General features: G+C 45.0%; 1 protein-coding gene and 1 pseudogene across 3 annotated transcripts; one reads left to right on the top strand and one right to left on the bottom strand.

The window, feature by feature from the left end:
* Nucleotides 1-24,507: 24,507 nt before the first annotated feature.
* LOC128901893 (probable dimethyladenosine transferase) lies at nt 24,508-30,612 on the top strand (annotated as a pseudogene).
* Nucleotides 30,613-35,494: 4,882 nt separating this feature from the next.
* Nucleotides 35,495-161,636, bottom strand: LOC128901934 (kinesin-like protein KIF2A). 3 transcript variants are annotated; one of them, XM_054184081.1, is made up of 21 exons: nt 161,573-161,636; nt 95,840-95,934; nt 84,713-84,832; nt 84,225-84,279; nt 82,024-82,146; nt 81,360-81,460; nt 78,950-79,045; nt 76,075-76,129; nt 72,667-72,829; nt 69,155-69,245; nt 68,942-69,005; nt 68,424-68,515; nt 68,039-68,181; nt 67,143-67,347; nt 62,892-63,002; nt 50,409-50,476; nt 48,484-48,597; nt 47,198-47,348; nt 45,528-45,629; nt 43,111-43,246; nt 35,495-35,580 (listed from the first exon to the last, which is right to left on the bottom strand). In XM_054184081.1, exons 1-21 carry the CDS (start codon nt 161,634-161,636, stop codon nt 35,495-35,497), a joined length of 2,235 nt encoding a protein of 744 aa, XP_054040056.1. The 3 variants fall into 3 exon arrangements, with proteins under 3 accessions (XP_054040056.1, XP_054040058.1, XP_054040057.1); XM_054184083.1 differs by lacking the exon at nt 48,484-48,597 and having other exon boundaries at nt 82,081-82,146; XM_054184082.1 differs by lacking the exon at nt 48,484-48,597.
* Between the last annotated feature and the right edge of the window lie 126,722 nt (nt 161,637-288,358).

Raw genomic sequence — 288,358 nt, forward strand, 5'->3', positions numbered from 1 at the left:
CAGAGTCAACTTCGCAGGAATTGATGGTGTGGTAAAAACATGCCCCGTTGCAAAAATTAACCTCTGGTTGCCGGGAGAGCAGCGAATGACTAGGGCAGAAGTGTTAGTGGGTGCCTCGCGTACTAACCTCCTAGGATTTGACGTGCTGCGTGGGCGAATGTGGAAATTCCCAGATGGAACTGTGTGGAGTTTTGCAGGATGCAAAAAAGGAATAGACACAGTGAAATTGAGTCTATTGGAAACTTCCATACCTTTACCTCCCTCTAAAATCACTAATGTCCGGCAGTACCCACAGCCTGCAGCTGCGCTTGCAGGAACAGATGGGGTGGTATCAGATTTAGAAAAAAGAGACATCATTAAGAGGACTCACTCGCCTTATAATTCACCGGTGTGGCCGGTAAAGAAACCAAACGGGCAATGGCGTTTCACAGTAGATTACCGAAAGTTGAATGCCAACACTGCACCCCTCACTGCCGCAGTTCCAAATATCGCGGAAATTGTGACAATGATACAAGGAGCTGCCCATCCTTGGATGGCTGCCTTAGATGTTAAAGACATGTTTTTTATGATTCCCCTCCTTGAGCAGGACAAAGCGCGGTTTGCATTCACGTGGAAAGGAGTCCAATATACCTTTAACCGACTTCCACAAGGATACAAACATTCCCCCACTATTGCACATAATGCCTTAGCTAAAGTGCTATCAGAGATTCCTGTTTCACAGGGATGTACAGTATACCAATATATTGATGACATCCTAATAGGGGGAGAGAACCAAGAAAGTGTAAAAGACATGATGGAAAACATCCGAAAAACATTACTTGATTTAGGATTGGAAATTCCAGACTCAAAGTGTCAGGGACCTGCACAGGAAGTTAAATTCCTGGGGGTCTGGTGGATTAAGGGAGCTGCTTCTGTCCCTCAGGATACCCTGGAAAAAATAGAGCATGGACAGAATCCATCCAGCGTGAAGGAGTTACAGCAAGTTCTGGGAACTTTAAGTTATTGGCGTAAACACATCCCTGGCTTTTCCATCATTGCTCGCCCCCTTTATAGTTTGCTCAAAAAGGGTAGATCCTGGGAGTGGACTAAACAACACACAAATGCTCTGCAATTACTAATAAAGGAGCTAAGGTTATTCCAACAGCTTGGTCCTATACATCCAACTGACCCTGTCCACGTAGAATGGGGGTTCAGTGAACATGGTTCCCATTGTAATTTATGGCAGAAAGGACCAGCAGGACTGGAGAGACCATTAGAATTTAGCTCTCACTCCTTCAATGATACTGAGAGCAGATATTCAGACCTTGAGAAGGGTTTACTGTCCCTAGTGCGAGTGTTGCAACGAACAGAGCAGATAAGGAGAGAACAGAGCGTGATCATTCGGGGACCTTTTCGCCTCCTAGATGTGGTCCGTAAAGGGACAGCACCACCAGCTGGCATTGCCCAGAAACCTACAGTTCGAAAGTGGTATGCTTATTTAGAAGGCATTAATGAAATCATGCCAGTCTCTGAAGGCAGTGTTAAAGTATCCAAGCTCCAGAAGGATACAGATGGTGCCCTATTGTTCCAATCCCCACCAAACAGACCATCTCCGATCCAAGAAGCTCCTCCTTTGAAGGAAGGCAGTGATCTTACAGGAGTGTGGTTTACTGATGCGTCATCTCACCGTGAGAACAATAAGTGGAAATATAAAGCCATAGCACTGGAAGTAGCAACGGGAGAAAGAGCGATTGAAACAGGGGAGGGTAGTGCACAAGTAGGGGAACTCTGAGCTGTCCTACTAGCTGCACAACATGGAGCCACCTCCATTTACACTGACTCATATGCTGTTTTTAAAGGAGCCACTGAATGGATAGGCCACTGGGCAGCCAATGATTGGCAGGTGAACAGAGTCCCAATTTGGGAGACGGACAGTTGGAAGCAACTGTTAGAAATAGGAGAACAGAGAACATTGCACATTGCTTGGGTAAAAGGCCATGATCGTTCAAACTCGATCGCTGCTCAATTCAACCAACAGGTAGATAGCCTCACGCGGCTACAGCAAATTGATATTGTAGATGATGGTCGGGAATGGGAACGCTTACTTGAATGGTTACATGTTAAACGTGGCCACACAGGCTGTGCTGACCTGTATCAGGAAGGTCTAGCCCGGGGGTGGCCCGTGTCGGTTAAGCTGTGCGAACAAATAGTAACTGCCTGTTCACAATGTCGCCTATGACTCAGTAAAGATCATCCTAGTAAGGCCCCTCCCTTACACATTCGGGACAAGAAAACGTTGTGGCATTCATGGCAGATTGATTATATTGGGCCCTTGAGATCATCAGGTGGGAAAAGATATGTCCTGGTAGGAGTGGAGATTATCTCCAGCCTCAGTATGGCCAGCAGTTTCAAATCAGCTACCGGGGACAACACAGTGAAAGGCCTAAAAGGGTGGTACAGCACACTTCCCCTTCCCGAGGAAATCCAAAGTGATAACAGTTCACACTTTACCTCTTCGGTGGTACAAGATTGGGCCAAAGAAGAAGGGATTCGATGGGTATTTCATACTCCCTATTATCCTCAGGCTAATGGCATTGTTGAACGCACCAATGGATTGGTTAAACGTTTTGCAAAAACTCATGAACCTGGTTGGCATTTGCGATTGGACAATGCCATCTATCAATTAAATAACAGATGGAGTGGAGACGGCTGTCCTAAAATGAAAGCTTTCTGTGCATCTGCCAATATTATCTCTCCAAAGGCTCCCAATGAACCGGGAAAATACCCCGGAAGATTTCACCCTGGGCAACCTGTGCTAGTGAAAATGCCTCAAATTGAGACGGTACAAATGGTGCTAGCTACTCCCAAAAATCCCTATGCATGGGAAGCCAAGGACTGTTCAGGGAAGATACACCGGATCAGCACCCGGTGGATCTCACCTTCTTTTTAACCCCGTCGGTCGAATAAGACCGAGCAGATTTTCTTTTCCTTTGTGTCTTACAGGAACCTTGGATGAGCTGTACAGACGATTGGTCTACGCTACCTTTGAGTGTCTCCAGGGAATCCTGACATTGATCCTGGCAATAATACTATTTTTATTATGTATGGCTACCTGGAGGCCCAAATTCTAAAATGACGAATTGGCAGATGGAATTGATGCTATTCAGTTTTACCTTTTTATTCCCTGTTGTTTGTAGTCAGAGAGACCCAGAGTGGCCATGGTCTCAAGCCTTTGTTAAACACAATGCGATGGCAGGTACTAGAAAGGGAGAATTGAGTTTGGCCACTGTAGTTCTACAGGAAAATGAGGTGTTACATGAGTGGACCTGGAATAGTTGGTACCCAGTCCTGAAAGGTAAGGCAGGGGTGGAAGCCCGAGTAGGGTGTAGAATGATCAACGGCTCAAACCATGAGAAGGCCATGAGAATAGAGATATTTCGCCCTCAGAACCCACGCTCAATGACAACAAAGCACTGTGTCACCGACGAGTGGGATTGCTGGTATAATTTTACTCTTGTTGAACCCACTCTTGTAACTTGTCGTTGGCAACAGGATGAAATAGCGCTGCTATTTGAATTCAAGATAGACGTAGCACCTGACCTTTGGGATAATGCATTGTCACGGTACACTGCAAGCACCGGAACACCAGAAAACAAAAGGGGTTTAAATCTCTCCACTCTGGTTATACAAGGAAGTGAAGTATATTCCAGAGATAAATGGAGATGGAATGAATCACTTCAAATGGCTAAAATCGAGGCCACCCTTGGAAAGAGAATACACATTGGTTGCCGAGTTATCAATGGGTCTACTCACCACAGGCCAACTGTAATTAAAACCATCTATGTAGACTCTACCAAACCGGACAAATACAACACTGACTGTTACAAAATTATGGAGCCAAATTCAGATTGCTGGCACAATTTCACTTTTATCAAACCTACAATAGTGTATTGTATTTGGGGCTACAAGGGCACAGAATTGTTATTTGAATTTATGATTGACTCAAATACACCTGAACTTGCCGAAATAAATCCAGAACCTACACCCCCACAAACTCTCAAAGGCGTACCTTCTAAGCCCTCCATTAGTCTAACTCCTTACACCTTCAACATTGGCCCTTATGCCATTAAACACACAGGTCAACAACAGATACTGTTTAATCCCACATATTCCCTCAAACGAGTAGAATTGTCAATGCAGATTAAAATCTCTGCGATCAAACCCACTTGTTTACCATTCCTGAGTACATCTTATGCAGGATGGTCAGCATGGTTACGCAGATGAACTTTTGCCACTTCACAACGACTGAAGAGGGATGTGACTGGTATCTTAGGAACAGGCCTGGGAGTCTTAAATAGTATAGATGCTGAGATACTTGCCAACAAACTAGTCACAACCACTACTGATCTGGACAAATTAAGACGTCCCCTACAGTCCTCTCTATTAGCATTGGGAAACCACCAATGGCTTTTATCGAATATATTGCCTCAGTGGGAAGAAACAGGTGAAAAAGACCATCAGCTGATCACAGATGCACTTGGTACAACCCAAAACAATGTTTCCTTGGCTCTTAGTTGTATCCAAGCCCAATTGTGGATGCAATCTATGACAGCCGCAATCATAAGGGAAGGTGAAGAAGGCACCTTGCCCACCGAAATTCGAAAAGTAATATGGGATAACGCAATTGAATTTGAGAAAAAATTTCAGTCCTGGTGGTATCTGGTTAACTTCACCTATGATCCCATTGAGAGCAAGGCCACAGCTTTTGTCTTAACAATACGCAATGCTTTGGTATACACCATATACCCAATCATTGCGCCGGGGTTGAATCACCAAGGAGCCATACTCTATCCAATAGAGCACAGAGTGTGGGCACAACAAAATGAGAATAAATGGCAAACTGTTGATGTTGACGCATGCATTTCACGAGATCAACAAGGATTCATTTGTGAGAGTAATACTCTCAAAGCACAAGACATTTGTCTTGACACCAACCAGAATGTTTGTCACTTTGAGATACATCCCGATGAAACCCCAGAAACTGTGCTTGTATATATTGGGAAAGGGTGCGTTTGCATGAGGTCCCCCTGTAGTCTTGTATTCATAGATGACATAGTAGTTGATATAAGTAATCACTCAAATCTTTGTGTTTGTAACTTTACTAACATTATCGGATGTGACTTCAATTATTCAGCTCCTGTTACATCTTTTCAATTGCTACAATCTAATTATACATTGATTCGAGATTTGTTGCCTACCCCCATCGGAATGAATCTCTCACTGGTAAAGAAGTTACTACAACACGAAGACTTGAAGCGACTGTTGAAAGAGGCCCAAGAAAATGGACAGAGAACTTTGATTACCGTCCATCATGATGTGGAAGAAATACACCAAGTGCTGGAAAGAGTCAAGAGAGATGGAGGACATGGATGGGGAGATACTCTTTTTGGATGGTCGCCGACACTTACAGGACTTTATAACAAGATGCTCCATCCTGTTGTTGTTTTACTAATACTCATTGTTTTGTGCTTCGCTTTGACAATTGTTTTGTATGTTAGACTTTGGATTATGATGAAAAGTTTAACTCGTTTGATCACTCCACGAGATGTATTTGCACTTGATATCCCTCACCACAAGAACACATGTGATCTTTCCTATCCGTATTGATTATCGTGGAGCTTGAGTGACTGTAGTCACGGGGTGGATTATGTGGAATAAATACTAAATTGGCTAAAAAATACAAAAGTACAGCATTGTTCTCACATTAAGGAAAAGTATAAAATCAAGAGGTTTCTGAGGTAGAAAATAGCCGCAGCTGGCATGAAGGATACAACATCTGTGGTTCCCTGATAAGCTACATGAGGTACGGGACGGGATGCAATTATTCCGTGGCTTTACCTTATGATGTATAGCGGATACAGGAATGGGATGATACCATGAAACAGATAAGCTGCCAATTAGCTGCCCGCTCGATACTCGGAGCCAACGTTTTGTCAAATTTTGATGAAATGCTGTCCTTTGTGCGAACTTTGCTCATTATAATGTCATTATAATACCAAAACACACCTCCATCCCAAAGGCTACCCGCCTCCAAGGTGCGACCACTCCTCCTTGAGTCTGCGCCCTGAATTTCTCGTAAACTATACCTTTAATTGTGAAGCGAGAGAAATTTACACCAATCATGATAAAAGTATGTATGACTAAAGTCACTCAAACTCCACCTGGAAGATAACAACTAGTATAAAAATAGCCCAAGAGAGGGGGGATACCCAGGGAAGACACCATCGCAAAGAATTACATCACTGAGTTCTGGGATCAGTCGACGGGCTGAGCCTCTCTTCCCCCCCATAGGGACGCCTTTGGGTAAGACTTAGATTATACCGAGTGCTTCCTCGGGAAACTTAGAAACTTCTCTAGAGACTCTTTTTTCTACATTTAGAGCCAGGCTGTATCGTTTATAACTTTGTCGCGCGTTTTGTATATGTAGCAATACTTTCATTTGCACGTGCTTTGCAGACAGTGTATTTATCACCGGCAATCCTAAGAACCTATATATCTGTTGTTTAAATAAACTGCACTTTTTAAAGTAGCTAGTCGTTTTGGTTTCTCACTGAACGCGACCAAAGACTCGAGAGTGGCCGTGCTAGTTCATGAGCACGACTAGACTGAAGGTGCAGTCCACTATTAGTGTATCCAAATCGTAATAGTTTAATACATATTAAACGCGATTGGACTGATAGTGCTGAATTGGGCATCACTCAGAATTTAAACCTAGCCGCACCTAGCCTCCCACCTCGGTGAGGAGTGTTAGAACGCAAGGGGGTTTATCTTCTGCCAAAACCGCTTTGCCCCTTTTCACGCAACAGAAGGGAAGGAGAGGAGGTAGAGTTGCACTTTATGTAAAAGAGAAATCCAAGTGTGAGCTATGGAGACCATGAAAGTTCTATCATCAAATGCCTTGGATCAAGATTAGAGGGGTCATCACCAAGGGAGATCTTATGTTAGATACCTGTTACCGACCTCCCAATCAGGGTGACGAGTCTGATGAAACCTTACTTCAGCTGCTCCAGGAAGTCTCGGGCCAACAGAACCTGGTCCTCATGGGTGACTTCAATTACCTGGACATTTGTTGGGAAAGCAACACAGTGGTGCACAAGTCATCCATCAGGTTGCCGGAGTGCATTGAGGACTGCTTCCTGCTACAGATGCTGGATATGCCGACTAGGAACATTGCTAGATTTACTGCTCATGAACTAAGAAGACTATCTTGAAAACATAACTACCAATGGCCTTGGATACAGCAACCACAACATTGTGGAGTTTATAAGATCCTGCCGAGCACACTGAAGACCAGTAGTAGAACAAAGATTCTGGATTTTAGAAGACACAATATCAATACTCTCAGAGCCCATCTGCAAGGGATTCCATGGGAAGCATCCAGGGAGGGCAAAGGAGCTTGCAAGTGCTGGGAGCTATTCAAGAACAGCCTCCTGGAAGCATAAGAACAGTCCATTCCCTACAAAGAGAAAGAAAGAAGGCAGAACAAGAGACCACTCTGGCTAAACAATGAGCTTTTGTGTGGGCTTAAAAGCAAAAAAGCAGTATACCGGCTTTGGAAAGGTGGCCAAATAGCCATTGAGGGCTACAAGACCTTTCTAGGGCATGCAGAGATGCTGTCAGGAAGGCTAAGGCTCAGCTAGAACTGAAATTGGCCAGAGCTGTCAAGAACAACAAGAAAGGGTTCTTCAGATACATGAGCAGTAAGCAGAAGCCCAGGGAAGACATAGGTCCATTGCTAAACAGGGTGGGGAAACTAGTTTCTAATAATGCTGACAAGGTAGAGGTTCTCAATACCTTCTTTGCCTCTGTCTTTACCTGTGTAGCTGGAACCCAGATCACAGGATCAATTAGCTACGACAATGCCTGTGCTGACCCACCAGTAGTGGAGGAAGGTCACTTCTGCCGCCTCTTGCAAGAGCTCAACCCGTATAAATATATGGGGCCAGATGGAATCCACCCCAGAGTGTAAAGAGAAGTGGCTGACACTGTTGCAAATATCACGCCCAGGCCTAGAAGAAGGGCCCAAAAGATGACCCAGGAAACTACAGGCCCATTAATTTTGCTTCAGTCCCTGGGAAAGTGATGGAATGAGTCTTCCTGGAAACTATTACTAACCAAATGAAGCAGGCGATTGCGAAAATCCAGCACAGATTTACCAAAACCAACTCATGCCTGACTAACCTGACCACCTTCTACAACAAAATAGCATCTTCTGTTGACATGGGGATAGCAGTAGATGTTGTTTACCTGGACTTCAGCAAAGTGTTCAACACTGTTTCCCACAGCCATCTCCTGGACAAACCGGCAGGTTGCAGACTGAATGGGTGGTCTGCAAGATGAGTAGGAAATTGGATAACAGGCCACCCTCAGAGGGTGGTGATCAGTGGTATTTACTTAGGCTGGCAGCCTGTAACAAGTGGGGTCCCCCAGGATTTGATACTGGGCCCCATGCTGTTCAACACAGAATCATAGAATAATAGAATCATAGAATGGTTTGTGTTGGAAGGGACCTTAAAGATCACCTTGTTCCAAACCCCCTGCCATGGGCAGGGACACCTCCCACTAGACCAGGTTGCTCAAAGCCTCATCCAGCCTGGCCTTGAACACTGCCAGGGAAGGGACATTCACAACTTCTCTGGGCTACCCGTTCCAGTGTCTCACCACCTCACAGTAAAGAATTTCTTCCTGATATCGATTCTAAATCTCCCCTCTTCCAGTTTAAAACCATTACCCCTTGTCCTATCACTACACTCCCTGATAAAGAATCCCTCTCCGTCTTTCCTGTAGGCCCCCTTTAAGTACTGGAAGGCTGCTATAAGGTCTCCCCAGAGCCTTCTCCAGGCTGAACGACCCCAACTCTCTCAGCCTGTCCTCATAGGAGAGGTGCTCCAGCCCTCTCATCATCTTTGTGGCCCTCTGCTGGACCCGTTACAACAGGTCCATGTCATCCTTATGCTGAGGGCTCCAGAGCTGGACGCAGTACTCCAGGTGGGGTCTCACGAGAGCAGAGTAGAGGGGCAGAATCACCTCCCTTCACCTGATGGACACACTTCTTTTGATGCAGCCCAGGATGTGATTGGCTTTCTGGGCTGCGAGCGTGCATTGCCTGCTCATGTTGAGCTTCTCATCCACCAGCACCCCCAAGTCCTTCTCCTCAGCGCTGCTTTCTATCCATTCTCCGCCCAGCCTGTATTTGTGCTTGGGATTGCCCTGACCCAGGTGCAGGATTTTGCACTTGGCCTGGTTGAACTTCATGAGGTTTGCACAGGCCCACCTCTCAAGCCTGTCAAGGTCCCTCTGGATGGCATCCCTTCCCTCCAGTGTGTCAACCGCATCACACTGTTTGGTGTCGTCAACAAACTTGCTGAGGGTGCACACAATCACACAGAATCACAGAATGGTAGGGTTGGAAGGGACCTCTGGAGATCATCTAGTCCAACCCCCCTGCCAGAGCAGGGTCACCTTAGAGCAGGTTACACAGGAACACGTCCAGGTGGGTTTTGAATGTCTCCAGAGACGAAGACTCCACCAACTCTCTGGGCAGCCTGTTCCAGTGCTCTGCCACCCTCAAAGTAAAGAAGGTCCTCCTCATGTTTAGGTGGAACTTCCTATGCTCAAGTTTGTGCCCATTACCTCTTGTCCTGTCACTGGGCACCACTGAAAAGAGCCTGGCCCCATCCTCCTGACACCCACCCTTTAAGTATTTACAAGTGGTGATAAGATCCCCCCTCAGCCGTCTTTTTTCCAGACTGAAGAGACCCAAGTCCCTCAGCCTTTCTTCATAAGAGAGGTGTTCCAGTCCCCTAATCATCTTGGTAGCTCTCTGCTGTACTCTCTCCAGCAGTTCCCTGTCCCTCTGAACCGGGGAGCCCAGAACTGGACACAGTACTCCAGATGCGGCCTCACCAGGGCAGAGTAGAGGGGGAGGATGACCTCCCTCGACCTGCTGGCCACACTCCTCTTGATGCACCCCAGGATGCCCTTGGCCTTCTTGGCCACAAGGGCACATTGCTGGCTCATGGTCATCCTGTTGTCCACCAGGACTCCCAGGTCTCTCTAACACTAGCACACCATAAAAAATCACTCATAATCATCATAATCTTCATCTCCTTCTCTTCCAAATTTTCTTGGGCACAGTGACCATGAAATGGTAGAATTTTCAATTCTTGGTGAAGCAAGGCGGGGAGTCAGCAGAACTGACACCTTGGATTTCCGAAGGGCAGACTTTAGCCTGTTTAGGAGCATGGTCGAGAGTGTCCCTTGGGAGGCAGTTTTGAAGAGCAAAGGTGCCCAGGAAGGCTGGTCATACTTCAAGCAGGTGCTCTTAGAAGCACAGGAGAAGGCCATCCCCATGTCTCGAAAAATGAGCCGACGGGGAAGAAGACCAGCCTGGCTAAATAGAGAGCTTTGGCTGGACCTCGGGGAAAAAAAGGAAAGCTTACATTCTCTGGAAAAAAGGATTGGCAACTTATGAGGATTATCAAGATATAACAAAGCTATGTAGGGGGAAAATTAGAAGGGCCAAAGCTCAATCAGAACTCAGCTTGGCCACTGCAGTTAAAGACAACAAGAAGAGTTTCTATCAGTATATCAATAGAAAAAGGAAGACTAGGGAAAATGTAGGCCCACTGATGAATGAGACGGGTGCCCTAGTGGTAGAAGACACAGAGAAGGCAGAGCTACTGAATGCCTTCTTTTCTTCAGTCTTCACTGCTAAAGCTGTCCCTCACGAATCCCATACCCTGGAGGCAAGGGGGAAGGTCTGGAGAGAGGAAGATTTTCCCCTCAGTTGAGGAGGACCGGGTCAGAGACCACTTGGCCAAGCTGGACATTCACAAGTCCATGGGCCCTGATGGAATGCACCCGCGAGTGCTGAGAGAGCTGGCAGATGTTATTGCTGGGCCACTCTCCATCATCTTTGAAAGGTCATGGGGAACAGGAGAGGTGCCTGAGGACTGGAGGAAGGCTGCCATCACTCCAATCTTCAAAAAAGGCAAGGAGGAGGACCCAGGGAACTACAGGCCGGTTAGTCTCACCTCTGTCCCTGGGAAGGTAATGGAGCGACTCATTCTGGATGTCACCTCCAAACACGTTGAGGAACAGGAAGTCATTGGAAGTGGTCAACATGGATTTACCAAGGGTAAATCATGCTTGACCAATCTCATAGCCTTCTATGATGTTATAACTGGTTGGCTGGATGAGGGGAGAGCCGTAGATGTCATCTACCTTGACTTTAGCAAGGCTTTTCACACTGTCTCCCATAACATCCTCATTAGGAAGCTGAGGAAGTATGGACTAGATGAGGTGACGGTGAGGTGGATTGAGAGCTGGCTGTGTGACAGAACTCAGAGGGTTGTGATCAGCGGCATAGAGTCTAGTTGGAGGCCTGTAACCAGTGGTGTCCCCCAGGGGTCAATACTCGGTCCAATTTTGTTCAGTATATTCATTAATGACCTGGATGATGGGACAGTGTGTATCCTCAGCAAGTTCGCTGATGATACCAAGCTGGGAGGGGTGGCTGACACTCCGGAGGGCCGTGCTGCCATCCAGCGTGACCTGGACAGGCTGGAGAGCTGGGCAGAGAAGAACCTAATGAGGTTCAACAAAAGCAAGTGCAAGGTCCTCCACCTGGGGAGGAAGAATGTCAGGCACCAGTATAGGTTAGGGGCGGACATGCTGGGAAGTAGTTCTGAGGAGAAGGACCTGGGGGTCCTGGTAGACAGTAAACTATCCATGAGCCAGCAGTGTGCCCTTGTCGCCAAGAAGGCCAATGGCATCCTGGGCTGCATAGGGAAGAGTGTGGCCAGTAGGTCGCAGGAGGTCATTCTCCCCCTCTACTCTGCACTGGTGAGGCCACAACTGGAATACTGTGTCCAGTTTTGGGCTCCCCAGTTCAAGAGGGACAGGGAACTACTGGAGCGAGTCCAGCGTAGGGCAACCAAGATGATTATGGGACTGGAGCACCTCCCTTATGAGGAAAGGCTGAAAGAGCTGGGACTCTTTAGCCTGGAGAAGAGAAGGTTGAGGGGGGACCTGATTAATGTTTACAAGTATCTAAAGGGTGGGTTTAAGGAGGACGGAGCCAGACTCTTTTCAGTGGTTCCCAGTGACAGAACAAGGGGCAATGGGCACAAGCTAGAACATAGGAAGTTCCATTCAAATACACGGAAAAACTTCTTTACAGTGAGGGTGACAGAGCACTGGAACAGGCTGCCCAGGGAGGTTGTGGAGTCCCCTTCTCTGGAGATTTTCAAGACCTGCCTGGATGCAGCCCTGAGGGATGTGCTTTAGGCAATCCTGCTTTAGCAGGGGAGTTGGACTAGATGATCTCTAGAGGTCCCTTCCAACTCTGAAGATTCTGTGATTCCGTGAAAACCCAAAGTTGTTGCGGTGACACCAGCCACGGAGCCACGTATTGATAGAATGAGCCCATCTGTTTCTTTCAGAGTCCCTGCCTATAACTGGGAGAAGAGAAGAAAAAATAACCTGCACCCCAGATTCTCTTATTAACCTTCCCAAGGCCCTGAAGTCTCTTTTGATTACCCTTGGGCTATGTGTTGTCACTTCATCACCACCCACATGAAAGAGCAACAGTGGGTAATAGTCTGAGGGCCAAACGAGCTAGGAAGTTTCCTAGTGATGTCCCTGACCCGAGCCCCAGGGAGGCAGCATACTTCCCTAAGAAGAGGGTCTGCCCAGCATATCGGGCCTCCTGTTCCTCTCAGAAGGGAGTCACCTACAACTACTACCCACCTCTTCTTCCTCATGGAGGTGGTCGTCAAACAGGGGGTAGGCCTTTCCGGTCCTGGCAACTCTTCTGGTGTGGTTGGACCATCTTCCACATCATCCATGGGTTGGCCTACCTCCTTGAGAGCCTCATACCTATTGTACAGAGGCACCCGGTATGGGGAGGTGGGCAAGGAGGGGATTCGTTTGCCACCCATAGCACGGACTAGTCTCCATTCACAGCTCTCATTATGGCCACTGCCTTCAGCCTGTCAGGGGGAGGGTACTGGATCTCCTTTAGCTTGGGGTTTTTTCAGTGGCTGTTCTGGTTTCTCTCTCAGGGAAGTCAGAGCCTGATTCCACCAATCAATTTCTTTCTCACGCTCCCTGATGCTCCATAGCCTTTCTACTTTCTCTTTTAGCTCTGCCACCAGGCTGAGTAGATCATCCACCTGGTCGTACCTCACACAGCATCATCCCTTCTACCATCCATTAGCTGTGAGAGGTTAAAGCACTCCATGCAGCCTGAGACCTGGGTGGCTGCATGCTTTCACAGGAGCTCTGTCTGTGTGGCTACATCCGCTCTGGCTAGTGCAGAGGATGCAGCTTTCTGCCAGGTAGAGATCATGGCTGAACTCCCCTATTGAGCTTTCCGCACGAACTGCTGTGCCACGCCCTAGCACACACCTTGTTTGCCCATCCTGGTTGCTGCACTCCTGGTCGCTCATGCTCCCTAGGGCCACCTTTTAAGGGGGTGGGGTTGGCTGCTGCTGGCCCCGTCCCTGCCTTGTCAGCCGCCCTCGCAGAAGCTGCCAGCTCCCTGCAGTTCCCTGTGCTGCCCGGGCCTTTCCCCGCCTCAGAGAAGCTCGGGAAAAGCCCCTTTTTGCCACAATCACCCAGCTCTGCTGCAGAAGTGCCAGCACTGGAGCTGTTTGTCTGAAGGAGTGGTCTAGGGTCTAAAGCAAATGACCTATGAGGAGAGCTTAAAGACTTGTTTAGTCTGGTAAAATGGAAGCTAAGGGAAGACTTCGTAGACACCTACAGCTAACTACCTGAAGGGCACTTACAAGGAGAACAGAGTCAAACACTTCTTGTCAGCAGATTATATGACTAGGGAAAAGCTACAAGCTGCAGTTTGTGAGGTTCAAGTAGAAACTTAAGATTGTCTCTTTTTTTCCAGCACATTTCTTTTAAGAAAAATGGGAAAAACAAAGTTTCCATTCTGAAAAGCCGCAAGAACCACTTATGGGGTCACCTTCGGAGGAAATGAGTAACATGAATGCTAGCATTCATAGTGATATTCACATGACATACTAGCACTGCTTTTAAGGATACTGTCAATTTCGGGAACAGTTGGTAGTTATACCAGCCCCTCTCCAGCCTTCTATAAAATCTCCTATGAGTCTCCTTTCTAACATTATAGTATCTATATCAATCATGTCATATGTTAGTATTTCTACTGAGCAGTAAAAAAACCCAAAACTACAAACACCTACCAGTATCTTGGCTTCTCCTAAAACCACTAACCACTACACTTATGACCACAATCACTGCAATGACTAATGTTAGTCATTACTGAACTTTTAAAAAAAAATAGATTAATTTTTCTTTATGTAAATGAACAAGGCTGTCTATACTTTGCCCAATTTAAGCCATAGTAAGGAAAACAAAAGTGTCAAGTAGCAAAGAGTTATGGATTTTCTTCCATACTGCTATTGACAAAAACAGAAGAATGGAACTTCTACAAATTTATTTTTACAAAAATGCAACACTGAAACTAAAACCTAGGTCTGAAAAAAAATCAGCATGCAGAAGGCACAAGGGATAAAACAACAAAGACTAAGAAGGCGAAAAACAGGAATAAGGACAGCAGTGAGCAACACTAATAGAATCATAGAATTGCCTAGGTTGGAAGGGACCTTTCAGATCATCTAGTCCAACCATCAGCCTAACTCTGACAAAAACCATCACTAAACCGTATCTCTAAGCACTGTGTCTACCTGTCTTTTAAATACTTAGGAAGTAACTCATGTGACATTATAAAATATTGAGTACAACAAGAATGGCCTTTCAGGTTAAATGGAAAGCAGCAAACTTACCAAAAACTCCTAACAAAGAACAAGCAGTAAAAAAAAAAAAATAACAGTGGGACTATTCCAAGGAATTTGCTTGGATACGGCTCAGAAGAATCTATTATCATAGGGTTCAGTACTGATGACATAGGGAAAGCCAAAGGCATACACAAAGACAAAAGAAGAATATTTTTACTGTTTAATAGTATGCTTATAGGATGACCAGTCTCACAAGACCAATCTTGTTCCTTTGACTTCTTCCTAGTTCACCTCATTGTCCTGGTTTGAGGTAGAAGAGACCCAATTTTCTGTTCAGTAATTTTACTTTTTAGCTAAGTCTCTCCTAACTCTCTGAAACAGCACATTGTACAGACAGCTGTCCCTTCTCAGAGTGATAAAGCCTATGTTTATAGGTCTTAGATGTTTATAGGTCTTAGAACTCTCAGATAATGAGAAACGGTATGCTCTGTTCACTGATGGGTCTTGTCGTATTGTAGGAAAATGTTGAAGGTGGAAAGCTGCTGGGTGGAGTCCTACGTGACAAGTCGCAGAAGGAACTGAAGGAGAAGGTGAATCAAGTCAATTTGCAGAGGTAAAAGCCATCCAGCTGGCCTTAGACATTGCTGAAGGAGAAAAGTGGCCAATACTCTATCTCTATACTGACTCATGGATGGTGCCAAATGCTCTGTGTGGATGGTTAAAGCAGTGGAAGCAGAGCAACTGGCAGTGCAAAGGTAAACCCATCTGGGCTGCTGAATTGTGGCAAGATGTTGCTGACTGGCTAGGGAAACTAGTCGTAAATATATATCATGTAGATGCCTACATACCCCGTGAGTCGGACCACTAAGGAACATCAACACAATCAGGAAGTGGATCAGGCTGCTAAGATTTTCCAGACAGACTTGGACTGGGAACATAAAGGTGAACTATTTTTAGCTTGGTGGGCCCATGACACTTCAGGTCATCAAGGAAGGGATGCAACATATAAATGGGCCCGTGACCCAGGAGTGGATTTAACCATGGACGCTATTGTGCAGGTTATCCACGACTGTGAAACGTGCTGAAATCAAGCAAGCTAAAAGGTTAAAACCTTTGTGGTATGGGGAACAATGGCTGAAATATAAGTATGGGGAGGCCTGGCAAATTAACTACATCACACTCCCTCAAACCCACCAGGGTAAGCACTATGTGCTTACAATGGTGGAAAAAAGCACCGGATGGTTGGAAACCTATGCTGTGCCCCATGCCACTGCCCGAAATACCATCCTGGGCCTTGAAAGGCAAGTCTTGTGGTGACATGGTACTCCAGAAAGAATTGAGTCAGACAATCGGACTCTGTTCAAAAACAATCTTATAAGTAATTGGGCCAAAGAACATGGCACTGAGTGGGTATATCATATCCCCTACCATGCACCAGCTTCTAGGAAAGTTGAGCGATACAATGGACTATTAAAAACCACCCTGAAAGCAATGGGTGGTGAACTTTCAAAAGTTGGGCCAAGCATTTAGCATAAACTACCTAGTTAGTTAACACCAGGGGATCCATCAGTCAAGCTGGTCCTGCTCAGTCAGACCTTTTACATACAGTAGAAGGGGATAAAGTCCCTGTGGTGCATGAAAGGAATATGCTGGGGAAAACTGGGTTTTTCCTGCCTCAGGCAAAGGCAAACCCATTCGTGGGACTGTTTTTGCTCAAGGACGTGGACGTAGTTGGTGGGTGATGATGAAGAATGGAGAAGCTCAATGTGTACCCCAAGGAAATTTGACCCTTGGCAAGAATACTTAATTCTGAGTTGTATGACGTTAATTGTAATATGATACTAACAGTGTTCTATAAGTGTTTTTCAGGATAACATAGTGGTGATGAAACCTGAGCTATCTTCTTCAAGTGGCATCCAGCAAACTCTTCGAGATGGACATGCTACCCATGGGCACGAACCACAATGAATTTCATCCATCTTTCCTGCCCTGAGATCCTGCTATGAAAGATGAAATCCTGCAGTTATGAACTAAATGGACTTAGTGAACTTGTGTGTATTAAGATAAATCATGAGTGACCTGCATGTATCTATGTGTGTGTGTATATATATGTCTGTGTCTGTACTGATTTGATAAATAAAATACTAGTGATCTGAGCACAATGCAAATGGTATGGAATAAGGGGTGGAATGTCCTGGTTTGAGGTAAAACAGAACTAACTTTCTGTTCAGTAATTTTACTTCTTAGCTAGGCCTCTTCTAACTCTCTGAAATTAACAGCACATTGTACAGACAACTGTCCCTTCTCAGAGTGATAAGACCGGTGTTTACAGTTTGTGCCAAGGAATGGTATGCAGAGAGGCTCTTGCTTATACTTACTGCTCTAACAACCAAGGTCAGCTAACCTTGTCATATGCCCTGTTGGAGGGTCAGAAGCGGAAACGCATAGAGAGGTCACACCTGCGGGGAGGAGCAGACAGGACAGGTGACCCAAAACTGGCCAACAGGGTATTCCATCCCATCTGCCCCATGCTCAGTATAAAAGCTGAGGGATCAAAGGGTCATCCCTCTTTCTTCAGTGACCAGGGTCCAAAGAGGACTCTCTCTGTTCCCTTGCCTTTGATCCCGATCTGTGCGTTCCTGACTCCAGATTCGGAATCCAGTTCCCCTCCATTGCTGAGTCTTCCCCAGTGCCTGCTGGTGACATGATCGTCATCCTGGGAGCTTTATATGGTTTTGTATCTATTGTATCTATTTCATTATTTTCATTTTATTTTATTATTATTTCATTAAAGTAGTTTAGTTCCTTCTAAACTCATAAATCTCTTTATCTCTACTCCTCCTCAGCCTGAAGGGAGAGGTGGGAGAGAGCATCTGTTGTCTCATCATTGGCCAATGCGGCCCAAACAACGTCACTCATTTTAACAGATTTCCAAAAAGATTTCAAAAGAATTCCAACCCTGGACTTCAGGAGAGCTGACTTTGGCCTCTTCAAGGGCCTACTTGGAGGAATCCCATGGGCTAAGGCTCTAGAAGGAAGGGGGGTCCAAGAGAGCTGGTTAATAACCAAGCACCACTTCCTCCAAGCTCAAGATTGGTGCATCCCTAGGAGTAAGAAATCAGGCAAAGGGGGCAGGAAACCTGCATGGATGAGCAAGGAGCTTCTGGGAAAACTCAGAAGGAAGAAGGAAGTTTACAGAACATGGAAAAAGGGACTGGACACTTGGGAGAAGTATAGGAGCGCTGTCAGAGTATGCAGGGATGCAACAAGGAAGGCTAGGGCTCACTTGGAATTAAACCTGGCAAGGGATGTCAAGGACAATAAAAAGGGCTTCTTCAAGTACAGTAGCAAAAGGAAGACTAGGGAAAATGTGGGCTCACTGTTGAATGAGGTAGGTGCCCTGGTGACGGAGGATGCAGAGAAGGCATGCCTTCTTTGCTTCAGTCTTTATTACTAAGGCCGGCCCCCAGGAATCCCAGACCCTGGAGGTAAGAGAGAGAGACTGAAGTAAGGCAGACTTTCCCTTGGTTGAGGAGGATTGGGTTAGAGATCATTTAGGCAAACTTGACACCCACAGGCCCTGATGGGATGCACCCATGAGTGCTGAGGGATCTGTCAGATGTTATTGCAAAGCCACTCTCTATCATCTTTGAAAGGTCATGGAGAACAGGAGAGGCGCCGGAGGACTGGAGGAAAGCTAATGTCACTCCAGTCCTCAAAAAGGGCAAGAATCATAGAATTGCCTAGGTTGGAAGGGACCTTTCAGATCATCTAGTCCAACCATCAACCTAACACTGACAAAAACTCTCACTAAATCATATCTCTAAGCACTATGTCTACCCATCTTTTAAATACCTCCAGGGATGGTGACTCAAAAACTTCCCTGGGCAGCCTGTTCCAATGCTTGACAACCCTTTCAGTGTAAAAAAAAGTTTCCTAATATCCAATCTAAACCTCCCCTGGCGCAACTTGAGGCCATTTCCTCTTGTCCTATCGCCTGTTACTTGGGAGAAGAGAACAACACCCACCTCTCTACGATCTCCTTTCAGGTAGTTGTAGAGAGCGATAAGGTCTCCCCTCAGCCTCCTTTTCTCCAGGCTAAACAACCCCAGTTCCCTTAGCCACTCTTCATAAGACTTATTCTCCAGACCCCTCAACCAGCTTCATTGCCCTTCTCTGGACTCACTCCAGAATCTCAATATCTTTTTTTAGTGAGGGGCTGTGTTAAGGATAATAGAGGATGGTCTGAGTGAGACACGATGGAAAATTACTAGTTGAACCAAACCCCGTATACGTGCCGAGAAAAAGGGACTCAGTACTGTTGCTGCAAAAACTATGCGTGTATCCATGAGAACCCGACCTTCAAAGAAGAAGACAACAAGAAGGGAGTGCAACAATGTAGTCAGGTATCAGACAGCTGCTGTTAGCAAAGCTGGATCATGAGTCTGGTAAGGCTCACTGCATGCACTAGCTACACGTGCAGCGACTCTAGCCTGTACTTTTCCATTCAGTCCGGTGCAGGATATAAGGAGGCTGTCTCGGGCCAGAGAGGGGGAGAGAGACATGAGCGCACTTTGAAGATACAGGGGATGCCCTGAACAAGCACTGTGCCTGCCTTCCCTCTGCCATACCGATGTGGCTCCTTGTTATCCTGCTGCTCAGCGGTACTACTATGATCTATGGGGTGGTAAGACTCTCTTAAGTAACTTTTGGGACATTTGGGAACTGCTTAGCAAGGCTTCGCAATAAAGATGAATTCACTGCTTTTCTCTGTAGCAAGGCTTCACAATAAAGCAGAGTTAACCCTTTTTTTTTTTTTTTCCTTTGTGTGGGCTCTGGTTTGTACGTTGGAATCTTTAAAAAAGAACCGGTTACAGGGGCCCAAAACTGGACACAGTACTTGAGGTGAGGCCTCACCAGTGCCGAGTACAGGGGGACAATCACTTCCCTAGTCCTACTCACCACACTGTTCCTGATACAGGCCAGGATGTGCCCTTGTGGACAAGAAGACCAATGGAATCCTGGGGTGCATCAAGAGGAGTGTGGCCAGCAGGTCAAGGGAGGTCATCCTCCCCCTCTACTCTGCACTGGTGAGGCTGCATCTGGAGTACTGTGTCCAGTTTCTGGGCTCCCCAGTTCAAGAAGGACAGGGAACTGCTGGAGAGAGTCCAGTGGAGGGCTACAAAGATGATCAAGGGAATGGAGCATCTCTCTCATGAGGAAAGGCTGAGAGTCCTGGGTCTGTTTAGCCTGGAGAACAGAAGGCTGAGAGGGGATCCCATCAATGCTTATAAATATCTAAAGGGCGGATGTCAAGACTCTTTTCAGTGGTGCCCAGTGACAGGACAAGGGGCAAGGGGCACCAACTGGAACATAGGAAATTCCATCTCAACATGAGGAGGAACTTCTTTACTTTGAGGGTGACAGAGCACTGGAACAGGCTGCCCAGAGAGGTGGTGGAGTCTCTTTCTCTGGAGATATTCAAAACTCTCCTGGATGCATTCCTGTCCAACCTAGGTGAACCTGCTTTGGCAGGGGGGTTGGACTAGATGATCTCTGAAGGTCCCTTCCAACCCCTACGATTCCTTAATTCTGTGAAGATAGGACAGAACACTTTATAACAAATTATTGTGCAATAGCTGAAATAGAAATTCAAGTTTCAGTCTGCCCTCATGCTCTGAAACTGCTTTAAACCATTTTAGTTTTACCACAGTTAAAACCTGTTTCTGATGATACAGTTTTAAAGTTTTATATGTAAAGCTTGTGCAACAAAAACCTCTATTATGTCATTTTTATATATGGTACTAAATGCCCTTCTGCAAAATGGTACAATGAAAGAATGAGAGAAGAAAAGCAGACAGCGATGAAAAAGCCTAGTGTTAAAATGGAGTTTCGAGAAGTCAAAATCCTAAGGTCCATGCTATTTTCAAAGACTAAGGTAGTTCTCCCATATTATAAATGCTTGTGACTAGTACTCCCTGCTCCCAACCCTTGGTAATATGGTTAGTGTAACTAACACTATTTTATGAGGCAAGCAGCCATTCTCTGTGACTGAGCAGGTCACGTATTTGTTTCCTTTCCCTCATTATCAGGCTCTGAAGGTCCTGTGAACCAAGTAGACAAACCAAACAGATTTCTTCTTCCCCTCCCTACCGGCCTCAAGATTCCTGGGTGCCAGGCTGATTACTCCCTTTCTTACCAGCCTTGAAGGTCCCAGGCACTCGGCCAACCAGGTGTTTTTGATGACCCTGCCACAGAACAGGGAAGTGTAACAGCACACAGAGCACTGTCTATAAAATCAAGCAGTTACAAGTCCTAAGTAAGGAACTTGGACCGGAGCTGCTGCTGGACAGTGAGACCCATGACCCCCCCCCCCACGGCCAGGGATGCCTCCACCATCATCTGCTTGCTCCAAAGACTGAGGGAGTGACTCATATTCTTTTATATGATTGTTACATTGATACAAAAAAACACGTATTAAGATTTGACCTGATCTGCAGAGGATCCAGGTGATTAGAAATCATTAATTAAGTTGTATTATAAATTATGTATTATGCTACTTATAGATTGTACTATATTGATTCTGCTTGTAGAAATCCTGTGCCATTCTAATCATAAATTCTGAGCTATGCTAATCATAATATCCTGTTAAAAAAAATAAAGCTTTAATTGTAACTGCAATTTAGCACCATCATCATTCTGCCAAGGATCCCTAAAAGAACCTGTTTGTCCCCTTAGTGTTGGGTGACAATGCCAATTTGAAAGCCACAGCCTGAGCTGTACCTTGCTCCAAGCCAAACCCATTTTTCCCTCTGTGAAAAACAGCGAAGGTATTGTTGACTTTCGCCATAATAACAAGGCTATAAATCTTTGACTTATAAGGATAACTAACCTTTAGTAAATTAGGAAACATGAGAAACCTCAAAGATAACAACTAACAGCAACTATGAAGAAAAACATCCGAGAGAAACAAAAGAGAACTTCTCCAAAAGACTCCACAAGTGATTAACAGAAGGAAACAGATGCATAGGAGAAGGGAGTTGATGATAATCGATCCTACCAGAAGGAAACAGATGCATGGGAAAAGGGAACTGAAGATCATCAATCCTCAGAAACAATTCACAGAATCACAGAAACTTCAGAGTTGGAAGGGACCTCTAGAGATCATCTAGTCCAACTCCCCTGCTAGAGCAGGATTGCCTAGAGCACATCCCTCAGGACTGCATCCAGGCGAGTCTTGAAAATCTCCAGAGAAGGGGACTCCACAACCTCCCTGGGCAGCCTGTTCCAGTGCTCTGTCACCCTCACTGTAAAGAAGTTTTTCCATGTATTTGAACAGAACTTCCTATGTTCTAACTTATGCCCGTTGCCCCTCGTCCTGTCACTGGGAACCAATGAAAAGAGTCTGGCTCCGTCCTCCTTAAACCCACCCTTTAGATACTTGTATGCCATAATAAGGTCCCCCCTCAACCTTCTCTTCTCCAGGCTAAAGAGTCCCAGCTCTTTCAGCCTTTCCTCATAAGGGAGATGCTCCAGTCCCTCAATCATCTTAGTTGCCCTACGCTGGAGCCGCTCTAGTAGTTCCCTGTCCCTCTTGAACTGGGGAGCCCAAAACTGGATGCAGTATTCCAGTTGTGGCCTCACCAGTGCAGAGTAGAGGGGGAGAATGACCTCCTGCGACCTACTGGCCACAGTCTTCCCTATGCAGCCCAGGATTCCATTGGCCTTTTTGGCAACAAGGGCACATTGCTGGCTCATGGATAATTTACTGTCTACCAGGACCTTCTCCTCAGAACTACTTCCCAGCAGGTCCACCCCTAACCTATACTGGTGCTTAGCATTCTTCCTCCCCAGGTGGAGGACCTTGCACTTGCTTTTGTTGAACCTCATTAGGTTCTTCTCTGCCCAGCTCTCCAGCCTGTCCAGGTCACGCTGGATGGCAGCACGGCCCTCCGGAGTGTCAGCCACCCCTCCCAGCTTGGTATCATCAGCGAACTTGCTGAGGATACACACTGTCCCATCATCCAGGTCATTAATGAATATACTGAACAAAATTGGACCGAGTATTGACCCCTGGGGGACACCACTGGTTACAGGCCTCCAACTAGACTCTGTGCCGCTGATCACAACCCTCTGAGTTCTGTCACACAGCCAGCTCTCAATCCACCTCACCATCACCTCATCTAGTCCATACTTCCTCAGCTTCCTAATGAGGATGTTATGGGAGACAGTGTCAAAAGCCTTGCTAAAGTCAAGGTAGATGACATCTACGGCTCTCCCCTCATCCAGCCAACCAGTTATAACATTATAGAAAGCTATCAGATTGGTCAAGCATGATTTACCCTTGGTAAATCCATGCTGACCACTTCCAATGACTTCCTGTTCCTCAACGTGTTTGGAGGTGACATCCAGAATGAGTCGCTCCATTACCTTCCCAGGGACAGAGGTGAGACTAACCAATTGTCAGAAGGAAACACACAAATAGAAGAGAAAAGGGACTAATGATAATCAATCATCATAAACAATTACTCTGCCTAAAATAGTGAATACGTATGCAATATTGAATGTATATAAGACGTGGGTGAAGTGTTAGCTGGCGTGCCTCTGACTTGAGTCATGCACCCAGAGCTGTGCTTTTGCTTTATTGACTTTGTCCCTATAATAAAATAAGCGCCATTTCTGTTTAAGGGATCTGGCTGTTTATTACACCCTCCCTTTCCTTCTCCCCGGCCTACCGCCCGCCTACACGGCGCGGCGCCCGCCCGAACCCAGCAGCGACCGGCTCCGCGTCGCGCCGCCGCCCACTATGCCAAGGGACACGTCGCCCGCCCGCCACGCCAGGGCGGCAACTCGTAGCCGCCCAGTCCTGGGCCCGTACCGCCGCTACCCCCTCAGACCTAAAAGGGTGTCCCGCGGTGGTAGGGAAGACCCCGGGCGGCGGCAGCCCTGCGAGCACGGATCACCGTGGCGGCTGGCGGCACTGCACGCGGAGCAGGCCTAGAGCGCAGCCCCATCTGTTCCGAAGCTCGCACCACCATCACCATCACCAGCTGCTGCTGCTGCTGCAACACCCCACCTCCCTCGGCGCGCCGTTATTAACGTCATCATCCAGCGACACGCGGACAGTTTTCCCCACAGTGTTTGTGGACGCTATCGGACGGCGGGGGTGGGGGGAATGACGTATCTTCTGGTGTGTGCTTCTCACTGCTGGAGGCGGACACTCGAGGTGGTGGTGATGGTGGGGTGCCTTGCGCGCGGCGCCCCCTAACGTCAGTGTCTTCGACGGATGGAAAGGTGGGGGAGGGATTCTTCATAAGGAGTGGTGGAGGCGCTACCGGCCCTGGTATCCCTTTATCTGCACCTGGTGTCTATCTCAGCCAGGGCCGTCCCTGCTATTGAGCCGTCCCGGAGGAGCGAGCTTAAACCTGTGGTACAGTGGGCTGGAGTTCACAGCCGCCGAATAACGGCCCATGGGGTACGCCGGTACCACTCGTCTCAGGTCCGCTAGGGGATGTTACTGGCGTGCGGCCTTCTCGCGGGGAAATGGCTTGCAAACCTGGGTTGCTGCCGCATCGCTTTGGTGCGGCGCGGCTTGTGAAACCGTGGCTGAATTAATTGCAATTCCCTGTTTTAAAATAACAGGAGTACTGGGCTTCCCTCACAACCGTTTGCTGCTTCATCAGTCGGGATAATGGCTTTCTCCTGGTGAGTTTGGTGTGTAAATGATTGAAAATAATTGAAGAAAAAATGTTGACAGTTTTAGTTATGTATTTTATGATTATTCTGAATGATGGGGAAGAACAGTGTGAAGGGGCTGTAGTGGACAGTATTTACATTCACATATAACTTTACACTGATTCATGTGTTTAATGTTTTGATTTTTGTTTGTTTATTTTGGGGAATACCAAATATTGAAAAAGTACCTGATGAAATCCATTGGCTGGACTCTCAGATATCCCTGAATAACTGGATAAAGAGTTACTATGTGCAAGTGTAGCCTCCCCAACTTAGTCTGTTTCCTCCTGTGTAACAGCACTTGGACTCCCTAACAGCAACAAAGAAGTGCCCACCCATACTGTGTACAAACAATAGAGGATTTTTTTAATTATAAATCACAGTTTCAGATTATAAACTGATGGACCATTTATGTCATATGGAGTTAGTGAGTTCAAGCATCTCGTTGCTTTATCACCAGGAACTGTCAGAATCACCTTTTAAATAATTTTTTTCAAGGTTGAAACATAAGGTTTGCATTAGATAGTAGGTACTGGAACAAGGGAGATCCCTCCAGGATTGATGAAATAAGAAATAATTCTAGCCGTTTATATACAACGGCATAACACTGAATATTACGACCCAGAGAAATTTAAAAAACATTTTTCTCTTTCCCCTTTTTATCTGTTCTTCCTCATGTTTTTTCTGCCTTCTACTCATCCACAGTTACCTGGAATAGGTATTATTCTGGGTTACTTACCTCTCTCAGTATCACCTCTCACGATATGGCAATAAAATGAAGCCTAAATAGCCAATGCAATTGACTTCCCACTTACTGTTTATTAAATAACATGTATTTAGCTAGGAAAATATACTGTTATTCTTTATGACATTAGGGCTGCATATATTTCCACATTTAGGTGCTCTTCCTAGTAACTCCTAAAGAGTCTATTCTCCAGACAACTTAGAATAAAAGAGATCTCATGCTATGTTTGTAGCCCTGCAGCTGAGCATTTTTTTAACTGAATGGGGTAACACTGCTGCAAAGCACACTTGCAGCTTCAGCGGAAGCTTCTTTTGGGCGCAGAGGCCTTGCTTTTGTAGGGAAGATCATGCTCTGCTCGTAAAAACAGCGATTCTTAAGCTAGATTTACCAGCAGAACCCGAAGCAACAGCGAGAGAGCCCGGCGCAGCTGCCGCACGGTCTCGCCGTGAGCGACCTGCCTGGGGGGGAGGGAGGAACTTAACCGCAGCGAGGAGCGGCGGAGGCAGCCCCGACACCCCTCCGGACCGGGTGGGCGATGTTCTCCGCGGCACCCCACCCGCCTTCCGTGATGCGCACCGGTGCAGCCGCGGTGCTCGGCGTTACTTGTAGTCTCCGCGCGGCGCCAAGCTGTGCCGAATGCCACCACACCCAAAGTGCGGGTGGGAAAACGGCTGCAGCAGGAGTGCAGGGAGGGCTACATTTATCGGTGAGCGTGGGCTGGGCTGAGCAGTGACGGGGCCGGGGCCTACTGCCCGGGCGTGGTCTGCGCTCTTCCCCCTCCTCCGGCTGCCGCCCTTGGTCAGGAGGCGCCTCGGTGCTGGAAGCGGCCCTGTAGGAGGCTCAGTGGAGGGGTGCTCTCGGCAGGGAATGTGGTTTGATCTGAAAGAAGTGTGAATGCCTGCTGCAGATAAAGGCCTTCTTAGGTAAAGGTTTTTTGTCGTGTTTCTACGGGATACATTTTCATTTTGAGTAACTTTGTTGCTCTGGCTGCACTGTACTGTAGGCATCCTGTTCAACACTGGAGCTAGCTAATACATCTTGAAAAAACTTGTTGTCAATAGCATCATCGAGAAGGTGGGTGATGGTTGCCCAATGGACTGTGGCCACAGAGCAGGATGGTTCTGCACTTCGGTTTTAAACACTCCTCTGTGGTCTCAACTGTGACTTAAAGCTTTAGGAACAGCTCATTTCATATACTTGCTAGGTGGGTTTACAGTAAAGTGTCCAGCATTTGTGCTGAAGAACCCAAACAGTCTTTTCAGTCTGTGTTGTCTGATAGCAGACTTTGGATGCCGTGAAATGCCGAAGTTAAGACTCAATAGCCTTGGTGACTATTAAGCAGGTATTCTTTATTGCAGCACTGGGTGCACAGGGGATGTTAAAATTTATTTATTTTTTAAATTATAATTTCCCAGAAGTTATACTAATGTTATTATTCTTTTCCTCAGATTACCTGATAGAAAAAATATAGTTTAAAAAATATTCCCAAATACTTTTTTTTTTTTTTTAGTTCTTAAAATATCAGTTTGGTGGATCAGAGCTACACCAACATTTTTTTATAATATGAAAACTGTCAGTGCCTGGAAATTAGTTTATGTCCACGTATTAAGTATAAGGAGAAAATTTAGTTTTGGCATCAGTGATTGTCCAGCTGATAAAAACAGTTGTACCTGTTTGCAGTAGTATTATAGCTAATTGTTATTCCAAAGATAAGCAGGGCATCGTAACATTTCAAATGCCTTTCTACCTTAGGAAGGAAGAGTGGTAAGGGTAGGACTGAAGCCAAGCCATTTCCTGTTGTCTGGCCTAAAAATATAACTGCCTTAGGTACTTCTGTGTGTCATTCAATATGTCAGCGGTTTTTGATTCCTCTCACCGAAGCGCTAATGTTGGTGACATTACTGGTCAATTTTTGGAGCTAGAGAATTTGGGTTTGAAGGACTCATCGTAGAATTATTCAAAATTATTTGTTACAGTCATGCACAAAACTCTGAGACTAGCCCCAGCCTCTCTGATCTTGATCCATTTAGCAGTATACAGACTCAAATTCTATTGTAGCTTTAAGGAGATTTAGATGGTTTCATCAAGTTTTGTGGTGTTTTGTTTTTTTAGCGCACTCTGAGATAATTAAGGCAGAGTGTGTTTATGACAGACTTCTATTGTTTCTAAGTGCTGAGGGAAAGCCTGTGTTTTCCAAGTCTGTTAGTTGGCTTTTGACTTAAAAGGTGATTAGACTTCAAATTCCTTTTCTCATTTCTGTTATTCTCCCGTGTGCAATACTTACGTTTCAAAGGGAATTTACACTTCGTTTGGTTGCAAAACCGGGAACTAAACTATACTGTAGACTATTAATACTCAGTTATTAGTTCAAGTGGACCTTCTGATGCAGATATGTCATTCTGTGTTAGCAAACAAAGCTATCAAAGAGAGAAGAACGTTTCTAGGAATGTGAGGATTTGATGCTTATTCATACAGCTGCCTGACTTCTGACTAACAGGTCAGAAAGAACAACTTCAGGCCTCCTCCCAAAGTTGAATCCAGTGTTGTCAGAATAGAGCCAAAGAAACCACCACCACCTATCAACTTCCATGTGAGCGTCCTATACTCTAATAACAATGAAACATACTAGTCATAATACTTAATTTCATTTTTCTTTTCACTTGTTACTCAGTTATATATGCTGTTTTCACTACTAAGTACCAGCTATTCATTGGCATTTACAGAATTCCAAAAATGCATATTCCTCTATTGATCAGGGTTGCATTAGGACACTACCTGAACGTGCTATCATCAATTTGGGTGCTGCTTTGTTTACAGTATTTCTGACAAGACTGAAGTACCATCTCCATTCTAGTTGGAGATTTGCTAGTAATAATGTCCCTTTCACAGTACTTCATATCTCCCAGAGACCTTTCTGGCTGATCACCTTGATGCCTATGATCAAAGGAGTATCTATGAGAACTCTTATCTTCAGATGAGTGTGTATAATCTCAGAAGACACGTTACAGGATAGGATTCTTAAAGTTATTTTTTAAAATGCTTTGATCTTCAAGACCATTTCAGCCTTGCCCAAGGTTAGCTGGATTTTTCTTCAGGTATCTGCCTTCTCAGTACATAAGATCTGTCCAATAGTGTCTGGGCACAAAAAAGAACAATTCAAACATTTTTGTGGGTGAAGTATTTTCTCTTCTGTTTGTATTACTTTGTCCAAGACAGAACTGGTTTTGTATTGTTTAGAAAGACATTTTCCTGAAAGATTTTTTTTTTTGTGTGTTCAGTATTGTGAAATTGACAATAGTATTTGTTCTTGTTTGTAGCAACTGTATGTTCCTCTCTGTAAATACTGTACAATTTTTAGTTTCAGGAGTGGGATGGTCTGGTAAGGATAGCCTTTGTTAGGAAAAACAACACACTCTGCAGCATTTAAGTAAGTAACTTCTATAGGAGGAAATATTTTCAAAGTTTCAAAGTCCATCCAGTTAACCATTTCTTTTGTGCAAATGCATAGCAGTGTTATATGCATGCCAGCACAGTCTGGGTTAAACCATGATGGAGAATTGATGCTGAGGTCACAAGCTCTTCTGAAGTGAAACTTTTTAGAAGAAAACTAGGCAGCTGTTTAAAAAGAACAGCTCTGTGTAGTCATTACAGGTTGGGGGGGGGTGTTGTTTGTTTTTTTTAGTAAAGATTAACAGCCACTTGAGTAAAACAAAACAAAACTAAAACTAGTTAAAGCTCAATTTTCATTCTAAACTTTTTTTTTTCTTTGGGTCAAGTGCTGTAGAGCAGTTGCTGGATCATAATTACTGAATTCACTGTTCCTTACATAATATAGTAAGTTCCTTTTTAATATATTACATTCTTCTTCTGTGTACTGTGATCTAAATACTAACGTTTATAAGAGTAAAAAATTAGCATTAAAAAGCTTAACATGTCAAAGTTATGTTAACTTTGACATATACTGGCTGTACATGTCTCAAGGACTGGCTTTTACCAAAATCTAGTAAGAAAACTTTTTGTGTCTGCTTAGCAATACCGTTGGTGATTCATTTCTACTGAATGAGCTGAGGTATAAAAATTCAGACACAAGAATACAATAATCCATACAAGAAAAAAATACAACTTGCTTACATCACTTGAAACAAGAATCATTCTAAAAGCAGGAAAAGAATATATTATTTAAATGAACCTTTTTTCTGTGCTATGAATAGAAAGCAAATTTTTATCCTATTTTCCATTGACATGAAATACCCAAAAACTTCAAAATTGCAGACAATATACAGACAGTCCTAAAAAAATACAGGTTACTTGGAAAAACAAGCCCGTTCAATGGACGTAAATTATTTTATTAGGTATTTTTTTTCTCTATATGCCTTCCTTTTAAGCTTCTTCAAATTCTATCTGCGTCTGTACCTATGTAGCACAGATTAGTATTGGGTTACGTAGGAATGGTACTAACCCTGTTTTCCTTTCAGTACCAGACACTCCATGCTTCCAGTCATGAACGTGATGAAATGCTTAAACCCTATATATATTTTAACTGCTGCTTACAGTATTGAGAATTGTAGAATTGTCTAGGTTGGAAGGGACCTTTCAGATCAAGTCCAACCATCGACCTAACACTGACAAAAACCATCACTAAACCATATCTCTAAGCACTACGTCTACCCGTCTTTTAAATGCCTCCAGGGATGATGATTCTACCACTTCCCTGGGCAACTAGCTAAAGATCCCTACTTCTGGTATTTGTGTACTAGATCTTTCTATGTCTCCTCTAAAAATGTCTCTAATAACATAATTGGATATTATAATTTCCCTGGAGACTTATACAGCCCTTCCCTGTCTGTCTGTCTTGAGGATTAGGTCTTAATCTATAGCATAATTTGGAAATTTTAGTAATTAACTTCTATATTCTGCTCTTCTGGTCGGTTAATTTAAGTGGCAAGAGGAATCCTCTCCTAATTTAAGATAAAATTTCCTAGCTGCTTCTCAGAGTAACAATTGACACAGCTACTGCTCTTTAAAGAAATGTAGTAAACCTCGTTGGATGCAATATAAATAACTGCACTGGAAATATACCTGCGTCTCTATACCAGCAAATTTGCTAATAACTTCTAGTGTAAAATTTGTAACAATTCTTTATGGCAGTTGAACAATGATGGCTGCTTTCATGCTATTTTCATATGTTCTTTGACAGCCAGCATGTCTTGGAAATTACTTAATCTGAAATATAAATTAGTAGAAATTGTAACATGAATATTTCACTTTTTCAGACTGGTGCATGGCTTCAATTCAGAAGGCATCCATTTCTCATAGACTCTACTGGAAGAACGAAAGTTGTTCTGTATTTTGTCACCGAAGTCCTACCTAAGCCAGAGTGACTGCAACGGGACAAGCTCTTCTCACAAAAGCAATGAATGGAATACAGCGTACACACTCTGGTTCTTATGGAGAACAAGCAATTTTATCACAGATAATAGGTAAGAAGCTGCTGCTCTGTATTTTAAAAGCATTAATTTTTTGGGGGACTGAAGTGAGGTGCTGGACTTTCATATGACAGCATATTTTTAAAAATACCAAATGACATATGGATTGATGCTGCCATAATTGAAATCTGTATTCTCTGATTGTGGACTTCATCTCAGTATATTCTTGCATAATACTCAACAGTACAACCCATAAGTCTGGTCTGGGCAACAAAAACAGATGTGTAGTCATTCCATTTGTTTGGGGTGGGTTTTTTCTTTGTTTATTTTAAAGTATATTTAAACACTTTTTTGTTGTTGTTGTTTTTTTGGGGAGTTTTGTTTTTTGCCAACTGTAAATTCAGGAAGCTATTTTTATAAGAAAACTACTTTGCCCTTCCAGGCAACAAGGAGTTTTAGCATAGATCGAGGCTTTCAGGTGAGTCTTAGAGCAATTCATGCCTGTGTCCTGACATAAAGATGGTGTCATTTAACCCCAGACAGCAATTACGACCATACAGCTGTTCGCTCACTTCCCCCCCCCCCCCCCCCAGGATAGAAAAAAAAAATAAAAGCAACCCTCATGGTTTGAGATACAGACAGTTTAACAGAACACTAATGATGTACTTTAAAAAGGTAGAATGTATTTTAGAAGGTAGAATCTCTCACTGAGCAAGAGCAAAGAGCTGTAGAAAGGTTACAAGGCCTTGTGAAACTAGATACTCTGTATAAACAATAAATGCCTTGCTAATGAATATACCCTTCAGGAACAGAAGGCTGATAACAGGGGAACATCCCTCTGCAGGAGGCGCCTGCAGACAGCTGATGGGTAAAGTATAAAGTCAACAAAGATTTGCAGTAATTGAGGGAAAGGTAAAGGCGGTAGTGGGAGATTGCGACCACCAACTCAATTAGAGACTAAACAGGACTACTCCCCCATGGTACTGGAGCATGCACACATCAATTAAAGGACCTTGTAACTTTAAATGAAAGTAAGAGACTGTACTAACCAATAGAAATTGTTAAGATAAGGTACTAACCAATAATTATAATTAAGGGTGTGTATTTCTGGTTTTGAACTGTATAAATATTCTGAAGAGTTTGTAGGCCGGTGTGCTAGCTTTGTGGATTACCACCTAGCACCCATCTCTGCAGAAATGAAATAAACAAATAATACCTCTACTCTGTGTGTATATTGGCATCTTGCACACCAGGTAAATGACCCTGCTTTGGGACAACAACAGACAAGAGAAAATAATAAATAAGAAAATAAATAAACAAGAGAAAATAGTAATAACAGTAAAAGAATATACATAAAAAGTGATGCAATGCAATTGCTCACCACCCGATGATCGATTGCCCAGCCCCTCCCAAGCGGCAATCATGGATTCCTGCCCCCTGGACAACCCTCATTTATATACTGAGCATGATGTCTATGGTATGGAATATTCCTTTGGCCAACTTGTCCTGTCTACGCTCCCTCTCAGCTTCTATGGGAAGCTGAAAAAGTCCTTGACTTAAGATAAGCATTACTTAGCAACAACTAAAACAACATGTGTTATCAACATTATTCTCATACTAAATCCAAAACACAGCAGAAGAAGAGCAGAGGAAGAAAATTAATTCTATCCCAGCTGAAACCAGAACAAAAGACTTACTGAAGTGTCTTAATATGGTTTGGATTATATATATTTGTTATTAAGGACAAGGCAGAGTTTTTTCTCAAGTTTGCATTAACTCTGCATAGCAGCTGTCAAAAGAAAAATCCATTTTGGTCTGTCTTATGATTCAGGAAAACAGTAACTGTTAACTCTGTAGCATAGTGTAGGGGTGAAGGAAGGCCTGACTCTATGTATTAACTACCATAAGTCATTTTTTCATGTATAGCATACCTCTTTCCATCAGACCACAGTAAGTGAAGAAGAGGCAAATTAGTAAAAACTCCTCTAAGATATAACTTAATTTTATACACGTCCAATGTCAATATTTGAAAAGTCATTGGAAAAAAACCCAAAAAATGTACAGAAACATGTACTTGAATTTGCAGGCATCCTGAGAGATTGTCTTGGAAAACTGAATTGCTCATTTATTTTAAAATTTAACGATTCTAGGGCTGCTTCACTGCATATAGAACCAATTTATGAGTGAGTATAAGTAGCAACAGCAATATGCACAGAACAATACTGAAGGAACAAGAGTTGGAGATTTGTATCACACATCTTAAATGCTTTTGTTTTACAGAACAGGAATCAAGATAAGCTTGTCTGAGTCCTATTCAAGTAATTCCAGTCCATCATAGCAATGGGTTACAGGAATTCAAGCGCTGTAACCAGCTGTATCAGTTTTTTTAATCTCGATTCTCACTGATTCAGTATCAGTGTAGATCTGATCTTTACAGCAGGGTCTATTGCGAAGGCTGTTTCTTAACATTCTCTCACACACACACACACAATTGATGAAATTTCAACTTGCATCTGCTACCTGACAGGACACATAATTTACAAGGCTTATTAAAAGGTGCTGAAATCTGCCTCTGTCTTTCCTGTCCTGTTTGGTACCCCTATAAACCCCATCCTGCTTGTGGCTCTAGGCTTGCATGGAGAAATAGTAGGGAAGCCACTGTTTCTCATGTAGGATGTCTCAATATTCAGAGGCTTTTTAGAAAGTAAGATTTCTGTAGAGCAACTTCAAAGAAACCCTCTGGTATTATACAAGAACCTGTACTATTGCCTACTAACAAAAGCCGCTGCCTTCTATTTCATTGCTGTTTTTTTTTTTCTTTTAACTGTGATCAAAGACATTCTTAAATATTCAGAAAGACATGTGATGTTTCTTTTAAGACCTGTTGCAAAACTTGTCAGGACAGTCCTCTAGGGAACTTCTTCCTATATGACAAATTTGTACAGAATAGTCAGTTCCAGAAGTAAATATTCATTCTGAAATCAGAGGCCTTTTGAAAAGTGTAACTCAGACGTGTTTACAAAATGAAACCCGTCCCAAAGCAGAACAGACCCTTCATAGAAGTAAATTCTCATCTGTAATTTATTTAATAGCTTAATTTATTAAACACAGTATGTAAAATCTATATTATTGTTTCAGTTTTCATGTTTACACACAGGAGGATTTTTTTATTTTTTAACCATGATGTGACAAGAGCTTCCCATAGCCTACCTTCCTATGGGAGATACAAATATTAAACACTACGAGAATTCCTGGCTCATTTAACTCTCTTTTCGTTGCCTTCCCTTTATTTCCCTCCAGGCCTGGCACAAACAAACAAGCTTGTATTACAAAAGTAATTTTAAAACAGTTCCAAGGGAAAGGCTGCTGATATGAACTCCTGGAAACAGGGAGAACTCCTAGAGAGGTCTACAGTTCTTCATTTGACAAGAAGTTCTTGCATGAAAGGTCAATCTTTTTTGGATACCAACTTGCAAAAATAACTTAAGTGCCACCACCTAAAAAATGCTGATATACATGGTGCCATCTGTGAGAATTCAGGTACTTGTGGGATTTCTATTAGCGCTAGGTAGAGGTATTGTGCAAATCCTCAAATGATGCAATTTCACCTCACTTCAGCTGCTGGCACTACACAAAGGGAAAAATAGGTATTAGCTACTTTTTTGAAAGCATCAGAGTTATTTAAACTATCTGCAAAGTACAGTTAATGAACACGTAAGCTTGTCATGCATCAAAAGCCAAATTTTAACAATATGTGAAAGGCCAATATGTATTTCTTTAGCTGGATCCCTGAATTTTGACAGTTAGCCTATCCATATGCAGAGGTTGGATTGTACCTTTATTCTGACACTGTACCACATACTGTATATCTGCATTATCCTAAGATACAACTCTCCTCAGTACTTAAACGTTACCCTTTATTATACATCAACTACTTTATATTTTTTGGGGTTTTGTTGTGGTTTTTTTATTACAGAGAAAGTGATAGAATTATATAACTATTCTTTATGGTATTCAAATAAACCTAGATTCCAGATTTCTTACAAGGAGGATGGAATGTCCAGCTGTTTGTCCACTCTAACAGCTCTTGCAGTTCCTGTTCAAAGGATATGGCATATGCTGTGAAATACACTAGCTACCAAAAAAAACCAAAGTCTCAAAATGCATTAAAAATGTACACACACTAAAAGTAATTTATATTGACAAATAAGATATGTTGTTTATTAAGGCTGTGCTTCAGAAAGAGGATGTTAAGAGGGTTAAGTAGCCTTCATCAAGGCACAGAATGAGAAGAGGTAAGCACAGCTGTCTGTAGAAGATAAGTTATGTAAAGCCACTAGTGAGGTATGCATGCAAGCAAACAATTTAAAACTGCACAGCTGGTCTTTGTAACAAAACTGAACATAGTTAAAAGGAAATACTGTGACTTTTTAATGACAATAGTTTTACTTCATTATTTAAAACATGGCAAATATTTCCAAACATAACATTCACAATTTGAATAAATGAAATATTTTAAACAAAGTGCTTCACAGATCTGAACCCTGCATGGTTGTGCTGTCTGGTCTAGAAGCATTTAGTAGACATCATAGGAGCATTTCACACAAAACTGAAAATGTCATTCAGGTGAATAAGAAACAGGACATTTCCACAGACATTTCTAATGTTTTTACACTTTCAGGTAGTTGAGTTCTTACGGCCACTGGGTTTTGTAACAAATGTGTGCTATGGCAGTATGGGTACATGGATTCCTTTAGCAGCAGAGGCCCATTTCAAAGGGCACGTGGTCTTTTCGAGTTGATCTGTTTACTGGCTTGTTCCTCCTCTTGTAGAGCTGCCCGGAAAGATTTCACTTTATCTTTAATGAAAAAGAGAGAATGAGTACTGATATGCCTGTGCTCAACACAGATCTTGAAACTAATCCCTGATGCTCCACATCCTGGCCCTAATGCACAACAAAGAACATTCCTCCACAAAAATAGCTGATGCTACAAACTACAAGAGGATGGAGATAAGCTTAAATTCAATACTCACCATACAAACAAGTTGCTTAGCAACTTAGTCTCTTCTTAGATGCTACCCCTGTCTCTAGGCAGGATAGGTTAGGAAACTGCACAATTGCATTGTGCAGCTCAAGAGGAAAAAGAAATTGTATGATCTCTGGAGGTGAGGTCAAGCTTCGCAGAAAGATTACAGAGCTGTGGTTCGTATATGCAGGGAGAAGACACGAAAGACCAAAGCTCAATTAGAGTTGAAACTGGCTGGTGTTGTGTCAGATAACAAGAAGGGCTTTTTTAAGTTAATAGCAAGAGGAGGTCTAAGGAAAACATTAGACCGATACTTGTTGAAGATGGTCATCTGACTAATAGGGATGAAGGAAAAAGTAGAGGCATTCAAGGTGGTTTTTGCCTCACTCTTTAATAATACTGATAGACCTTGGGCTGCCTGGTCCCCTGAGTTGGAGGACCATGGGTGTGGGAACAGTGACTTTCTATTTGTGGACAGTGAAATTGTAAGGGACCAGCTGTATCAGCTGAATGTTCACAAATCCATTGGGCCTGATGGGATTCATCCCAAAGTACTGAAGGAGCTACCGGATGTTATGGCAGGACCCCTCTCGATCATCTACCAAAGGTCTTGGGAGTCTGGGGAGGTGGCTGCTGACTGGAAGCTAGCCAATGTTATTCCAATTTACAAGAAGGGCGTGAGGGAAGACCCGGGAAACTACAGACCTGTTAGTCTAACCTCAGTTCCTGGAAAAATTATGGGGAAGATTATACTGGGTGCTATTGAAAGGCATTTAAAGAATAATGCAATCATCAGGCACAGTCAACATGGGTTCACAAAGGGAAAGTCCTTTTTAATGAATTTGATATCCTTCTCTGATAAGGTCAACCACCTAATGGATGAAGGGAAGGTGGTGGATGTAGTTTTTCTGGATTTTAGTAAGGCTTTTGATACTGTCTCTCACAGCATCCTTCTGGACAAGTTGTCCAACTGTGAGATCACAGAACAGAATCATAGAATCATTAAGGTTGGAAAAGACATTTAAGATCAAGTCCAACCATTAACCTAACACTGCCAAAACCACCACTAAACCATGTCCCTAAGTGCCATGCCTACGCTTCTTTTAAATACTTCCAGGGATGGTGACTCAAAAACTTCCCTGGGCAGCCTGTTCCAATGCTTGACAACCCTTTCGGTGAAGAAATTTTTCCTAATACCCAATCTAAACCTCCCCTGGTGCAACTTGAGGCCATTTCCTCTTTTTCTATCACATCATACTTGGGAAAAGAGAGCGACACCCACCTCTCTACACCCTCCTTTCAGGTAGTTATAGAGAGCAATAAGGTCTCCCCCCAGCCTCCTTTTCTCCAGGCTAAACAACCCCAGTTCCCTCAACCGCTCCTCATAAGACTTGTTCTCCAGACCCCTCATCAGCTTCGTTGCCCTTCTCTGGACCCGCTCCAGCATCTCAATGTCTTTCTTGTAGTGAGGGGCCCAAAAGTGAACACAGTACTCGAGGTGGGGCCTCACCAGTGCCAAGTACAGGGGGATGATCACTTCCCTAGTCCTACTCACCACACTGTTCCTGATACAGGCCAAGATGCTGTTGGCCTTCTTGGCCACCTGGGCACACTGCTGGCTCATATTCAGATGGCAGTCACCCAACACCCCCAGGTCCTTTTCTGCCAGGCAGCTCTCTAGCCACTCTTCCCCAAGCTTGTAATGCTGCATGGGGTTGTTGTGACCCAAGTGCAGGACCCAGCACTTGGCCTTGTGGAACCTCATACCATTGGCCTCTCCAGGAGAATGCTGTGGGAAACTGTATCCAAGGCCTTACTAAAATCCAGGTAAACAACATCCACAGCCTTTCCCTCATCCACCAAGCGGGTCGCCTTGTCATAGAAGGAGATCAGGTTTGTCAAGGAGGACCTGCCTTTCATAAACCCGTGCTGACTGGGCCTGATCACCTGGTTGTCCTTCATGTGCCACATAATGGCACTCAGGATGATCTGTTCCATGACCTTCCCAAGCACCGAGGTCAGGCTGACAGGCCTGTAGTTCCCTGGATCCTCCTTCCAGCTGTTCTTGTGGATGGGCATCACATTTGCTAGATGCCAGTCAACTGGGACCTCCCCGGTTTGCCAGGACTGCTGGTAAATGATGGAAAATGGCTCGGTGAGCACTTCCGCCAGCTCCCTCAGTACCCTTGGGTGCATCCCATCCGGCCCCATAGACTTGTGTACATCCAGGTGTTGGAGAAGTTCCCTCACTATCTCCCTTTGGATTACAGAGGCTTCATTCTGCTCCCTGCCCCTATCTGCTAGCTCAGGGGTCTGGGTACTCAGGGAATAACCAACTCTACTACTAAAGACTGAGGCAAAGGCGGCATTAAGTACCTCAGCCTTCTCTTCATCCTTCACCACTATATTACCGCCTTCAACTGATAAAGGATGGAGATTCTCTTTAACCCTCCTTTTGTTACTAATGTATTTAGAATCATAGATTCTAATTTATAGAAACTTTTCTTATTGTTCTTAACATCCAAAGCCAGGTTAAGTTCTAGTTGGGCTTTGGCCTTTCTAATTTTCTCTGTACATAGCCTCACAACATCTTTGTAGCCTTCCTGAGTGGCCTGCCCCTTCTTCCAAAGGCCATAAACTTTCCTTTTTTCCCTGAGTTGTATCCATATGTCTCTATTCAGCCAGGCCAGTCTTTCCCCCCGACGGCTCGTTTTGGGGCACACGGGGACAGACAGCTCCTGCACCTTTAAGACTTCCTTCTTGAAAAACATCCAGCCTTCCTGGACTCCTTTGCCCTGCAGGACTGCCTCCCAAGGGACTCTGTCAACCAGGCTCCTGAAAAGACCAAAGTCTGCCCTCCAGAAGACCATGGTGGCAGTTCTGCTGACCCCCCTCCTTGCTTCTCTGAGAATCAAAAACTCTGTCCTTTCATGATCACTATGCCCAAGATGGCCTCCAACTGTCACATCCCCCACAAGTCCTTCTCTGTTTACAAACAACAGGTCCAGCAGGGCTCCTTCCCTAGTTGGCTCCCTCACCAGCTGTGTCAGGGAGTTATCCCAAACACACTCCAGGAACCTCTTAGACTTTTCCCTCTCAGCTGTGTTGTGTTCCCAGCTGATATCTGGTAGGTTGAAGTCTCCCACCAGGACAAGGGCTAGTGATCTTGAGACTTCTCCCAGCTGCTTGTAGAATATTTCATCTGCCTCTGCATCCTGGTTGGGTGGTCTATAACAGACTCCCACCATGAGATCTGCCTTGTTGGCCCTCCCCCTGATTCTTACCCATAAACACTCAACCCTATTGTCACCATCATTAAGTTCCTGACATTCATAACACTCCCTAACATACAGAGCCACCCCACCTCCTCTCCTTCCTTGCCTGTCCCTCCTGGAGAGTTTGTAGCCATCTAATGCAGCACTCCAGTCGTGCAAGTCATCCCACCATGTTTCCATGATGGCAACTACGTCATAGTTTTCCTGCTGCACAATGGCTTCCAGCTCCTCTTGTTTGTTGTCCATGCTGCATGCATTAGTGTAAAAGCACTTCAGCTGGGCTACTGGTCCTGCCACCTTTTTGTCAGAAGAAGGCTTAACTTCTACCTGACCATTCCCAGGCACAGCCATAGTTTGTAACCTGTCAACGACCCTTGCATCTCTGCTGCTGGATTCATCCCCTTCCCCCTTCAAATCTAAAGACTGTTTGATGAACCCTGCAACTCCTTTTCCCCTTTGGAGACAGGTGTATCCCATCTGCCTCCAGTAGGCCTGGTGTTGTGTAAACCATCCTGTGATCAAAAAAAACCAAAGTCCTGCCACTGAAAGCAGGCTCAGAGCCAGGTATTGATCTACTGGCTCTTCTTGTTGCTTCCCTCATCCTTCCCTGTGACTGGAATGACAGAGGAGAACACTACTTGCGCTCCTGACCCCTTAACCAGTCATCCCGAGGCCTGTAAATCTCTCTTGATCACCCTTGGGTTTCTTTTTAACAGATCATCTCTGCCTGTCTGAAAAAGTAGTAGTGGGTAATAATCTGAGAGGCTTACCAGGGAGGGAAGTTTTCTTTTTATACCTTTAACCCGGGCCCCAGGGAGGCAGCAGACTTCCCTGAGAAGTAGGTCTGGTCTGCATATCGGGCCTTATGCTCCCTTCAGGATGGAGTCACCTACAACAATGACCCATCTTTTTTTCTTAACTGAAGATGTTTTGATGCAGGGGTGTAGTTTGACTTAACCTTGGCAACACCTCCGTGAACATTGAATCATCTTTCTTGTCATGATTGGGTTCCCCTTGCAGAGCCTCATGCCTGTTTTTTAAGGGTACCTGGGAAGGTGGGGGAGTTACTGGGGAGACACACCTGCTTCGCTGGGCAGGAACATGTTCCCACAGCCCCCTATCCTCTAACTTACCTTGTTTGGCTAGGCAGAGAGAGGACAGGGAATCCTCTGTATCATGTGGCCTTTCTGCCTGTTGGGCCTGGTTCAGGGGAGATAGATAGGCTGCGACTCCAGCAGACTGTTCCTCTCTCACACTTCCTGATGGTTCTCAATCTACTTACCTCCTCCCAGAGCTCCATCGCTAAGCAGAGGAGTTCCTCTACCTGCGCACACCTCCTACAGACATGCTCACTGCTGCCATCTGATACTGGCATAAGGGTAGGGCACACCCTGCAGCCTGACACTTGGGTAGCAACATGCTCCCATGAGAGCTCTGTCTGGGAAGCTGCCTCAGTCACTTTTGTACATTCTAAAATCCAGCAGAGTAAATTCTACTCCCCTGCAATTTTTCATAGAATCATAGAATGGTTCGGGTTGGAAGGGACATTAAAGATCATCTAGTTCCGACCCCCCTGCCATGGGCAGGGACACCTCCCACTAGACCAGGTTGCTCAAAGCCCCATCCAACCTGGTCTTGAACACTTCCATGGAAGGAGCATATGCAACTTATCTGGGAAACCTGTTCAAGTGTCTCACCACCCTCACAGTAAAGAATTTCTTCCTAATATGTAATCTAAATTTCCCCTCTTTCAGTTTAAAACCGTTACCCCTCATCCCATCATTACACTCCCTCACAAAGAGTCCCTCCCCATCTCTCCTATAGGCCCCCTTTAGGTACTGGAAGGCTGCTATAAGGTCTCCCCAGAGCCTTCTCTTCTCCAGGCTGAATGACCCCAACTCTCTCAGCCTGTCCTCATAGCACAGGTGCTCCAGCCCTCTCATCATCTTCATGGCGCTCCTCTGGACTCGTTCCAACAGGTCCATGTCCTTCTTATGTTGGGGGCTCCAGAGCTGGACTCAGTACTCCAGGTGGGGTCTCACGAGAGCAGAGTAGAGGGGCAGAATCACCTCCCTCGACCTGCTGGCCATGCTTCTTTTGATGCAGCCCAGGATGCAGTTGGCTTTCTGGGCTGCGAGCGCACATTGCTGACTCATATTCAGTTTTTCATCTGCCAATACCCCCAAGTCTTTCTCTGCAGGACTGCTCTCAACCACTCATCGCCCAGCAGCCTGTATCCCCATGTATGGGATTGCCCCAACCCAGGTGCAGGACCTTGCACTTGGCCTTGTTGAACTTCATTAACTTCTCTCTAGCCTGTCAAGGTCCCTCTGGATGGTATTCCTTCCCTCTAGAGTATCAACCACACCACTCAGCTTGGTTTTATCTGCAAACTTGCTGAGGGTGCCCTCAATCCCACTGTCCATGTCCCCGACAAAGATGTTAAATAATACTGATCCCAGTATGGACCCCTGAGGGGCACCACTCATCACTGGTCTCCACCTGGACATCGAGCTGTTGATCACAACTCTCTGAGTGCGACCATCGACCCTATTCTTTATCCACCGAGTGGTCTACCTGTCAAATCCATGTCTCTCCATTTTAGAGGCAAGGATGTTGTGCAGGACAACTTTTCTATGAATATGAAAAGTCTTTGTGATTAAATTTTGTAAGTATATAGCTAAATGCATCATCCATTTGTTTCACATAACTAGCACAAGAATGAGAGAAACCTGAGAAAGGAAGTATGGCATTCTTTCATATTTCTATTCCTCCCCCCTCCTCCCCGTTCCCCAGTAATATGCCCAAGAATGGGAAGAAGGAAACCAAAATGGCAGCCTAAAAATGTCAGTCCTAAAGTGACAGGAATAAAAGCTGAAATATTCAGTGACCATTATGTGTCATAAGCATAACACAGAAGTTACTGGGAGAAAGAATCTTTGACTTAACAGTTCTTCCCTCCTGTAAAGCTGTAAATGTATCATTCTGCCTTGTAAAGATGCAAGGATCTCTTAGATATCCTTTACCTCCAGTATCTTGTTTCAAAAGCAGTATCTAATAAGTTTTGGAAGAACAGGGAGTCACCGAAACTGTTTTTTCACTGCTGGTGTCTCAAATTGTCTTTTTCTGAAGAGGAAGCCATCATCCATAAGAAGCAAAGGAATGTACATCTAATTCTTTGCAAAAGTATATTGGTGCCAATACATGCTTACAAGGCAAGCAGGCCACATCCGATTTGCTTGATGTATTCTTCTAACTTACAGCAGATACTCAGACTGAGTAAAAAGTAAGATTTTATCTTATAAGGAGTTTTCTAACACAGATTAAAAAAAAAACAATCCACCTTTGAATTTTTACCAGTATAGCATGTCTGCTGTAATACAAATAGATACAGAAACTGAAATGAAAAATTCATCTCCATGAATTTTTCATTCAATATATATATTGAATGAATATATATATATATTCAATATATATATTGAATACCAAGCTGACATGCTGATTTTAGAAGACAAGTGGAAGAGTCAATTTTGGGAACTAATAATTATCTGCAGTTTGTTTTTCAAAAAAGAGAGGCTGACAAAATTACAACAGAAAGGCCGCTGAGGAAAAAAGTAGGCTAACAGCCAAGCTATTCAGAGCTTGATGCTACTCTTAAGCACAGACTGAAAAACAGCAGAAGGCTCCCTGCTACGCTACAGAGTGCAATAGAGCAGGAACTGGGAGTTCCTACTACTTTTTCCTCATTGCATTACCTTATTTTTTCGTACAGTTCTTTTGGATTTTCTTTTTCCTTCCTTTATTGTTTTGGAACAAATTAAAAAAAAACGAACAAAGTTGCAGGATGAAATTTATACCTTCTGGAGGTAAAGCAGAGACTCTTCCTTTAAACTAGGATGAGCTGAACACAGATGTTATCTTATTCTTAGGCAACAGAATAAACGTTCCTTCCACAGAACATTACAGGACAGCATAAGGTGAAAAAAGACCCTAAACATAACCACACACTTTTTTTTTCTCCTCATTATTACTGCAAGTCTCCATGGCATATGAAAATGCACACAAAAGTGATTAAAAGCAATCTACCTCTAAGTTCGGTCAGAATATCAATTTTTTGCTCTAGAATTGCTTCAAGTTGGGTAGCGTAAGAATCCACATCATAGTCTACTTCTTCTGTCATCTCAAGAAGAGCTTTTTCATCTTCCAGCCATCTAATAGATTCCTAGATAAAAGTTAAAAAAACCCCAACAATTAAATACATTAGCAAAGTTTCAAGACAAAGAGCTGAATTACTCCTTTTCTCAAGATGACCACACTTTTACTGTCTAGTCACCTCACTATAACAGATTTCAATCCTAAAATGAATCCTTATTCCAAATTCAGCAAAATTGTGTGTTTTCTACATAGTTTCTTAACTCCGATGGTCATACCAGCAACAGATAAACCCCAGCAACCCCAGTTTTCTTCAAATTCAGAACATTAGGTGGTTGTAAAGCTAAGAAACTCGTAACTTTACGTCATGGTTATGTCCCCTTAGGCAGGTATCAAACTTTGAAGCCAGGCTTCAATTTTAAGTATGGGCTGGTTGGCACTGACTATAATCACAGTGTCATTACTACAGTCAAGGAGCCAAGATAATTTTGTCCATACTCAAAACCAGTTTTGAGAGAAGCTGTATAAAAGAAGAGTTATTTTAAGCTCTCTATTGCATGAGCTAACTCCCCAGACAGATAAGAGTACTGTAAAAGTTGGTTAAAGTGGTTAAAGCAGCTCTTGGGCATCTTTGCACTCCAAATATTACCAAAAAAAAAGAGGGGGGGGGGAGGAAGAAAAAAGTCTTGCAGCAAAGAAGAATGCAACTAGGAGCTTAAAGCTTACAGAACCATGCAAAGCTGTGATCAGGAGAACTGATCCCATTGAAAATGCTTTGATTTAAAAAAAAAAAAAGCAAGCAGCTGACAGTTCTAGGCGTGCTGTGCCTGAAATATTAAAATTAAATCTTTTCCTCTGTGCTCAGTAGTCCAAATAATATTGAAAGCATAGTCCAAACCCCATGTATGTTTTGTTGGCTTTCAGGACAGATGGAGCTCACATTGGGATAGGATTCATCTCATCTAATGTAAACTCATATATCCAAGAAATAAAGGAAGACCAACGCCTCTAGAGCATGATTCCTCAGTTGATCTATTTTAGACATTTTTGTTAGGATAGAATGTTTTGTATCCCAGAATCAACAGCTTCCAGGAGAAAGCTGACAGAAGACAACTTCTGCATGTTACAGCTTGTAGATTTTGTATTGGTGCAGCCCATCTCCACCCATGGCATAAACTAACAAGCCATGCTGCGAACAAAGGGAGCTGAGGCTTGGACACATTTCCTTCTAATGACTGCTGTAAGGAGCAGTAATCTCCAGCATAAGGCCAGATGGACACACAGAGGCAGTAACATCTTAAACTAATGCAGCTTGTCTCTCCAGAAGTCGCAAGCATTAGGACACAGCTATGGCATATGGCATAAGACTTTCACACTTCTGCATGTTTTCCTTCAGGGCTAATGTTTCATAACAACTAAATCTCTACATCTGTTGTAAAATGTGTTATTTAGCATCCTATTGTATTACATGAACACACATTAATGTTCCACTAAGTTAGCCTGCCTAAAGGCTCTAAGGTTATGAACAGAAGCAACTCATATTTCCTTCTGAAAACTAGTAACTCATACTTATTATTACAATTTATTTTGTGAATGTAAAAGGCTCTGTGGTGCTGTTCCAGCATTACAATGTGTGGGCAGTATTCCTCCCAAAGACCCTGACTAATAGCAAGTGAAAATCTTTATGTATCTGTAAAAAGGAAGCAAACAGGCAGTTAGAAATATATTTGTTTCTTCTGGATCTCAGTATCTCAGATGAAGATGTCACAGAAGGATATTTAGAGGAGATACTTGAGCGAAGTATCACAGTATCTTAGAGGGAGATGACCAAACAGAAATGGTGCTGATAGAGACATAATTATATAGAGACATTACTATTAATTGCCAGCTTTGTCATAGGAATATTGGCATAGATTAGACAGTGAAATTGAAAATTTCAAGACCAATCCGAGTAAGCTCCCTGCAACTAGAAAAAAGTCACTAATGCTGTAAAAGGACTAACACAGAAAATATAGTAAATAGTTAAAACAGTAAAAAGAAAATAGCAATTTTTCTTACAATGAACACAGTCTATTTGTTGGGAAGAAAAGTAAAATTTTGCTAAATTTCTGGGAAATTTCTAGAAAAATATGCTTCTCTCATCATGGGGACAAAGATTAATGGTTATGGGATCTAAACATTTGTTCCTACTTGTTTGCTACAATGGGCTTAGCATAATAAAACAATTTAGAAATCTCTGACAGCAGCAGAATGACTAGATGACATCCTACATCTTCCAAGAGTATGCACTTTCATTGAGAAAACCTAAATTCCTGGATTAGGATAAAACAAAGTAGAGCTCCATCTTTTACCTGGAAGACAGCCCTGTGGTCTTCTACTACTTGCTCTTCCATTTCTACCATTTGTGACACAGCTTCATGGAAAGTAAACAACTGTGGAGAAACTTCCTCTTCCTAGAAACAATAGTTAAGCTTGTTAGTCTGGAAAGAACTGTGGCTACAGGAAATATATTGAATGTGATCCATCCCATCACAGAATATGAAAAGAAATATGCAGGAAGCAGAACCTATCAAAAATAGAACTTAATACTTCTAACAAGGAAAATCTCCAAAAATGAGCGGAGAGGGCAATAAATTAAAAATGTTCACAGAGTTAAATTTAATTCATATTCATTAAAAATTTCCAGCCACTAATCCTAGTGAATACTGGAAACCAGAATATTCTGCATGAAAAAAAAAGCAAGTTAAAATAGTGGGAGGAGTAAGTCACGAGGGAAGAATGCTAATTTCTAGTAGGTTTTAACACCTACAGAAAGCTCATTTTCCATCAGGGCTTTTTGTTGTGCATACTGCAATAGACAGACAACAATTTTCAAAAAAGAGAACAGCAATTACATTCAATACATCTCAGGAAATCAAAATTAATACTTTGGAAAAAAAAAATGGAATAAATGTAAAGTGAAAAATCTAAAAAGTATGTAGTGATTAATACATTAGAAGAATGCACAACATGGATTTACAAACTGGGACAAACAGGTATTCTTCAGACATAAATCGTTAACAATCAAAGGAGAAAGCGCTAGGTAGTCTGCAATTAATGTTTTAGCAAAACAGTATGGTTCCTTATACCATGCCTTTAAAATCTTTTTAAAAACACATTGTAAAACTTAATTGAATTCCACATGAACATTGAAAAAGTATGATATGAAAGGATATCTGGCTGGAAGGACTGGTCAGTGGGAAGCTCTAGGAATGACTAGAATGTTCTTATAAAATAGAGTCCTGGAAGAAGAGTCAGTTATTAAAATGAGAAATACAGCAAATACCATGAAGAGGTGTTTGAGAAGGCAGAGTCTTGAGAAAAATAAGTTAGGGTAGTAAGGATTTTTCTTTTCTATCTTTCATCAGCATTTTCACAAACCAAGTTTTAATCCCTGTTGAACATTTAAAGAACCAGGACTAGAACTGATAATCAGCAATGAGGGAAAAATGCCCTTTAGATGCCTCTCAGTCCTAGCTCTCCACTCATGCAGCCCAGGGAGACATCCTGGGAACATGATGTGGCGCTCTCCGAAACATTGTTCTGGGGTTTCACTCCATGAAAATCAAGATGTTGGGAAGAGGAATGATGGGTAGCCAGATTTCTAAACACAGAGAAAGGCAAACTCGCTTGAAACAGGTGTTGCATGCAGGGAAAGTAATGGTCAAAAACAGAGGAGTGTTAAATAAAATGGATGCATTTCCCAGGCTAGTAAGAGATGAAGCTATACTGGAAAAAATGCATACTAAAAACCATGAGAGCCTAGAGCAGACCCTGCCTAGACATTAAAAGCCCTAATCAGCAAGGAACCTTTTTTTGTGTGTATGGGAATGAACATAATACCATAAAGTGAAAAGGTGAAGGGGCATGCTCTATCTACTTAACGATATTGCTAATAGGCTATAAATACACATTACTCTGTATTTGTTCTGCCACTGTATTTATCATCATCTCTTTCCATGTAATGCTGTAAACCACTCACGTTTTGTTCACAAAGCAGTTTGAGATCATCTCTCTGAGGAGAGCTCCCCACACCCCACTGTGTCTCTAAGTCATCAATCTGATTAGGAGCATGGTGTATAATGGGACGGATACCTCCTGCAGCACTAGGATCAACCATCAGCTCCTTCACCCTACAGTCAGAAAATATTTAATTTGTAAATTAGTAACTTCCTGTGCAAAAGAGTCACAACCAAAAATAAAGCTCTATGGGTTTATGCACAATTTAATTACTTTAATAAGGATGATGATGTCAGCTTCACAAATTTAATGTACTTTCAGTGACAAAAAGATGTTAGTCCAACTCCTAAAAAGCATGAACCATTGAATTTCAACTACTTGCAGGTGGATTACAGTCCATCTTCAAGCAAGAGGCAATTTTTGATTGAAATATTACTACTCATTAACTGTTAAGAGGGCAAAAATCTCCAAACCCTCAATATTAACTCCTTAACAATGAATAATATTTGAAAGAAAGCTCATTCAGCACTCTAAACCTGACCATCTTTCTTTTTCTGTGCACACAATTGTGCTTTAAAAAAATTAGTTAATCAGTACCCCACTAGCTGTTATAAGCAAATCCACCAAGAATTCTGAAGAAAATAATAATATGCAACCAAGTATCCCAGAGAATTAATAGATACTTTAATTAAAATAATTTCAAAGGTGAAAATATCTTATTAAAATGTTAGGCTCTTGCAGCATGAAAATAGTTTAAAAGACTGATAATGATTCTGTCCAAAAAAAGCCCATTTAAAAGAACATTTATGAAACAGACACATTGAAGTCTGCAACTATGCAAGTTTTAGAATAAATTTTTCATTTTTTAAAGGGAATTTTTTTTTTCAAGTAGCACATATTTACTACAATGGAAACTATTTCATTCATCTTCAGAGTGATTAAAAGTTTTAAAAATATATATGTATTAAAATTGTTTTCTTTTTTAATCAGACATATTCAAATTACCCTAAACACAAGCTTGTCAGATTTGGTCCACTAAGTGTACAAAGGTGACATCACCATTTTTTTTAAAATGTATGAAGGAAACTAGCAAGCCTGGATACAGTGTGGAGTGTGGATGTTTAAGGAGGGTGAACAAAATAGTGGCAAGATGATTGCAGATCATGCAGAACCATCACCTGCCAAACAAAATAAAAACAAAGTATGCGTGACTCAAGGCAAGGGGACTAATGAAAAGTTGGTCTGTAAAATTACATTGCCAAAAAGAAAACTTAAAAGTAAAGATTCCATGTATAGAATGAAGTAGACCTGGTCACTGAAGGAGAAAAGTTGTCATACTCATAGGAAGGAGAGAGATCAGAGCGACTGCCACTACCCTGTGAGAAGGGAATGTCTGAAGGACTAATTCCAAATTCCTTTACTCTGCAGCAGCAAAATACAGCAGCAAATTAAAAGAAAATGTTTTCGTAAACACAGTTAAAACGACAACTCTTTGTTTAGCATTCTTCTTTAATAGTTTAACAATAAAATTACTTTTATATTAAAACACAAGTAAGAGTGTTGATATATTTAAACCTTCTGCAAATAGAGTTACAGATCACTAACAAAATTGAACAAAATCAGTGCTGCTAATTTGCAGGAGACTATAATAGCAATGTTTTCAGAAGAGTAATTCCAGATTTCAGTTCGCGCAGTTAATAAAATTTGCTCTACGTTCAATATTCCATTAAACTGCTCCTTTTAACTTATCAAACCACTACAATACTTTAAATTCTATACTGCCCCCGTCTTACGCTGCACAGACACTGGTATTCAGCACCTAAAAACTAATCGTACTATGAAAATGATATATTGCTAGAAAAAATTAAAACACTACACAAAACACATGAAGCTACTTTACAGTGATAGTCATTTACTCCATAACAACATACAAATTTAACACCAAGGGGAAGAAACAGTTTCAGCACAATAATTTAGTATAGTAGAAATAGGTATTTAATTTGTTTTGCAGTGTCTTTTTCTGGAGTCACTTCAGCAATGCATATTCTATAAGGGATAGAAAGATCCAATGAGTCTTGATCCAATGAGTGTAACATCCTTCATTATGTTACTGTAAGCAGGGGAGCAGATGGGGAGTAGTAGGGGACCAGGAAGGAAATCACATAGACTGGTCCAAGCCAGGCAGATTTGCTACTAACTCCCTTGATCCAAACACAAAGACATTCCTATACCAATCGGTAAGCTTCCCTAGCAGCCCTTTGTGCCCAATTAGCGACTGGCCGGGGGGGGGGTGCCCAGCCAAGCAGGAGAAACGTGGTTCTGCCCTATCTTTCACTGGGGCAAGCAGGCCACTAGGTGGTAGCCTCTTCTGGCAAAACCAGGATTTCTGATGGCACAGAAGCTTGTTTGTTCTTTGGAGCAAAGCCGGGGGGAGGGCGGGGCGGGTGTCTGGGTCGCAGGTCTGACTACAGACACATGCAGGACGCCATCTCCACAGACATTAAACTAAGGAGAACTGCAGCTGGGGAAGGCTCCTTTCTCACTCACTGAAGAGACGAACACTTTTAGAGCAGTACAAGTCTCAGAGGTGCTGCATCAACCTCTGGAGGCACTAATTTCTCTACGCTGATTATAACGTCACTGTTGGATTAACTGACTCTTTACTTAGGGGTCTCAGATATTTGCCTGAAGTTGGGAAGTATAAAATTTGGGCCAGAGCAACCGCAGAATTTTCATAAGAATAAACCAGTTGAGATAGATCTATATATGATATGATATGCTTTATCATATATATAAAAGAAACAGGCTGGCAACTGAATGCAATTCCACCAAGGTGATGAAAAATCCCATTGCAGAAAGGTATTTAAGCTAACACTCCAGGGAATCATCATGAAAACCGACTACCCCTAATGCAAGAGGTGATGCCTCCAGAGCAGGGACAAAACTAATAGGGGCATCTCCCAGATTCCTTGCAATCCACACTATATCCATCTCTGGATAATGTCTTAAATGCAGTTTCTATTGATTCTCTCGTAATGGTTTTAAAAAGTAACAAGTTAAATTAAATGTGAGCCTGAATCAGTAATCAGTATTTTAGTTTTAATCTTATTAAGAAATGCAAGTATGCTAAAATTATTCAAGTAGTTAAAATAATTATACATCATGGAACAACAGTATTCCAAACATCAGTGATCAAAAGCCAGTATAGCTATAAGCAATAACATTTTCCATACCTATTTGCGTATCTCAATGTATTTAGACTGTTTTCACACGATGCCATCCCTGGAGAAATTGTAGCGATCTGGAGAAAACAAGCCATGCATTAATAAATCACTTTGTACAGATGAAAGGGTAGATGAATTCAAATTAACTTTATTTCTTTTTATCTCCACTTTAATTTGAGATGTTCTACAAAAACTGTCTACTATGTACAGCTGTCCTAATACAGTGACATCTCAAGAAGAGAGATGTCAAGTCAAAGCTTCAATTTAATTTTTTCAACCATACCTGAAACATTAAGAATTCATAGAAATTTCAATTTCCTCCATCTCACACTCTTCATAACATAATATGTAAATGCAAAACTCTAATTGAAAAAATAAGACTCCTCAAAAAGGGAAATATGCAACTCAGTAGAAAGTAAAGTCTAATGTATCCTGCAAACAATTATCAGATTATTTTTATATATATACATATCTTTGTAGGCTGTTCTCCATTCAAGCAGACTGTATAATTATTTGAGAGATCTATTTTGGCCACAGCCCAAAACTACTTTTTATTAAAGATAAGCATGTGTTTAACTATTTTCCTAAGTAAAGATTTATATTTTTTTTCTGAACTGGACGTTATCTGTAAATACTGCTTGATAGCTAACTTATTATCAAACATATCTGGAATCTATAAATGTTTCCTTTTCCAGTTAAATAAAATACCCTGAAGATCTCACCTTCTTTTCAGCACTCAGCAAAAATAATAACTGTGATTGGGCAACAGTGGCATCATTATTTGTCCTAGCTTCTCTCAGTAGTCCAATTTTTTCATCTGTGCTCCTTTCAGGAGAGCCATAAAGGCACTACCCAGGACAAACACCTCTATGATCCTAACACTAACATTTTTTCTGGCAGCACAGCATCAGGAGACTGAAACTGATGAAGATTAGATAATTCTGGTCTTCTCTTTCATCCTGCTGATGACATTACTGCACGAAAGCACAGGTAGTCATCCTGAGAGGAATTTCTCCTACTGGGAAGAAAGGAAAAATATGCAGTGGGAGGGGGTTAGAAAGTCTAAAGAGCCTGCTACCACATAGACTTAAATTTAAACCTCTAATACTGGTACGCATCAGTTACTAATGGAAACAAGCGTAGATTTTAAAAGATCGTATGATTCCATGTCTCTCTATAAAGCATTCTGGGTGCTAATTAACACAAAACTACAAGTTCCTAAAATCCGGCCAGTCATTTAACGTGAAAGATGCATGTATCTCTTTCATCAGTTTAATGTTCAGAGTACACCACACACGACACATGTCATAATGCCAGAGGACTGCTCTAACTTTTTGAAGCATATAGGGAAGTGCCACTGTAGGTGCTGTCAGCCGTGCCGATGCCCCCTTCAGGGCACAAGAACCCATGCATAAGACTCAGTCTGTTGAATAGAAACGTGCACTACATCATATGCCCTCGTGCCTCAACAAGTCCAGTCCAGGCAGGACAGGAGGACTCCGACCTCTCTGTCATTCACTTCCTCATTCGTAATTCTAAATGAGGATGGAAAAAGCAGCACTATTTATGGATAGGAATATCCTTAAGGCCTGTAATTATCATTCTTCCTATTTTGAACGTGTCTACATCACTTATAAGCCATCACAGTGGGATCAATGTCCCTTTTGGGACATTGAAGTCACCAAATTCCTACTCCCTCCCTGGAGAGCTGAGGCACTTCAGCTATGACTGCAGCATGTCAAAGATGCAGCATGTCAAAGATACAGTACTGGTTAAAAAATTAGACTATTCTATGTAGCTACTTTGCAAATTTCAAATTATGATATGTTATCCTACTATGTAACTTTTCAAAAACAACTTGAAATACTGTGTTCAGTTTTGGGTCCCTCACTACAAGAAAGACATTGAGATGCTGGAGCAGGTCCAGAGAAGGGCAACAAAGCTGATGAGGGGTCTGGAGAACAAGTCTTATGAGGAGTGGTTGAGGGAACTGGGGTTGTTCAGTCTGGAGAAAAGGAGTCTGAGGGGAGACCTTATCACTCTACAACTACCTGAAAGGAGGTCGTAGAGAGGTGGGGGTCAGTGATAGGACAAGAGGAAATGGCCTCAAGTTGCACAAGGGGAGGTTTAGATTGGGTATTAGGAAAAATTTATTCACTGAAAGGGTTGTCAAGCATTGAAACAGGCTGCCCAGGGAAGTGGTTGTCACCATCCCTGGAGGTATTTAAAAGATGTGTAGATGTGGTGCTTAGGGACATGGTTTAGTGGTGGTTTTGGCAGTGTTAGGTTGATGATTAGACTTGATGCTTTTAAGGGTCTTTTCCAACATAAATGATTCTATGAAATGGTTTTGGAAACTATTTAAGGACAAGAACTTCATTAAAATTGAAACAACTAATAAAGTTTAGAAAAAAATTTATGCTAATTGCACATCTCTGGATTTCTTTAGAATGACACAGATCCTAGTCATAACTGTCCACGGGAAAGTTATTTTCAAAATATTTTTTTGAAATTTGACAAGAATAAGTTTCTGAAACATATTTTAAACATATATACAGATGAGGTGCTCCATCCCTAAAGACGTAACTTTTAAAATTGTAACAAGAAATTCCATAAATTATAAAAGGCAAAGTCAAATAAAAATTAAGTACAGAAATTTCCAAAAATATTTGACTCAAACATACCATTTAAAGGAAGTGGAAAAAGCCCAGTAGGTATTTTATATCAGGACATTTCACAAAACTCTCAGAAAGTTAAAATCACAAATTTTTAATACATTTTATATGTTTTCCATATTAAAAAATATCACGTATTTGCAAAATGTCTTATTCTCTAATAGCACATTAGAACATTGGATCAAATCTTTGTATTGTTGAGGAATCCTTTTACAATAAATGCCTCCTCACTGACAAGTAAAACTAGCATCTTAAGAGGTCGAATTTTGATGAATTATCTTACATGTTCAAGAAAAAATATTCTCAAAATGAATAATACTTCTATGTTGCAATCTCTTTAATTTATTCTGTCTGTAACAGAATAAAATATTTTGTAGGAAATGCTATAATCATATACATGTTAACTTGTTATAACAGTATTGTACAGCTGTATTGGGTTTGCGTGGCAAGGTTTTGGTAGTGGGGGGGCTACAGGGGTGGCTTCTGTGAGAAGATGCCAGAAGCTTCCCCCATGTCCATAAGAGCCAAGGCCAGATGGCTCCAAGACGGACCTGTCGCTGGCCAAGGCTGAGCCGATCAGCGACAGTGGTAGTGCCTCTGTGATAACATATTTAAGAAGGGGGAAAAAACAAAATGGGGAACCAACATAAGCGGAGAGAGGAGTGAGAATATGTGAGAGAAACAACCCTGCAGACATCAAGGTCAGTGAAGAAGGAGGGGGATGAGGTGCTCCAGGCACTGGAGCAGAGATTCCCCTGCAGCCCACGGTGAAGACAATGGTGAGGCAGGCTGTGCCCCTGCAGCCCATGGAGGTCCACGGTGGAGCAGATATCCACATGCAGCCCATGGAGGACCCCACGCTGGAGCAGGTGGATACACCCAAAGGATGCTGTGACCCCGTGAGAAGCCCGTGCTGGCAGGACCTTTGGCTCTGTGGAGAGGAACCCAAGCTGGAGCAGGTTTGCTGACAGGACCTGTGACCCCATGGGTGACCCACACTGGAGCAGTCTGTTCATGAAGGACTGCACCCTGTGGAAAGGACCCATGCTGGAGCAGTTCATGAAGAACTGCAGTGCATGGGAAGGACTCACTTTGGAGAAGTTCGTGGAGGACTGTCTCCCGTGGGAGGGACCCTATGCTGGAGCAGGGGAAGAGTGTGAGGAGTCCTCCCCCTGAGGAGGAAGGAGTGGCAGAAATGATGAGTGATGAACTGACCACAACCCCCATTCCTGTCCCCCTGTGCTGCTCGGGTGGAGGAGGTAGAGAATGTAGGAGTGAAGTTGAGCCCGGGAAAAAAGGAGGGGTGGGGGGAAGTTGTTTTAAGATTTGGTTTTTATTTTCTCATTACCCTACTCTCATTTGATTGGTAATAAATTAATTTCCCCAAGTCGAGTCTGTTTTGCCCATAGCGTTAATTGCTGAGTGATCTCCCTGTCCTTATCTCGACCCATGAGCCTTTCGTCATATTTTCTCTCCCCTGTCCAGCTGAGGAGGGGAGTGATAGAGCAGCTTGGTGGGCACCTGGCGTTCAGCCAGGGTCAACCCACCACAACAGTATATAACAGTATTGAACATAAAAATTTCTTCTATGGTTTAATTCGCATAAAGTAGACACTCTTCTAGAGAACATAGCAGTGATCTCTGCAGTCAGCTGCAGAAATCTGAAATGAAAGTACCCATTATTAAACTATTTTTGCATTAATTTTTAGAAGTTCAAAGCACCACAGTTAATTACATGGCTCTGCTGCAAACAAGCAGTCAGTGTACCTGGAGAATAAGTACTCTTTTAATTTAATAAAATACTGTTCAACTTGAGTTATTATAAACCATAATGACTTGCCCTTCTCTTTCCCTGTATATTTCCAGTGCAGGTAAGTCCGCACTGGGGAAGGGAATCGCAGCAAAAAAGGGTCGGCTAGGGGCTCGTTTTCGAGGGTTTTCGAAGCTGGGAAAAGCGGCAAGTACGGGCCGGTACCCGGCACTTCCAAGGGGCGGAGGCAGCTGAGGAGCCAAGGGCGGAGCCAGCACTCCCGGCGGCAGATCTAAACGAGGCGGGGGGTGGGACCACTCCCCCCCACCTCACCCATAAAAGAAGCCCTTCGGGAAAACAGTGACTAGGTCGCTGCGCACTGAGCAAGCAAACAGCAAATGGGCGTTGCCTGGGTGTCACTCACGGAATCACCCAGGAGCCCCACGACAAGGGTGTATGTCCTGGGCTGGCAAAGAGGGCAGCCAAACAGGGAGTGACACACCAGTCTGGTCACGGCAGTTCGTGCAGGACAGGGCTGAGAGACTGCTAACCTAGCTAGGAAGCAATGGTATCTACTTGTAAGAAGACCATGGCATCCATGAGCTCCACAACCACCAGCTCTGATGCAGCCTCTCAGAGGGAGCTCCTGTGGGAACATGCTGCCACACAGACATCAGGCTGCAGGGTGTGCCCTGCTCTTATGCCGGTGTCGGATGGCAGTGGTGGGCACACCTGTGGGAGATGTGCTCAGGTAGAGGATCTCCTCTGCTTAGTGATGGAGCTCAGGGAGAAGGTAAGCATGTTGAGGAGCATCAGAGAATGCGAGAGGGAAATAGATGCTTGGAGTAGGATCCTGCATCCCACAACAGAAACCTAGCAGTCAGACAGAACCCCTGCAACAGAGAACTCCCTATCCTCTGTCACCTCAACTGAAGGCAGTAACCTGGAGGACAGGGGGCAATATCAGGAAGCTCCTGCATGGCGCAACAGGCGCTGCACTCAGGACTGCCTGGCAACTACACCATCTTCCCAGGTGCCATTATTTAACAGGTACAGTGCTCTGCAAGGGAACCTGGATGACAATAAGCACGATAGTTCTCTTATCTTGGAGGTGTCAGCGAGGTCTAGTCAGACCTCCCCCTGCATCAAAACCTCTGTGGTAAAGAAGAAAAGATGGGTCATTGTCATAGGTGACTCCCTACTGAAGGGAGTGGAAGGCCCAATATGCAGGCTGGACCTGGTACACAGGGAGGTCTGCTGCCTCCCTGGGGCCTGGGTCAAGGATGTGAAGAGGATGCTTCCTTCCCTGGTATGGCCCTCAGACTATTACCCCCTTTCGATCTTTCCGGTAGGCAGCAATGAGGTAGCGAAAAAAAGGGGACTTCAAATCAAAGGGGACTTCAGGGCTTTGGGAAGGTTGGTAAAGGAGTCTGGGGCGCGGGTTATTTTCTCCTCACTCCTGACACAGCACTGGGCTTATTGGCATCTGATGGGAGACACCTTTCTCAAAGGGGGAAGAGGGTCTTTGCCCAAGAGATTGCGGGGCTGATCAACAGGGCTTTAAACTAGATGCGAAGGGGGAGGGGGATGATAATATCAGGCTTGTCTGTGACAAGCTGTAGGACACCACATCAGGGTTAGAGGGATGGGGCACTAGTAAAGACCTTCGCCCTGTTGCCCCGAGGCATGCTGGGGATGCTACTTCACAGCCAAAGTCTTACGGAGACGAGACAGGGGCTCCTGAGGTAGTCAGAGTCAGCACGGAAACACCCCAAGGGGTGCTCCTCTAAGAAGGCATCACAGCCAACAGCCAGGCTGAAGTGCCTCTACAAGAACATACACAGCACGGGCAACAAACAGGAGGAGTTGGAAGCTACTGTGCTGCTGGAAAGATACAAGATAGTGGCCATTACTGAATCCTGGTGGGACGAATCCTATGACCGGAACGCGGCTATCGATGGCTACAGGCTGTTCAGAAGGGACAGGCAAGGAAGGAGGGGCGGAGGTGTTGCCCTCTTTGTTGCTTAACAAAGCAAGGGATAGAGTGTGAAGAGATGTCCCTAAAGAAAAGCCAAGAGGAAGTCAAAAGCTTATGGGTAGGCATTAGAGACCAAGGCAACAAGGGGAACCTTGTGGTTGGTGTCTACTACAGGCCGCCTGATCAAGGGGAGCCTACTGATGAAGCCGCCTTCCTCCAGCTACAGGAGGCATTGCACTCGAAGGCTCTCGCCCTGCTGGGGGATTTCAACCACCCCGACATCTGCTGGAAAAGTAACATGGCGAGCTGTAGACAATCCAGGAGGTTCCTGGAGTGCCTCGACGATAACTTCCTAAGACAGGAAATAGACAGCCCTACCCGAGGGGATGCCATACTGGACCTCATAGTCACCAATGCCAGTGAGCTCATCGGGGATGTCAAGACTGGAGGCAGCCTGGGCTGCAGTGACCACGCACTGGTGGAGTTCACAGTCCTGAGGGATATGTGCCAGATGAGGAGCATAGTCAGGACTCTGAATTTTAGGAAAGCAAACCTCCAGCTCTTCAAGGAGTTAGTCAACAGGACCCCCTGGGAAACAGTCCTCAGGGACAAGGGGGCAGAACACAGCTGGCAGCTCTTCAAGGATGCTTTCCATAGAGCACAAGAGCTCTCGATCCCCAGGTGTAAGAAATCAAGCAAGAAAGGGAGGAGACCAGCATGGCTGAGCTGGGACCTGCTGGTCAAACTAAAAGGCAAGAAGGAACTGCACAGGCAGTTCAAGCAGGATCAGGTGTCCTGGGAAGGGTATAGGGATGCTGCCTGGTTATGTAGGGATGAGGTCAGGAAGGCCAAGGCACAGCTAGAGCTGAACTTGGCAAGGGATCCTAAGAATAACAAGAAGGGCTTCTACAGGTACATCAACCAGAAAAGGAAGGTCAAAGAAAGCGTACCCTCCCTGATGACCAAGAATGGCAAACTGGTAACAACAGACGAGGAGAAGGCTGAGGTTCTGAACAACATTTTTGCCTCGGTCTTTACTGCCAGCCTCTCACCTCTCACCTCCCGGGTTGAAGGACCGCAAGAGGGGGACCTGGGGGACAAAGTCCCTCCCACTGTAAGTGAAGACAAGGTTTGTGACCACCTGAGGAACCTGAACATACACAAGTCCATGGGACCTGATGAGATGCACCCCAGAGTCCTGAGGGAATTGGCTGATGCAGTTGCCAAGACACTCTCCGTGATATTTGAAAAGTCATGGCAGTCAGGTGAAGTCCCTGGTGACTGGAAAAAGGGAAACATCGCACCCATTTTTTAAAAAGGGGAGAAAGGAGGACCCTGGGAACTACCGCCCTGTCAGCCTCACCTCTGTGCCTGGGAAGATCATGGAACAGATCCTCCTAGAAGCTATGCTAAGGCACATGGAGGACAGGGAGGTGATTCAGGACAGACAGCGTGGCTTTACTAAGGACAAGCCCTGCCTGACCAACCTGGTGGCTTTCTGCGATGGAGTGACTGCATTAGTGGACAAGGGGAGAGCAATGGATATCATCTGTCTGGACTTCTGCAAGGCCTTTGACATGGTCCCCCACAACATCCTTCTCTCTAAGTTGGAGAGATATGGATTTGATGGGTGGACTGTTCGGTGGATAAGGAACTGTCTGGATGGTCACATCCAGAGGGTGGTGGTCAATGGCTCGATGTCCAGATGGAGAGGGGTGACAAGTGGTGGCCCTCAGGGATCCGTACTGGGACCGGTGCTGTTCAACACCTTCATCAATGACATAGACAGTGGGATCAAGTGCACCCTCAGCAAGTTTGCCGATGACACCAAGCTGAGTGGCGCGGTCGACATGCCAGAGGGACGGGATGTCATCCAGAGGGACCTGGATGAGCTAGAGAGGTGGGCCCCTGCAAACCTCGTGAAGTTCAACCAGGCCAAGTGCAAGGTCCTGCACTTGGGTCAGGACAATCCTCATTATCAATTCAGGCTGGGGCATGAAGGGATTGAGAGCAGCCCTATGGAAAAGGACTTGGGGGTACTCATGGATGAAAAGCTGGACATGAGCCAACAATGTGCGCTTGCAGCCCAGAAGGCCAATCACATCCTGGGCTGCACCAAAAGAACCGTGGCCAGCAGATCCAGAGAGGTGATTCTTCCCCTCTACTCTGCTCTGGTGAGACCCCACCTGGAGTACTGCGTCCAGCTCTGGAACCCTCAGCTCTAGAAGGACATGGACCTGTTGGAGTGGGTCCAGAGGAGAGCCATGAAGATGATCAGAGGGCTGGAGCACCTCTCCTATGAAGACAGGCTGAGAGAGCTGGGGTTGTTCAGCCTGGAGAAGAGAAGGATCCGGGGAGACCTTATAGCGGCCTTCCAGTACCTGAAGGGGGCCTACAGGAAAGCTGGGGAGGGGCTGTTTGCAAGGCCATGTAGTGATAGGACAAGGGGCAATGGTTTTAAACTAGAGCAGGGTAGGTTTAGATGAGACATTAGGAAGACGTTCTTTACAATAAGGGTGGTGAGACACTGGAACAGGTTGCCCAGAGAGGTGGTGGAGGCCCCATCCCTGGAGACATTCAAGGCCAGGCTTGATGAGGCTCTGTGCAACCTGATCTAATTGTAGTCCCTGCTTACTGCAGGGGGGTTGGACTAGATGACTTTCAAAAGTCCCTTCCAACCTAACAGATTCTATGATATTTATTGAGTAAAACTTTGCCAGTGTATGATATAAAACCTAAACATGAACATGCTTGCAAACCAGGCACACCCTGCCAAAGAGTAACATGTAAATTCCACACTGGAAGGCTGATTACATTTTCTTGATAAAAGTAGCAAAGGAAGACCCAGAAGAGTGGTTAAGTTGCAGATCATTATCCACTCTTCTCACTACTTGGCCACCAGAGTGGAAATCATTTCTTTCCAGGGAACCGGGGAGAACTGGAGGTAATGTATCTCCTACACCTCCCTCAATTCAATATATGCTGTTCAGAAACCTGTCGGATCTCTAGACAGGCACCTTTTTTCTGCATCCAGCTAGTTCTCACAGTAACAAGCACTGCAAATGTGAGAGCTCAATTCAAACTATCATAAACATGCACTCTAGGTTTCTTTTCTTTCCCTCCTTCCTTTCATCTAATGCAGAGTAAGTCATAACCACCCAAGCACTCTTCTTCCCACATCAGTATCTTAAGAAAAAACATTGCTGATTAAATTATTGATAAAAATTACATGCAAACAAACACTAGAGTGTCACAAATGGTCCTAGTACTGAGAGACTGTGAAAAAGTATCAGGAAGAACGAGTTTGAAAGCAGTATCTCATCATGAAAGGGTTTTCTTATTCTTAATTATAAAGTGACTGTAGTTATGTGAATATGAAAATAAAAAATAATTCAAGCATATTTCCACTCACTTTCAGAGGGGATTTTTTCCTTAATTTAGAACTATATTGAATAGAAAAGGAAGGAATGCAAGCTTTATCAGAAATTAAACAAATTAAACACCTATAGATCACGGATTATTCTTGATGGCATTCTCACACGTTTAAACAGGAAAAAATGTTACATCAACTCTATGAGAAGAGTAATAATTAAATAAAAAAGCTTCACCAAAATGAAGACAGCTTGTTAGCACTTTATGGAGTGGTAAGGGTGATGGTGGGAACTTCATGAAACGTTCACAAATGATAATCCTTCTATGTACAGAGAGCAATTCCCAACAGGCTAACTTTCCAAGCCTTCTTCAGTAGTATGGATACGTTGGCTAGAGATGCACAGTTTAGCTTTCTGATCCTGAATAGGATTTATGAAGTTATGTCTCAGTGGAAAAAAACCAATCCTATGTTTTCATTAGAAAACTGAAGAAGAATAAAAGATTAATAAAAAATGCTATTTTACCACCATTTTCAAATTAGAACCATACCTAACATCTAAAGAGAAGACTAGGCTGCCCTAACACCATGGTTTTCATGTTGTGGTCTGCAGACTTCTGTGGCCTCTAGACTTAATTCCAAGGAGCCATTGAAAAGTAACCAAAGCAAATGTATTTGGTCTGTCTGGGATGGAGTTAATTTTCCCCATAGCAGCCCTCATAGTGCTATGCTTAGTATTGGTAGCTAGAAAGGTGTTGATATTTATAGGCTGCCGAGAGGTTGTGGAGTCTCCTCCTCTGGAGATATTCAAAACCTGCCTGGATGCATTCCTGTCCAACCTGCTCTAGGTGAACCTGCTTTGGCAGGGGGGTTGGACTAGATGATTTCCAAAGGTCCCTTCCAAACCCTACCATTCTGTGATAACACACCAGTGTTTTGGCTACTGCTGAGCAGCACTCCCACAGCATCAAGGCTGTCTCTCCAGCATTCCCTCCATCACTAGGAGGCTAGGAGTGGGCAAGACCTTGGGAAGGGACATAGCCAAGACAGCTGACCCAAATTGACCAAAGGGATATTCCATACCATATGACATCTGCTCAGCAATAAAAGCTAAGAGAAAGGCAGGGGGCAAGCATTCATTTTTATGACATTTGTCTTCCGGAACAACTGCTACACGTACTGAAGCCCTACTTCCTGGGAAGTGGCTAGACATCGCCTACTGATGGGAAGTAGAGAATAAATCTTTTGTTTTCCTTTGCTTCCACGTGTGCCTTTGCTTTTGCTTTATTAAGCTGCCTTTATCTTGACCCATGAGTTCTTTTCCATCTTATTTTCTCCTCCCCCCGTCCTGCTGAGGAGGGGAGTGATAGAGTGGCTTGGTGGGCACCTGGCATCCAGCCAAGGTCAACCCACCACAGCAAACAAGCCTAACAGTCGGTGTCCACTGCAGAGAGTTTGCATTTCCATAAGGAGAAACATTAAGGATGCACAAATAAAACCACTGGACATCTATACTTTTATCTGTCCTTTCCACCATTTGCCAGAAGAATTCTGTTTTTCAGGTTGATGCAAATGCACATTTATACAGTACACAACTATTCATCCCATCTATCCCAACTACTTCTCCCCTCAACAGCCTAGAGCATATCCTGATGCCTTTGATACCAATTCTAAATTTGCCTTTGTCATTTAAAGATCATAACTCACCACTATACTTCCAGTCTACACCACCTTTTCCAAAATTCTGATTCAACAAACAATACTCTCATACTGGGCAGTGTGCCCAGGTGGCCAAGAAGGCCAACAGCATCCTAGCCTGTATCAGGAATAGTGTGGTGAGCCGGACTAGGGAAGTGATCATCCCCCTGTACTCGGCACTGGTGAGGCCCCACCGCGAGTACTGCGTTCAGTTTTGGGCCCCTCGCTACAAGAGGGACATTGAGGTGTTGGAGCGTGTCCAGAGAAGGGCAACAAAGCTGGTGAGGGGTCTGGAGGACAAACCTTATGAAGAACGACTGAGGGAGCTGGGGTTGTTTAGCCTGGAGAAGAGGAGGCTGAGGGGAGACCTTATCACCCTCTACAACTACCTGAAAGGAGGTTGTAGAGAGATGGGGGCTGACCTCTTCTCCCTGGTGACAAGTGATAGGACGAGGGGAAACGGGTTCAAGTTACATCAGGGGAGGTTTAGATTAGATATTAGGAAACATTTTTTCACTGAAAGGGTTATTAAACATTGGAATAGGCTGCCCAGGGAGGTGGTGGATTCACCATCCCTGGAGGTGTTTAAAAAAAGGGTAGATGGGGCACTTAGGGACATGGTTTAGAAGTGGCTTTTGTCAGGGTAGGCTAAAGGTTGGACTCGATGATCTTAAAGGTCCCTTCCAACCTCAACAATTCTATGATTCTATGATTCTATAATTAAACATTATTAAAAACAAACAATCAAACAAAAAAAACCCTCAAGCTAGAAGCGCTTCTGGCTATGAGCCTAGCTAGAAAACTAGAACAAGCAATAAAAAAGGCCAATAAAAAGTGAGAAGGGAGCAAGTTATATGAAATGTCTCTGCTGAAAGACTCACTCCAAATATAGTGTCATTTAATGTATAAACTTAAGGCTAACACATTGACAGTAGCAAGTGACTAGTTCTAAACATCCTAAATTTCCAGCTTCTTTTCTCTTTGTAATTGTTAAAACATACAGTTAACTAAACAAACTTACCATACAGGTACGGGAGTTTTCTCCTATGAATGAATCTCTTAGCACTTGAGTAAGTTTACTTGCTCTGAATGGTGTATGAGGTTGATTTCGGCCTAAGGCTCTAATGCACTCCTGAAAGAACAAACAGGTTTATATTTATTCAATCCATGTTAAAGAAAAATACATAATAGAAGTACAATTCAAAATCAGAAAATATATGCCTTAGTTATGTTGCTGTCCTCTAATTTACTATTAAAACCTGAATTCAAGAAGTGTTAGGCTTTTACCTCTCATTAAATTCAGCAGAGAGGTAGGAACTTAAAAAAGACTTAGGAGCCTAAAAACTTTCTGAATCTTATCCAAAATGTTTACATATATTGTATCCAACAACAGCAACAAAAAATTCAATGTTGATGTTAAATCTCCAGACTGTTTCTGATTATGAGCTGCAAAAGCCTGAATGATCTACAGCCTCTGCCAGCAGAAGCGTGGACAGTGACTTGCATTAACTCTATCAGTTAAAAGCAGTAGCTTTGATTCTGGCTTAACCACTGACTTTCTTTACAGCTCAAAAGAAAACACTGGTGCCCAAACTTTCTGAAAGCTTCCACAGGTCACAAACCTAGTAACTATAGCTCTGTACTGATGTACTCAATATTGGAAGACACTTAAAAATGTAAGTCATTCCCTGTTTTAAAATATTCTTCATGTGAAAAAACAGGGATAACGTCTCCCCTTTCACTCACAAGAAGCGTATGGGTCTAAACTAATATTCACAATTGGTTGGAGAATTCCAGAGAAAAATACTGTACAGAAATAAATATTAAGAAATTACTATAGAAGTTACAGCAGCAACTAAGTACAACAGTGCAAACCAAGATCGCACTAATATAAACATCACTTCTGCCCACTTAGAGTTCAAACATCAGCTAATAAATTACTTCTTACAGAAAGAAATTTAAAATTTAAATTTCTGGTTTGTTGTTGTTGTCATATTTTGATCATTAATTCCAGTTTCTGGCTTTGCCTTAATACTTTGTGTACAGACATCTCTTCAGATTCAGGGCTTCCTTGGTACAGTTTTAACATGTTTACACACAGAACTTCTTCAAACAACCACACATCAAAATCTTTTCATCTTATAGCTTTACTTTTAGCAGGACTAACAGATGGAATGGCCTTTGTGTTACATGAACTACTACAGTAGTTCAGCTAATCCTCTAGCTGCAGCCATATCCTCGTGGTCTTTTGAAATTTCCTAGAAACAGCTTCTTCCAAAAGCCAGGCTAGAAACTGCAGGATGATAATCCAAGAAAGCATTGCAACTATGAAACAGCACAAAACAGAACTAAACGGGCTCAGAATAAAACTGCCATGATACAGAACAGAACAAACACAAGGGCAAGTTGGCTTTAACTGAAGTGATTTAAAACTTACCAGCTGAATTTTATAGAATGGACACAGTTCAGATAAACAGAAAGACTGAAGCTTGTTGAATGTGAAATTCACATGCAAATGCTAAAAAGGACTCAATACTTATAGGTGAGCAAGGCAGTGCATTCCTTGAAATTTTTTTAATTTGTTTGTACATTAACAAAAAGAGAAAAGCAGATTAGACAGAAAGAAGAGCAACAGATTTTAAACAAGTGACATAACAGGGTCACAAGTGGTGTCCCTCAGGGATCCGTACTGGGACCAGTGCTGTTCAACATCTTCATCAATGACATAGACAGTGGGATCAAGTGCACCCTCAGCAAGTTTGACAACGACACCAAGCTGAGTGGTGCGGTCAATGTGCCAGAGGGATGGGATGTCATCCAGAAGGACCTGGACGAGCTAGAGAGGTAGGCCCGAGCAAACCTTATGAAGTTCAACAAGGCCAAGTGCAAGGTCCCACACCTGGGTTGGGGCAACCCTCAGTATCAATACAGGCTGGGGCATGAAGGAATTGAGAGCAGCCTTGCTGAGAAGGACTTGGGGATACTGGTGGATGAAAAACTGGACATGAGCTGACATTGTGCGCTCACAGCCCAGAAGGCCAATTGCATCCTGGGCTGCATCAAAAGAACTGTGGCCAGCAGGTTGAGGGAGGTGATTCTCCCCCTCTACTCTGCTCTCATGAGACCCCACCTGGAGTACTGTGTCCAGCTCTGGAGCCCTCAGCACAGGAAAGACATGGACCTGTTGGAACGGGTCCAGAGGAGGGCCACAAAAATGATCAGAGGGCTGGATCACCTCTCCTACGAGGACAGGCTGAGAGAGTTGGGGTTGTTCAGCCTGGAGAAGAGAAGGCCTTATTGCGGCCTTCCAGTACTTAAAGGGGGCCTACAGGAAAGATGGAGACAAACTTTTTAGCAGGGCCTGTGGTGATAGGACAAGGGGTAATGGCTTTAAACTAAAAGAGGGAAGATTTAGACTAGATACAAGGAAGAAATTCTTTACTCTAAGGGTGGTGAAACACTGGAACAGGTTTCCCAGAGAGGTTGTAGATGCACCATCCCTGGAAACATTCAAGGCCAGGTTGGACGGGGCTCTGAGCAACCTGATCTAGTGAAAGATGTCCCTGCTCATTGCAGGGGGGTTGGACTAGATGACCTTTAAAGGTCCCTTCTAACCCAACACATTCTATGATTCTATGATTTTAATTTACTATAATGATTTTTAGTTTGCTCACTCTTGAAACATTAGAATTGGATTGTCTCCTTAATAGTAAAAGGATTATAGGACAACACTGCCAGCTTCTAAATTAATGGAGTTTTTAACTACTTTTGCTTTTCACCAAAAATCTGAACAGGTTAAGACAGGACAAATTGCAAGTCTTGGATTAGCACCAAAAACCACTTCTCAGAACATACTAGTTTAATTCGAACTTGACAATAACTTCAAGGGTCTTGAATACAAATGGAAAAAGCTGTGTGATGTTATTTGGGATAGATGAAAAATGGAAAACTAACATATCATTGAGAAACATTTATATCTTCTTGTACCACTGTTTAGACCTCTCAAGACCACTTATTTTTATTTCCCATTTCCCATATAATTTAGATCACAACCACCAGTACAGCAGCAGCAGAGCCTTTCACTATAATTACAAAAGCAAGCTGTATGAAAATGAACTAAGTATGTTGTATGGGTATTGCACTGAAGGCACTAATCAGCATAAAATCAGCAAGTAAACTAAAAAAATAAAACCAGAACAGCTTTATACGATTGCATTTGGAAATAAGTGATAACGTTAACACAATGTTGTTTGCATTATTTATTTTGATACTAAATCAAAACAGGTCACAGTTTTGGAACTGCTGCTTCCAATTTTTCAACATGGCATACAATTTTGTAATAACATAACATGTTACAATTTCGTGGTGTTTTGTGAGATCTGCTTAGAGTCTGATACAAGTCTTCTCCCAAGTTTATACTGGGCTAAAAAAGTAAACACAGTGATTTTGGGGTTTAGATTCTTTATATAAAACCACGGTGCTGGTGCAGAGAGTAGTAAATGTAAGCAAAGCTAACCAACAACAGAGATAAGTTCTGGGCTGTTCAAAACTACTGTTTCCCCAACTGAGACCAAAAAAATTACTTTCCCTATTTAGGCTGAACCTCTTTCAGGCATTATAAAACAAACAAAAAAAGCATTTGAATATTTAAATAATATTTCTTAACTCTCTTGATGTATTCTGGATTAATGGATGAAAATGTGAAAATTAATTGTATCAGACGATTTGCTATAAAGTCATCAAAAATGGATTCCAACTTTCAAGGGTTATTTTAATTGATTTGTTAATTCTTTCTGGGTATAGTGCTGTTGTGTTGTTTTCTTCTTTAGTTAATTAATTAACAGTGGTAAACAAATCTGCCATAAAGGTAACTTAATTTTTTATCTTTTCTTAAAAAAAATATATATATACTGAGATCAGTAAGAATATTTCCAGTTAGTATTTCAGACCTTGAGTACCAAAGTATGTCATCTCTCCTCCCATTTTAGGTGTATATCAGAAAAGCGTTCAAATTCAACTACTGGGAATTTTGGGTTTGTTTTTTTTTAACTACAAGAAAGTTGATAGCACGATGTTTCTGCAATGTTTCTACTTGGTAATTACCAAGTGTTTCTTCAGGCATTTAAAGGAAAAATCAATACGTTATTTTACCTGTCACAGTAGTAGACAATGTAGACAAGCAAAGCCTGCAAAAACACTCATTTTAATAGTCATTGCTATTATATGTAGAAGGCTTCCATCTACTCAAAGGCAATGGAAACATTTCAGTTACCTTGAGTGCTAAAAGGCTCTTGTTAATTTCCGCACCTTCCAGTCGAGTCTGCCTATCTGCACTGGAAGTATCTGCTCCTCTTTCATTGCCAGCCAAATCAATCAGAGAAAATTTACCATGCAATTTCCCTTTCCTTCTGAGAATAATCTGAAACACTGCATGGCTTCGAGATGAGTGTGCATTTGCAGATGTCTGACCAGATGTCCTTTAACAAAAGGAAAGAAAGGAAGGACATATGAACAGGCAAAGGACCATACATGTTAAACACACTACCGTCAGAATTTTAATTTTTTCAGGGCAGAGTCCTGTATTTATCCTAATAATTTGATATATATAGTATAATTATACCTATTTTTCCAATTCTTCAAACAAAAATGGAAGATTAGTAACATTTTACTTCCCTCTTAAAAGCAAGAATAATCAGATCTCCAAAGATTTCAGACTATCAGAGAGCTTACATGTAAAATGCCACATGTGGCATTTTTATCTGATCAGGCAACAGTCTATTCACAAGGCTAATTTTAAAAACAATAAAGCTGGATCTTAACAAAAAATAAAAATTTTATCCTTAAATTCTGTCACTACATATCAAGGCCTTTTAGAACTGAAGAATCTGGCAGTATTCCAGATTATAAATTATGCGAATTTAAGTCAGTAAACTGGTTATATAATACATGCAATTCACGTCCTGTAGAAAAAATCAGTTTGTATTTCTCCCTAGGAGAGAAACTCTAAACTATCTTTATTCAAAAGATAGGCAGATTCCTTGCTTGCAGCCAACATTATCAAAAATACCACTGCATATTAAAAAGCCATTACTATGAAGAGACACACAAAAAATCTTGTTCCAATTCTTTAATTTACAATGAAAAATTGGTGGAGGCCATGGGAGATACCTGCAGCTGTTGCCTATTTCAATAAGCTTAAGAACATCTTCAACACATTTGACTTCCCGTTCCTGTAATCCCACCACCTGGACTTGCTGTTTACCATCTTCTAACACTCTTAATTTTGTCTTCCTGTTCAACAAGTCAAAAACCTGGGTGGGGGTGGGGGAACAGAACAGTTAAAGAGGAGATTTAAAAGACATTTTTGCTTAAAATCTCATATCAAAATATGCAAAGCATTCCACGCACAAACATGATTGAAAGGGAAGTGTAAAGAATTAATTGAAATAAAGCTTTCAGTACAAAAAGGAAAAAAATCTTTTATGTGACAAGCTCACAGTCTTGTTTTTGAAAGAGAAATTCCACCTTCCTCAGAAAAAGATCAGGTACTTACCTTACCACTGTAGATCTCAAAAAATGTTGCATATACTTGAAGTTCTAACTTCTTATAGTTTGGCTTCTTTAGCATTAAAAAGACATCTCGAGCTGTAAGTACATTTCCAAAATAAAAAGAAATCAAGTTATGTATTTTAATTTAGTGAAGACTCATTAATGCATAACAGTCTATTTTACAGCATTTCTCATATTTTGCAAGTGTAACGGATAGGGTCAGTCAATCAAGTAAAAAACACTGCAGTTTAAACTGCCACATTAAATTGGACGATGCAGAAGACCTCAAAATTGTAAACTCAAGTAATCATCAGTTATATTTATTACGTTTTTGAAGTTATCTATATGTATATATATATTTACTTTACTGTGTAAAGACTACACACCTAGGAACTATTTTTTATGTTACCAAAGATCCACTGTAATCCAAAATATGTAGACCCTTATGTTTGTATGACAGGGAGTAGAAATGTATTGACCTCAACTAATTTGCAAAAAGCCAACAGAACAATAAAGTCTCACCTGTAAGTGCATATATTCCTTTAGAACAATCTTGGTTCTTTCCTGAAAAGTCACCACCCATAGTCTAAATTAATAAAAAAAACCAAAAAAGACCAAAAATACACTATAAAGATCACAGAACTGTAACTTACATATTTGTTACTTATTAGAATTTATTGAAGTGTATCGTACATAAAAAGAAGTGTATTGCTGACATGTAGAAGAAACACTTACATGGGTTTTTCCACTGCCTGTTTGTCCATATGCAAAACAAGTGGCCATTCCCCTTTCAAATATGGTCTCCACTAATGGTCGAGCTGTAAACCTTAAATGCAAAAAACAACAGTACTTAAGAAACATAATTACTTTAAGATGTCACACTACCACAAGGACACTATAAATTTTAAGGCCAGAAGTAACAAAACTGGTTCTGTACTTTGAGAGGCCAAAGGACATCTCCACGTTAATTCCTGAAATAAAGAGGCTACCAGTTCTAGGCATTAAAATATCCTAAACAATTAAACAGAAGCTACAAGGTGTCTCCCATATACTTTACAACAATATTATCCTCCTTCAAACACTGAGAAAAAAAAAATTCCTTGTTTTAATGATGCAACACAGCACAGCTTACTACACGGAGTTTGGAGCTCCCTAAAGAAGACAGCATTAGAAGATACGGAAGTAGGATAGTGCAGCAGATAAACACTTAGATTTTGCCAATACAAAAATTCCGCTACAGTTTTGGTTTTGGGTTTTTTTTCCCCTAAATCATTTTCCAAGATTAAGTTTAGAAGACAGGTGACCAAAACAACATTGCACGTCTTAATATTTTGAGAACATAGTTACACTGAGAAAAGGCTCAAGAAAACACGTACCCAAGCTCATCAGAATGGAAAAATCCAGTTATTCCTTTAAGTATTATTTGGTGCATCAAAATTATTTTCCAAAGTATCATTTTTTCTATTTTAGAGAATTAATTTTTACTTTAAAAAATGTAGTTATTGCTCCTACTTCAGCTACTTATCACCATTACTTCATTAAAAGCTCCAAAAGCAAAGGGTAACTTTACGAAGGGTTGCCTCCACTAGGTGATGGAGATAAGAGTCTCTCTGCAACAGTCTCTCTCTCTAAACTTTTACCAGGTGTTTACACATAAGATATGTTTAGTGATAGAAACAAGAACAATTGTTTACAGAAACACTGAGGTGTTACAACCTCCTTTCATTCCACTTTGGAACAAATACAAGATCACTTACGAAAATATGGGTAAGACTGAGCCATTCAGCAACCAAGGGTTATGCAAAAATCTAAGTTTAACTGTATCATCAATTTTTATCAAAAATATACCAGATGATTCCTGATCAGCCTTAGTCTTTCTTTTTTGCTTTCTCCAAACATATAATTCTTTTATCCTCAAGAAGATATTCACATATTTCGATGCTTGTTCTTTTTATATTTAAAATACAAATTTCAAGAAACCTATCCACCTAAGAAGCACGTTCCATTATCTCTGTTTAGTTGCATTTGAGATTATTTATTTGGCTGATTTATAAAAAAGGGACTTAATTATATGTTTTTTAAAATAAGGCAAAATACAAACATATCTAGAAAAGTTTTTGTAAAGCATTATACAACTCCAAATGGTACCATGCCAAAACAGTCCAACTTTCCTTCTAGTAGAACCTTTATTTGCAATCTTGATCCTTCAGAAATATAAAGTGATTCTCCTTTAAAATTCAAAAAGCATACCCATTCACACTAGTGTATGTTTTTTAATACAAAAGAAAACTTGCAACTCAGTGTCTCATGGACTCAAAAATACTTAAAATATAGCTTAAGCAAAATAATAATAAAAGAAATGAGTCATATATTTGTCAAGAATGTTTTTCAATATAGAAATATAGTGAGCAATTTTAGCATACTGAAGAAAACTGGAGTAACTTGTCATACTTTTTTTTTCACCACTGTGACCCTGATAGTTCTGGTGAGAGCAGACAATGATACCTATCTTCCTCTTAATTGTGCTATTACAGGAGGCCTTGAAGCAGATTATCCTTCACGTAATAATCATTATTGTGCCATATGAGGGAGAAGGAAAAAGCCTGTACTGCTACACAGACTAGAGATTTACTATTTCAGTATGAATACAAGCATCTTTCAGTATTTTCCCATATTACTATTAATTTATTGTGTAACTAATAAAAATTGTCCAGAAGAAACTCAGACCAAAATCAATAACATTCTATGTCCAAACCAGTCCTCACATTTAAACACTATGCTCACAAATACAAATAACAGGAAGGAGGGAGATTAAAAGAAATTGTTGTTAAGCAGGAGGAAAACTATTCCAAGAGGCACATCTCACTATCTAGATCACTCTCCCACAGCTCTTCAGTATCAAGAAAAAAAAGATATTACCAGTAGACTATCATTACAGACAGAAATTTCCAAGGGCACAGCTTTGCTGTTTAGAAGTATTTCATTAGCGCAAACTAACAGACCAAAAGATTTTACTTTTGCTACCCTTCTCCTCTTACTTATATGAAGCATAAGACATAAGTTTTCATTTTCAAGGCCTTTTAATAATTCTTTTACTATGAATTTTCTCTTATCCACCGAGAGGATGTTAGCATCTAACATCAATCAGGATACAATGCCAATTTTCACTTCCTAGTTGTTGGATTAAAAACAAGAATTAAGATATTTCTCCGTCACTACTCCTTAAGGCTATGTGAAGCACTTTCTAAGCATAAGGAAAATTATCTTCATCAAATTCCTTTCTAATATCACAGAATCACAGAATGGTTTGGGTTGGAAGGGACCTTAAAGATCATCTAGTTCCAACCCTCCCTGCCCTGGGCAGGGACACCTCCCACTAGACCAGGTTGCTCAAAGCCCCATCCAGCCTGGCCTTGAACACCTCCAGGGATGGGGCATTGACAACTTCCCTGAGCAACCTGTTCCAGTGCCTCACTACCCTTACAGTAAAGAATTCTTTCCTGATGCGATATATCAATATTCCTTGCAAAAATCTTCACAATATTTAGACTGCATACCAAAATTATGACCTGTCATAGTGTCTAACTTTGCCTGCTACTGTATCTAATCCATTTAGCGATTCGTACAAGGTAAACAGCTACTTCTAAACAAGTTTTTAAAAGCGCTGTGTGCATTATTCTGTTCTAACTGTGGAAATGAAACAGAAAAATAAAGGAGAAAATGGAGATCCAAATACCTTGGGACTGAGGGTGTGTGTCCTTGTTGCTGTTGCTTTTTAAATCAGAAAGATTCAGCATTTTGAGCAAGATAAATTATCTCTATGTACTTCCATGTTACATCAGCTAGATTGCTTCCAACAGCCAAACTTTCTTAGGTATTTCAGCAATAGAGCGAATATAACCTCAGCCGCTCCACCCCCCTGCCCCCCTCTTTGTACTCTTTCCCCACTCTCTCCTGATTTGTTTGCCTCCTGAGGAGGCAATACACACTAGAGCCTGGAAAGGCAGGGCTTGGAGGAGGACTGAGAGCAGGACTGAGGTAAACAGAAGTGGAAATATTGCAGATGAAAAATTCAGGATAAACAGAGCTAAAACACAAGTAAACAGGCAAAAGAATGGAGGTAGCAATATACATATATGATACCACAGAGAAAAGAAGTAAAGTCCATGATCAAGGTAAGCTCACAGTTATTGACATGGGAGATACATGAGAAAAAAGATTCACAAAAAAAGAGCATATACACATACCTGTAAACCATTTCATTAGGAGCCATGTCATCAAAGGCATAATCAAAACGAAAAGTTTGGTTTTCTAGGTACTTTGTTAAATCCACCTTTTGTTTTGGTTCATGTACCATCACAACATCTTTACTAGGAATTGTTATTACATCAAGGTCTTTCATTAAAGTTTCTATAAAATAAATGAAATATATATTTAAGTAGCAACGCATCACTATTTTTTACATTCTTTCATTGTTTACACTCTTATAACATCTCAGATAACACAGCTCCTCCAAGTAACAACACTGCAATGGACTTGGGCTTCTGATACTTAGATAGTAATCTGCTAAGTAAGAGATTTCATTTTGGAAGTCTAGTCATCCTATCCTACCAAGTGCTAGAAAGTGAAGAGAAGTTGTACAAAGTTGATTAGAAAAACTAAGCTCATTAATGATAGCCCTATCTTTATAACTTCATTTTAAAATTTTGTCTTTTTATGTTCCCTGAATCCTTAAAGTTATAGTCATATGTTCACAGCTTTCAAGAAGAAAAAAAAATATTTTCATTCTACACAGACATTTTCATTTGTGTATTCCTCCTGGAATCTAAAGTATACATCTTTAATATAGAATTTCTCTAAAGTAAAATCCTTTCTAAAATTATCTTGTAAGCAGAAAAAGCTGAAAATGCTAATGATGCTTCCTATCCCTGGGAATGAACAAAAGCCATCTAGGTGCGATTTCAATAGTGAGTTCCCAGGTTATAATTACTACACAGCACTACGATTTATTGTTAATTGTTGTATGAAATATGACTTGGCAAAACAGAGAACCCAGTGATCCATGAAATGCACAAAAATAAAGATCATTTCTGTGTACAGTCAGGATCACTAATGTGTCCTACTTCCATTTCTATGTAAAATATCTTAAGGCATGCAGTTCAAGAATTTGATGTGGCTTTATACAAACAGATAGAAATCTTTTCATCAGTTAACATACTGATCAAACAGTACAATGGTTACCATTGCATGACATTACACACCAACAGAAATATGCATTCAAGTCACTACATAATGAATTTTTCAACTGCACTGCAATACAATAAAATGCAATTATTCTGCAGTAATCACAGAGAAGAAATAAGGAATAGTGGTGAAAAGATATATATAAAGGTAAATTCTTTGCAGCAAAAGCTTTTTAGTTAAAGCAGTCAAAAGCTGTTTTTTCTTGAAGGATTGTTTGGAGTAAGACATTTACCTGTTCCCAGCTATTTGTTATGACATTCTGTATTCCTTGCTGATAAAAATTTGAAATAGTGTCTGTGAAACCCACCACACAATTATATATATATAATTTCTCAATTATAAATATATGCCACTGAAATAAAATCTTAAAATGTCAATCTGAAGACCTACTTCCTGCAAAGTCAATACACAGAACGATTGGTGCTGAGAACACCTAAAGACTTTAGTGAAAATTGTGTTTGAGACTGACAGAAATTGATTTGTACACTTGATTTCTATTAAATTATTTGAACATCTTACAGAATTTCAAAACACAGAGCATGAAAGGGAAAGTAATATTTTTGACGTATTGTTATTGCAATAATAAAGGAAAAACTATTTATATTTTTTCTCTTCAGGGTATTACACACTAATATCTTTGATTTCTTTATACTTTATATAATTTTATATAATTTTAAAATGTGGCATGAGAAATACTGTTTCTTATGAACTTCCAAAATTGAAGTGCATGTTTTCAGAAGACTGCATATATCTCTATGGTTCCTCCCAAGCATAGATTATTTCATTAATACCTTTTTATTATAGCTTATTCTTAAAATTGCAAAATAACTTTTGTGCCAACCTCATTTTTACTTAGACACTCATCTTCCTACCAACACCTCAGAACTACTTTTTAATCACTCCAAACCACTAATACCCAAGATATGCAACTTGCACAGAAACAAATCCCACTTCTGAATCCCAACTCATGCCTCATGACAACTTCCTGTCATTTACTGTAATTTCACTTTGTCCACCTTCAGTGCAGGTAGAATGTAACATTCCCCCCAAATGTATCACATTTCTAAGTTATATTTTATTAAAGATAACCTCCAATGCTAAAACAGAAACTGAACTGCTACCAGACTTGTATATTGAATGCCCTTATTACATAGGTTGTGCAAAATAGTTTCAATCAACCATTTTTGAGATTATGCATTCCTTTATGATCAATAAAAGAAAAAAATACAGGGAATGAGAAAATAGTAAAAGTAAAAATAAAGAAAGAAAAAGGTAGGGGAAGCAGCAACATGGAGGGAAAAAATAAAAGAAAACTAACTATATACTGACATCAACATATGTTTTCCCTTTCCCTTTCCCATACAATTCTCCCATTTTCCTCTGTATATGCTCCAGATAGTCCTCAACATGTAGTTCTGATAGTACAAAAATAATAAATGCATCCCATGTTGTTTCAGAGTCAGAGCGATGTTCTTTGAGTCCTTTAGCTAAACAAGATATAACAAAAAGAGAAGGAAAGAAACATCTTTCAAAATGAAAGTCAGCTTTAGTACTGGATTCAGACAGGCCGCAATCAAGAAGCATTTGCGGTTCTTAATTTCCTGCAGAAAGTAAAGAACTACATAGAAAGACTGGGATTTAACTGGAGTTGAAAACCTAAATGGGTTTTTTTTGGAATACGGACTCCAGTCTGATCAGCAGGCAGTAAGAAAAAAAGTTGTAATACTAATCGTACATAAAAAGAAGTCACTAGGGAGTGATTCCAGTACCTAAAAATAGTTGTTTAGTGACATTTCATATGCCCTAGGGTATCCTGGCTGGCCCTGAGCAGCAACTCCAGGAGATAGAAGTCTCCAATTTGTCTGTAACCCACTAGCCCTGCGAGGATGTCTTGGACACCCTTGGGCACCTTACATGTCATAAGACACCAACATTCAGGCACCTGAATTGTTCCCTTGATGTCTGATTCAAGACCACTTGAAAGTATAAATATACATGTATTTAAAAAAAGTGTAGAAAAGTTTTCATTGGGTAGCTCACTGATCAGGAAATCACTTAAAGGATAGTTTAAAAGAATGGTGATCCTAACACAATGTAAGAATACTGAAGAAATTACAGTAGAAATAATTCCCAGATCAACTAAATACATCCTGGATGACCTTGGGAAAAAAATTACAGTCTCTCTGTGCCTCAGCTCCCAGTCCATAAAATGGTGACAGTTAAACTACTTTCCTCCCCATCTTTACCCAGGTTATGCTAAGTTTATGAATTTTCTGGGTCCCTCACACATATTGTCTAGTACAACAGTTTCACCTTTGATCAGTATTTCTAGATCTCTTTAATACAAATAATATTACTATCATAAGCAGCTTTTCAGAGAAAAAATTCTGCAAAATCTTAAATGGCCATACCTTTTTTATTGAGTGGTCGTTTTCGTACACAAACACATATCCTGTGCTCATCAATCTACAAAGGAAACAATCTTTCAGTGAACTATACCCCAATTCCAGTTATATATTTTACTTCTATTCTTGACTTAATTAACCAATCATTCAAAGACAACTTTCCAAGACAGTGAGTCATCTGAACGTGTAAATGCCCCTTGTGTCTGTACAATAACCAAGAACCCAAAAGGGAGAACCATACATTAATAAAACTCCCTGCAGACAGTGATCTGATCCTGCAGAGTACCAGGTACATCTTGGAACGCTGCAAGCAAATTCAGCTGTAACAGGGTAGATACACTATTGACAGAAATTGTCACAATCTCTTTGATCATGTCATGGTAGAATTCTCAATCTTGAGGGGTACAGGATGGATAAAAACTAGAGTGAGGATCCTAAACCTCAGAAAGGCAAACTTTCAGCTGTTTAGGGCACTAGTGCGTGGGATCCCTTGGGAAACTGCCCTCAGAGATAAAGGTGCGAATGAGAGGTGGAAGATATTTAAAATACATTTTTCTTAGGGAGCAAGAGCTCTCGATCCCGATGTGCAAGAAGTCAGGCAGGGGAGGCAGGAGGCCAGCTTGGCTAAATCAAGATTACTTAGCCAAACTAAAACACAAAACCAAAATGCATAGGCAGTGGAGGCAGGAATAGACATCCTGGGGAGATTATAGGGATATGTCCCAGGAATGCAGGGAGGGGATCAGGAAAGCCAAGGTACAGCTGGAGCTGAACTTTGTTAGAGATGTGAAAAATAACAAGAAGAGTTTCTTCAGGTACATAGGACAACAAAGGAAGATGAAAGAAACTGTATTCCCACCCCTCAATGAGCAAAACAGGAAACACTGTTACAACCAACATGGAGAAGGCTGAGGTACTCAACAAGTCCTTGGGACCTGATGAGATTCATCCGAGAGTCTTGAGGGAACTGGCGGATGAAGTTGCCAAGCTACTATCCATCATATTTGAGAAGCTGTCACAATCTGGTGAAGTTCCTGCTGATTGGAAAAGGGGAAACATAACCCCCATTTTCAAAAAGGGAAAAATGGAAACCTGGGGAACTACAGGCTAGACAGTCTCACCTCTGTGCCCAGCAAGATCATGGAGCAGATCCTCCTGGAAACCATGCTAAGGCATATGGAAAATAAGGAGGTCATTGGTGACAGCCAACATGGCTTCACTAAGGGCAAATCATGCCTGACAAACTTGGTGGCCTTCTATGATGGGGTTACAGTACTGGTGGATAAGGGAAGAGCAACTGATGTCATCTACCTGGACTTGTGCAGAGCGTTTGATACTGTCCCGCACAACATCCTTGTCTCTAAAATGGAGAGACGTGGATTTGACAGGTAGACCACTCGGTGGATAAGGAATTGTCTGGATGGTCACACTCAAAGAGTTGCGGTCAACAGCTCGATGTCCAGGTGGAGACCAGTGATGAGTGGTGCCCCTCAGGGGTCCATACTGGGATCAGTATTATTTAACATCTTTGTCAGGGACATGGACAGTGGGATTGAGGGCACCCTCAGCAAGTTTGTGGATGAAACCAAGCTGAGTAGTGCGGTTGATACTCTAGAGGGAAGAGATGCCATCCAGAGGGACCTTGACAGGCTAGAGAGGTGGGCCCGTGTGAACTTCATGAAGTTCAACCAGGCCAAGTGCAAGGTCCTGCACCTGGGTTGGGGCAATCCCATACATGGGGATACAGGCTGGGCAATGAATGGATTGAGAGCAGTCCTGCAGAGAAGGACTTGGGGGTGTTGGTGGATGAAAAACTGAATATGAGCCAGCAATGTGTGCTCACAGCCCAGAAAGCCAACTGCATCCTGGGCTGCATCAAAAGAAGCATGGCCAGCAGGTCGAGGGAGGTGATTCTGCCCCTCTACTCTGCTCTGGTGAGTCCCCACCTGGAGTACTGAGTCCAGCTCTGGAGCCCCCAACATAAGAAGGACATGGACCTGTTGGAACGAGTCCAGAGGAGCGCCATGAAGATGATGAGAGGGCTGGAGCACCTGTGCTATGAGGACAGGCTGAGAGAGTTGGGGTCATTCAGCCTGGAGAAGAGAAGGCTCCAGGGAGACCTCATAGCAGCCTTCCAGTACCTAAAGGGGGCCTATAGGAGAGATGGGGAGGGACTCTTTGTGAGGGAGTGTAATGATGGGACGAGGGGTAACGGTTTTAAACTGAAAGAGGGGAAATTTAGATTGGATATTAGGAGGAAATTCTTTACTGTGAGGGTGGTGAGACACTGGAGCAGGTTGCCCAGGGAAGTTGTCGATGCCCCATCCCTGGAAGTGTTCAAGGCCAGGTTGGATGGGGCTTTGAACAGCCTGGTCTAGTGGGTGGTGTCCCTGCCCGTGTCACAGGGGTTGGAACAAGATGATCTTTAAGGTTTCTTCCAACCCGAACCATTCTATGATTCTATGATTTCCACAGAGATCTGATAACCTTTATCATTTAAGGATTCTGCTCCTCTGTCTTCTCTTCAAATCAAAAGCCCTCATCACCTCCAAAGATCAAATATTAATCTTTATACTCAACAGGGTTTTTCAGAGAAGCTTACTGGTTTTGTTTGCACATCCCTTAGCATCCCAGGAAAATATACAATATAGAGGCTGACTGACTACTTAGTACATGTTGGTATCATTTTATAGTCAAAAGATATTTAAATGATGTAAAAAATTGACCGAAAAAAATAACCTCATGTTATAAAGAATTGTAATATATATTAAATTACTTAATTTTGGTGTTTACAGACAGAAGTATATTCATACACTGAAAAAATTGGAAACAGAGCAAAATTCAGAAGGATAAAAAATTTCCACATCACTGGGGTACTTACAGGATCTGCAGTTGTCAGTGGTCTATAATCCAAACTTCCCCTGAAATCTCTGATCATACACATAATTTCATAATTTGGGTTTGTAGCATCAACATCCTAGGGAAGTAAGCAACAGAATTTCTAATATGCTTTTTTTTTTTCCTGAAATGAACTAATTTCAATATCTTCTAAATTTTCTTGTAAAAAAAATACATATTAACTGCAATGTTATTTTTTTCCAAATTACCATACATGTCTTGACTGCAAGTTTAATGCCATTTTCCGTTCTGATGTAGCTAATTTACTGATTATAAAGTAAAACAATTATATGCCTTCTATTTTATATTTTTGGTTGGCATGTAATAGAAAATACTTTTTAGTTGAGGACTCATTAAAAGTCTCAATAAAGAAATGACTCCTGCCTTTTGCCAGAATTGTCGCATTAAAGAAACACATCTGAACAATTGCACAACAGATAACACATACAGTCAACGCTTCTTAATCTGAGATAAATCAGTCCAACAGACAAATGGATACACTCTATTATACAGGTACAAAACACGCTGCAGAGGACAGTGCAGGTGCCCCAGCTGCTCTAAACACAACCCTGCTGGATCTGAGTTGGTTAAAGGAGGTTGATCCTACTTTCCGGTCCTGAGTTAACTCCTAGTTACTTGTATGCATTGGAAACTCTTCTAACACTCCTAGACCCCCCAAAAAGCAGAGGCAATCCCAATGATACACAATAGGCTACATCCAGGCTCACAAGATCTCCTGTCCCTAAACCTGGAACCATCAGTATGAGAGTGAATGGACATGTAAGAGGCCATGAACAGAGCCCCTCTAAACCCCATGAAGCCTGAGCTACTGAACCTACTGTGAGCTGAGTTGGTTCTCTGCAGAATTGCTCAAATGTCCTTCCTGTCTTCCTGTGACTGTCAGTTTTTACCCCATTTCAGGACATGCTGCTGATGCCATGCATAGCCAGCTCTGGTGCTCAGACCTTATTAAGCTTTTGGCTTCCCACAAATGAGCTAAAACTCCTTCTGGATCACATCTGGCTGTGGAAATAGCATAGGCACTTTCAGAAATCACTGCATTGGAGTTAATAAGCTGAAATGGAGCCAGCTCATGTTTACACCTGTGACACAGCTGATCCACACCTCAGACAAAACTGTGCCCTGGTAATCAGAAGTTGACTGTACCTTTAAGTTAAGTTGCTCACCCTGACTACAGTGAATTAAAACCTACTTACAAGTCCATACAAAATGTATTCCTGCTGAAACATTCAGAAAGGGGTATTGCTTATTATGGAAAAGGTATTTGCCTAATATTCTTCAAACCCTGTTTAAAGGTCTTGCTCACCAGAAGCCAGTGCTTGGCTAATTATTGCTGCATTTCACAACAACAGAATACACAAAGCAACACAAAGGATAGATACATACAAGCCACCAAGAAAAACAGAAATTTCTCATAAGTTTAATACTTGGATGCAAAGGGAATTGTCACAAAAGTGATAAGAAAATTTTAGGAGTACCACCACATCAAAGAATTTTAATATATAAACCAAAAATTATTTGCTCCTCCCACATAAAGCCATAGAAATGTTTTGCATTTGTTTAAGTGGATGGAAATTAGAGAACATGAATTCAACATAAGTGTTTTTAGGTCAATTTAGAAACATCATTAAACCATAAAGTAAATTGCCTGAATTATTTACTTGGTGGTGGTACTTTTCATGTCCGTAGCAGATTGGTAGTATCTCTTTAGAGAGACTAACACACACAGGCCTGCCAACAAGATTACGCTATTAGTTTTGCTAAAGCTTTTATACTACTGTGACAGAAAGTCATTTGATATTAAGAGATTTTCTCAAAGGATTAACAACTTCATTTCTTTCACACAAGTTTCTAACAACTTGCTGCCAAGCTGTTTGCATGATGCAAAGCTAAATTATAAATGCATAGACAGGTGTAAAGGAAAAAAAATCACTGTTCAAACTTGAGCCTCAAATAGATCTCCTACGAAACATCAAAGATCATAAAGAACAATTTATCATAATGTTGTAATACCTCCTGTAGAATAACAGCCCTATCTAAAAGCCAAAGATTTAATTATTTTCATCAATATATTTTCCCTAAGAAATAGCTATCATCAGTACTTGATTTTTAAATAACACACAGAAAGATAAGCAATTGTAAGCAATTATTTCTGTAGGAAGAAAAAGAGGGGGAAAACTGTCTAAAGAAATAGTTATCAGAGCAATGCAACCATGCACCATTTATCAAATTATCAAAACAGAGGATGAAAACATTTAATTTCAAAACTATTACAGTTCATAAAAATTATTGAAGACTGAAAAAAGCATGATAATTTTGCAAACATCTTTTCTTCCTGACATACATTTTCCATCTGAGCTAAAAATACTAACCTGAGCTCTTTTTTCTCTAAGTTCCTGCTGCTGTAACCTTCTTTTTTCACGTTTCTCTTGCAATTTTTCAACCTCTTTTACACAATTAGATTTTCTACGTGCTTAAAGAAAATGATATAATTTTAAAATATTTTGTGTTGCATGCATTTAGTATTTACACTATAACATTTCAATTCTACTATTTTATGAATAATTAGAATGCATTTATTTATATCAACTATCCTTTCAAGCAAATCAGTATTAGTACAGAATAATTACAGCAATTTAATTTCTAAAATTTCTAGAACAAATGAATTAGAAAAAATCATGGGAATGGGACAATAACTACACAACTGAAAATATAAGGACAATGACCCTCAAAAAATATTTGGACATGTGATGATATTTGGATACATGTGATCTCTTGGTTTGAATTAAAAGAAAGCCCAGGCAAATTTAAAAAAAAACCACCATCATGGTTAAAAAAAAGATAAAGGAAAAACAAATTCCAGCTATGACAAAAGTGAACATTTGTTTAGCCACAGCACACTAAAAAAGCTTCTTGAGGAAGCCTACAGGCAACTGCATATATAGACCATTTGTCATTTATGGACAACAACATAATCCAAGAGAATGTACATGTAATGACCAGAATGAATGAATCCTTGATACATGGTTTACATACAAGGGGGTCCAAATTCCTTTTTTGCAGCTTGAACTGGAGATATATCTGAAACACTACCATTCTGTTGTGAGGAGGAAGACTGTTCAGGAAGCTGAGTAGGCCGTGCGCGTGCAGAACCAACCACTGCAAAAGAAAAGCACAAAGCTCATCTAGATACAGAAGAGTAACGTTTCTATCTGATTCTGAAATACTTTATTATAACAAGATAAAACAAGTCCCCTTTCAAGACACAACAATTTAATTGGGGCAGGGGGGAGCCATACATGTAGAAAGTCTATTAATATAGACATTCGGTATGCAGCTTTTTTTATTCCTAGTGTTATACACCAACACAGCACAATTATTAAGTACCAATGCTGCACGTGCATATTTTTAAATACTCCACTACAGAATTAGTAGAACTTATTATGTGCATAGAATGAAGTATGTACATGGAGATATGCGGTTTTGAAGTTTAAAGTGTTGACATTTTATTTATATTGTAATTATACCGAAAACCCCAGTAAGAAAAAAGGACCATATTGTAATTATACTGAAAACCCCAGTAAGAAAAAAGGACCCACTGTTTCACATTCTCTAGGTGTTACGAAATGGTCCCACCCCATTGAACCTACAATCTGTGGACAAGTAGAGGGATACAAACGAAAGGCAGCAAAGTGCAGCTCAACCTGAGAGTGGAAGAAACAAACTTTTTTGACACTATACTGAAAGGGCTACGGATACAATCAATATGTCTACCTAAACTTATTGATTCGATATGTGATAAGAATGCCAATTTCTGAAGATGCAGAGTGATGTCTGTTCCCAGTGAATGTAGTGGGAGTGGCATGCATGCAAGCCTCTTTGGTAGCGCTGAGTGTTTTAAGTTGTTTTTCAAAGAGTTGCTTCAAGCAGCTCTGCTTCAGCTGGCCAGTTTCCTGTACATGTTCCTAACAAGGTCTGCCAGAAGAGTACGAAAGTGAAGGTAACAACTTTCATTAGTAGCCTAGAGGTGACATTCCAAATGAAGGCCAGCGCGCTTTGCAACATGGAGACAACTATGGAAATAGGTATCAAATGGGACAGACAAGACAAATCCTCAGACCATTCCAAATAGGATAGGAGATCTAGTTTATAGCATGAATTAACTACACTAAACAACACGGTGTGCTGAGAAAAGTTTAGTTACAAGGCCAACAAAGAACAAATATTTAGGCCGACTGAATAGTAAGATGCACAGGACCTATTAAAATACAAGCTATAGGGTTATTCCATACGAAACAGACCATTTACTACAAATGGCAATGTGTATGGATGTGAGGAGAGCCCATCAATAAGATGTCTCAAATTTAAACCATATTAGCTTGAAAAAAATTATCCCCTCCTCATGAGATTTCTGATTTAACACCCCCAGAGGCAAATGGCAGAAGGGAGAAAGTGATCCCAGTTGTCCAGCAGAAGAGTCTGAACACTTGCAAAGATATGCAAGCCCACTTGTTTTTCAAGTTTAAACAGATGGAATGGAATCTAGTCTGAATTAATGACAGTAGATTAATGTTTGGAAGAAGAATATTCACCATCATCAGTACAAGTTAACTTTAATGCAGGAGAGAAAATGAAAACAATAAGCAATAACTATTCTTTCTCATGTTATTAGATGCATTACATCTGTATTCATCCAATACACACTTTTCACCTATCCTCCTCTGATATTTCAGCACTTCTGTATATTTTTTGCTCTTAACCATAGAGTGAGAAATAACCCGTAGCATTTAAGTACTCTTTGAATGAATGTTTACACACAGACTGTTAGAAAACTAAGCTAAAAAATTGAAAGTGTAAGAATTTTAAGCACACTACTTAATATATTTTGAAACACTCAATTAAGCTGAAGCAAACTGAGGATGCTGTAACTTGGAAAAGTCCACACATGATTTAATATAGCATAATTAATTAACTTCAAATTTTTGCACCTTCAGTTCATTCAGCTTAACTTTCCTAATGCTATATCGCTTAAACTTGCATATAAATAGTATTCATACAGCATGCATTCCTAAATATACATAGGAGTAATTCTAGGAATGATGTACCATCTCTTTTACATGTCCCATGCATACATACTGAATTAGAAATGCAGAAATATTAAGGAACATTAGATGAGCAGGAGATTAAAATGTTACCATATTTTTTACTTCCTTGAAATGGAAAGAGATAACATTTACCTCTGTTATCTCTGGCAGGAATGTCATTCTTAATAGGTGCCACAGTTCGTCGACTCTATAAAGAAAGAAATCTCTGGTTTTTGATCACCTTATTATTGAAAACGTAAACTGCAGCCCCACCTCTGCTTCTTTCCAATAAATAAAAATAACACAACATCAGCAAAACAGAGAGCTGATTGCTGCCAAATCCTTCCCTGAAGAGACTAGGGTGAAGACTGCTTGAACTATACATACTGTTTCAAAACAATCTCCAAAACCTTTTACATTTTTTTCCTTGAGATACATTAAGTTATATAAATATTAGTCCCCAACTCCCTCTCTACCAAACCTGTTCTTAGAAAATTTTTAGAAACCCCTATTCACCATAGGAAAAAGAAAGGAACACGGTTATCAAGTAGCTCCACAGACACAAAAGTTAGATTTAAAAATTCAAACACAACAACATGTATAGGAGTACTGTAAGTTTAATATGAACATGTTGCACCAACCTTCACGATTTTGTTTACTTTGGCTGCTGGAGTAGGTGGTGGTGGTGTCTCTGGACTAGGTTCAATATCTTCATCAGGCGCAAGATCAGGATTGAGTGAAAATATGCTCTCCAAGTCAATCTGTGTAAAAGAATATAAAACACATTTATGAGTCTTAGAACAACTCTAATTTCTCCTGTTATGTTTGAGAATAAACAATAAATATATTTAGTGTTTTTAACCCCACAATTTGTTCATTTTATAACCTAAATTATCTTATTTTATGTTCACTAAAACCAATGTAAGCTTTGGTCTTCATATTAGTTGAAAACACACCCTTCAGAAAAGGGATTAATTAAAAATGACCAATAGATACTCATAATTTTGTAAAGTAATTAAATTAAAACAGAAGTAGCTAGTGTTACTGTGGTAATTTGACAATTACTGCAGAATATGAAAGACATTCTGTAACATAAAAAGAAAGAGATCTTAATTATTTGAAATTTCCCAGAGAGTGCAAAAGAAAAAGATTAATTACAACCACTCAAAAAATAAAAGCGCAGCTGAAACCATGTTTAAATTTATCATGCTATTTTTTTTCCTTGTAAGTGTTTCTCATTCAAAATGCTGTAAAATGTAGAGGGAGAGGGGCAGGATCTTAAAAATAGCTGGCTTCAGATCTATTGAAAGTTGGTTTCCTAAAAATCCTCTGGCTGGGCCTTTCAAACTCCTCACTACTGTACAGATTCTGTGTGTCCAGAGGGATGAGCTCAGCTGATGAGACCACCAGGATAGTCTCACAACTTTTTCCTGTGTTTTCACAAAACTGATGAAGTGTAATTATTTCTGAGATGCTTCGCCAAATCTTAGCTGAAACTGGCTAATGTGGTCCAAAATTTACAAAAAGAGGGGATAGCAAAGCATAACTGGGACACACACAGACACAGCTTCTTAAGGAAAGCAAGTCTGGAAAATTATTGCCAAAACCAAACAAAAAACCAAACAAATTAGCAGTTCAATCCCTCAATAATACAAACACAAAAAGATTTCTAATCCAGCTCTCCCACTTGTTTCCTGTCTGAAATGCAAGTGATTCTCCCTCTCAAAAATTTGATTTTCCTACTTGTAAAAAGGGGTAACAAGGTCAGCCTTTGTAATCTAATTCAAAATCAAAAGATGAAAAGCACTATTTAAAAGCTATGGCACAGAGCTCAGGAAGTCAAATTTAATACAACAGAAACCAGCGTTTGCCCAATAATTACCATTCAAAACAGCCTGTAACCAAAGAATCATCAATCACATTAAGATTTATAGAATCATAGAATAGTTTTGATTGGAAGGGACCTTAAAGATCATCTAGTTCCAACCCTCCCTGCCGTGGGCAGGGACACCTCCCACTAGACCAGGCTGCTCAAAGCCCCATCCAACCTGGCCTTGAACACTTCCAGGGATGGGGCCTCCACCACCTCTCTGGGCAACCTGTTCCTGTGCCTCACCACCCTCACAGTAAAGAATTTCTTCCTAATATCTGTAATAAATAGCCAGATCCCTTAAACAGAAATGGCACTTATTTTATTATAGGGACAAAGTCAATAAAGCAAAAGCACAGCGCTGGGTGCATGACTCAAGTCAGAGGCACACCAGCTAACACTTCAACCATGTCTTATATACATTCAATATTGCATACGTATTCACTATTTTAGGCAGAGTAATTGTTGATAATGATTAATTATCATTAGTCCCTTTTCTCTTCTATTTGTGTGTTTCCTTTTGAATTGTTTCTGAGGATCGATGATCTTCAGTTCCCTTTTCCCATGCATCTGTTTCCTTCTGGTAGGATCAGCTCCCTTTTCCCATGCATGTGTTTCCTTCTGGTAGGATCGATTATCATCAACTCCCTTCTCCTATGCATCTGTTTCCTTCTGTTAATCACTTGTGGAGTCTTTTGGAGAAGTTCTCTTTTGTTTCTCTCGGATGTTTTTCTTCATAGTTGCTGTTAGTTGTTATCTTTGAGGTTTCTCATGTTTCCTAATTTACTAAAGGTTAGTTATCCTTATAAGTCAAAGATTTATAGCCTTGTTATTATGGCGAAAGCCAACAATACCTTCACTATTTTTCACATATCTGTAATAAATAGAATCATGTTTGTTAATCAAATCAGGCTTTCTTAAAGGCTGGTGAAAACTTACACTGTTTCGACTCTTCACATACTTGAATCGCAGGCATCCAGCATGTTATCTGGTGCATTTTGATACCTCAAGGCCTAAATCACAGGCACCCGGTGTGTTTTAACACTTCAAAGGGAAGAGCTAAGTTGTGCGATAAGCTGAAAAGAGTCTCCCCAAGGACACTGATAAAGATGAGGAGCCTTCAGCCTCACGACCATCAGGAGGCGGGACAAGACCGACCCCCTAGCAACACGTCGCTCAGACACAGAATATACCAGGATTGACACATATACGGGAACCAGAAGAGTATATAATCAGCTACTTTTGGGAAGTGGGTGTGCGCCGTTGGCGGAGCAAAGACTCCCCGGCCGCCCAGCGCTGTTTTGCTTGTTGCCGCTTGCTTAATAAACTAATTTGATTAATTGGACTGGTTCCTGTCAATTATTGGGCCTCAATCTATAACAATATCTAATATAAATCTCCCCTTGTCCTGGTTCTGGCAGGGATAGGGTTAATTTTCACCAGGATCTGGCAGAGGACACAGGTATTTCATAACACGTGAGCCATGCCCAGTCTATAGCTGGGAGCTGGCCGGGGCGGGGGCGGGGGGGGAGCAGGAAGTCACAGCTTGGAGCGGGCTGGGGCTTCCGGGGTCTGGTCGGTGAGCGGTGGTACCGTAAATCATGTTTCTACATTCCTCTATTAGTATTGTTGTTGTTCTTGTTTTCCTGTTCCCTTTGCTGTTTTGTTAAACTGCCTTTGTCTCAACCAACGAGGTTTGCATTTTTCTTCCGATTCTCCCCCACCGGTGGGGGGGGGCAAGAGAATGGCCTCGTGGTTCTATGTTGCCAGATAAACCACTGACACCCCTCTTTCAGATTAAAACCATTACCCCTGTGAAATGTGCTTAACTGATTCGTGTCAGTGTGGAACAGTGTTAGGGCCACAGGGTGAAGTGTGACCTTTGATTGTTTTGTCTGTCTGGCCGCAGACGAGACGGTGTGTCTATCATGTCTGTGTTTTGCAGGAGCCACCTGGCGAACATTCTAGAATACCAACTTAAACCGAACATTCTAGAATACCAACTTAAACCGGTCCTGTTGTTATCTGCATAGTGACCTGTAAGAGGGGGGATACACCCATTTTTGGCAAGGGCCAACCATTTTAGAGGCAGTTATGAATATGTATTAGTATAGGAGATATAAACCAAAAATGGGGTCTGTAAGGTGTGTGTCTTGGTTGGGCAGAGATTCCCAGCACACCCAGCGCTGTTTGCTTGCCTTTGTTCCTTTAATAAATTAATAAATTCTAATTGGAATCCTGTTTGCGATTAAATCATTTATCACAATTTGGGGGCTCGTCCGGGATGGTCTTAGTTCCTGAATTCTGACTTGATCTAGGAGGGGCGCCCCACCATTAGGTGGCTCCTGATCAGGTCAGGTCGGGACTAACGCCATCCTGAACCTGAGTAAAGGCAAGCAAAGAAAAGATTTTGATTTTTATTTTTATGAGCTCCCTTGCCGGCTGCAGCAGTTTATTTTACCCGTAATTCTGCGCGCGAAGATCCGAACGAAGACGACGGAGTCGTAAGTATTTAAAGTGTATACCGTTCGGTTGGGTGGGATTCGGTTGCCTGTGTGTAAGAGTGTGATTGAGACGGAACCTGGTTCCGAAGTGATTGTGGAGGTCTTCTAACTGCGGTTCCAATCTCCCGCGAGGGACTTGGCCGGCGAAGGACCGAAGCGATTCCTATAGGATTCGTGGGTGGGTGATAGGTCCTAAACCCCCTGCAAGACACTCTTACTGGTAACCAAGGGCTGTAGGAATTGCCACAGTAAAATTCCTAGATGGGTCAGACAAAATCGAAGACCCAGGACCAGAGGAAAGGGAGCAAATTACCAGATATACCATTGGAAAGTCCATTAGGAATAATGATTAGGAATTGGAATGAAAGGGGCCCCAGAAAAGGAAAAAGTAAATTAAAATTAGTTCACTATTGTATGATTGAATGGCCGAAGAAACCTTTAAAACCACATGTCTTTTGGCCTGTTTTTGGATCCTTAGAAGACTGGATTTGCCAGGCCTTAAATCTATATGTTAATTCAAAGGAACCTTTTAGTCAGGAGGAAAGTGATTATGCAGGATTATGGATCAGGACTTCACGTCCTTTTCCGGCTTCAATACTTACATTAAAAATGGATGAAAAGTCTGAGAAAGAAGAAGGAAACAAAGATGAAAAAGGGAAGGAAAAAGATGATAAAGGGGAACCACTGGATAACTTACCATCTCCATATCCTAACAATCCTCCTCCGACAGAGGCTCTCCCTCCAAGGGCCGTAGTACCCCCACCAGTGCCACCGTTACCCCTGCCTCCACCACCAACAGCACCGGAATTAGATCGACCTCCGGCTGCATGTACGAGAAGTAGAACTGCCACATTTGGGGGAGCTTCTCTATATCCCTTAGGAGAAGTACCCCTCGGAGGCAATCAGGGAGGCATCGGGTTTGTGGCAGTTCCATTAAATACCACAGATGTAAGGAATTTCAAGAAAGGAATGGGGACCCTATTAGATGATCCCCTTGGAGTAGCAGAAAAACTAGACCAATTTTTAGGACCTAATACTTATACCTGGGAAGAAATACAATCCATTTTAAGGATCTTATTTACTGCTGAGGAAAAGGGACAAAAATTTTTGTAGCAGCAGTAAAAGAAAGTCAGAAAAATCAGAATCCATTTAGAGAGAAAAGGGAAAAAAGAATAGAGCAGACAACCAGAGGACAGCCTCATAGGGAGAGATTCACAATTCCTGTCTGTTACTACTGTAACAAGAGGGGACATGTTCAGAGGAACTGTCGTAAGCGAGAACAAGATGAGAAAACGTTCAAAGAAGAATAGGGGTGTCAGGGGCTATATCTTTTGGGGACTTAAACATCAACAGAGCCCTTGATAAAATTATTAATAGGTCCCCATAAGGAGGAGGTTTTATTTTTAGTGGATACAGAAGCTGAAAAATCAACCATTCAGAAACTTCCAAAAGGAATAGAGATAGGGAAGAATTATATGTCAGTAGTCGGGGCAAAAGGAGAACCTTTTAAAGTCCCTATCTTGAAAGATGTAGAAGTAGAAACAGAAAAGAAAATTTGTCTTAATGATTTACTTTTGCTCCCTGAAGCGGAATACAATTTACTAGGAAGGGATCTGATTTTGAAGTTAAACTTGAGCATTCAGAGTCAGGGGAACAAACCGCAGATCAAATTATATACTTTAACACAGGAGGATGAAGAAGCTATTAACCCCTCGGTGTGGTATAAAGAAGGGGAAACTGGAAAAATAAAAATGGACCCCATAAGCGTTCAAATAATAGATCCACATCGTTCGATTAGAATCAAGCAATACCCTATACCCATGGAGGGTCGAAAAGGATTAAAACCTGTAGTTGACAGACTTTTGGAAAAAGGAACCTTGGAACCATGTATGTCACCTCATAATACACCCATCCTCCCTGTAAAGAAACCGGACGGGTCATACAGAATGGTACAGGATTTAAGAGCTGTAAATCAGCGAACGATTACTAAATTCCCTGTAGTGGCAAATCCCTATACTTTATTAAGTCATATTTCTCCCAGACATACTTGGTATAGTGTGATAGATTTGAAAGATGCTTTTTGGGCCTGTCCTCTGGACGAGGGATCTAGAGATTATTTTGCTTTCGAGTGGGAGGACCCCGAAACGGGACGGAAACAGCAATTAAGATGGACAGTATTACCACAGGGGTTTACGGAGTCACCAAATTTATTTGGGCAAACTTTAGAGAAAATCTTACAGGATTTTACATTACCCCAGGAGATAAAATTATTGCAATATGTAGATGATTTATTAGTAGCAGAAGAAACTGAAGAGGGGACCCGAGAAGCTACTATTAAATTGTTAAATTTTGTAGGGGAGAAGGGATTGAAAGTGTCCTGATCAAAACTACAGTTTGTAGAACAGGAAGTAAAATACTTAGGACATTGGCTAAGTAAGGGAAAGAAGAAACTAGATTCTGATAGGATATCTGGGATTCTATCTTTAAGACCCCCACAAACTAAAAAGGAGGTTCGGCAAATATTGGGATTATTAGGATATTGTAGATCATGGCTTGAAAATTATAGTGACAAGGTAAAATTTGTATATGAAAAATTAACTAGTAACCAACTTAAGTGGTTTACAGAAGATGACCAGAAATTCGAGGAAATAAAAAAAAAGCATTAATACAAGCACCTGTATTGAGCCTCCCAGATTTAGAAAAACCTTTCCATCTTTTTGTGAATACATCAAATCAGACAGCATATGGAGTTCTTACTCAAGACTGGGCAGGAATAAAAAAACCTGTGGGGTACTGTTCTAAATTACTTGATCCAGTAAGTAGAGGATGGCCTGCTTGTCTCCAAGCTTTGGTAGCTACCGCATTATTAATAGAGGAAGTTCGGAAAATTACCTTTAGTGCTCCTTTAAAAGTGTATACCCCACACAATGTCAGGAGTGTTTTACAACAAAAGGCAGAAAAATGGTTAACGGACAGCCGGATCTTGAAATATGAAGCAATATTAATAGACTCCCCCGATTTAGAACTGAGGGTGACTTCTGCTCAGAGTCCAGCACAGTTTTTGTTTGGAGAGCCATCAAAGGAAGTACAACATAATTGTTTAGAGGTAATTGAGATCCAGACTAAGGTGAGGCCAGACTTAAGAGATACTGAGTTAGAAAATGCAGAAGTGTTATTTGTAGATGGCTCCCCCCCGTGTGGTGGAAGGGAGGAGAAAATCAGGATATGCCATAATTAATAAAAATTTAGAACTTATAGAATCAGGACCTCTGAGTCCATCATGGTCAGCTCAAGCTTGTGAGCTGTATGCCCTTCGTAGAGCCCTGGAATTATTCACACACAAACACATTGGGGTACAAAGGCGATAAGTGATCATTTCCTTAAACAATTTGGCTGTATTGGGATTTTTTGAAATAGCAAAGCAAATCACGCGAGGATGTTTAACTTGTCAAAAAGTAAACAAGAAAGTGTTTCGACAAGCAGCCACGGGAGGAAGGAAAACAGCTTATAGACCTTTTGAAAGAATACAAGTCGATTTTACTGAATTGCTTAAGGTAGGGAGAATAAAATATTTACTAGTAATAGTAGATCATTTAACACAATGGGTAGAAGCTTACCCTGTAGCATGAGCTACGGCACAGATGGTAGTAAAAATCTTATTAGAACACCTAATACCTAGATATGGGATAATCCAGTATATTGATTCTGATCAGGGCACACATTTTACTTCTAAAATAATAAAATTATTATGTCAATCATTAGGTATTCAATGGGAATACCACACTCCGTGGCACCCACAAAGCTCGGGGAAAGTAGAAAGAATGAATCAAACAATAAAACAGCAATTGGCTAAATTAATGATTGAGACACAGATGTCCTGGACGAAATGCCTACCATTGGCACTATTAAACATAAGAACTAAGCCACGCAGTGAGACTGGATTATCGCCATATGAAATGTTATATGGAATGCCTTACTCCCAAGGGATGCCCCTGGGGAATAATGTAGTTGAAGATTATAGTATCCAAAAATATATAATATCCATTGGAAAAAGGTTAAAAGAACTATGAGAGATTGGGATGATGGCTCAAACACCACCATTAGGATTTGACACATGTGTCGCAAGTGAAAGGTCCAGTGAAGGAGTGGAGAGTCACATCTGAGCCCGGAGAAGCCAAGCTAACCATCAGACGAACTTAAAGAGACCTTCATCAAGAAGCATAAGCTAAGTTGCTGTGGGAATTTCATTGTAACTACTCCTGTAGAATTAGTGGACAGGGATAAATACCTATTAGGAAAGGTAATTTAGTCCATTGTGTAAACGGTGTTGTTTATTTTTAAGGGCAAAGTGTTCTACATGTCTTAAAATATATCATTTTCCAAAAAAGAAGTCAAGGATCTAGGAAACAGTTTAGAATTTTTGTGCATTCGCTGTGGGGCCACCACTCCCCTATATAACCTACCATGGGTTAGGCTTTATTGTTGTCAATTTAATCAAAGAGTGTTTCTTGATTAAAGGTTACCCCTTAAAAGATTAAGGAAGAGGGCAAGACCGGAGGGGAATGAGTGGTGCGGCTTGAAAGGTCTGCCAAGGGCTGCAACCCCTTCGGGCTGTGACCGCCGATCACTATGGCCCTGACCGGACCTCTTCTGGTCCTATTTGGGGTAAGCTCCTTGACTCTGGTTATGGCAAACAACTGCAGCCAGCGCGTGGTAACTACTAGGAGGGGACGGGTAAGTTCCCAGACTTTGGTTTATAATATCGAAATAAAAGAAAGAATAAGGGAATTGGTACAGCACAGACTACTATTTAACTCATTTTATCATGAAATAGAAACAGGAGTGGAATATGAAATTCCCACAGTTGCTAAAAATCTATTTGTAAATCTTGCTGAAAACATTGCTAAGTCATTAAATGTAACTAATTGTTATGTTTGTGGTGGAACAAACCAAGGTGAACGATGGCCATGGGAGGCTATGGAGAGCAACATTAGTAATCCTCAAATATGGAAAACAATGGGAAAGGGTAACTAATACCGAATGGGTATTAGTTTTGAATCTTCTTTTGTCTTTAGTATCATCAGGGAAAGAGTTTTCTCTTTCCCTGGTTCTGAATCAACAGGTACTGTAGCTATCTGCATTCCTTGTACAACTGAGCGTATTAGTCTAATAAAACAAGGTATAAAACATGGAATTATTAACAATCCTGCAAATGCCCCCAATATAACAATCCCGATTTTAGTAAGCCAATCACCTCCCGTAAAGTTTTCCCAGAATCCTTCTAGGTCGACTCCAGTCCAAGTCTGAACTGGGACATGTGCAATTTTCTTCATTTCTTTTACAAGTTCATTTACAGCTTCCCCTTCATCATCAATTTCTAAACAACAATTACTAAGGTTAAACTTCCCACAAACACCTCCCTCTTGTGCTAGCAAATAATCCAGGGCTAAGCGATTTTGATACAAAGCAGTTCTCATCTTGGTATTTTGTCTCGCATTGTTTTCCATATACCGGTTTAAGTTGGTATTTCACAATTCAGAACCAGGGAAAGAGAAAACTCTTTCTCTGATGATACTAAAGACAAAAGAAGATTCGAAACTAATACCAATTCGGCAAGTATTAACTCGGTTGGAAACAAAAACACGAATCAATGCCATAGAAAAAGAAAATGGGGGATTGTGAAATGTGCTTAACTGATTCGTGTCAGTGTGGAACAGTGTTAGGGCCACAGGGTGAAGTGTGATCTTTGATTGTTTTGTCTGTCTGGCCGCAGACGAGACGGTGTGTCTATCATGTCTGTGTTTTGCAGGGGCCACCTGGCGAACATTCTAGAATACCAACTTAAACCGGTCCTGTTGTTATCTGCATAGTGACCTGTAAGAGGGGGGATACACCCATTTTTGGCAAGGGCCAACCATTTTAGAGGCAGTTATGAATATGTATTAGTATAGGAGATATAAACCAAAAATGGGGTCTGTAAGGTGTGTGTCTTGGTTGGGCAGAGACTCCCGGCACACCCAGCGCTGTTTGCTTGCCTTTATTCCTTTAATAAATTAATAAATTCTAATTGGAATCCTGTTTGCGATTAAATCATTTATCACACCCCTCATCCTATCACTACACTCCCTCACAAAGACTCCCTCCCCATCTCTCCTATAGGCCCCCTTTAGGTACTGGAAGGCTGCTATAAGGTCTCCCTGGAGCCTTCTCTTCTCCAGGCTGAACAGCCCCAACTCTCAGCCTGTCCTCATAGCATAGGTGTTCCAGTCCTCTCATCATCTTCATGGCCCTCATTTGGACTCGCTCCAACAGGTCCATGTCCTTCTTATGTTGGGGGCTCCAGAGCTGGACACAGTACTCCAGGTGGGGTCTCATGAGAGCAGAGTAGAGGGGCAGAATCACCTCCCTCGACCTGCTGGCCATGCTTCTTTTGATGCAGCCCAGGATGCAGTTGGCTTTCTGGGCTGCGAGCACGCATTGCCAGCTCATGTTGAGCTTCTCATCCACCAGCACCCCCAAGTCCTTCTCCTCAGGGCTGCTCTCCATCCATTCTCCACCCAGCCTGTATTTGTGCCTGGGATTGCCATGACCCAGGTGCAGAGCCTTGCACTTGGCCTGGTTGAACTTCATGAGGTTGGCACAGGCCCACCTCTCAAGCCTGTCCAGGTCCCTCTGGATGGCATCCCTTCCCTCCAGTGTGTTGACTGTGCCACACAGCTTGGTGTCATCGGCAAACTTGCTGAGAGTGCACTCAGTCCTGCTGTCCATGTCACCGACAAAGATGTTAAACAGCACTGGTCCCAGTACTGACCCCTGAGGAATGCCACTCGTCACTGGTTTCCACTTGGACCGGGATGAGACCAGGATGTCATGCAGGACAGTGTCAAACACTTTGCATAAGTCCAAGTAAATGACCTCTGTTGCTCTTCCCTTATCCACCAACACTGTAACACCATTGTAGAAGGGCACCAGGTTTGTCAGGCATGACTTGCCTTTGGTGAAGCCATGTTGGCTGTCACCGATCACCTCCTTATTTTCCATGTGCCTTAGCAGAGTTTCTAGTAGGATCTGCTCCATGATCTTGCTGGGCATAGAGATGAGACTGACCAGTCTGTAGTTCCCCGGGTCTTACTTTTTTCCCTTTTTGAAACTGGGGGTTATCTTTCACCTTTTACAGTCAGTGGGAACTTCACTGGACTGCCACGACTTTTCAAATATAATAGAAAGTGGCTTAGCAACTTCATCTGCCAGTTCCCTCAGGACCCGTGGATGGATTTCATCAGGTCCCATGGGACCTGATATTTTCTCTTTGTTTCCAGTGCAAATTCCAAAGTAGCATTAATGTGGAATACACATTTTTTAAAAGAGAAATGTTCTAAAATAACTAGGTTTACCTCTTTTCCTTTAGTATCTCCATTTTCAATCCATTCAACGGTTACGCTTTCATTATCTGCATTTTGGGATGTTACCATAGCTTGGTGAATTCGGCCTAGAAAGGAAACACAAGTGACCCATTAGCAGATGGAAAAATTTTCCAGAAGTTATTTTAATCCCTGCATGGAGAAATGCAGATAGAGGTAGGAAGAAGAGGGTTTAAAAAAAAAAGTGATAAATAGAAGATGATTCCTGACCACATACTGTAAACTGTCTCAGGTTTGATACACTAGCAGATGCTATAACAGGACAGTCAGTGTACAAGTGAAAAACTCAATGAACAGAAAACTGAGTGGTGAGTAAATAAAATACCATGTGAAAGCCACACTACTTAGACTCTTCTGAGAGTCTCCCATGGGTGGGAATGTTTCCTGAGGTGCATTCCACAAAGGCTTGTCTGTCTCCCTTCTAGGCTGATACAACATTAAATGTCCCGACATAGGAGGGAAGAACCCTGAAATTGTATTCTGATATCCATTTATTGTGGGCATTCAATAAGTTGGTAATTCAACTAAAATTAAATGGCCTGCAATTTAACACAAATCATCATTTTACAGGCCACCTGATCAGGAAGAAGTCATCAGTGAGGCCTTCTACAGAGAGATGGAAATAGCCTCACGATCACAGGCCCTGGTTCTCATGGGGACTTCAACCACCCTGACATTTGCTGGAAAGGCAACACAGTCAGGCACACACAGTCCCAGAGGTTTCTGCAGAGCATTGACAATAACTTTTTGACACAGGTGGTAGAAGAACCAATGAGGAGAGGTACACTGCTGGACCTCGTACTAACAAACAAAGAAGGACTAGTTGGAGATGTGAAGGTTGGGGGCAACCTCAGTTGCAGTGACCACAAGATGGTGGAGTTCAGGATCCTGCGTGGAAGAAGCAGGGCAAAAAGTAGAATTCCAACCCTGGACTTCAGGAGAGCTGACTTTGGCCTCTTCAAGGGCCTACTTGGAGGAATCCCATGGGCTAAGGCTCTAGAAGGAAGGGGGGTCCAAGAGAGCTGGTTAATATTCAAGCATCACTTCCTCCAAGCTCAAGATTGGTGCATCCCTAGGAGTAAGAAATCAGGCAAAGGGGGCAGGAAACCTGCATGGATGAGCAAGGAGCTTCTGGGAAAACTCAGAAGGAAGAAGGAAGTTTATAGAACGTGGAAAAAGGGACTGGCCACTTGGGAGAAGTATAAGAATGTTGTCTGAGTATGCAGGGATGCAATGAGGAAGGCTAGGGCTCACTTGGAATTAAACCTGGCAAGGGATGTCAAGGACAATAAGAAGGGCTTCTTCAAGTACATCAGCAGTGAAAGGAAGACTAGGGAAAATGTGGGCCCACTGCTGAATGAGGTGGGTGCCCTGGTGACGGAGGATGCAGAAAAGGCAGAGTTACTGAATGCCTTCTTTGCTTCAGTCTTTACTGCTAAGGCCGGCCCTCAGGAATCCCAGACCCTGGAGGTAAGAGAGAGAGCGCCTGGAGAAAGGAAGACTTTTCCTCGATCGAGGAGGATTGGGTTAGAGATCATTTAGGCAAACTCAACACCCTCAAATCCATGGGCCCTGATGGGATGCACCCACGAGTGCTGAGGGAACTGGCAGATGTTATTGAGAAGCTGCTCTCCATCATCTCTGAAAGGTCATGGAGAACAGGTGAGGTGCCTGAGGACTGGAGGAAAGCCAATGTCACTCCAGCCTTCAAAAAAGGCAAGGAGGACCCGGGAAAACTGCAGCCCAGTCAGCCTCACCTCCATCCCTGGAAAGGTGATGGAACAGCTCATTCTGGATGTCATCTCTAAGCATGTGGAGGAAAAGAAGGTTATCTGGAGTGGCCAACATGGATTCACCAAGGGGAAATCATGCTTGACCAATCTGATAGCCTTCTACGATGGAACAACTGGCTGGGTGGATGAGGGGAGAGCAGTGGGCGTTGTCTACCTCGACTTCAGCAAGGCTTTTGCCACTGTCTCCCATAACATCCTCATAGGTAAGCTTAGGAAGAGTGGGTTAGATGAATGGACAGTCGGGTGGATTGAGAACTGGATGAATGGCAGAGCTCAGAGGGTTGTGATCAGCAGCGCAGAGTCTAGTTGGAGGCCTCTAACTAGCAGTGATCCCCAGGGGGTCAGTACTGGGCCCAGTCTTGTTCAATATATTCATCAATGACCTGGAGGAAGGGATAGAGTGCACCCTCAGTATGTTTGCTGATGATACAAAACTAGGAGGAGTGGCTGACACACCAGAAGGCTGTGCCGCCATTCAGTGAGACCTGGACAGGCTGGAAAGTTGGGCGGAGAGGAACCTAATGAAATTCAACAAGGGCAAGCGTAGGGTCCTGCACCTGGGGAGGAATAACCCCATGCACCAGTACAGGTTAGGGGCTGACCTGCTGGAAAGCATCTCTGCAGAAGAGGGACCTGGGAGTCCTGGTGGACAACAAGTTGACCATGAGCCAGCAATGTGCCCTTGTGGACAAGAAGGCCAACAGTATCCTGGGATGCATTAAAAACAATGTAGCCAGCAAGTCGAGGGAGGTCATCTTCCCCCTCTACTCTGCCCTGATGAGGCTGCATCTGGAGTACTGTGTCCAGTTCTGGGCTCCCCAGTTCAAGAAAGACAGGGAACTGCTGGAGAGAGTCCAGCAGAAGGCTACAAAGATGATCAAGGGACTGGAACACCTCTCTTATGAGGAAAGGCTGAGAGTCCTGGGTCTGTTTAGCCTGGAGAAGAGAAGACTGAGAGGGGATCTCATCAGTTTATAATAATATCTAAAGGGTGGATGTCAAGAGGATGGAGCCAGACTCTTTTCAGTGGTGCACAGCAACAGAACAAGGGGCAATGGGTACAAACTGCAACACAGGAAGTTCCATCTGAACATGAGGAAAAACTTCTTTACTTTGAGTGTGACAGAGCACTGGAACAGGCTGCCCAGAGAGGTTGAGTCTCCTTCTCTGGCGATATTCAAAACCCGCCTGGATGCATTCCTGTCCAACCTAGGTGACCCTGCTCTGGCAGTGGGGTTGGACTAGATGATCTCTAGAGGTCCCTTCCAACCCCTAACATTCTGTGATTCTGTGATTTTAAAAACAATTGCTAACACAGACTGTTGAGCTGGAGTTAAGGTGCCATTGCTATGACTTCTTCAGCAAAAGATCCAAAGCCAGCAAGCCCTCATAAAGTATAATACAACCAGTAAACTTTCAGTAGGAATAAGGATTTTCCTTCTGAAATATGTAGCGTACTACATTTTTTAATGTAATCTGTCATACTTTATCCTATTTCCTACACGTGGTAGTGAGGAGCAATTGGAAGAGCAGAGCAGCCATACACTGACACAAAAGTGCATGTCACATTGATTTCACATCTGTGCTTTGCCCTAAGAGTACCAAGAATTGAGGTTTCTAAAGAACACGAGTCCGATGTGACTGATCTAACACCCTCCTTTAATGAGCTATAGCATGAACAAGCAACCCCTTACTCCATTGCATTTGAGAGGGAAACACAGGCGATACAGTATAAAAGGAAACCTAAATAATGTTTTGTTAACTCCCCAAAGGAAAAAATGGAAATTTAAAGCTTTATACACCCAGCAAGAAGCATTTTCATTGCAACTGTACTTAATCCTTCCATGAACTCCCTGAAAAACCACACAATTTTAACTTGTTTGTAGCTTGCAGCCTGCAGCCCACGCAGACCGACAGCGGCCCCCGCAGGTGTCTCTACCAGGCCACCCTCAGTCCCGCCAAGCTCACCTGGGCGCACGCCCATGCACCAACACAGCTTCTCAGCAGCTCTGCAGGACGAGTGCAGTCTGGTAATTCTCACATCCACACACCTCAGTGTGCACCTCCTCCCGCAGCACCATCAGACAAATCCACTCCTCCAATGCCAGCATGTCCCATGTTCCACCTGCCTGCTGCCCCTGAGACCACACTTCAGCACCTACCCTGAGCCACCGCTCAGGAGCCCAAGGGCCATGTGCAGCTCCAAAAGCACAAGCCAATTGCCCTGGAGCAGTCCGTGCATACACTGCTGCTGTTGGGCACCTGCTTAGGGGCGAAACACATATATAACATGCAGAGGAAGAGACTAACTGAAACTCAGGCACAGCATAGCACATGGGGGAACTCGCAGAGCTGTTGACACCCCTGGGCAGCACTGCTTTCGCATCTGTGGTTTTTACCTCACCGGCAACAGTACATTACATACACATTTCTAACCTCCACGCTTCTCTTTGCCTAAAGCATAAGATTCAGTCCACCACTAAAGTCTTTTTACTTAAAAAAAAAAAACCAAACAAACAAAAAAACCCCAAAAAAACAAAACCAAACTTCCCCCTTTGCTTCATTTGGTTCCTTTCCTCTAGCATTTGTTAGTTTTTATTTCCCCATTCTGTATTTTGTCTGAATAAACCCTTCCATTTGTGCCTCCTGAACATCATTCTCACAGACGCCCCAGCTGTGTGTACTGCAGGGACAGCCTAGATTCCTCACTGAGGCACTGCCAAGCAGGAGATGTAAAGGCAGGGATCACAGCCGTGTCCTCCCCTCTGCACACAAGCGTTCCTCCATTTCCCCTCATACAAACAACATTGTGCAGGCATACATCCTGCCCTTGGGACCATGCCCAAATTCTGCTGGTGGCTGGGCTGAAGCAGACTGAGCATGATGTTCCCACATCTAATTTCCTTGGACAAGCATTTTTGTGTAAGTTTTCTTTGTGCAAGGTCCTCAATACACCTCTCCATTAATTTTTCTGCATTCAATAACCTCTAGTGATGTAATTTGGTGCAAGAACACTCTGTCGTAGAACTGTTTCATTTAGCTATCTGGTCTGTTAGCAAAGTAGCAACAGAAGCCACTTTCTTCCTGTAGCAGTGCCACTTCTGCCACTTCTACAAACAGCATGCTGGGATGCAAGGATACAAGCTTTTCAGCACTGTGGGAAGTGGAAGACTCTTCAAGCTTACATTGGTATAATCTTCTCCTACTGTTTTGAGACTTGGTCCAGCTGTCAATTCGGAATCAAGAGAAAATTGATATATGAAAAATGTAACTTTAGAGAAACATGCGTTATACAATACTATAATAATCTTTTGCATGTTAACAGATTTTATAAATTTTGAAGAAAAGCACTATTCACAGCCTGTGACACTGTATTAGTCGCAGAGCCAATCATTTAAGTCCTATTACCTGCTGCTGTGCTCTATTACTTTTGACAGAGAATGAATAATTTAAAAAAGGTTTAATCTTTGCCATAACAAGTGAAAGGAGATCAAAACAGGCTGATGAATGAATAGAAAATACTGAATCCTCTCACAAACACAGTAAGCCAGCATGCTGTAACAAAAGAATCACAATAAACCTTCCATCTCTGTGCCAGACCTTTATCCACTCCCTGGCCAAGAAAGTCAGGATTGAATAAAAAAGCCACTAACAAAAATAAAAGTTATGTCCATCTTCCAAATATTCCCAGTTTAAATAGAAAATTTATACTATGTTTAAACTGGCAATATACTCATGCTATTTGTTCCTCAAAATTCTTTATGTGTTACTAAAAGTTTACATGTTATTGAACTGCCAGAAAGCACATATACATCTTTATAATTGCCTCTTGCTCTCCACAAACAGTATCCCATTATATTTTTCTAGTACATAGCTGTACAGCAGTTGTGAAATTCAGGAATGCCAGTGACCAATTAGGCTGGCGTAAACCTTGTCTAGCATATAAAGCAAGACCAAGCTACAAATGCTAAAGCATAAGAGCCAAATCAATCTGCAGAGAGTGGTTGAAGGCAATGTCCCTGATTTTGGGTGCGTTTTCTGGAGTTGGTATCAAAATCTGAAATATAAACATGTTCATGTAAACATAAACATGCATTATGACAAACTGAAAAAGGACCAAGTGATTCGAGAAAGACTATCTTCACACACATCTCAAAAACAAAAGAAGAAAACAGAGTCATAATGCTGATACACTAATTCTTCACTTGGCATTTCCTTAATTTTTATTGCCTCTCCTCACATGATTAGAATTCACACCACAGGCAAAACTTTTTCTGGGAAGTTGGTCCGTTGCTATAGAACTCAAAACTAATGGAGAAGTTTGAAAAGGCTATTATTTGTGTAAATAAGTTCTGTCAAACAGTGCATGGCATCTGGCTTATTTCCTACTGACTAGAGCATGCAGGAAACATTGCTGCAAATACAGCAGTAAGACAACACAAACGTATGTGAAGCCATCACTTTACAATTACCTTAAATACACATACATTATGATATTCTCACCCCTATCAATACAAATGAAGAACAGAAACTCTCCACTCCCTCTCTTCCTAGTCATCTTATGAAAATTTGACAAACAGAAGAAAGCAAGCATAAATATCTGCAGAAATAGCAGATAAATCCCCTCTATTGTAAAAATTCCTAAGCCAGCTATTGGTACAGAAAAAATGTTTAGGAAGCAGTAGCAAAAGCAAATAACCAGGGCTAAATCAAACATTTTGACTAACCCTCAACCTAGGTAGCAATGACAACTGATAGAAATACCAAGCTGTACTTAGATCCTTGCCTCTAAGCAAACTGAATGTTTTCTACCTGCAAAACTTCTCAAAACTACCACAATTTTGTAGCAGTGATCAATGACAGTACTAAAACCATGGCCTTTTCATCTTCCTAATACTTTTCAGTGGTAAATATGGGTTGGTGGTTTTTAAATTACAGACTACATTAGGTGACATGATTAAAACCACTTTTCGCTCTTCTAAGTGAAAAGGCTGGAAAAAGACCACAACCTTCCCTGCCCTTCCAAATAATTAAAGTGCACTAGCCCCAAAAGACACTGTACTCGCACTTCTCATGCAAAAGTTTTGTGAAGTCTTAGAAATATCTTTGAGCCATAATAATTCAAAATTTACACACAGGCTCTGGATCAGGCTATAGAAAATAAAGGTTCATAATTTCTACTACGACACTCTCATTCCTCCCCAAAAAACAGCAGCAGGACTCTGCCCGGCAGTGTTAACCTATCACCATCATACAGTTGATGGTGATCAACTCATCATATAGTTGAATCTTGTCAGCTCAAACCCAGGCAATTATTTTTAGCAGGACCACGCTATGGCAATGTTAATGGACCCAACATTCAGTAAAGGAAACTCATAGCTTAGGATAAATCCTCTGAACTTGCCACTTCTTTACGAGCACAAATGTGTTATATAAGCTCAGGCAGTGGTCTGGTCAGCCGAACACTTAGTTTTTCTAAGTGCATCAACAGTAGATGTTTCACAGATGAATACAAAAATATAGTACAAGTTAACATCTGCTACAGAGCCTCACCAAGGATGACCACTGCAACAGAAGCTACCCATCCCTTAAAGGATTATAATGGGCATTTGTGAAATAGCCATGATTTTCCTAATCACATTCATGAGGAACTAACATAAATGTTATCTCATCTAGAGACACCTGGACATGCTTGACCTTCACGCTCTGCCACTTGATATTAAAAAAATTGAAATTGCAAAAAGTAGAATTTTCTTCACTCTCTTTTAAACAGAATACAAACCCCCCCAAAAAAACCCCAAAAAAACCCCAAACAACTATGTTTAGGAGAGACGTGAGAAGAAGCAGCATTTACCAGAATTACCATGGTCCAGAAAATCATCTCCTGAGCCACAGGCTCCAATCCTGGCAATTCTGGTGGAAGGACTTTCCTGCTCTCACAGAGCTCAGGGAGGCAAAAAATAAACCTTTACTCACCAAACAATGTCTAGAGCAAACTTTCAGGAAAAAATCCCAAGGAAAAAAGAATTCTAGGCTCCGTGTCTCCAACAATGTTACCTGTTGTGACATCCCTATTCAAACAATCAGCGCTTGTTACGGTTCTTCCTGAACTAATGTCCTGGTTTGAGGTAAAACAGAACCAATTTTCTTTTCAGTAATTTTACTTTTCACCTAAGCCTCTTCTAACTAACTAACTCTCTGAAATTAATGGCATATTTTTCAGACAGTGTCGGCTTCTAGCAGATAAGGTCTGATGTTTAAAGTGAATACCAAGGAATGGTATGCAGAGAGGCTCCTGCTTATACTTATTGCTATAACAACCAAGGTCAGCTAACACTGTTGTGTGCCCCCTTGGAGGATCAGAAGTGGAAAAGTGTAAAGGGGTTGCATCTGTAGGGAGGAGCAGGCAGGACAGGTGACCCAAAACGGACCAATGGGGTATTCCATCCCATCTGCATCATGCTCAGTATAAAAGCTGAGGGATCAAAGGGGTCAGTCTCTTTCTTCAATGGCCAGCATCCAAGGAGGACTCTTTCTGTTCATCTGCCTTTGATCTGGATCCTATGCGTTCCTGAATCCAGTTCCAGAATCTAGTTCCCATCCATCGTTGAGTCCAGTCTGGGACTTTCCAAGTGCTTGCCGGTAACGTGATCATCATCCTGGGAGCTAAATATGGGTTGTATATATTTCATTATTTTCTTATAAATATTACTATCTTTTCTTCGACTCGTTCTGGATGTCATATCCAAGCATGTTCAGGAGCAGGAAGTTATTGGAAGTGGTCAACATGGATTTACCAAGGGTAAATCATGCTTGACCAATCTCATAGCCGCCTATGATGTTATAACTGGTTGGCTGGATGAGGGCAGAGCAGCAGATGTCATCTACCTTGACTTCAGCAAGGCTTTTGACACTGTCTCTCGTAACATCCTCCTTAGGAAACTGAGGATGTGTGGACTAGACGAGGGGACAGTGAGGTGGATTGAGAGCTGGCTGTGTGACAGGACTCAGAGGGTTGTGATTAATGGAGCAGGGTCGAGTTGGAGGCCTGTAACCAGTGGTGTCCCCCAGGGGTCAATACTTGTACCAGTATTGTTTAACATATTCATCAATGACGTGGACGAGGGGACAGAGTGTATCCTCAGCAAGTTCGCTGATGATACCAAACTGGGAGGGGTGGCTGACACTCCAGAGGGCCGTGCTGCCATCCAGCGTGACCTGGACAGGCTGGAGAGCTGGGCAGGGAAGAACTTAATGAGGTTCAACAAGGACAAGTGTAGGGTCCTGCACCTGGGGAGGAAGAATGTCAGGCACCAGTATAGGTTAGGGGTGGACCTGCTGGAAAGCAGTTCTGAGGAGAAGGATCTGGGGGTCCTGGTAGACAGTAAATTATCCATGAGCCAACAATGTGCCCTTGTCGCCAAGAAGGCCAACGGAATCCTGGGCTGCATAGGGAAGAGTGTGGCCAGCAGGTCAAGGGAGGTCATTCTCCCCCTCTACTCTGCACTGGTGAGGCCACGACTGGAATACTGTGTCCAGTTCTGGGCTCCCCAGTTCAAGAGAGACAGGGAACTACTGGAGCGGGTCCAGCGTAGGGCAACTAAGATGATCGAGGGACTGGAGCATGTCCCTTATGAGGAAAGGCTGAGAGAGCTGGGACTCTTTAGCCTGGAGAAGAGAAGGCTGAGGGGAGACCTTATTAACGTTTACAAGTATCTCAAGGGTGGGTTTAAGGAGGATGGAGACAGACTCTTTTCAGTGGTTCCCAGTAACAGGACGAGGGGTAACGGGCACAAGCTGGAACATAGGAAGTTCCGATCAAATATGAGATAAAACTTCTTTACGGTGAGGGTGACAGAGCACTGGAACAGGCTGCCCAGGGAGGTTGTGGAGTCCCCTTCTGTGGAGACTTTCAAGACCCGTCTGGATGCAGTCCTGAGTAATGTGCTCCAGGCAATCCTGCTTTAGCAGGGGAGTTGGACTAGATGATCTCTAGAGGTCCCTTCCAACTCTGAAAGTCTGTGATTCCGTGATTCTTTTTATTATTTTATTAATAATATCTCATTAGTTTAGTTTATTTTTCAATCCATAAGTCTCTTTCTCTCTCATTCTTCTCTCCCTGAAGGGAAAGGTTGGGGAGAGCATCTGTCGTTCGTTCAGTGGCCAGTCCAGCCCAAACCAAACCACAACAATACAGACAGTCCTGCTGCTAATCCCCCAAGGAAAAACTGTAAGTTACTAGTGACTGATGTTTCTTTCTCCACAACACTAAAGATGCTTAATTTTCTTTTGTTTCAAAGTTTCTTTTATTCATAAACAACTAGACTTTTATTTTCTCTGTATCTACCACAGTTATGCTTTAGTTTTGTTTTACTTTATCATACAGATTTGTTTCTTTATTTCATTTTTGCCATGCCACCCTTCCTTATTGTCTTGTCTCTTGCCTTAGTTATTGTGTTATCACACTGTCAAATGGGTCATTAAACATACACAGTACCTGCCATATTTCTAAAGCAAGTTCTTAAATATTTTTTTTAAATTCCATATAATTTTAATTAAAGATATATTTTAATATTTATTTTTGTGAATGATCCCTAGCTACCAACTCATTTTGTCTTATTCTCTAAATTATCACAGCAACACCCAAGTCCTTCAAAGGACAAACTTGTTACAACTGCATTTTATGATCTCCATAAACCTCTACAATGTAACAGACAGGAATTTTGAGAACAGAAACTAACATTAACCAAATCGAGTTTCCCATATCTGCCTGTATATTTCAGTTTTGAACTAAAATCCAACTTAATCTACTCTTGCCCCCATCTAGAAAGCTACCAAACTCAGAACACTCCCCATCCAAGATATGTATCTAATTTCTGTGCAAAAACCAATCAAATATAGTGCTTTAGAAAAACAAAGTTCACAGATCTTACTGACAATCCACTAACAAATTGGGGCAGGGGGGAAGCTCACACATGCCACTGAACTGTGTATAATATTTAGCTTCAAAATACAAAGAGAATGTTTAATGTCCTTCATACAGCAAACAGGACGCAAGCAATTTTTTGGTCCTCCTTGCATTCAACACCAATAACATCCTCCACCTCCCGCCCCAAACCACTAAATTATAATTCAACATGCTCAGCCTAGCTGAACTTGTTAGCTGTCTATACTGATGCACCGTCTCTGAAGAAGTTACCTAGAGATGCATCCCAGTGCTGCTGTCAGTATTTGCTTCTCTAATAATTGTTAAATCTCCAATATTTTCACATTTCAATTCACTGTTTTTTTTTTCTGTTGACCTTTCATTTTCCAAGCTGATCTCTAAAATTTCCCTTTATATTCAAAACAAGTTTCCTGTGGTTTCACCAGTCAGAAAAACACTTTGTTTTTTACTTCCCTTCAAGGTAGGTCCAGTTTCTTTTGGTGGTAGGGAGATAATACTCTTTTAAGCGCATTTCAAAGTTCATTATTTCATATTAGTGAGTTCCTCCTAAAACATCTTCCCTTTATTTGGTTTCAGAAGCTTCAATTGCCAGTGAAATCAATGGCAATCACTGGCTTCACAAAACGTTAAGAGTATCTCACCACTGTAGCATTCGGAAGCTACAGCTACATATTGCTTCTGTAGGTGTCAGTGTCAGAGCGAGAGAGGAGACTTGTTTCTAAAGCAGCTCAATTCATAAAGAAGTATCACATTACAACGGCCAACAGATGCACTGATATTTAGATATTTATCAGCAAGTTATTTCATCTGTACCATGCCAGTGAACCTATCATTTTTAAGAGCAGAGAAGTTCTCCACATATAACTTAGCCACAGAAAAAGATATTTGGAAGGAAGCACCTGTCCAGTCATATCTAATACATACTACCATAAGTCCCCTATAAACCGAACACATTTCACCTTTTTGTTATTAAGTGGTCTGCCTCTGCTATTCACCCCAAAAAGTTGCACTAGCACCTCACTGTCAACATATACAAACTTTTTTCCAGATTACATGTGTTCACAGTCATTTAGTACTCTGTGCTTTCTTTTATGGCTTATATAAAGACACCTGTACAAGAACGGTGAGCCTATCTGTACCTGTTTCAGTCAGAGTATCTTGTTTTCCAACACTGGCAATGAGGATGAGGTGCAATATCCCACATGGGCTCCAGACTGCTTTCCACAGGAACACTCACTGCCAAATTACAGTAATTCTAAAATTGTATTCACTTCACCCTGGTAGTCCACACTTATTTTGTGGTTAACTAGAATATCAAGAATTTTCTCCTGTCATTTACAGTTTATGATCTCCCAATTTATAGCAAAAGCACATTTACTTTGTGCCATGTTTTATCCCAGTTGTTTCATTCCATATTTCCTAATCTTCCTGCATGATATAAATCTCCACAGAGATGATACTTCCACTCTGGCATAGTAATGAAGTTTCCTGAGAACAACGTTACCTTCTGTGTTATGACCAGGAATGAATAACTATAATGGATGGAAAAAGACAGCCAACCAGCCAGTCCCAAAACTGATCCCAGAAGGCACACTATTAGGTAGAAATTATTAGGTACACTATCATCACCTGTCTTAAATACATTACCGTTCTTGTATTAAACTTCATCTGAATAATTTTTAATGCTCTACAAAACATTTTACTGAAATTCAGAGAAACTTATGACTGACCTTCATAATGGGTTGATATCAGTAATGCTGCGCAAAGCCTCTCCCATATTGATGCACTGGCGGGGCTAAGCTCAGGTTATGTCATCCTGCACTCAGTTCCAGGATTCAGCACTACATTTAACCCGTTCCACCTCTAGGACGCTAGTTTGGGACACAGAGACTAGAAGCACTTTAGCATCTGTCCTCCACTTTGCTACTACTTTTAGTTGAGGCACTTAAGTTCCTAGAATGCTTCAATTAGATTTATTTCCCCCACCCCCCCGTTTTACTGCAAAATCAAGCAGGATGAACTAAAATTACCAAACCAAAAGTGATGTTAATGTGATGGCTGATTGCTCCATTACCTAAAATTCTTTTATTCAGTTATGTTGGTTTTGTCATTGGGGTACCGCAACAGTCTTTTTTATTTTTGATGGGGAGGGGAGGCAACTCATACGAGGATCTATCATTTGCTGTCAAGTTAGATTGTGTCATGCTCTTACTGAAACGTGGCATAACTCACGACCAACCTTCTCATTCTCAAGCAGCAGGCAGTACTAGGTTGTAATAGAAAAACTCAAGTACTGGAGATCACGTCTGTGCCTTTTTTCCAGACCATACCAGGGACAGAACCCCTAGGACAACTGGTACAGGCTGTCTCATGTCCCCAACACCCCTAGGACAGCACCTTTCACGACACATTGCTCACAACTACAGCAACTTGGTGCTCACAGACCAGGTCCCTCAGCTGTGCCTACGGTAGCAAGTAGCATACTGCAACAGGAGCAGATTTGCAGAGCAAAGCAGGTGGTGCTGAGGATCCGACATTCATACTGCATGTTTTGGAGGGGACTGGGAGGATCTAGTGCCACAAACTGAACACCCCTTGTTGGAGCACATCACATAGATTTCTGGAGTGCACCCTCCAGCTAAATTTCATCCAAAAGGAATTTAGCATGCTCCGAAGCCACTTTCAAAGCTGCCGTGGTTTAGCCTCAGACGGCAACAAAGAACCACGTGCCGCTCGCTCGTGCCTTCCAAATACAGGAAGGATCGTAAGAAAAGGCAAGACTCTTGGGTTGAGACAAAGGCAGTTTAATAGAACAGCAAAGGGAACAGGCAAACAGCAACAACAACAACAACAACAACACGGATAGGGGAATATACAAACGCGATTACGGAACCGCCGCTCCCCCCGCCGCTCGCCGCTCGCCGGCCGGGCCCGGGCCGCCCCAGCCCGCTTTTAAGCAGCAACTTCCTGCCCCCTCCCCCGGCAGCTCAGGGTGGGCGTGGCTCACATGGCATGGAATACCAGGAAAAGTTAACCCTATCCCCACCGGAACCAGGACATTATCCACCCCTTATTCCATACCATCTATGCCATGCCCAGCAGGTTCCAATGAATTGCCACCACTTTCCCCTGTTATATATATATATATATACACACATATAATACCCTTAGTTTATGGGTCATCCCTCCAAAGTGTCCGTTGAGTTCTTTTAATCCACGGCTTTGGGCTCCATCTGTTAGAACAGTCTCTCAGGGCAGGTGAGATGCTGGGTGGTGCTGGTCTGTTGCATGCTGTATTTTTCGGAGCTTGTGACTGGTGCACCTGGTGTGGCTCATGCACGCAGTCTGTAGGCTGAAGATGTAGATCTTGAGGAAACTGCTGGGCGCCGGCTGCTGAGATCAGTTCTTATCCCATCACCCCTGTGCCTTACTTGTAGTACAACTGATAGCAATGAGGACATACAGTGACAGTGTTACTTAGCAATTAACAGCACACAATCTGATTCATTGGCTATTCTCGCCCAAAATCAGATCCCCATGAGGTACACATCGGACTTCCCCATCCTTCCGCATCACCCACCAAGTGCACCCAGGTCCTTGGGCAAAAGCAATCCCACGGATGGGTTTGCCTTTGCCTGAGGCAGGACTAACCCAGACTGTCTTCCCTAGCATATTCTTCATGTGCACTACGGGGACTTTATCCCCTTCTACAGTACGTGGAAGTTTTGATTGGGCAGGGCCAGCCCGATTGTTAGATCCCCTGGTGTTAACTAGCCAGGTAGCCTTTGCTAAATGTGCATCCCAATGTTTGAAAGTCCCACCACCCATTGCTCTCAGTGTAGTTTTTAACAGTCCATTGTATCGTTCTATCTTCCCAGAGGCTGGGGCGTGATAGGGGATGTGATACACCCACTCGATACCATGCTCTTTGGCCCAGGTGTCTATGAGGCTGTTTCGGAAATGAGTCCCATTGTCCGACTCAATTCTCTCTGGGGTACCATGTCGCCACAGGACTTGCTTTTCAAGGCCCAGGATAGTGTTCCGGGCAGTGGCATGGGGCACAGGGTATGTTTCCAGCCATCCTGTGGTTGCTTCCACCATTGTGAGCACATGGCGCTTGCCTTGACGGGTTTGTGGCAGCGTGATATAATCAATCTGCCAGGCCTCCCCATATTTGTATTTCAGCCATCGCCCTCCATACCAAAGAGGCTTCAAACGCTTGGCTTGTTTGATCGCAGCGCATGTCTCACATTCATGGATGACCTGTGCAATAGTGTCCATGGTCAAGTCCACCCCTCGGTCACGAGCCCATCTATATGTCGCATCTCTCCCTTGATGGCCTGAGGAGTCATGGGCCCACCGAGCTATGAATAGTTCACCCTTATGTTGCCAGTCCAGATCCACCTGAGCCACTTCAATCCTAGCGGCCCGATCCACCTGCTGGTTGTTCTGATGTTCCTCCGTGGCCCGATTCTTTGGTACGTGGGCATCTACATGGCGTACTTTCACAACCAGATTCTCTATCCGGGCAGCAATATCTTGCCATAGGTCAGCAGCCCAGATGGGTTTGCCTCTGCGCTGCCAGTTGCCCTGCTTCCACTGCTGTAACCATCCCCACAGAGCATTTGCCACCATCCATGAGTCAGTGTAGAGATAAAGTACTGGCCATTTTTCTCGCTCAGCAATGTCCAAAGCCAGCTGAATAGCCTTCACCTCTGCAAACTGGCTCGATTCACCCTGTCCCTCACTGGCTTCTGCAACCCGTCGTGTAGGACTCCACACAGCAGCCTTCCACTTTCGATGCTTTCCCACAATACGGCAGGACCCATCAGTGAACAGGGCATATTTCTTCTCATTTTCTGGCAGTTTATTATATGGTGGGGCCTCTTCTGCACGCGTCACCTCCTCCTCTGGTGACATTCCAAAATCCTTGCCTTCTGGCCAGTCCATGATCACTTCCAGAATTCCCGGGCGACTGGGGTTTCCCATTCGAGTTCGCTGCGTGATCAGTGCAATCCACTTACTCCATGTAGCATCGGTTGCATGATGTGTGGTGGGGACCCTTTCTTTGAACATCCAACCCAGCACCGGCAGTCGAGGTGCTAAGAGGAGCTGTGCTTCTGTACCAACCACTTCCGAAGCAGCTCGAACCCCTTCATATGCTGCCAATATCTCTTTTTCTGTTGGGAGTGTAGCGGGCTTCGGATCCTCTGTATCCACGACTCCAAAACCCTAGGGGTCGACCTCGAGTCTCCCCTGGTGCTTTCTGCCAGAGGCTCCAGGTAGGGCCGTTCTCCCCGGCTGCAGTGTAGAGCACATTTTTAACATCTTGTCCTGCCCGGACTGGCCCCAGGGCCACTGCATGGACTATTTCCTGTTTGATTTGTTCAAAAGCTTGTCGTTGCTCAGGACCCCATTTAAAATCATTCTTCTTCCGGGTTACTTGATACAGAGGGCTTACAATTTGACTGTAATCTGGGATATGCATCCTCCAAAAACCCACAATACCTAAGAAAGCCTGTGTTTCCTTTTTACTAGTTGGTGGAGACATAGCTGCTATTTTGTTGATCACATCCATTGGAATCTGACGGCGTCCATCTTGCCATTTTATTCCTAAAAACTGGATCTCCTGCGCAGGTCCCTTGACCTTACTTCGCTTTATAGCAAAACCAGCGTTCAGAAGGATTTGGACTATTTTACTCCCTTTCTCAAAAACTTCTTCTGCTGTGTTTCCCCATACAATGATGTCATCAATGTACTGCAGATGTTCTGGAGCTTCACCCTGTTCCAGTGCAGTCTGGATCAGTCCATGGCAAATGGTGGGGCTGTGTTTCCACCCCTGGGGCAGTCGATTCCAGGTGTATTGGATGCCCCTCCAAGTGAAAGCAAACTGTGGCCTGCACTCTGCTGCCAAAGGGATTGAGAAAAATGCATTCGCTATATCAATCGTGGCATACCACTTGGCTGCCTTGGACTCCAGTTCGTACTGGAGTTCTAGCATGTCCGGCACAGCAGCACTCAGCGGTGGCGTGACTTCATTCAGACCACGATAGTCTACAGTTAGCCTCCACTCTCCATTAGATTTTCGCACCGGCCATATGGGACTGTTAAAGGGTGAGCGAGTCTTGCTGATCACTCCTTGAACCTCTAGTTGACGAATCAGCTCATGGATGGGAATCAGAGAGTCTCGGTTAGTGCGATACTGCCGCCGATGCACCGTTGTGGTAGCAATCGGCACCTGTTGTTCTTTGACCCTCAACAACCCCACAACAGAAGAATCCTCCGAGAGACCAGGCAAGGCAGACAACTGTTTAACTTCCTCTGTCTCCAAAGCAGCTATGCCAAAGGCCCAGCGGTACCCTTTTGGGTCCTTAAAATACCCTCTCCTGAGGTAATCTATACCAAGGATGCATGGAGCCTCTGGGCCAGTCACAATGGGATGCTTTTGCCACTCATTCCCAGTTAGGCTCACTTCTGCCTCCAGTACAGTCAACTCTTGGGATCCCCCTGTCACCCCAGAAATACAAATGGGTTCTGCCCCTCTATAGCTTGATGGTATTAAAGTACACTGCGCACCCGTGTCCACTAGAGCCTTATACTCCTGTGGGTCTGATGTGCCAGGCCATCGAATCCACACCGTCCAATAAACCCGGTTATCCCTTTCCTCCACCTGGCCGGAGGCAGGGCCCCCCTAATACTGGTCATAGTATCCATTACTCACTTCTTGCATAAATGACTTGGAAGTTCCTTCAAGAGGATCAGAAGCAAGATCAAGCCTTCTGCTTTGTCTGGGGAACGGCCCACTGGAAACTGGGGCGGCACTTTTCCTGGAGGGATCCCCTTTTGTGGTTGTCCTTCCTTGCAACTCCTGTACCCGTGTCCGCAGGATCGAAGTAGGTTGTCCGTCCCACTTCCTCATGTCCTCTCCGTGGTCCCGCAGGTAGAACCACAGGGTGCCTCGTGGTGTGTACCCTCTGTACTCTCTCTCTTGAGTGGGGAAATGCCTGCTTCTAATAGCTGAGATGCTGGCCCGTGCAGGTGGGGAGTAGGACATATTCTCTTCAAGTTGCTGGACCTTCCGCGACAGTTTCTCCACAGCTGAGACAAGGGGGGAAGAGAGACTTTCTTCATATCGCCGGAGCCGGCCAGCTACCTCATCCACCGTTGGTCCCTCTTCACCTTTCCATTCCATTACTGCCAGGGAGTTGGCATATGACGATGGTGCGCTCCGTACAAACTTCCGCCACATGGGCCTTGTGCATCGCACCTCATCAGGGTCTGTGGGTAAGTCTGCATTGTCCAAGTCATAATAAATCATCTCCCGCACGGCTAATTCTCTCAGGTACTGGATACCTCTTTCCATGGTAGTCCACTTGCTTGGCTGACATACAACATCCTCGCTGAAGGGGTACCTCTCCCTCACGCCTAACAGGAGTCGTTTCCAGAGGCTGAGGGCTTGGGTCTTTTTCCCGATCGCCTTGTCAATGCCGCCTTCCCTAGACAGGGATCCCAGCTGCCTGGCCTCCCTACCCTCTAATTCCAGGCTACTGGCCCCATTATCCCAGCACCGGAGCAGCCAGGTGACAATGTGCTCGCCTGAAAGTCGGCTAAAATCTTTTCGCATATCCCGCAGCTCACTCAAGGATAGGGATCGAGTAATTATCTCTGGTTCTGCCTCTTCCTCCTGCTCTCGTGATGGCCCTGGTTCATCATCATCTCTTACTAAGCGAACTGATTTCTTTGTGTACTTCTTCTTCTGTATGGGGGCAACTGATACTGGCATGGGTTGGTTCCCTGGTTCAGTGGCAGTGGCTACCACGGGGGTTGCAGTAGCCGCAGTGTCCGTCGCAAGGATTGCAGCAGCCGCAGGGGCCGCCGCAGGGGCTGCAGCAGGGGCTGCAGCAGCCGCAGGGGCCGCCGCAGGGGCTGCAGCAGGGGCCGCAGCAGCCGCAGGGGCCGCCGCAGGGGCCGCAGCAGGGGCTGCAGCAGCCGCAGGGGCCGCCGCAGGGGCCGCAGCAGGGGCTGCAGCAGCCGCAGGGGCCGCCACAGGTCTGGTTTCCATCTCTTCCCCTTGAGGGTGCTGCATAATTCTGAGCAGTGCCTGGTAGATACTGGCCAGGGCCCAGCACAGCGCGGTGAGTTGTGCCTCTCTAGAATAGCCACAGCATTTTCCCTTCAAATATTCTACCACTTTATCAGGGTCCTGTAATTGTTCAGGGGTGAAGTCCCAGACCATTGGAGGTGAGTAGTTCTCTAGGTACCTGCCCATGCTCTCCCACATGCCATGCCACCCCTGACTATCCAGCCTCGGAGCAGATCTCCGGGTGGTAGTCTTAAATAGTCGCTTAACCCTAAACAAGACCTGGAACGTATTCAGGAGACATAGCACTACGAACACGCTAGTTTGAGTATCCCAAGGATATTCAAAATTCTCAAAAGCTGTCATACCTGACCCGAAGGAGAAAAGGGAGGCAAAAGGGCTGGGGAAATTATTAACAAATTCTGAGAGACGGTGTCCAATGTACGGACAGGACAGCAAAACCGCATAAACACCCCAAAATAGCCGTCTGAACAGTGATGTTATCATATCATAAACAGATATCGCACAGGACAGCAGAATGATAATCCTCATCCCTGTTCCAGACATGGTAAACAGCATCGCAGGGAGTACATAAGCCATATAGGAATTTATGTAACACAGCCATGAGAACAAACCAAGCAACATGATGACCAGTGACTACTTACCTAATAAAATAAATGCATACAAAAAAAAAACCAAAACCGTTTTTTCCACGTTCTAGTTGGATTCTGTCGTTATCTCAACCCTTCGAGCCCCACGTTGGGCGCCAAAAGGACTGCCGTGGTTTAGCCTCAGACGGCAACAAAGAACCACGTGCCGCTCGCTCGTGCCTTCCTAATACAGGAAGAATCGTAAGAAAAGGCAAGACTCTTGGGTTGAGACAAAGGCAGTTTAATAGAACAGCAAAGGGAACAGGCAAACAACAACAACAACAACAACACGGATAGGGGAATATACAAACGCGATTACGGAACCTCCGCTCCCCCCACCGCTCGCCGCTCGCCGGCCGGACCCGGGCCGCCCCAGCCCGCTTTTAAGCAGCAACTTCCTGCCCCCTCCCCCGGCAGCTCAGGGTGGGCGTGGCTCACATGGCATGGAATACCAGGAAAAGTTAACCCTATCCCCACCGGAACCAGGACAAAAGCGAACTAAAGCATAACATGAGGACGTAAGGGATGATCAGAAGACACATGTCCAAAGCCCATTCTTGATCTGAACTGAAATGCTTGTACAGGTGCACCCCTGTGGTCCCAAGAAGCATGCTTAGAGCAGTAAGACCTATGCAAAAGTGAGAAAACTACATATGCAGCCTATGATGCTTTTAGAGCACAAACACGAGCATGTGCTGCACGTCCTGGGATGTGCAAGAGAATTTGAAAGCGCGATGCCTACTAAAATGCAGGACCGTCCAAGAAGCGATAGCCAAAACAATGCAGTTCAGGTCTCTTCTCATCAACCAGTCAAGGAAGTTTAGGTTTCCTATAGAAGGTAGGTCATCTGGTTCACTCTAGATGGGAGCCTGGAAGTGAACTAGCATGTGTGCGATGAGAATGATCATGATACCAGGACGCTAGACTAAAATGAGGTACAAGATAAATTCACAATCAGAACAGTCCAAACCATGAAATACTTGAATTCTCTCTAACAAGAGATTACATGCAAACAAGTGCTAATGAAGGAGGGGATTGGGAAAGTGAAACACTGTTTTCTTTTATGATGTAGGCCTTTCAAAACATTAGCTAGAAACTTATGCATCATCTTCCAGCCTGATGTTCAGTTATACTCTGAATAACACCAGGTTTGGGGGCTGATCCTTTGGCAAGACAGCTTTTTGGGTAGTCAGATGCCATGACAATTGTGAAGAACTTCAAAAGGGCCTCTTAAAAATAAGGGAGTACACAAAAAGGTGGCAGATGAGCTTCAACATAGACAAAAGAAAGATAAGGCAACCAGAGAAAAATAATCTAATTTATGGGTACACAATGCTGAAACTGGAACTAGAAGTTACAACTCAAGTAACAGATCCTTAAGTTAATGCTTACAGTTCTCTAGAATCACCGACTCAATATGCAGCTGCAACAAAACAAGAGCCAATGAAACACTGGCCATCATCAGGAACCTAGAGAATAAAAGCGTCATTTTTAAACTATAAATAAAACTTTGGTGCCCTCACATTTCAAGTACTGTGTGCACTAGTCTTCACACCTCAAAAAAGATGTAGCAGAATTAGTGGAGGTAAAGAGAAGGACAATGAAGAAGACAAAGAGAATGAAGCAAGTAGAGATTAAGGCGGGTGAAATTACTCACTTTTGAAGAAAAGGCTGCAGATGGATTTGGTTGAGCTTTACAACCATAAAAGACAAAATGAGTGAAAACTGTTATTCACCAAATCCTGGAGATATTCAAGGTCAGGCCTGATGAGGCTCTGAGCAACCTGATCTAGTTAAATATGTCCCTGCTTACTGCAGGGGGGTTGGACTGGATGACCTTTAAAGGTCCCTTCCAACCCAACACATTCTATGATTCTATGAAATCCTGCAACACTAAAACTAGGAGCAGTGTTTTAAGGCAGACTGGTTTCAGGCAGATAAAAGTAGTAATGTACTTCTCTATGCAGCAAGCAGGGAACTTCCTGATCTTGCTTCCACAAGAGGTTTTGGAGGCAGACAGTGTAAGTTGGGTCAGTGTGTGAGCCAGCATAGGCAGGATTCAGGAACAACCACAAAACCATGGATGAAATGCAAAGAGTAAATTTAATCTCAGTACCTCACGAACCGGGGGATCCTTGAAGCAGCACTCAGGCAGAGGCACACAAGTGGGGATGCAGGCACCACAGAACTTGGTCCATGCTAGAGGATCACTGAACCTGCTGTTTTCACCTGTATGTCAGGGATTCGCACAGGTGTAGTTTACCACTGTGCTCTGATCTTTCCAACAGCAGGGCAGGAATCTCAAGCATGTTTGATAGGGTGCCTCTAAGTCTATCACAGGCCTATGTTATCTAAACACAGATGTTCTACTTGTCAAACACACTACATGTACTTGACTAAACAACAAATAGTGTGATATATGTTTTTGACACCCCAGCTGCAAATCATTTGATTGTGTTCACAATCCTCACGAATCTTCCGTTATTTTACCACAGTCAGAAAGGTATTCAATAAACTCACAGACAACAGGTCTATAAATGAATATTTCATAGGACTAGGCAGTTATACTTCTAATATCCCAAATATAATTCTGGATACCAGAGGAAGACAAAGGCATGAGACTGCAGACACTGACAAGGCTGACCTGCTTTCCCTAAAAAGCCTCTCCTACTGCCGTTGGGCTAGATGAACGGTCTGATCCACTGAGGCACTTCTAATGGTAGGGTGAGCATACTTTAAGGAGAGGGAGGAACCTCCAAAAAGGCAGAAACACTTCAAAAGCTTTATAAAAAATTTCACATTCTCCATTTTCAGTAAAAGTCTTACAGAGAGAAAAACAAAAGTTTTCATTCACTTTTCATAAAGTAATCTTCATTTTGTCATATATTCACAAGGCAATCTCCCTTCCAAAGTGTAAAGAAAGCCCAAACAACAAAAAAAAAAAAAACCAAAAATCTGCCCATTTTCAACATTCCCAAAAGGTTTTCCAACACCCACAGGTCCCTTTCATGGCCTATATGAACCCCTGCAGTTCTCAGGTTTGATGCAAACCCATTTGAATAAGGTTTGCATCTCTAATTGCTTAATCTTCACAGAATCACAGAATGGTTCTGTGAAGAAATGGTTCTGTGATTCTGTGAAGATTAAGCAATTAGAGATGCAAACCTTATTCAAATGAGAATAAGATGTTAATGTATGCCATGATAGTATTTTCTGTCCTCTATCACATTTTTCTTTTACTGCTGCTGCATAAGTGAAGGTTTTCATTCAGTTGCTGGTACTGACATTCACATCTTTCCTATGGGTTGACAGCTTGTAAACAAGTTATAAGAACAGTTCAATGTCTTCTTATACATATTTTTTAATTTCATAAAACCGAACATAATTTGACATCTTGCAAATTTAGTCAGCAGTTCCTTGGAGTCCTTTAAAACAATTTTGTAGGCAGCTTCTTTAAAATCTTTTAAATCTGTTTCTGAAAGTTCCTCTCCAGAATCCTTTGTTATATATTTTTACAGCTCAAAGTCCTCTGTGTTCAGTATAAATTTCAATACAGTTATGGTATGTAGGAGCAAAGGGAGATTCAGTCAACTGTCTCTTTCAAAGAGCACTGGGGTTTAGTGGTTGTTGAAATATTTTTAACTTTTCTACAACGTGATTTAAGATTGTGGTGGATTCTCTGCTAAAAGACTGAGATGATTTGGCCTGTCTTCTCCCTCCCTTCCCCCTTTCTCATTTTGTTTGTTGCTTGAATAAATGCCAGAGACCTCCTTTTCATGATTTTCTCTGCTTTCTCTGAAACTGACGGTAGCTGTCTAGAAACTGTCTTGCATCACATACATAGAAAATTTCTACTATCCCCTTTTAAAGATGTTTTCGACTGGTACCTTTTGTCTTTTATGACCCATCCTGTCAAAGATGGGGTTTTTTTTGTTTGGTTGCTTTTTAGATTTCCCTTACTTTACAATATTACATTTAGTAAGAATATTTACTATTACTTACTTTATTACAGAGCTGCCAGATGTTGTTCCTGGTTAAAAGTCATAAGCCTTTAGTTTCATACAAGTTTAAAGCCAGTATTTTTCCCTAATCTTAAAAAGGTTCTAAAAGCTCAAGCTCAAATGAATAAGTAAACTTTGAGTAATATTTTAGTTAGAATCAAAGAATATCTCGAGTTGGAAGGGACCCATAAGGATCATTGAGTCCAACTCCCTGATCCTTGCAAGACTACCTAAAACTAAACCATATGACTAAGAGCGTCATCCAGATGCTCCTTGAACTCGACAGGCTTGGTGCCGTGATCGTTTCCCTGGGGAGCCTGTTGAGTAACCAACCACCTTCTCAGTGAAAAACCTTCTTCTAATGTCCAATCTGAACTTCCCCTGATGCAGCTTCATACCATTTCCTCGTGTCCTATGGTTGGTCACCAGAAAGAGGAGATCAGAACTTGACCCTCCACTGCCCCCCTTGAGGAAGCTGTAGACTGCGATGAGGGCACCCCTCAGCCTTCTCTTCTCCAAGCTGAACAAGCCAAGTGATTTCAGCTGCTCCTCATAAAGTCTTGCCCTCAAGACCTTTCACCATCTGTGTCACCCTCCTCTGGACACACTCTAATAGTTTGATGTCCTTCTTATACTGAGGTGCCCAAAACTGCACACACTACTCAAGGTGGGGCTGCACCAGTGCAGTGCAGAGTGGGACAATCACCTTCCTCGACTGGCCGGCTATGCTGTGCTTGATGCACCCCAGAACCCGGTTGGCTCTTTTGGCTGCCAGGTCACACTGTTGACTCACATTCAACTTGCCATCAACCCAAACCCCTAGATCTCTTTCCGCAGGGCTGCTCTCCAGCCTCTCGTCTCCCATTTTGTATGCATAACCAGGATCTAGTTCCAAACCCCCCTGCCATGGGCAGGGACACCTCCCACTAGACCAGGCTGCTCAAAATCCAATCCAGCCTGGCCTTGAACACTTCCACTGAGGGGGCATTGACAACTTCCCTGGGCAACTTGTTCCAGTGCCTCACCACCCTCATGGTAAAGAATTTCTTCCTAATATCCAATCTAAATCTCCCCTCTTTTAGTTTGAAACCGTTACCCCTCATCCTATCACTACACTCCCTCACAAAGAGTCCCTCCCCATCTCTCCTTTAGGCCCCCTTTAGGTACTGGAAGGCTGCTATAAGGTCTCCCTGGAGTCTTCTCTTCTCCAGGCTGAACAGCCCCAGCTCTCTCAGCCTGTCCTCATAGCACAGGTACTCCAGCCCTCTCATCATCTTCATGACCCTCATTTGGACTCGCTCCAAAAGGTCCATGTCTTTCCTGTGCTGAGGACTCCAGAGCTGGACTCAGTACTCCAGGTGGGGTCTCACCAGAGCAGAGGGGCAGAATCACCTCCCTCGACCTGCTGGCCACGCTTCTTTTGATGCAGCCCAGGATGCAGTTGGCTTTCTGGGCTGCGAGCACGCATTGCCAGCTCATGTTGAGCTTCTCGTCCACCAGCACCCCCAAGTCCTTCTCCTCAGGGCTGTTCTCAAGCCATTCTCCGCCCAGCCTGTATTTGTGCCTGGGATTGCCATGACCCAGGTGCAGGACCTTGCACTTGGCCTGGTTGAACTTCATGAGGTTTGCACAGGCCCACCTCTCAAGCCTGTCCAGGTCCCTCTGGATGGCATCCCTTCCCTCCAGCGTGTCGACCGCAACACACAGCTTGGTGTCATTGGCAAACTTGCTGAGGGTGCACTCAGTCCCACTGTCCATGTCTCTGACAAAGATGTTAAACAGCACTGGTCCCAGTACTGACCCCTGAGGAACGCCACTCGTCACTGGTTTCCACTTGGACATTGAGCCATTGACTGCAACCCTTTTGAGTGCAGCCATCTAGCCAGTTCCTTATCCACCAAGTGGTCCATCCATCAAATCCATGCTTTTCCAATTTAGAGACCAGGATGTCGTGCGGGACAGTGTCAAGTGCTTTGCATAGGTCCAGGTAGATGATGTCGGTTGCTCTCCCCTTATCTACCAATGCTGTGGCACCATCGTAGAAGGCCACTAGATTTGTCAGGCATGACTTGCCTTTGGTGAAGCCATGTTGGCTGTCACCAATCACCTCCTTATTTTCCATGTGCCTTAGCAGAGTTTCTAGTAGGATCTGCTCCATGATCTTGCTGGGCACAGAGGTGAGACTGACCGGCCTGTAGTTCCCCTGGGTCTTCCTTTTTTCCCTTTTTGAAAATGCGGGTTATGTTTCCCCTTTTCCAATCAGCGGGAACTTCACCAGACTGCCACGACTTTTCAAATATAATGGAAAGCATCTTAGCAACTTCATCTGCCAGTTCCCTCAGGACCCATGGATGGATTTCATCTTGTCCCATGGACTTAGAATTGTTAGGGTTGGAAGGGACCTTAAAGATCATCTAGTTCCAACCCCCCTGCCATGGGCAGGGACACCTCCCACTAGACCAGGTTGCTCAGAGCCCCATCCAGCCTGGCCATGAACACTTCCAGGGATGGGGCATCCACCACCTCTCTGGGCAGCCTGTTCCAGTGTCTCACCACCCTCATGGCGAAGAACTGCTTCCTAACGTCCAGTCTGAATCGACCCATCTCTAGTTTTAATCCATTCCCTCTAGTCCTACCATTACCCGACATCCTAAAAAGTCCCTCACCAGCTTTCTTGTAGGCCTCCTTAAGATACTGGTAGGCCACTATAAGGTCTCCTCAGAGCCTTCTTTTCTCCAGGCTGAACAACCCCAACTCTCTCAGTCTGTCTTCATAGGAGGGGTGCTCTAGCCCTCTGATCATCCTCGTGGCCCTTCTCTGGACATGTTCCAGCACGTCCATATCTCTCTTGTAGTAGGGACTCCAGAATTGGATGCAGTACTCCAGATGGGGTCTTACGAGAGTGGAGTAGAGGGGGAGAATCACCTCCCTCAACCTGCTGGCCACGCTCCTCCTGATGCGGCCCAGGATACAATTGGCTTTCTGGGCTGCTAGTGCACACTGACAGCTCATGTTGAGCTTCTCGTCCACCAGCACCCCCAAGCCCTTTTCTTCACGGCTGCTCTCAAGCCAGTCGCTGCCCAGCCTATATCGGTGCTTGGGATTGCCCCGACCCAGATGGAGGACCTTGCACTTGGCCTTGTTGAACTTCATGAGGTTTGCACAGGCCCACCTCTCCAGCCTGTCAAGGTCCCTCTGGATGGCATCCCTTCCCTCCAGCGTGTCAGCTGCCCCACACGGCTTGGTGTTGTTGGCAAACTTGCTGAGGGTGCACTCTATGCCACTGTCCATGTCGCTGACGAAGATGTTAAACAAGACTGGTCCCAGTACTGATCCTTGAGGGACTCAACTCGTCACTGGCCTCCACTTGGACATGGACCCATTGACAGCCACTCTTTGGGTGCGGCCGTCAAGCCAGTTCTTTATCCACTAAATTGTCAGTCCATCAAAGCCATATTTTATCAGCTTGGAGACCAGGATGTCATGCGGGACAGTGTCAAAGGCTTTGCTCAGGTCCAGGTAAATGACGTCAGTTGCTCTCCCCTTGTCTATTGATGCTGTGACCTTCTCATAGAAGGCCACCAGGTTTGTCAGGCATGATTTGCCCTTGGTGAAGCCGTGCTGATTGTACCCAATCACCTCTTTGTTATTCTTCTGCCTCAGCAGTGCCTCCAGGAGGATCTGCTCCATAATCTTACCAGGCACGGAGGTGAGACTGACTGGCCTATAGTTCCCTGGTTCCTCCTTCTTTCCCTTTTTGAAAATGGGGATTATGTTTCCCCTTTCCCAGTCAGTGGGGACCTCACCAGACTGCCAGGACTTTTGGAATATAATAGAGAGCGGTTTAGCAACCTCATCCACCAGTTCCTTCAGTACCCGTGGGTGTATCTCATCGGGTCCCATGGACTTGTTCACTTTCAGGTTCATCAGATGGTCACAAACCTGATCTTCACTTACAATGGACAGTTCTTTCCAACCCCTGCCATTGTCTTCTGTGACTCCGGGAGTGTGGCTGGAGCCCTTGCCAGTGAAGACTGAGGAAAAGAAGTCGTTGAGAACCTCAGCCTTCTCCATATCACTTGTCACCAGCTCCCCCGTTTCCTTTCTGAGAGGGCCCGCACCCTCCCTAGTCGTCTTCTTACCATTAATGTACCTATAGAAATTTTTGCTGTTTCCCTTGATCTCCTTGGCTAGATTTAATTCTAACTGAGCTTTAGCTTTTCTCACCAGGTCTCTTGCTGTTCAGACAGCTTCCTTATATGCCCCCCATTCTAGCTGTCCTTTCTTCCACTCCTTATAAAGTTTCTTTTTGTGTGACAGTGTGTCCAGGAGCTCCCTGTTCATCCAGGCAGGTCTCCTAGCATTCTTTCCTGCCTTCCTCTTTGCCGGTATACTTTGCTCCTGGACACGGAGAAGGTGATCCTTGAATACTGACCAGCTGTCCTGGGCCCCCCTTCCCTCTAGAGCTTTGTCCCACAGCACTTTGGCCAGCAGATCCCTGAAGCGATCAAAGTCTGCGTGCCTAATGTCCAGGGTCGTAAGCTTGGAATATATCCTCCTAGTTGCCCTGAGGATCTTAAATTCTATTGCTTCGTGGTCACTGCAGCCAAGGTTATCCCTGAGCCTCGTGTTGGTCACCAGCCCTTCCCTGTTGGTGAGAACGAGGTCCAGCATAGCACCTTTTCTTGTTGGTTCCTCTACCATTTGGAGGAGGAAGTTGTCATCTATGCATTCCAGGAACATCCTGGATTGCTGGTGCCTTGCTGTGTTGTCCCTCCAGCAGATGTCAGGGTGGTTGAAATCCCCCACGAGGACCAGGGCCTGTGAATGTAAAGCCACTTCTATCTGCCTATGGAGGGCCTCATCTGCTTGGCTCTGCTGGTCAGGTGGCCTGTAGCAGACCCCTACTGTGACATTGCCTTCCCCTATCTTCCCTTTAATCTTAACCCATACACTCTCAACCAGCTCCTCGTGGAGCTCCATCGATTGGATCGATGTGGAGCTCCATCGATTCTAGCTGGTCACTGATGTAGAGGGCAACACCTCTTCCCCTCCTACCCTGCCTGTCCTTCCTAAAGAGCTTGTATCCATCTATCCCTACATTCCAGTCATGGGAATCATCCCACCAAGTTTCAGTAATAGCCACTATGTCATGGCTTTCCGGCAGCACAGTGGCCCTTAACTCATCCTGTTTATTGCCCAAGCTGCATGCATTCGCGTAGAGGCATCCCCCTTGATTCCCTTGGGGTGTCCCGGTGCATTGTCTTCGGTTTGCCTTAGGGCAACAAGTTCAGAGCCCTTACTAGGACTCCATCCCTCTGCCCCTGATGTGCTGCCCCACTGTTTGTCACAGACAAGCATGAAATTATTGACCCCTTCCCCCTTCAAATCTAGTTTAAAGCCCTGTCAATGAGCCCTGCCAACTCCTGCCCCAGAATCCTTTTCCCCCTCTGGGATAAGTGCATCCCATTAGCTGCTCGCAGCTCTGGTGCCTCATATACCAAGCTGTGATCGTAAAACCCAAAGCCCTGTCTACAACACCAATCCCGGAGCCATGAATTGACCTGTTGACTCCTCCTATATATTCCCTCATCCATCGTTGATGTCAGAGGGATGGAGGAAAACACAACCTGAGCTCCTGATCCCTTTACCAGTTGCCCTAAGGCCCTGAAATCTCTTTTAAATGATTGTGAGCCTCTCATTGCTACCTCATCACTTCCCACCTGAAAGACCAGAAGTGGGTAATAATCTGAAGGGCTCACAAGGGTGGGGAGTTTACCTATGATGTCCTTTACCCGGGCACCAGGGAGACAGCAGACCTCTCTATGAAGCGGGTTCGGTCTGCATATTGGGCCCTCCGCTCCCCTCAGCGGGGAGTCACCTACAACAATGACCCTTAGATTTTTCTTTTCGGCCTCAGTTTTGATGGCCGGCCTGAGGCGAGTTGGCCTTGGTGGCTTTTCAGGCCTTCAAGAGCCCTCTTCCTCGCTTGCAACCAGTTCCTCCTGCAGAGTCCCATACCTGTTCTGCAAGGGCACTATAGGTGATGGTATAGGTGATCTTAAAGGAACCCGATTGCTCCATTTGTTTCTTTTGTTCCATTGGACAGAGACCTGTTCCCATTGACCCTGCTCATGTGGGTTACTACGGGAGGGCTGGGGGGCTTGCTGGTGAAAGGATACGGAATCCTCTGGTCCACTAAGAGTTACCTCCCGTTCCATTTTTGTAGAGAGCCATTTGTGGAAATGGTCAATTTCCCTCTCACTCTCTCTGATGTTCCTCAATCTACTCACCTCTTATCTGAGCTCCATCACTTCATCCTGGAGCTGTGCCACCCAGCTGAGCAGGTCATCAACCTGCTCACACCGCATGCAGCCATGGTCACAGCACTGTCACCTGCTGCCAGTGAAAGGCTGTGGCATTGCTCACAGCCTCTGGCCTGGATACCAATATCCATTTGGGTGGGTGCTGAGAACACAGTCTTCCTCCTCCGAGTGGCCACCATCACTCCTTGAGTGAAGTGCAGCACCTCCTCTCCTCTCCTCTCCTCTCCTGCCCTGCAAGCTGCAAACAGCAGCTGCAACAGCCCAACGGGCTGCAAACAGCTCCAGCACTCCACCCAAGGCACCCACAATCAGTTGACTTGCCCTGTGCCCCATAGACAGCAACTAGCCTCCTGGAGGCTTCTTATAGTCTGATAAATGGTGGGTGTTGCTGGGTCCGCCCACACTAGCTCAGCAGGTCCGCCCACAAGCTGCCAGCCCCCAGCACAGGCACACCGCTTTTCCCGGCTTCTAAGAAGCCCCAAACAGAGCTTTTTGCTGGCCCTTTTGGCTTCAGATCGCTTCCCCACAGCAGACTTACCCGCCCTGAAGCTCGTCTCCGCAGAAAAAAAAAAAACCAAAAATAAACCCAAAAAACCGTATGCACCTTCAAGTTCCTCAGATGGTCTCGAACCTGATCTTCTCCTACAGTGGGTGGTTCTTCATTCTCATAGCCCCTGTTTTTGCCCTCTGCCACAAAAATTCATTCAGCACCTCAGCCTTCTCCATATCCTAGGTGAGCAGGTCGCCTGTCTCCTTCCTGAGAGGGCCCACATTTTCCCTAGTCTTGCCTTTATCCCCGACCTACTTACAGAAGTTTTTCTTGTTGTCCTAGATGTCCCTGGCCACATTTAATTCTATCTAGGCTTTAGCTCGCCTAATCTGGTTCCTGCTCACTCGGACAGTTTGTCTGTATTTCACCCGGTCAACCCGTCCTTGCTTCCACCCTCTGTAGGCCTCCTTTTTGCTTTTGAGCTTGTCCAGGAGCTCTTTGTTAATCCACGCAGGCCTCCTGGCTTTTTTGCCTGACTTCCTCTTTGTTGGGATGGACTGTTCCTGAGCTTGGAGGAGGTGATCCTTGAATACTAACCAGCTTCCTTGGGCCCCTCTCCCCTCCAGTGCTTTTTCCCATGTTACCCTGCCAAGCAGGTCCCTCAAGAGGCCAAAGTCTGCTCTCTTGAAGTCCAGGGTAGTGAGCTTGCTGTGCACCCTCCTCGCTGCCTGAAGCATCTTGAATTCTACCATTTCATGACTACTGCAAGCAAGGCTACCCTTGAGCTTGACATTCCCCACCAGCCCCTCCTTGTTGGTAAGGGCAAGGTCCAGCAAGGCTCCTCTCCTCATTGCCTCTTCTACCATTTGAAGAGGAAAGTTGTCATCAATGCATTCCAAGAACTTCCTGGACTTCTTGTGCCCCGCTGTGTTGTCCTTCCAACAGATATAGGGTAGCCTCAAGGGCAGCCTCGGGGTGGATGACACAGGGAACTACAGACTGGTCAGCCTCACCTCTGTGCCCAGCAAGATCATGGAGCAGATCCTACTAGAAACTCTGCTAAGGCACATGGAAAATAAGGAGGTGATTGGTGACAGCCAACATGGCTTCACCAAAGGCAAGTCATGCCTGACAAATCTAGTGGCCTTCTACGATGGTGCCACAGCATTGGTAGATAAGGGGAGAGCAACCGACATCATCTACCTGGACCTATGCAAAGCACTTGACACTGTCCCGCACGACATCCTGGTCTCTAAATTGGAAAAGCATGGATTTGATGGATGGACCACTTGGTGGATAAGGAACTGGCTAGATGGCTGCACTCAAAAGGGTTGCAGTCAATGGCTCAATGTCCAAGTGGAAACCAGTGACGAGTGGCGTTCCTCAGGGGTCAGTACTGGGACCAGTGCTGTTTAACATCTTTGTCAGAGACATGGACAGTGGGACTGAGTGCACCCTCAGCAAGTTTGCCAATGACACCAAGCTGTGTGTTGCGGTCGACACGCTGGAGGGAAGGGATGCCATCCAGAGGGACCTGGACAGGCTTGAGAGGTGGGCCTGTGCAAACCTCATGAAGTTCAACCAGGCCAAGTGCAAGGTCCTGCACCTGGGTCATGGCAATCCCAGGCACAAATACAGGCTGGGCGGAGAATGGCTTGAGAACAGCCCTGAGGAGAAGGACTTGGGGGTGCTGGTGGACGAGAAGCTCAACATGAGCTGGCAATGCGTGCTCGCAGCCCAGAAAGCCAACTGCATCCTGGGCTGCATCAAAAGAAGCATGGCCAGCGGGTCGAGGGAGGTGACTCTGCCCCTCTGCTCTGCTCTGGTGAGACCCCACCTGGAGTACTGAGTCCAGCTCTGGAGTCCTCAGCACAAGAAGGACATGGACCTGTTGGAGCGAGTCCAAATGAGGGCCATGAAGACGATGAGAGGGCTGGAGCACCTGTGCTACGAGGACAGGCTGAGAGAGCTGGGGCTGTTCAGCCTGGAGAAGAGAAGGCTCCAGGGAGACCTTATAGCAGCCTTCCAGTACCTAAAGGGGGCCTACAGGAAGGACGGGGAAGGACTCTTTATCAGGGAGTGTAATGATAGGACACGGGGCAACGGTTTCAAACTGAAAGAGGGGAGATTTAGATTGGATATTAGGAAGAAATTCTTTACCGTGAGGGTGGTGAGGCACTGGAACAGGTTGCCCAGGGAGGTTGTCAATGCCCCATCCCTGGAAGTGTTCAAGGCCAGGCTGGATGAGGCTTTGAGCAGCCTGGTCTAGTGGGAGGTGTCCCCGCCCATGGCAGGGGGGTTGGAACTAGATGATCTTTAAGGTCCCTTCCAACCCAAACCATTCTATGATTCTATATTGTGGTGGTTGAAGTCCCCCATGAGGACCAGGGTCTGTGAACGCAATGCTGCTCCTATCTGTCTATGGAGGGCCTCATCCGCTCTGTCTTCCTGGTCAGGTGGCCTGTAGGAGACCCCCACCGTAATGTCACCTGCCCCTGCATTCCCTTTAATCTTGACCCATAAGCTCTCTGTTGGCTCTTCATCCATCCCCAGCTGGAGCTCCATGCACTCCAGCTGGTCATTGACATAGAGGGCAACACCCCTCCTCTTCTCCCCAGCCTGTCCTTCCTGAAGAGTCTGTATCCCTCCATTCCAACACTCCAGTCATAGGACTCGTCCCACCACATCTCCATGATGCCAATGAGATCACAGTCCTGGAGGCATGCGCACGTTTCTAACTCCTCTTGCTTGTTTCCCATGCTACCTGTGTTTGCATAGAGGCACTTCAGCTGGGCGCCCGATGAAGCTGACTTACTGGCTGGAATGGCTGCATTTCCTTCATGCTGCTTTTCAGGTGGTCTTCCCTTGAGGTGTTTTATCTGTGATCCTCCAGTTCCTATTGCCTCAGGAGCCCCTGACTTGTCTCCATGAGACTTCGAATGTGCTGCAGCGTACCCAGCACATCTCGGAGCAACAGGTTGAGGGCCTTCTCTGGCGACCCATTCCTCAGACCTTGGAGTGTCATCCACTGGCTTGTCACGAGCAAGCCTGATAATATCCCCCTCCCCCAACAAGTCTAGTTTAAAGCTCGGTCAATGAGCCCCACTAGCTCATGAGCGAACACCCTCTTCCCCCTTGCAGAAAGATGAACCCCATCTGACGCCAGCAAGCCTGGTGCTGTATAGGCCATCCCATTGTCAAAAAACCCAAAGTTGTTGCGGTGACACCAGCCACGGAGCCACGTATTGACAGAATGAGCCCATCTGTTTCTTTCAGAGTCCCTGCCTATAACTGGGAGAAGAGAAGAAAAAATAACCTGCACCCCAGATTCTCTTATTAACCTTCCCAAGGCCCTGAAGTCTCTTTTGATTACCCTTGGGCTATGTGTTGTCACTTCATCACCACCCACATGAAAGAGCAACAGTGGGTAATAGTCTGAGGGCCAAACGAGCTAGGAAGTTTCCTAGTGATGTCCCTGACCCGAGCCCCAGGGAGGCAGCATACTTCCCTAAGAAGAGGGTCTGCCCAGCATATCGGGCCTCCTGTTCCTCTCAGAAGGGAGTCACCTACAACTACTACCCACCTCTTCTTCCTCATGGAGGTGGTCGTCAAACAGGGGGTAGGCCTTTCCGGTCCTGGCAACTCTTCTGGTGTGGTTGGACCATCTTCCACATCATCCATGGGTTGGCCTACCTCCTTGAGAGCCTCATACCTATTGTACAGAGGCACCCGGTATGGGGAGGTGGGCAAGGAGGGGATTCGTTTGCCACCCATAGCACGGACTAGTCTCCATTCACAGCTCTCATTATGGCCACTGCCTTCAGCCTGTCAGGGGGAGGGTACTGGATCTCCTTTAGCTTGGGGTTTTTTCAGTGGCTGTTCTGGTTTCTCTCTCAGGGAAGTCAGAGCCTGATTCCACCAATCAATTTCTTTCTCACGCTCCCTGATGCTCCATAGCCTTTCTACTTTCTCTTTTAGCTCTGCCACCAGGCTGAGTAGATCATCCACCTGGTCGTACCTCACACAGCATCATCCCTTCTACCATCCATTAGCTGTGAGAGGTTAAAGCACTCCATGCAGCCTGAGACCTGGGTGGCTGCATGCTTTCACAGGAGCTCTGTCTGTGTGGCTACATCCGCTCTGGCTAGTGCAGAGGATGCAGCTTTCTGCCAGGTAGAGATCATGGCTGAACTCCCCTCTTGAGCTTTCCACACCCTTCTCGTGAACTGCTGTGCCACACCCTGACTGACGTGCCACGCCCTGTTTGCCCATCCTGGTCATCTCACTCCCTGGGGCCACCTTTTAAGGGGGTGGGGCTGGCCGCTGCTGCTGCTGGCCGTACCACTGCCTCGTCAGCCACCCTTGCGCGAACTGCCGGGTCCCTGCAGTTCCCTGTGGTGCCCTGGCCTTTCCCCACCTCAGAAAAGCTCGAGAAAAGCCCCTTTTCGCCACGATCGCCCAACTTCGCTGCAGACATGTCAGCACCGGAGCTGTTTGTCTCAGTGAGTCTCTTTCGAGATCTCTCTGTAAGACCTCTCTACCCTTGAGGGAGTCCACAGCTCCTCCTAGTTTAGTATCGTTGGCAAACTTACTTAGTGTACATTCAACTCCTGCATCCAGATCATTTATAAAAACATTAAAGGGCACTGGCCCTAAAATTGAGCCCTGCGGAACCCCACTGGTGACTGGCCGCCAGCCTGATGTAACCCCATTTGCTATCACTGAGCCTGACCCATCAGCCAATTGCTAACCCAACGTATTATGGACTTGTCTAGCTGTATGCTGGACATTTTGTCCCGAAGGATACTGTGAGAGACAGTGTCAAAAGCTTTGCTAAAATAAAAAAAAACAACCACAACTACTGGCTTCCCTTGGTCAAGTAGATGGGTGACCTTGTCATAAAAGGAAATTAAGTTGGTTAAGCAGGACTTTCCCCTTGTGAACCCATGCTGGTTATGACCAATGGCTGCATTGTCTCTCAAGTGTTTTTCAATAACTCTCAGAATAACCTTCTCCATAATTTTACCAGGCACTGAAGCGAGACTGACAGGCCTGTAATTACCAGGGTTTTCCTTCTTACCCTGCTTGAAAATTGGGATAACATTTGCCAGCTTCCAGTCAACTGGGACCTCTCCAGACTCCCAAGATCATTGAAAAATAATGGAGAGAGGTCCCATTGGCCAGCTCTTTCAGTACCCTGGGATGAATCCCATTGGGCCCCATAGACTTATGTGCATCCAGCTGGAGCAGCAAGTCTCAAAGAAGTTCAGAGTCATATGGGAGTTTATCATCCCCTCAGTCATGGTCTTCTAACACAGCGCTCTAGGGGTCCCAGGGCCCATCACTGCTGTTAAAGACAGAGGTGAAGAAGGGATTAAATGTCTCTGCTTTGCCTACATCCCTATTTGAGAGGTGACCGACCTCAACAAGTAACAGTTCAATGTTATCTTTGATCCTGCTTTTGCTGTTAACATATTTTTAAAAGCCCTTTTTGTTGTCCTTCACAGTGCTGGCCAGCTTGAACTCTAATCAAGCTTTGGCCATACAAATTTTTTGCCTAAAATGGTGAACAGCATCTCTCTAGTCCTCCCGTGGTGACTGTCCTTGCTTCCAATGTCCATATACCTTCCTTTTCCACCTAACTCCTAGAAGAAGATCCCTGCTCAGTCAAGCTGGCCTTCTGCCCTGTTTGCTTGACTGCTGATACTTTGGAATTGCATGCTCCTGCAGTCTTAAAAAGTGACCCAGGGGACCTTACTAACTAGAATCATAGAATTATAGAATCATTTAGGTTGGAAAAGACCCTTAAGATCATCGAGTACAACCATTAACCTAACACTGCCAAAACCACCACTAAGCCATGTCCCTATACGTCACCTATACGTCTTTTAAATACCTCCAGGGATGGTGACTCAACCACTTCCCTGGGCACCCTGTTCCAATGCTTGATTGTAGGAATGTATCTGAGAGAAAATGGCCATGTGAGCCAGCCTCCCTACTATGAGAGATTAGATTAAGGGCAAAACAGGTGGTAGAAGATGGAATTAGTACATGGGAAAAACGGGAACTGAGAAGGTAGAAAACATGTTGTGCTAATGACTAAGCAATTTACTATGCGAATTCTTGTAACCAATCTCTGATGTGTGAACGAACTGCACGCACAGCGCGTGGACAGTGTAACTAGCTAATCAGAAATAAGCAAGTGGCATGTACGGCTACAACACAGGGTATAAAAGATGATGATCTGTGCTTAATAAACGGCTTCTGTTGATTCACATTGGACCGTCTGGAGTCCAGTTGTTTCTCCTCAGATGGTGACCCCGACGTGATACCGATCGGCGCTTGGCTTGAGCAACGGAACGCGAGGGGCGGAAGACCCAGAAGGAGATCCACCGGCTGGAGGACGGCTCAGCTGGACTGAGACCGGGCGGATTGGGCGGCAATCCGGAATAGAGGAAACAGACGACGTGGCCACGGACACCCAGAGAGAGGTGAGCAGCCGGGGCAGGAGATGGGGCAACAAGTAACAAAAGAAGAAGGGGCTGTATTAAAACTTCTCCTGCATATCCTCTCTAAGAGAGGGGTGAAATACGATGAGCGTATGCTCCGAATGTTGTTAACCTGGTGCAGAGAGAACGGATTCGCACCAGAGCCCCAGACAGCTTTTAAACCAGAAATATGGGAGGCTGTTGGGAAAAAACTGTGGGAAGTGATAAGTAAAGGAGACAAAGAGGCATCACCGTTAGCGACGACATGGCGGTTGGTTTTATCGACCTTACAAGATATGAACACGGAGCGAGCCACGGCGGCCGGGGCTTTTGCAGCATTACAACCCACGGGAGGGGGATTGAACAGGGCGGGTCCGAAGGTCTGGGACGATCCCCTGCTGATCCCCTCTGCTCCACCTGAGGCCGATGGAGGAGGCAGAATGTCAGCAGAGAAGGACAGAGCCGGAGCTGTTTGCTCCTGCCATTGCCCGCCTCGCCCCCTCCCCTCCCCAGTCGTCTCCCTGAGACAAAAGTGCTGTTTTTGTACGTCTGCTGTGTAAGTGTGTGTGGGCGCCAGCTTATACCTGTTGATCAGCATGTGTGCTACTGTTTGCTTTTTGTTGTGTGCAGTGTCGTTAGGTGACTCCAGTGTCGTTAGGTGACTCCACTTGAGCAGATGTTCTGCCCGGTGTGGTACTGTTCTCGTATGCAACTAGGGCTGACACTCCGTCAAGTGAACAAGTTTGTATATACACAATGTTTAGACATAAGGCGAGCGCGCCCCAGGTAGATACACCAGGATGGGCCATAGAACCGATGGAAGTCCTGAAATATTGGGGGAGTTTTCACCAGCCAACACGTTTACGGTCTCGGGAACGGCTCGTCCGTGCAGGGCGTATCGCTGGTTGTTTGTTGTTTGTCTATAAGGTCATGGTTGATTGGGAAAAGGAGTTGAGCCAAAATCTATAGGATGCTCTGTAGGAAAATGAGAAACTTAAGGAAAAACGAGAAACTGAGCTCTTGTTGCAAAAGCAGACTTTTATGTCAGTCGTAAGTGATGGAAGAAAAAAAAAGAAAAAAGAAAAAAAAAGAAAAAAAAAAAAGAGAAACCAAACAGGAACAATTAGATGGGAAATGTGCCACGTTAGCACAAAAGTATGCCATACACATTACAAGAAAGCATCAGAAAAAGAGAAATAGGACACCTGATTCAAAGCAGTACCATAGAGATATGTTTTTGGTTTTTTCCTATATGTGTATATGTTCTTGCATGCCTTAGTAGATTGCTCTGTGTTATACCCTGCGAGACTAAAATGAACCCCAGCAGAAGCGGTCTCTTGAGCAAGGGGGTGGAATATGGGAAAGCAACGGAAGATCGGCGAGGAGGACTGTAAATACACGCAAGGGACTCGCACCTGGGTGCTGGAAAACACATATATCACACCAATTGTTATTCAGTCTTGGGTGCTGGCAAGAAAAACATTTGGATGACATAAGCCTGTAATGGACTCACAGACACCTTATCTAGCTGCTTGAGAATCTTGGCCTGTGGTGGAAGAAGATCAAAGCACAGCACCAGCAAGAACAGGGAGTCCGCATGCGCTCTTGCTAACAAGGACTCTTGCTGCCAAGGATTCTTGATAACAAGGACTCTCTTGCTGCCAAGGATAAGTTTAGCAATGCTACTAGTCCAGCTATTTCTGAGTTATTGCTAGATGTAGATAGTATTCGAGATGCGATGTTGCAAAACAGAGCTGCTACTGATTTTTTGCTTTCAGCTCACAGACATGGTTGTCAAGATTTTAAAGGACTGTATTGTATGAATCTAAGTGACCACTCCAAATCCATCCATGCCCAGTTGCAGGAACTGCACTGACCGAACCAGCAACTTGTGGAGACCACTTTTGAAAATCTTTTTGCTGGATGGACTTGGGGGTGGGGTTGGTTGAAGCAAATTATACTCATTGCCTGTGTGGAAGGAATTTGTCTGTTATGTTGAGTATGCTGTTTGCCGTGTTTAATAAGCATTATACGATCAGCTGTAAATGCCGCTTTGCATCGTACCCTTGTACGAGTTGTAGAATATGTTGCTCTAAAAACTATGTGTGTATCCATGAGAACCTGACCTTCACAGAAGAAGATAACAAGAAGGGATTACAACAATGTAGTCACGTATCAGACAGCCGCTGTTAGCAAAGCTGGATCATGAGTTTGGTGGGACTCGCTGCATACGCTGGCCACGTGTGCAGCGACTCTAGCCTGTACTTTTCTACTCAGTCCAGTGCAGGAGAGTCTGGTGGGACTTGCTGCATGCACTGGCCATGCATGCAGCGACTCTAGCCTGTACTTCTCCACTCAATCCAGTGCAGGATATAAGGGGGCTGTCTCGGGTCAGAGAGGGGGAGAGAGACATGAGCACACTTTGAAGGTACAGGGGATGCCCTGAAGCCCTGTGTCTGCCCCCGCCCCCCCCCCCCAATAAGTTTTATGTTCATTAACCCCAACAGCTCAGAAGGCATTACAGCATGTTGCAAGATAAGATATAGTCGACTACTGGTGCAAGACGCATTGAACACCTTCCTACAAGAATTTCAACTTTATGCCCTGATAGGACTGTGGGATGATGCACTCGCAAAGAGCCTGACTGCATTAGAGTGGGTATTTTTGCCACATACCTTTTCGAAACCAGTAACTATGATGATTGAAATGTTACCGCGATTGTTTTCCCAGGGTCGTTTGTGCTGTCACCAGCTTTCTGGAATGGATCCAAGCCACATACATGTCCCCATCAAAAAGGATGACCTTGACCCTTGGTTATCACAATTTGACATGTCGTTGCAACAAAATATTCGTCCTTTACATGATCAGCTAAAAGCTCAAATACTAAAGATTCAAGACTTAATGAACCGCAATGCATTTGAAATATTACAAAAGGATTTCTCGTGGGTAAATCCAAAGAAATTGGCTTTCTGGGCTAAATTTAGGAATCTGGGTATTTATTGCCTTAGCAGGGTTCTTTTTGATTCTGTTTTTAATTGTGTTTAGTATATAATCTGCTAAGAGCGTCACAACGAGTAGAAGCACAAGTCATGGCGACCTTGTTAATAAATGGTCTGGTGTTAAACAAAAAAGGGGGAGATGTGGCAGATCTACGAGCAGAGGCCTGTGTACAGCCAAAGACACAGTGAGCAGAGCACACAGTAAATACAGAGCCAAGAGAACAGTTCATACCTTCACTCCATCCTGTGACGACCATATAACATTTCCGAATCTCGGACAAAGAATAGGGCTAAGTATTCTTCCTTCGCTAGGAACAGCAACGGCATTAAATATGTTGAATAAGATAGGGTGTTGGGCAAGTAAACAGATAAACCTCACAACTGAAATCATATCTAGCTTGCTTACTGATACTGATAGCATTCGGCATGCTATGTTGCAAAATCGAGCGGCTATTGATTTTTTGCTGTTAGCTCAGGGTCATGGGTGTGAAGATTTTGAAGGTATGTGTTGTATGAACCTTTCCGACCACTCATCATCCATTCATAAGCAGTTACGGGATCTGAAGGATAACATGTCCAAATTAAAAGTGGTCAAAAATGGTTTCGATGGTTGGTTAAACTCATGGGGTATAACGGGATGGTTATCAGACTTACTAAAGCAAGGGCTCATGCTATTGTTGGTTATATTATTATTGATTATGGTAGCCTCGTGTGTTCTCCACAAAGTGACTGACATGATAGAAAATGCCATGCATAAGGTCTGGCTGGCTCAAGAAGAAAAAGGGGGTGTTGTAGGAATGTATCTGAGAGAAAATGGTCACGTGAGCCAGCCTCCCTACTATGAGAGATTAGATTAAGGGCAAAACAGGTGGTAGAAGATGGAATTAGTACATGGGAAAAATGGGAACTGAGAAGGTAGAAAACATGTTGTGCTAATGACTAAGCAATTTACTATGCGAATTCTTGTAACCAATCTGATGTGTGAACGAACTGCACGCACAGCGCGTGGACAGTGTAACTAGCTAATCAGAAATAAGCAAGTGGCATGTACGGCTACAACACAGGGTATAAAAGATGATGATCTGTGCTTAATAAACGGCTTCTGTTGATTCACATTGGGCCATCTGGAGTCCAGTTATTTCTCCTCACTTGATAACCCTTTCGGTGACGAAATTGTTTCCTAATATCCAATCTAAACCTCCCCTGGTGCATTTAATATGGCAGGTTACTTCACCATCTTCTATTAAATCAATGGTTTATGGATGTTCTAAGCCACAACATACCTGTTTATCATTATATTTTCTGGGGATATGCACAAAATGCATTTCCAGGGTATCGGACACAGTTGGTACTGTCTCATAGCTAAACACTTACTACAGAATTCCAAGTGTCCCTTTACAGAGGTCAAAGTTGTAGGAAAATCATGTCAACCACCCATCTATCTCTCTATTGGGAACATTATAGAGAGCTATAGGCTTTTAAATTCTTCAAGTGGAAATAGAAAATAGTACTCAAACAGCAGTATAACAACTGTGAACATTTTAAGGAGAGAAATGAGGACAGAAAAAGAAGAAACAGTGCGTGTGCCTGTACATATACAATGTGAACAGCTTCATGGATATAACTAATAGCAGTTTAAGACAATCTACATCTGGATAACCATAGTTTTAGTTCCCTACCCTCCCTCCCTCCCTTACCTCCAACATATTTAACTAAAAACTAACACTGATGCAGTGGACAGACAAAAGCAGCCCAGAGTCAGACATCTTAAACAGATGTAGAATCACAACAATATTTAAATTAACTTTAGCTAACTTAATTACGATGAGTTTCTAACAGTCTTAAGAAAGTATCAAAATCTCTACCAAAACCCAGGAAAAACTGGTCCAAACACTGTAGCTAGGAACATTTTTTTAGTGTCTGTGTTCAGTTCAGTATTGAGAATAATTTAAATAAAACCCCAAATACCATGTGTCCTGGTTCCAATGGGGATAGGGTTAATTTTCACCAGGATCTGGCACAGGACACAGGTATTCCATACCACCATGCCCAGTCTATAGCCTGGGAGCTGGCGAGGCAGGGGGGGTGGGGGTGGTGGTGGGAATAGAGGGAGCAGGAAGTCCCCACTTGGGAGCGGGCTAGGGCTTCCTAGGTCCAGGTCAGTGAGCGATGGTACCATAATCGTGTTTATACATTCCTCTATCAGTATTATTGTTGTTGTTTTACTCTTCTCTTTGCCGTTCTGTTAAACTGCCGTTGTCTCAACCCACGAGTTTTGGCTTTTTCTTCCAATTCTCCCCCACCGGTGGGGGGGTGTGAGAGAGCGGCCACGTGGTTCTTCGTTGCCGGCTGAGGCTAAACCACAACACCATGTCACAATAAAACCCGAAGGTGTGGAATTGTCCTGGTTTGAGCGACACAGGACTAACTTCTCTTCTAATGCTGGGGAAAACTGTACTTTTAGAAGACTCTAGTGTCTGAATTTGTGAAAATATTTACTTTATAGCCAGACAGGCTATGTGGCATTCAAGGTCTCAGTGTTTTCAAGCCTTGCCAGGCGCAGGAATGAGGAGAAGCGAGGCCTGGGCGTTTGACCCAGGCTGGCCAACAGGATTATTTCATACCATGAACGTCACATTCAATATAAATTAGAAAGTTTGCCGTGTAGCGCTCTCTCTCCTTTGATGGCGGGGGTCCAGAGAACTTCTTGGCCTGGTGCCGGACCCCTGAGACCTTCCCTTCCTCCCGAAGCCATTGCACTCATAGTGTCTGACATTTACTGTCCACTGCTGGGAGTGCACAGCTTCCTACTGATATAATTGGCTGAGTGTAATTCTTGTATATTTTATATTAGTATCGGGATCAATACTGGTTCTTCAGTATTATCCCAGCGGTGCCTCCTGGGCAACAAACAGGAGGAGTTGGAAGCTACTGTGCTGCTGGAAAGATACAACATAGTGGCCATTACTGAATCCTGGTGGGATGACTCCTATCACTAGAACGTGGCTATCGATGGCTACAGGCTGTTCAGAAGGGACAGGCAAGGAAGGAGGGGCGGAGGTGTTGCCCTCTATGTTAAGCAAGGGATAGAGTGTGAAGAGATGTCCCTAAAGAATAGCCAAGAGGAAGTCGAAAGCTTATGGGTAGGAATTAGAGGCCGAGGCAACATGGGGAACCTTGTGGTTGGTGTCTACTACAGGCTGCCTGATCAAGGGGAAACCTACTGATGAAGCCTTCTTCCTCCAGCTACAGGAGGCATCGCGCTCGAAGGCTCTCGCCCTGCTGGGGGATTTCAACCACCCCGACATCTGCTGGAAAAGTAACATGGCGAGCTGTAGACAATCCAGGAGGTTCCTGGAGTGCCTCGACGATAACTTCCTAAGACAGGAAATAGACAGCCCTACCCGAGGGGATGCCATACTGGACCTCATAGTCACCAATGCCAGTGAGCTCATCGGGGATGTCAAGACTGGAGGCAGCCTGGGCTGCAGTGACCACGCACTGGTGGAGTTCACAGTCCTGAGGGATATGTGCCAGATGAGGAGCGTAGTCAGGACTCTGAATTTTAGGAAAGCAAACCTCCAGCTCTTCAAGGAGTTAGTCAACAGGACCCCCTGGGAAACAGTCCTCAGGGACAAGGGGGCAGAACACAGCTGGCAGCTCTTCAAGGATGCTTTCCATAGAGCACAAGAGCTCTCGATCCCCAGGTGTAAGAAATCAAGCAAGAAAGGGAGGAGACCAGCATGGCTGAGCTGGGACCTGCTGGTCAAACTAAAAGGCAGGAAGGAACTGCACAGGCAGTTCAAGCAGCATCAGGTGTCCTGGGAAGGGTATAGGGATGCTGCCCGGTTATGTAGGGATGAGGTCAGGAAGGCCAAGGCACAGCTAGAGCTGAACTTGGCAAGGGATCCTAAGAATAACAAGAAGGGCTTCTACAGGTACATCAACCAGAAAAGGAAGGTCAAAGAAAGCGTACCCTCCCTGATGACCAAGAATGGCAAACTGGTAACAACAGACGAGGAGAAGGCTGAGGTTCTCAACAACATTTTGCCTCGGTCTTTACTGCCAGCCTCTCTCCTCATGCCTCCCAAGCTGAAGGATTGCAAGATGGGGACCTGGGGGACAAAGTCCCTCCCACTGTAAGTGAAGACAAGGTTCGTGACCACCTGAGGAACCTGAATGTATACAAGTCCATGGGACCTGATGAGATGCACCCCAGAGTCCTGAGGGAATTGGCTGATGCAGTTGCCAAGACACTCTCCGTGATATTTGAAAAGTCATGGCAGTCAGGTGAAGTCCCTGGTGACTGGAAAAAGGGAAACATCGCACCCATTTTTTAAAAAGGGGAGAAAGGAGGACCCTGGGAACTACCGCCCTGTCAGCCTCACCTCTGTGCCTGGGAAGATCATGGAACAGATCCTCCTAGAAGCTATGCTAAGGCACGTGGAGGACAGGGAGGTGATTCAGGACAGACAGCGTGGCTTTACTAAGGACAAGCCCTGCCTGACCAACCTGGTGGCTTTCTGCGATGGAGTGACTGCATTAGTGGACAAGGGGAGAGCAAGGGATATCATCTATCTGGACTTCTGCAAGGCCTTTGACATGGTCCCCCACAACATCCTTCTCTCTAAGTTGGAGAGATATGGATTTGATGGGTGGACTGTTCGGTGGATAAGGAACTGTCTGGATGGTCACATCCAGAGGGTGGTGGTCAATGGCTCGATGTCCAGATGGAGAGGGGTGACAAGTGGTGGCCCTCAGGGATCCGTACTGGGACCGGTGCTGTTCAACACCTTCATCAATGACATAGACAGTGGGATCAAGTGCACCCTCAGCAAGTTTGCAGGTGACACCTAGCAGAGTGGTGCGGTCGACGTGCCAGAGGGACGGGATGTCATCCAGAGGGACCTGGACGAGCTAGAGAGGTGGGCCCGAGCAAACCTCATGAAGTTCAACCAGGCCAAGTGCAAGGTCCTGCACTTGGGTCGGGAGAATCCTCGTTATCAATACAGGCTGGGGGATGATGTGATAGAGAGCAGCCCTGTGGAAAAGGACTTGGGGGTACTGGTGGATGAAAAGCTGGACGTGAGCCAACAATGTGCGCTTGCAGCCCAGAAGGCCAATCACATCCTGGGCTGCATCAAAAGAACCGTGGCCAGCAGATCCAGAGAGGTGATTCTTCCCCTCTACTCTGCTCTCGTGAGCAATCAAAACTTCCACATACCGTAGAAGGGGATAAAGTCCCCGTAGTGCACATGAAGAATATGCTAGGGAAGACAGTCTGGGTTCGTCCTGCCTCCGGCAAAGGCAAACCCATCCGTGGGATTGCTTTTGCTCAAGGACCTGGGTGCACTTGGTGGGTGATGCGGAAGGATGGGGAAGTCCGATGTGTACCTCATGGGGATCTGATTTTGGGTGAGAATAGCCAATGAATCAAATTGTGTGTTGTTGATTGCTAAGTAACCCTGTCACTGTATGTCCTCGTTACTATAATTGCTATCAGTTGTACTACGAGTAAGGCACAGGGGTGATGGGATCAGAACTGACCTCAGCAGCTGGCGCCCAGCAACTTCCTCAAGATCTACATCTTCAGCCCATGGACTGTGTGCATGAGCCACACCGGGTGCACCAGTCACAACCTCCGAAAAATACAGCATGCAACAGGCCAGCACCACCCAGCATCTCACCTGCCCTGAGAGACTGTTCTAACAGATGGAGCCCAAAGCCGTGGATTAAAAGAACTCAACGGACACTTTGGAGGGATGGCCCATAAACTAAGGGCATTATATCTGCATGAATATATATGTGTATATATATATATGACAGGGGAAAGTGGTGGCAATTCATTGGAACCTGTAAGATCTGGGCATGGCATAGATGGTATGGAATAAGGGGTGGATAATGTCCTGGTTCCGGCGGGGATAGGGTTAATTTTTCCTGGTATTCCATGCCATGTGAGCCATGCCCACCCTGAGCTGCTGGGGGAGGGGGCAGGAAGTCGGGGGAGGGGGCAGGAAGTCTCCGCTGGGGCTTGGAGCGGGCTGGGGTGTTCCGTAATAGTGTTTGTATATTCCTCTATCCGTGTTATTGTTGTTGTTTGCTTGTTCCCTTTGCTGTTCTGTTAAACTGCCTTTGTCTCAACCCAAGAGTCTTGCCTTTTTTTTCTTCTGATTCTTCCTGTATTGGGAAGGCCCGAGCGAGCGGCACATGGTTCTTTGTTGCTGTCTTGTCTAAGGCTAAACCACGACAGGGACTCCAGAGCTGGATGCAGTACTCCAGGTGGGGTCTCATGAGAGCAGAGTAGAGGGGCAGAATCACCTCCCTCAACCTGCTGGCCATGCTTCTCTTAATGCAGCCCAGGATGCAGTTGGCTTTCTGGGCTGCGAGCGCACATTGCCTGCTCATGTTGAGCTTCTCATCCACCAACACCCCCAAGTCCTTCTCCTCAGGGCTGCTCTCAATCCATTTTCCGCCCAGCCTGTATTTGTGCTTGGGATTGCTGTGACCCAGATGCAGGTCCTTGCACTTGACCTTGTTGAACTTCATGAGTTTCTTGTTTATTTTGCAATCTTTGTTTAAATCAAAAGACAAATGAATTCAGGATTTTTAGACAGCAGCAGCCACCACTATAGGTGCCATCAAAACACCTTAAAAAGCAACAGAGAATAACAGGGATGACAGCTGTATTAACAGCTCGGTGAAATTATTAATGTTTCCTTCTGAGAAGGAATACAAACCGGGTAAGAGAATTGGTTATTTCTTGGAAGTACGCTTGTCCAAAAAACGGTAGCCTGAATGTATCACTGAAAACAGAAACTGCTACTGGAGTGATGGTCTCCTTCACCAAGCTAATTTTACAGAAGTGACTATCAGTTTGAACTAACCGAGCTACCTATACCTGGACCCAAGAAGAGCAGAAGGTCTTAGGTTCTAGATTTTGCTGGTTTTAAATCCTTCAGATCAGTGATTTCCAATCTCTCTCAAGCTGTGGAGCACTGCCAAAACTCTACATTTCTCAGAGAGCTTCAAGATAGTCACAGGAGTCTGCTGAACTTGAAAAACTGAACTTTTAAACATGATTTAAGAGATCATTTGTAGACCATTTTCTATGGCCTCCTGCCTGTCACCCTGTAGCCACCACTCTGAACTCTTGATATCTGTTATAAAAGTGGCAGAGAACTGTTGGTTTTCTGTCATGCTAGCCAAGATGACATCTATCTTTATAAGGGTTCACAAATGAACAAAGCATGAAGCTAAACAATAAAAAGGCCTTCTCACAGATGTATGAAAGGATAATGTATGCTGGCTGAGACTGAAGTCCTGAGTCCAATCTGGGACTCATATTGGCAAGATGTAGCAGAAAATTTAATTCATTTAAAAAAATGAGTTTAATTACAAAAAAGAATGATATGGATCTATATTTGCCCCAGTGAGTGCACGAGAAAAATGATGGGCATGTTTAAAAGCAATGAAGAGGAAACCAATCCCATGATGTTTCCAGGTGTTTGGCTGAGTTGTTTGCTTGGTCATACAGATGCCTAACTTATGTCAAGCAACCTGATTATTCCATTTCACAGGTGGCAAACTTTCTTCTTCCGAAGAATACCTGTTAAGTTTTTATCAAGGGACCAGACCCCTCTCAAAGGAATGGACAATCTCTGAAGTACACAGCACACCAGAAAGGCTAGGGCCTGACATCAGTACAGAGGAGTAAAAGGAGACTGATTCCTGTTGCTGGCTCCTCAAGCCTTACATCTTACAGTATGACAATTTACCACTTGCAAAATAACAGAGGACCTCATTATGGCTTTTCATATGGAGTCAGCATCGGGGAGTGATGTAGGGGAACAGCCTTCTCACTCAGCCAGTCTTTCTCCACTGATGACAATTCAAGGAAAGCATGTGTGGTCTATCCTACAGCTACTGAACTCCAGTGATGACCAGTAGTGATAAAGTATGGCCCTCCTCTTGCATCTTTCTTTATTAGGAAGTAGACAGGAGCACTAATAGGCAATGCTGTCCTGCTGTTTCATGTAACTGTTTTTGGACCCTCGCAAGAAGGCATAACCAAACAGGCAGAGCTTTCCTCCCCAGATCCCCCTGACCCAAAGACCGCTTCAGTTAGGGAAAAGACTTAAACTGACTACAGTGAGTGTTGAATCACAAGCAGGTGTGCTCAGACCCTAGAATTTCATCTATTCTGGTTAGGGCTGAGGGGAAGGGATGAATCTGGGAAAGGTAAGCTGGAAGTCAGCCTTTCTTAATGACTGATTCTCTCCCAACTGACTTACAGAATGACCTAGCACCCTTACACTGTTACTGCCAACAGAGGGAATACAACAATAAATTGGGGAGGAATGAATTGAATCTTTTTTCCACATAGGACTAAAAAGCCAAGTGGTAAACTCTTAGCTTAATCCTCTCTCTACCACAAAACTAGTCTGTCAGCCACTGTTTTGGAGTCCTTTTACCTTTGTGATTAAATGGCAGTTGCTTTTATTGCCTTTTGCCTTTGCCAAAAAGATATTGCTATCCTCTACCCCCTCTTCAGAAATGAAGTCTTCATTTACAGCAAAAAGACTCTGACTATGCTTGTGGTAATTAAATGGGGTTTTCTGTGTCACGGCATCACGTAATCACGGAATTTCAGAGTTGGAAGGGACCTCTAGAGATCATCTAGTCCAACTCCCCTGCTAAAGCAGGATTGCCTGGAGCACATTACTCAGGACTGCATCCAGACGGGTCTTGAAAGTCTCCACAGAAGGGGACTCCACAACCTCCCTGGGCAGCCTGTTCCAGTGCTCTGTCACCCTCACCGTAAAGAAGTTTTATCTCATATTTGATCGGAACTTCCTATGTTCCAGCTTGTGCCCGTTACCCCTCGTCCTGTTACTGGGAACCAATGAAAAGAGTCTGGCCCCATCCTCCTTAAACCCACCCTTGAGATACTTGTAAACGTTAATAAGGTCTCCCCTCAGCCTTCTCTTCTCCAGGCTAAAGAGTCCCAGCTCTCTCAGCCTTTCCTCATAAGGGAGATGCTCCAGTCCCTCAATCATCTTAGTTGCCCTACGCTGGACCCGCTCCAGTAGTTCCCTGTCTCTCTTGAACTGGGGAGCCCAGAACTGGACACAGTATTCCAGTCGTGGCCTCACCAGTGCAGAGTAGAGGGGGAGAATGACCTCCCTTGACCTGCTGGCCACACTCTTCCCTATGCAGCCCAGGATTCCGTTGGCCTTCTTGGCGACAAGGGCACATTGTTGGCTCATGGATAATTTACTGTCTACCAGGACCCCCAGGTCCTTTTCTTCAGAACTGCTTTCCAGCAGGTCCACCCCTAACCTATACTGGTGCCTGACATTCTTCCTCCCCAGGTGCAGGACCCTACACTTGTCCTTGTTGAACCTCATTAGGTTCTTCCCTGCCCAGCTCTCCAGCCTGTCCAGGTCACGCTGGATGGCAGCACGGCCCTCTGGAGTGTCAGCCACCCCTCCCAGTTTGGTATCATCAGCGAACTTGCTGAGGATACACTCTGTCCCCTCGTCCACGTCATTGATGAATATGTTAAACAATACTGGTACAAGTATTGACCCCTGGGGGACACCACTGGTTACAGGCCTCCAACTCGACCCTGCTCCATTAATCACAACCCTCTGAGTCCTGTCACACAGCCAGCTCTCAATCCACCTCACTGTCCCCTCGTCTAGTCCACACATCCTCAGTTTCCTAAGGAGGATGTTACGAGAGACAGTGTCAAAAGCCTTGCTGAAGTCAAGGTAGATGACATCTGCTGCTCTGCCCTCATCCAGCCAACCAGTTATAACATCATAGGCGGCTATGAGATTGGTCAAGCATGATTTACCCTTGGTAAATCCATGTTGACCACTTCCAATAACTTCCTGCTCCTGAACGTGCTTGGATATGACATCCAGAACGAGTCACTCCATTATTAAAAGATACGTGGTCAACAAAGATCCACTGAGATATGGATGGTGGGTGAAAAGCTGGACATGAGCTGACATTGTGCGCTCACAGCCCAGAAGGCCAATCACATCCTGGGCTGCACCAAAAGAACTGTGGCCAGCAGATCCAGAGAGGTGATTCTCCCCCTCTACTCTGCACTCGTGAGACCCCACCTGGAGTACTGTGTCCAGCTCTGGAGCCCTCAGCACAAGAAGGACATGGACCTGTTGGAGCAGGTCCAGAGGAGGCCCACGAATATGATGAGAGGGCTGGAGCACCTCTCCTATGAAGACAGGCTGAGAGAGCTGGGGTTGTTCAGCCTGGAGAAGAGAAGGATCCGGGGAGACCTTATAGCGGCCTTCCAGTACCTGAAGGGGGCCTACAGGAAAGCTGGGGAGGGGATGTTTGCAAGGGCATGTAGTGATAGGACGAGGGGCAATGGGGTTTTAAACTAGAGCAGGGTAAGTTTAGATTAGACATTAGGAAGAAGTTCTTTACCGTGAGGATGGTGAGGCACTGGCACAGGTTGCCCAGAGAGGTGGTGGAGGCCCCATCCCTGGAGACATTCAAGGCCAGGCTTGATGAGGCTCTGAGCAACCTGATCTAGTGAAAGATGTCCCTGCTTACTGCAGGGGGGTTGGACTAGATGACCTTTAAAGGTCCCTTCCGACCCAACACATCCTATGATTCTATGATCTCGATACCTTTAATATCGTAATTCCAGCATGACCATATTAAGGAATGCCTTCATGAATAATGTGATTCAGACATAAATTTCTCATGTAAAAAATGAAGCTGGGCAAGGATAAGAGAGTAAGACCCAGTTTTTAAAGCTAAAAAAGTGTTAAACTTTCATTCTTCTTTTAATTTTTCCTACATCTGGAAATACACACTGAAAGCATCTAGCCTTCCAAATAACTCTAACTATGATATAGAAGCATTATGAGAAATTGATTATTAAAAGCCAATGTCTTCTTAAAAACTCTTTAATTTTAAATTACAAACACCATCATACTTAACCATTATTTTTTTTTACTGTACATTCTCACTACTGGACAAAGTTAAGACTGCTTGTAAGTCCTTACTGTGGACTTACATATCTTACATTTTGCATTACGTTAGAAATTTAACTTAACTCAACTCTGAAAAGTTAACATAAACCTTTAATTTATCATAAATCATAGAATTCTTTTCCTCTATGAATAAACACATTGTGAATACTTATAGTGAACACCATATTTTAGTGTTCCCAATGGGTTGACCACAGCATTCTCTTCCTGATCCCAAGAGTCCAGCCATACAGTATGGTAAGGAAGACAAGATAACCCAACAAACAATAAGATGGAAAAAAAACCTTTAGAAAGAAAAATCAAACTTTATAAGCAGTAAATGTTTACAAAGGAAGAGCTTAAACAAGAACAGCGTAATGAAGCAAATTTACTCATGTTACTTATTTCTCAAGCACAAAAAATCATCACAGTGGCGCATTCCACAGGTCAAGCTAACAAAAATGCTACAGAGTTTGTGCTCCAGGAAAGGAGCTCACCTGCTAAATACTTCATACTGTTCACTCATATCTCTACATTGTCCTACACTAAGTGGATGTATTAAAAGAACTCAAAAGGCTAATTTATCTTCTAGAGCACATAGAAAGAGATACTTTTGCAATGACATTACTCTTCAGTCAGGCATGACATCTTCCCAATGATTTATTGGCTCTTCCCACCTCAGCAAGGTGGGAAGCCATGCTTGGTGCCATAAGAAGAAAACACGAGTAAAACTGAGCCTAGGCAACAGGCCATTATAGAGAGTGGGTGGAAAGAGCAATAACTTTACCTACCGAACAGAAATAAAGGATAGATTTCCCCATAACATGATGAGAGAGGAAAAAACATGCAATAAAAGCTGTGTAATCCTAGTAGCCATATGTAGCTCTAAAGACATTATTGCCAGTATGTAATGCTGTATTAAACAAGCTTATGGAACAAAGATGAGAAGATTCTCTGAAGATCAGGACTTCAACTCTTTTCATTCAAAAGCTATTTATACAAAATACAGAAGGCCTACATAAATATCTGAGAATCTGCAAGTTACAGTGAAAATACACTTACTGTATAACAAAAGCTGAACACTTAAAAAGTGATTTGAAAAAGGACACAGAAAATTTAACACATCCTCCTGGTCAACGCTTCTGCATTGACCAACAATCCCCAGAAACTCTGTATGTAACAATATGAGAACTTACACTGGATAAGTAAACCTAAATGTTGGACCCATTAGCTTGACCAGCAATAGCAGACTTGAAACCCTGCTGTGATCTGGCCACTATGGAAGGACAAAGACACATTGTGTTTGTATGGCTTACATAGTAATTGACTCAAATAATTTAAATGTGGTAACAAAAAAAAGTCTTAATCACAGGGAAGGAATAGATGTATGTCACAAAAGGAAAGAGTAAAAGCACATTACCATTTAAATCTACCCTCAAGAGCTTATAAAATAGGGTGACTACCCAAACCAGAACAGAATTTTTATAGTGTCATTATACCTTCTACCTTGCTATAAAATCATTGTTGCTATTGGGAGTTGTACATAAAGATCATCATCATACAGGATTACCCAGAAGACAGAAGATGGTACAGACCTCTCAACTCTGAGAAACACCAATTTCACGGAAGTTGGGCTTTAAAGAAAAAAATTACAGCCCTTATCTTTACAAAAATTTAGTCTCGTTTGTGTTTGAAGGCGAAACAGTTATAATGATGTTTTGGCAAGCCTAAGGAGAGAGGAGCTGCCAGTAGGTTTTTGGACTAGATGGATTATCTTTAACCTTGACCGGTTCCAGCTGCTTCAGAGACAAATGAAGAAAATTCTGTAAGAAAGGCAGGTATTGCTTTTGCAGAGGATAAAAGCCGTTTCCATCAGAGGTGGCATGATAAGGGAATGACTAAGACAAAGAGGCTCCAGCAAAGGCTTGTAGGACATCTCTTATCACACAGACAAAAGGACAAACTGATTCCTACTGGATTAGTGTCTAGAAGGGTAGTCAAACATTTAACCAGGGCTAATGACATTGAGCAATCTTTTACCAAAAAGGAAAGAAATAAACTAGTCAGATAATCCCTTTAGGTGGAGCATAAGGAGAAGTAAACAGAGGCAGGACATGCGGGAAGAATTTTAGGCACCTCGGACAGACTGTGAACCCCGGAGTACCTAACCAATGGGAAACAGGGGAGGGAAAAATTCGGCCGGGATTAGGGAATAAAAAGGTGTGTTTCAAGAACTGGAGGGGTGCCTACTTGCTAGGTCACCCGCTCTTGCAAGAACGTGAATAAAAATGTGCTTCACAGAGGATTCTGCCTGAGCCTATTTCATTCGGACCGGAACTTGTTTCTCACAATTTGGGGGCTCGTCCAGGATGTGAAGTCATCTTCTTGGGAGTCCCTGTTGCCGAAGGACGGGAAGACGCGTCCTGTTGATTTCAACGGTCTTGTGGATCGTCAGCAGGGATTCCAGGAGGAATCGACTAAGATCTCAAGACCCAGTTGGACAGCAGACTCTGTGAACCACAGGGGGAAAAGGGATAGGTGCAGTAGGCACAGAGAGTACGACCAGGCAACTCCGTGCACGGACCAAGGTAAGAAAAATCGGACTGTTAAAGTATTGCCTTGGTGGTCGGGACATTCTAAGAGACTTGTGTGTGAGTGACTGAGACGTACTGCGGTACGAAGCGAGTGTGGAGTCCGGATCCGCGGTTCTGTAGTCCCGCGAGGGGCGCAGCCGGAGAAGGACGAAGCGAAAGGAAGGGGTGTAAGAAAAGTCTCTGTTCAGAATGGGAAATAAGGATTCTAGGCTTAGGGATGAAAAAGGGGATAATAAGAAAGACCCCGGGAACATTCCCCCAGACAGTCCTTTAGGGGAGAATGCTGAGGTTTTGGAATGATTCTTCTTGTACAAGGGATAAAGATAAAAAGAAAATGATTTGTTTTGTTCGGACCGCATCCCAGAGGGGCTGGGGGCAGATGGGGGGGCCGTGGACATCCTGGGAAGGGTCTCAGGGGTGTCCTAGGGGTCCTGTGTCTGTCTTAGAGGATCCCAGAGGTGTCCCAGGGGGGACATGTTTGCATTTGCATTTGCATTTGAATTTGTTTGGACCAAAGAACCCATAAGACCTCCTAGTGTATTTTGGCCCAAATTTGGATCTGATGGAGACTGGGTCTGTCAGACTTTAAACATGTATGTGAATAATAAGGAATAATAAGGAAGTAGAAGAAGGTGAATATGCTTTTTGCTGGGTCAAGATGAATAGATTCAGGAACACCCAAATCCATTTTATACGTTCCTAGCCCAGACTGTCGGTGATGTTTCAATCCACAAAGAAATTGAATCCTCAAAGTGGGACCCCTTAGACTGTTACTTGGGGTCGAGGAAGAGGGGTGAATAACAGGGGACGAGGACTGCCCCAGCCACTCCTACCAGCAGCTCGAGGTTCACCGGTAGGGTGTTATCATTGTGGGATTTACAGAATCCCCTAATTTGTTTGGGCAAGTGTTAGAACAAGTGCTTGAACAATTCAGCCCTCCATTGGGAGTAGCCCTGCTTCAGTATGTGGATGATTATAGGTATCTGGGGAGGAAGAAGGCAGGGTAAAAGAAGCCACAAATGAGTTATTGAACTTTTTGGGCCAGCAAGGTTTGAGGGTCTCAAAAAAAAAAAAAAATTGCAATACATGGAAACAGAAGTGAAGTACTTGGGACATCTGGTCAGTGAAGGGAGTCGAAAAAATAAATCCTATAAATCCTGAGAGGATCAAAGGAATAGTAGACTTACCTCTGCCAAAGACCAAGAGGAAACAGAGAAAATTTTGGGGGGCTGACTGGGTACTGTAGACTGTGGATAGAGGAGTATGCTCAAAAGACTAAAGGACTATATTCCAAACTGTTAGCTGAAGAACCAAATGTATTGATTTGGACAGAAGAAGAGGAGGATTTAGTGTAAGATTTAAAACAGAGCCTAATCAGAGCTCCAGTTTTAGCCTTATCTTCTTTGGAGAAATCTTTTCAACTGTTTGTTAACTGTAGACAAAGGGGCTGCATTAGGAACTCAAGAGTGGGGGGGGATAAGCGGCAGCCAGTGGCCTATTTATCTAAACTCTTAGATCCGGTCTCCCGAGGGTGGCCAGGGGAACGATAGAAGTTAGCACCCCTCACCAAGTAAAAACCATTTTAGCCCAAACCATGGGAAAACGGCTAACCAATTCAAAAATACTGAAGTATGAAGGAATTTTAATTGAAAAGGATGATCTGATTTTAACTACCAGCCCTTGCCTTAACCCAGCGATCTTTTTGTGAAAAAAAAAAATAGAGGCAAAGGATGAACTTACACACGAATGCATAGATGTAATTGAGTACCAGACTAGGATACGATCTGACTTAAGGGAAGAACCCCTGTCTGGAGGTCTTCATTTGTTCATAGACGGTTCTTCAAGAGTGATAGAAGGAAAGAGGTGTAATGGATATGCGGCAGTGCATGGAGTGAGTCAACTGTGGAATTTGGATAATGAGGTGAAGTCTCTGTGCTCAAAGAGCAATTAAGACTCGCTTTGCTATCTCTTGTGCAACCCAGGGGAGTGAAGGTTTGTCTGGCTATCACAGGATACATAAATAACGAGGTAGTCTTGGGGAGCCAGGACAGCCCTGCTTTTCATCAGCAGAGACAGTAAAATCAAGATAACAGAGACCTTGTGTAGTTCTTTGTTTCCTTGAGAGGCTACCATGTCTGGTAATTGACCTTTGCCTCATTACCTGTGAAATGCATATTAAAGTTGACACCCCTGTATATGCTAATGAAGATTTTAGAGATCATGCTAAACATATATGACTATAGCACTCGTCTCTCCACCCAAATCATACTACATGTCACCTAGAGGAGGGAAACCTTGTAATTTTGGGGATAAAAGGATGGAGAAAATGACTGTTAAATTGGGAGAGAAGAAACCTGATACCTGATGGACCAGTCGACAGGCTGTGTTTTCTCCCTCCACCCCAGGCAGGGACACCTTTCTGGGTAAGCGCTTCACCTTTCACCCTCTGGTGAATGTTACCCCGGTTTGTTGTACTATCATTACTTTTGCTAGCAATGTTAACCTTAAGTAATTAGCGCTATTGTAGTTAGTGAATTTATCAACGGCAATCTCGAATCTGTTCTGTCGCTCTCAATAAAGTAACTAATTTCGATTATTTGTGAATCTGATTCAGTGGAAGTCCTTTGGTGGGACTCTGATAGTAAATCAGTGAAAGTCCTGGGACTCTGGCAGACAAATATCGAAACTACAGTCCTTTTAACGCGACACCAACAAGTAAAAGCATCTGAAAAATTACCTAGTGCATGGTCCACTCAAATATGTGAGATGTATACCTTAAACCAGGCACTTAAATTAATTGGAGAAAGGGGAACGAACAATATATACAGACTCTTGTTATGCCTTTGGGGTAGTGCATACCTTTGGTAAAATTTGGGAAGAACAAGGACTAATAAATAGCAAAGGGAAAGAACTTTTACACTAAGAACTCACAAAGCAGGTGTTAGCTAATATATTAATACCAAGTGAAATAGCAGCTTTACATGTTAAAGGCCACCAGGGAGGCAATTCAATTACCGCAAGGGGAAACAGATTAGCAGACAAGGTGGCAAAAGAGGGGGCCTTGGGGCAGGAGAAGCAATGACAGAAGCAGGGGCAGTGGAGAAATGTGGTAAATGGATTCTGCCCGATGGAAGGGAAATGGTCAACAAACAATGTGAGAAATAGTGACAGTGTTACAACAGGGAAGCCATTGGGGAACGCATGCAATGTGCAAATAGTTTTGTGGAAGTACAGATGCTTTGGCATATACACAATAGCCAAACAAATTTGTGAGGGATGTATTATTTGTAAGACAGTAAACAAGAAAGCCTTGAGAAAGCAATCTTCAGGAGGAAGAGAGCCCGACTTGAGACCGCTCCAAAGTATACAGGTAGACTTCACTGAACTACCACCAACAGGCAGGCTAAAATATCTTTTAGTCCTAGTGGACTGCCTTACTGGATGTGTGGAAGCCTACCCCTTGGTGTCAGCTACTGCAGCAGGGGTAATTAAGATAATACTAGAACAAATTATTCCCAGATACGGGTTAGTGGAGAATATAAACTCAGATCAGGGCAGTCATTTTACTTCTAAAATCCTTCAAGGAATTATGGAAAGTTTAGGGATAGTGTGGGAATTTCATATCCCCTAGCATCCCCCATCATCAGGAAAAGTTGAGGATGAACCAGACCATTAAGAGACAATTCATTAAGGGGCAATTGTCGAAACTGATTTTAGAAACCAAATTACCATGGACTAAATGTTTACCAATAGCATTGTTGAGGATCCAGACTTCTAGAAAAGATACAGGTCTCTCGCCCTATGAGATGCTTTTTGGACTACCTTATATGGGTAACAGAGAAGACTTGCCCACTTTTGAAACTAAAGATATGTTTCTTAAGAACTGTATACTGGGGTTGTCGTCTTCTTTCTCTCTCCTCAGAAATAAAGGATTTCTTGCTCAAACTCCGCCATTGGAATTTGTCATCCATCCGTATAAACCAGGGGACTGGGTACTAGTCAAATCCTGGACAGAGAGTAAGCTCCAACCGGAGTGGGAAGGACCATTCCAAGTCCTCCTCACTACTGAAACCGCAGAGTAAAGACAGCAGAAAAAGGATGGACTCACTACACTTGGCTAAAAGGACCAGTTGAACCCCCGCCAACAGATACAGTAGAACGGTGGACTGTACATTCTACTGACAGCCCGCTGCGAGTAACCCTAAAGAGACAATGAGCCGTGGGTTGGGGTGGGATGATCCAGTTGGGAGACATAAATCTGTGTATGCCATGAATTTTAAGAAGCATTTTGCGATGATACTGGTCATAGGGGCAGTGTTGAGCTTCCCACTAGGAAGCTGGAGTGTACGCCCAGATCACATATGAAGTGCACACCCAGATTACCCGGTTAGGCTTATCATAAATATCACTAAAGGAAATACCCCACAGACTGTACGCTTTGATGCCTGTCAAGTACTGAAGTGTGGGAATCTAGAGGCCCAAAGATGGTTGAGTGGTGAAAACAAGTACCTATGCCCAGAAATTTGGAGGGTCGCAGAGGGATATCACGAGGCTGCACCTTGTGACCGATGGAGTGAAGCGTGGTGGACCACCCAAATTGGAGGGTGGGCCATTGATGACAAGTGGTTCAAGTCTTCTTATTATTACCCTCTCAAAAAGAAAATACATTTTTACAAAGGATCACCTTCCCCACAGTGTGGCCTTTTTGAATGTAATCCTCCGTTGATAACTATAACCCAGGGGGATGATACAGCTAACCTAATGTATGGAATAGGAGCAGATGTGTCTGGAAGAGATCCAAGGGGAAGATTTAGAATAGACGTACTGGAAAATAGCAGTTAAGCAGAAGGGACAACTATGACTACTAAAACTCCCAGTAATACAACAGTGGGAACCACTGAATGATCCAGCTTTGGTAACGGTTACTGAGATTAAAGATCTTAGACAAACATTTGAGATTGAAACAGGGCACGGTGAGACAAATGCTTGGGTAGAATGGGTAAAATATACTGTTAGTAGTTTGAACCAAAGCAATTGCTATGCTTGTGCCACAGGAAGGCCCCCAGCACAGATCGTCCCTTTTCCCTTAGGGTAGACGAAAGATTCCATAGGGATGTGGTGTATGATAGCATTATACCAAGAAAAGACCGCCTGGGGAAATGAGACTTGTCATTCACTTTCCTTACTGTTTCCTGCCTTGGAGTCTAGAGATGTTAAAGTGCCACCAGCATTTTCCACAGCAATTGGTAACCATCCAGCGTGCCTCTCACAGCAGGGTGTGAATGCTACCAAACCTGTGGGGGAATTTACCCTGTGCACTGAAACTCTGAATGTGACCAAGGATGTGAAAGGAAACTACTCAGCGATACGAGGGCCTCGGGCGGATCTCCGGTGGTATTGTGGAGGGAAGACCTTGCGATCTGTGTTGCCGGCTAACTGGAAAGGTACATGTGGAATAGTACAATTGGCAATACCGTTCACCCTAGCATTTGAAAAAGGAACAGGAACCCTGAGCTCAGGCAATAGAGTAAAAAGAAGTTTGGGTGTATCCTTTGATGAACGGATATATATATAGATCCCATTGGAGTCCCTAGAGGAGTCCCAGATGAACACAAAGCAAGGAATCAGATAGGAGCAGGATTCAAATCTGTCTTTTTCTGGTGGATAACTATAAACAAAAATGGAGATTGGATAAATTATATTCACTATAACCAGCAGAGGTTTATTAATTATACCAGGGATGCAGTAAAAGGAATAGCTGAACAATTGGATGCAACCAGACGAATGGCATGGGAAAATAGGATCGCCCTGGACATGATCTTAGCAGAGAAGGGAGGTGTGTGTGTAATGGTAGGGAATCGGTGCTGTACCTTCATCCCAAACAATACAGCTCCAGATGGTACTATAACTAAAGCCCTTCAAGGGCTCACCACTCTAGCTGATGAGTTAGCTGAGAACTCTGGAATAGGCACCTCACTGATAGGTTGGCTGGATTCCTGGTTTGGGAAATGGAAAGGTATGGTGGTATCAATATTGACTTCTCTTATAATGGTAGCGGGAACGTTAGCGGCTGTAGGATGCTGTATCATTCCCTGTGTGCGAGGATTAGTTCAATGATTAATTGAAACTGCCCTAACGAAACGAATGGAAGTAGACCCTCCCCCATACCCTGGAAAAATGCTTCATCTAGAAGACAATAAAAACTGTCAAGAAGAAGAAGAATGTAACATCATGCTGTCGGCTCTAGAGGCCTCATATGGAATCATGCCCTAGAAATGCAAAAGACAATAAGATTATGAAAAAGGAAAGGGGGAAGTTGTAAGAAAGGCAGGTATTGCTTTTGCAGAGGATAAAAGCCGTTTCCATCAGAGGTGGCATGATAAGGGAATGACTAAGACAAAGAGGCTCCAGCAAAGGCTTGTAGAACATCTCTTATCACACAGACAAAAGGACAAACTGATTCCTACTGGATTAGTGTCTAGAAGGGTAGTCAAACATTTAACCAGGGCTAATGACATTGAGCAATCTTTTACCAAAAAGGAAAGAAATAAACTAGTCAGATAATCCCTTTAGGTGGAGCATAAGGAGAAGTAAACAGAGGCAGGACATGCGGGAAGAATTTTAGGCACCTCGGACAGACTGTGAACCCCGGAGTACCTAACCAATGGGAAACAGGGGAGGGAAAAATTCGGCCGGGATTAGGGAATAAAAAGGTGTGTTTCAAGAACTGGAGGGGTGCCTACTTGCTAGGTCACCCGCTCTTGCAAGAACGTGAATAAAAATGTGCTTCACAGAGGATTCTGCCTGAGCCTATTTCATTCGGACCGGAACTTATTTCTCACAGTTCTTAAGTAGGCAGTTACAAAATAACACAGACACAGGCAAGATTTCTTCCTACCTCCCGTCAATTAGAGGTTATTTAAACTACACACTCAGGTAGAACAGAAAGTATCTTTTACAGTTGCTGATGTATTTTTTTAGTTTTTAGTGTAAAATTGGATATTCCCACCATCCACATCAACATCCTTCTTAAAATTCTGCTATGCTTCTAGCCTCCATCTCCTCTGGTAACAAGCTCCACGTGATAACTGTACCTAGTTTATTCTCCTTTATCAGTTTTAAGTTTTCTCTTTCAAACGCTGACAGCTATCCTGTTCTTGTATTATGAAAAAAATAAATGGGCACAATCTTTCTTTTTTTACACTATTTGATCATTAATCCCTAAAAATTCACCATTTTTCCCTTCCTGGAAGTTCTGTCAAATCTTCAGTCACTCTTCCAATTACAAGAACATCCCTTCTCCTCATGCCTGTTACATTATTTCTGACACAGTGAGACCAGAACTGTATTCCCTGCCCCACTTTCCAAATGAGCAAATATATAATTAATTTCTGTCCTTCTAGGTAGTATTTCAGATCTGCAAAGACAGAGAGAATGAGAACAGCCTGAGGGCTGAAAAAGTAAAGGAAAAACACTAATCACCCTACTAAAGGGCTGCAGGGCATAAGAGATTTATCCTATTTCAGAAAAAAAAAAAAAAAAACAAAAACAAAAAACAACCTACAATCTCTGCCCTTCAGAGCATGCCCTGAAGTGCCAAATCTACATGTTTCTTAAATACCTCTAGGGATGGTGACTCAACCACCTCCCTGGGCAGGCTGTTCCAGTGCCTGACCACTCTTTCAGTAAAGTAATTCTTCCTAATATCTAACCTAAACCTCCCCCGTCGCAGCTTCAGACCATTTCCTCTGGTCCTGTCATTATTCAACCGGGAGAAGAGGCCAACACTCACCTCTCCAACCTCCTTTCAGGTAGTTGTAGAGGGCAATGAGGTCTCCCCTCAGCCTCCTCTTCTCCAAGCTAAACATGCCCAGCTCCCTCAGCCTCTCCTCATATGACCTGGTCTCCAGACCCCTCACCAGCCTGGTAGCTCTCCTCTGGACCCGCTCCAGCACTTCAATGTCCCTCCTGTACAGAGGGGCCCAGAAGTGAACACAGTACTCGAGGTGAGGCCTCACCAGTGCCGAGTACAGAGGCACGATCGCTTCCCTACTCCTGCTGGCCACGCTATTCCTGATACAAGCCAGAATGCTGTTGGCCTTCTTGGCCACCTGGGCACACTGCTGGCTCATGTTAAGCTGGCCATCCACCAGCACCCCCAGGTCCTTTTCTGATGGGCAGCTCTCCAGCCACTCTTCCCCGAGCCTGTAGCGTTGCTTGGGATTGTTGGGACCAAAATGCAGGACCCGGCACTTGGCCTTATTAAACCTCATACAGTTGGCCTTGGCCCATCGATCCAGCCTGTCCAGGTCCCTCTGTAGAGCCTTCCTACCCTCAAGCAGATCAACTCTCCCACCTAGCTTGGTGTCCTCTGCAAACTTACTGAGGGTGCACTCAATCCCCTCATCCAGATCATTGATAAAGATATTAAACAAAACCGGCCCCAAAACCGAGCCCTGAGGGACACCACTGGTGACCGGCCACCAAGAGGATTTCACCCCATTAATCACAACTCTCTGGGCACAGCCATCCAGCCATTTTTTAACATAGGTCTTTGTTATCATTAGTTAGTGATTAGTTATCATAGTTACATAGGTCTTTGTCATCATTAAATGGATAATGCACAAGAAGCGGAGATACAGGTGTAAATTCACTCGTAAAGCAGTGGGCTATTATTATTTGAGTAAAGGGAATTCATCAAGAGACAAATGCCCATATTTAGATCTCAACAAGGAGCATCTTCTGGACAGGAGGAAACACCATTACAGCAGGTCTCGCAGGTACCTTCTGGACACCTCTCTACTTCCCTAAGCTTCCATGTGATAAGGCACATTTTTTAAGACTGGACTTAGCAATTCACAACCTAAAATGAACAAGTTCTTTCCCATTTCCAAGATAGATTACCAAGACATATTTCAAGCAACATACATAAATTATACTGAAATAAGTAGTAAATGTCAGTATCAGAAATGATTATAAAAAGCCAAACTATCTGACTTAATATGCTCTTACATTACATGAACATAACTAGTTATTCCAATTATAACTGGAAATATTATCACAGAATCACAGAATCGTATTATCTGCAACTCTAGACAACATTTATACCAATGTTTACCCACTGAGAAAAAACAGATACACAGCAAGCAACTCTGCAGCATCAGTCTTTGAAAATGCTGGGTTTTATCCAAACACTGGTTTTCGTGTGGTTTTGGCCATGAGTTCTAATAATACCTTTCATTTGTACAATGTCTATTTTCTATTTAGTCCTATAAGAAATCTCTCATGAAACACTTAATCCTAATTAGAACTTGTAAAATGTAACTTCTTTCCAGAATGTTCTGGTCACATTCTCACATTTATTGTGTTCTACATATCTTTGCAATTTTGTTGTAATGAACAAGTATGACTGATGTTTCACCAAAAAAAAATGCTATTCTGTTAGTTTTTCTTTTTATTTAAAGAAAAATAGAGTTATCTGTGATTAATAAAGCTCCATTTTCAGAAAAGTGTTTAACATAACTGGTGGACAGATGGGAAAAAATGCATAATTTTTCAAATGACCTGATTAACAAACTAAAACTTTATTCTTCTCTGGATTCAGCAAATAAGCAGATAAATAAGGAAATTTTAAAGAATTATTATACTTACCTCTCAAAACAATATTTAGTTTTAAAAAAGGACTTACTACAGACAAGACAACATGTGAAAAAAGCCCAGACCAACACACCACTTTCTCCAAAAGTTTCTTAAACAGTTTTAATCATGCTTTCCAGCCTAGGGTAGCTGGTATGATACACAGACGATTCTACCTAGGATATAGTTCTGGGTAGAGCAGATCCAGGTAGCTCACTGTTACTGAACCAGAAGATCATACTTCTCACCTCCACTTCATCCTGGCCATGCATTTCCTATACACTGATACCGTTGGGGTCACAGACCCCTCTGAGTCATTTGAACTCACTAATCCTGCAGAAAACTAGCACATCCAAAAGTTTTCTACTGTGATTAGTGAATCAATTAATGTATTAAATCAACAGAGAAAAAAAAATCATTGGCCACACTGGTTGGGAGAGATTTCGTAGGAACAACACAGCTGACGGACACAGGCAGCAAGACCTCCCCTTGTTAGATAGAAGCAGCTAGATCAATCTCGATTGCCTGTGCAACCACAGCTCAGGTTGGAAACCTACCTTCTGAAAGGCAACGCAATCTAAATGCAATCTAGCGCTGGCTGTCCTTCCATATCTTTCTCAAAATGCTCCCTTCCACATACCTAGGACAGTTCCCTCTACAGTTTACTGGGAAGAGAATGACAGAACACTGCAGTAGCCTGAGCCATAATGGGGTATCTCCTCCTCCAGTCACAATGAAAAACAAGCAAACCTCACAATAATCAGGACCACTAACTCTGGTATGACACTGCAGTGTGGTTGCTCACACAAGGATCAAGCTAATACAAATTCTCAAAACCCTATAGCTTGAGCAACTGCTGTGAAGGCATCCCCCTAGTATATTACTGATGTGCAATATATTTAATGTGCTGCATCACATATGTAAGTGACACAGAAAAATATGTAAACCATTAACAGTAATGAAAATAAGTATTGTTATGTTCAAGAGTTACTGTCCTCACTTCTGACATTAGAAGTGAACAGAACCCGGGGGAGGGGAAGAAGCAAAGCATTCTCATGCCTTATTTTCCAAAGACATACAAAACAAACAGTAACATTTATTAGAAGTTCACACAGGCCTCAGAAAAAACAGTTTTACAAGCTGCTACGGTGAGGTTTTCTGAAACCTCAGACAGAGATCTGCAGGAGTTATACAAATAATTGCCAAACCTATCAGATTCTTCACGTGACACACAAGCTATTAAGCACAAATTGAGGTGTTAGGTTTAATAAAGTGTCCAGTCAACACCCACCATTATTTTATTGTAGGGTTGAACTGCAGTATGGGACATGAGAAGACAAGCTCCATAAAGCTTGTTGGCCACTTGTTTCCTGCCTCATGATAAAACCAAGCTAACTTCAGTGCCTTTGACCTCCAGGTCTTTCTTCCCTTAAAAACATCTGCTTATTCTTTAGCAAGCTCCTGAACCCTGGAGAAAAAACAAATAAAAGACTTTCCAAAAAATCACAGCAGAACCCCACCCCTGTTTAGTAGGCTTCATAGATCATAGAATCATAGAATTGCCTAGGTTGGAAGGGACCTTTCTGATCATCTAGTCCGACCATCAACCTAACTGACAAAAACCATCACTAAACTATATCTCTAAGCACTATGTCTACCCGTCTTTTAAAAACCTCTATGCTGAGAAGAGATGACATATTCCCACTTCAATCATGAAGTCATGAGTGACTTGCCATTGATTCAGTCAGTGAACTTCCCATTTCAGTTCTCTCCTTCCAGACAAATATGAAGAGTTAGTACCCTAAACCTAACACACACGCTTCCTTTATTCATGTGTATTTCTAGACAGCACCATACATCCTCGCATCAAGAGATGCTGGGCAAGATGAGAAACACTAGACCCCCAATGGAGAAATAACAACTCATGGGCATAAATAGCAAGTACTCTTCTTATATTTTAATCATAAGGAACATCTGAAATAATAACATCAAGCTTTTTTGTCAAATGATGGAAGTGTCCAAAGGCACTTCTGTCAGAGCATACTGTTGTGTCATTTTTTCAGAACATGGCTCATACGCCAGAGCAAACAAGAAGTTATTACTTTGCATTGAAGGCTTTTCCTCCTTCCATCACCTCATCCCCTCCCCTAAGGCCCTCCCACCTCCCCGCCAAAACCTCCACAGGCTTTCCTCCCCACCCATGCCCCTCTCCCCCATATCACCTCATCAACCCCATCCACAGCCACCCCGCACGTCTCATTGCTCACCCCACACTTGTCCCGTTTTCCCCTCCCCCATGAACCCATCCCATCCTTGCTTTATCCACCTCGCACCCACCTCGTCCTTCTCCCCCCATTTCAGCCCTCCACCCCGCCGCCGCCCCTCCCCTCCGCCTCACCGCCCTGCCGCAGCCTCCCCGTCCCCAGCGGCGGCCGCCACCGCCGCCTCCGCACGCACCCCGCGCAACCGCCCTCCGCCGCCAAGCGCGAGCGCTCCCCTGACAACCGCAGTGCGCGCCAGGCCCGGCCACTCCCAGACCCCGCGCACACAATGGGCCCCGCGCACACAATGGGCCCCGCGCGCAGCCCCCTCCCCGCTCCCCCGCGCCGCGCACCGGGGAGGCGGTGGCGCCCGGCCAGGGGCTGCGGCCGCTTCGCCGGGCCGGGCCCTCCCGCCGCCTCTGCTCCACTGACCATCGCTGCGCTCGATCTCCACGTAGATCCCTATCTGGATCTTGCCGAAGTTGGCTACTGCCATCGCTTCATGGGGCAGCCGGGGAGATCGGAGGCGCTGCCGGCTGGGCGCACAGGGGGCAAGGAGGGCGGGCGCAGCAGCAGCTAAGGAAGGAAGGAAGGAAGGAAGGAAGGAAGGAAGGAAGGAAGGAAGGAAGGAAGGACGGACAGGGAGAGGAAGGAGGGAGGAAGAGAAAAAAGGCGCCGGCCGGATACTACAGGCGCTGGGAGCTGCTGCGCCTGTGCGGCTCGCCGCGGCGTGACGGCAGGACTGGCTCACGGGGGAGGCGGGGGCAGAAGCGCTGCCGCGGGCGTCCTCGTCCTCCGCCCACCTCCGCGGCACATCGGCGGGGCTGGCACAAGATGGTACCCTGGGGCCGCCTCCCCGCTCGCTCGGGCCTGGGCTCGGGAGAGGCTCATCCCAGCTGCGGGCCGCCTGTGCGAGCCTCTCCTCTTGGCCCTGTCCCCGAGTTACAAAAAAACACATGCGCCTATTTGGCACCAGATGGTGACTGAGCTGCCTTGAAATTTTAATGTAATAGCTTTATCTCCCTAATATCTGCTCATAAGGCTCCTGTGTGCCAAGTAGAGCAGCTTAGAAGCAAGCATGCTTCGTACTCGCTCCCCAACCTGACAGCATCTCTCTCCAAGTAAGGCCACACTGTCAACAGCACCCATCCATCCATCCTCACCTCATGACTGCTTTTATACAACTTAAATAAAAACTAAAACACACTTCATGTTCCTCATTTCCCTATAATGATACCTGTACCTCAGGCAAGCCACTTAGTTAAAAATTGTCCCTTGGGTTTCTCCTTTGAGGACAGTTCCTAACATGATGAAGCCACCACAGGTTTAAAATTGTCCTTCCTGTACAGTTTCCTAGTCATCTTGAGCAGCATCACAATACACCTAAACACACAACCTCTTCTTACCCAGCAAAGCCAGTCTTATTAAAAATATTCCCCCAATCCACGCTTCAACAGGTAATACATAATGACAATTGACACTGCGCCACCATCCCTAAGAGCTGCACGCTCCCACCCACCCTGTCACTCTCCTTACCTCACATCTCCTTGCCTCCATTTTCAGTTTCATACTGAAATCAGTATCATACACAGCAAGTCAGAGTCAAGAAATTACAGCTCCCAATTCCTACAGGCTTTCTCTATCTATATATATGGAGAGAGAGAGCAGCCCTGCAGAAAAGGACTTGGGGATACTGGTGGATTAAAACTTTGGACATGAGCTGGCAATGTCCACTTGCAGCCCAGAAAGCCAACTGCATCCTGGGCTGCATCAAAAGAAGTGGGTCGAGGCAGGTGATTCTGCCTGCCCCTCTACTCCGCTCTGGTGAGACACCACAGAGAGTATTGCGTCCAGCTGTGGGGCCCCCAGCATAAGAAGGACATGGACCTGCTCAAGCAGGTCCACAGGAGGGCCACAAAGATCATCAATCAGGGGGCTGGAACACCTCTCCTATGAGGACAGGCTGAGAGAGTTGGGGTCGTTCAGCCTGGAGAAGGGAAGGCTCCAGGGAGACCTTATAGCAGCCTTCCAGTACCTAAAGGGGGCCTACAGGAAGGATGGGGAGGGACTCTTTATCAGGGAGTGTAATGATCGGACACGGGGTAATAGTTTTAAACTGAAAGAGGGGAGATTTAGATTGGATATTGCGAAGAAATTGTTTACTCTGAGGGTGGTTAAACACTGGCACAGGTTGCCCAGAGGATGCCCCATCCCTGGAAGTGTTGAAGGCCAGGCTGGATGAGGCTTTGAGCAGCCTGGTCTAGTGGGAGATGTCCCTGCTCAGGGCAGGTGAGTTGGAACTAGATGATCTTTAAGGTCCCCTCCAACCCAAACCATTCTATAATTCTGTACACACGCATGCACAAAAGAGCCGGAAGAGGAACTGACAAAAAACAAACAGTAACAACTGTCTTCCACAACTTGGTTGGTACTTATATTAGCGCAAAGTGATGTAAATCAACCTTTTGATGAACTGCTAAGAGAAAATTAAAAGAAGAATGAAAGGTTAACACTTTTTTTAGCTTTAAAAACTGGGTCTTACTCTCTTATCCTTGCCCAGCTTCATTTTTTACATGAGAAATTTATGTCTGAATCACATTATTCATGAAGGCATTCCTTAATATGGTCATGCTGGAATTACGATATTAAAGGTATCGAGATCATAGAATCATAGGATGTGTTGGGTCGGAAGGGACCTTTAAAGGTCATCTAGTCCAACCCCCCTGCAGTAAGCAGGGACATCTTTCACTAGATCAGGTTGCTCAGAGCCTCATCAAGCCTGGCCTTGAATGTCTCCAGGGATGGGGCCTCCACCACCTCTCTGGGCAACCTGTGCCAGTGCCTCACCACCCTCATTGTAAAGAACTTCTTCCTAATGTCTAATCTAAACTTACCCTGCTCTAGTTTAAAACCCCATTGCCCCTCGTCCTATCACTACATGCCCTTGCAAACATCCCCTCCCCAGCTTTCCTGTAGGCCCCCTTCAGGTACTGGAAGGCCGCTATAAGGTCTCCCCGGATCCTTCTCTTCTCCAGGCTGAACAACCCCAGCTCTCTCAGCCTGTCTTCATAGGAGAGGTGCTCCAGCCCTCTCATCATATTCGTGGGCCTCCTCTGGACCTGCTCCAACAGGTCCATGTCCTTCTTGTGCTGAGGGCTCCAGAGCTGGACACAGTACTCCAGGTGGGGTCTCACGAGTGCAGAGTAGAGGGGGAGAATCACCTCTCTGGATCTGCTGGCCACAGTTCTTTTGGTGCAGCCCAGGATGTGATTGGCCTTCTGGGCTGTGAGCGCACAATGTCAGCTCATGTCCAGCTTTTCACCCACCATCCATATCTCAGTGGATCTTTGTTGACCACGTATCTTTTAATAATGGAGTGACTCGTTCTGGATGTCATATCCAAGCACGTTCAGGAGCAGGAAGTTATTGGAAGTGGTCAACATGGATTTACCAAGGGTAAATCATGCTTGACCAATCTCATAGCCGCCTATGATGTTATAACTGGTTGGCTGGATGAGGGCAGAGCAGCAGATGTCATCTACCTTGACTTCAGCAAGGCTTTTGACACTGTCTCTCATAACATCCTCCTTAGGAAACTGAGGATGTGTGGACTAGACGAGGGGACAGTGAGGTGGATTGAGAGCTGGCTGTGTGACAGGACTCAGAGGGTTGTGATTAATGGAGCAGGGTCGAGTTGGAGGCCTGTAACCAGTGGTGTCCCCCAGGGGTCAATACTTGTACCAGTATTGTTTAACATATTCATCAATGACGTGGACGAGGGGACAGAGTGTATCCTCAGCAAGTTCGCTGATGATACCAAACTGGGAGGGGTGGCTGACACTCCAGAGGGCCGTGCTGCCATCCAGCGTGACCTGGACAGGCTGGAGAGCTGGGCAGGGAAGAACCTAATGAGGTTCAACAAGGACAAGTGTAGGGTCCTGCACCTGGGGAGGAAGAATGTCAGGCACCAGTATAGGTTAGGGGTGGACCTGCTGGAAAGCAGTTCTGAAGAAAAGGACCTGGGGGTCCTGGTAGACAGTAAATTATCCATGAGCCAACAATGTGCCCTTGTCGCCAAGAAGGCCAACGGAATCCTGGGCTGCATAGGGAAGAGTGTGGCCAGTAGGTCAAGGGAGGTCATTCTCCCCCTCTACTCTGCACTGGTGAGGCCACGACTGGAATACTGTGTCCAGTTCTGGGCTCCCCAGTTCAAGAGAGACAGGGAACTACTGGAGCGGGTCCAGCGTAGGGCAACTAAGATGATTGAGGGACTGGAGCATCTCCCTTATGAGGAAAGGCTGAGAGAGCTGGGACTCTTTAGCCTGGAGAAGAGAAGGCTGAGGGGAGACCTTATTAACGTTTACAAGTATCTCAAGGGTGGGTTTAAGGAGGATGGGGCCAGACTCTTTTCATTGGTTCCCAGTAACAGGACGAGGGGTAACGGGCACAAGCTGGAACATAGGAAGTTCCGATCAAATATGAGATAAAACTTCTTTACGGTGAGGGTGACAGAGCACTGGAACAGGCTGCCCAGGGAGGTTGTGGAGTCCCCTTCTGTGGAGACTTTCAAGACCCGTCTGGATGCAGTCCTGAGTAATGTGCTCCAGGCAATCCTGCTTTAGCAGGGGAGTTGGACTAGATGATCTCTAGAGGTCCCTTCCAACTCTGAAATTCCGTGATTACGTGATGCCGTGACACAGAAAACCCCATTTAATTACCACAAGCATAGTCAGAGTCTTTTTGCTGTAAATGAAGACTTCATTTCTGAAGAGGGGGTAGAGGATAGCAATATCTTTTTGGCAAAGGCAAAAGGCAATAAAAGCAACTGCCATTTAATCACAAAGGTAAAAGGACTCCAAAACAGTGGCTGACAGACTAGTTTTGTGGTAGAGAGAGGATTAAGCTAAGAGTTTACCACTTGGCTTTTTAGTCCTATGTGGAAAAAAGATTCAATTCATTCCTCCCCAATTTATTGTTGTATTCCCTCTGTTGGCAGTAACAGTGTAAGGGTGCTAGGTCATTCTGTAAGTCAGTTGGGAGAGAATCAGTCATTAAGAAAGGCTGACTTCCAGCTTACCTTTCCCAGATTCATCCCTTCCCCTCAGCCCTAACCAGAATAGATGAAATTCTAGGGTCTGAGCACACCTGCTTGTGATTCAACACTCACTGTAGTCAGTTTAAGTCTTTTCCCTAACTGAAGCGGTCTTTGGGTCAGGGGGATCTGGGGAGGAAAGCTCTGCCTGTTTGGTTATGCCTTCTTGCGAGGGTCCAAAAACAGTTACATGAAACAGCAGGACAGCATTGCCTATTAGTGCTCCTGTCTACTTCCTAATAAAGAAAGATGCAAGAGGAGGGCCATACTTTATCACTACTGGTCATCACTGGAGTTCAGTAGCTGTAGGATAGACCACACATGCTTTCCTTGAATTGTCATCAGTGGAGAAAGACTGGCTGAGTGAGAAGGCTGTTCCCCTACATCACTCCCCGATGCTGACTCCATATGAAAAGCCATAATGAGGTCCTCTGTTATTTTGCAAGTGGTAAATTGTCATACTGTAAGATGTAAGGCTTGAGGAGCCAGCAACAGGAATCAGTCTCCTTTTACTCCTCTGTACTGATGTCAGGCCCTAGCCTTTCTGGTGTGCTGTGTACTTCAGAGATTGTCCATTCCTTTGAGAGGGGTCTGGTCCCTTGATAAAAACTTAACAGGTATTCTTCGGAAGAAGAAAGTTTGCCACCTGTGAAATGGAATAATCAGGTTGCTTGACATAAGTTAGGCATCTGTATGACCAAGCAAACAACTCAGCCAAACACCTGGAAACATCATGGGATTGGTTTCCTCTTCATTGCTTTTAAACATGCCCATCATTTTTCTCGTGCACTCACTGGGGCAAATATAGATCCATATCATTCTTTTTTGTAATTAAACTCATTTTTTTAAATGAATTAAATTTTCTGCTACATCTTGCCAATATGAGTCCCAGATTGGACTCAGGACTTCAGTCTCAGCCAGCATACATTATCCTTTCATACATCTGTGAGAAGGCCTTTTTATTGTTTAGCTTCATGCTTTGTTCATTTGTGAACCCTTATAAAGATAGATGTCATCTTGGCTAGCATGACAGAAAACCAACAGTTCTCTGCCACTTTTATAACAGATATCAAGAGTTCAGAGTGGTGGCTACAGGGTGACAGGCAGGAGGCCATAGAAAATGGTCTACAAATGATCTCTTAAATCATGTTTAAAAGTTCAGTTTTTCAAGTTCAGCAGACTCCTGTGACTATCTTGAAGCTCTCTGAGAAATGTAGAGTTTTGGCAGTGCTCCACAGCTTGAGAGAGATTGGAAATCACTGATCTGAAGGATTTAAAACCAGCAAAATCTAGAACCTAAGACCTTCTGCTCTTCTTGGGTCCAGGTATAGGTAGCTCGGTTAGTTCAAACTGATAGTCACTTCTGTAAAATTAGCTTGGTGAAGGAGACCATCACTCCAGTAGCAGTTTCTGTTTTCAGTGATACATTCAGGCTACCGTTTTTTGGACAAGCGTACTTCCAAGAAATAACCAATTCTCTTACCCGGTTTGTATTCCTTCTCAGAAGGAAACATTAATAATTTCACCGAGCTGTTAATACAGCTGTCATCCCTGTTATTCTCTGTTGCTTTTTAAGGTGTTTTGATGGCACCTATAGTGGTGGCTGCTGCTGTCTAAAAATCCTGAATTCATTTGTCTTTTGATTTAAACAAAGATTGCAAAATAAACAAGAAACTCATGAAGTTCAACAAGGTCAAGTGCAAGGACCTGCATCTGGGTCACAGCAATCCCAAGCACAAATACAGGCTGGGCGGAAAATGGATTGAGAGCAGCCCTGAGGAGAAGGACTTGGGGGTGTTGGTGGATGAGAAGCTCAACATGAGCAGGCAATGTGCGCTCGCAGCCCAGAAAGCCAACTGCATCCTGGGCTGCATTAAGAGAAGCATGGCCAGCAGGTTGAGGGAGGTGATTCTGCCCCTCTACTCTGCTCTCATGAGACCCCACCTGGAGTACTGCATCCAGCTCTGGAGTCCCTGTCGTGGTTTAGCCTTAGACAAGACAGCAACAAAGAACCATGTGCCGCTCGCTCGGGCCTTCCCAATACAGGAAGAATCAGAAGAAAAAAAAGGCAAGACTCTTGGGTTGAGACAAAGGCAGTTTAACAGAACAGCAAAGGGAACAAGCAAACAACAACAATAACACGGATAGAGGAATATACAAACACTATTACGGAACACCCCAGCCCGCTCCAAGCCCCAGCGGAGACTTCCTGCCCCCTCCCCCGACTTCCTGCCCCCTCCCCCAGCAGCTCAGGGTGGGCATGGCTCACATGGCATGGAATACCAGGAAAAATTAACCCTATCCCCGCCGGAACCAGGACATTATCCACCCCTTATTCCATACCATCTATGCCATGCCCAGATCTTACAGGTTCCAATGAATTGCCACCACTTTCCCCTGTCATATATATATATACACATATATATTCATGCAGATATAATGCCCTTAGTTTATGGGCCATCCCTCCAAAGTGTCCGTTGAGTTCTTTTAATCCACGGCTTTGGGCTCCATCTGTTAGAACAGTCTCTCAGGGCAGGTGAGATGCTGGGTGGTGCTGGCCTGTTGCATGCTGTATTTTTCGGAGGTTGTGACTGGTGCACCCGGTGTGGCTCATGCACACAGTCCATGGGCTGAAGATGTAGATCTTGAGGAAGTTGCTGGGCGCCAGCTGCTGAGGTCAGTTCTGATCCCATCACCCCTGTGCCTTACTCGTAGTACAACTGATAGCAATTATAGTAACGAGGACATACAGTGACAGGGTTACTTAGCAATCAACAACACACAATTTGATTCATTGGCTATTCTCACCCAAAATCAGATCCCCATGAGGTACACATCGGACTTCCCCATCCTTCCGCATCACCCACCAAGTGCACCCAGGTCCTTGAGCAAAAGCAATCCCACGGATGGGTTTGCCTTTGCCGGAGGCAGGACGAACCCAGACTGTCTTCCCTAGCATATTCTTCATGTGCACTACGGGGACTTTATCCCCTTCTACGGTATGTGGAAGTTTTGATTGCTCACGAGAGCAGAGTAGAGGGGAAGAATCACCTCTCTGGATCTGCTGGCCACGGTTCTTTTGATGCAGCCCAGGATGTGATTGGCCTTCTGGGCTGCAAGCGCACATTGTTGGCTCACGTCCAGCTTTTCATCCACCAGTACCCCCAAGTCCTTTTCCACAGGGCTGCTCTCTATCACATCATCCCCCAGCCTGTATTGATAACGAGGATTCTCCCGACCCAAGTGCAGGACCTTGCACTTGGCCTGGTTGAACTTCATGAGGTTTGCTCGGGCCCACCTCTCTAGCTCGTCCAGGTCCCTCTGGATGACATCCCGTCCCTCTGGCACGTCGACCGCACCACTCTGCTAGGTGTCACCTGCAAACTTGCTGAGGGTGCACTTGATCCCACTGTCTATGTCATTGATGAAGGTGTTGAACAGCACCGGTCCCAGTACGGATCCCTGAGGGCCACCACTTGTCACCCCTCTCCATCTGGACATCGAGCCATTGACCACCACCCTCTGGATGCGACCATCCAGCCAGTTCCTTATCCACCGAACAGTCCACCCATCAAATCCATATCTCTCCAACTTAGAGAGAAGGATGTTGTGGGGGACCATGTCAAAGGCCTTGCAGAAGTCCAGATAGATGATATCCCTTGCTCTCCCCTTGTCCACTAATGCAGTCACTCCATCGCAGAAAGCCACCAGGTTGGTCAGGCAGGGCTTGTCCTTAGTAAAGCCACGCTGTCTGTCCTGAATCACCTCCCTGTCCTCCACGTGCCTTAGCATAGCTTCTAGGAGGATCTGTTCCATGATCTTCCCAGGCACAGAGGTGAGGCTGACAGGGCGGTAGTTCCCAGGGTCCTCCTTTCTCCCCTTTTTAAAAAATGGGTGCGATGTTTCCCTTTTTCCAGTCACCAGGGACTTCACCTGACTGCCATGACTTTTCAAATATCACGGAGAGTGTCTTGGCAACTGCATCAGCCAATTCCCTCAGGACTCTGGGGTGCATCTCATCAGGTCCCATGGACTTGTATACATTCAGGTTCCTCAGGTGGTCACGAACCTTGTCTTCACTTACAGTGGGAGGGACTTTGTCCCCCAGGTCCCCATCTTGCAATCCTTCAGCTTGGGAGGCATGAGGAGAGAGGCTGGCAGTAAAGACCGAGGCAAAATGTTGTTGAGAACCTCAGCCTTCTCCTCGTCTGTTGTTACCAGTTTGCCATTCTTGGTCATCAGGGAGGGTACGCTTTCTTTGACCTTCCTTTTCTGGTTGATGTACCTGTAGAAGCCCTTCTTGTTATTCTTAGGATCCCTTGCCAAGTTCAGCTCTAGCTGTGCCTTGGCCTTCCTGACCTCATCCCTACATAACCGGGCAGCATCCCTATACCCTTCCCAGGACACCTGATGCTGCTTGAACTGCCTGTGCAGTTCCTTCCTGCCTTTTAGTTTGACCAGCAGGTCCCAGCTCAGCCATGCTGGTCTCCTCCCTTTCTTGCTTGATTTCTTACACCTGGGGATCGAGAGCTCTTGTGCTCTATGGAAAGCATCCTTGAAGAGCTGCCAGCTGTGTTCTGCCCCCTTGTCCCTGAGGACTGTTTCCCAGGGGGTCCTGTTGACTAACTCCTTGAAGAGCTGGAGGTTTGCTTTCCTAAAATTCAGAGTCCTGACTACGCTCCTCATCTGGCACATATCCCTCAGGACTGTGAACTCCACCAGTGCGTGGTCACTGCAGCCCAGGCTGCCTCCAGTCTTGACATCCCCGATGAGCTCACTGGCATTGGTGACTATGAGGTCCAGTATGGCATCCCCTCGGGTAGGGCTGTCTATTTCCTGTCTTAGGAAGTTATCGTCGAGGCACTCCAGGAACCTCCTGGATTGTCTACAGCTCGCCATGTTACTTTTCCAGCAGATGTCGGGGTGGTTGAAATCCCCCAGCAGGGCGAGAGCCTTCGAGCGCGATGCCTCCTGTAGCTGGAGGAAGAAGGCTTCATCAGTAGGTTTCCCCTTGATCAGGCAGCCTGTAGTAGACACCAACCACAAGGTTCCCCATGTTGCCTCGGCCTCTAATTCCTACCCATAAGCTTTCGACTTCCTCTTGGCTATTCTTTAGGGACATCTCTTCACACTCTATCCCTTGCTTAACATAGAGGGCAACACCTCCGCCCCTCCTTCCTTGCCTGTCCCTTCTGAACAGCCTGTAGCCATCGATAGCCACGTTCTAGTGATAGGAGTCATCCCACCAGGATTCAGTAATGGCCACTATGTTGTATCTTTCCAGCAGCACAGTAGCTTCCAACTCCTCCTGTTTGTTGCCCAGGAGGCACCGCTGGGATAATACTGAAGAACCAGTATTGATCCCGATACTAATATAAAATATACAAGAATTACACTCAGCCAATTATATCAGTAGGAAGCTGTGCACTCCCAGCAGTGGACAGTAAATGTCAGACACTATGAGTGCAATGGCTTCGGGAGGAAGGGAAGGTCTCAGGGGTCCGGCACCAGGCCAAGAAGTTCTCTGGACCCCCGCCATCAAAGGAGAGAGAGCGCTACACGGCAAACTTTCTAATTTATATTGAATGTGACGTTCATGGTATGAAATAATCCTGTTGGCCAGCCTGGGTCAAACGCCCAGGCCTCGCTTCTCCTCATTCCTGCGCCTGGCAAGGCTTGAAAACACTGAGACCTTGAATGCCACATAGCCTGTCTGGCTATAAAGTAAATATTTTCACAAATTCAGACACTAGAGTCTTCTAAAAGTACAGTTTTCCCCAGCATTAGAAGAGAAGTTAGTCCTGTGTCGCTCAAACCAGGACAATTCCACACCTTCGGGTTTTATTGTGACATGGTGTTGTGGTTTAGCCTCAGCCGGCAACGAAGAACCACGTGGCCGCTCTCTCACACCCCCCCACCGGTGGGGGAGAATTGGAAGAAAAAGCCAAAACTCGTGGGTTGAGACAACGGCAGTTTAACAGAACGGCAAAGAGAAGAGTAAAACAACAACAATAATACTGATAGAGGAATGTATAAACACGATTATGGTACCATCGCTCACTGACCTGGACCTAGGAAGCCCTAGCCCGCTCCCAAGTGGGGACTTCCTGCTCCCTCTATTCCCACCACCACCCCCACCCCCCCTGCCTCGCCAGCTCCCAGGCTATAGACTGGGCATGGTGGTATGGAATACCTGTGTCCTGTGCCAGATCCTGGTGAAAATTAACCCTATCCCCATTGGAACCAGGACACATGGTATTTGGGGTTTTATTTAAATTATTCTCAATACTGAACTGAACACAGACACTAAAAAAATGTTCCTAGCTACAGTGTTTGGACCAGTTTTTCCTGGGTTTTGGTAGAGATTTTGATACTTTCTTAAGACTGTTAGAAACTCATCGTAATTAAGTTAGCTAAAGTTAATTTAAATATTGTTGTGATTCTACATCTGTTTAAGATGTCTGACTCTGGGCTGCTTTTGTCTGTCCACTGCATCAGTGTTAGTTTTTAGTTAAATATGTTGGAGGTAAGGGAGGGAGGGAGGGTAGGGAACTAAAACTATGGTTATCCAGATGTAGATTGTCTTAAACTGCTATTAGTTATATCCATGAAGCTGTTCACATTGTATATGTACAGGCACACGCACTGTTTCTTCTTTTTCTGTCCTCATTTCTCTCCTTAAAATGTTCACAGTTGTTATACTGCTGTTTGAGTACTATTTTCTATTTCCACTTGAAGAATTTAAAAGCCTATAGCTCTCTATAATGTTCCCAATAGAGAGATAGATGGGTGGTTGACATGATTTTCCTACAACTTTGACCTCTGTAAAGGGACACTTGGAATTCTGTAGTAAGTGTTTAGCTATGAGACAGTACCAACTGTGTCCGATACCCTGGAAATGCATTTTGTGCATATCCCCAGAAAATATAATGATAAACAGGTATGTTGTGGCTTAGAACATCCATAAACCATTGATTTAATAGAAGATGGTGAAGTAACCTGCCATATTAAATGCACCAGGGGAGGTTTAGATTGGATATTAGGAAACAATTTCGTCACCGAAAGGGTTATCAAGTGAGGAGAAATAACTGGACTCCAGATGGCCCAATGTGAATCAACAGAAGCCGTTTATTAAGCACAGATCATCATCTTTTATACCCTGTGTTGTAGCCGTACATGCCACTTGCTTATTTCTGATTAGCTAGTTACACTGTCCACGCGCTGTGCGTGCAGTTCGTTCACACATCAGATTGGTTACAAGAATTCGCATAGTAAATTGCTTAGTCATTAGCACAACATGTTTTCTACCTTCTCAGTTCCCATTTTTCCCATGTACTAATTCCATCTTCTACCACCTGTTTTGCCCTTAATCTAATCTCTCATAGTAGGGAGGCTGGCTCACGTGACCATTTTCTCTCAGATACATTCCTACAACACCCCCTTTTTCTTCTTGAGCCAGCCAGACCTTATGCATGGCATTTTCTATCATGTCAGTCACTTTGTGGAGAACACACGAGGCTACCATAATCAATAATAATATAACCAACAATAGCATGAGCCCTTGCTTTAGTAAGTCTGATAACCATCCCGTTATACCCCATGAGTTTAACCAACCATCGAAACCATTTTTGACCACTTTTAATTTGGACATGTTATCCTTCAGATCCCGTAACTGCTTATGAATGGATGATGAGTGGTCGGAAAGGTTCATACAACACATACCTTCAAAATCTTCACACCCATGACCCTGAGCTAACAGCAAAAAATCAATAGCCGCTCGATTTTGCAACATAGCATGCCGAATGCTATCAGTATCAGTAAGCAAGCTAGATATGATTTCAGTTGTGAGGTTTATCTGTTTACTTGCCCAACACCCTATCTTATTCAACATATTTAATGCCGTTGCTGTTCCTAGCGAAGGAAGAATACTTAGCCCTATTCTTTGTCCGAGATTCGGAAATGTTATATGGTCGTCACAGGATGGAGTGAAGGTATGAACTGTTCTCTTGGCTCTGTATTTACTGTGTGCTCTGCTCACTGTGTCTTTGGCTGTACACAGGCCTCTGCTCGTAGATCTGCCACATCTCCCCCTTTTTTGTTTAACACCAGACCATTTATTAACAAGGTCGCCATGACTTGTGCTTCTACTCGTTGTGACGCTCTTAGCAGATTATATACTAAACACAATTAAAAACAGAATCAAAAAGAACCCTGCTAAGGCAATAAATACCCAGATTCCTAAATTTAGCCCAGAAAGCCAATTTCTTTGGATTTACCCACGAGAAATCCTTTTGTAATATTTCAAATGCATTGCGGTTCATTAAGTCTTGAATCTTTAGTATTTGAGCTTTTAGCTGATCATGTAAAGGACGAATATTTTGTTGCAACGACATGTCAAATTGTGATAACCAAGGGTCAAGGTCATCCTTTTTGATGGGGACATGTATGTGGCTTGGATCCATTCCAGAAAGCTGGTGACAGCACAAACGACCCTGGGAAAACAATCGCGGTAACATTTCAATCATCATAGTTACTGGTTTCGAAAAGGTATGTGGCAAAAATACCCACTCTAATGCAGTCAGGCTCTTTGCGAGTGCATCATCCCACAGTCCTATCAGGGCATAAAGTTGAAATTCTTGTAGGAAGGTGTTCAATGCGTCTTGCACCAGTAGTCGACTATATCTTATCTTGCAACATGCTGTAATGCCTTCTGAGCTGTTGGGGTTAATGGACATAGAACTTATTGGGGGGGGGGGCGGGGGCAGACACAGGGCTTCAGGGCATCCCCTGTACCTTCAAAGTGTGCTCATGTCTCTCTCCCCCTCTCTGACCCGAGACAGCCCCCTTATATCCTGCACTGGATTGAGTGGAGAAGTACAGGCTAGAGTCGCTGCATGCATGGCCAGTGCATGCAGCAAGTCCCACCAGACTCTCCTGCACTGGACTGAGTAGAAAAGTACAGGCTAGAGTCGCTGCACACGTGGCCAGCGTATGCAGCGAGTCTCACCAAACTCATGATCCAGCTTTGCTAACAGCGGCTGTCTGATACGTGACTACATTGTTGTAATCCCTTCTTGTTATCTTCTTCTGTGAAGGTCAGGTTCTCATGGATACACACATAGTTTTTAGAGCAACATATTCTACAACTCGTACAAGGGTACGATGCAAAGCGGCATTTACAGCTGATCGTATAATGCTTATTAAACACGGCAAACAGCATACTCAACATAACAGACAAATTCCTTCCACACAGGCAATGAGTATAATTTGCTTCAACCAACCCCACCCCCAAGTCCATCCAGCAAAAAGATTTTCAAAAGTGGTCTCCACAAGTTGCTGGTTCGGTCAGTGCAGTTCCTGCAACTGGGCATGGATGGATTTGGAGTGGTCACTTAGATTCATACAATACAGTCCTTTAAAATCTTGACAACCATGTCTGTGAGCTGAAAGCAAAAAATCAGTAGCAGCTCTGTTTTGCAACATCGCATCTCGAATACTATCTACATCTAGCAATAACTCAGAAATAGCTGGACTAGTAGCATTGCTAAACTTATCCTTGGCAGCAAGAGAGTCCTTGTTATCAAGAATCCTTGGCAGCAAGAGTCCTTGTTAGCAAGAGCGCATGCGGACTCCCTGGTCTTGCTGGTGCTGTGCTTTGATCTTCTTCCACCACAGGCCAAGATTCTCAAGCAGCTAGATAAGGTGTCTGTGAGTCCATTACAGGCTTATGTCATCCAAATGTTTTTCTTGCCAGCACCCAAGACTGAATAACAATTGGTGTGATATATGTGTTTTCCAGCACCCAGGTGCGAGTCCCTTGCGTGTATTTACAGTCCTCCTCGCCGATCTTCCGTTGCTTTCCCATATTCCACCCCCTTGCTCAAGAGACCGCTTCTGCTGGGGTTCATTTTAGTCTCGCAGGGTATAACACAGAGCAATCTACTAAGGCATGCAAGAACATATACACATATAGGAAAAAACCAAAAACATATCTCTATGGTACTGCTTTGAATCAGGTGTCCTATTTCTCTTTTTCTGATGCTTTCTTGTAATGTGTATGGCATACTTTTGTGCTAACGTGGCACATTTCCCATCTAATTGTTCCTGTTTGGTTTCTCTTTTTTTTTTTTCTTTTTTTTTCTTTTTTCTTTTTTTTTCTTCCATCACTTACGACTGACATAAAAGTCTGCTTTTGCAACAAGAGCTCAGTTTCTCGTTTTTCCTTAAGTTTCTCATTTTCCTACAGAGCATCCTATAGATTTTGGCTCAACTCCTTTTCCCAATCAACCATGACCTTATAGACAAACAACAAACAACCAGCGATACGCCCTGCACGGACGAGCCGTTCCCGAGACCGTAAACGTGTTGGCTGGTGAAAACTCCCCCAATATTTCAGGACTTCCATCGGTTCTATGGCCCATCCTGGTGTATCTACCTGGGGCGCGCTCGCCTTATGTCTAAACATTGTGTATATACAAACTTGTTCACTTGACGGAGTGTCAGCCCTAGTTGCATACGAGAACAGTACCACACCGGGCAGAACATCTGCTCAAGTGGAGTCACCTAACGACACTGGAGTCACCTAACGACACTGCACACAACAAAAAGCAAACAGTAGCACACATGCTGATCAGCAGGTATAAGCTGGCGCCCACACACACTTACACAGCAGACGTACAAAAACAGCACTTTTGTCTCAGGGAGACGACTGGGGAGGGGAGGGGGCGAGGCGGGCAATGGCAGGAGCAAACAGCTCCGGCTCTGTCCTTCTCTGCTGACATTCTGCCTCCTCCATCGGCCTCAGGTGGAGCAGAGGGGATCAGCAGGGGATCGTCCCAGACCTTCGGACCCGCCCTGTTCAATCCCCCTCCCGTGGGTTGTAATGCTGCAAAAGCCCCGGCCGCCGTGGCTCGCTCCGTGTTCATATCTTGTAAGGTCGATAAAACCAACCGCCATGTCGTCGCTAACGGTGATGCCTCTTTGTCTCCTTTACTTATCACTTCCCACAGTTTTTTCCCAACAGCCTCCCATATTTCTGGTTTAAAAGCTGTCTGGGGCTCTGGTGCGAATCCGTTCTCTCTGCACCAGGTTAACAACATTCGGAGCATACGCTCATCGTATTTCACCCCTCTCTTAGAGAGGATATGCAGGAGAAGTTTTAATACAGCCCCTTCTTCTTTTGTTACTTGTTGCCCCATCTCCTGCCCCGGCTGCTCACCTCTCTCTGGGTGTCCGTGGCCACGTCGTCTGTTTCCTCTATTCCGGATTGCCGCCCAATCCGCCCGGTCTCAGTCCAGCTGAGCCGTCCTCCAGCCGGTGGATCTCCTTCTGGGTCTTCCGCCCCTCGCGTTCCGTTGCTCAAGCCAAGCGCCGATCGGTATCACGTCGGGGTCACCATCTGAGGAGAAACAACTGGACTCCAGACGGTCCAATGTGAATCAACAGAAGCCGTTTATTAAGCACAGATCATCATCTTTTATACCCTGTGTTGTAGCCGTACATGCCACTTGCTTATTTCTGATTAGCTAGTTACACTGTCCACGCGCTGTGCGTGCAGTTCGTTCACACATCAGAGATTGGTTACAAGAATTCGCATAGTAAATTGCTTAGTCATTAGCACAACATGTTTTCTACCTTCTCAGTTCCCGTTTTTCCCATGTACTAATTCCATCTTCTACCACCTGTTTTGCCCTTAATCTAATCTCTCATAGTAGGGAGGCTGGCTCACATGGCCATTTTCTCTCAGATACATTCCTACAATCAAGCATTGGAACAGGGTGCCCAGGGAAGTGGTTGAGTCACCATCCCTGGAGGTATTTAAAAGACGTATAGGTGACGTATAGGGACATGGCTTAGTGGTGGTTTTGGCAGTGTTAGGTTAATGGTTGTACTCGATGATCTTAAGGGTCTTTTCCAACCTAAATGATTCTATAATTCTATGATTCTAGTTAGTAAGGTCCCCTGGGTCACTTTTTAAGACTGCAGGAGCATGCAATTCCAAAGTATCAGCAGTCAAGCAAACAGGGCAGAAGGCCAGCTTGACTGAGCAGGGATCTTCTTCTAGGAGTTAGGTGGAAAAGGAAGGTATATGGACATTGGAAGCAAGGACAGTCACCACGGGAGGACTAGAGAGATGCTGTTCACCATTTTAGGCAAAAAATTTGTATGGCCAAAGCTTGATTAGAGTTCAAGCTGGCCAGCACTGTGAAGGACAACAAAAAGGGCTTTTAAAAATATGTTAACAGCAAAAGCAGGATCAAAGATAACATTGAACTGTTACTTGTTGAGGTCGGTCACCTCTCAAATAGGGATGTAGGCAAAGCAGAGACATTTAATCCCTTCTTCACCTCTGTCTTTAACAGCAGTGATGGGCCCTGGGACCCCTAGAGCGCTGTGTTAGAAGACCATGACTGAGGGGATGATAAACTCCCATATGACTCTGAACTTCTTTGAGACTTGCTGCTCCAGCTGGATGCACATAAGTCTATGGGGCCCAATGGGATTCATCCCAGGGTACTGAAAGAGCTGGCCAATGGGACCTCTCTCCATTATTTTTCAATGATCTTGGGAGTCTGGAGAGGTCCCAGTTGACTGGAAGCTGGCAAATGTTATCCCAATTTTCAAGCAGGGTAAGAAGGAAAACCCTGGTAATTACAGGCCTGTCAGTCTCGCTTCAGTGCCTGGTAAAATTATGGAGAAGGTTATTCTGAGAGTTATTGAAAAACACTTGAGAGACAATGCAGCCATTGGTCATAACCAGCATGGGTTCACAAGGGGAAAGTCCTGCTTAACCAACTTAATTTCCTTTTATGACAAGGTCACCCATCTACTTGACCAAGGGAAGCCAGTAGTTGTGGTTGTTTTTTTTTATTTTAGCAAAGCTTTTGACACTGTCTCTCACAGTATCCTTCGGGACAAAATGTCCAGCATACAGCTAGACAAGTCCATAATACGTTGGGTTAGCAATTGGCTGATGGGTCAGGCTCAGTGATAGCAAATGGGGTTACATCAGGCTGGCGGCCAGTCACCAGTGGGGTTCCGCAGGGCTCAATTTTAGGGCCAGTGCCCTTTAATGTTTTTATAAATGATCTGGATGCAGGAGTTGAATGTACACTAAGTAAGTTTGCCAACGATACTAAACTAGGAGGAGCTGTGGACTCCCTCAAGGGTAGAGAGGTCTTACAGAGAGATCTCGAAAGAGACTCACTGAGACAAACAGCTCCGGTGCTGACATGTCTGCAGCGAAGTTGGGCGATCGTGGCGAAAAGGGGCTTTTCTCGAGCTTTTCTGAGGTGGGGAAAGGCCAGGGCACCACAGGGAACTGCAGGGACCCGGCAGTTCGCGCAAGGGTGGCTGACGAGGCAGTGGTACGGCCAGCAGCAGCAGCGGCCAGCCCCACCCCCTTAAAAGGTGGCCCCAGGGAGTGAGATGACCAGGATGGGCAAACAGGGCGTGGCACGTCAGTCAGGGTGTGGCACAGCAGTTCACGAGAAGGGTGTGGAAAGCTCAAGAGGGGAGTTCAGCCATGATCTCTACCTGGCAGAAAGCTGCATCCTCTGCACTAGCCAGAGCGGATGTAGCCACACAGACAGAGCTCCTGTGAAAGCATGCAGCCACCCAGGTCTCAGGCTGCATGGAGTGCTTTAACCTCTCACAGCTAATGGATGGTAGAAGGGATGATGCTGTGTGAGGTACGACCAGGTGGATGATCTACTCAGCCTGGTGGCAGAGCTAAAAGAGAAAGTAGAAAGGCTATGGAGCATCAGGGAGCGTGAGAAAGAAATTGATTGGTGGAATCAGGCTCTGACTTCCCTGAGAGAGAAACCAGAACAGCCACTGAAAAAACCCCAAGCTAAAGGAGATCCAGTACCCTCCCCCTGACAGGCTGAAGGCAGTGGCCATAATGAGAGCTGTGAATGGAGACTAGTCCGTGCTATGGGTGGCAAACGAATCCCCTCCTTGCCCACCTCCCCATACCGGGTGCCTCTGTACAATAGGTATGAGGCTCTCAAGGAGGTAGGCCAACCCATGGATGATGTGGAAGATGGTCCAACCACACCAGAAGAGTTGCCAGGACCGGAAAGGCCTACCCCCTGTTTGACGACCACCTCCATGAGGAAGAAGAGGTGGGTAGTAGTTGTAGGTGACTCCCTTCTGAGAGGAACAGGAGGCCCGATATGCTGGGCAGACCCTCTTCTTAGGGAAGTATGCTGCCTCCCTGGGGCTCGGGTCAGGGACATCACTAGGAAACTTCCTAGCTCGTTTGGCCCTCAGACTATTACCCACTGTTGCTCTTTCATGTGGGTGGTGATGAAGTGACAACACATAGCCCAAGGGTAATCAAAAGAGACTTCAGGGCCTTGGGAAGGTTAATAAGAGAATCTGGGGTGCAGGTTATTTTTTCTTCTCTTCTCCCAGTTATAGGCAGGGACTCTGAAAGAAACAGATGGGCTCATTCTGTCAATACGTGGCTCCGTGGCTGGTGTCACCGCAACAACTTTGGGTTTTTTGACAATGGGATGGCCTATACAGCACCAGGCTTGCTGGCGTCAGATGGGGTTCATCTTTCTGCAAGGGGGAAGAGGGTGTTCGCTCATGAGCTAGTGGGGCTCATTGACCGAGCTTTAAACTAGACTTGTTGGGGGAGGGGGATATTATCAGGCTTGCTCGTGACAAGCCAGTGGATGACACTCCAAGGTCTGAGGAATGGGTCGCCAGAGAAGGCCCTCAACCTGTTGCTCCGAGATGTGCTGGGTACGCTGCAGCACATTCGAAGTCTCATGGAGACAAGTCAGGGGCTCCTGAGGCAATAGGAACTGGAGGATCACAGATAAAACACCTCAAGGGAAGACCACCTGAAAAGCAGCATGAAGGAAATGCAGCCATTCCAGCCAGTAAGTCAGCTTCATCGGGCGCCCAGCTGAAGTGCCTCTATGCAAACACAGGTAGCATGGGAAACAAGCAAGAGGAGTTAGAAACGTGCGCATGCCTCCAGGACTGTGATCTCATTGGCATCATGGAGATGTGGTGGGACGAGTCCTATGACTGGAGTGTTGGAATGGAGGGATACAGACTCTTCAGGAAGGACAGGCTGGGGAGAAGAGGAGGGGTGTTGCCCTCTATGTCAATGACCAGCTGGAGTGCATGGAGCTCCAGCTGGGGATGGATGAAGAGCCAACAGAGAGCTTATGGGTCAAGATTAAAGGGAATGCAGGGGCAGGTGACATTACGGTGGGGGTCTCCTACAGGCCACCTGACCAGGAAGACAGAGCGGATGAGGCCCTCCATAGACAGATAGGAGCAGCATTGCGTTCACAGACCCTGGTCCTCATGGGGGACTTCAACCACCACAATATAGAATCATAGAATGGTTTGGGTTGGAAGGGACCTTAAAGATCATCTAGTTCCAACCCCCCTGCCATGGGCGGGGACACCTCCCACTAGACCAGGCTGCTCAAAGCCTCATCCAGCCTGGCCTTGAACACTTCCAGGGATGGGGCATTGACAACCTCCCTGGGCAACCTGTTCCAGTGCCTCACCACCCTCACGGTAAAGAATTTCTTCCTAATATCCAATCTAAATCTCCCCTCTTTCAGTTTGAAACCGTTGCCCCGTGTCCTATCATTACACTCCCTGATAAAGAGTCCTTCCCCGTCCTTCCTGTAGGCCCCCTTTAGGTACTGGAAGGCTGCTATAAGGTCTCCCTGGAGCCTTCTCTTCTCCAGGCTGAACAGCCCCAGCTCTCTCAGCCTGTCCTCGTAGCACAGGTGCTCCAGCCCTCTCATCGTCTTCATGGCCCCCATTTGGACTCGCTCCAACAGGTCACGGAATCACGGAATCACGGAATCTTCAGAGTTGGAAGGGACCTCTAGAGATCATCTAGTCCAACTCCCCTGCTAGAGCAGGATTGCCTAAAGCACATCCCTCAGGGCTGCATCCAGGCGGGTCTTGAAAATCTCCAGAGAAGGGGACTCCACCACCTCCCTGGGCAGCCTGTTCCAGTGCTCTGTCACCCTCACCGTAAAGAATTTTTTCCGTGTATTTGAACGGAACTTCCTATGTTCTAGCTTGTGCCCATTGCCCCTTGTCCTGTCGCTGGGAACCATTGAAAAGAGCCTGGCTCCGTCCTCCTTAAACCCACCCTTTAGGTACTTGTAAACATTAATCAGGTCCCCCCTCAGCCTTCTCTTCTCCAGGCTAAAGAGTCCCAGCTCTTTCAGCCTTTCCTCATAAGGGAGGTGCTCCAGTCCCACAATCATCTTGGTTGCCCTTCGCTGGACTCGCTCCAGTAGTTCCCTGTCCCTCTTGAACTGGGGAGCCCAGAACTGGACACAGTACTCCAGTCGTGGCCTCACCAGTGCAGAGTAGAGGGGGAGAATGACCTCCCTTGACCTACTGGCCACACTCTTCCCTATGCAGCCCAGGATTCCGTTGGCCTTCTTGGCGACAAGGGCACATTGTTGGCTCATGGATAATTTACTGTCTACCAGGACCCCCAGGTCCTTTTCTTCAGAACTGCTTTCCAGCAGGTCCACCCCTAACCTATACTGGTGCCTGACATTCTTCCTCCCCAGGTGCAGGACCCTACACTTGTCCTTGTTGAACCTCATTAGGTTCTTCCCTGCCCAGCTCTCCAGCCTGTCCAGGTCACGCTGGATGGCAGCACGGCCCTCTGGAGTGTCAGCCACCCCTCCCAGTTTGGTATCATCAGCGAACTTGCTGAGGATACACTCTGTCCCCTCGTCCACGTCATTGATGAATATGTTAAACAATACTGGTACAAGTATTGACCCCTGGGGGACACCACTGGTTACAGGCCTCCAACTCGACCCTGCTCCATTAATCACAACCCTCTGAGTCCTGTCACACAGCCAGCTCTCAATCCACCTCACTGTCCCCTCGTCTAGTCCACACATCCTCAGTTTCCTAAGGAGGATGTTATGAGAGACAGTGTCAAAAGCCTTGCTGAAGTCAAGGTAGATGACATCTGCTGCTCTGCCCTCATCCAGCCAACCAGTTATAACATCATAGGCGGCTATGAGATTGGTCAAGCATGATTTACCCTTGGTAAATCCATGTTGACCACTTCCAATAACTTCCTGCTCCTGAACGTGCTTGGATATGACATCCAGAACGAGTCACTCCATTATTAAAAGATACGTGGTCAACAAAGATCCACTGAGATATGGATGGTGGGTGAAAAGCTGGACATGAGCTGACATTGTGCGCTCACAGCCCAGAAGGCCAATCACATCCTGGGCTGCACCAAAAGAACTGTGGCCAGCAGATCCAGAGAGGTGATTCTCCCCCTCTACTCTGCACTCGTGAGACCCCACCTGGAGTACTGTGTCCAGCTCTGGAGCCCTCAGCACAAGAAGGACATGGACCTGTTGGAGCAGGTCCAGAGGAGGCCCACGAATATGATGAGAGGGCTGGAGCACCTCTCCTATGAAGACAGGCTGAGAGAGCTGGGGTTGTTCAGCCTGGAGAAGAGAAGGATCCGGGGAGACCTTATAGCGGCCTTCCAGTACCTGAAGGGGGCCTACAGGAAAGCTGGGGAGGGGATGTTTGCAAGGGCATGTAGTGATAGGACGAGGGGCAATGGGGTTTTAAACTAGAGCAGGGTAAGTTTAGATTAGACATTAGGAAGAAGTTCTTTACAATGAGGGTGGTGAGGCACTGGCACAGGTTGCCCAGAGAGGTGGTGGAGGCCCCATCCCTGGAGACATTCAAGGCCAGGCTTGATGAGGCTCTGAGCAACCTGATCTAGTGAAAGATGTCCCTGCTTACTGCAGGGGGGTTGGACTAGATGACCTTTAAAGGTCCCTTCCGACCCAACACATCCTATGATTCTATGATCTCGATACCTTTAATATCGTAATTCCAGCATGACCATATTAAGGAATGCCTTCATGAATAATGTGATTCAGACATAAATTTCTCATGTAAAAAATGAAGCTGGGCAAGGATAAGAGAGTAAGACCCAGTTTTTAAAGCTAAAAAAAGTGTTAACCTTTCATTCTTCTTTTAATTTTCTCTTAGCAGTTCATCAAAAGGTTGATTTACATCACTTTGCGCTAATATAAGTACCAACCAAGTTGTGGAAGACAGTTGTTACTGTTTGTTTTTTGTCAGTTCCTCTTCCGGCTCTTTTGTGCATGCGTGTGTACAGAATTATAGAATGGTTTGGGTTGGAGGGGACCTTAAAGATCATCTAGTTCCAACTCACCTGCCCTGAGCAGGGACATCTCCCACTAGACCAGGCTGCTCAAAGCCTCATCCAGCCTGGCCTTCAACACTTCCAGGGATGGGGCATCCTCTGGGCAACCTGTGCCAGTGTTTAACCACCCTCAGAGTAAACAATTTCTTCGCAATATCCAATCTAAATCTCCCCTCTTTCAGTTTAAAACTATTACCCCGTGTCCGATCATTACACTCCCTGATAAAGAGTCCCTCCCCATCCTTCCTGTAGGCCCCCTTTAGGTACTGGAAGGCTGCTATAAGGTCTCCCTGGAGCCTTCCCTTCTCCAGGCTGAACGACCCCAACTCTCTCAGCCTGTCCTCATAGGAGAGGTGTTCCAGCCCCCTGATTGATGATCTTTGTGGCCCTCCTGTGGACCTGCTTGAGCAGGTCCATGTCCTTCTTATGCTGGGGGCCCCACAGCTGGACGCAATACTCTCTGTGGTGTCTCACCAGAGCGGAGTAGAGGGGCAGGCAGAATCACCTGCCTCGACCCACTTCTTTTGATGCAGCCCAGGATGCAGTTGGCTTTCTGGGCTGCAAGTGGACATTGCCAGCTCATGTCCAAAGTTTTAATCCACCAGTATCCCCAAGTCCTTTTCTGCAGGGCTGCTCTCTCTCTCCATATATATAGATAGAGAAAGCCTGTAGGAATTGGGAGCTGTAATTTCTTGACTCTGACTTGCTGTGTATGATACTGATTTCAGTATGAAACTGAAAATGGAGGCAAGGAGATGTGAGGTAAGGAGAGTGACAGGGTGGGTGGGAGCGTGCAGCTCTTAGGGATGGTGGCGCAGTGTCAATTGTCATTATGTATTACCTGTTGAAGCGTGGATTGGGGGAATATTTTTAATAAGACTGGCTTTGCTGGGTAAGAAGAGGTTGTGTGTTTAGGTGTATTGTGATGCTGCTCAAGATGACTAGGAAACTGTACAGGAAGGACAATTTTAAACCTGTGGTGGCTTCATCATGTTAGGAACTGTCCTCAAAGGAGAAACCCAAGGGACAATTTTTAACTAAGTGGCTTGCCTGAGGTACAGGTATCATTATAGGGAAATGAGGAACATGAAGTGTGTTTTAGTTTTTATTTAAGTTGTATAAAAGCAGTCATGAGGTGAGGATGGATGGATGGGTGCTGTTGACAGTGTGGCCTTACTTGGAGAGAGATGCTGTCAGGTTGGGGAGCGAGTACGAAGCATGCTTGCTTCTAAGCTGCTCTACTTGGCACACAGGAGCCTTATGAGCAGATATTAGGGAGATAAAGCTATTACATTAAAATTTCAAGGCAGCTCAGTCACCATCTGGTGCCAAATAGGCGCATGTGTTTTTTTGTAACTCGGGGACAGGGCCAAGAGGAGAGGCTCGCACAGGCGGCCCGCAGCTGGGATGAGCCTCTCCCGAGCCCAGGCCCGAGCGAGCGGGGAGGCGGCCCCAGGGTACCATCTTGTGCCAGCCCCGCCGATGTGCCGCGGAGGTGGGCGGAGGACGAGGACGCCCGCGGCAGCGCTTCTGCCCCCGCCTCCCCCGTGAGCCAGTCCTGCCGTCACGCCGCGGCGAGCCGCACAGGCGCAGCAGCTCCCAGCGCCTGTAGTATCCGGCCGGCGCCTTTTTTCTCTTCCTCCCTCCTTCCTCTCCCTGTCCGTCCTTCCTTCCTTCCTTCCTTCCTTCCTTCCTTCCTTCCTTCCTTCCTTCCTTCCTTCCTTCCTTCCTTCCTTCCTTCCTTCCTTAGCTGCTGCTGCGCCCGCCCTCCTTGCCCCCTGTGCGCCCAGCCGGCAGCGCCTCCGATCTCCCCGGCTGCCCCATGAAGCGATGGCAGTAGCCAACTTCGGCAAGATCCAGATAGGGATCTACGTGGAGATCGAGCGCAGCGATGGTCAGTGGAGCAGAGGCGGCGGGAGGGCCCGGCCCGGCGAAGCGGCCGCAGCCCCTGGCCGGGCGCCACCGCCTCCCCGGTGCGCGGCGCGGGGGAGCGGGGAGGGGGCTGCGCGCGGGGCCCATTGTGTGCGCGGGGCCCATTGTGTGCGCGGGGTCTGGGAGTGGCCGGGCCTGGCGCGCACTGCGGTTGTCAGGGGAGCGCTCGCGCTTGGCGGCGGAGGGCGGTTGCGCGGGGTGCGTGCGGAGGCGGCGGTGGCGGCCGCCGCTGGGGACGGGGAGGCTGCGGCAGGGCGGTGAGGCGGAGGGGAGGGGCGGCGGCGGGGTGGAGGGCTGAAATGGGGGGAGAAGGACGAGGTGGGTGCGAGGTGGATAAAGCAAGGATGGGATGGGTTCATGGGGGAGGGGAAAACGGGACAAGTGTGGGGTGAGCAATGAGACGTGCGGGGTGGCTGTGGATGGGGTTGATGAGGTGATATGGGGGAGAGGGGCATGGGTGGGGAGGAAAGCCTGTGGAGGTTTTGGCGGGGAGGTGGGAGGGCCTTAGGGGAGGGGATGAGGTGATGGAAGGAGGAAAAGCCTTCAATGCAAAGTAATAACTTCTTGTTTGCTCTGGCGTATGAGCCATGTTCTGAAAAAATGACACAACAGTATGCTCTGACAGAAGTGCCTTTGGACACTTCCATCATTTGACAAAAAAGCTTGATGTTATTATTTCAGATGTTCCTTATGATTAAAATATAAGAAGAGTACTTGCTATTTATGCCCATGAGTTGTTATTTCTCCATTGGGGGTCTAGTGTTTCTCATCTTGCCCAGCATCTCTTGATGCGAGGATGTATGGTGCTGTCTAGAAATACACATGAATAAAGGAAGCGTGTGTGTTAGGTTTAGGGTACTAACTCTTCATATTTGTCTGGAAGGAGAGAACTGAAATGGGAAGTTCACTGACTGAATCAATGGCAAGTCACTCATGACTTCATGATTGAAGTGGGAATATGTCATCTCTTCTCAGCATAGAGGTTTTTAAAAGACGGGTAGACATAGTGCTTAGAGATATAGTTTAGTGATGGTTTTTGTCAGTTAGGTTGATGGTCGGACTAGATGATCAGAAAGGTCCCTTCCAACCTAGGCAATTCTATGATTCTATGATCTATGAAGCCTACTAAACAGGGGTGGGGTTCTGCTGTGATTTTTTGGAAAGTCTTTTATTTGTTTTTTCTCCAGGGTTCAGGAGCTTGCTAAAGAATAAGCAGATGTTTTTAAGGGAAGAAAGACCTGGAGGTCAAAGGCACTGAAGTTAGCTTGGTTTTATCATGAGGCAGGAAACAAGTGGCCAACAAGCTTTATGGAGCTTGTCTTCTCATGTCCCATACTGCAGTTCAACCCTACAATAAAATAATGGTGGGTGTTGACTGGACACTTTATTAAACCTAACACCTCAATTTGTGCTTAATAGCTTGTGTGTCACGTGAAGAATCTGATAGGTTTGGCAATTATTTGTATAACTCCTGCAGATCTCTGTCTGAGGTTTCAGAAAACCTCACCGTAGCAGCTTGTAAAACTGTTTTTTCTGAGGCCTGTGTGAACTTCTAATAAATGTTACTGTTTGTTTTGTATGTCTTTGGAAAATAAGGCATGAGAATGCTTTGCTTCTTCCCCTCCCCCGGGTTCTGTTCACTTCTAATGTCAGAAGTGAGGACAGTAACTCTTGAACATAACAATACTTATTTTCATTACTGTTAATGGTTTACATATTTTTCTGTGTCACTTACATATGTGATGCAGCACATTAAATATATTGCACATCAGTAATATACTAGGGGGATGCCTTCACAGCAGTTGCTCAAGCTATAGGGTTTTGAGAATTTGTATTAGCTTGATCCTTGTGTGAGCAACCACACTGCAGTGTCATACCAGAGTTAGTGGTCCTGATTATTGTGAGGTTTGCTTGTTTTTCATTGTGACTGGAGGAGGAGATACCCCATTATGGCTCAGGCTACTGCAGTGTTCTGTCATTCTCTTCCCAGTAAACTGTAGAGGGAACTGTCCTAGGTATGTGGAAGGGAGCATTTTGAGAAAGATATGGAAGGACAGCCAGCGCTAGATTGCATTTAGATTGCGTTGCCTTTCAGAAGGTAGGTTTCCAACCTGAGCTGTGGTTGCACAGGCAATCGAGATTGATCTAGCTGCTTCTATCTAACAAGGGGAGGTCTTGCTGCCTGTGTCCGTCAGCTGTGTTGTTCCTACGAAATCTCTCCCAACCAGTGTGGCCAATGATTTTTTTTTCTCTGTTGATTTAATACATTAATTGATTCACTAATCACAGTAGAAAACTTTTGGATGTGCTAGTTTTCTGCAGGATTAGTGAGTTCAAATGACTCAGAGGGGTCTGTGACCCCAACGGTATCAGTGTATAGGAAATGCATGGCCAGGATGAAGTGGAGGTGAGAAGTATGATCTTCTGGTTCAGTAACAGTGAGCTACCTGGATCTGCTCTACCCAGAACTATATCCTAGGTAGAATCGTCTGTGTATCATACCAGCTACCCTAGGCTGGAAAGCATGATTAAAACTGTTTAAGAAACTTTTGGAGAAAGTGGTGTGTTGGTCTGGGCTTTTTTCACATGTTGTCTTGTCTGTAGTAAGTCCTTTTTTAAAACTAAATATTGTTTTGAGAGGTAAGTATAATAATTCTTTAAAATTTCCTTATTTATCTGCTTATTTGCTGAATCCAGAGAAGAATAAAGTTTTAGTTTGTTAATCAGGTCATTTGAAAAATTATGCATTTTTTCCCATCTGTCCACCAGTTATGTTAAACACTTTTCTGAAAATGGAGCTTTATTAATCACAGATAACTCTATTTTTCTTTAAATAAAAAGAAAAACTAACAGAATAGCATTTTTTTTTGGTGAAACATCAGTCATACTTGTTCATTACAACAAAATTGCAAAGATATGTAGAACACAATAAATGTGAGAATGTGACCAGAACATTCTGGAAAGAAGTTACATTTTACAAGTTCTAATTAGGATTAAGTGTTTCATGAGAGATTTCTTATAGGACTAAATAGAAAATAGACATTGTACAAATGAAAGGTATTATTAGAACTCATGGCCAAAACCACACGAAAACCAGTGTTTGGATAAAACCCAGCATTTTCAAAGACTGATGCTGCAGAGTTGCTTGCTGTGTATCTGTTTTTTCTCAGTGGGTAAACATTGGTATAAATGTTGTCTAGAGTTGCAGATAATACGATTCTGTGATTCTGTGATAATATTTCCAGTTATAATTGGAATAACTAGTTATGTTCATGTAATGTAAGAGCATATTAAGTCAGATAGTTTGGCTTTTTATAATCATTTCTGATACTGACATTTACTACTTATTTCAGTATAATTTATGTATGTTGCTTGAAATATGTCTTGGTAATCTATCTTGGAAATGGGAAAGAACTTGTTCATTTTAGGTTGTGAATTGCTAAGTCCAGTCTTAAAAAATGTGCCTTATCACATGGAAGCTTAGGGAAGTAGAGAGGTGTCCAGAAGGTACCTGCGAGACCTGCTGTAATGGTGTTTCCTCCTGTCCAGAAGATGCTCCTTGTTGAGATCTAAATATGGGCATTTGTCTCTTGATGAATTCCCTTTACTCAAATAATAATAGCCCACTGCTTTACGAGTGAATTTACACCTGTATCTCCGCTTCTTGTGCATTATCCATTTAATGATGACAAAGACCTATGTAACTATGATAACTAATCACTAACTAATGATAACAAAGACCTATGTTAAAAAATGGCTGGATGGCTGTGCCCAGAGAGTTGTGATTAATGGGGTGAAATCCTCTTGGTGGCCGGTCACCAGTGGTGTCCCTCAGGGCTCGGTTTTGGGGCCGGTTTTGTTTAATATCTTTATCAATGATCTGGATGAGGGGATTGAGTGCACCCTCAGTAAGTTTGCAGAGGACACCAAGCTAGGTGGGAGAGTTGATCTGCTTGAGGGTAGGAAGGCTCTACAGAGGGACCTGGACAGGCTGGATCGATGGGCCAAGGCCAACTGTATGAGGTTTAATAAGGCCAAGTGCCGGGTCCTGCATTTTGGTCCCAACAATCCCAAGCAACGCTACAGGCTCGGGGAAGAGTGGCTGGAGAGCTGCCCATCAGAAAAGGACCTGGGGGTGCTGGTGGATGGCCAGCTTAACATGAGCCAGCAGTGTGCCCAGGTGGCCAAGAAGGCCAACAGCATTCTGGCTTGTATCGGGAATAGCGTGGCCAGCAGGAGTAGGGAAGCGATCGTGCCTCTGTACTCGGCACTGGTGAGGCCTCACCTCGAGTACTGTGTTCACTTCTGGGCCCCTCTGTACAGGAGGGACATTGAAGTGCTGGAGCGGGTCCAGAGGAGAGCTACCAGGCTGGTGAGGGGTCTGGAGACCAGGTCATATGAGGAGAGGCTGAGGGAGCTGGGCATGTTTAGCTTGGAGAAGAGGAGGCTGAGGGGAGACCTCATTGCCCTCTACAACTACCTGAAAGGAGGTTGGAGAGGTGAGTGTTGGCCTCTTCTCCCGGTTGAATAATGACAGGACCAGAGGAAATGGTCTGAAGCTGCGACGGGGGAGGTTTAGGTTAGATATTAGGAAGAATTACTTTACTGAAAGAGTGGTCAGGCACTGGAACAGCCTGCCCAGGGAGGTGGTTGAGTCACCATCCCTAGAGGTATTTAAGAAACATGTAGATTTGGCACTTCAGGGCATGCTCTGAAGGGCAGAGATTGTAGGTTGTTTTTTGTTTTTGTTTTTTTTTTTTTTTTTCTGAAATAGGATAAATCTCTTATGCCCTGCAGCCCTTTAGTAGGGTGATTAGTGTTTTTCCTTTACTTTTTCAGCCCTCAGGCTGTTCTCATTCTCTCTGTCTTTGCAGATCTGAAATACTACCTAGAAGGACAGAAATTAATTATATATTTGCTCATTTGGAAAGTGGGGCAGGGAATACAGTTCTGGTCTCACTGTGTCAGAAATAATGTAACAGGCATGAGGAGAAGGGATGTTCTTGTAATTGGAAGAGTGACTGAAGATTTGACAGAACTTCCAGGAAGGGAAAAATGGTGAATTTTTAGGGATTAATGATCAAATAGTGTAAAAAAAGAAAGATTGTGCCCATTTATTTTTTTCATAATACAAGAACAGGATAGCTGTCAGCGTTTGAAAGAGAAAACTTAAAACTGATAAAGGAGAATAAACTAGGTACAGTTATCACGTGGAGCTTGTTACCAGAGGAGATGGAGGCTAGAAGCATAGCAGAATTTTAAGAAGGATGTTGATGTGGATGGTGGGAATATCCAATTTTACACTAAAAACTAAAAAAATACATCAGCAACTGTAAAAGATACTTTCTGTTCTACCTGAGTGTGTAGTTTAAATAACCTCTAATTGACGGGAGGTAGGAAGAAATCTTGCCTGTGTCTGTGTTATTTTGTAACTGCCTACTTAAGAACTGTGAGAAATAAGTTCCGGTCCGAATGAAATAGGCTCAGGCAGAATCCTCTGTGAAGCACATTTTTATTCACGTTCTTGCAAGAGCGGGTGACCTAGCAAGTAGGCACCCCTCCAGTTCTTGAAACACACCTTTTTATTCCCTAATCCCGGCCGAATTTTTCCCTCCCCTGTTTCCCATTGGTTAGGTACTCCGGGGTTCACAGTCTGTCCGAGGTGCCTAAAATTCTTCCCGCATGTCCTGCCTCTGTTTACTTCTCCTTATGCTCCACCTAAAGGGATTATCTGACTAGTTTATTTCTTTCCTTTTTGGTAAAAGATTGCTCAATGTCATTAGCCCTGGTTAAATGTTTGACTACCCTTCTAGACACTAATCCAGTAGGAATCAGTTTGTCCTTTTGTCTGTGTGATAAGAGATGTTCTACAAGCCTTTGCTGGAGCCTCTTTGTCTTAGTCATTCCCTTATCATGCCACCTCTGATGGAAACGGCTTTTATCCTCTGCAAAAGCAATACCTGCCTTTCTTACAACTTCCCCCTTTCCTTTTTCATAATCTTATTGTCTTTTGCATTTCTAGGGCATGATTCCATATGAGGCCTCTAGAGCCGACAGCATGATGTTACATTCTTCTTCTTCTTGACAGTTTTTATTGTCTTCTAGATGAAGCATTTTTCCAGGGTATGGGGGAGGGTCTACTTCCATTCGTTTCGTTAGGGCAGTTTCAATTAATCATTGAACTAATCCTCGCACACAGGGAATGATACAGCATCCTACAGCCGCTAACGTTCCCGCTACCATTATAAGAGAAGTCAATATTGATACCACCATACCTTTCCATTTCCCAAACCAGGAATCCAGCCAACCTATCAGTGAGGTGCCTATTCCAGAGTTCTCAGCTAACTCATCAGCTAGAGTGGTGAGCCCTTGAAGGGCTTTAGTTATAGTACCATCTGGAGCTGTATTGTTTGGGATGAAGGTACAGCACCGATTCCCTACCATTACACACACACCTCCCTTCTCTGCTAAGATCATGTCCAGGGCGATCCTATTTTCCCATGCCATTCGTCTGGTTGCATCCAATTGTTCAGCTATTCCTTTTACTGCATCCCTGGTATAATTAATAAACCTCTGCTGGTTATAGTGAATATAATTTATCCAATCTCCATTTTTGTTTATAGTTATCCACCAGAAAAAGACAGATTTGAATCCTGCTCCTATCTGATTCCTTGCTTTGTGTTCATCTGGGACTCCTCTAGGGACTCCAATGGGATCTATATATATATCCGTTCATCAAAGGATACACCCAAACTTCTTTTTACTCTATTGCCTGAGCTCAGGGTTCCTGTTCCTTTTTCAAATGCTAGGGTGAACGGTATTGCCAATTGTACTATTCCACATGTACCTTTCCAGTTAGCCGGCAACACAGATCGCAAGGTCTTCCCTCCACAATACCACCGGAGATCCGCCCGAGGCCCTCGTATCGCTGAGTAGTTTCCTTTCACATCCTTGGTCACATTCAGAGTTTCAGTGCACAGGGTAAATTCCCCCACAGGTTTGGTAGCATTCACACCCTGCTGTGAGAGGCACGCTGGATGGTTACCAATTGCTGTGGAAAATGCTGGTGGCACTTTAACATCTCTAGACTCCAAGGCAGGAAACAGTAAGGAAAGTGAATGACAAGTCTCATTTCCCCAGGCGGTCTTTTCTTGGTATAATGCTATCATACACCACATCCCTATGGAATCTTTCGTCTACCCTAAGGGAAAAGGGACGATCTGTGCTGGGGGCCTTCCTGTGGCACAAGCATAGCAATTGCTTTGGTTCAAACTACTAACAGTATATTTTACCCATTCTACCCAAGCATTTGTCTCACCGTGCCCTGTTTCAATCTCAAATGTTTGTCTAAGATCTTTAATCTCAGTAACCGTTACCAAAGCTGGATCATTCAGTGGTTCCCACTGTTGTATTACTGGGAGTTTTAGTAGTCATAGTTGTCCCTTCTGCTTAACTGCTATTTTCCAGTACGTCTATTCTAAATCTTCCCCTTGGATCTCTTCCAGACACATCTGCTCCTATTCCATACATTAGGTTAGCTGTATCATCCCCCTGGGTTATAGTTATCAACGGAGGATTACATTCAAAAAGGCCACACTGTGGGGAAGGTGATCCTTTGTAAAAATGTATTTTCTTTTTGAGAGGGTAATAATAAGAAGACTTGAACCACTTGTCATCAATGGCCCACCCTCCAATTTGGGTGGTCCACCACGCTTCACTCCATCGGTCACAAGGTGCAGCCTCGTGATATCCCTCTGCGACCCTCCAAATTTCTGGGCATAGGTACTTGTTTTCACCACTCAACCATCTTTGGGCCTCTAGATTCCCACACTTCAGTACTTGACAGGCATCAAAGCGTACAGTCTGTGGGGTATTTCCTTTAGTGATATTTATGATAAGCCTAACCGGGTAATCTGGGTGTGCACTTCATATGTGATCTGGGCGTACACTCCAGCTTCCTAGTGGGAAGCTCAACACTGCCCCTATGACCAGTATCATCGCAAAATGCTTCTTAAAATTCATGGCATACACAGATTTATGTCTCCCAACTGGATCATCCCACCCCAACCCACGGCTCATTGTCTCTTTAGGGTTACTCGCAGCGGGCTGTCAGTAGAATGTACAGTCCACCGTTCTACTGTATCTGTTGGCGGGGGTTCAACTGGTCCTTTTAGCCAAGTGTAGTGAGTCCATCCTTTTTCTGCTGTCTTTACTCTGCGGTTTCAGTAGTGAGGAGGACTTGGAATGGTCCTTCCCACTCCGGTTGGAGCTTACTCTCTGTCCAGGATTTGACTAGTACCCAGTCCCCTGGTTTATACGGATGGATGACAAATTCCAATGGCGGAGTTTGAGCAAGAAATCCTTTATTTCTGAGGAGAGAGAAAGAAGACGACAACCCCAGTATACAGTTCTTAAGAAACATATCTTTAGTTTCAAAAGTGGGCAAGTCTTCTCTGTTACCCATATAAGGTAGTCCAAAAAGCATCTCATAGGGCGAGAGACCTGTATCTTTTCTAGAAGTCTGGATCCTCAACAATGCTATTGGTAAACATTTAGTCCATGGTAATTTGGTTTCTAAAATCAGTTTCGACAATTGCCCCTTAATGAATTGTCTCTTAATGGTCTGGTTCATCCTCAACTTTTCCTGATGATGGGGGATGCTAGGGGATATGAAATTCCCACACTATCCCTAAACTTTCCATAATTCCTTGAAGGATTTTAGAAGTAAAATGACTGCCCTGATCTGAGTTTATATTCTCCACTAACCCGTATCTGGGAATAATTTGTTCTAGTATTATCTTAATTACCCCTGCTGCAGTAGCTGACACCAAGGGGTAGGCTTCCACACATCCAGTAAGGCAGTCCACTAGGACTAAAAGATATTTTAGCCTGCCTGTTGGTGGTAGTTCAGTGAAGTCTACCTGTATACTTTGGAGCGGTCTCAAGTCGGGCTCTCTTCCTCCTGAAGATTGCTTTCTCAAGGCTTTCTTGTTTACTGTCTTACAAATAATACATCCCTCACAAATTTGTTTGGCTATTGTGTATATGCCAAAGCATCTGTACTTCCACAAAACTATTTGCACATTGCATGCGTTCCCCAATGGCTTCCCTGTTGTAACACTGTCACTATTTCTCACATTGTTTGTTGACCATTTCCCTTCCATCGGGCAGAATCCATTTACCACATTTCTCCACTGCCCCTGCTTCTGTCATTGCTTCTCCTGCCCCAAGGCCCCCTCTTTTGCCACCTTGTCTGCTAATCTGTTTCCCCTTGCGGTAATTGAATTGCCTCCCTGGTGGCCTTTAACATGTAAAGCTGCTATTTCACTTGGTATTAATATATTAGCTAACACCTGCTTTGTGAGTTCTTAGTGTAAAAGTTCTTTCCCTTTGCTATTTATTAGTCCTTGTTCTTCCCAAATTTTACCAAAGGTATGCACTACCCCAAAGGCATAACAAGAGTCTGTATATATTGTTCGTTCCCCTTTCTCCAATTAATTTAAGTGCCTGGTTTAAGGTATACATCTCACATATTTGAGTGGACCATGCACTAGGTAATTTTTCAGATGCTTTTACTTGTTGGTGTCGCGTTAAAAGGACTGTAGTTTCGATATTTGTCTGCCAGAGTCCCAGGACTTTCACTGATTTACTATCAGAGTCCCACCAAAGGACTTCCACTGAATCAGATTCACAAATAATCGAAATTAGTTACTTTATTGAGAGCGACAGAACAGATTCGAGATTGCCGTTGATAAATTCACTAACTACAATAGCGCTAATTACTTAAGGTTAACATTGCTAGCAAAAGTAATGATAGTACAACAAACCGGGGTAACATTCACCAGAGGGTGAAAGGTGAAGCGCTTACCCAGAAAGGTGTCCCTGCCTGGGGTGGAGGGAGAAAACACAGCCTGTCGACTGGTCCATCAGGTATCAGGTTTCTTCTCTCCCAATTTAACAGTCATTTTCTCCATCCTTTTATCCCCAAAATTACAAGGTTTCCCTCCTCTAGGTGACATGTAGTATGATTTGGGTGGAGAGACGAGTGCTATAGTCATATATGTTTAGCATGATCTCTAAAATCTTCATTAGCATATACAGGGGTGTCAACTTTAATATGCATTTCACAGGTAATGAGGCAAAGGTCAATTACCAGACATGGTAGCCTCTCAAGGAAACAAAGAACTACACAAGGTCTCTGTTATCTTGATTTTACTGTCTCTGCTGATGAAAAGCAGGGCTGTCCTGGCTCCCCAAGACTACCTCGTTATTTATGTATCCTGTGATAGCCAGACAAACCTTCACTCCCCTGGGTTGCACAAGAGATAGCAAAGCGAGTCTTAATTGCTCTTTGAGCACAGAGACTTCACCTCATTATCCAAATTCCACAGTTGACTCACTCCATGCACTGCCGCATATCCATTACACCTCTTTCCTTCTATCACTCTTGAAGAACCGTCTATGAACAAATGAAGACCTCCAGACAGGGGTTCTTCCCTTAAGTCAGATCGTATCCTAGTCTGGTACTCAATTACATCTATGCATTCGTGTGTAAGTTCATCCTTTGCCTCTATTTTTTTTTTTCACAAAAAGATCGCTGGGTTAAGGCAAGGGCTGGTAGTTAAAATCAGATCATCCTTTTCAATTAAAATTCCTTCATACTTCAGTATTTTTGAATTGGTTAGCCGTTTTCCCATGGTTTGGGCTAAAATGGTTTTTACTTGGTGAGGGGTGCTAACTTCTATCGTTCCCCTGGCCACCCTCGGGAGACCGGATCTAAGAGTTTAGATAAATAGGCCACTGGCTGCCGCTTATCCCCCCCCACTCTTGAGTTCCTAATGCAGCCCCTTTGTCTACAGTTAACAAACAGTTGAAAAGATTTCTCCAAAGAAGATAAGGCTAAAACTGGAGCTCTGATTAGGCTCTGTTTTAAATCTTACACTAAATCCTCCTCTTCTTCTGTCCAAATCAATACATTTGGTTCTTCAGCTAACAGTTTGGAATATAGTCCTTTAGTCTTTTGAGCATACTCCTCTATCCACAGTCTACAGTACCCAGTCAGCCCCCCAAAATTTTCTCTGTTTCCTCTTGGTCTTTGGCAGAGGTAAGTCTACTATTCCTTTGATCCTCTCAGGATTTATAGGATTTATTTTTTCGACTCCCTTCACTGACCAGATGTCCCAAGTACTTCACTTCTGTTTCCATGTATTGCAATTTTTTTTTTTTTTTGAGACCCTCAAACCTTGCTGGCCCAAAAAGTTCAATAACTCATTTGTGGCTTCTTTTACCCTGCCTTCTTCCTCCCCAGATACCTATAATCATCCACATACTGAAGCAGGGCTACTCCCAATGGAGGGCTGAATTGTTCAAGCACTTGTTCTAACACTTGCCCAAACAAATTAGGGGATTCTGTAAATCCCACAATGATAACACCCTACCGGTGAACCTCGAGCTGCTGGTAGGAGTGGCTGGGGCAGTCCTCGTCCCCTGTTATTCACCCCTCTTCCTCGACCCCAAGTAACAGTCTAAGGGGTCCCACTTTGAGGATTCAATTTCTTTGTGGATTGAAACATCACCGACAGTCTGGGCTAGGAACGTATAAAATGGATTTGGGTGTTCCTGAATCTATTCATCTTGACCCAGCAAAAAGCATATTCACCTTCTTCTACTTCCTTATTATTCCTTATTATTCACATACATGTTTAAAGTCTGACAGACCCAGTCTCCATCAGATCCAAATTTGGGCCAAAATACACTAGGAGGTCTTATGGGTTCTTTGGTCCAAACAAATTCAAATGCAAATGCAAATGCAAACATGTCCCCCCTGGGACACCTCTGGGATCCTCTAAGACAGACACAGGACCCCTAGGACACCCCTGAGACCCTTCCCAGGATGTCCACGGCCCCCCCATCTGCCCCCAGCCCCTCTGGGATGCGGTCCGAACAAAACAAATCATTTTCTTTTTATCTTTATCCCTTGTACAAGAAGAATCATTCCAAAACCTCAGCATTCTCCCCTAAAGGACTGTCTGGGGGAATGTTCCCGGGGTCTTTCTTATTATCCCCTTTTTCATCCCTAAGCCTAGAATCCTTATTTCCCATTCTGAACAGAGACTTTTCTTACACCCCTTCCTTTCGCTTCGTCCTTCTCCGGCTGCGCCCCTCGCGGGACTACAGAACCGCGGATCCGGACTCCACACTCGCTTCGTACCGCAGTACGTCTCAGTCACTCACACACAAGTCTCTTAGAATGTCCCGACCACCAAGGCAATACTTTAACAGTCCGATTTTTCTTACCTTGGTCCGTGCACGGAGTTGCCTGGTCGTACTCTCTGTGCCTACTGCACCTATCCCTTTTCCCCCTGTGGTTCACAGAGTCTGCTGTCCAACTGGGTCTTGAGATCTTAGTCGATTCCTCCTGGAATCCCTGCTGACGATCCACAAGACCGTTGAAATCAACAGGACGCGTCTTCCCGTCCTTCGGCAACAGGGACTCCCAAGAAGATGACTTCACATCCTGGACGAGCCCCCAAATTGTGAGAAACAAGTTCCGGTCCGAATGAAATAGGCTCAGGCAGAATCCTCTGTGAAGCACATTTTTATTCACGTTCTTGCAAGAGCGGGTGACCTAGCAAGTAGGCACCCCTCCAGTTCTTGAAACACACCTTTTTATTCCCTAATCCCGGCCGAATTTTTCCCTCCCCTGTTTCCCATTGGTTAGGTACTCCGGGGTTCACAGTCTGTCCGAGGTGCCTAAAATTCTTCCCGCATGTCCTGCCTCTGTTTACTTCTCCTTATGCTCCACCTAAAGGGATTATCTGACTAGTTTATTTCTTTCCTTTTTGGTAAAAGATTGCTCAATGTCATTAGCCCTGGTTAAATGTTTGACTACCCTTCTAGACACTAATCCAGTAGGAATCAGTTTGTCCTTTTGTCTGTGTGATAAGAGATGTCCTACAAGCCTTTGCTGGAGCCTCTTTGTCTTAGTCATTCCCTTATCATGCCACCTCTGATGGAAACGGCTTTTATCCTCTGCAAAAGCAATACCTGCCTTTCTTACAGAATTTTCTTCATTTGTCTCTGAAGCAGCTGGAACCGGTCAAGGTTAAAGATAATCCATCTAGTCCAAAAACCTACTGGCAGCTCCTCTCTCCTTAGGCTTGCCAAAACATCATTATAACTGTTTCGCCTTCAAACACAAACGAGACTAAATTTTTGTAAAGATAAGGGCTGTAATTTTTTTCTTTAAAGCCCAACTTCCGTGAAATTGGTGTTTCTCAGAGTTGAGAGGTCTGTACCATCTTCTGTCTTCTGGGTAATCCTGTATGATGATGATCTTTATGTACAACTCCCAATAGCAACAATGATTTTATAGCAAGGTAGAAGGTATAATGACACTATAAAAATTCTGTTCTGGTTTGGGTAGTCACCCTATTTTATAAGCTCTTGAGGGTAGATTTAAATGGTAATGTGCTTTTACTCTTTCCTTTTGTGACATACATCTATTCCTTCCCTGTGATTAAGACTTTTTTTTGTTACCACATTTAAATTATTTGAGTCAATTACTATGTAAGCCATACAAACACAATGTGTCTTTGTCCTTCCATAGTGGCCAGATCACAGCAGGGTTTCAAGTCTGCTATTGCTGGTCAAGCTAATGGGTCCAACATTTAGGTTTACTTATCCAGTGTAAGTTCTCATATTGTTACATACAGAGTTTCTGGGGATTGTTGGTCAATGCAGAAGCGTTGACCAGGAGGATGTGTTAAATTTTCTGTGTCCTTTTTCAAATCACTTTTTAAGTGTTCAGCTTTTGTTATACAGTAAGTGTATTTTCACTGTAACTTGCAGATTCTCAGATATTTATGTAGGCCTTCTGTATTTTGTATAAATAGCTTTTGAATGAAAAGAGTTGAAGTCCTGATCTTCAGAGAATCTTCTCATCTTTGTTCCATAAGCTTGTTTAATACAGCATTACATACTGGCAATAATGTCTTTAGAGCTACATATGGCTACTAGGATTACACAGCTTTTATTGCATGTTTTTTCCTCTCTCATCATGTTATGGGGAAATCTATCCTTTATTTCTGTTCGGTAGGTAAAGTTATTGCTCTTTCCACCCACTCTCTATAATGGCCTGTTGCCTAGGCTCAGTTTTACTCGTGTTTTCTTCTTATGGCACCAAGCATGGCTTCCCACCTTGCTGAGGTGGGAAGAGCCAATAAATCATTGGGAAGATGTCATGCCTGACTGAAGAGTAATGTCATTGCAAAAGTATCTCTTTCTATGTGCTCTAGAAGATAAATTAGCCTTTTGAGTTCTTTTAATACATCCACTTAGTGTAGGACAATGTAGAGATATGAGTGAACAGTATGAAGTATTTAGCAGGTGAGCTCCTTTCCTGGAGCACAAACTCTGTAGCATTTTTGTTAGCTTGACCTGTGGAATGCGCCACTGTGATGATTTTTTGTGCTTGAGAAATAAGTAACATGAGTAAATTTGCTTCATTACGCTGTTCTTGTTTAAGCTCTTCCTTTGTAAACATTTACTGCTTATAAAGTTTGATTTTTCTTTCTAAAGGTTTTTTTTCCATCTTATTGTTTGTTGGGTTATCTTGTCTTCCTTACCATACTGTATGGCTGGACTCTTGGGATCAGGAAGAGAATGCTGTGGTCAACCCATTGGGAACACTAAAATATGGTGTTCACTATAAGTATTCACAATGTGTTTATTCATAGAGGAAAAGAATTCTATGATTTATGATAAATTAAAGGTTTATGTTAACTTTTCAGAGTTGAGTTAAGTTAAATTTCTAACGTAATGCAAAATGTAAGATATGTAAGTCCACAGTAAGGACTTACAAGCAGTCTTAACTTTGTCCAGTAGTGAGAATGTACAGTAAAAAAAAATAATGGTTAAGTATGATGGTGTTTGTAATTTAAAATTAAAGAGTTTTTAAGAAGACATTGGCTTTTAATAATCAATTTCTCATAATGCTTCTATATCATAGTTAGAGTTATTTGGAAGGCTAGATGCTTTCAGTGTGTATTTCCAGATGTAGGAAAAATTAAAAGAAGAATGAAAGTTTAACACTTTTTTAGCTTTAAAAACTGGGTCTTACTCTCTTATCCTTGCCCAGCTTCATTTTTTACATGAGAAATTTATGTCTGAATCACATTATTCATGAAGGCATTCCTTAATATGGTCATGCTGGAATTACGATATTAAAGGTATCGAGATCATAGAATCATAGGATGTGTTGGGTCGGAAGGGACCTTTAAAGGTCATCTAGTCCAACCCCCCTGCAGTAAGCAGGGACATCTTTCACTAGATCAGGTTGCTCAGAGCCTCATCAAGCCTGGCCTTGAATGTCTCCAGGGATGGGGCCTCCACCACCTCTCTGGGCAACCTGTGCCAGTGCCTCACCATCCTCACGGTAAAGAACTTCTTCCTAATGTCTAATCTAAACTTACCCTGCTCTAGTTTAAAACCCCATTGCCCCTCGTCCTATCACTACATGCCCTTGCAAACATCCCCTCCCCAGCTTTCCTGTAGGCCCCCTTCAGGTACTGGAAGGCCGCTATAAGGTCTCCCCGGATCCTTCTCTTCTCCAGGCTGAACAACCCCAGCTCTCTCAGCCTGTCTTCATAGGAGAGGTGCTCCAGCCCTCTCATCATATTCGTGGGCCTCCTCTGGACCTGCTCCAACAGGTCCATGTCCTTCTTGTGCTGAGGGCTCCAGAGCTGGACACAGTACTCCAGGTGGGGTCTCACGAGTGCAGAGTAGAGGGGGAGAATCACCTCTCTGGATCTGCTGGCCACAGTTCTTTTGGTGCAGCCCAGGATGTGATTGGCCTTCTGGGCTGTGAGCGCACAATGTCAGCTCATGTCCAGCTTTTCACCCACCATCCATATCTCAGTGGATCTTTGTTGACCACGTATCTTTTAATAATGGAGTGACTCGTTCTGGATGTCATATCCAAGCACGTTCAGGAGCAGGAAGTTATTGGAAGTGGTCAACATGGATTTACCAAGGGTAAATCATGCTTGACCAATCTCATAGCCGCCTATGATGTTATAACTGGTTGGCTGGATGAGGGCAGAGCAGCAGATGTCATCTACCTTGACTTCAGCAAGGCTTTTGACACTGTCTCTCATAACATCCTCCTTAGGAAACTGAGGATGTGTGGACTAGACGAGGGGACAGTGAGGTGGATTGAGAGCTGGCTGTGTGACAGGACTCAGAGGGTTGTGATTAATGGAGCAGGGTCGAGTTGGAGGCCTGTAACCAGTGGTGTCCCCCAGGGGTCAATACTTGTACCAGTATTGTTTAACATATTCATCAATGACGTGGACGAGGGGACAGAGTGTATCCTCAGCAAGTTCGCTGATGATACCAAACTGGGAGGGGTGGCTGACACTCCAGAGGGCCGTGCTGCCATCCAGCGTGACCTGGACAGGCTGGAGAGCTGGGCAGGGAAGAACCTAATGAGGTTCAACAAGGACAAGTGTAGGGTCCTGCACCTGGGGAGGAAGAATGTCAGGCACCAGTATAGGTTAGGGGTGGACCTGCTGGAAAGCAGTTCTGAAGAAAAGGACCTGGGGGTCCTGGTAGACAGTAAATTATCCATGAGCCAACAATGTGCCCTTGTCGCCAAGAAGGCCAACGGAATCCTGGGCTGCATAGGGAAGAGTGTGGCCAGTAGGTCAAGGGAGGTCATTCTCCCCCTCTACTCTGCACTGGTGAGGCCACGACTGGAATACTGTGTCCAGTTCTGGGCTCCCCAGTTCAAGAGAGACAGGGAACTACTGGAGCGGGTCCAGCGTAGGGCAACTAAGATGATTGAGGGACTGGAGCATCTCCCTTATGAGGAAAGGCTGAGAGAGCTGGGACTCTTTAGCCTGGAGAAGAGAAGGCTGAGGGGAGACCTTATTAACGTTTACAAGTATCTCAAGGGTGGGTTTAAGGAGGATGGGGCCAGACTCTTTTCATTGGTTCCCAGTAACAGGACGAGGGGTAACGGGCACAAGCTGGAACATAGGAAGTTCCGATCAAATATGAGATAAAACTTCTTTACGGTGAGGGTGACAGAGCACTGGAACAGGCTGCCCAGGGAGGTTGTGGAGTCCCCTTCTGTGGAGACTTTCAAGACCCGTCTGGATGCAGTCCTGAGTAATGTGCTCCAGGCAATCCTGCTTTAGCAGGGGAGTTGGACTAGATGATCTCTAGAGGTCCCTTCCAACTCTGAAATTCCGTGATTACGTGATGCCGTGACACAGAAAACCCCATTTAATTACCACAAGCATAGTCAGAGTCTTTTTGCTGTAAATGAAGACTTCATTTCTGAAGAGGGGGTAGAGGATAGCAATATCTTTTTGGCAAAGGCAAAAGGCAATAAAAGCAACTGCCATTTAATCACAAAGGTAAAAGGACTCCAAAACAGTGGCTGACAGACTAGTTTTGTGGTAGAGAGAGGATTAAGCTAAGAGTTTACCACTTGGCTTTTTAGTCCTATGTGGAAAAAAGATTCAATTCATTCCTCCCCAATTTATTGTTGTATTCCCTCTGTTGGCAGTAACAGTGTAAGGGTGCTAGGTCATTCTGTAAGTCAGTTGGGAGAGAATCAGTCATTAAGAAAGGCTGACTTCCAGCTTACCTTTCCCAGATTCATCCCTTCCCCTCAGCCCTAACCAGAATAGATGAAATTCTAGGGTCTGAGCACACCTGCTTGTGATTCAACACTCACTGTAGTCAGTTTAAGTCTTTTCCCTAACTGAAGCGGTCTTTGGGTCAGGGGGATCTGGGGAGGAAAGCTCTGCCTGTTTGGTTATGCCTTCTTGCGAGGGTCCAAAAACAGTTACATGAAACAGCAGGACAGCATTGCCTATTAGTGCTCCTGTCTACTTCCTAATAAAGAAAGATGCAAGAGGAGGGCCATACTTTATCACTACTGGTCATCACTGGAGTTCAGTAGCTGTAGGATAGACCACACATGCTTTCCTTGAATTGTCATCAGTGGAGAAAGACTGGCTGAGTGAGAAGGCTGTTCCCCTACATCACTCCCCGATGCTGACTCCATATGAAAAGCCATAATGAGGTCCTCTGTTATTTTGCAAGTGGTAAATTGTCATACTGTAAGATGTAAGGCTTGAGGAGCCAGCAACAGGAATCAGTCTCCTTTTACTCCTCTGTACTGATGTCAGGCCCTAGCCTTTCTGGTGTGCTGTGTACTTCAGAGATTGTCCATTCCTTTGAGAGGGGTCTGGTCCCTTGATAAAAACTTAACAGGTATTCTTCGGAAGAAGAAAGTTTGCCACCTGTGAAATGGAATAATCAGGTTGCTTGACATAAGTTAGGCATCTGTATGACCAAGCAAACAACTCAGCCAAACACCTGGAAACATCATGGGATTGGTTTCCTCTTCATTGCTTTTAAACATGCCCATCATTTTTCTCGTGCACTCACTGGGGCAAATATAGATCCATATCATTCTTTTTTGTAATTAAACTCATTTTTTTAAATGAATTAAATTTTCTGCTACATCTTGCCAATATGAGTCCCAGATTGGACTCAGGACTTCAGTCTCAGCCAGCATACATTATCCTTTCATACATCTGTGAGAAGGCCTTTTTATTGTTTAGCTTCATGCTTTGTTCATTTGTGAACCCTTATAAAGATAGATGTCATCTTGGCTAGCATGACAGAAAACCAACAGTTCTCTGCCACTTTTATAACAGATATCAAGAGTTCAGAGTGGTGGCTACAGGGTGACAGGCAGGAGGCCATAGAAAATGGTCTACAAATGATCTCTTAAATCATGTTTAAAAGTTCAGTTTTTCAAGTTCAGCAGACTCCTGTGACTATCTTGAAGCTCTCTGAGAAATGTAGAGTTTTGGCAGTGCTCCACAGCTTGAGAGAGATTGGAAATCACTGATCTGAAGGATTTAAAACCAGCAAAATCTAGAACCTAAGACCTTCTGCTCTTCTTGGGTCCAGGTATAGGTAGCTCGGTTAGTTCAAACTGATAGTCACTTCTGTAAAATTAGCTTGGTGAAGGAGACCATCACTCCAGTAGCAGTTTCTGTTTTCAGTGATACATTCAGGCTACCGTTTTTTGGACAAGCGTACTTCCAAGAAATAACCAATTCTCTTACCCGGTTTGTATTCCTTCTCAGAAGGAAACATTAATAATTTCACCGAGCTGTTAATACAGCTGTCATCCCTGTTATTCTCTGTTGCTTTTTAAGGTGTTTTGATGGCACCTATAGTGGTGGCTGCTGCTGTCTAAAAATCCTGAATTCATTTGTCTTTTGATTTAAACAAAGATTGCAAAATAAACAAGAAACTCATGAAGTTCAACAAGGTCAAGTGCAAGGACCTGCATCTGGGTCACAGCAATCCCAAGCACAAATACAGGCTGGGCGGAAAATGGATTGAGAGCAGCCCTGAGGAGAAGGACTTGGGGGTGTTGGTGGATGAGAAGCTCAACATGAGCAGGCAATGTGCGCTCGCAGCCCAGAAAGCCAACTGCATCCTGGGCTGCATTAAGAGAAGCATGGCCAGCAGGTTGAGGGAGGTGATTCTGCCCCTCTACTCTGCTCTCATGAGACCCCACCTGGAGTACTGCATCCAGCTCTGGAGTCCCTGTCGTGGTTTAGCCTTAGACAAGACAGCAACAAAGAACCATGTGCCGCTCGCTCGGGCCTTCCCAATACAGGAAGAATCAGAAGAAAAAAAAGGCAAGACTCTTGGGTTGAGACAAAGGCAGTTTAACAGAACAGCAAAGGGAACAAGCAAACAACAACAATAACACGGATAGAGGAATATACAAACACTATTACGGAACACCCCAGCCCGCTCCAAGCCCCAGCGGAGACTTCCTGCCCCCTCCCCCGACTTCCTGCCCCCTCCCCCAGCAGCTCAGGGTGGGCATGGCTCACATGGCATGGAATACCAGGAAAAATTAACCCTATCCCCGCCGGAACCAGGACATTATCCACCCCTTATTCCATACCATCTATGCCATGCCCAGATCTTACAGGTTCCAATGAATTGCCACCACTTTCCCCTGTCATATATATATATACACATATATATTCATGCAGATATAATGCCCTTAGTTTATGGGCCATCCCTCCAAAGTGTCCGTTGAGTTCTTTTAATCCACGGCTTTGGGCTCCATCTGTTAGAACAGTCTCTCAGGGCAGGTGAGATGCTGGGTGGTGCTGGCCTGTTGCATGCTGTATTTTTCGGAGGTTGTGACTGGTGCACCCGGTGTGGCTCATGCACACAGTCCATGGGCTGAAGATGTAGATCTTGAGGAAGTTGCTGGGCGCCAGCTGCTGAGGTCAGTTCTGATCCCATCACCCCTGTGCCTTACTCGTAGTACAACTGATAGCAATTATAGTAACGAGGACATACAGTGACAGGGTTACTTAGCAATCAACAACACACAATTTGATTCATTGGCTATTCTCACCCAAAATCAGATCCCCATGAGGTACACATCGGACTTCCCCATCCTTCCGCATCACCCACCAAGTGCACCCAGGTCCTTGAGCAAAAGCAATCCCACGGATGGGTTTGCCTTTGCCGGAGGCAGGACGAACCCAGACTGTCTTCCCTAGCATATTCTTCATGTGCACTACGGGGACTTTATCCCCTTCTACGGTATGTGGAAGTTTTGATTGCTCACGAGAGCAGAGTAGAGGGGAAGAATCACCTCTCTGGATCTGCTGGCCACGGTTCTTTTGATGCAGCCCAGGATGTGATTGGCCTTCTGGGCTGCAAGCGCACATTGTTGGCTCACGTCCAGCTTTTCATCCACCAGTACCCCCAAGTCCTTTTCCACAGGGCTGCTCTCTATCACATCATCCCCCAGCCTGTATTGATAACGAGGATTCTCCCGACCCAAGTGCAGGACCTTGCACTTGGCCTGGTTGAACTTCATGAGGTTTGCTCGGGCCCACCTCTCTAGCTCGTCCAGGTCCCTCTGGATGACATCCCGTCCCTCTGGCACGTCGACCGCACCACTCTGCTAGGTGTCACCTGCAAACTTGCTGAGGGTGCACTTGATCCCACTGTCTATGTCATTGATGAAGGTGTTGAACAGCACCGGTCCCAGTACGGATCCCTGAGGGCCACCACTTGTCACCCCTCTCCATCTGGACATCGAGCCATTGACCACCACCCTCTGGATGCGACCATCCAGCCAGTTCCTTATCCACCGAACAGTCCACCCATCAAATCCATATCTCTCCAACTTAGAGAGAAGGATGTTGTGGGGGACCATGTCAAAGGCCTTGCAGAAGTCCAGATAGATGATATCCCTTGCTCTCCCCTTGTCCACTAATGCAGTCACTCCATCGCAGAAAGCCACCAGGTTGGTCAGGCAGGGCTTGTCCTTAGTAAAGCCACGCTGTCTGTCCTGAATCACCTCCCTGTCCTCCACGTGCCTTAGCATAGCTTCTAGGAGGATCTGTTCCATGATCTTCCCAGGCACAGAGGTGAGGCTGACAGGGCGGTAGTTCCCAGGGTCCTCCTTTCTCCCCTTTTTAAAAAATGGGTGCGATGTTTCCCTTTTTCCAGTCACCAGGGACTTCACCTGACTGCCATGACTTTTCAAATATCACGGAGAGTGTCTTGGCAACTGCATCAGCCAATTCCCTCAGGACTCTGGGGTGCATCTCATCAGGTCCCATGGACTTGTATACATTCAGGTTCCTCAGGTGGTCACGAACCTTGTCTTCACTTACAGTGGGAGGGACTTTGTCCCCCAGGTCCCCATCTTGCAATCCTTCAGCTTGGGAGGCATGAGGAGAGAGGCTGGCAGTAAAGACCGAGGCAAAATGTTGTTGAGAACCTCAGCCTTCTCCTCGTCTGTTGTTACCAGTTTGCCATTCTTGGTCATCAGGGAGGGTACGCTTTCTTTGACCTTCCTTTTCTGGTTGATGTACCTGTAGAAGCCCTTCTTGTTATTCTTAGGATCCCTTGCCAAGTTCAGCTCTAGCTGTGCCTTGGCCTTCCTGACCTCATCCCTACATAACCGGGCAGCATCCCTATACCCTTCCCAGGACACCTGATGCTGCTTGAACTGCCTGTGCAGTTCCTTCCTGCCTTTTAGTTTGACCAGCAGGTCCCAGCTCAGCCATGCTGGTCTCCTCCCTTTCTTGCTTGATTTCTTACACCTGGGGATCGAGAGCTCTTGTGCTCTATGGAAAGCATCCTTGAAGAGCTGCCAGCTGTGTTCTGCCCCCTTGTCCCTGAGGACTGTTTCCCAGGGGGTCCTGTTGACTAACTCCTTGAAGAGCTGGAGGTTTGCTTTCCTAAAATTCAGAGTCCTGACTACGCTCCTCATCTGGCACATATCCCTCAGGACTGTGAACTCCACCAGTGCGTGGTCACTGCAGCCCAGGCTGCCTCCAGTCTTGACATCCCCGATGAGCTCACTGGCATTGGTGACTATGAGGTCCAGTATGGCATCCCCTCGGGTAGGGCTGTCTATTTCCTGTCTTAGGAAGTTATCGTCGAGGCACTCCAGGAACCTCCTGGATTGTCTACAGCTCGCCATGTTACTTTTCCAGCAGATGTCGGGGTGGTTGAAATCCCCCAGCAGGGCGAGAGCCTTCGAGCGCGATGCCTCCTGTAGCTGGAGGAAGAAGGCTTCATCAGTAGGTTTCCCCTTGATCAGGCAGCCTGTAGTAGACACCAACCACAAGGTTCCCCATGTTGCCTCGGCCTCTAATTCCTACCCATAAGCTTTCGACTTCCTCTTGGCTATTCTTTAGGGACATCTCTTCACACTCTATCCCTTGCTTAACATAGAGGGCAACACCTCCGCCCCTCCTTCCTTGCCTGTCCCTTCTGAACAGCCTGTAGCCATCGATAGCCACGTTCTAGTGATAGGAGTCATCCCACCAGGATTCAGTAATGGCCACTATGTTGTATCTTTCCAGCAGCACAGTAGCTTCCAACTCCTCCTGTTTGTTGCCCAGGAGGCACCGCTGGGATAATACTGAAGAACCAGTATTGATCCCGATACTAATATAAAATATACAAGAATTACACTCAGCCAATTATATCAGTAGGAAGCTGTGCACTCCCAGCAGTGGACAGTAAATGTCAGACACTATGAGTGCAATGGCTTCGGGAGGAAGGGAAGGTCTCAGGGGTCCGGCACCAGGCCAAGAAGTTCTCTGGACCCCCGCCATCAAAGGAGAGAGAGCGCTACACGGCAAACTTTCTAATTTATATTGAATGTGACGTTCATGGTATGAAATAATCCTGTTGGCCAGCCTGGGTCAAACGCCCAGGCCTCGCTTCTCCTCATTCCTGCGCCTGGCAAGGCTTGAAAACACTGAGACCTTGAATGCCACATAGCCTGTCTGGCTATAAAGTAAATATTTTCACAAATTCAGACACTAGAGTCTTCTAAAAGTACAGTTTTCCCCAGCATTAGAAGAGAAGTTAGTCCTGTGTCGCTCAAACCAGGACAATTCCACACCTTCGGGTTTTATTGTGACATGGTGTTGTGGTTTAGCCTCAGCCGGCAACGAAGAACCACGTGGCCGCTCTCTCACACCCCCCCACCGGTGGGGGAGAATTGGAAGAAAAAGCCAAAACTCGTGGGTTGAGACAACGGCAGTTTAACAGAACGGCAAAGAGAAGAGTAAAACAACAACAATAATACTGATAGAGGAATGTATAAACACGATTATGGTACCATCGCTCACTGACCTGGACCTAGGAAGCCCTAGCCCGCTCCCAAGTGGGGACTTCCTGCTCCCTCTATTCCCACCACCACCCCCACCCCCCCTGCCTCGCCAGCTCCCAGGCTATAGACTGGGCATGGTGGTATGGAATACCTGTGTCCTGTGCCAGATCCTGGTGAAAATTAACCCTATCCCCATTGGAACCAGGACACATGGTATTTGGGGTTTTATTTAAATTATTCTCAATACTGAACTGAACACAGACACTAAAAAAATGTTCCTAGCTACAGTGTTTGGACCAGTTTTTCCTGGGTTTTGGTAGAGATTTTGATACTTTCTTAAGACTGTTAGAAACTCATCGTAATTAAGTTAGCTAAAGTTAATTTAAATATTGTTGTGATTCTACATCTGTTTAAGATGTCTGACTCTGGGCTGCTTTTGTCTGTCCACTGCATCAGTGTTAGTTTTTAGTTAAATATGTTGGAGGTAAGGGAGGGAGGGAGGGTAGGGAACTAAAACTATGGTTATCCAGATGTAGATTGTCTTAAACTGCTATTAGTTATATCCATGAAGCTGTTCACATTGTATATGTACAGGCACACGCACTGTTTCTTCTTTTTCTGTCCTCATTTCTCTCCTTAAAATGTTCACAGTTGTTATACTGCTGTTTGAGTACTATTTTCTATTTCCACTTGAAGAATTTAAAAGCCTATAGCTCTCTATAATGTTCCCAATAGAGAGATAGATGGGTGGTTGACATGATTTTCCTACAACTTTGACCTCTGTAAAGGGACACTTGGAATTCTGTAGTAAGTGTTTAGCTATGAGACAGTACCAACTGTGTCCGATACCCTGGAAATGCATTTTGTGCATATCCCCAGAAAATATAATGATAAACAGGTATGTTGTGGCTTAGAACATCCATAAACCATTGATTTAATAGAAGATGGTGAAGTAACCTGCCATATTAAATGCACCAGGGGAGGTTTAGATTGGATATTAGGAAACAATTTCGTCACCGAAAGGGTTATCAAGTGAGGAGAAATAACTGGACTCCAGATGGCCCAATGTGAATCAACAGAAGCCGTTTATTAAGCACAGATCATCATCTTTTATACCCTGTGTTGTAGCCGTACATGCCACTTGCTTATTTCTGATTAGCTAGTTACACTGTCCACGCGCTGTGCGTGCAGTTCGTTCACACATCAGATTGGTTACAAGAATTCGCATAGTAAATTGCTTAGTCATTAGCACAACATGTTTTCTACCTTCTCAGTTCCCATTTTTCCCATGTACTAATTCCATCTTCTACCACCTGTTTTGCCCTTAATCTAATCTCTCATAGTAGGGAGGCTGGCTCACGTGACCATTTTCTCTCAGATACATTCCTACAACACCCCCTTTTTCTTCTTGAGCCAGCCAGACCTTATGCATGGCATTTTCTATCATGTCAGTCACTTTGTGGAGAACACACGAGGCTACCATAATCAATAATAATATAACCAACAATAGCATGAGCCCTTGCTTTAGTAAGTCTGATAACCATCCCGTTATACCCCATGAGTTTAACCAACCATCGAAACCATTTTTGACCACTTTTAATTTGGACATGTTATCCTTCAGATCCCGTAACTGCTTATGAATGGATGATGAGTGGTCGGAAAGGTTCATACAACACATACCTTCAAAATCTTCACACCCATGACCCTGAGCTAACAGCAAAAAATCAATAGCCGCTCGATTTTGCAACATAGCATGCCGAATGCTATCAGTATCAGTAAGCAAGCTAGATATGATTTCAGTTGTGAGGTTTATCTGTTTACTTGCCCAACACCCTATCTTATTCAACATATTTAATGCCGTTGCTGTTCCTAGCGAAGGAAGAATACTTAGCCCTATTCTTTGTCCGAGATTCGGAAATGTTATATGGTCGTCACAGGATGGAGTGAAGGTATGAACTGTTCTCTTGGCTCTGTATTTACTGTGTGCTCTGCTCACTGTGTCTTTGGCTGTACACAGGCCTCTGCTCGTAGATCTGCCACATCTCCCCCTTTTTTGTTTAACACCAGACCATTTATTAACAAGGTCGCCATGACTTGTGCTTCTACTCGTTGTGACGCTCTTAGCAGATTATATACTAAACACAATTAAAAACAGAATCAAAAAGAACCCTGCTAAGGCAATAAATACCCAGATTCCTAAATTTAGCCCAGAAAGCCAATTTCTTTGGATTTACCCACGAGAAATCCTTTTGTAATATTTCAAATGCATTGCGGTTCATTAAGTCTTGAATCTTTAGTATTTGAGCTTTTAGCTGATCATGTAAAGGACGAATATTTTGTTGCAACGACATGTCAAATTGTGATAACCAAGGGTCAAGGTCATCCTTTTTGATGGGGACATGTATGTGGCTTGGATCCATTCCAGAAAGCTGGTGACAGCACAAACGACCCTGGGAAAACAATCGCGGTAACATTTCAATCATCATAGTTACTGGTTTCGAAAAGGTATGTGGCAAAAATACCCACTCTAATGCAGTCAGGCTCTTTGCGAGTGCATCATCCCACAGTCCTATCAGGGCATAAAGTTGAAATTCTTGTAGGAAGGTGTTCAATGCGTCTTGCACCAGTAGTCGACTATATCTTATCTTGCAACATGCTGTAATGCCTTCTGAGCTGTTGGGGTTAATGGACATAGAACTTATTGGGGGGGGGGGCGGGGGCAGACACAGGGCTTCAGGGCATCCCCTGTACCTTCAAAGTGTGCTCATGTCTCTCTCCCCCTCTCTGACCCGAGACAGCCCCCTTATATCCTGCACTGGATTGAGTGGAGAAGTACAGGCTAGAGTCGCTGCATGCATGGCCAGTGCATGCAGCAAGTCCCACCAGACTCTCCTGCACTGGACTGAGTAGAAAAGTACAGGCTAGAGTCGCTGCACACGTGGCCAGCGTATGCAGCGAGTCTCACCAAACTCATGATCCAGCTTTGCTAACAGCGGCTGTCTGATACGTGACTACATTGTTGTAATCCCTTCTTGTTATCTTCTTCTGTGAAGGTCAGGTTCTCATGGATACACACATAGTTTTTAGAGCAACATATTCTACAACTCGTACAAGGGTACGATGCAAAGCGGCATTTACAGCTGATCGTATAATGCTTATTAAACACGGCAAACAGCATACTCAACATAACAGACAAATTCCTTCCACACAGGCAATGAGTATAATTTGCTTCAACCAACCCCACCCCCAAGTCCATCCAGCAAAAAGATTTTCAAAAGTGGTCTCCACAAGTTGCTGGTTCGGTCAGTGCAGTTCCTGCAACTGGGCATGGATGGATTTGGAGTGGTCACTTAGATTCATACAATACAGTCCTTTAAAATCTTGACAACCATGTCTGTGAGCTGAAAGCAAAAAATCAGTAGCAGCTCTGTTTTGCAACATCGCATCTCGAATACTATCTACATCTAGCAATAACTCAGAAATAGCTGGACTAGTAGCATTGCTAAACTTATCCTTGGCAGCAAGAGAGTCCTTGTTATCAAGAATCCTTGGCAGCAAGAGTCCTTGTTAGCAAGAGCGCATGCGGACTCCCTGGTCTTGCTGGTGCTGTGCTTTGATCTTCTTCCACCACAGGCCAAGATTCTCAAGCAGCTAGATAAGGTGTCTGTGAGTCCATTACAGGCTTATGTCATCCAAATGTTTTTCTTGCCAGCACCCAAGACTGAATAACAATTGGTGTGATATATGTGTTTTCCAGCACCCAGGTGCGAGTCCCTTGCGTGTATTTACAGTCCTCCTCGCCGATCTTCCGTTGCTTTCCCATATTCCACCCCCTTGCTCAAGAGACCGCTTCTGCTGGGGTTCATTTTAGTCTCGCAGGGTATAACACAGAGCAATCTACTAAGGCATGCAAGAACATATACACATATAGGAAAAAACCAAAAACATATCTCTATGGTACTGCTTTGAATCAGGTGTCCTATTTCTCTTTTTCTGATGCTTTCTTGTAATGTGTATGGCATACTTTTGTGCTAACGTGGCACATTTCCCATCTAATTGTTCCTGTTTGGTTTCTCTTTTTTTTTTTTCTTTTTTTTTCTTTTTTCTTTTTTTTTCTTCCATCACTTACGACTGACATAAAAGTCTGCTTTTGCAACAAGAGCTCAGTTTCTCGTTTTTCCTTAAGTTTCTCATTTTCCTACAGAGCATCCTATAGATTTTGGCTCAACTCCTTTTCCCAATCAACCATGACCTTATAGACAAACAACAAACAACCAGCGATACGCCCTGCACGGACGAGCCGTTCCCGAGACCGTAAACGTGTTGGCTGGTGAAAACTCCCCCAATATTTCAGGACTTCCATCGGTTCTATGGCCCATCCTGGTGTATCTACCTGGGGCGCGCTCGCCTTATGTCTAAACATTGTGTATATACAAACTTGTTCACTTGACGGAGTGTCAGCCCTAGTTGCATACGAGAACAGTACCACACCGGGCAGAACATCTGCTCAAGTGGAGTCACCTAACGACACTGGAGTCACCTAACGACACTGCACACAACAAAAAGCAAACAGTAGCACACATGCTGATCAGCAGGTATAAGCTGGCGCCCACACACACTTACACAGCAGACGTACAAAAACAGCACTTTTGTCTCAGGGAGACGACTGGGGAGGGGAGGGGGCGAGGCGGGCAATGGCAGGAGCAAACAGCTCCGGCTCTGTCCTTCTCTGCTGACATTCTGCCTCCTCCATCGGCCTCAGGTGGAGCAGAGGGGATCAGCAGGGGATCGTCCCAGACCTTCGGACCCGCCCTGTTCAATCCCCCTCCCGTGGGTTGTAATGCTGCAAAAGCCCCGGCCGCCGTGGCTCGCTCCGTGTTCATATCTTGTAAGGTCGATAAAACCAACCGCCATGTCGTCGCTAACGGTGATGCCTCTTTGTCTCCTTTACTTATCACTTCCCACAGTTTTTTCCCAACAGCCTCCCATATTTCTGGTTTAAAAGCTGTCTGGGGCTCTGGTGCGAATCCGTTCTCTCTGCACCAGGTTAACAACATTCGGAGCATACGCTCATCGTATTTCACCCCTCTCTTAGAGAGGATATGCAGGAGAAGTTTTAATACAGCCCCTTCTTCTTTTGTTACTTGTTGCCCCATCTCCTGCCCCGGCTGCTCACCTCTCTCTGGGTGTCCGTGGCCACGTCGTCTGTTTCCTCTATTCCGGATTGCCGCCCAATCCGCCCGGTCTCAGTCCAGCTGAGCCGTCCTCCAGCCGGTGGATCTCCTTCTGGGTCTTCCGCCCCTCGCGTTCCGTTGCTCAAGCCAAGCGCCGATCGGTATCACGTCGGGGTCACCATCTGAGGAGAAACAACTGGACTCCAGACGGTCCAATGTGAATCAACAGAAGCCGTTTATTAAGCACAGATCATCATCTTTTATACCCTGTGTTGTAGCCGTACATGCCACTTGCTTATTTCTGATTAGCTAGTTACACTGTCCACGCGCTGTGCGTGCAGTTCGTTCACACATCAGAGATTGGTTACAAGAATTCGCATAGTAAATTGCTTAGTCATTAGCACAACATGTTTTCTACCTTCTCAGTTCCCGTTTTTCCCATGTACTAATTCCATCTTCTACCACCTGTTTTGCCCTTAATCTAATCTCTCATAGTAGGGAGGCTGGCTCACATGGCCATTTTCTCTCAGATACATTCCTACAATCAAGCATTGGAACAGGGTGCCCAGGGAAGTGGTTGAGTCACCATCCCTGGAGGTATTTAAAAGACGTATAGGTGACGTATAGGGACATGGCTTAGTGGTGGTTTTGGCAGTGTTAGGTTAATGGTTGTACTCGATGATCTTAAGGGTCTTTTCCAACCTAAATGATTCTATAATTCTATGATTCTAGTTAGTAAGGTCCCCTGGGTCACTTTTTAAGACTGCAGGAGCATGCAATTCCAAAGTATCAGCAGTCAAGCAAACAGGGCAGAAGGCCAGCTTGACTGAGCAGGGATCTTCTTCTAGGAGTTAGGTGGAAAAGGAAGGTATATGGACATTGGAAGCAAGGACAGTCACCACGGGAGGACTAGAGAGATGCTGTTCACCATTTTAGGCAAAAAATTTGTATGGCCAAAGCTTGATTAGAGTTCAAGCTGGCCAGCACTGTGAAGGACAACAAAAAGGGCTTTTAAAAATATGTTAACAGCAAAAGCAGGATCAAAGATAACATTGAACTGTTACTTGTTGAGGTCGGTCACCTCTCAAATAGGGATGTAGGCAAAGCAGAGACATTTAATCCCTTCTTCACCTCTGTCTTTAACAGCAGTGATGGGCCCTGGGACCCCTAGAGCGCTGTGTTAGAAGACCATGACTGAGGGGATGATAAACTCCCATATGACTCTGAACTTCTTTGAGACTTGCTGCTCCAGCTGGATGCACATAAGTCTATGGGGCCCAATGGGATTCATCCCAGGGTACTGAAAGAGCTGGCCAATGGGACCTCTCTCCATTATTTTTCAATGATCTTGGGAGTCTGGAGAGGTCCCAGTTGACTGGAAGCTGGCAAATGTTATCCCAATTTTCAAGCAGGGTAAGAAGGAAAACCCTGGTAATTACAGGCCTGTCAGTCTCGCTTCAGTGCCTGGTAAAATTATGGAGAAGGTTATTCTGAGAGTTATTGAAAAACACTTGAGAGACAATGCAGCCATTGGTCATAACCAGCATGGGTTCACAAGGGGAAAGTCCTGCTTAACCAACTTAATTTCCTTTTATGACAAGGTCACCCATCTACTTGACCAAGGGAAGCCAGTAGTTGTGGTTGTTTTTTTTTATTTTAGCAAAGCTTTTGACACTGTCTCTCACAGTATCCTTCGGGACAAAATGTCCAGCATACAGCTAGACAAGTCCATAATACGTTGGGTTAGCAATTGGCTGATGGGTCAGGCTCAGTGATAGCAAATGGGGTTACATCAGGCTGGCGGCCAGTCACCAGTGGGGTTCCGCAGGGCTCAATTTTAGGGCCAGTGCCCTTTAATGTTTTTATAAATGATCTGGATGCAGGAGTTGAATGTACACTAAGTAAGTTTGCCAACGATACTAAACTAGGAGGAGCTGTGGACTCCCTCAAGGGTAGAGAGGTCTTACAGAGAGATCTCGAAAGAGACTCACTGAGACAAACAGCTCCGGTGCTGACATGTCTGCAGCGAAGTTGGGCGATCGTGGCGAAAAGGGGCTTTTCTCGAGCTTTTCTGAGGTGGGGAAAGGCCAGGGCACCACAGGGAACTGCAGGGACCCGGCAGTTCGCGCAAGGGTGGCTGACGAGGCAGTGGTACGGCCAGCAGCAGCAGCGGCCAGCCCCACCCCCTTAAAAGGTGGCCCCAGGGAGTGAGATGACCAGGATGGGCAAACAGGGCGTGGCACGTCAGTCAGGGTGTGGCACAGCAGTTCACGAGAAGGGTGTGGAAAGCTCAAGAGGGGAGTTCAGCCATGATCTCTACCTGGCAGAAAGCTGCATCCTCTGCACTAGCCAGAGCGGATGTAGCCACACAGACAGAGCTCCTGTGAAAGCATGCAGCCACCCAGGTCTCAGGCTGCATGGAGTGCTTTAACCTCTCACAGCTAATGGATGGTAGAAGGGATGATGCTGTGTGAGGTACGACCAGGTGGATGATCTACTCAGCCTGGTGGCAGAGCTAAAAGAGAAAGTAGAAAGGCTATGGAGCATCAGGGAGCGTGAGAAAGAAATTGATTGGTGGAATCAGGCTCTGACTTCCCTGAGAGAGAAACCAGAACAGCCACTGAAAAAACCCCAAGCTAAAGGAGATCCAGTACCCTCCCCCTGACAGGCTGAAGGCAGTGGCCATAATGAGAGCTGTGAATGGAGACTAGTCCGTGCTATGGGTGGCAAACGAATCCCCTCCTTGCCCACCTCCCCATACCGGGTGCCTCTGTACAATAGGTATGAGGCTCTCAAGGAGGTAGGCCAACCCATGGATGATGTGGAAGATGGTCCAACCACACCAGAAGAGTTGCCAGGACCGGAAAGGCCTACCCCCTGTTTGACGACCACCTCCATGAGGAAGAAGAGGTGGGTAGTAGTTGTAGGTGACTCCCTTCTGAGAGGAACAGGAGGCCCGATATGCTGGGCAGACCCTCTTCTTAGGGAAGTATGCTGCCTCCCTGGGGCTCGGGTCAGGGACATCACTAGGAAACTTCCTAGCTCGTTTGGCCCTCAGACTATTACCCACTGTTGCTCTTTCATGTGGGTGGTGATGAAGTGACAACACATAGCCCAAGGGTAATCAAAAGAGACTTCAGGGCCTTGGGAAGGTTAATAAGAGAATCTGGGGTGCAGGTTATTTTTTCTTCTCTTCTCCCAGTTATAGGCAGGGACTCTGAAAGAAACAGATGGGCTCATTCTGTCAATACGTGGCTCCGTGGCTGGTGTCACCGCAACAACTTTGGGTTTTTTGACAATGGGATGGCCTATACAGCACCAGGCTTGCTGGCGTCAGATGGGGTTCATCTTTCTGCAAGGGGGAAGAGGGTGTTCGCTCATGAGCTAGTGGGGCTCATTGACCGAGCTTTAAACTAGACTTGTTGGGGGAGGGGGATATTATCAGGCTTGCTCGTGACAAGCCAGTGGATGACACTCCAAGGTCTGAGGAATGGGTCGCCAGAGAAGGCCCTCAACCTGTTGCTCCGAGATGTGCTGGGTACGCTGCAGCACATTCGAAGTCTCATGGAGACAAGTCAGGGGCTCCTGAGGCAATAGGAACTGGAGGATCACAGATAAAACACCTCAAGGGAAGACCACCTGAAAAGCAGCATGAAGGAAATGCAGCCATTCCAGCCAGTAAGTCAGCTTCATCGGGCGCCCAGCTGAAGTGCCTCTATGCAAACACAGGTAGCATGGGAAACAAGCAAGAGGAGTTAGAAACGTGCGCATGCCTCCAGGACTGTGATCTCATTGGCATCATGGAGATGTGGTGGGACGAGTCCTATGACTGGAGTGTTGGAATGGAGGGATACAGACTCTTCAGGAAGGACAGGCTGGGGAGAAGAGGAGGGGTGTTGCCCTCTATGTCAATGACCAGCTGGAGTGCATGGAGCTCCAGCTGGGGATGGATGAAGAGCCAACAGAGAGCTTATGGGTCAAGATTAAAGGGAATGCAGGGGCAGGTGACATTACGGTGGGGGTCTCCTACAGGCCACCTGACCAGGAAGACAGAGCGGATGAGGCCCTCCATAGACAGATAGGAGCAGCATTGCGTTCACAGACCCTGGTCCTCATGGGGGACTTCAACCACCACAATATAGAATCATAGAATGGTTTGGGTTGGAAGGGACCTTAAAGATCATCTAGTTCCAACCCCCCTGCCATGGGCGGGGACACCTCCCACTAGACCAGGCTGCTCAAAGCCTCATCCAGCCTGGCCTTGAACACTTCCAGGGATGGGGCATTGACAACCTCCCTGGGCAACCTGTTCCAGTGCCTCACCACCCTCACGGTAAAGAATTTCTTCCTAATATCCAATCTAAATCTCCCCTCTTTCAGTTTGAAACCGTTGCCCCGTGTCCTATCATTACACTCCCTGATAAAGAGTCCTTCCCCGTCCTTCCTGTAGGCCCCCTTTAGGTACTGGAAGGCTGCTATAAGGTCTCCCTGGAGCCTTCTCTTCTCCAGGCTGAACAGCCCCAGCTCTCTCAGCCTGTCCTCGTAGCACAGGTGCTCCAGCCCTCTCATCGTCTTCATGGCCCCCATTTGGACTCGCTCCAACAGGTCACGGAATCACGGAATCACGGAATCTTCAGAGTTGGAAGGGACCTCTAGAGATCATCTAGTCCAACTCCCCTGCTAGAGCAGGATTGCCTAAAGCACATCCCTCAGGGCTGCATCCAGGCGGGTCTTGAAAATCTCCAGAGAAGGGGACTCCACCACCTCCCTGGGCAGCCTGTTCCAGTGCTCTGTCACCCTCACCGTAAAGAATTTTTTCCGTGTATTTGAACGGAACTTCCTATGTTCTAGCTTGTGCCCATTGCCCCTTGTCCTGTCGCTGGGAACCATTGAAAAGAGCCTGGCTCCGTCCTCCTTAAACCCACCCTTTAGGTACTTGTAAACATTAATCAGGTCCCCCCTCAGCCTTCTCTTCTCCAGGCTAAAGAGTCCCAGCTCTTTCAGCCTTTCCTCATAAGGGAGGTGCTCCAGTCCCACAATCATCTTGGTTGCCCTTCGCTGGACTCGCTCCAGTAGTTCCCTGTCCCTCTTGAACTGGGGAGCCCAGAACTGGACACAGTATTCCAGTTGTGGCCTCACCAGTGCAGAGTAGAGGGGGAGAATGACCTCCCTCGACCTACTGGCCACAGTCTTCCCTATGCAGCCCAGGATGCCATTGGCCTTCTTGGCGACAAGGGCACACTGCTGGCTCATGGATAATTTGCTGTCTACCAGGACCCCCAGGTCCTTCTCCTCAGAGCTGCTTCCCAGCATGTCCGCCCCTAACCTATACTGGTGTTTGGCATTCTTCCTTCCCAGGTGCAGGACCCTACACTTGCTTTTGTTGAACCTCATTAGGTTCTTCCCTGCCCAGCTCTCCAGCCTGTCCAGGTCACGCTGGATGGCAGCACGGCCCTCCGGAGTGTCAGCCACCCCTCCCAGCTTGGTATCATCAGCAAACTTGCTGAGGATACACTCTGTCCCCTCATCTAGGTCATTAATGAATATACTGAACAAAATTGGTCCAAGTATTGACCCCTGAGGGACACCACTCGTTACAGGCCTCCAACTAGACTCTGTGCCGCTGATCACAACCCTCTGGGTTCTGTCACACAGCCAGCTCTCGATCCACCTCACTGTCACCTCGTCTAGCCCATACTTCCTCAGCTTCCTAATGAGGATGTTATGGGAGACAGTGTCAAAAGCCTTGCTAAGGTCAAGGTAGATGACATCTACGGCTCTCCCCTCATCCAGCCAACCCGTTATAACATCATAGAAAGCTATCAGATTGGTCAGGCATGATTTGCCCTTGGTAAATCCATGCTGACCACTTCCAATAACTTCCTGTTCCTCTATGTGTTTGGAGACGACATCCAGAATGAGTCGCTCCATTACCTTCCCAGGGACAGAGGTGAGACTAACCGGCCTGTAGTTCCCTGGGTCCTCCTCCTTGCCTTTTTTGAAGATTGGAGTGACGTTAGCCTTCCTCCAGTCCTCAGGCACCTCTCCTGTTCCCCATGACCTTTCAAAGATGATGGAGAGTGGTCTAGCGATAACATCTGCCAGCTCTCTCAGCACTCGCGGGTGCATCCCGTCAGGGCCCATGGACTTATGAATGTCCAGCTTGGCCAAGTGGTCTCTGACCCGGTCCTCCTCAACTAAGGGAAAATCTTCCTCTCTCCAGACCTTCCCCCTTGCCTCCAGGGTATGGGATGTGTGAGGGACGGCTTTATCAGTGAAGACCGAAGAAAAGAAGGCATTCAGTAACTCTGCCTTCTCTGTGTCTTCCACCACTAGGGCACCCGTCTCATTCATCAGTGGGCCTACATTTTCCCTAGTTTTCCTTTTTCTGTTGATATACTGGAAAAATCTCTTCTTGTTGTCTTTAACTGCAGTGGCCAAGCTGAGTTCTGATTGAGCTTTGGCCCTTCTAATCTTCCCCCTGCATAGCTTTGTTATATCTTGATAATCCTCATAAGTTGCTAAGCCCCTATTCCAGAGAATGTAAGCCTTCTTTTTTTTCCTGAGGTCCAGCCAAAGCTCTCTATTTAGCCAGGCTGGTCTTCTTCCCCGTCGGCTCGTCTTTCGGGACATGGGGATGGCCTTCACCTGTGCTTCTAAGAGCACCTGCTTGAAGTATGACCAGCTTTCCTGGGCACCTTTGCTCTTCAAAACTGCCTCCCAAGGGACACTCTCAACCATGCTCCTAAACAGGCTAAAGTCTGCCCTTCGGAAATCCAAGGTGGCAGTTTTGCTGGCTCCCCGCCTCCCTTCACCAAGAAGGTCCATGTCCTTCTTGTGCCGAGGGCTCCAGAGCTGGACTCAGTACTCCAGGTGGGGTCTCACCAGAGCAGAGCAGAGGGGCAGAGTCACCTCCCTCGATCCGCTGGCCATGCTTCTTTTGATGCAGCCCAGGATGCAGTTGGCTTTCTGGGCTGCGAGCACGCATTGCCAGCTCATGTTGAGCTTCTCGTCCACCAGCACCCCCAAGTCCTTCTCCTCAGGGCTGTTCTCAAGCCATTCTCCGCCCAGCCTGTATTTGTGCCTGGGATTGCCATGACCCAGGTGCAGGACCTTGCACTTGGCCTGGTTGAACTTCATGAGGTTTGCACAGGCCCACCTCTCAAGCCTGTCCAGGTCCCTCTGGATGGCATCCCTTCCCTCCAGCGTGTCGACCGCAACACACAGCTTGGTGTCATTGGCAAACTTGCTGAGGGTGCACTCAGTCCCACTGTCCATGTCTCTGACAAAGATGTTAAACAGCACTGGTCCCAGTACTGACCCCTGAGGAACGCCACTCGTCACTGGTTTCCACTTGGACATTGAGCCATTGACTGCAACCCTTTTGAGTGCAGCCATCTAGCCAGTTCCTTATCCACCAAGTGGTCCATCCATCAAATCCATGCTTTTCCAATTTAGAGACCAGGATGTCGTGCGGGACAGTGTCAAGTGCTTTGCATAGGTCCAGGTAGATGATGTCGGTTGCTCTCCCCTTATCTACCAATGCTGTGGCACCATCGTAGAAGGCCACTAGATTTGTCAGGCATGACTTGCCTTTGGTGAAGCCATGTTGGCTGTCACCAATCACCTCCTTATTTTCCATGTGCCTTAGCAGAGTTTCTAGTAGGATCTGCTCCATGATCTTGCTGGGCACAGAGGTGAGGCTGACCAGTCTGTAGTTCCCTGTGTCATCCACCCCGAGGCTGCCCTTGAGGCTACCCTATATCTGTTGGAAGGACAACACAGCGGGGCACAAGAAGTCCAGGAAGTTCTTGGAATGCATTGATGACAACTTTCCTCTTCAAATGGTAGAAGAGGCAATGAGGAGAGGAGCCTTGCTGGACCTTGCCCTTACCAACAAGGAGGGGCTGGTGGGGAATGTCAAGCTCAAGGGTAGCCTTGCTTGCAGTAGTCATGAAATGGTAGAATTCAAGATGCTTCAGGCAGCGAGGAGGGTGCACAGCAAGCTCACTACCCTGGACTTCAAGAGAGCAGACTTTGGCCTCTTGAGGGACCTGCTTGGCAGGGTAACATGGGAAAAAGCACTGGAGGGGAGAGGGGCCCAAGGAAGCTGGTTAGTATTCAAGGATCACCTCCTCCAAGCTCAGGAACAGTCCATCCCAACAAAGAGGAAGTCAGGCAAAAAAGCCAGGAGGCCTGCGTGGATTAACAAAGAGCTCCTGGACAAGCTCAAAAGCAAAAAGGAGGCCTACAGAGGGTGGAAGCAAGGACGGGTTGACCGGGTGAAATACAGACAAACTGTCCGAGTGAGCAGGAACCAGATTAGGCGAGCTAAAGCCTAGATAGAATTAAATGTGGCCAGGGACATCTAGGACAACAAGAAAAACTTCTGTAAGTAGGTCGGGGATAAAGGCAAGACTAGGGAAGATGTGGGCCCTCTCAGGAAGGAGACAGGCGACCTGCTCACCTAGGATATGGAGAAGGCTGAGGTGCTGAATGAATTTTTGTGGCAGAGGGCAAAAACAGGGGCTATGAGAATGAAGAACCACCCACTGTAGGAGAAGATCAGGTTCGAGACCATCTGAGGAACTTGAAGGTGCATACGGTTTTTTGGGTTTATTTTTGGTTTTTTTTTTTCTGCGGAGACAAGCTTCAGGGCGGGTAAGTCTGCTGTGGGGAAGCGATCTGAAGCCAAAAGGGCCAGCAAAAAGCTCTGTTTGGGGCTTCTTAGAAGCCGGGAAAAGCGGTGTGCCTGTGCTGGGGGCTGGCAGCTTGTGGGCGGACCTGCTGAGCTAGTGTGGGCGGACCCAGCAACACCCACCATTTATCAGACTATAAGAAGCCTCCAGGAGGCTAGTTGCTGTCTATGGGGCACAGGGCAAGTCAACTGATTGTGGGTGCCTTGGGTGGAGTGCTGGAGCTGTTTGCAGCCCGTTGGGCTGTTGCAGCTGCTGTTTGCAGCTTGCAGGGCAGGAGAGGAGAGGAGAGGAGAGGAGAGGAGGTGCTGCACTTCACTCAAGGAGTGATGGTGGCCACTCGGAGGAGGAAGACTGTGTTCTCAGCACCCACCCAAATGGATATTGGTATCCAGGCCAGAGGCTGTGAGCAATGCCACAGCCTTTCACTGGCAGCAGGTGACAGTGCTGTGACCATGGCTGCATGCGGTGTGAGCAGGTTGATGACCTGCTCAGCTGGGTGGCACAGCTCCAGGATGAAGTGATGGAGCTCAGATAAGAGGTGAGTAGATTGAGGAACATCAGAGAGAGTGAGAGGGAAATTGACCATTTCCACAAATGGCTCTCTACAAAAATGGAACGGGAGGTAACTCTTAGTGGACCAGAGGATTCCGTATCCTTTCACCAGCAAGCCCCCCAGCCCTCCCGTAGTAACCCACATGAGCAGGGTCAATGGGAACAGGTCTCTGTCCAATGGAACAAAAGAAACAAATGGAGCAATCGGGTTCCTTTAAGATCACCTATACCATCACCTATAGTGCCCTTGCAGAACAGGTATGGGACTCTGCAGGAGGAACTGGTTGCAAGCAAGGAAGAGGGCTCTCGAAGGCCTGAAAAGCCACCAAGGCCAACTCGCCTCAGGCCGGCCATCAAAACTGAGGCTGAAAAGAAAAATCTAAGGGTCATTGTTGTAGGTGACTCCCCGCTGAGGGGAGCGGAGGGCCCAATATGCAGACCGAACCCGCTTCATAGAGAGGTCTGCTGTCTCCCTGGTGATCCACCTGAGCCACTTCAATCCTAGCAGCCCGCTCCACCTGCTGGTTGTTCTGATGTTCCTCTGTGGCCAGATTCTTGGGTACGTGGGCATCTACATGGCGTACTTTCACAACCAGATTCTCTATCCGGGCAGCAATATCTTGCCATAGGTCAGCAGCCCAGATGGGTTTGCCTCTGCGCTGCCAGTTGCCCTGCTTCCACTGCTGTAACCATCCCCACAGAGCATTTGCCACCATCCATGAGTCAGTATAGAGATAAAGTACTGGCCATTTTTCTCATTCAGCAATGTCCAAAGCCAGCTGAATGGCTTTCACCTCTGCAAACTGGCTCGATTCACCTTGTCCTTCAGCAGCTTCTGCAACTTGTCCTGTAGGACTCCACACAGCAGCCTTCCACTTTGAATGCTTTTCCACAATCCGGCAGGACCCATCAGTGAACAGGGCATATTTCTTCTCATTTTCTGGCAGTTTATTATATGGTGGGGCCTCTTCCGCACGCGTCACCTCCTCCTCTGGTGACATTCCGAAATCCTTGCCTTCTGGCCAGTCCATGATCACTTCCAGAATTCCCGGGCGACTGGGGTTTCCCATTTGCGTTTGCTGTGTGATCAGTGCAATCCACTTACTCCATGTGGCATCAGTTCCATGATGTGTGGTGGGGACCCTTTCTTTGAACATCCAGCCCAGCACCAGCAGTCGAGGTGCTAAGAGGAGCTGTGCTTCTGTACCAACCACTTCCGAAGCAGCTCGAACCCCTTCATATGCTGCCAATATCTCTTTTTCTGTTGGAGTGTAGCGGGCTTCGGATCCTCTGTATCCCCGACTCCAAAACCCTAGGGGTCGACCTCGAGTCTCCCCTGGTGCTTTCTGCCAGAAGCTCCAGGTAGGGCCGTTCTCCCCGGCTGCGGTGTAGAGCACATTTTTAACATCTTGTCCTGCCCGGACTGGCCCCAGGGCCACTGCCTGGATTATTTCCTGTTTGATTTGTTCAAAAGCTTGTTGTTGCTCAGGACCCCATTTAGAGTCATTCTTCTTCCGGGTTACTTGATACAGAGGGCTCACAATCAGACTTTAATCTGGGATATGCATCCTCCAAAAACCCACAATGCCTAAGAAAGCTTGTGTTTCCTTTTTACTAGTCCATGGAGACATAGCTGCTATTTTGTTGATCACATCCATTGGGATCTGACGGCATCCATCTTGCCATTTTACTCCTAAAAACTGGATCTCCTGTGCAGGTCCCTTGACCTTACTTCGTTTTATGGCAAAACCAGCTTTCAGAAGGATTCTGACTCTTTTACTCCCTTTCTCAAAAACTTCTACTCTGTCTGGGGAACTGCGCACTGGTGCCTCACCACCCTTACAGTAAAGAATTTCTTCCTGATATCCAGTCTAAATCATAGAATCATAGAACCATATGTCCTGGTTCCGGTGGGGATAGGGTTAACTTTTCCTGGTATTCCATGCCATGTGAGCCACGCCCACCCTGAGCTGCCGGGGGAGGGGGCAGGAAGTTGCTGCTTAAAAGCGGGCTGGGGCGGCCCGGGTCCGGCCGGCGAGCGGCGAGCGGTGGGGGGAGCGGCGGTTCCGTAATCGCGTTTGTATATTCCCCTATCCGTGTTGTTGTTGTTGTTGTTGTTGTTGTTGTTGTTGTTGTTGTTGTTGTTGTTGTTTGCCTGTTCCCTTTGCTGTTCTATTAAACTGCCTTTGTCTCAACCCAAGAGTCTTGCCTTTTCTTACGATTCTTCCTGTGTTTGGAAGGCACGAGCGAGCGACACGTGGTTCTTTGTTGCCGTCTGAGGCTAAACCACGGCAGTCTTTTTGGCGCCCAACGTGGGGCTCGAAGGGTTGAGATAACGACAGAATCCAACTAGAACGTGGAAAAAACGGTTTTGGTTTTTTTTTTGTATGCATTTATTTTATTAGGTAAGTAGTCACTGGTCATCATGTTGCTTGGTTTGTTCTCATGGCTGTGTTACATAAATTCCTATATGGCTTATGTACTCCCTGCGATGCTGTTTACCATGTCTGGAACAGGGATGAGGATTATCATTCTGCTGTCCTGTGCGATATCTGTTTATGATATGATAACATCACTGTTCAGACGGCTATTTTGGGGTGTTTATGCGGTTTTGCTGTCCTGTCCGTACATTGGACACCGTCTCTCAGAATTTGTTAATAATTTCCCCAGCCCTTTTGCCTCCCTTTTCTCCTTCGGGTCAGGTATGACAGCTTTTGAGAATTTTGAATATCCTTGGGATACTCAAACTAGCGTGTTCGTAGTGCTATGTCTCCTGAATACGTTCCAGGTCTTGTTTTGGGTTAAGCGACTATTTAAGACTACCACCCGGAGATCTGCTCTGAGGCTGGATAGTCAGGGGTGGCATGGCATGTGGGAGAGCATGGGCAGGTACCTAGAGAACTACTCACCTCCAATGGTCTGGGACTTCACCCCTGAACAATTACAGGACCCTGATAAAGTGGTAGAATATTTGAAGGGAAAATGCTGTGGCTATTCTAGAGAGGCACAACTCACCGCGCTGTGCTGGGCCCTGGCCAGTATCTACCAGGCACTGCTCAGAATTATGCAGCACCCTCAAGGGGAAGAGATGGAAACCAGACCTGCGGCGGCCCCTGCGGCTGCTGCAGCCCCTGCTGCAGCCCCTGCGGCGGCCCCTGCGGCTGCGGCGGCCCCTGCTGCAGCCCCTGCGGCGGCCCCTGCGGCTGCTGCAGCCCCTGCGGCGGCCCCTGCGGCTACTGCAATCCTTGCGACAGACACTGCGGCTACTGCAACCCCCGTGGTAGCCACTGCCACTGAACCAGGGAACCAACCCATGCCAGTATCAGTTGCCCCCATACAGAAGAAGAAGTACACAAAGAAATCAGTTCGCTTAGTAAGAGATGATGATGAACCAGGGCCATCACGAGAGCAGGAGGAAGAGGCAGAACCAGAGATAATTACTCGATCCCTATCCTTGAGTGAGCTGCGGGATATGCGAAAAGATTTTAGCCGACTTTCAGGCGAGCACATTGTCACCTGGCTGCTCCGGTGCTGGGATAATGGGGCCAGTAGCCTGGAATTAGAGGGTAGGGAGGCCAGGCAGCTGGGATCCCTGTCTAGGGAAGGCGGCATTGACAAGGCGATCGGGAAAAAGACCCAAGCCCTCAGCCTCTGGAAACGACTCCTGTTAGGCGTGAGGGAGAGGTACCCCTTCAGCGAGGATGTTGTATGTCAGCCAAGCAAGTGGACTACCATGGAAAGAGGTATCCAGTACCTGAGAGAATTAGCCGTGCGGGAGATGATTTATTATGACTTGGACAATGCAGACTTACCCACAGACCCTGATGAGGTGCGATGCACAAGGCCCATGTGGCGGAAGTTTGTACGGAGCGCACCATCGTCATATGCCAACTCCCTGGCAGTAATGGAATGGAAAGGTGAAGAGGGACCAACGGTGGATGAGGTAGCTGGCCGGCTCCGGCGATATGAAGAAAGTCTCTCTTCCCCCCTTGTCTCAGCTGTGGAGAAACTGTCGCGGAAGGTCCAGCAACTTGAAGAGAATATGTCCTACTCCCCACCTGCACGGGCCAGCATCTCAGCTATTAGAAGCAGGCATTTCCCCACTCAAGAGAGAGAGTACAGAGGGTACACACCACGAGGCACCCTGTGGTTCTACCTGCGGGACCACGGAGAGGACATGAGGAAGTGGGACGGACAACCTACTTCGATCCTGCGGACACGGGTACAGGAGTTGCAAGGAAGGACAACCACAAAAGGGGATCCCTCCAGGAAAAGTGCCGCCCCAGTTTCCAGTGGGCCGTTCCCCAGACAAAGCAGAAGGCTTGATCTTGCTTCTGATCCTCTTGAAGGAACTTCCAAGTCATTTATGCAAGAAGTGAGTAATGGATACTATGACCAGTATTAGGGGGGCCCTGCCTCCGGCCAGGTGGAGGAAAGGGATAACCGGGTTTATTGGACGGTGTGGATTCGATGGCCTGGCACATCAGACCCACAGGAGTATAAGGCTCTAGTGGACACGGGTGCGCAGTGTACTTTAATACCATCAAGCTATAGAGGGGCAGAACCCATTTGTATTTCTGGGGTGACAGGGGGATCCCAAGAGTTGACTGTACTGGAGGCAGAAGTGAGCCTAACTGGGAATGAGTGGCAAAAGCATCCCATTGTGACTGGCCCAGAGGCTCCATGCATCCTTGGTATAGATTACCTCAGGAGAGGGTATTTTAAGGACCCAAAAGGGTACCGCTGGGCCTTTGGCATAGCTGCTTTGGAGACAGAGGAAGTTAAACAGTTGTCTGCCTTGCCTGGTCTCTCGGAGGATTCTTCTGTTGTGGGGTTGTTGAGGGTCAAAGAACAACAGGTGCCGATTGCTACCACAACGGTGCATCGGCGGCAGTATCGCACTAACCGAGACTCTCTGATTCCCATCCATGAGCTGATTCGTCAACTAGAGGTTCAAGGAGTGATCAGCAAGACTCGCTCACCCTTTAACAGTCCCATATGGCCGGTGCGAAAATCTAATGGAGAGTGGAGGCTAACTGTAGACTATCGTGGTCTGAATGAAGTCACGCCACCGCTGAGTGCTGCTGTGCCGGACATGCTAGAACTCCAGTACGAACTGGAGTCCAAGGCAGCCAAGTGGTATGCCACGATTGATATAGCGAATGCATTTTTCTCAATCCCTTTGGCAGCAGAGTGCAGGCCACAGTTTGCTTTCACTTGGAGGGGCATCCAATACACCTGGAATCGACTGCCCCAGGGGTGGAAACACAGCCCCACCATTTGCCATGGACTGATCCAGACTGCACTGGAACAGGGTGAAGCTCCAGAACATCTGCAGTACATTGATGACATCATTGTATGGGGAAACACAGCAGAAGAAGTTTTTGAGAAAGGGAGTAAAATAGTCCAAATCCTTCTGAACGCTGGTTTTGCTATAAAGCGAAGTAAGGTCAAGGGACCTGCGCAGGAGATCCAGTTTTTAGGAATAAAATGGCAAGATGGACGCCGTCAGATTCCAATGGATGTGATCAACAAAATAGCAGCTATGTCTCCACCAACTAGTAAAAAGGAAACACAGGCTTTCTTAGGTATTGTGGGTTTTTGGAGAATGCATATCCCAGATTACAGTCAAATTGTAAGCCCTCTGTATCAAGTAACCCGGAAGAAGTATGATTTTAAATGGGGTCCTGAGCAACGACAAGCTTTTGAACAAATCAAACAGGAAATAGTCCATGCAGTGGCCCTGGGGCCAGTCCGGGCAGGACAAGATGTTAAAAATGTGCTCTACACCGCAGCCGGGGAGAACGGCCCTACCTGGAGCCTCTGGCAGAAAGCACCAGGGGAGACTCGAGGTCGACCCCTAGGGTTTTGGAGTCGTGGATACAGAGGATCCGAAGCCCGCTACACTCCAACAGAAAAAGAGATATTGGCAGCATATGAAGGGGTTCGAGCTGCTTCGGAAGTGGTTGGTACAGAAGCACAGCTCCTCTTAGCACCTCGACTGCCGGTGCTGGGTTGGATGTTCAAAGAAAGGGTCCCCACCACACATCATGCAACCGATGCTACATGGAGTAAGTGGATTGCACTGATCACGCAGCGAACTCGAATGGGAAACCCCAGTCGCCCGGGAATTCTGGAAGTGATCATGGACTGGCCAGAAGGCAAGGATTTCGGAATGTCACCAGAGGAGGAGGTGACGCGTGCAGAAGAGGCCCCACCATATAATAAACTGCCAGAAAATGAGAAGAAATATGCCCTGTTCACTGATGGGTCCTGCCGTATTGTGGGAAAGCATCGAAAGTGGAAGGCTGCTGTGTGGAGTCCTACACGACGGGTCGCAGAAGCCAGTGAGGGACAGGGTGAATCGAGCCAGTTTGCAGAGGTGAAGGCTATTCAGCTGGCTTTGGACATTGCTGAGCGAGAAAAATGGCCAGTACTTTATCTCTACACTGACTCATGGATGGTGGCAAATGCTCTGTGGGGATGGTTACAGCAGTGGAAGCAGGGCAACTGGCAGCGCAGAGGCAAACCCATCTGGGCTGCTGACCTATGGCAAGATATTGCTGCCCGGATAGAGAATCTGGTTGTGAAAGTACGCCATGTAGATGCCCACGTACCAAAGAATCGGGCCACGGAGGAACATCAGAACAACCAGCAGGTGGATCGGGCCGCTAGGATTGAAGTGGCTCAGGTGGATCTGGACTGGCAACATAAGGGTGAACTATTCATAGCTCGGTGGGCCCATGACTCCTCAGGCCATCAAGGGAGAGATGCGACATATAGATGGGCTCGTGACCGAGGGGTGGACTTGACCATGGACACTATTGCACAGGTCATCCATGAATGTGAGACATGCGCTGCGATCAAACAAGCCAAGCGTTTGAAGCCTCTTTGGTATGGAGGGCGATGGCTGAAATACAAATATGGGGAGGCCTGGCAGATTGATTATATCACGCTGCCACAAACCCGTCAAGGCAAGCGCTATGTGCTCACAATGGTGGAAGCAACCACTGGATGGCTGGAAACATACCCTGTGCCCCATGCCACTGCCCGGAACACTATCCTGGGCCTTGAAAAGCAAGTCCTGTGGCGACATGGTACCCCAGAGAGAATTGAGTCGGACAATGGGACTCATTTCCGAAACAGCCTCATAGACACCTGGGCCAAAGAGCATGGTATCGAGTGGGTGTATCACATCCCCTATCACGCCCCAGCCTCTGGGAAGATAGAACGATACAATGGACTGTTAAAAACTACACTGAGAGCAATGGGTGGTGGGACTTTCAAACACTGGGATACGCATTTAGCAAAAGCTACCTGGCTAGTTAACACCAGGGGATCTAACAATCGGGCTGGCCCTGCCCAATCAAAACTTCCACGTACTGTAGAAGGGGATAAAGTCCCCGTAGTGCACATGAAGAATATGCTAGGGAAGACAGTCTGGGTTAGTCCTGCCTCAGGCAAAGGCAAACCCATCCGTGGGATTGCTTTTGCCCAAGGACCTGGGTGCACTTGGTGGGCGATGCGGAAGGATGGGGAAGTCCGATGTGTACCTCATGGAGATCTGATTTTGGGCGAGAATAGCCAATGAATCAGATTGTGTGCTGTTAATTGCTAAGTAACACTGTCACTGTATGTCCTCATTGCTATCAGTTGTACTACAAGTAAGGCACAGGGGTGATGGGATAAGAACTGATCTCAGCAGCCGGCGCCCAGCAGTTTCCTCAAGATCTACATCTTCAGCCTACAGACTGCGTGCATGAGCCACACCAGGTGCACCAGTCACAAGCTCCGAAAAATACAGCATGCAACAGACCAGCACCACCCAGCATCTCACCTGCCCTGAGAGACTGTTCTAACAGATGGAGCCCAAAGCCGTGGATTAAAAGAACTCAACGGACACTTTGGAGGGATGACCCATAAACTAAGGGTATTATATGTGTGTGTATATATATATATAACAGGGGAAAGTGGTGGCAATTCATTGGAACCTGCTGGGCATGGCATAGATGGTATGGAATAAGGGGTGGATAATGTCCTGGTTCCGGTGGGGATAGGGTTAACTTTTCCTGGTATTCCATGCCATGTGAGCCACGCCCACCCTGAGCTGCCGGGGGAGGGGGCAGGAAGTTGCTGCTTAAAAGCGGGCTGGGGCGGCCCGGGTCCGGCCGGCGAGCGGCGAGCGGCGGGGGGAGCGGCGGTTCCGTAATCGCGTTTGTATATTCCCCTATCCGTGTTGTTGTTGTTGTTGTTGTTGTTGTTGTTGTTTGCCTGTTCCCTTTGCTGTTCTATTAAACTGCCTTTGTCTCAACCCAAGAGTCTTGCCTTTTCTTACGATTCTTCCTGTGTTTGGAAGGCACGAGCGAGCGACACGTGGTTCTTTGTTGCCGTCTGAGGCTAAACCACGGCACCATAGAATCTTCATGGTTGGAAAGGACCTTTGAGATCATTGAGTCCAACCATACACACACACACACAAAAATCCCAAAAAACAACAAAAAGAAAAAAAACAAACACAAAAAAACCCCCAAACCCCCCCCCAACAACCTACAATCTCTGCCCTTCAGAGCATAACCTGAAGTGCCAAATCTACATGTTTCTTAAATACCTCTAGGGATGGTGACTCCACCACCTCCCTGGGCAGGCTGTTCCAGTGCCTGACCACTCTTTCAGTAAAGTAATTCTTCCTAATATCTAATCTAAACCTCCCCCGCCGCAACTTCAGACCATTTCCTCTGGTCCTGTCATTATTCACCTGGGAGAAGAGGCCAACACCCACCTCTCTCCAACCTCCTTTCAGGTAGTTGTAGAGGGCAATGAGGTCTCCCCTCAGCCTCCTCTTCTCCAAGCTAAGCATGCCCAGCTCCCTCAGCCTCTCCTCATATGACCTGGTCTCCAGACCCTTCACCAGCCTGGTAGCTCTCCTCTGGACACGCTCCAGCACCTCAATGTCCCTCTTGTACAGAGGGGCCCAGAACTGAACACAGTACTCGAGGTGAGGCCTCACCAGTGCCGAGTACAGAGGCACGATCACTTCCCTACTCCTGCTGGCCACGTTATTCCTGAATCAGGCCAGGATGCTGTTGGCCTTCTTGGCCACCTGGGCACACTGCTGGCTCATGTTAAGCTGGCCGTCCACCAGCACCCCCAGGTCCTTTTTCTGCTGGGCAGCTCTCCAGCCACTCTTCCCCAAGCTTGTAGCGTTGCTTGGGATTGTTGTGACCGAAATGCCCGAAATCTACCCTCTTTCAGTTTGAAACCGTTACCCCGTGTCCTATCATTACACTCCCTGATAAAGAGTCCCTCCCCATCCTTCCTGTATGCCCCCTGTAGGTACTGGAAGGCTGCTGTAAGGTCTCCCCGGAGCCTTCTCTTCTCCAGGCTGGACAACCCCAGCTCTCTCAGCCTGTCCTCATAGCACAGGTGCTCCAGCCCTCTCATCATCTTTGTGGCCCTCTGCTGGACTTGTTCCAACAGGTCCATGTCCTTCTTATGTTGGGGGCTCCAGAGCTGCACGCAGTACTCCAGGTGGGGTCTCACCAGAGCAGAGGGGCAGAATCACCTCCCTCAACCTGCTGGCCACGCTTCTCCCGATGCAGCCCAGGATTTGGTTGGCTTTCTGGGCTGCAAGTGTGCATTGCCTGCTCACGTTGAGCTTCTCATCCACCAACACCCCCAAGTCCTTCTCCTCAGGGCTGCTCTCCGTCCATTCTCCGTGCAGCCTGTATTTGTGCCTGGGATTGCCATGACCCAAGTGCAGGACCTTGCACTTGGCCTGGTTGAACTTCATGAGGTTGGCACGGGCCCACCTCTCAAGCCTGTCAAGGTGCCTCTGGATGGCATCCCTTCCCTCCAGTGTGTCGACCGTGCCACACAGCTTGGTGTCATCAACAAACTTGCTGAGGGTGCACTCAATCCCACTGTCCATGTCACCGACAGAGACGTTAAGCTTCCGCCACATGGGCCTTGTGCATTGCACCTCATCAGGATCTGTGGGTAACTGTGCGTTGTCTGGGTCATAATAAATCTTCTCCTGCACAGCCTATTCCCTCAGGTACTGGATACCTCTTTCCATGGTGGTCCACTTGCTTGGATGACATACAACATCTTCACTGAAGGGGTACCTTTCCCTCATGCCTGACAGGAGTCGCCTCCAGAGGCTGAGGGCTTGGGTCTTCTTCCCAATTGCCTTGTCAATGCCCCCTTCCCTAGACAGGGATCCCAGCTGCCTGGCTTCCCTACCCTCTAATTCCAGGCTACTGTCCACGTTATCCCTGCACTGGAGCAGCCAGGTGACAATGTGCTTGCCTGGATGTAGGCTGAAATCTTTTCTCATATCTCGCAGCCCACTCAGGGATAGGGATCGGGATCGGGTGATTATCTCTGGTTCTGCCTCTTCCTCCTGCTCTCGTGATGGCCCTGGTTCATCATCATCCCTTACTAAGCAAACTGATTTCTTTGTGTATTTCTTCTTCTGTGTAGGGGCGACTGATACTGGTACGGGCTGGTTTTCTGGTTCAGCTGCAGTGCCTGTCACTGGGGTTTGAGTAGACGCAGTGCCTGTCACAGGGATTGGAGGAGCTGCGGTGCCTGTCAATCTGGTTTCCCTCTCTTTCCTCTCAGAGTGCTGCATAATATCAAGCAGTGTTTGGTAGATACTGGCCAGGACCCAGCACAGTGCGGTGAGTTGTGCCTCTCTAGAATAGCCACAGCATTTTCCTTTCAAATATTCTGTCACTTTATCAGGGTCCTGTAGTTGTTCAGGGGTGAAGTCCCAGACCATTGGAGGTGAGAAGTTCTCTAAATACCTGCCCATGTTCTCCCACATGCCATGCCACCCATGACTATCCAACCTTGGGGCAGATCTCTGGGTGGTAGTCTTAAATAGTTGTTTAACCCTAAACAAGGCCTGAAACACATTCAGGAGACCTAGCAACAGGGCCAGGCTGGTTTGAGCATCCCAAGGATATTCAAAATTCTCAAAAGCTGTCGTACCTGGCCCAAAGGAGAAAAGGGAGGCGAGAGAGCTGGGGAAAGTGTCCCCCCCTGTTTCCCCCATAGACTGAGTTTGATTATTAATAAATTCTGAGAGACGGTGCCCGAAGTATGGGCAGGACAGCAATGCTGCATAAACACCCCAACATAACCGCCTGGACAGTGATGTTATCATATCATAAATTGATATTACACAGGACAGCAAAATAATAATCATGATCCTTCTCTCAGAGGTGATAAAAATCATCGTGGGGAGTACATAGAGCATATAAGAATTTACATAACACAGCCACGAGAACAAACAAAGCAACATGGTGACCAGCGACTATTTAACTAATATAATAAATGTGTATAACAAATTCATTTTAACACGCTCTGGTCAGACCTGTCGTTATATCAACCCTTTGTGCCCCACGTTGGGCGCCACAAAGTAATGTTGTGGTTTAGCCTCAGATGGCAACAAAGAACCACGTGCCACTGCGGCGCTCTCAACCCCATGGGGAGAATCGGAAGAAAAAGGCAAAACTCGTGGGTTGAGACAAAGGCAGTTTAACAGAACAGCAAAGGGAACAGGAAAAACAACAACAATAACACGGATAGAGGAATGTACAAACACGATTAATGTACCACCGCACACCAATGGAACCCGGGACGCCCCAGCCCTCTCCGAAGCGGCAACTTCCTTGCCCCTCTCTTGGCCAGCTCCCGGCTATGGACTGGGCATGGCTCAGGTGGGATGGAATGCCTGTGTCCCTGCCAGAGCCTGGGGAAAATTAACCCTATCCCAGCCGGAACCAAGACAGCCTTTATATTGGACTCTTAGGCAAGGTGATAGGAGAACATCACTCAGTCCCTTGCACAGCTAGAGAAGCTCACGCAGCTTTATACCAATATAATGTTACATGATTGTAATGGCCTTTTCTTCTATTCTGGTAATTTCTGTAATCCCTTTCTGGACTATAAACATAATAATCATAATATAATATATTGATACATATTACAAACCAGTATATAGCATATTCACCACTTAGAAAAAACCTTCACCTCTTCTAACTCTCTGAAATTAACAGCATGTTGTGTCTGAAACAGTTCATTCAGAGTGATAAAACAGTTTGTGCCAAGGAATGGTATGCAGAGAGGCTCTTGCTTATACTTATTGCTATAACAACCAAGGTCAGCTAATTTTGTTATTTGCCCCGTTGGAGGGTCGGAAGTGGAAAAGCGTAGAGGGGTCCCACCTGCAGGGAGGAGCGGACAGGACAGGTGACCCAAAATTGACCAACATGGGTATTCCATCCCATCTGCCCCATGCTCAGTATAAAAGCTGAGGGATCAAAGGGTCAATTCTCTTCCTTCAATGGCTGATGTCCGAGGAGGACCCTGCCTATTCATCTGTCTTTGATCCCGATCCATGGGTTCCTTACTCCAGCTGTGGAATCCAGTTCCCACCCGTTGCTGAGTCCAGTCTGGGACTTCCCCAGTGCCTGCCGGTGACGTCATCCTGGGAGCTTAATATGGTTTTGTATATACTGTATCTATTTCATTATTTTCCTTTTTATTTTATTATTAATTTGTCATTAAAGTAGTTTAGTTTCTTCTAAACTCATAAATCTCTTTATCTCTCCTCCTCCTCTCCACGTACGAGAGGCTGGGGGGGAGCATCTGTCGCCGGCCATTGGCCAATTTGGCCAAAACCATGACAATGTTATACAGTAAGGCACTTAAAAGGGTCATCATGATGATATATGAATGGCAGCACGGACAAGACTAAAGGGCAAGATATTCCATTAGAGTTGGTTTTTATTGCATAAAAAAATTACCTTATTGCATAAAAAAATATTTTGTATAATCTGCCTCTTCTCTTCCTCCAGGCTTTATTAAATACTAGAAGAGGATTCTCTGCTTACATCAATTTTGTCTTTATGAGTTGCCTAATCTTTTCAAAAAAATATGTGTTCATATATAACTTTTGAGCACAGCCCCTTAATTAACAGCAGGAATGCTTGTGCACTGAAAACAAAGCCAGGTAGTGAGTCTTGAAATTACATTCAGAGCCAATTGCATTGGTATTAGCATTCCTGAACTGAAGTCAATATCTAGTTCCTGAATTATGTGCAGTGCCCCATGTAGCAGGAAGTCAAACATGGAATAAAAAGCTTGGGGTATTGCATTATCCAGGAGTACACTCTGCACTGTCGCAGGGTGAGCCTCACCTCCGTGGCACAGTACCTCTCCTCCCTCTCCTTTTCTTCCCACAGGGCCAAGGAGAAGATCACGGGGAGAGGGGAGAAGGTAGCCTGAGGATGAGGACACACACATTTGCACAACCTTGCAAATGTGCTTTCAAGAATCAGAGGTGGGGGCAGTAATCCTTCAACTAACCCTCAAAAATATCCACAAGGCTTTAAAAAAAAACCAAAAACAAAAAAACAAAACAAACAAAAAAACCCACAACGACAAAAAAAACCCAACAAAACCCGGTGAGCTCATTTCAGTTTTTGCATTTTTAGGGTCACTTACGTCTCAGTGTCAAGTGCTAAAAGTTAAATATCGAATTTGCTTCTTTCTTAAAGATTTTTTAAATGAACACTGAGCTTTTCACCTGCTCTTAAAAGGCAGAGTTTAGGAAACATTTCAGACATCCCATGATACATGATAAACCTCAGACCAGTTGACATCACTGCTATCACCGGCACTACTTCCAAGACCAGCCTTGCCAGTCCATCCCTGGGCCAAAAGCTGGGTCGGGAGCAAGAAGCCACACAACTACAGACTGCACACAGCCTCGGCATCCACAGGTCTTCCAGGAGACTCCCTGCCATCTATTCTGAGCTTCTCACTGGAGACCCAGGGGGCTTGCTGACGCTCTCCTGGCTGTCCAAAATAAACTGGCCCAAGAAACTCCGGACTATAACCTTGGTTAGGTCTATAGTTTTTGCCTTGAGAAGGCGCGATCTCCACCACTGAATGCATTTGAAATTATCCATGCATTTCTGTTCAAAGGAATCTGTCTCTTTCTCTCTTTCTGTACATAAACAGAGAACAAGGGTGGCAATGGATCCACACTTCAGAGTTTCTGTTCTGAATGAAGATATGATGTTTTAATGAGAAGGCTCAAAGCCTCCTGAAGGAAATAAAACACAGTGTAAAAAAATATAAATCAAGTCCATCCACAAAGATCCAACTCCCGCAGATCCAATACAAGTAAATTTTCTGATGGAGGCAGTCAGGGCACGTAGCTCTGTTTTGCACAAGGTAACAGTGGAGACTCCCACTGCAGTGGCTGGGAAGGGACAGGGCACTGCACTCCCGAGGGCACCTGGCACCTCCTGGGGTCACCACCTTTGTCTTGGAGAAAGACAAGTGGCCAGGCACCTCCTTGCTTGTCTTCCACTTCCCCATTATCTCTTATAGCCTTTCAGGACTACGCACAAACGAGTCCCCCCTGGTCTGGGTCAACAGTATCTCTGCACTCTCTCTATTCTTTTTCTAAAGAGCAAGTTTCTTCCTCACAAAAGGACAATGATTATTCTTTGTTCCAGAAACAATTTTATACTTGTTTCTTTCAAGTGGTTATTAAAACCTCATATTATTTTCACACCATTTATTTAGCAAGATTTAACATACAGCCCTTCCTGGAGAGGGTAGTCAGCTTTGGCTGCTTTTACTAGCTACTTTTCTAGAGAAACTCTGGCCAACTAATTTCAGATTCATGTATTTCCTCTTTCATTTGTCCTCTGTACTCCACCTCCAGGTTTCTAAGCTACAACCTTTATATTTTTCCCTTTTCTTCGAAAGGGCAAGATACCAAATTCACTGCTGACATAAGTAGGTGCAGCTCTACTTAAGTCAACAGGGTTACACCTGCCTATGTCAGCAGTGAATTTGGCTCAACATCCCCAGTGAGCAAAATGTCACATTACCTTTGCTGAGCAGGACATTTCAAATAAAACATTATCAAAAACAATTAACTTGAAGCCATTAATCCCACTAAAGCTATTTTCAGCCTCCTAAGTATTGAAGTCAATTCCTAGTAAATGTCTGTGACTTCATAGATTGTGATGCTTCGGTATGAAATATAGCATTGAATGACATTGAATTAAGCAACATCACATTGTATTTCTATATATAAATTATATTTTAGCACACATCTGAAAACTTTTAAATATAATACTTAAACTATTAGTAATGGAGGAGATCATACAGAACATTGGATTATATAATACCTATGAATTTTGCAAATGTATTATGTATAGCTCCGATATTACACTAAAATATAATATACTTTTGTATTTCACTAGCATCCCATTTTACATCAACAAAGACGGAAGATTTAGAAATAGCATGGTTCCCTTTGGCACAAAGCAGGTGGTAACAAATCTGGATGAGTGTAAGGTAAGAATGCAGTCTTGCTCCCAACACCTTCTTTACAGCTACAGAAAGAAAGGTGTCAACATATTATCTAAAGAATTTGAAAGCCCAAGTTCAGCTTCTTGCTAGATGTCCCTGAACAGTATGTGGCAGCTCACATCCAGGTGCATGTGGACCAGCAACTCCACTATTGCACTCTTGGGTGCCCTGTTTCTTTGTAGTGTTCATAAGACCCAGGTGGGGTGCACAGGCTCCCATTTCAGAAAAAGGATAGAATTACTGGATTCTCATAGGTCAAGTCCCACTGTAGGCAGCCAGAAGGAAATGCTGGAGAGAGAGATGGGTGTTGAACCCTGTCCCCCACTAGGACCGTCACTTTCTCTGCCTTGCATGGAGTGATTCCTCCCATTCAGTATTTGCAGTACCTTAACCCTTTTTTCTGAAGTACAAGGAAGTGACAATCTTTCTCTCAATCAGAAAACCAGAAGAGAAGGAGGGGAGGCATGAACCCTGTCTTCCAGTTCCTCTCTGGATGCTCCACAGGGGAGAGAGCTGAAGTTGAGTTCTTACATCCGTCCTGTAGGACATTTGCCTTCCATCACCCAATACTAAGGGGACAGACAGGTTCTTTTAGGGATCCTTGGTAGAATGATGACGGCACTAAATTGCAGTTATAATTAAAGCTTTATTTTCTTAACAGGATATTATGATATTTCTTATTATGATATTTTCTTAACAGGATATATACGCAAGTCTATGGGATCTGATGAGATGCACCCCAGAGTCCTGAGGGAATTGGCTGATGTAGTGGCCAAGCCACTCTCCATGATATTTGAAAAGTCATGGCAGTCAGGTGAAGTCCCTGGCGACTGGAAAAAGGGACACATCGCATCCATTTTTAAAAAGGGTAGAAAGGAGGACCCTGGGAAATACCACCCTGTCAGCCTGTGTTAAGGATAATAGAGGATGGTCCGAGTGAGACACGACGTAAAATTACTAGTTGAACCAAACCCCGTATACGTGCCGAGAAAAAGGGACTCAGTACTGTTGCTGCAAAAACTATGTGTGTATCCATGAGAACCCGACCTTCAAAGAAGAAGATAACAAGAAGGGAGTGCAACAATGTAGTCAGGTATCAGACAGCTGCTGTTAGCAAAGCTGGATCACGAGTCTGGTGAGGCTCACTGCATGTGCTGGCCATGTGTGCAGCAACTCTAGCCTGTACTTTTCCGCTCAATCCAGTGCGGGATATAAGGGGGCTGTCTCGGGCCGAAGAGGGAGACATGAGCGCACTTTGAAGATACAGGGGACGCCCTGAACAAGCACTGTACCTTGCCTTCCTCTGCCGTACCGATGCAGCTCCTCATTATCCTGCTGCTCAGTGATGCTACTATGGTCTATGGGGTTGGTAAGACTCTCTGAAGTAACTTTTGGGACATTTGGTAACTGCTTAGCAAGGCTTCGCAATAAAGCTGAATTCACTGCTGTTTTTTTTTTTCTCTGTAGCAAGGCTTCACAATAAAGCAGAGTTAACCCTTTTTTTTTCCTTTGTGTGGGCTCCGGTTTGTATGTTGGAATCTTTAAAAAAGAACCGGTTACACAGACTCACCTCTGTGCCTGGGAAGATCATGGAACAGATCCTCTTAGAAGCTATGCTAAGGCACATGGAGGACAGGGAGGTGATTCGAGACAGCCAGCATGGCTTCACCAGGGGCAAGTCCTGCCTGACCAACCTAGTGACTTTCTACGATGGAGTGACTGCATCAGTGGACAAGGGAAGAGCAACGGATATCATCTATCTGGACTTCTGCAAGGCCTTTGACGCTGTCCCCCACAACATCCTTCTCTCTAAGTTGGAGAGATATGGATTTGATGGGTGGACTGTTCGGTGGATAAGGAACTGTCTGGATGGTCGCATCCAGAGGGTGGTGGTCAATGGCTCGATGTCCAGATGGAGAGGGGTCACCCTCGTTATCAATACAGGCTGGGGGATAATGTGATAGAGAGCAGCCCTGTGGAAAAGGACTTGGGGGTACTCGTGGATGAAAAGCTGGACATGAGCCAACAACGTACACTTGCAGCCCAGAAGGCCAATCGCATCCTGGGCTGCATCAAAAGAACTGTGGCCAGCAGATCGAGAGAGGTGATTCTCCCCCTCTACTCTGCTCTGGTGAGTCCCCACCTGGAGTACTGTGTCCAGCTCTGGAGCCCTCAACAGAACAAGGACATGGACCTGTTGGAACGGGTCCAGAGGAGGGCCACGAAGATGATCAGAGGGCTGGAGCACCTGTGCTATGAGGACAGGCTGAGAGAGTTGGGGTTGTTCAGCCTGGAGAAGAGAAGGATCCGGGGAGACCTTATAGCAGCCTTCCAGTACCTGAAGGGGGCCTACAGGAAAGATGAGGACAAACTATTTAGCAGGGCCTGTTGCAATAGGACAAGGGGTAATGGCTTTAAACTAAAAGAGGGAAGATTTAGACTAGGTATAAGGAAAATATTTTTTACAATGAGGGTGGTAAAACACTGGAACAGGTTACCCAGAGAGATGGCAGATACCCCATCCCTGGAAACATTCAAGGTCAGGTTGGATGGGGCTCTGAGCAACCTGATCTAGTTGAAGATGACAGCTGCCTGGCTTCCCTACTCTCTAATTACAGGATACTGGCCCTGTTATCCCAGCACCGGAGCAGCCAGGTGACAATGTGCTCACTCGGATTTATAGCCAGGCTGTATCGTTTATAACTTGGTCGCGCGTTTTGTATATGTAACAATACTTTCATTTGCACATGCTTTGCAGACAGTGTATTTATCACCAGCAATCCTAAGAACCTATATATCTGTTGTTTAAATAAACTGCACTGTTTAAGTAGCTAGTCGTTTTGGTTTCTCACTGAACGCGACCAAAGACTCGAGAGTGGCCGTGCTAGTTCAGGAGCATGACTAGACTGAAGGTGCAGTCCACTATTAGTGTATCCAAATCGTAATAGTTTAATACCTATTAAACGCGACTGGACTGATAGTGCTGAATTGGGCATCACTCAGAATTTAAACCTAGCTGCACCTAGCCTCCCACCTCGGTGAGGAGTGTTAGAACGCAAGGGGGTTTATCTTCTGCCAAAACCACTTTGCCCCCTTTCACGCAACACAAATTCGTTTTAACACGCTCTGGTCGTATCTGTCGTTATCTCAACCCTTTTTGCCCCACGTTGGGTGCCACAAAGGGACTGTCGCGGTTTAGTCTCAGCCAGCAACAAAGAACCATGCAGCCACTCTCTCACTCCCCCCCCCACCATGGGATAGGGGTAGAATTGGAAGAAAAAGGCAAAACTCGTGGGCTGAGATAAAGGCAGTTTAAGAGAACGGCGAAGGAAAGAGGAAAACAACAACAATAATACTGATAGAGGAATATACAAAACACGATTAATGTACCACCACACACCGATGGAACCCGGGAAGCCCCCAGCCTGCTCCCAAGTGGGGATTTCCTGCCCCCTCCCCTGGCCAGCTCCCCGGGCTATATACTGGGCATGGCCATCACATGGTATCGCCCCAGCTCCTGTGTTCCGCCCCAGCTCCTTGTCCTGCCGGAACCAGGACATCAGATTAAAAATGTAATACAGCTTTGGCCGTCTGTCTATCGTGTAGATTTGTTGACAGGAAGAAAGCAGCTCTGTCAACCGTTATTGCATTCATATTCCGTACTGGGTTTGGCCTGACACTGGTACTATTTTCTGTCAATGTATGTGATTACGGTTGCCAAAGTGCTTATTCACATGTAGGCTAGACTGATGTCTGCATTAAGTCCTACTTTTAATTGATTTTTCAAACCAAAAATCTTACTTGATCAGGAAAATGGGCATGGAAAAAGAGATTTCAATGCATAATTTTCATTCATATTTGGCATCATGTTACTTTTACTTATATCTTCAACCTCTCCAAAACCTCTGTAGTTGTTTTCCTAGTCCAAAAATCTTGCCTAAGATGAAACCTGGGAAATCAACTTGGTTTAATTACAGAAGCCTGGTACGCTCACAATTAGGTCCTCTCATAAGTCCCTTTATATTCTGTCTATACATATTTTAATGAAGTGAAAGGATCTCTCTCTGTCTTCAGCTTAAACTTTAGCAGATCCTTTGGGGGTCCATAAAAAGGAAAGAGACGTTCCCGGAGCATGAGGTAGAGTTTTCATAATCCTCCTCTATCCCCAGTGCATCGGATCCACTTATATCTGCCACATCACAATTCAGTTGTGCAAACAGTCACACAGTATGATTGACAAACTAGATCAGCCACACTCCTCATCATCACAAGGTGATGGAGTCACCCAAGATGGCTGAAAAGATGCCGGTGCCTGGGAGAAAATGATTTTAAAATGAGTGGCTCTGCACGTCTTCGGGAGGATGGGCCTCGCCTCAAAGGGGCTGTCTGGCACATCCAACATGAGAGTTTTGTTACAGGGCCTGTAAGCAGCAACTAATAAAATCACCACCCCATCCCCAGCCTCCCTGCAGGACAGCAGCAGGTGCTCCTATTTTCAGACGTATGCGAAATATCTGCCAAATCATTCAGCCCATTTCAACTAGAAATGTGCCAAATTACCTGTCATAGCTAAACCGCCTTTTAAAAAGAAAGATAAATGATCCTGCTGCTCAATTTATGTGGAACAAGAACAAGAGTGCCCTCCCGTGGACCCGGGCTGCTGGCAGGACCCCACACCAGCCCCTGCTGCCCCTCCCGGGGGGCCGCAGGCACCGAGCACTGCTGTGTGTCCGCTCGGTGGGAAGGAGCTACAGCTCGGGCAGACCTGGGAGGTTCCTCCGTGAGCACTGCTCTGTGCTTTTGATGCTAGCAAAATCTTTTGACACCAGGTCAAAACATCTGGGTTTCACTTATGGTTCCAGCTAAAGAAATAAATCAGCCTTAGAAACCGCTGGTGCTACTGGAGATACCAGTGAGTCACTACTGGGAAAATGGGCTTTGCCTTCCAATCCTGTGCAGCAGCAAGGACCGCCAGTGAGCACCAGAGGCGAATCCATGGCACAGCATCACAAGGAGAGCAGTAGCATGTGTCTGCTCTACATGGCCAGAGCTCAGAAAGGACACCACTATGGGAGGAAAACTAAAGAAATCTAAGGACTAGAAACATGCCCAATCTCAGCACAAAGCCTCTGGGAGTGGAATTAACATTCTGGAGGACAGAAGAAGGGGAAGTGTTTTATTGTTGGGGACAATGGTCCTAACTGGAGCCTATGGCAGAAGGCACCAGGGGAGACTTGAAGTTGACCCCTAGGATTCTGGAGTCGGGGATACAAAGGCTCAGAGGCCAACTATACCCCAACTGAGAAAGAAATCTTGGCGGCATATGAAGGAGTTAGAGCTGCTTCAGAGGTAATTGGTACCGAAGCACAGCTCCTCCTGGCGCCCCGATTACCAGTACTGGGCTGGATGTTCAAGGGTGAAGTTCCTTCTACTCATCATGCCACCGATGCTACTTGGAATAAATGGGTTGCCTCAATCACACAGCAGGCTCAAATAAGAAATCCCGATCATCCAGGAATCGTAGAAGTGATCACAAACTGGCCAGAATGGCACCAGAAGAGGTGGTGACACGTGCTGAAGAAGCCCCACCATATAATGAACTGCCAGATGATGAGAAACAGTATGCTCTGTTCACTGATGGATCTTGTCATATTGTAGGAAAATGTTGAAGGTAGAAAGCTGCTGTGTGGAGTCCTACACGGCGAGTCACAGAAGCAGCTGAAGCAGAAGGCGAATCGAGTCAATTTGCAGAGGTAAAAGCCATCCAGCTGGAGCTGGCTTTAGACATTGCTGAAGGAGAAAAGTGGCCAATGCTCTATCTCTGTACTGACTCATGGATGGTGGCAAATGCTCTGTGGGGTTGGTTAAAACAGTGGAAGCAGAGCAACTGGCAGCACAAAGGTAAACCCATCTGGGCTGCTGAATTGTGGCAAGATATTGCTGACTGGCTAGGGAAACTAGTCATGAAGGTACGTCACGTAGATGCCCACATACCCAGAAATTGGGCCACTGAGGAACATCGAAACAATCAGCAAGTGGATAAGACTGCTAAAATGTTCCAGACAGATTTGGACTGGGAACATAAGGGCGAACTATTTTTAGCTTGGTGGGCTCATGACCCTTCAGGTCATCAAGGAAGGGATGCAACATATAAATGGGCCCGTGACCGAGGGGTGGACTTAACTATGGACGCTATTGCGCAGGTTATCCACGACTGTGAAACATGTGCCAAAATCAAGTAAGCTAAACGGTTAAAACCTTTGTGGTATGGGGGACGATGGCTGAAATATAAGTATGGGAAGGCTTGGCAAATTGACTACATCACACTCCCTCAAACCCGCCAGGGCAAGCGCTACGTGCTTACAATGGTGGAAGGAAGCACTGGATGGTTGGGAACCTATGTCGTGCCCCATGCCACCACCCGGAATGCTAGCCTGGGCCTTGAGAAGCAAGTCTTGTGGCGACATGGCACTCCAGAGAGAACTGAGTCGGACAATGGGACTCATTTTGAAAACAATCTTATAAGTAATTGGTCAAAAGAACATGGTATTGAGTGGGTATATCATGTCCACCTATCATGCACCAGCTTCTGGGAAAACTGAGCGATACAATGGACTATTAAAAACTACCCTGAAGGCAATGGGAGGTGGATCCTTTAAAAACTGGGCCAAGCATTTAGCGCAAGCCAACTGGTTAGTTAACACCAGGGGATCCATCAATTGAGCTGGTCCAGCTCAATCAGACCTTTTACATACAGTAGAAGGGGATAAAGTCCCTGTGGTGCATGAAAGGAATATGTTGGGGAAACCTGTTTGGCTTTTTCCTACTTTGGGCAAAGGCAAACCCATTTGTGGGACTGTTTTTGCTCAAGGACCTGGATGTACTTGGTGGGTGATGCTGGAGAAGTCCAGTGTGTACCTCAAGGAAATTTGACCCTGGGTGAGAATACTCAATTCTGAGCTGTATGATGTTGATTGATACCTAATACTAGCAGTGTGCAATAAGTGTTTTTTCAGGATAACATAGTGGTGATGAAACTGGATGAACTAAATGAACTTAATGAACTTTTGTGTATAAAGATAAATCATAAATTAGTGATCTGTATATATTTTAAGACAACAAGCAGTAGTGACCTGAGCATGACGTAAATGGTATGAAATAAGGGGTGGAATGTCCTGGTTTGAGGTAAAACAGAACCAATTTTCAGTAATTTTACTTTTCTGTTACATCTCTTCTAACTGACTGTACTTTCTGAAATTAACGCCATATTTTTCAGACAGTGTCCCCTTCCAGAGTGATAACGTCTGATGTTTATAGTTAATACCAAGGAATGGTATGCGGAGAGGCTCTTGCTCATACTTATTCTCATAACAAACAAGGTCAGCTAACTTTGTTATGTACCAAGTTGGAGGGTTGGAAGCGGAAAAGCATAGAGGGGTTGCACCTGCAAGGAGGAGCGGACAGGACAGGTGACCCAAAACTGACCAACAGGGGTATTCCATCCCATCTGCCCCATGCTCAGTATAAAAGCTGAGGGATCAAGGGGTCAGCCCTCTTTCTTCAATGGCCGGCATCCGAGGAGGACCCTGTCTGTTCATCTGTCTTTGATCCCGATCCGTGCATTCCTGACTCCAGATCTGGAATCCAGTTCCCATCCGTTGCTGAGTCCAGTCTGGGACTTTCCCAGTGCCTGCCGGTGATGTGATCGTCATCCTGGGAGCTCGATGTTGGTTTTGTATATATTGTATATATTTCATTACTTCCTTATTGATATTATTATCTTTTCTTTTTATTATTAATATTTTATTAAACTAGTTTAAGTTTTCTTTTCAACCCATAACTCTCTCTCCCTTATTCCCTCTTCCTTCTCTTGGGAAGTGAGAGAGGTTAAAGAGAGCATCTGTTGTTTGTTTAGTGGCCAGCCCAGCCTAAACCATGACAATTGTTAATAACAGCTGATGATGACTGATGAAATGAACAATGTATGCAGCCTGGGGAACAAACAGGAGGAACTGGAGCTCCGCACCCAATCAGAAAGTTATGATATCATAGGAATAACTGAAACATAGTGGGACAACTCACATGACTGGAGGATCGCGATGTATGGCTATAGGCTGTTTCGTAAAGACAGGCAGGGAAGAAGAGGAGGAGGAGTCGTGCTCTATGGTAAGGAGAACCTTGAATGTATACAAGTCAACTACGGTGATTGTGGAAGCCCTATCGAATGCCTCTGGGTCAAGATCAGAGGGGTCGTCTCCAAGGGGGATCTTACAGTAGGTGTCTCCTACCGACCTCCAAATCAAGACGATAAGGCCAACAAAACACTATTTGGGTCACTTAAGCAAGCTTCAGGTCAACAGAACCTGGTTCTTATGGGTGACTTCAACTACCCAGACATTTATCCATGACAGTAAATTATCCATGAGCCAACAATGTGCCCTTGTTGCCAAAAAGGCCAATGGAATCCTGGGCTGCATAGGGAAGACTGTGGCCAGTAGGTCGAAGGAGGTCATTCTCCCCCTCTACTCTGCACTGGTGAGGCCACAACTGGAATACTGTGTCCTGTTCTGGGCTCCCCAGTTCAAGAGGGACAGGGAACTGCTGGAGTGGGTCCAGCGTAGGGCAACTAAGATGATTGAGGGACTGGAGCATCTCCCTTATGAGGAAAGGCTGAAAGAGCTGGGACTCTTTAGCCTGGAGAAGAGAAGGCTGAGGGGAGACCTTATTATGGCATACAAGTATCTAAAGGGAGGGTTGAAGGAGGATGGTGCCAGACTCTTTTCAGTGGTTCCCAGTGACAGGACGAGGGGCAACGGGCACAAGCTGGAACATAGGAAGTTCCATTCAAATACACGGAAAAACTTCTTTACGGTGAGGGTGACAGAGCACTGGAACAGGCTGCCCAGGGAGGTTGTGGAGTCCCCTTCTCTGGAGACTTTCAAGACTCACCTGGATGCAGTCCTGAGGGATGTGCTCTAGGCAATCCTGCTTTAGCAGGGGAGTTGGACTAGATGATCTCTAGAGGTCCCTTCCAACTCTGAAGTTTCTGTGGTTCTGTGGTTCTGTGATTTGTTGGAAGAACAGTACAGCAGCTCACATGTCATCCATGAAGTTCCTGGAATGCGTAGAGGACTGCTTCCTCATACAGATGTTAGATGTGCCAACCAGGAACGAGGCGCTGCTGGACTCGCTACTCACAAACCAAGAAAACCTGCTTTGTAATATCTCAGTTAGTGATAGCCTTGGCTGCAATGATCACAATATTGTGGAGTTTGGGATCCTGCTGAGCACGCTGAAGGTTAGTGCTAAGACAAGGGGTTTAGGTTTTTAGAAGAGCAAACTTCAGCTCACTCAGAGCTCAGCTGGGAGGGATTCCATGGGAAGCTCCCATGGAGGATAAAGGAGTTAGCGAGTACTGGGAGTTTTTCAAGAACACTCTCCTGGAAGCACAAAAACAGTTCATCCCCTTTAAAGGTAAGGGAAGTAGGCGGAGCAAGAGACCCCCTTGGCTTAACCGTGAGCTTCTGAGTCTGCTCAAAGCCAAGAGAGAAGCCTACCAGATATGGAAAAGCAGACAAATACCCATTGAGAACTACACGGGCATTGCCAGGGCGTGCAGAGATGCAGTTACAAAAGCAAAAGCTGAGCTCAGACTGAAATTGGCCAGAGATGTCAAAAACTGCAAGAAAGGGTTCTTCAGGTACGTAAACAACAAGCAGAAACAGAAAGAAAATATCGGCCCGCTGTTAAACAGATGTGAATTAGTCACCAACAACGCTGAAAAGGCAGAGGTTCTCAACATTTTCTTCACCTCTCTCTTTATCAGCACTGTTGGGCCCCGGGCCTTGGGAACAAAAATCCAGGTTGATGCAAACACAGACCCACCGTCAGTGAAGGAAGAGTTGGTATGTGAACTATTAGAGGAGCTTGACCCCTACAAATCGATGGGCCCTGACGTTATCCACCCGAGGGTGTTAAGAGAGCTGACTGATGTCGTTGCGAAGCCGCTCTCCATAATGTTTGAGAAGTTGTGGAGATCGAGGGATGTCTCAGAAGACTGGAAGAAGGCTAATGTCACCCCCATCTGCAAGAAGGGCTTAAAGGAGGATCCAGGAAATTATAGGCTCATCAGTCTTACTTCAGTCCCTGGGAAAGTTATGGAACAAATCCTCCTGGAGGCTATCACAAGTCAAATGAAGCACATGATTGGGAAAAGCCAGCATGGGTTCACCAAGGGAAAATCGTGCTTGACAAACCTGATCACCTTCTACCACAAAGTAACCTGCTCGGTTGATGTGGGGCGAGCGGTGGACGTTGTCTACCTGGATTTCTCCAAGGCTTTCGATACGGTTCCCCACAGCCTCCTCCTAGAGAAACTGATGTCTTACGGTCTAGACAAGTGGTCTGTGCAGTGGGTGGGGAACTGGTTGACAGGCCACACCCAGAAGGTGGTGGTAAATAGCTTTTTCAAACTGGCAACCTGTCACAAGTAAGGTCCCCCAGGGATCGATATTGGGCCCAACGCTGTTTAATATCTTCATAAGTGATATGGATGATGGGATCAAGTATAACCTGATGAAGTTTGCTGATGATACCAAACTGAGTGGGGAAGTGGACACTTGGGAAGGGAGAGCCACCCTGCAGGAAGATCTGGATAGGCCGAAAGAGTGGGCTAACAAGAACCTTATGAAGTTCAGCAAGGACAAGTGTAAGGTCTTGCACCTGGGAAAACATAATCCAGGAGTGCAGCACAGGCTGGGACCTACCCAGCTGGGGAGCATCTCTGTGGAAAGGGACCTGGGGGTCCTGGTGGACAACAAGCTCGATATGAGTGAACAGTGTGCTGCTACGGCAAAGCAAGTCAACAGGATGCTGGGTTGCATCAACAATGGCATCAGCAGCAGAGATAAAGAAGTCATTATCCTACTCTACTCAGCACTTGTCAGGCCACACCTGGAATACTGTGTTCAGTTTTGATCTCCACTATACGAAAAAGATGTGGACAGGCTGGAGAGGGTCCAGAGAAGGGCTACAAAGATGATCAAAGGACTGGGAAGCCTGCCATATGAGGAAAGGCTGAGAGAACTGGGTTTGTTTAGCGTTGAGAAAAGAAGGCTTAGGGGAGACCTTACCATCATCTTCCAGTATTTAAAGGGTGGCTACCAAGAAGATGGAGACTCCCTTTTTACAAGGAGTCACATGGAAAAGATGAGGGGTAATGGGTACAAGCTGGACACTTTTAAGATTCAACTGGACGGGGTGCTGGGTCATCAACAGCCCAAGTTGCTACCTCATGGCAACCTCTACAAGAGCATGCTCCTAGGTAAAAATGGAAGCTGAATTGCATTGCTGGGACACTATGTCCTTCCTCTTTAGAAGCAGGAGGCACCTCCACATAGCGCAGCTATGGAACCCCCAGCCAGCTTTGCTCAAGGCACTGCCGGCAGCGTGGCTGGGACAGCGGAGGAGTTGGGGTGGCTTGCAAGACTCATGCAGGAGATGAGAATATCTGTGGGATTAATCTGTGTCAAGCTGCATCCGCCCACAACTGCAATGTTTGCAATAGCCAAGCTGGCTATTCTAAAGCTAGCTCAGGCCTGTCTGTATGAACTGCAGAACAGAAATAGCCTGCAGGCAGCTCTACTTTAAAGTATTTATCTGTCAGTGTTTTCCAGCTCATAATCATATTGCAGAATGAATAGGAGGTCTGCTGGGTTGTCTGAATGGTCCTCCACATCACTGTCCCCCATTTCAATGTATGTGCGTTACAACTTGGCACTACTTCATATTGTAGACTGAAGAGACCAACTTTGACACGAAGACCAAACAGAGGTACAAGTCACTAATAGTTTTATTTAAGAGAGAGAATTTCTGTCATTTGAATGGACAGACAAAGCAGCTCAGTAACCCTTACCGTCTAGGGGCAAACAGTGTCAGTCTTTTTCTTGGGACATAAGTCCCTCTCACAGAAGAGCACCACTACCATCACACTACACTGCTTTCATGGAAGTCTCAGCAGAAAATTCAGTAAGGCTGAATGCAAAACCCAACCTTGGCTCACAACAAGAAAGACTGTGCAGAAGGTGAGAGCTGGGTGAGAGCAGGAGGGGAACAGGGAAATGAAGGACTGTGTTTGGTAAACCCCAAGGGGTTGCTGGAGGGGCACCACAAGCTCCTCCAGAGGAACCTCAGTCTTTTGAAATGATACCCCCAGTTGCAGACCCTCAGCCTGAATATGCTAAAATTCCCAATCCTGAAGAACATTACCAAAAGCAGAATTCAGGAGGCAAAGAGCCAGAAGATCCCTTTGATCCTGATCCAATAAATCCAGAGACTGAACCTGATTTATATTCACCTTTAACCCCAATTAAAACTATGCCTGCATTTGCTCCAACTGCAGAGGAGATTTTACAGCAACAGCAACGAAAGTCGTTATCGCGCTCCTCCATTCTTAACCCTCCTCCATTTGTGCCAGGTATCGCATCTGTTCCTCCTTATCAACTGCTTATACGTGCGCAGCCGGAATCGGGGTATTGCGGTGTATTGTCAGAATGTCAGCAGAGAAGGATGGAGCCGGAGCCGCTTCGCTCCTGCCATTGCCCGCCTCAGCCCCTCCCCTCCCCAGTCGTCTCCCCGAGATAGAAGTGCTGTTTTTGTATGTCTGCTGTGTAAGTGTGTGTGGGCGCCAGCTTATACCTGCTGATCAGCATCTGTGCCTACTGTTTGTTTTTTGTTGTGTGCAGTGTCGTTAGGTGACTCCACTTGAGCAGGTGTTCTGCCCGGTGTGGTACTGTTCTCGTATGCAACTAGGGCTGACACTCCGTCAAGTGAAGAAGTTTGTATATACACAATGTTTAGACACAAGGACAAGGAGGAGGCAAGTGCACCCCAGGTAGATAGACCAGGGTGGACCGTGGAGCCATGGTGTACCTTGTGGGATAAGTGGGAAACCCGCACTCGTGTGGGGCTGGAACCCTGGGGGGCTGTAGAACCGATGGAAGTCCTGAAATATTGGGGGGGGGGTTCACCAGCCGACATGCTTACGCTCTTGGGAACGGCTCGTCCATGCAGGGCATATGGCTGATTGTTTGTTGTTTGCCTATAAGATCATGGTTGATCGGGAAAAGGAGTTGAGCCAAAATCTATAGGATGCTCTGCAGGAAAATGAGAATCTTAAGGGTGAGCTCTTGTTGCAAAGGCAGACTTTTATGTCAGCTGTAAGTGATGAAAAAAAAAGAAAAAAAAAAGAAAAAAAAACAAAAAAAAACAAACAAAAAACCCAAACAGGAACAATTCGAAGGGAAATGTGCCGCGTTAGCACAAAAGTATGCCATACGCGCTATGAGAAAGCATCAGAAAAAGAGAAATAGGACACCTGATTGAAAGCAGTACTATAGAGATATGTTTTTGGGGTTTTTTTTCCTATATGTATATATGTTATTGCACACCTTTGTAAATTATTCTGTGTTATACCCTGCGAGACTAAATGAACCCCAGCAGAAGTGGTCTCTTGAGCAAGGGGGTGGAATATGGGAAAGCAACGGAAGATCAGCAAGGGGGATTGTGAATAGGGGGGGTGCTGGAAAACACATATATCACACCAATTGTTATTCAGTCTCGGGTGCTGGCAAGAAAAACACTTGCACTTAGATAACATAAGTCTGTGATGGGCTCAGGGACACCTTATCTAGCTGCTTGAGAATCTTGGCCTGTTGTGGAAGAAGATCAAAGCACAGCGGGAAAACTATACCAGCAAGAACAGGGAGTCCGCATGCGCTCTTGCTAACAAGGACTCTTTTGCTGCCAAGGATTCTTGATAACAAGGACTCTCTTGCTGCCAAGGATAAGTTTAACAATGCTACTAGTACCGCTATTTCTGAGTTATTGCTAGATGTAGATAGTATTCGAGATGCGATGTTGCAAAACAGAGCTGCTACTGATTTTTTGCTTTCAGCTCACAGACATGGTTGTCAAGATTTTAAAGGACTGTGTTGTATGGATCTAAGTGACCACTCCAAATCCATCCATGCCCAGTTGCAGGAACTGCACCGACCGAACCAGCAACTTGTGGAGACCACTGGGTGAAATCTCTTTGCTGGATGGACTTGGGGGTGGGGTTGGTTGAAGCAAATTATACTCATTGCCTGTGTGGAAGGAATTTGTCTGTTATGTTGAGTATGCTGTTTGCCGTGTTTAATAAGCATTATACGATCAGTTGTAGATGCCGCTTTGCATCGTACCCTTGTACGAGTTGTAGAATATCATCGTGCCCCAACTACGGACCACGGGGTGGCATGTGTAAGGGATAATAGAGGATGGTCCGAGTGAGACAAGATGGAAAATTACTAGTTGAACCAAACCCAGTATACATGTTGGGAAAAAGGGACTCAGTACTGTTGCTGCAAAAACTATGTGTGTATCCATGAGAACCTGACCTTCACAGAAGAAAATAACAAGAAGGGAGTACAACAATGTAGTCAGGTATGAGAAAGCCGCTGTTAGCAAAGCTGGATCATGAGTTTGGTGAGACTCGCTGCATGCACTGGCCACGTATGCAGCGACTCTAGCCTGTACGGTGCAGGATATAAGGGGGCTGTCTTGGGTCGGAGAGAGGGAGAGAGACATGAGCGCACTTAGAAGATACAGGGGACGCCCTGAAGCACTGTGTCTGCTCCCCGCCCCCCCCCCATAGGTTCCACGTTCATTAACCCCAACAGCTCAGAAGGCATTACAGCACATTGCAGATAAGACGCATTGAACACCTTCCTATCTGACTGTTTGTGATATATCAAGAATTTCAACCTTATGCCCTGATAGGACAGTGGGATGATGCACTCGCAAAGAGCCTGACTGCATTAGAGTGGGTATTTTTGCCACATACCTTTTCAAAACCAGTAACTATGATGATTGAAATGTTACCGCGATTGATTTCGCAGGGTCGTTTGTGCTGTCAGCAGCTTTCTGGAATGGATCCAAGCCACATACATGTCCCCATCAAAAAGGATGACCTTGACCTTTGGTTATCACAAAGTCTTAACCTATTAATTGCCTTAGTAGATTATATTGGGCAAATAAATTATTCTTTGCCCTGGCACAGACTATTACAGTCACTTTCACAAATTCCTTTACAGCTGCGCATCCTGCTAGCACCAAAGCCTCTTGCTGGTGCCCGTATGGTGTTTGTAGATGGTTCAGGGATACAGTAAAGGCTTTTGACTTATTTCAACAGGAACCGTTAAATATAGTGGCAGACTCTCAATATGTTACTGGTATTGTTCAAAGACTTGAAGGAGCATCTATAAAACAAGTAGAGAACCAATTGTTATTTAAGCTATTACTGCAATTAATGTTGCTTTTATGAAAAAGACAGTTTCCTTATTTTATTGTCCACATACGCTCTCATAGCTGTTTACTTGGTCCTTTAACTGAGGGAAACACAGTTGCAGATTATCACACTCTGTCGGTAACAACTCCGAATGATTTTTTCATCAAAATGCAAAGGCATTGAGGAAGCAATTTTCTTTAACACAACAACAAGCACATGATATTGTGTGAACTTGTGCCGATTGTCAGCAGCTGGCTCCTCTGCCATCATTTGCAGGGGTTAACCCACGAGGGCTTACACCTGATGAACTTTGGCAATCCGATGTTACGCGCATTATGGAATTTGGATGTTTGTGCTATGTACATGTTTCAGTTGATTTGTTTTCTCACCTTGTTGTAGCTACTGCTCATACAGGAGAGAAGGCTTGTGATGTTATTCGACATTCCTGAGAGTGGGACGTGACAGCCTTTCCCTGCCTGTTGCAGCCTTCCAAGATGCTGTGCTGCTTCAGACACTAGAATGAGAGGAGGACGAATTATTTGGTTTTGGTTTTGCCTTCTGGAGCTGATGAAATGGTAAGTGACTAGGCAGACATTACAAAATCCAGCAGTGAGAGAGTGAGCAATCTCAAATCCTACTTGGAATAGTTACAGAGGGAAAATCTCCATTTTATTGCCCTGCAGGAATAGCTGCCTGAATCATACCTAAGAGGAGCTTCCCAAGAAAGCAATCTGTGGATCATGTGTTTCTTTAGATGGGACATCTTTGACACACTATGCAATTTTCACTGAACCATGGAATTAGGGGCCTGGTTTTCCCTCATATGGAATAAAAACTCGTCAGTTTTAATTGAGTGTGGCCTATAGGCAAAGTAAGGAAATCTGAGTAATGCTCTTTATTTGGTAACTCACTGATTGACGTCAGGCAGTCAAAGATCATTAGAGCCAACTGCAGCTGGCTCAGTTTTATAACCAACCAAAAGCTTTTCAGCTCACGAAAGTCAGAGAGGAGTCTTTGGTGGGGAGAGTTTAAGCCTGGCTCCCTTCAGAGGGAACTCTGACTGCTTCTGGACTAGTCAAGCTCCTCGGGAGTAAGGTGAAATGCATCCTCTGCTGGGGTAGAACAGTGCTGCCCTTTCTGTCCAGACACAGGAAATTGGGCTGGGAGCGGAGAGCTTACTTTTTGGTGAGGGCTTCCTGGCAGACCTGTGGGGTGCTGAGCTGCTCCCGCAGCTGGCGTCGGCGTAAGGGTTCGCTCCCTCTCTAGCAGAGCTTGCACTCCCTCCCCAGCCAGCGAGACTTGCTTTCTGATGCTGCAGTCCTCTGCTACATTCCTGATCTGGATTTAGGCATCACATGCTGCCAGTCTGACTGAATGAGGGGCTGTATCACATGTACCCAGCAATAGCTGCTTCCTTCTTGCAGGTGGGTATTCTGGTGCTTCCTCATCTGACCTCCCTTGCACCATGACACAAGGGCATAAGAAATGTCCTCCTAGATCCAAGAGACAATTAATCCCTCCCCGTATTCTTTCTTTTGTGATGCAAACAGTAGATGGGGAGAGCTTGTGAGCCTGGCCATGACCTGTCTGGCCAACACCTATATCTGTGTGCACGTTTTCACGCACTGCCCCAGCAGCCAGAGCTATGGTGGTAGGGACACCAGAGGGCACCTCCCTGCACAGTTCTTTTAGCACCTCTTTAAGGATTTGTCTACAAATTTGATCTAGTGAAAGATGTCCCTGCTTACTGCAAGGGGGTTGGACTAGATGACCTTTAAAGGTCCCTTCCGACCCAGCACATTCTATGATTCTATGAATTTGCCCAACCCCACGTGGGGCCTGCCAGCACTGTCCACCTCTGTCAATTCTTGTAGCAACAGCTCCCAGATGTTCACTGCTGACTGTGTAGAGAAATATTTTCTTTCATCTGCTTTAAACTGGTCTTTGTCTAGCGCTCACTGGTTCGAGCGTTATGGGATTTAGTGAATAGCAGTTCTGAAATCACCTTATTACTGCCTGCACGATTTTGTAAATTACATTGCTTCTTTCCATGGCTGGAAAGTAAACATCCTGAAGCAATACTAGAGATTTCCATTTCCTTTGTTGCTTAGGGGAGCTGGAAGTCACAGACTCCACTGCTCTTTTAAGAGAGTAGTGCGTGTTTTAGACCTGGCTTTTGATGATGAGTGGTATTTTCAGAAGGTTAGCTGCTGAGCTTCTCACAGGTACTTTCCACAATTAACAGCTGTGCCTAAGGGATAGGAATTAGCTACTTTCCTAGTTTATATGCTTGTGAAAATATGGCCAGGTACACACCTGCAATTTTTAGTACCCAAATGTCCTTGAAAATTCATAGGTCAGTTTTGAAAGCTACCCATGGTTGCTTTAAGCTGCATAAATGCTTTTCTTCTAGTAACCAATGTCTCATTGTGGTTTTGAGTGAATCATATAGAGACTATTCTCATTAGAGCTCCCCTGTCATTTAGCCCTGAAATGTGTGGCACAACTTGCCGAAAAGTACAAAACATTTTGATGTTGATCTTCAGAAAGTCTGGCCATGGATACGATGGCATTGCTATCTAGTCTATACTAACACACTCTAAAGCAGAGTGGAAATCTTTAGCAATCTGCCCCAAAAATTTGCGTACCAGTTTCTCCCTCTGGAAACCAGAGCCAACAAAGCAGGCTGACGTCAAAGGGACTGCATGCATATTAATTGGCCCAAGTTTGTAAGGTGCTTGGAATAAAAAGTGTTATGAGGACGCTAGGAACAGAGACAAAACATGGCTCCCTGCTGGAGCCCAGAGTATTTCTGTGTTGCTCTAACACAGAAATGAACTTAATAGTCTCTTAAATCTGCTGACTGCCTGTGTTGCTTTATTTCATCTTAGTTGTTGGAAAACAACTTGCTCAAGGCCTTGAGTCAGCAACAAATTAACTTTTTTAAACAAAAAACCATGGCACACCCAGTAGATCAACTGACCTTTAGCCCTGAACATAAAATTGAGAAGTGCATTACTATTTGCTTTGTGAGGCAACAGGCAGCTCTCTGCTCCTTTGCATCCTCATGTTGTGCTGCTGGTGTTACTCTTGGCTAAGCTATTACAGTGCAGCAGTGATTCAGGCTCTAAATAACTTGTAGGTTTCTTCTCCTGAAGCATGTTAATAGGTTAAGTTCACTTCACAATTGCTAATTTTATATTAATTCAAAGGATGATTACATATTAATGTATTATTTATTACAAAAATTTAGCATAATACATTATTTACCGCATTATTAACAGTATTTATTATGCTACTGTATATTATTTCAAGCAAGACTTTTTCCACTGTTGTTTGTTGATTCCAGTTATTGGACTTAATATTCTGCAGAGTAGACAGTACTGTCCTGTGAGCTGAGGCTGCTGAAATCTAATTACATTGGCCAAGAAATGCCATTCACTTTTGCCTTAGTAATACTTTATAACTTGGGGATGGATTGTGGTTAGCTCTGCCTGGGTATAAACAAACAGAAAGAGGGATGTGAGATATCTGCTGTTCCCATCTATATGCTGCACTCTTGCAGAGTCCACAATCCTGATTTTCTTTTTCTCTGCCTGCAAGCCTGGACAGACCCACAGACTGCTACAGCTGCTACAGCTATCCAGGGAGATAGGGACACGACTGTCACCTTCATTTTGTTCCCTCTGAGGAAAGCCAGAATTGTGACAAACATATTGCACAGGCCTCGGCCAACCCTAGACGCTGGCTGGTATCAAGGTGTGGGTTAGAGGGGTGATTTCTTGAAATGACATTGCTGTGGCAGCAAAAGCTCTAGCTAAGAGGTGGTTAGACCTTCACAAAAAGGCCCTTGATGGAATAAATTATTTTGCTGGGGAACAGAGCTACGCCAACAAAGGCACTTCCAGTCCTCTGTGGCTTAACCTCACCAACAGACCTCTTTTCTCTTGGAGGAACAGAGTCTGAGCAGTCTGTCTCTGAGAAGATCTGCTCTCGGGTAGATCAGAAATAAACCATGAGTGATTGTGAAGGGCTGGAAGGTACCTTGTAGCAGAAATAGGAACCCAGCCTGAGCATAAGTTTCAAAACAGTGGTGGCTTTAACTGCAGTCCCATCCCTTCTCAGGAGCACTGGCAAGCTTCTCCCTTCAAGCATGAGATGGAGGCTCCTTCTGAACAGTGTCCAGCTTTGAGTTGTCTTCAAGTCCCATCTTCTGTTCCTACCCTGACAAAGGCACTGCCAGTCTGCCTCTTCATACATAAGGCCATGCCCAGGGGTCTGGTTTGCTTACATGTAGGTGGGCTAATTCAAGAAGTAAGCCTCTTTACAAGAGGTAAGCTGTAAGCCTCTTTCCTTCCAGCTACTCCACTCTGGCCTCCGTTTCTCCGGGACAGCATGCTTGGCCTTCACCTTTTCCCACAAACTTTTGTTGAAGAAGCTCTGGAGTTCACTCTGAGACGTCCTTCACTCAGTGCTCACTATTTAGCATCCATTTCTCACTACTGGTAAGTGCTGAAGCCGTGTAAATCTGTCCTGGTTTGAGGTAAAACAGAACCAATTTTCTTTTCAGTAATTTTACTTTTCAGCTAAGCCTCTCCTACCTAACTAACTCTCTGAAATTAACGGCATATTTTTCAGACAGTGTCGGCTTCTAGCAGATAAGGTCTAATGTTTATAGTTAACACCAAGGAATGGTATGCAGAGAGGCTCCTGCTTACACTTATTGCTATAACAACCAAGGTCAGCTAACTTTGTTGTGTGCCACGTTGGAGGGTTGGAAGCGGAAAAGCATAGAGGGGTTGCACCTGCAAGGAGGAGCGGACAGGACAGGTGACCCAAAACTGACCAACAGGGTATTCCATCCCATCTGCCTCATGCTCAGTATAAAAGCTGAGGGATCAAAGGGGTCAGTCTCTTTCTTCAGTGGCCAGTGTCCAAGGAGGACCCTGTCTGTTCATCTGCCTTTGATCCTGATCCATGTATTCCCGAATCCAGTTCCTGAGTTCAGCTCCCGTCCGTCGCTGAGTCCAGTTTGGGACTTTCCCAGTGCCTGCTGCTGATGTGATCTTCGTCCTGGGAGCTCAATACAGTTTTGTATATATTGTATATATTTCATTATTTTCTTATTAATATTATTCTCTTTTCTTTTTATTATTTTATTAGTAATAATTCATTAAAGTAGTTTAGTTTCTTTTCAACTTATAAGTCTGTCTCTCATTTTCTCTCCTCTCCTCTGAAGGGAGGTGCTCTCCCTTCTCTGAAGGGGAGAGAGGTTAAAGAGAGCATCTGTGGTTCGATTTAGTGGCCAGCCCAGCCGAAACCACGACAAAATCTTAAAGAGATTTAAAGGTCAGGAAATCTTAAAGGTCAGGGCTCCTTACCCTAACTAATCTTTAATGGAAGCACTGTTCCAGGCAGGTTTCAGATCTCGTCTCAGGCTCTGAAGGTCTTTAGTGGCCTAAGCTGGTTTACTCATCGCTGTATCGAACCTTACTGCACAGCCCAGCTCCCTTTATGTCTGTGGAGTGTATTATTTTTATGCTGTTCTCTCCAGCTACTCTGTCTTTTTGTGGGAAAGTGTCCTGGTTTGAGGTAAAACAGAACCAATTTTCTTTTCAGTAATTTTACTTTTCAGCTAAGCCTCTTCTAACTAAAACTGAACTCTCTGAAATTAACAGCATATTGCTCAGACACTGTTCACTCCCAGAGTGATGAGACCTGATTTTTTCTAATTTATACCAACGAATGGTATGCAGAGAGGCTCCTGCTTATACTTATTGCTATAACAGCCAAGGTCAGCTAACTTTGTTATATGCCTCGTTGGAGGGTCGGAAGCGGAAAAGCATAGAGGGGTTGCACCTGCAGGGAGGAGCGGACAGGACAGGTGACCCAAAACTGACCAACATGGGTATTCCATCCCATCTGCCCCATGCTCAGTATAAAAACTGAGAGATCAAAGGGGTCAGCCCTCTTCCTTCAATGGCTGGCATCCGAGGAGGACTCTCTCTGTTCATCTGCCTTTGATTCTGATCCATGCATTCCTGAATCCAGATCCGGAATCCAGTTCCCGACCATCACTGAGTCCAGTCTGGGACTTTCCCAGTGCCTGCTGCTGATGTGATTGTCATCCTGGGAGCTCGATACGGTTTTATATATATTGTATACATTTCATTATTTTCTTTTAATTATTTTATTAATATTTTCATTAAAGTAGTTTAGTTTCTTTTAAACTCATAAAGTCTCTTTCTCTCTCTTGCTTCTCTCCCTGAAGGGAGAGGTGTGGGAGAGCATCTGTCATTCATTTCAGTGGCCAGTGTGACCCAAACTACAACAGAAAGTAATGGAAGATCGGCAAGGAGGTTTGCAAACACACTCAAGTGACTTGCACTTGGGGTATCAAAAAACACATATATGTGATGGACTCAGAGTCACATGCTTGAGAGTCCTGTCCTGCTGTGGGAAAGATCAAAGCATAGTGGAAAACTACACCTGCTTGTATCCCTGATATACAGGCGAGAACAGCAGGTTTGGACTCTCTCTCTCTCTCGCTAGCAAGGAATCTCTCGCTAACAAAGACTCTCTCTCTAGCCAGGACCAAGCTCCGCAGTGCCTGCGTTCCCAGTTGCGTGCCTTTGCCCGGGTGCTGCTTCGGAGATCCCCTGGTTCATGAGGTATTGAGATTAAATTTACTCTCTGCATTTCATCTGTGGTTTTGTGGTTGTCTCTGCATCCTGCCTGTGTCGGCTCACACACTTTTTGTCTTTGGTCCCCCATATTCTCCGCAGTTGACTCTCTGTACCCAGACCTCTGCAGCGTGCCAGCTTGCCTCCCCATTACTGGTCTTCCCAGCTTGCTTGACTACTCAGTCTCTTTCTGTTGTGCTGTCTGCACCTGGTGCACTAACACTGTCTCACTTTGCCTCTGTCAGAAAAGCTGTTGTGCATCCTGACTCATTCCTAGTAACTGTGGTAGAAAAACAGCTGTTTATATCAATTAAATTTTGATTGATACCTGGCACTATTATTCAGTTTCCTCCAATGTCCCCTTCAGCTATTTTCTATGATATTTTTTTCACCTGGTTTCCATGAGAACCATCTCACTACACGTCTGTCCAGCCAGCCCTGTCATGTATTTGGTTGCTGTCAGGAAAGAACAAATAGAGAGCTTTTTACTCTCAGGTAACATTTGAATTTTGGGCTTCAACTGTTCCAGCAATGCTCAGTATATGGTGAGAGTCACCTCCTCAAAATATATCTGGGACTTTCCACATGTCGATATCCTTCTATACCATAATAAATGGAAGCCTATCCCATAGCACACTGTCAGTCTACACTCAGCCTCTCCAGCTGAACAAAAGCTTTACAGATGTACCTCAAATCGCCAACTGTAGCAGAGACCAAGGACAGAGAGGATGCTCTGGTATCCCTTTCCTTGGGACAACAGCTAGCTTCCTTGCAAATCCCACCAAACATTCTGTGTAGTGGGCAGCTGGACTTCAGACACGACTCCTTCCTTCTGTTTTGCAGGCTGGACTTGTGAGAGCTCTTTCTGGAGGTTCACTGCGCCATTTGCTTGCAGTTTCCCTGAGACAGCGAGACAGAAGAGGAGAAGCTGCTCCTCTCTGAGGGGGTATGTAGCTCCCTGGCATAGAGGAGCTATGGGCCAGACTTCATGGAGGTCCCGGCTGGGGCAGCCAGGTGACTGGCAGCCCCTTAGGAGCCAGGGCAGGAGCGTGACCCCTCAAGGTTTTTGAGTGGCAATAAAGCATAACACAGGGATCTCCCAGTACCCACAGGGCAAAGAAGGTACAATAAATTAAAGACGATGTAATTTGTGTGAAAGACAGTATGGAATAACACCAAGTTACATACAGCCTCTGAGAAAAACAATACGAAAGGACTTTTCAATTCTCAAAGCTATCCCTCACCACCCAGCAAGTACAAATGTAACACATTTATATACCATTATCTGGACTTGGCATACATGGAGACTTTCTAAATGTTAATAGTTCAGATTTTGCCAATGCATGCATCGAGTCTTGTCTACCTAGAGCCTCACAACAACATCGATAATAATGTCTTTTAAACACTGTTGTTCAGCTGATGGAATGTCTCTGTACGGAGGCGCTTGTTTCAGTTCAGCACCTACTTCAGCTTAGGGATGTAGGATGCATCCCTGTAGGATGCAGGGGAATAACAAACAGCTGGAGGGCAATACTTAAAACTATTCTGTGCAGGTTTGTGAGAATATGTCCTAATTTCATCTTCTATGTAGCCTAAACTGGGGCATGTGATCTGAGGTGCTGTGCCTGTGCAGAGGTTTGCACCAGTTAGGAAAAGTCAGTTCAGTGTAACTGGGGCAAATTCCATTTAAGAAAAGTCCAAGATACAGCCAGAAAGCCTTTGACATGCTCAGTCAAAGGCTCATGTAGCACTGCTTGTTATTAGTTATTACATATATGAGAGCAGCGTAAAAAAGGAAGAGGCAAACTTCAGTTCTTCAGCTTCAGCTCTGCTACAAGAATTACCATGAATGCTAGACAAGATGTATACAAAGTACTTGACAAGAAAGAAAATCAAGCAATGCATTTTTTTAGCAAGGTTTCCTAAGGAACTAAGTCTTGTGTGAATTAGGGGCCTGCTCTGGGTGTGTCTGTCTCTCCTTCTCAGTAACTTCTCAACTTATTGACCATCTCACCTGGCTGGAGGGAGAAGGCCTGAGAGATGAAGTTTTGTGAAGGGCTTGAAGGCTTTGTGAAAATAAGCAATGGGATCATAGAATCATAGAATGTGTTGGGTTGGAAGGGACCTTTAAAGGTCATCTAGTCCAACCCCCCTGCACTAAGCAGGGACATCTTCAACTAGATCAGGTTGCTCAGAGCCTCATCAAGCCTGGCCTTGAATGTCTCCAGGGATGGGGCCTCCACCACCTCTCTGGGCAACCTGTTCCAGTGCCTCACCACCCTCATTGTAAAGAACTTCTTCCTAATGTCTAATCTAAACTTACCCTGCTCTAGTTTAAAACCATTGCCCCTCGTCCTATCACTACATGCCCTTGCAAACAGCCCCTCCCCAGCTTTCCTGTAGGCCCCCTTCAGGTACTGGAAGGATGCTATAAGGTCTCCCCGGTTGTTAGGTTGAGGTAGTTGAGGTGAAAAAATGATCACTCCAGTTTACAGTAGTGTCTGCAAATGTGAGTCACCACTTTTGCCTGGATTTTGCAACTGAGTTGCAAAATCTGATCATTTCATGTTTGGTTGATATAGTGTAATTATAATCTTATTTATTTTTACTTTTCCTGATTCTTTCTAATCATTCAGAGTTTCACTAGCAGCTACTGCAATGTCTACTGTAGCACTGATGGTTTTTAAACATAACTGGGTGAGCTTCTTTTCTTGACAGGTTTTAACCAGCATCAAAGCTGGTTCGCTTTTTAGCCTCTCTCTAACTTGCTTGGATTAAAATGCTGGCATGGCGTGTGCGTAGGTGATGCTTTTGCAGAGACTCACAGCCAGGCAGGTGAGGGCCTGGGCTGGGAGAGGAGGGGGCTGCTGCAGGAAAGGCCGTGACACAGTCACATCCAGCTGAGCTTCAGGTGTAAAAGCGATCCCATCTAAGCCACTGGCACGACTCGTATATTTAAAGATATGTATGGCAGAGGAGTTTCCTAGGGGTTAGGACTTTGTGGTTTTAGTCTGATACTGGCTACGCAGACCACCAGAGTCAATTAAAAGATCCCTGCTGCCTCCCACTTTGCAAATATATTCAGATGTGTGCTTTTCAACCATTAGCATTTTTTATAAGAAATGGAGAAGTAATTTAAATTTTTCTTGGGGTTTTTTTTTGTTGTTTTTTTTTCTGTTGAGAACTAGATCATTAAAGGTTTAGCATGAGCAGATTAAGGTATTTGAGTGCAAATAAACAAAATCTTTATATACAGAATCTTTCTTAGTGGTAAAGGTAAAATTACTAGATTTTGTGTTTCAGTGTTTTTCTTCCATTGAAGACAACGGAACACATTTCCATTAATTTTGTGTGAGCATGATTTGGCCCCTACAGACTTTATTTCTCTCTTTTCTCACCTTTCTCTTGCACAGCAGGCAGCATTATAGCTTCCATACAAAGGATGCAGCCTGGAAAATAGCACCTTGACTAAGGAAGGAGAATGATTTAAAAATTAATGGAGAGAATTATTACTTTTCTGTACATACTGTACTGTATACAGCTCTAAAAATTATAGTTCCCATTATTTTAACACACCAAAGATTTTTTTTCTTAAAGGTGCTGCTTTCCAATTTCTGTTCTTGTTCTCATAGAATCTGTCTTAAGAATTTATGGCTGAAAATACTGAAACATGTCACTTAGGGAATATATAATGGAGGAAAAAGGAGGATCAGAGAACATACCCCAGAAATGCACTTCCTGAAATTCTTTCCTGTTCCTCTGTGTCAACCTGGAGAGGCTGTAAGATGAGGGAATGACATCCTGGTTTACCAATGCCATGTTAATTTGCCTCTGCATTTGCTGCTAAGGGGCATTTCAAATGAAGTTATTTGGCCTGAAGAGGAATCTGATGGTAAAAAGACCTTTTTTCCATAGTACAAACATATGTCCAAGTAACTAACCGCGGTTGATACTGTACCCTCCCTTGGGGCTGACTGACTAGCTGCAGCACTCACCAGATCCCTGCTTTGTCTCCATAGGGTTTTAAATAGCAGTTCTGTGTAAAATTATATTGTTTCTGGCAAAACAACATGATCTATGTCTCGTTCAGCCACCGCCCCATGTTTTTAAGGAATAGGGTCATTTTTCCTGCTGCTGAAGCTCTCTTTTGCTGTCTCCTCTCTACACTCTCTTTTTTTAATTCCCAGATTTCTCCTTCTCCCATCCTGGACGCCTTAACCTTTTGTCTGCTCCCCACGGTGCCACGCATCATTTTAATTCAGAAGTTAATGGCTTTGCACCTGCCTGCAGGGTCATAGCCTAACCCTGCCTCAGGTCCTCCCAGAAAGCTGGCCATGGGGTGCTGGAGCATTACTTCTCTCCATGTCATTGGTCCCCCCTGCAAAACTCAGGAATTAGGCTCCTGTTGTCACTGAACTTGCTGCTGCTCTGACTTCAAAACTCAGTATGAGGCTGCAAGATTTTTCATGTTGTACCATTGCTGTCAATGCATTGATTGAAAATATGAAAACTCTCAGGCCAGTATGTTCAACCCAGACAGCCTGAACCTGTATTGCACCGTCTCAGGAAAAGCTTCATTCCAGCTGATTGGCTAACTGAGACTTCAGCTGAAATCATGTCTCTTTCCACTTGTGGTTTGGGCTGGGCTGGCCACTAAATCGAACCACAGATGCTCTCTTTAACCTCTCTCCCCTTCAGAGAAGGGAGAACACCTCCCTTCAGAGGAGAGGAGAGGAGAGAAAATGAGAGACAGACTTATAAGTTGAAAAGAAACTAAACTACTTTAATGAATTATTACTAATAAAATAATAAAAAGAAAAGAGAATAATATTAATAAGAAAATAATGAAATATATACAATATATACAAAACTGTATTGAGCTCCCAGGACGAAGATCACATCAGCAGCAGGCACTGGGAAAGTCCCAAACTGGACTCAGCGACGGACGGGAGCTGAACTCAGGAACTGGATTCGGGAATACATGGATCAGGATCAAAGGCAGATGAACAGACAGGGTCCTCCTTGGACACTGGCCACTGAAGAAAGAGACTGACCCCTTTGATCCCTCAGCTTTTATACTGAGCATGAGGCAGATGGGATGGAATACCCCTTTTGGTCAGTGACAAATTAAAGCTGATGGAAATTTTTTTGATCCTCCCAAGAGGTATCTCATCTAAATGATTGCTGTCTTTCTCCACATCAGAAAAGGTTGTGACTCATATCCATTTCCATTCTTATCTCATACATACACTTCAATTGTTGGCTTCATAGTTCATAAATAGTTGGTAATGTGAAGTTATTTCATGAAATATTTAGAAAATGCTTCAGCTTGTAAAAACTTTATACAAATCCCTTCACATACTGTAATACCCTAAGGAAATCTGTGACTATAAGAAGTTCTTAAATTTATTCTTGGATGGGATATTCCAAAACATCTAAGTTGTCAGGGAACGCATATTCCATTGACTCTGAAATAATGAGCAGTGTGTTAGAAAATTCCATTTCTTGCCAAGAAAAGTTTAAATGGCAGTCTAAAAGCTATCTACATGCCCAAAGAAATGCAACCCAAAATTTCTCTACTCTGGTATCTGTAATTTATCAGTGAAATCACAGAAATTTAATTATTGCAATGATGCATTTAGAGTAAATATGGAAAATAAGCATATTTCTTGCAGAGTGAATGCGGTAATTTGAAAAATAATCGTAAGTTACTTGTCCTACAGGAATAAAATGTTCAGTTTATTAGCAAACTTTTCAGTTCTGACAAAGTGCTGATTTCTCATTTGTTTCTAATAATATTTTTCCTCTATGTTTAAAATGGGGGGAGGTGTTCGGGTTCTTTTGTTCTTTGACTTGTCAGCGCATACCTAGTAAAAAAAAATCTAAGAAAATTCAAATTAACATCCCTTAAATAGTTTTTATTTATAAATATAAATTGAGATAATATAAATAGAAATGAATAATATACATATACATATACATATACATATACATACTGGCTGACCCCAGGCTGACCGGAATCAGAGATTAACATCACAGCATTGGTGAAGAGCAGCAATGAGGTGGTTCCAAGAAATATGGAAGAAATGAGGGGCAAAATCATTTCTCACCCACTTTTTCACCTGCCGTGATTTCTGTGGTGGCTGGGAACTCATGAGAGCCTACAGGGACTGTTACAGTTCCCTGAACAGTATTTGCAATAATGCAGTTGACACAGGGCCACATTTTGTGTAACATCTATATGAAATGCTGATTTGTGTACAACACTGAATGCCACCAATGAGCAACGAATTGTGTTCAGGTTTCATTTTCTTTCCACTCTTTCCCATTGTAAGAGGCTGTTAGCGATAGGTGTACACCAGCTCCTGCATCAAAATGATGCATATGCAAAAGATATTGCTTGTAGTACTCAGGTGTGCAGGGTCACATCAAAACAAGCAAATGCTGGAGTGCTCTATGGAGCACATGGGAACATCTAGGACCTGGAGCAAAGCAGGCCAGGACTCTCTTTCTTCTCTTCCTTCACATCTTCATGTCTGTCGTGTAGGACTATGCTTCAGTATTTCTGCATATTGTCCCAGAAATGACCAGGAAAAATTCAGGAAGGACCCCACTGAAATTAACTTCTAAATCATACTGACTTCAGTGGGAGTCAAGTTAGACCTAAATGCAAAGAGGCAGAAAAGCACACAGTGGTGATTTCTCATGTTTCTATAAAGCGTTGGACCCAAAGCTTGGGGAAGTCAGTACTTTGGGCTGGGCTGAGCTGAGCACTCCCAATTCCCACTCCCAGTTTGGAGCTGGGAGGGGGTCTCTCCAGAGCAGGTCCTCTCTCGCCGGGCAATTACAGACTATCAAAACTTCAACGTAGGTCCCGAAAAAAGATGTTCAGGGTCTGTTATAACAATCTGCATCTATAGAAATTGAAAGGAAATGTGAAATGGAAAGGAAATTAGTTTGGGTGGAAGCAGCCACTGACGGACTATTGTAAGAGACGACCTGTAATTTCCCCTAAACAAAGACTGAGAGAAGCAGCCTGAGGGAAGCATGAAACAAATGGTGGGAGACAAGGGGGAATGAGACCCTCCAAGCCTTCCTGAGGAATGTCTCAAACACAGGCAAGTATCAGGCCTTCTGCTCAAGGAACTGATAAGGCTAACACCTGCTTATCTCTTGTGTGATTCATGCGAGGAGCTGAGACAATGAGTCTTAAAGAAACAGAACAGCCATGCTTTTCTTCAGCAAGGACAAGATAACAGGAATCTGTGTAGTTCGTAGTTCTCTGTGCCCAATGAAAGACCTTTGCCTCATTACCTGTGAAATACATATTAAAGCTGACACCCCTGTATATGCTAATGAAGATTATCGAGATCATGCTAAACATATATGACTATAGCTCTCGTCTCCCCACCCAAATCATGCTACACATTACCTGGGGGTGGGGGTGGGGAGAAACCTGAGACGAAACTGCCCCTAGCAGTGGGGTGGGCCATACTGATGCGGCAAACATAAAAGAGGGAAATAAGTGCCCCTGGGGAGAAGATTTTCCCTGAAGAAATTTTTCCCTGGGGGATATACAGAAGAGCGCTCCTACAAATCAGACACATCCCCCCTCCGCATTGGCTGACCGACCCTGGAACCAGGACCGGTGATCACTTTCTCTCTCTCTCTCTCTCTCTCTGTCTTTCCTTTTCTATCTCTCTGTTCCTTTTCCTTTTTCTTTTCTTTTTCCCTTTTCTTTTACAGTTAAGTAACACAAGGCATAGCATACTGCTTGCCATAATTCATTGTATAACTGTTAAGTATCGCTTGCCATAATTTGTTGTATATCTGTTGCTAAGTAACGCAATGTGTACCTTACCACTCACCATAATTTGCTTTATACCTAACTAATTATTGTGGGCCTAGTTAAGACCTATACTAATCACTGTGGGAATCTAATAAATGTTTGTATACGGACCTTGAGAGTTGTCTCACCTTAGTGCACGCTGCTGGGGATTTGCGAATTTGAGTCATTTGCCCCCAGCTTTTTTCTGAGTGACAACTATACTGAAAATGCATTGCTGGTTCCTGTGAACAGAACCAAAGCTAACAGAGAAAGTTCAGATGTGTTAACTGAGATGGCCCTTGTACCCCTCTTATGGGAATGGTACTGGTTCATTTCCAGGACTTTCTTTTTCATTCTTGGAACTACTTCCTAGCATTCTTCCTAACTTCTTTTGCATTCATGCACCAAACATAGGTAAAAAAGAATCATTACAGTCTATTGAGTGCATTATATGAGTTCTAAGAATTATCTACTGTATTTACACAGTTGACCTGTGTGAATACAAAAGCATGGCTCTGGCTATGGTCCACTGGATAAATAAATCTCAATGTTTGTATGTTTTTGAAAGAGATTTATTCTGGCCCTCTGCAAAATTTTATGCCAGTTAAGAGGAATATTATACAAGAAAAATCTTCCATATCTTTAAAGAGCATAAATGATGTTTAAAAAAACATTTCTGCCATTAAACTAGGAAACCTGAAGATGATATTGTAGCTCGGTGGGCTAAGCAAACTTCTGTGAGTTGGGCATCTCTAAGTTTCTGCTTTTGGATGTGGCCAGGATGCTTTTGTGATCCTCGGTTTTAGCTACCCCAAAAATCCTTCACTGGTTTCACTACACTGCAATTAGGCCCCTAGTGCAACTGTGCTGCACCTGTGTAAGATTGACCACTTTTTACACAGGATAGCACATTTAGAGGAAAACTCATGCTTTTTTATTTTGATAACCGGCTTTCCACTCAGTCAGCAGACTGGTCTGACACACTTCTCAATAATTTGATTGCGAAATCTGATAAGAGAGGCAGTGGGGACATGTGTCAGAGGCAGGGAAGGCAAGAGGGACTAGACTACCTCCTCCACTTACTACATGCATTTAGATCACCAGAGCACTTTTAAGGTGTCCCAATCTCCTGCTTTTAGATTTGTCACATTTGTTGACAGAAGGAATAGCTTGATTTTAACTAGTCATGTAAAAGTCATGCTAACTCAACTGATGTAAAATTCAAATAAAAGGTTTATTTCCAATTTTCAAAATAGTCAGCATGGGTTTTAAAAAAGGTAATGCTGGAGAAATGAAAGAAAACTACCCCTAGTTTGCATACCCCCATGATCAAATCTCAGAGGTCTCCCTTATTCTAACTATTCCTCCTGATGACAGTCCTTAGAGCATCTTAGAATGAGGGATGAATCTCCCCTCAACACTGGTGATTCACCATCTGTGTTTCACTGTCAACTATCCACTGAAACTTTAATTCAATATCATTTTGTAGATTAACAGCCTGACATATACATCTAGATAGAGCGTGTTCATTTTACTCATTACTGGCTTTTGATTGAAGCCAGACATGATGGTGGTCCACAATTCTGTGTGATAATAGGCTTAGGGTGATCAGTTGGACTCGATGATCTTAAAGGTCTTTTCCAACCTAAATGATTCTATGATTCTAAATGATTCTATGGAGCAGAAGGGAAATGGCAGATTTGGGGCTGAGAGAGAAACAGCCTGAGGGAAGCAGGACTGTGTGGTTAACACAGTGACTCAAATGAGCCTGCTTTAACTAGGCAGACTCATTCTCTCCAGCTCACTCTGCACGCTGATTTTGGGGCACATGACGAAGCTGAGAGGTGGTGTGGTTTGGGAAGCTGGCTCAGGGGCCCTTTATTGCCCGGGTGCCAGATTGCTTCCATTTTCAGCATCTAGATGCTGACAATTAAGTACTGCTGCTGCAAAAGGTTTCTGTGTTAGGTCTGCAAGAGTCCTTTCCTTGAAATCACTTCCTACTGGTGTTCTCATTGGGATTATCCCTGTTTCCAGCAGCTCTCTGCAAGAACATAAGAGCTGATGCTCTGTGACAAGCATCTGACCAGAAATATGGGACCTCATAGAAAATCCTCCCAGCCTTGTTTTGTAGAAACCAGTGAGGAAGGTAAACATTCAGCCCCTCTAAAACCTCTTCATGGGCCTGAGCATGGGCTTTGCTGCTTCATCCCAGGCACCACACCATGCAAAATGTTGGCCAAAGTGATGTGAATGCTTTAAGAGGGTCTAAAATCCATAAAATGACAATCTCACCTCAAGACAGTGGGATAAATTTTACATTTTATCTCCTACAGTGGAAGTCCTTAACTTCATGGATAACCAAATGTCACACCTCATCCAAATCTCCCATGTCTGTTGCAGATAAGGTGAAATGCAAGAAGAAAACTTCCCTGTTTAAGACACCTTGTAACCTAAGGAAAGTTTTATTGGGCTGAAAGACAGAATTTCTAAGAGTATCTCTTCCAAAGACTATTACTAATATTTCCACGAGGCACCATTGTCATTAGTGAGCTAGGCTTTACATTCTTCTGCCAAGGAAGAGAACCCAGGTCTCTAAAGTGACATATCTAAGTCAATTCCCTTTGCATGCCAAATTGAAATCCCTGATTACACGATCTGCAACCCCAACTCTAATCCCTAGACTGGGAAAATAACCAAGGTATCCTGACACCCAACATTACACATCTCCCCCATAGCTGGATTACCTCCAGGATGCAGCATATGTTCTGTGGGTCTCTAAGGACTGCTCTGTGTGCTGCATAACTACCTAGGTGTTCCTCTGTGTGGTATCTATGGCGTTTCTGAAAGCTCCAAGTCCAAACCATTACTCTCATCAGATGGAGCAGAACTGCATGAGCCTTGGAAATTAAGCTATTGCTTTTTTCCTCAGAAGAATTGTTCCTAACCTGGGGTAAAACCTCTTCTTCTCCATCTCTGTATTTAGACTGAGAACTTCATTCAGCAGGGCTGTTACACGAACGTCTTTAATCCAGTTCTTGGCCTGTCACATCTACAAGGCCCACCTGCACTCATTGGATGTTTACCAACTTCCTCTGCATCTTCTTAGTATGAGGGTGGCTAAGCAGAGCACTCTGCTGAGCCCTCCTGCTGGCACTGGGGTCACAGAGGTTCATGTCTTTCACTGTTCTTCAGCTGGCACCAATTGTTTTTTAAAGTTGAAGGTAAAAAAAAATACAGCAGATGTAACTGTGGTGCAAAGTTTCTGCAAATACACAAATTAGCTTCTTGAATCATTTGCACCAGACATCACACATGGAGCTGCACAAAGATTGGCAGATCTCCCTTCAGATTACTGAATGCAGCACGCAGCTGCTTGTTTGGGCCTGAGCACCGTAAGGCACTGACAGAAGGGCCTGAATTTATATATCCCCTACTCCTCAGTGATGAAGAAGTCCGGAGTTAAACACAGAGTGTCAGCCAAGAGACTCAGCTTTGACAATAAATTTCCTTGCTTTCATGGATCTAAAGCCCAAGCACAAATACAGGCTGGGCAGAGAATGGATTGATTGATAGCAGCCCTAAGGAGAAGGACTTGGGGGTGTTGGTTGATGAGAAGCTCAACATGAGCTTAGGATTTCTTAGAAGAGAACTTTGCCAGCTGAGGAAAATGTTTGAATTGCCTTGGTGTTGCCAAGCAGTTTTGTTTGCATTTTTCAAGGATATTTTAACAAAGAAAAGTATATCTCTGAAAATTTAATTTTATAGCCAGTGTCTCTGCTTGCAGTCTTGTACTGTATCCATTAGTTTAAATGACTGTAATTAAAAATTGCAGGGAATATGTGCAGGATTAATAGCTCCTAATTTTCATTGATCAGTTCTACATGCTTATCAGTAAAGGGTTCACAGAACTGGCTTTCCCTATACTTTGTTTTGCGTAGTGTCAGATTTTGTCTGAGAACCTTGTTCAGCTTATCATACACATTGGAATTTATAACAGCTATATTGGCACAGACTGGATACAGGCAGCATTTAAAAATCCTGCGTCTGTGCTGATTCTCACAAATTCATAGTCTGGGCTCCTGGGAACTGCTTAAAGGAGATTAAAAAGGCTGTCTTCCATACACATATTCAGAAGCAATGGATGGCATCTGCAAAACTGAACCAGCACACATCTGCTCAGAAAGGAGAAAAATATCTCCCATTTAGAAGGGCACCATCATTGGTTACAAGGGAAAAACATTGGAAATGCTATGTATGACCACATTCACACATATATATGTTTATATGCATGCGTGTACATGTGTTAATATATTGAGACATATTTAAATATATCACCAGGGGCAAGTCCTGCCTGACCAACCTAGTGGCTTTCTACAATGGAGTGACTGCATCAGTGGACAAGGGAAGAGCAATGGATATCATCTATCTGGACTTCTGCAAGGCCTTTGACACAGTCCCCCACAACATCCTTCTCTCTAAGTTGGAGAGATATGGATTTGGTGGGTGGACTGTTTGGTGGATAAGGAACTGGCTGGATGGTCGCATCCAGAGGGTGGTGGTCAATGGCTCGATGTCCAGATGGAGAGGGGTGACAAGTGGTGGCCCTCAGGGATCCGTACTGGGACCCGTGCTGTTCAACATCTTCGTCAATGACATAGACAGTGGGATCGAGTGCACCCTCAGCAAGTTTGCCGATGACACCAAGCTGAGTGGTGCGGTTGACAGGCCAGAGGGACGGGATGTCATCCAGAGGGACCTGGACAAGCTAGAGAGGTGGGCCCGTGCAAACCTTATGAAGTTCAACCAGGCTAAGTGCAAGGTCCTGCACTTGGGTCGGGACAGTCCTCAGAGGGGCCCAAGAAATCTGGTTAGTATTCAAGGATCACCTCCTCCAAGCTCAGGAGTGCTGCATCCCAAGAAAAAAAGAAGTCAGGCAAAAATGCCAGGAGGCCTGCATGGATTAATAAATAGCTCCTGGACAAGCTCAAAAGCAAAAAGGAGGCCTACAGAGGGTAGAAGCAAGGATGGGTTGACTGGGTGGAATACAGAGAAACTGTCTGAGTGGCCAGGAACCAGATTAGGCAAACCAAAGCCCAGATAGAATTAAATCTGGCTAGGGACATCAAGGATAACAAGAAAAACTTCTATAAGTACGTCAGGGGTAAAGGCAAGACTAGGGAAGATGTGGGCCCTCTCTGGAAGAAGACAGGAGACCTGGTCACCCAGGATATGGAGAAGGCTGAGGTACTGAATGACTTTTTTGCCTCGGTCTTCACCAGCAAGGGCTCCAACCACACCACCCAAGTTGCAGGATGCAAAGGCAGGGTCTATGAGAATGAAGAACCACCCACTGTAGGAGAAGATCAGGTTCGGGACCATCTGAGGAACCTGAAGGTGCATAAGTCCATGGGACCTGACGAAATCCATCCATGGGTCTTGAGGGAGCTGGCAGATGAAGTCGCTAAGCTGCTTTCCATTATATTTGAAAAGTCGTGGCAGTCTGGTGAAGTTCCTGCTGATTGGAAAAGGGGAAACATAACCCCCATTTTCAAAAAGGGAAAAAAGGATGACTCAGGGAACTACAGACCAGTCAGTCTCACCTCTGTGCCCGGCAAGATCATGGAGCAGATCCTCCTGGAATCTCTGCTAAGGCACATGGAAAATAAGGAGGTGATTGGTGACAGCCAACATGGCTTCACCAAGGGCAAGTCATGCCTGACAAATCTAGTGGCCTTCTATGATGGTGCCACAGCATTGGTAGATAAGGGGAGAGCAACCGACATCATCTACCTGGACCTATGCAAAGCACTTGACACTGTCCCGCACGACATCCTGGTCTCTAAATTGGAAAAGCATGGATTTGATGGACGGACCACTCGGTGGATAAGGAACTGGCTAGATGGCTGCACTCAGAGTGTTGCGGTCAATGACTCAATGTCCATGTGGAAACCGGTGACGAGTGGCATTCCTCAGGGGTCAGTACTGGGACCAGTGCTGTTTAACATCTTTGTCAGAGACATGGACAGTGGGATTGAGGGCACTCTCAGCAAATTTGCCGATGACACCAAGCTGTGTGTTGCGGTCGACACGCTGGAGGGAAGGGATGCCATCCAGAGGGACCTGGACAGGCTTGAGAGGTGGGCCTGTGCCAACCTCATGAAGTTCAACCAGGCCAAGTGCAAGGCTCTGCACCTGGGTCATGGCAATCCCAGGCACAAATACAGGCTGGGTGGAGAATGACTTGAGAGCAGCCCTGAGGAGAAGGACTTGGGGGTGCTGGTGGATGAGAAGCTCAACATGAGCTTGCAATGCGTGCTCGCAGCCCAGAAAGCCAACTGCATCCTGGGCTGCATCAAAAGAACTGTGGCCAGCAGGTCAAGGGAGGTGATTCCGCCCCTCTATTCCACTCTCGTGAGACTGCACCTGGAGTATTGCGTGCAGCTCTGGAGTCCTCAGCACAAGAAGGAAATGGACCTGTTGGAACGAGTCCAGCAGAGGGCCACAAAGATGATCAGAGGGCTGGAGTACCTGTGCTATGAAGACAGGCTGAGAGAGTTGGGGCTGTTCAGCCTGGAGAAGAGAAGGATCCGGGGAGACCTTATAGCAGCCTTCCAGTACCTGAAGGGGGCCTACAGGAAAGCTGGGGAGGGGATGTTTGCAAGAGCATGTAGTGATAGGACGAGGGGCAATGGTTTTAAACTAGAGCAGGGTAGGTTTAGATGAGACATTAGGAAGAAGTTCTTTACCGTGAGGATGGTGAGGCACTGGCACAGGTTGCCCAGAGAGGTGGTGGAGGCCCCATCCCTGGAGACATTCAAGGCCAGGCTTGATGAGGCTCTGAGCAACCTGATCTAGTGAAAGATGTCCCTGCTTAGTGCAGGGGGGGTTGGAACTAGATGACCTTTAAAGGTCCCTACCAACCCAACATGTTCTATGATTCTATGATATAAAGTTCTATGTTTAGGAAATACTTTGTTGTCACAGAAAGGTGAGGCACCTTCTTTGGTTTTAGGCATCCAGCAGCTGGAAGAGGTACCCAACCTGTCTACATCAGGTCACAGGGAGAACCAGGCATCCCTGGTGAGACTCGATATGCCTGGCAGGACAAGGGGAGCAGTCATGAAAGTCTATGGGCAGAATGGGTGACACAGGTAGGTGTCACGGAGGGGGGGGCTGATGCCCAGTCCTCCTCTAAAGGTTGTTTATGCATTTTGTGCACTGGCTACATAAAATAAGTAAATAGTGATAGAAGAGGAATAAGAATGCAAGCTGTTCTTATTATAGACCATGCCTTCCCTGTAAGTGTTCATTATGGTAACTTCTCCTCCTTAACCTTTGGTCAAAAAGAGCCTAGATTGTGGTAGGTAAGGCTCATCTCAAAAGGAAATGCAGAAGTGGAAATTATAACTGGGTCTTGGGGAAAGAACTAACCACTCTGCTAGGACAGAAAAAGAAGCAACTCCTTTCTCCAGCTGTTTTATGAAGTAGAAGCTGCCTTTATGTGTATGTGGAAACCACCTCTATAGTTTTGGGTCAGAAGTTTGGAAAAATCTACTGGATATTGTCCCTGGAGGTCACAGGGGCTGCACAACTGCAAGGACCCCCTAACACTGCCATGGCCCTGCTCAGAGCAGGGTCAGCTTCAAAATTAGATCCAACTAACTAAACTCTGTCACAATAGAGATGGTTTTCTGCACATGCAGAACTTCTAGGAGTATTTTAAGGTTAACAAAGATGTGTTGGGACAACAATCACTGAGTTGAATCTGAAAGCATCTCCTGTTACTGGGAGGACTGAAAATTTCTTTGCATTAAAAATGCTGAAGGTGAGTGATGGTGAAGGTGGACAAGCCAGCAAGGCAGGTGTTGCCAATGCAGCAGAGGCTCCTCGGCACATCAGTCAATTAGTAATTAACAGACACATGCTGGGGTATGTCACTTTTGTCTCTTGGTTCAAACAACTTCTGTTACTTTTCTGACAGTGAGATGTCCCAGATGGATGGGATGACAGACATGGGTGTGATGGAGGTTGAGTTGCAATGTCCAGATGTTAAGTGGCCCTGGCGCAAGGCACAGGAGTAGGTGCATGGGACTACATTTAGTTTTTCTCTCCTTAGATAACTCAACCATCATGCTCCTGGGAAAGGGTCCTGCTTCTGTAGGTCACGCCTGGGGCCCCCATGTCCTCAGGTGTGGCCAGGTGTTTGGAGGAGTGGTGAAAGGAGCCATTGAGTCCCTGACTGCTGAGCTGAGGCAGGGTCCCTGATATGCTGAGCTGCATATCTCTGCCCCAGTAATGAACAGGCTGAGCACCTCTGATGACCAGCAAACAAAGAAACTGAAGGTGACAGGACACTGGACCTGGGAGAAGGGAGCTTGGTTTGCATGTTTAATCAATTATTCCCCTATGTCACTTCACTAGCAGCAAGCTGGGCAAGAGAAATGCTGTCAGGGTCAGCAGATTGGCTGCTGAGGCAGAGTTAAATGTGTTAAAAGGTTTAACGACTGAAACAGATGTTAATCTGTGTTGCACATGTACAGACAGACAGGTAAACTCCACAGAGGGCAGGAAGGTTGGCTGGTCCTGGTGCAAAGCATGCGCTACCTTGTTGGGGGTTCTGCATGTGGCTGCAGACCCAGCATATATATCCACCCACATGCATATGCATATCAAACACAGTTAATTGTAGATAACAGCAAAGCTTAATGAGCTTTCCACATCTTCTCTTGAAAACATTTGCATTTTTTAAGTCATATTCCCATTTCTTTATGAAAAATTTTCATAACCTGCATTCTTGTGTCAAGCACAGAGCAACTGCTCTAGGTTTCCATGTAAGTTCAAGGTAATGAACTTAGTATGTCTTCCAGCTGTGTTGTTGCAATATCTACAGAGGAACATTGAAGGTCTATGTTAGTTTGGGACTCACAAAAAGTAATTCATTATGCATCATGGTGATGTTGGCAGTGCATGCCAAATGGTTAAATCTAATGTAGCGTACAGTTTCATTAAGGCACAACAAAATTAATCTATCCCTTCCCACCAGGAGGTTTAAACAAAAGCAATGGAGAAGGAGATGCATGTAAAAAGCAGAAATTCATTAATAAAATGAAGACATATAAAACAATTAGGCTTATAACAATAGGTTAGAGGACTAAATGAACCCTTGTATTTTCTATGCAATATGCACAAGTCAGAACCCTAGTGTTGGGCTGGGCATATAAATGCAATCTTAAGTGTCTTCTGATTTATTTCCAGGGAAGAGATGCACATGCAGATCAAAACGAAGCCACTAGTTCCTTTTACTAACTTCATTCTGTTTCAATCGACGGAGGGACGAAGCTTTCTATTGCCTGATTAGTAATGATAGTTAAAAGGGACAATTGTCTTTCCTTAATAACTCCTGTGTCCCTAGTAAAACAGGAGAATTTTTTTAAAAAACGTTCAAACAGTATAGATGCTGCTTACTTAAAGGTGCAAAGGAAATAGAAATATTTTAAAATAGGATACATTTATTCTGGATAAAAAAATCCCCAAATGCACAGACCTTTGAATTAACCAAGTAATCAACAAATTCCTTGGCCTTCTGTACTTTAATTTTCTAATTTATCTGAACACAGCAGGAGCTTTCCCTATACTTTCTGTTTATGTCACTCAGCTCTGTCCTGGAGGGAAGAAATCCTCCAAAGCACCTGTGGTGGGTTGACCCTGGCTGGATGCCAGGTGCCCACGAAGTCCACTCTGTCACTCCCTTCCTCATTAGGACAGGGGAGAGAAAATATAATGAAAGGCTTGTGGGTCAAGATAAGGACAGGGAGATCACTCACCAATTACTGTCACGGGCAAAACAGACTCAACTCAGGGAAATTAATTTAATTTATTGCCAGTTCAAATCAGAGTAGGGTAATGAGAAATAGAAACAAATCTTAAAACACCTTCCCCCCACCCATCCCTTCTTCCTGGGCTCAATTTCACTCTTAATTAGAAAATTACATCCTCCCCCCTGAGGATGAGGCACAGGAGGACAGGGAATGGGGGTTGCAGTCAGTTCATCACATGTTGTTTTTGCTGCTCCTTCTTCCTCAGGGGGAGGACTCTTCACACTCTTCCCCTGCTCCAGCATGGGGTCCCTCTCACAGGAAACAGTCCTCCATGAACTTCTCCAACATGAGTCCTTCCCATGGGCTGCAGTTCTTCAGGAACTGCTCCAGCACGGGTCCCCCACGGGGTCACAGGTCCTGCCAGCAAACCTGCTCCAGCACAGGCTTCCCACAGGGTCAAAGCCTCCTTCAGGCACATCCACCTGCTCTGGCATGGTATCCTCCACAGGCTGCAGGTGGATATCTGCTCCACTGTGGACCTCCATGGGCTGCAGGGGCACAGTCTGCCTCACCATGGTCTTCACCATGGGCTGCAGGGGAATCTCTGCTCCAGTGCCTGGAGCACTTCCTCCCCCTCCTTCTTCACTGACCTTGGTGTCTGCAAAGTTGTTTCTCTAACATATCCTCTCTCCCCTCCTTTGGCTGCTGTGTTTGCAGCAGTTTTTTCCCCTTCTTAAACATGTTATCACAGAGGCGCTACCACTGTCGCTGATTGGCTCAGCTTTGGCCAGTGACAGGTCATCTTGGAGCCAGCTGACACTGGCTCTGTCAGACACAGGGGAAGCTTCTGGCATCTTCCCACAGAAGCCACCCTTGCAGCCCCCCATCCACTACCAAAACCTTGCCATGCAAATCCAATACAGCACCCAGCGCTGCTTAGGGGGCAAGGTGAATTCAGGGCACAGGGAAGACTTTGGAGGAGCTCTGCAATGACTTCAACCCTGGGGAGCATGGGACTCACCCCCCGGGCTCTCCAATGGACTGCACCAGGCTGTGGAGCTAGTATCTAGTCTGCATGTAGCATTAGCTTGATGTAAGTAATGGAGCATGGATGTCACATGCTAACATTTTGTCCCACTGAGTACACAAAGCTGGAATGCCGGCATGCTTTGAAACTCATGTGAGAGTCCCTGGGAACTAGCAAGGGGACATTTAAAAACTCAAGATGTACGTTGAGAAACCAATATTTCTCTCCACTTTCCAAAATTACTCTGCCAGCATCTCAAAAGGGAAACAAGGTTTTAAGACAGCAGTAGTATCACAAGAGTTAGCCTTGTAGGCATTATGATATTATCACCCCAAGGGAAATATATCACACCAAACTTAGCAAGTCCATACCCCAAAAGAGAAGGGGGATTCAGAAGGCCTCAGACAAGCAGCCATGATGGCAGAGCACGTGGATGCACCCAGCACCCGACCATTGCAGACCAATGCAAGGGTGCAGGACGCTGCAAATCAGGTGGACATGGCTGATAAGTATCTGAAATCAGGCATTGCCTATGAGGTTTTCTATTAATAATTACTGTTAGTCATGGCTGAAGAAGGAAGATGTGGGGAGCTATACTTTAAAGAGGCTTTGGTCTGAGCCAGATGGAGCTAATTGTCTTGTACAGGAGCCTTTTATCCTTTGTGCTGATCACTTATAACTCCAACGCTCGGCCTGTGGCTCTGAAGGATTTCTGGGCAGGGGAATGGCACAAAGATGGGGAAAAGCAATGGACTCAGTCAAGAATGACTGGTGTCTAGCAAATGTGATGCCCATCCACAAGAAGGGCAGGAAGGAGGATCCAGAGAACTACAGGCCTGTCAGCCTGACCTCGGTGCCTGGGAAGGTCATGGAACAGATCTGGTGGGCATAAGACTGGTATAGAGATCTGGTGTGCCCTTTCCATTGAGAGACGAGGACAGGAGCGGGAAACTGGTGGAGAACATCCAAGCCAATATGGCTACTTTAGACTCTCTGCTTGCTCTGTGGTGCCTCAGTAAAGCAAAGGAGCCAGAGGCCAAGACTGTGTCCCTAAATCTTCTTCAAAATCACGAGTCACCAGCTGGCAGATGATTAGTGTGGCCTTTTTTCCATCAAACTAATGGAACTTTTGAAATTAGTTAGTAGAATCCTGAAAACTTCCCAGAGCCTTGTTTTATTTTTAAATTAACACATTTTTCAGTGAGATTGAAGACATAGACCTAAATATTGCCCTCAGTTATACCCACATATCCCCACTGAAGACAGCTGATTTCCCCACTAACTGATGGCAGAATATGACGTGCAAGTATCTGCATGTTCCCTCTTCGTAAGACGGAAAAAAGTCTGCAAAAATGGACATTTTTTATCTCTTAATATAAAAGATAAGAGCGTGACTCATTTGATTCCTCTTTAAACTGATTTATATTTACTGTTTTATATAGTTATTCTGGGAATCAGTTTCCTCAACAGTTACTTAAAAGCTGCACTTGCCAAAATCTGTCAATTATTGCTTCAGTCACAACTTGCACAGTCACCAAGACAGCAGCAGAGAAAGAAGAAATTTTAAATTCATTCGGATGTCAGAATTTCGCAGTGCAAACTTATTTCTGGCAATACCAGTGTCACCTTTTCAAGCAATACTGTGTAAGGTGATTTGAAAGAAATCCTGGGTGAGCAGCTCGTTGGACAAGGGAGGGTAGTGGTAGATATCATCAGGGGAGTCTAGCTGACAGCAGGGAAAGGATGTTGCAGACAAATAGGTTTGGCACATAAGGAAAATGAGTGGGTCTCTTGGCATGTGGCCGACTAGATTGGTCAACTCAACAGAGCCACATGTCGCTTAACTTGCAGACTGTGGTGTAAAGATATCTTTGTTGATGGCCAACACCCAGAACCAACCACACAAGAAGTGGGGCGCCTGGTTTTTGAGCATGGGAGTGATGGATCTGGCAAATCCATCAGTCTGGACAGCAACAAGCAGCCAGCACTGAGGGGTGAAGACTGATATACACACAGAGGTGCATGGGTCCCTGTGCTGTCCAGCTGTGAACCTCCATGGCCAGGAACTGGCCACCATTGCCATCGAGGGACCTTATGACCAGCTGCTCAGCATGTGTGGAAGAGTGAGGTCTCCTGGAAATGGTACAAATCCCAGAAAGCTGACATCAGTGATGGGGTTTTGATGCTGTAAATGAAGTAATAAACTGATCTCAGGGTGATGCCTCTTTTCTATGTAGATATTTTTAACTTGCTCACGTAACTTTTTATCCTGAAATTATAGGAACCTGCTTTTATACCATCATGATTAGTTTCTCTCTGCACTGCTTTGTCATTTCAACCTCATGCACTTTTTGGACTGCAGTACCTGTAGCTGGTAGGTTATAGACCCATTCAGAGAATAAACACTGTAATACAAAAGAAAGAGTCTGTTTTTACCCACGTTGCTTAAAATTAATGCTTCTCAAAGGTAAACCACAGGGACAGTCAGTTTCAGAGCTGTGGGGAGGTTGGAGGTTGGGTGGGCATGGCTAGGAGGTCCTGTGCTTGCTCTGCCTGTCCTGCAGGCTGCGAAGTCATCCAGCTGGCGGCAGCAGCCTTGCTTGGGTTGCCTGTTGGACACGCTTCGCCTCTTCCCTCCCCTCCCAAAAACCCCATACAGACAAAAAACCCCTCTCTGTTGCTTTATTTTCTAGCTGGGGAGTTACATTTGAAAGCTATCATTAACAGTCTTTCTCTTGGAACAGGTAAGGGACTGTGCAGGACCAGAAGAACGGTTAAATAAAATGGATGTATGCACAGCCTTAGGTAGGAGATATATATAGATCACGTTACATAGATATATACCTCTATGCTTACTAAGCTGCTTACACATTTAAAAGTGCAAAAAATAATCAAATTTTTAAAACGGCTATTTAAGGAAAAAAAGCCTTTCTAGAAAGACCTCCAACCAATAACCAGGCCCAAAACAACATACATGAAGAAACTGGCAGCAATCCACTATTCGGGTAGCAGCATGAAGTAACAAAACTCAACACAGCAAAATAATCTACAGTTCTTTGTCCTCAAGAAAACAGTGCTATGGATGTGATCCAGGGAAATACTATAACATTTAGCACTGTGAATAAATAAAATTCACAAATCTAACAGTGTCATAGTTTGGCCTCAGACAGCAACAAAGAACCACGTGCTGCTCGCTCGGGCCTTCCCAATATGGGAAGAATCAGAAGAAAAAGGCAAAACTCTTGCGTTGAGACAAAGGCAGTTTAACACAACAGCAAAAGGAACAAGAAAACAACAACACTAACACGGATAGAGGAATATACAAACACGATTACAACCGCCACTCACCGACTGGACCCAGAACACCCCACCTGCTCCAAGCAGCGACTTCCTGCCCCCTCCCCCAGCAGCTCAGGGTGGGCATGGCTCACATGGGATGGAATACCTGTGTCCCTGCGGAGCCTGCGGAAAATTAACCCTATCCCCGCCGGAACCAGGACATTATCTATCCCTTATTCCATACCATTTTTGCCATGCCTAGATCTTACAGGTTCCAATGAATTGCCACCACTTTCCCCTGTCATATGTATATATATATATGTACATACATATTCATACAGATATAATGCCCTTAGTCTATGGGCCATCCCTCCAAAATGTCCTTTGAGTTCATTTGATCCACGGCTTTGGGCTCCATCTGTTAGAACAGTCTCTCAGGGCAGGTGAGATGCTGTGTGGTGCTGGCCTGCTGCATGCTGTATTTTTGGAGCTTGTGACTGGTGTACCCAGTGTGGCTCATGCCCACAGTCCGTGGGCTGAAGATGTAGATCTTGAGGAAGTTGCTGGGCGCCAGCTGCTGAGGTCAGTTCTGATCCCGTCACCGCTGCGCTTTACTCAGTTTTTCATCAAAGTCCATCTGTCCTTAATTTCGGTGATTCTTACTGTAGTACAACTGACAGCAATTACAGTAATGAGGACATACAGTGGCAGGGTTACTTAGCAATTAACAGCACACAATTTGATTCATTGGCTATTCTCACCCAAAATCAGATCCCCATGAGGTACACATCAGACTTCCCCATCCTTCCGCATCACCCACCAAGTGCACCCAGGTCCTTGGGCAAAAGCAATCCCACAGATGGGTTTGCCTTTGCCTGAGGCAGGACTAACCCAGACTGTCTTCCCTAGCATATCCTTCATGTGCACTACGGGGACTTTATCCCCTTCTACGGTATGTGGAAATTTTGATTGGGCAGGGCCAGCTCGATTGGTAGATCCCCTGGTGTTAACTAGCCAGGTAGCCTTTGCTAAATGTGCATCCCAATGTTTTAAAGTCCCACCACCCATTGCTCTCAGTGTAGTTTTTAACAGTCCATTGTATCGTTCTATCTTCCCAGAGGCTGGTGTGGGATAGGGGATGTGATATACCCTCTCAATACCATGCTCTTTGGCCCAGGTGTCTATGAGGCTGTTTTGGAAATGAGTCCCTTTCTCCGACTCAATTCCCTCTGGGGTGCCATGTCACCACAGGACTTGTTTTTCAAGGCCCAGGATAGTGTTCCGGGCAGTGGCATGGGGCACAGGGTATGTTTCCAGCCATCCAGTGGTTGCTTCCACCATTGTGAGCACATGGCGCTTGCCTTGATGGATTTGTGGCAGTGTGATATAATCAATCTGCCAGGCCTCCCCATGTTTATATTTCAGCCATCGCCCTCCATACCAAAGAGGCTTCAAACGCTTGGCTTGCTTGATTGCAGCGCATGTCTCACATTCATGGATGACCTGTGCAATAGTGTCCATGGTCAAGTCCACCCCTCGGACATGAGCCCATCTATATGTCGCATCTCTTCCTTGATGTCCTGAGGTGTCATGGGCCCACCGAGCTATCAATAGTTCACCCTTATGTTGCCAGTCCAGATTGTCCTTCACTGGCTTCTGCAAGTTGTCGTGTAGGACTCCACACAGCAGCCTTTCACTTTTGATGCTTTCCCACAATCCGGCAGGACCCATCAGTGAACAGGGCATGTTTCTTCTCATTTTCTGGCCGTTTATTATATGGTGGGGCCTCTTCTGCACGTGACACCTCCTCCTCTGGTGACATTCCGAAATCCTTGCCTTCTGGCCAGTCCATGATCACTTCCAGAATTCCTGGGCGACTGGGGTTTCCCATTCGAGTTCGCTGTGTGATCAGTGCAATCCACTTACTCCATGTAGCATCAGTTGCATGATGTGTGGTGGGGACCCTCCCTTTGAACATCCAGCCCAGCACCGGCAATCAAGGTGCTAAGAGGAGCTGTGCTTCTGTGCCAACCACTTCCGAAGCAGCTCGAACCCCTTCATATGCTGCCAATATCTCTTTATCTGTTGGAGTATAGCAGGCTTCGGATCCTCTGTATCCCCGACTCCAAAACCCTAGGGGTCGACCTTGAGTCTCCCCTGGTGCTTTCTGCCAGAGGCTCCAGGTAGGGCCGTTCTCCCCGGCTGCGGTGTAGAGCACATTCTTAACATCTTGTCCTGCCCGGACTGGCCCCAGGGCCACTGCCTGGACTATTTCCTGTTTGATTTGTTCAAAAGCTTGTCATTGCTCAGGACCCCATTTAAAATTGTTCTTCTTCTGGGTCACTTGGTATAGAGGCCTTACAATTAGACTTTAATCTGGGATATGCATCCTCCAAAAACCCACAATGCCTAAGAAAGCTTGTGTTTCCTTTTTACTAGTCCATGGAGACATAGCTGCTATTTTGTTGATCACATCCATTGGGATCTGACGGCATCCATCTTGCCATTTTACTCCTAAAAACTGGATCTCCTGCGCAGGTCCCTTGACCTTGCTTCGTATTATGGCAAAACCAGCTTTCAGAAGGATTCTGACTATTTTACTCCCTTTCTCAAAAACAACTTCTGCTGTGTTTCCCCATACGATGATGTCATCAATGTATTGCAGATGTTCTGGAGCTTCACCCTGTTCCAGTGCAGTCTGGATCAGTCCATGGCAAATGGTGGGGCTGTGTTTCCACCCCTGGGGCAGTCGATTCCAGGTGTATTGGACGCCCCTCCAAGTGAAAGCAAACTGTGGCCTGCACTCTGCTGCCAAAGGGATTGAGAAGAATGCATTCGCTATATCAATCGTGGCATACCACTTGGCTGCCTTGGACTCCAGTTCGTACTGGAGTTCTAGCATGTCCGGCACAGCAGCACTCAGTGGTGGCGTGACTTCATTCAGGCCACAATAGTCTACAGTTAGCCTCCACTCTCCATTAAATTTTCGTATTGGCCATATGGGACTGTTAAAGGGTGAGCGAGTCTTGCTGATCACTCCTTGGGTCTCTGGTTGACGAATCAGCTCATGGATGGGAATCAGAGAGTCTCGGTTAGTGCGATATTGCTGCCGATGCATCGTTGTGGTAGCAATTGGCACCGCTTGCTCTTTGACCCTCAACAACCCCACAACAGAAGGGTCCTCCGAGAGACCAGGCAAGGTAGGCAACTGCTTTACTTCCTCCGTCTCCAAGGCAGCTATGCCAAAGGCCCAGCGGTACCCTTTTGGGTCCTTAAAATGCCTTCTCCTGAGGTAATCTATGCCAAGGATGCATGGGGCCTCTGGGCCAGTCACAATGGGATGCTTTTGCCACTCATTCCCAGTTAGGCTCACTTCCGCCTCCAGTACAGTCAACTCTTGGGATCCCCCTGTCACCCCAGAAATACAAATGGGTTCTGCCCCTCTATAGCTTGATGGCATTAGGGTACACTGTGCACCCGTGTCCACTAGAGCCTTATACTCCTGTGGGTCTGATGTGCCAGGCCATCGAATCCACACCGTCCAATAAACCCGGTTGTCCCTTTCCTCCACATGGCCGGAGGCAGGGCCCCTCTAATCCTGGTCATAGTATCCATTACTCACTTCTTGCAGAAATGACTTGGAAGTTCCTTCAAGAGGATCAGAAGCAAGATCAGGCCTTCTGCTCTGTATGGGGAACTGCCCGCTGGAAACTGGGACGGCACTTTTCCTGGAGGGATCCCCTTTTGTGGTTGTCCTTCCTTGCAACTCCTGTACCCGTGTCCGCAGGACCGAAGTAGGTTGTCCATCCCACTTCCTCATGTCCTCCCCGTGGTCACGCAGGCAGAACCACAGGGTGCCTCGTGGTGTGTACCCTCTGTAGTCTCTCTCGAGTGGGGAAATGCCTGCTTCTAATAGCTGAGATGCTGGCCCGTACAGGTGGGGAGTAGGACATATTCTCTTCAAGTTGCTGGACCTTCCGGGACAGTTTCTCCACAGCTGAGACAAGGGGGGAAGAGAGACTTTCTTCATATCACTGGAGCCAGCCAGCCACCTCATCCACCGTTGGTCCCTCTTCGCCTTTCCATTCCATTACTGCCAGTGAGTTGGCATATGACAATGGTGCGCTCCGTACAAACTTCCGCCACATGGGCCTTGTGCATTGGACCTCATCAGGGTCTGTATGTAAGCCTGCATTGTCCAAGTCATAATAAATCATCTCCCGCACGGCTAATTCTCTCAGGTACTGGATGCCTCTTTCCATGGTGGTCCACTTGCTTGGGTGACATACAACATCTTCACTGAAGGGGTACCTCTCCCTCACGCCTGACAGGAGTCGTTTCCAGAGGCTGAGGGCTTGGGTCTTCTTCCCAATTGCCTTGTCAATGCCCCCTTCCCTAGACAGGGATCCCAGCTGCCTGGCTTCCCTACCCTCTAATTCCAGGCTACTGGCCCCGTTATCCCAGCACCGGA

The sequence above is a fragment of the Rissa tridactyla genome, chromosome W (genome assembly GCF_028500815.1).
Source record: "Rissa tridactyla isolate bRisTri1 chromosome W, bRisTri1.patW.cur.20221130, whole genome shotgun sequence".
Lineage (NCBI taxonomy): Eukaryota > Metazoa > Chordata > Aves > Charadriiformes > Laridae > Rissa > Rissa tridactyla.

What these genes read in the sequence shown, in the direction of transcription:
- LOC128901934 (XM_054184081.1), bottom strand. Translation starts at nt 161,636, where the DNA reads ATGGCAGTAGCCAACTTCGGCAAGATCCAGATAGGGATCTACGTGGAG. An exon ending in TTAGAGAAAAAAGAGCTCAG is followed by an intron (nt 79,046 to 81,359) that starts GTTAGTATTTTT and finishes TTACTTCCCTAG; the next exon opens with GATGTTGATGCTACAAACCC. An exon ending in AGAGCCTTTTAGCACTCAAG is followed by an intron (nt 63,003 to 67,142) that starts GTAACTGAAATG and finishes TTGTTCTTTCAG; the next exon opens with GAGTGCATTAGAGCCTTAGG.